Source organism: Ochlerotatus camptorhynchus, unplaced genomic scaffold (assembly GCF_037179485.1).
Source record: "Ochlerotatus camptorhynchus isolate MF236.1 unplaced genomic scaffold, CSIRO-AGI_Acam_v1.1 ptg000494l, whole genome shotgun sequence".
Lineage (NCBI taxonomy): Eukaryota > Metazoa > Arthropoda > Insecta > Diptera > Culicidae > Ochlerotatus > Ochlerotatus camptorhynchus.
In genome coordinates this window covers 322617-610974 of record NW_027040979.1, presented here as the reverse complement: position 1 = coordinate 610974, position 288358 = coordinate 322617, and the positions used below count along the sequence as shown (strand labels likewise).

Genomic DNA, 288358 nt, shown 5'->3' with positions numbered 1-288358 from the left:
TTCATCTGAATTTCACATAGCATTTATAAGATCACGATAATTTTATATGATTTTTCATATGAATTTCATCGGCCTCATAATATTCATGTGATTTTGTGGTGAGCAAAATATGTAAAAAAGAAGGGACTTCGGAAATTAATCTAAATGCAAATTAAGAGATACCAGACATGTTTTGCATTGCACTGCCCTCTATGAACAGTTAATGGAAAACATATTATGCGTAGCTTCCGATAGATGTCACCACCAGTCTTGTAAGCGGTCACGGTAGTCGACACATTTTCTGTGATAATTGACTGCCTTTGCCTCCGACACTTGCAAAACAAGCTATCATAGTAAAGTACCAAACTAAAATGTCATATGAAAGGCCGTCACTGTGCTTGGGCTTGTGTGCTTGTGTGTATTCTGAAAATAGCAAGCAATGATGTCCTAGTAATAATATTTCTGATCAGAAATGGTTTGATTTACACCAAATTGAGGAATTACAACGAAATCACACATGTCAGCTATCACACATGGTAGCTATTTTGATAATTTTCTTTTAGTTCGAATGTTATTCTACCGCTCGTGTTGTGTGAGAGAGACGACGGTAGAGCATGAGTGTTCGAATACAAACAGACTGTCGCGCACGACAACGAAGCGAGTGTAGTAAAAAACGTCAACTGTTTCAACCCCTGGTCACCACAAACAATATCAGTGACATCTGATGGAAATCGATGCATGAATGAATGAATGAATTAATCATTTTGTCAAGCTTCTGCATTCATGTTCCATCAGATGTCACTGCTATTGTTTGCAGTGACATCTATTGTAACGCATGCCCGCTACCTGTGAGATTTTTTACCACTGAATACGCTTCCTGTCTTGATAACGAGTGGCTTAAGCGCCACCTCCGAAGAGGACCACTCGTCTAGGTTTAGTTTGCCCGGTAAGAAACCCAACCTCAGGGTGGGTTTATGTATAAAAGAGACCGAAATTTAGGTTAGGGCAATCCAGTAGACTGAAATCCCATGAGGGATTGAGATCCTCACAGATAGAGGCCGCGTCAAACGGTCTTAAGCGAAAGTTGGTGCTTACCGTCGTTCTACCGAAACACAACAACCCCACTCACATTTATCATCACTGGAGGAACTTCCCTTTCAAATTTCCTCTACCGATCCTGACCCGTGAGTGCGGTGACTGTATTCCCAGGCAGTCCAACCTGGAGTAAATTCAGCTACAAAATAAAAATTACAACAAAAAACGCAAAAATAGAACGACGGCAAATGTGAACAATCTAGACAACCAAAATTTACATTACGGGGAAAGTTTTAATTTCACGGAACAACATTTATTTCAGTGCCAAATAACGGAAATCATTCTCTAATTTATTAGTGTTTCTAACCTAGGTTTAAACACAGTACTTGTTCCTTTCCCTAATTGTGTGTGCGGTTGCCTAAACTAGTTCTAGCGATTGCTAGCATATCCTGGCCTTGTCTTCGAGCTCATGTGTTTGTGTGTGAGGAGATTTGCATGCGTTTGTTTACTCACGGTATCATCGATGTCGTCGCTCCTTTACCTGCGTTGGCAAAATAGCATCCCTTTGTCGAAGTGAGGTCGGCAAAGAAGCACCCTATTCAGCATTGGTGGTGTTGCGCATTGCACCCCGGACTGGTGTGGTGCAGAAATTCCCAATAGATCTTCGAGTTGGTACTGAAGTAGCGCCGATTGCCGGTGGCGCAAATATCGACGAGGGGTTCGTTGTCGATGAATACAGCACGTGGTTTCACGTGGTAGATATTGGCAGATTTGGCCAACGCTCTGTCGGAGAACAGGGTTACGGTGTCTCCCTTCCGGATTCTTCCCCAAACCGGGAACCTTGACACTGAAGCGTGGGGTCTAGAGAGTGCAATCAAATCTCATGGGTGCGGTGTGCCGAGCAAAGCCATGTATGTGGTGCAAACTTTAACACAAAACCGATCCTGCACAAAAAGCCGTCGAACGGCTGTTCGACACATTACAATAAATATCCACCTTACCTTTCTACACACTTTGCACACACAAAAAGTTGACCGCACGTAACTTATGACCTATCGTTTGTACTCTACAGGCTAACGGAAAGGAACGAGAACTGTAACATTAAATTCAGTCTTTTAGACGGCTTACTACACACACCACGAAAAACACACCGCGACACTAAGTACACTTAAGTACTAATTACTCGCACTCCCGCCTCTTGCACGGTTCAAGTCAAAGTGAACGAGTAGAAGTTCCAGATATCCTCAGATAGGCGTGATTTTAACGGTCATCGTGGCCGGAAGTACGTCAAATTACCGAAGTAATTCAACGACCTTTCAAACGACAATTTTCATCATCTTTCTCTCAAGAACATTCAATGCTACATCTCTTTCCTTGTCATGCAATTTCAGCATACTATCTTGCTTCAATCTATTTTCGGTTATTCTTTTATAAGAGAGAACGGTTCGGATTCGAACCTCGGACTTTAAGGACAGATAGCGCATTCGGGTCACATGAAATGAATTAGCTGAACGTATTGGGAACTCATTGATATTTGTATGACAAGTGTAGTGCTACATGAGTGGACATTTCTTGGCGGGGAACAAATATATGAATTTAATTGTAAAATCGCAACTTCGTGCAATTTGATTAAATAAGTAAATTGTATAAATATGAATTCTGTACAAATAAATAACCAACTAAATAAATGGAAAGCGTACTTGTTACACTATCGGAAACTACACACAATCTGTTTTCCTATAATTTTTAACAGAGCACACTGCAGTGCAAAACATGTCTGGTACCTCTAAATTTGCGTTTAAATTATTATTCGATGTCCCTCTTTTTTACACATGCTGCACACAAAATAGCTAACCCCTCACAGAATTTCCCGCCGATTTTTATGAATGGGGCGGAGCATAAAGTATCTTTTGCGCAGCATATGTAAAAAAGAAGGGACTTTAAATGTTAAAGTAAATGCATATATAGAGGTACCAAACATGTTTTGTGGGGGAGAGGTAGCTCATCGATTCTTCCGGTTCGCCTCCTAGCATCGTGCTACAAGGTACCAGGCGATAACCAGGGTAGTTGATCGATAGCTCGATGACGTCATTTCGTTAACGTCTGCAATAGGAAATTCTCATAGCAGGCGTTGACGATGGGACGTTGTCGAGTTGTTGAATAGCAACTATCGTGGTAACTCACCGATTACCTGTCGATCTGCCAAATTTGGAAAGACGTCTGCATTGAATTGTCTCATATAATAATATTCCGCCCACTATATCACAAGAAATTGCGAGTAGCTGAGTGGAATGGAGATAAGTTAAGCATTGGGTACAGGACCAAGTCTCCCCTGGGTGGTGCCAAAAGATGAGCGCAATAGAATCATTAAGTTGCCATAAGGCACGGAATGAGACTATTGCACGGCTGGGTAGTCAAAGTCTTCCATTCGTTAGTCATTTCAGGTGGATTAGAACAGGTTTAGGTGGGCGTTGGCCAGATTTGGATTTTTCAGATGTAATCCTGGATAGGACCCTGTCATTGAACGTCGCGTGAAAGTGGAACTTAATGAAGGCCTAAGTACTTTTTCGTAGTTTTTAGTTTTCGGATTTGAAAGATCGTCGGTTACAGTGGCCTGCTTACTGAGCAGAAAAACGCGGTCCCAGGTCCTTACATATCAAAGAGATTTATGGTAAAATCACTTGTGTATCGTGTATTTTGCGAAACTCGTTGTTGTCGTTGGTTCCGGGTTTGAATGGATACACAAATTTGAGCAACGGTATTATGTGATATGAGGGGCTCGGTGGCCTTAGAGCAACCGTTTTTGTTTACTGAGCAGAACATCATGAGTCTAATCTCAGGCCCATCCACATTCAAGATTCGTCAATCGTTTTATTTGTTAATATGACTACATGATAATAACAGCAACTCGGTGATTAAAAAGGTGCTCGTCTGCCTAGTGGCAAACGTTTTTGCTTCCTGAGCAGAAGACCGTGGGTTTAGTACCAAGCTCCTTCGCGTTATATGATCGTTAGGACATCAATTCAGCTTATCGTTTACCAAAACGAACCCTGCTGCAAACCCAACCCTCTTATCCAACATCACAGTGATTCCTCGTGGAAGTGCAGAGGTGTTCTCGGCTTCCATCAAAGCGAGTGTCATGTCAACACAATCCTTCCCATTCCTTTCTTGACCTGTGTTCGGGCGCGACCGGCGCTGGTATTGCCTAATTTAAGATCACCAGTTTTTACACATTGAGGATGATTGCTAGTCCCAAGCATCGTCTATTGGTTCTCTGTGTAATTACAGCTGGTCTGGCAGTAACAGAGTAGCAACCGTGGGCGGTCAATCAAGCTCAAGCAAGCTCAAGCTATAGAGGTACCAAACAAGTTTTGTAGTGACAAGTATCTATTTGGTAATCTGTGAAAGGGAAATCACAAATCGAGTGTCATTAACATACATGGCATGTTGAGAGATTGATGTCGTGAGAGTAAATTATCTCTCTCAAATTAGATTTTTTTGGCATTCTGGGGACTGGTAGTAAAGCAGGTAAACCTGTATGGGGGAAAATAATTTTCATTTAATTGTAGCTTGTTTAACAATAATTTCCGGGAAAAAAAACTGAACGACTAAGAGTGTGACTATTTTTTTAGGTTGTCGTTCACTGTTTTTGACCTGAAGGTGCACCGAAAGCGAAATATTCCCACTTCTTTCAAATTCTACATGGGGATTTTTATCACCTCCTACCAGTGGAACAGCGCTATCTCTGTGGAAAATGGCCGGACGATATGATTATTTTTTTTGCGTTCTGAAGAAGAATTGCTGTGGAAACCTTATTTCTGATCAATCTATTACCACATACTACTGCTAAGAGCACAAATATCAGCTCTTACTAAACTTATAACAATGAAACTGGAACTTCACGTTTGCTGTAGTGCAGTACTCAAGGAGTTCCAATTTCATGAGTGATGTCACAACAGCGTATATGATTTGTGCTCTAGAAATCTTGAAGTGATAGGGAGTATCAGCCATTGTTGGACGCTTCATGGAATCACCAGAAGAAAGCCCTACCTTCGTATCTGATTGTAATTCATGAGGTCCTGAATTTAACCAAGTTTTACTAAGTAGGAAATCCAAAATATCTAAATACAACCGAAATCATAGGTTACTTCTACTGTATTTAAAATCAATATCTAGAAAAATGCACGAGAATTTCACTAAACAGCTTAACGTAGTCTACGTCAACCATGCGGTCGTGTCTTGTACACAACCCCACCAATTTTTTTTTTATTTAAAATTTTGTTTAGAACTTTTTTTTAACACAAAGCTTAGTATTTAATTGGGTCAATGAATTTCATGATTTTAGCACATAACATGAAGATTTAAAGTAGCTCAATTTGCAATCTGATTTAATATTTTTATCTAGGAGTCGGCATAATTTCACCGACTCCGACTCCTCAGTCCGTGAAATTCCCTTCGACACCGAATCCACAGCCCTTTTATTTTTATTTTATTTTATTATGTTCTCGTTTGGTATCGACAATAACAATGAAACAAATCATTCCAACTAGCGTTGTGTGACTAAAAAAATTTACTAATTCGATTCATATATATTGAATCTAATCTTAAAATGTGATCTTCGAACGGATTATTTTTCACCCAATTGATTCGCATTAGACCAGCGAACCAGAAAAGACAAACTGTCGCCAACAACAGAGAGAGAGAGAGAGAAGTTCAGGGACAAGTTCAACCATAAAGGCCATCAGGATAGTTTGCCACCGAAAGATATATTGTCAATCAACACCACCCGGCGTGGATCGACCGGTTGAAACTTGAACCCTTGAAACTTGTTGCTTGAGCACCCAGCGATGATGATGATGACGACGACGACAAGAGAACATCAAAGATTACGTGCATGAAGGCAAAGAACTCCTGCCCCTCTTGTGTATGCCTCCAGGGTACACCACATTCATTCATGCTGTCTACCACCGGCATCAGCATCAGGAAAAGACCTTCCTATTAAGCGAAGTTGCTGTCCAAAAAAAAAAAGTATCCGATTTCAAACACCACTTGATAGAACAAGCACAGGAGCCTTGACAGAACCATGTTATTGGCTAATAAAGTCATCCAGGTAGAAAACGGTGCATCGATTGATCAGATTAGATGCACATTTTGGGCTTACAATGTTGCAGTATTGTGTTCGAAACACTTCTCAGAAATCGATGTTTGCCAAACTGTGGTCAAAATTCTTCCTTCGCTTGACCCCTCACCCCATCAAGCTTTTCCGACGAACGACGACAAATTTAACTGCATCTCGACATTCCAGCCATTTGATCCCAGGAGAGCGCTCCGTTTCCTGCCATATAATGAAGGCTGTGGTTGGCGGTGGAGAAATGGAATGGAATAAACGGCATTAAAACGAGTTTGTTTTCTAAATTTCCCAGTAATTAACAGCTATTCCCCGCATCTATAAAATCTATAAAAATAATCATAAAACAACAAAAACAGGTGTCCTATACACATATTTAATCATCTCGATGATCATCATCATTGCCGTCGATCCTATCGGCGATGATCAACGTTTTTCATTTGCCTGTTTACGCTTGGCCGTTTCACAACATCGCGGTTGACAGTGGTCTCAAATGCTGAAAAAGTGACCACAATCATCCCTTACAAAATGGAGATATCAGACGTAACATTTGATAACGGCACAAAAGCATTTATAAACAAACTTTCTAAGGCCCTTTACACGCGAACCAAAGTACGCCCACGCAAACCAATATTACTTTCAGAAAGGTTATAGTTGCCCCTATTTGATGATGTTGTGGGTTTGCGTGAGTTTTATTCGGTTCACGTTTAAAGGGCCTTAAAAAGTTTGTTTACAAAAGCTTTTGTGCCGTTATCAAATGTTATGCCTGATATTTTCAAATTATTTGTTTTTTATTGCATTTTAACTTTTCACTTTTGGTTTCAATCACATTTCACGACCTTTGGAGCCAGTGTGCGGTATTGCAAGGGATCTCCAAGATTCATCCAAAGACCGGCTCTTCTTGACGCGATCAAATCATTGGAATCTCGCGCATTTGGTTGCCCAGCATACCGCAGAGAGCAAGAGGCAAGAACGAGCAAGAGAGACAAGAAGACGCTGTTCCCGTTTTCATTCCCAGCCAGCTAGGCTATGAATTCCAACAGTTCGGAGCTTTGGTGGTCTGCGCTGGGGCAGTTGTCAAGATCTGCTGCAGGTGGACAAGACAGCGGAGGTGCACGGCGCCGGCGGGTAAAGATGGGAATGATTCGCGTTATCGCTCGTTGGCCATCGCACGTTTGATGATTTTTATCGATGATCATATCTTCATTGGAGGACGACCAACGATCGGGCAGGAAAGCGGAGCAGGAGGAGAAGTAGTACTGCGGCATCCCAGATCCCGTGGTGAACGCATCCATCGGGAAGATAAAACATTTTACGACCCGAGGCACATTAGGAGGCAATCGAGAGACAAAGAAGTTCAATGAGTTTGTTCTCGATCACCCCCGGAGGGTGATCAGAAAACAATCGGGTGAGGCACGGTCGTTAAATTAGCGATGACTAATGTTGGAAAATTTGATTATCGACTATACAGGAAATATATTCATCGGGTGAGTGAAATGGTCGGCTTGGAATAGAGTCACATTTTTGTTGGGAGTTCCTACTGGATGAGTAAGACGGGGATATTTATGTGAACGATAAGTTGAATACATTTATACAGCCTCATTCTGAGACTAGTTGCATGACAATATAAGCAACCCTTTCAAAATCATATCTGGCTAATTAAGTGAACTACAAGGACTGATCTCGTTTGTGGCACTTCCATACAGCTCTGCTGTTGTTTAGACTTTAGATTAATACAAAACAGAAAGCCGCATGTTTCACTTTTTATCGACTGAACTTATATGTAGGTATGTCTTTCTACAAAGGACAATGAAGGAAGTGGAGTAAAAACTGACCCAAACAAAAGATTTCATGTGTGAGTAAGTGATGAACATTGTTATGTGCAATTCACTTTAAAAGGTACGTTTCACATTTTCTTCACAGGTAGGGTTAACTACCTCATTTCCGGCCTATTAAGCACAACCCGCACTTAGTCTTTCTTAATCAAGCGTAGTTTAGCACCAAACGGGATGTTATTATTACTGATGGCTTCCAAATGTATTTACCTTTCCGTATGTACCGTAATATTCGATGAAGAGAAACCAATCGTTGAGATATTGTCAAAAATCTTACACTGCTTCTTGACGCCAAACTCGGCCTATAGATTCTAAGCTCGGCCTAACGCATTTAAACGCCAATGAATTCACTTCGGTCTATCGGATGAAGATACAAATTGATTCGGTCGGAACGCTTCTTTTGTTTTTGGAAATAATGGGTGCAAACCTTCATATCACGCGTTCTCATTGACTTCGTTCCGTAGCTTATTAACTAAAGTATCGTACCAAAAGGGGAATTGACTTGTTAACTCTGAAATCATGGATTTATTTGAAGTTTTTTGCTCGATAGGCCCAAAATGGGCGATTAGACCGAAGAAGTTCTCTACCCTAGTTCCAAAGAGCCTGGACAAAATATGGCGCTTGCGAAGATTACTTGAAGATACGATATGATGGAACATTGATACTAATTGTATAAAACACAAGTAAATTCTTCCAGATATTAGTTAGGATAACATATTGAACAATGTTTTAATTGTTAGTGAACAAATGTAATGTTGCATTAAAATACTTTAAATCGTGTTAAATTTAAATGTTCCCTCATTTCACATCCATTGAACCATTCTGAACGGCCATCCCGTTGTGGTTATATCACATCATTGCTAATAATGAATACATCTATATCTTTTCCCGTACCATGGAGTCAACCGGGAGAAACTAACGATTTTGAATTGGCTCATTACTTGACTAGGCTATTGGTCTCAAGTACATCTATAAGCGTACGGCAAACATACTTTTGAACATAAAAACCAATAAATGATCCATAAAATATTGGAAAACGTTCCATAAAAAACATCCAAATGTTCCATAAAACTTCGGAGAAAATCCTTAAAAAAGTGTGAATGATCCATAAAAAATATCAATATGATCCATAATTAATGTAAAATTTAGCAACACAATTGTAAAAATGTACCGCTAAATTTCTAAGGAATGAGCATTGAAATTGTACGAATTACCCATAAATATATTGCAATTGATCCATAATACATTCAGCAGTTTACCTTAAACTAAAGAAAGTGATCCATAGAAAATCATGTTTGCGCACTTAAAAGTATAGCCATGTTCGTATTAATGAAAGCAACTTCCTCAGAGCAGTCTCGTTTTGGACAGTTTGAAGCTGAAATAGGTTTTATTAAACTAATATAAAATCAAAACCAATCTTAATGCTTATAAGGTGGCAAAAGGAACCAAGAAGTCTGTCTCAAATAAACCACCTAGCAGAAATAATAGAGTGAGGAGTGATGCCGCAACCGAATCTGGAAAAGAAGTACTGGAAGAATCCCTAGACCAGTTGTGGTCAGCCTGGAAGAATCCCTAGACCAGTTGCTGCAGGAGAAAAGCGCAAATAAGAAAGCGCTGGAGGAAGAGAAATTCCTCCATGAAAAGCGATAGAAGGATGAGCGGGAGATTTTCAAACCGAGAGTTATCTTCCGTCACTCTTTCAACAAAGATTTGGCTAGATTTAGCATTTAGGGATTCAATTATTATTTTAGTTAAGCACGCAAACGATGTAGAATGAGCTACTTACTAGTTACTTAGGGTAAATCATGTATATAGCGTTTAGGAACAAATTGTAGGTTACCAGATTTTAGGATCAAACTGTAGTCTCTAGATTAAGCAAATATAGGGTTATTAAATTCAATATTTGCACGCATTCTACCTCCAACTAACCTACTTCAGTAGCTACATACAGGTAAATTTAAGACCAGAAGGTCCCGAAGAAATGTGCTCAACTTTTTGGCTAAGGTCTGGTACTATCTTCGGCCCCAAGCTTATCGATGCACCCCTATAAAACACGAGAAAATCCACGAACCCCTCATTTTACCTGTCAAACTTTCATAGCGAATCAAAACAAACATTGTGTAGTACTATAATTTTGACAATAATGAGGTACGTTAATCGATTTGCTTGGGACCAATAGGCAAGTCAAGTAGTGAGCCAATTTAAAATCGTTAGTTTCGTATTGATTGTTGGTAGTTAGTTCACTGCAAATAACTACAATTTAATTAAACGATAGGTACCGACCTATACTCCGACCTATCTAAGGTTTGGTTCAACGGAACTGTGAGTTCACAGTTCCGTTGAACCAAACCTTACGTCTGTCATTTCTGACAGCAACCGTTACCGTAGCTCTCTGAATCCCCCACATGGTTGTCACTGGACTTGGCGGTACAGGGTTATCCCGATATTCCGAACAGCCATGATCCATAAATTAGACGTATATTATTCACGTTTTGGACACTGTATTATTAATTTTGATCCATAAACCATGAAAAATTGCTCCATTACTGCTTAACTACTTAGATTTACTCTCCTGCCGTGTTTTTAGGTAGATGTGCGGAGCGATGGTCAAGCGTCTAGAATTAGCTTCCAAAAGAAGCTTCTATAATAATCTTCTTAAGAAAAAATGAAAAAAAAAATGTTAATTTTATGGATCATACCTAGGGTAGGTGTTCCAGTTGTTGGTAGACGTGCTTATTTTGGTGTGTTCCAATTATCGTCTATATCTCGGTCTATTTACATATGTTTTTTTAATTTGATCAATAAACCTTGGAAAATTGCTACATTACTGCGAAGCTACTCAGATTTACTGTTCTGCCCGTGTTTTTTTTTTTTTTTTGTCAGAAGAGCAGTCTAGAATAAGCTTCTTAAAAAGTTTCTAAATGAAGCTTCCATAGGAAGCTTCTTAAGAATATTATTATAGAATTTTCTTTTGGAAACTAATTCTAGACGCTTACCCGTCGCTTCGCACATCTACCTTAAATACACGGGCAGGACAGTAAATCTAAGTAGATAAGCAGTGGAGCAATTTTTCAAGGTTTATGGATCAAAATTTACAAAAATAGTGTCCTAAACATGAATAATATACGTCTAATTTATGGATCATGCCTATATTTTTAAGTGTGTAAGCTTGATTTATTATGGATCACTTTCTTTAGTTTAAGGTTCATTGCTGAATGTTTTATGGATCAATTGCAATATGTTTATGGGTAATTCGTACAATTCCAATGCTCATTATTTAGAAATTTAGCGGTACATTTTTACAATTGTGTTGCTAAATTTCACATAAAATATTGATAATATTGATATTTTTTATGGATCATCCACACTTTTTTAGGGATTTTCTCCGATGTTTTATGGATCATTTAGATGTTTTTAATGGAACGTTTTTCAATATTTTATGGATCGTTTTATCAATTCTAAAGGTGCAAACTTAGGGCTGCCTAAGCGTACCTCATTATAGCCGAAATTCTAGTACTCCACTATGTTTGTTTCGATTCGCTATGAAAATTTGACAGATAAATTGAGGAGTGCGAGGATTTTCCTATGTTTCGAGGGGTGCATCAATTAGCTTGGGATCGAAGAGAGTACCAGAGCTGAGCCAAGAAGCTGAGCACGCTTCTTCGGGACCTTCTGGTCTTATAGTTACCTCTATGATGGAGTCAACAAAGCAAAAGTGAAAGAAGAGCTGTAAAATAGAGCACATGCGATACGACAATAGAGTGATGCTCGTTAAGAAAATACCCGGAGACAGTGTCCATTTTCCGCATTGGTGTTACGCTTTTATAAGACGCAACTAGGAACTCAAGATCATCATACAAAGATAATGGACGTCGAAGTATCGTAGAACACAGAAATAACATGGTAGACTTTCGGGAGATGTGTGATGCCGAGAAAGATCACGAGTTTACAAATAAGCACGAAAATTGGACAGAAGGGTGAAGAAACAGCGAAAGTTGGTTAGATCGTTTTAAATTTTGACGTAGGCCTACGTCTTTAATTTCTATACTGGGGGTCACAATAAAAAAAAATCAAAATTCAGACATGTAACGAAAATCCGAAACACGGACGCAGCGATGAAGCGCAAATCGAACAAACGACACATTGCGCACAAGAGCGAACCCAATGCTCGGTTGACCGCTCACCATTTCACCAATGAAGGAAGGGAGGAGAAAAGCAGCGATAATAAAAACGCTTGCCAAATGGTTTTCTTCGTCATTGTCATTGATTCGCACACCCAACTCTTGTTCGTAGACGCCAGTTCCAAAGAACCGGAGATCTAGCGAGGAAACGTGAAATGGCCGATCTGAGCAAGGAGATTGCTTCCATAGTGGTCTCACTCCGGAACGAATTTCGGGCGTCTCGTCCAGAATCTGGACGACCCCTCCAGACCATTCTGGAAAGTTGCCAAGCTCCTAGAGACGCACCCCAAACCCATTCCACCACTCAAAGATGAATATGATGACGATCGGCTCATAATCACCCCTCAGGAGAAAACAAATGCGATTGGTGAACTTATTGCCAAATCGCACTTGCTTGGCATTAACATCCAAAGTCCGCTCGAAGTTCAGGTTTTGCAATACGTACTCTACCTTCATTCCTCCCCTTGTGCTATCCTTCCGGAGGATAGAATCACAGTGGAATACATTTGCTCAGCGCTGGAATGCACCAACAACATGAAGACCCCCGCGTGTGAGGGAATATTCAACCTAGTGCTGAAAAATCTCAGCATGAAGGTTCACTCTCTGCTGGCTGCTGTCTTCAACAGATGCTTGGAACTACACTACGTTCCAAGTACACTGAAACCTCCGTTTACGAAGTCTTTTTTTACGCAGTATTCAATTTACGTCCCTCTTTTTACGAAGTAAATCCCAAATAACGAGGTTTCATTTTACGAAGTAAATCCCAAATAACGAGGTTTTTTTACGAAGTAAATCTCAAATAACGAGTTTTCTTTTTACGAAGTAAATCCCAAATAACGAGTTTTCTTTTCACGAAGTAAATCCCAAATAACGAGGTTTTTTTACGCACTAATTCGATTTACGAACCCCCGTTTTGGTTCGTAAATGGAGGTTCCAGTGTATGTGGAAGACAGCGAAAATCATACCTATCCGCAAACCCGGGAAGGACCCAACGATACACGCAAACCAAAAATCTATTACAATGAATGTTAGTTCCGTTTCCTATCATCCTCTGTTCATGAACATCGCAACAAATGTTAGAAATTGACCTTGCAGGCGATGTAATGGTTTTTTGTCTTTTTTATTTCGTGTTCTATCTACGCTTTCGACTATACCAGTAAGCTTGTAGAACGACGCACATTGTAGAACATTGTAGAACGACACACACACTTGCCTCCAATCTCTCCAGCAGAAAAAGCATACGAAGTCGAGTATGCGAGAAAATGAGCGCTTCATGTTTGCTTTTAGGCTGTCCATATTCAGAAGCATGGAGAGAGCAGTGGAGAAAGCACAGGTCTGATAATCGCAACGTTCTTGGTTCAAGTCAAGTCCAGTCGGCAATTTGATTCCTATTTTTTTTCGACATAACTAATTTACCTCACTAATACACTCTACATTTTTCGGTCTCCAATTTTCTTGCATTGGTCCGCAGTTAGGTATATCGCATCCAAATTGTTCGAGAAACTTATTCTCAATCGAGGAACACAACATTCTCCTACCGAAACAGTTCTGGTTCAGGAAGGGGTGCTTCACAAATCATCAGCTAGTACGGGTGATGAACAACATTCGAAGTTACAAGGCTGTATCCAAGTCCAGAGCCATGGCATTGTTAGTCGTTGAGAAAGCGTTTGACAATGTCTGACACAATGGGCTTGTATATAAACTTTGTAACCAGTTGGTTACAATCCGTGGATTTTCTTCTGTATGAGTTATTGTTGGTTGAGAAAATTCACGTTTTGTTAAACCTAAAACAGTAGACACACACAAGAGCGAAAGGGTTTGTGCCGCTGCAAAGAACAAGAACGTTTCTGAAGGGAAAAAACTATTATACAACATCTTGCACAAAAATGGTTGTGCGAAAAGAGGGAGAATGATAATTATTGGATATATTGGAGAGGCCATCTTTCAGTGGAAGACTGACGACAAACAAACAGGCGTCCGTTTGCAAAAGAGCGGTATTTTTAAGTGCACTGCCATTTAGTGTACCTCCCCCCCCCCCCCCTTGTGGGGTTTCTGGAATCTTGAACTGCCTCCGTTCAGGTAAATAGGCTTAAATTATTGTTATCAGCCAACCTAACGGAAATATTACTATACAATAGGACCTCGTACCGTAAATAAAACGGTCTTACACGGTTCGGCTCGGAAGTCAAGATGGCTTCCGAGCCTAACAGTAAATGATCCTCGATCGTCCGTCAAGGACGATTCCCTCAGACCGGTGGCCTTAATTGCCAAGGAGGGTCCCGTATCGGCTCGACCAAGGTGGCCATGTCACGGTCAGCCGATGCCGTCAACGACGGAAGACGCCTGCCAGCCAAACGAGCCAGCAACGCCTGCTGAGCCGTATGTGGCTGATGAACGCCACCAGATCCGCCATTCTCCCAAAGCTGCAACACTGTCTGCAGCCCGCGCCGCAAGTTTCCGGCCACACGTTAGTGCAAGAGCAGCCGTGTGGGCCAACGCCAGCGTTGCGACGCCGTAGGAGATCCCGCTGCAGCAGTCAGTACAGTGCAAATTTTAAACCCTAGCATACACGCCACTTATATGTGAAAACCCACACCCACACGCCACAGAATAGGGAAATAAATGTTAGAAAATGTGAATATTCCTGTGTGTTTCATACTTTATCCGCGTAGCCCATCCGAATACCACAGTATTGCCGGCCCTGCGACACAGTTCAGGGGTCTCATGCTACTGAGTTAGTTACCCGGGAGTGTCTGGTCATCCCATAGTCACAACTTTCTAACTTCAACTTCCTTTTAATCTTGTTAAAATCACCCGTAACTACCTTCAGCAAAGGTCATTTAAGGTATCGTTGAATGGCTGCCTTTCAAACACGTTCTTCATCCCAGCAGCTATTCCGCAAGGAAGTCTGTTGAGCCCTTTGCTTTACAGCATCTACACTTCAGACATTCCTCTCCTCGGAGACGGTTGCGTGTTCTTCCTGTTCGGAGATGATACCGGAATAACCATCAAGGGTAAAATGCCTCGCAAAATAACAAACAAGCTCCAACGATGCCTTGACGCCTTTGCTGATTATGCCACCACGTGGAAAATCAAAATCAATGCCTCCAAAACACAAACAATCATGTTCGTCCATCGACAATCACCAAACTAAAACCGGCTCCCTCTTGTAATGTAATCATGGATGGCACAAGGGTTCAGTGTTCCGCCGAAGTAACCTATCTCGGGATGTTGTTTGACGAAAAGCTCCTATTTCGCTCGCATGTGGAGAAAACCGTAGTCAAGTGTTCCGCCTTGGTTAGGTATCTGTATCCCCTGATTTGCCGCATATCCCGCCTCTCAAGGATGAACAAACTGGCTGTCTACGAACAAATTATAGCACCTGCGATCCTATACGCAGAGTGCTTAGGATGATCCTTGATCGTCCCTTTGACACAAGAATTTCAGACCAAGAGGCGAACGTTCCAAGATTAGATTTCAAAATTGATGACATTAAAACTAGGTTTGTGCAGAAATGCAATACATCATAACATGCTTTGATAAGCAATTTGTATATAGTAGGTTGTATATAGTAGTTATAGATTAGTTATAGTTGTGAACAGGGATGGAAAATCATTTACATTAATTTACATTCATTTGCTTCTAACTTTTTTCATAAACAGAATTCCGTAAAATTGAAACACTATTTGCAGGCTTTTGTAGGCTTTTGTAGGCTTTCGTAAGCTTTTGTAGGCTTTGATATAAGCTACATCTTTTGTAAACAACTCAAATCAGTATCTCTTATGCATGATGAATCAGAGCGATAAGAACCCACCATTGTTTTTCAGTGAATGTAAATTGCATTCACTGAAAAACAATAAGATGTTCTTCCAGCTCTAGTTCGTCATGCACCATTTTACGGTATTCTGTTGATGAAAAAAGTTAGAGGCAAATGAATGTAAATGAATGCACGAAACGAATGTAAATGATTTTCCATCCCTGGTTGTGAATAGTACTTATAAGTAGTCTCCTTTTTCGAATTCAAAACAAACCAATCCCACCAAGCTGGTCATACTCTAAAACAGGCCTGATAGGACTATGAACTATAAATAATTATTAAAATTTCAAATGCACTAAAGTTGAAAAGACGCATCTGTGTCACTTGATAATTCATACATGTAATCAAAACATATACAAGAAATAATAGCAGATAAGCGTTGGACACGACGTATGAGTGGAACACGCACCAATACGAAGACGATGCAGTGTTGACACATTATTTCCATATTCAATCTGTATATTCACCGTAAAAAATCTTTTTAATCTGTTTCTGGCTGACAAAAAACTGTAAAATAATCTTAATAAATTCTATAGTATGATCTTATTGCGGATCGTCGTAAATATACTTTGAGTAGTTTATAATCTAGAAGAATGACGTAAGTTTGCTTTCTTAAGAATTAATCTATTTAAAAGACCTCGAATTCCTAAATCTTGATTTTTTTTTTGAGTGATTTGTATCTTTTTGAAAAGTTTAAAAATAAAAAAAAAATCAAGTCCCAGTAATGGAGACAAACCTAAAAAAATATTGAAGGAACAATCACATTTTCTTTTTGATTTTATTTTTACTCAACAATTTTAGAAAATGAAAAATAAGCACTTTAATTCTATGAAGTATTAGTTGTAAAATGTTTTGCTCGATACCTCATTTTCTCAAATTCTTCCAATCAAACCAAATTTCAACTTATCTAATCATTTGGCAGATTAAAAGGATATTGAATTCGCTAGCTGTTGCTCGAACCTATATAACTAAGTGTACTCAGTATTTTTTGTGATAAACTTTGGGATGGTTTCATCTGTATTACTCTATTTGCAATCGTGTCACAAACTGTAATCAATCAGCTTGTGGGTTGTTGAAACGACTTGTTTACCGATTCTACAAATAAAAAATTAAAATCGTAGTACCTGTCACCATGTTATATTGTCAATTAAACAATAAGAATGAAAAACTAACATCCCTTCTAATGCGCAATCACACACTTAGAAATAACTACTTTAACACGAGACGTAATCCATACTGGACGTAAATCATAGAACGAAAACAAACATTTCATGTAAAATTAAGTGTTCTCAAACCGAAACATCAGCTATTCGACGAAGAGAACGTTTGATTGAATTGACTTTCACGTTTCTTTCAACTTATTCTGATGTCAAAAGGCCCGCTTACATGTGTCGGTCTCAGGGAACCGTAATTTATATGAATTTTTAATAGTGTGCAGAAATCAGAACATCTAAGCATCAGAAGTCCGTTCAAAATTAACGATGATAATAAAATAAAAAGTTAAAAATTGGTATTTGATTAGGCTAGGCTGCAGAAGTGAACCGCAACTAATGTCCGATCGTTGGAGAGCAGCGATGAAGGTAGCCTTAGAGACGCCTCGGCGAACACTAAGTAATTGTAGGGACATCAAATTACACCGACTTTCATAACTAGGGAGATTGAAAGGATCACTCCAGCCAACGAAGGGCAAAACGTACAAATGTCCTCTGAATGGACGCTGAATAGCCTCAATACGATTCACCCCGTTGCTGGCTGTAAAAAGGAGCCCATACTACGGAACAGTACTCTAATGTGGAATGGACTAGTGAACAATAGAGTGTTTTTAGACAGAAAATGTCCCTAAAGTCTTTGGCGAAACGAAAAATGAAACCAAGTTGAGAAGACGCCTTAGCGGAAACATAAGCCACATGGTCCTTGAAGGTGAGTTGTGAATCAAGTAGGACGCCTAAGTCTTTAATGGTAGATTCACGGCTAAATATTTGCTCCTGCAGGCTGTAAGCATAACAGATACGTTATTTTTTTCTGGAAAACGTGATAATGGCAAATTTAGAAGCATTTAATATCATCCTGTTCTTGTTACACCAAACATTAAAAACGTCCAGCTGCTGCTGAAGAAACAATGCATCACTTCGATCTTTGATGACAAAGTATAGTTTGAAATCGTCAGCATAAGACAGCTTCAGGCAACGGATCGAAAAGTGAACGTCATTCAGATACAATAAAAATATGAACGGTCCCAGATGACTGTCTTGAGGTACACCAGAAGAAACAGCGAACGGTTGAGAAAAATGATCTCCAGTCTTCACTGACATATGTTGACCGGTGAGGTATGAGCGAAGCCAATCAAGAAGGGAACCGTGAAAACCAAGTCACTCTAGTTTGGCCACTGCAATATCGTGATTGATTTTATCAAAAGCAGCAGAAAGATCGGTCTAGATAGCATCCACTTGATGACCTCTTTCCCTCTCGCGTATGATTGATGATGTGTATTGAACTAGATTTTTAGCGGTCGACCTCTTCGGTATAAATCCGTGTTGTTCAGTCACGATGTAACTAGAGCATGTGTGCTTTAAATAATCTAGCACCAATAGATCAAAAAGTTTTGAGACTGCACATAAAGCAGCGATACCACGGTAGTTGGACACCGATTGCTTAATGCCTTTTTTAAAGACAGGGAAAACAAAAGAATCCTTCCAGCAGTCGGAAAAGATCCCAGAATCCAAAGAGAGGTTGAAGATGGATGCTAAAGATGCGGCCAGCACTCCAAATACAATTCTTAATAACCGCGTAAGGGATTCCGTCAGGGCCAGTGCTGAAAGAATTTTTCAAACGAAGGCTTGCTCTACGAACATCATTAGGCGGATGCAGCCCAACAGCAGAAAGTACGGGAACATCACTCACGGCGGCTACGATGTGCTCGTTAGGTAAATTTTCTTTGACGAAGACACTGCTGAATTGTGACATGAACAGGACAGCGATTCCCGTATCCGTATCTGATTCTTCTTGATCCTTATTGTACATAGTAGAAGGTAAGCCCGATTCCTTCCGTTGATCGTTCACATGATTCCAGAAGCTCTTGGAATTTGCTTTGAGTTAAGTTTGTAGATGGCGCTGATGGGCTTGATAAAGCTGTTTGTTGAGCCTATTACACTGTTTGTTAACGTAGTTGTACTTCCTCTTCGATGCATCCGTTAAAATTTCTTCAGGGCAGCTCGTCTGGATGACTTCAGTCGCTTGAGTCGGTGGTTGGTCGAAGGAGGGTTACTAGATATGGGTGGAGTTGTCATGGGTACAAACTGGTCGATCCCATATGCGACAATATTCGAGAAAATAGAAGAGGCAGCATTCACGTCACGATCTCGGAGTTCATCGTCTCAGCTGATGTTTTCGAAAAAGGTTGCCATTCCCTCGAAGTCAATCCTACGGAAGTCATACGATACGCTGTCCACGGTAACCCGAAAAGTGCAAGCCTGATATAAGTGTAATGATAACTGCAGAGGTGAGTGGCATAGAGGTAACTCTAAGACTAGAAGGTCCCTAAAAAACGTGGCTCAGCTCTGGTACTCTCTTCGGTCCCAAGTATATCGATTCACCCCTCGAAACATAGGAAAATCCACTAACTCCTCCTTTTATCTGTCAAACTTTCACAGCGAATCAAAACAAACATAGTGTAGTACTAGAATTTCGACTAGAATGGGGTACGTTAATCGTTTGCTTGGGACCAATAGGCTAGTCAAGTAGTGAGCCAATTTAAAATCGTTAGTTTCGTATTGATTGTTGTGAGTGGTGTCTACAACGTTTAACTAGTGGTTCGGGTGCCTCTTGAACCGAGCAATTAGTGGCGAGTTCACGGCTAAGGAAACATAGATCAGGCAGTCTATGATTTTAATTGGAGATCCCGTTCCGTTGCAGAAGATCAGCAGTATTGTAGCAATCTAGGAGAGATGCTACTAGAGGTGTAATCTATGAGCCATTAGAGCGAGGATGAAAGAACCCTGTTTCATTCGATGACCAGTTGACTGAAGCAAGATTGAAATCACCAACAACAAGGATTTCGTCAGTCGCATTCATCTAGGATACAACCCAAAAAAGTGAATCAATGTGTTGATCGATCAACTCAGAATCGCCAAAGCGATCCGGGGGTAAATACAACACGCAAATGAAGACCACTTTCAACGGTAGGGTAACAGCCACCCACACCTGTTCGACACCTGAGCTATTAGGTGGATGAAGTAACCGAGAGTTAAAAGTAGAACGAGCTACTAGCTGCCGGAAGCTTTGGGGCTAGTAGCTCGAGAACGATCAGTGCGATAGACCGTAAAATCCGAACTAAATATTTGCTTAGAAAGTGTGTTCCTGTTCAACCAAGTTTCGGTGAAGGCGTACATATCGTAACAAGCATCCGAGCAGGCCAGCTACAGTTGTATTCATGCCTCCAACGTTTTGGAAATACAGCAATATTTCAGCTCCCTGAATCCTGGATGCGTTACGGTTGTCATTAGAGTCATCATGGTGGGGATTACTGAAATTTTCGAGGGACTATGTACGGATGTGTAGTGATCATTTCCCGCTATATATATAAACATTATCTGTATATACATAATATCTGTATATGTGGCATCACTAAGACGACGACGAAAGCACCCACATCGACCGGAATAAAGACTTCCCGCAATAGGTAGCATGATCAAGCCGCCGTCATAATTAAGGGTACTATCGGGTCTGATTAACTACCTCTTACTATTACTAAAATCTACATTTTGGATTTCAATATACAAATAAACCGAGAAGTTAACTGCTCATTCCTAGTTGAACACTCAGTCGGTTAACAACGTCCCGGTCTCAGTCGCGCGGCATCTAGTTTTTTTTCGGTGTTTTTTCCGCCCGAGCGGTTTTTTCACCCCTCCATTCGGTGCCCAAAGTGACCAGTGTGCAACAGAGGAAGTGGAATTCCATGGGCCGAGCCCCTTGGAGTTGCCATCCAACTTTAATTCACCCCGGTAATCCATCCGGTCGTCAAGTCATTTTTTCATCATCGTGCCGACCCACCAACACCAACCATCACCACCAGCAGCAGCAAACGGACCATCTAGCTGCACCGGCTGATAGGTTGTTTACAACCGGCATAAGTATTAGACAATACATTTTGCAAGTCCATTGCCTCCCTATTGTAGTTTAATTTTGCCTCGTGGCGCGTGACTCTGTCTCTCACCCCTGGTAGGGGAGTATGGGACATAGTGAGACAACTTTTTGAAAGTAGATATAAGTTTCTTTTTTTTTTTTTATCGATTTTTTTCTTCTTTTTGATTTGTTCGTACGTCGGGCAAAAAAATTAATTACTAGTAATTAAAATTAATTAATTAGTGAAGGTTTTAATTTTTTTTCCTTCTTCAGTGGTTGCGCACCGCTTTTGCGCAACACTTATGGCATATCGATGCCTACGTTACGCGAACCAGATACTATGAACCGTCTTCGAAAGGACCATGGGTTGTCTTTTTTCGGCCCAAAAATAAACCTTTGAAAACTCTCGACATAACGAGAGATTTGCTGCGTAAGTATCCGGGAATCTTGGTACACAAAGAAAGATTCAACAAACTGCGTGTAGAAGCACCGACTTATGATGTGGCAAATAAAATTGCTGACCACGAGCTTTTTAGTGTTGAGTATAACATCTACATCCCTTCTCGAGATGTGGAGATAGAAGGCGTGGTCTCCGACGCGAGTCTGACTGTCGAGGACTTGAAACATGCCTCGGGAACTTTTAAAAACTCGACATTCGCTACCGCGCTAGTGAAGATACTGGATGTAAGGCAACTGCATTCAGCATCTTTGCTAGACGGTAAAAAAGTTTATAAACATTCAGACTCGTTCCGGGTGACTTTCGCAGGTTCAGTTCTCCCAAACTTTGTTAAAATTGATGGTGCTTTTTTTCCGGTGCGACTGTTTGTACAGAGGGTATATAATTGTACCAACTTCAAAAGGCTGGGACACTCGGCCAGCCATTGCGGCAACAAAACTCGTTGTGGCAAATGTGGTGAAAACCACAAAGAGGATTCTTGCCACAAAGAATCAGTAAAATGCGCTTACTGTGGCGAGAATCCTCATCCCTTGCAGGAGTGCCCGATGTACAAACAGCACTCCGATAAAGTGCAGCGTTCAATCTCTGGACGCTCCAAGCAGACATATGCTCAAATTTTGAAGGCTGCATCAGCCGTCCAAGATGCAAACCAATTTTCGGTTTTGTCAGTTGAAGAATCGGACTCTGACTCATCCGATGAAGGTGATTCTACGGTGGTACACGCACCTTCAAAAATAGACGGTTCCTCAAAAAGAAAATGCCCCTCCCCGAAAGTGCGCCGTAAGAAAACTAAAGTCACCTCCAGACGATTGCCAAATTCCCAGGGTAATGGGGATGAAAAAACAAAACCGAAGGCTCCTGTTGATCCAATCCCTGGATGCAGCAAGAATTTTCCGCCATTGCCCAACAAAGATAAAAAAAATAAAAAAGCTGCTCCTCAAACTTCTCAAAAGAAATCCAAGTCCGAACGAGGTTTGCTAGCTTTTTCGGACATTGTGGAATTCATATTAAACATGTTCAACATACAAGACCCTCTAAGAAGCTTAGTTTCTGCCTTGCTTCCAACGTTAGAATCATATCTTAAGCAATTGACTGTTTCATGGCCCCTCCTTGCATCAATCATATCTTTCGATGGATAATTCGTCGAACGAGGTTGAAGATATGATCACGGTGCTACAGTGGAACTGCCGTAGTCTAGTGCCTAAACTAGACTCGTTCAAATTTTTACTTCACAATTCTGATTGTGATATATTTGCTCTCTGTGAAACATGGCTTTCTTCCGATAAAGAACTCAACTTCCACGATTTTAACATTATACGCCTGGATAGAGACGATTCTTATGGAGGAGTACTTTTAGGGATCAAAAAGTGCTACCCTTTCTACAAAATTTCCCTTCCTGCTCTATCCGGCGTCGAAATCGTTGCTTGCCAAATAAATGTGAAGAACAAAGATCTTTGCATAGCTTCAGTATACGTTCCACCAAGAACCTCCATTAGCCGTAGTCAACTCTGGAATCTAGTTTCGATTCTTCCATCCCCAGTATTAATTCTGGGTGATATGAACTCCCATGGTACTGGGTGGGGCGATCTATATGACGACAATAGAGCGGCTATTTTTTACGATTTATGTGACGATTTCAATTTGACTATTTTGAACACTGGTGAAGCGACACGTATAGCAAAACCTCCGACTCGAGAAAGACGACTCGACATATCTTTGTGTTCAAGATCGCTATCATTGGATTGTCAGTGGAAGGTTATCAATGATCCCCATGGTAGCGATCATTTGCCAATCATCATTTCAATAAAGTGTGGCCCTCACTCTGCAGAACCATCTCGGGTTCCATTTGATCTTACAAGGAACATCGACTGGCAGAAATATGCAACGGCGGTGACAATCGGTGTCGAATCAATAGATGCGCTTCCACCATTGGAAGAATATCGATTCCTAGCCGATTTGATACACAAAAGCTCACTGGAAGCACAAAAAAGAAAAGTTCCAAGTGCACCCTTTAAAAGGAGACCAGCCACACCTGGTTGGGACGAAGAATGCACAAAATTGTATGTAGAAAAATCTGATGCTTTCAAAGCTTTTCGTAGACACAAAACCTCCACATACTTCGAGGAATATTCAAAGCTTGAGACAAAGCTGAAACAATTAATCAAAGCAAAAAAACGCGGTTATTGGCGCAATTTCGTCGAGGGACTCTCACGAGAAACCTCAATGAACACCTTGTGGAGGGTGGCTCGCAACATGCGTAACCGATCTTCTTTCAATGAGAGTGAAGAATACTCCAACCGATGGATATTCGATTTCGCTAAAAAGGTCTGTCCGGACTCAGTTCCAGCACAAAATATTCTTCGAGAAGCGTCTCCTAGCGGCGGCTCTCTGGATAGACCATTCTCAATGCTGGATTTCTCTTTGGCTCTTCTTTCATCGAACAACTCCTCACCGGGAAGCGATATGATTAAATTCAATCTTCTGAAAAATCTCCCAGATATCGCTAAAGGACGCTTGCTAGATTTATTCAATTCCTTGCTAGAAAACAACATTGTACCGCCTGAATGGAGACAGGTCAAAGTAATTGCCAGGTTTTTTGGCAAATCAGCGTCTGACCATAATTCATACCGTCCGATTGCGATGCTTTCGTGCATTAGGAAATTGTTGGAGAAAATGATCCTTCGGAGACTCGATCACTGGGTCGAATCAAATAACTTGCTATCAAATACACCGTTTGGGTTCCGCAAGAGCAAAGGAACAAACGATTGTCTAGCGCTGCTTTCCACAGATATTCAACTGGCCTTTGCGCACAAGGAGCAATTGGCTTCAGTATTCTTGGACATTAAGGGGGCTTTTGATTCAGTTTCCATTGAAATTCTGTCAGACAATCTGCACAGATGTGGACTTTCTGGAATTTTAAATAATTTCTTGTACAATTTGTTGTCAGAAAAGCAAATGAACTTTTCTCTTGGAAAAGTGACAACTTCCAGAATTAGTTACATGGGTCTGCCCCAAGGCTCATGTCTCAGCCCTCTTCTTTATAACTTTTATGTCAAAGATATCGACAACTGTTTGGCAGAACAATGCACGCTTAGACAACTTGCAGATGACGGTGTGGTTTCCGTAAGAGGTTCACATGCCGTGGACTTGCAAGGACCATTGCAAAGTTCCTTAGATAACTTGTCTTCTTGGGCTAGGAATCTAGGGATCGAATTCTCGCCGTAGAAAACTGAACTGGTAGTGTTTACTCGAAAGCGGTACCCAGCCCAAATGCAACTTAATCTTTTGGGCAGAAACATTACTCAATCATTGTCATTCAAGTACCTTGGGGTCTGGTTTGATTCAAAGTGCACTTGGAATGCCCATATTACGTATTTGAAGCAAAAATGTCAGCAGAGGATCAACTTTCTCCGTTCAATTTGCGGCACATGGTGGGGTGCTCATCCGGGAGACCTCATAACGCTTCATAAAACAACTATTCTCTCTGTTCTAGAGTACGGCTCTTTCTGCTTTCTCTCGGCAAGAAAAAGTCACCTAATAAAATTGGAACGAATTCAATATCGTTGTCTGCGTATTGCTCTAGGCTGTATGCACTCAACGCATAACATGAGTCTCGAGGTTCTGGCAGGAGTAACACCCCTCCAGAACCGTTTCTGGGAGCTCTCTCTCAGAATACTAATCAAATGCGGAGTGACGAACACACTTATAATTGCTAATTTTGAAGAAATTCTTGGGCTGAACACACAATCTCGATTTATGAGAATCTACCACCACTACATATCATCAGATATGTGTCTTCCTTGTTATACTCCAGACCGTGTTCACTTCACCAATCGCAGTTCCTCAATTGAATATGATCTGACCATGAAACAAGCAACTCATGGGATTCCCGATCAACTTCGACCTATTATTATTCCGCGTATTTTTACTGAAAAGTACCAACAAGTCAATTGCATGAAAAGATATTTTACAGACGGGTCCCGTCTCAATGGATCCACTGGCTTCGGTGTCTTCAATGAAAACTCTAGCGCCTTCCGCAAACTTCAGGAACCTTGTTCCGTTTTTGTTGCTGAGCTGGCAGTAATAAACTTCGCATTGGGGATGATTTCCAACATGCCCGCAGACCATTACTTCATCTTCTCGGATAGTCTCAGTTCGATTGAGGCTATTCGGTCGATGAAACAAGGTAGGCACTCATCTTATTTCCTTTCAAAGGTAAGGGAGCAGATGTGTGTGCTGATCGAAAGATCATATATGATTACCTTTGTATGGGTCCCCTCACATTGCTCAATCCCAGGCAATGAGAAGGCGAACTCTCTCGCAAAGGTGGGCGCGCAGGAAGGCGAATTGTATGACAGGCAAATTTCACACGATGAATTTTACCATTTAGTGCGTCAGAGTACCCTTTCGAGTTGGCAAACCGATTGGGACACTGGAAATCTTGGACGGTGGTTACATTCAATTATTCCTAATGTTTCTTCGAAAGCGTGGTTCAAAGGCTTGGGCTTAAGTCGTGACTTCATTCGCGTGATGAGTAGACTTATGTCCAACCACTACTCGCTAGATGCTCATCTCAATAGAATAAACCTCGTGGACAGCAACATCTGTCGGTGTGGAAACGGTTACGATGACATCGAACACGCAGTTTGGCAATGTACGGATAATGACGCCGCCAGAGAGCGACTTTTGAATACCCTCGAGGCCCAAGGAAGACAACCCTATGTTCCTATCAGAGACGTGTTGGCAACCCGTGATCTCTGCTATATGCAGTCCGTTTATGTTTTTTTTCAAATGTCTAGTAAAAGAATTTAATTCTTTTTGTCTTTTGTCTCTCTTTATTAGTTTTTGTTTGTCTTGTCCCCCCGTCTCGATGAGTCTCATCGTCGCCCACTGGTCACCCACCATAGCCGGTCGAACTCCGGACGAATCTAGAACAGCACTACCGTTCATACTGGCGACAACGCTCTGATGAGACAACGTTACCCTACCCCCAAGCTCCTCCCCTGATCCTATCCTTCGAAAATGTACCCTTCTAACCTCGAGTAAGCCGCGAGTAATCGGCCCAACTCCTACTAGACATAGAATTAAGTGAATTTTGTTACACACAGTGAACAATGAATTATCGGCTCCGTAAAGCTAACGCGATTGAGCCTTCCAAATAAACGAACTAGATAAAAAAAAAGTTAACTGCTGGTCTGTGTTCCTATGGTATATCCAATTAGAAGATGTTTCTGAAATATATACCTAGTTAAACAGTACGTAATGTTGGAAACAACTTCAATAACAGTTGTCCACCAGTACTCCCATTTAATTTAATTTACAATCCAATGCCTACGAGATTGTGCCAAAGGTGTACCAATGTGGATGTGCCCAAGCTTACCCCTAGACTGATTCTAATCTTTCTTCGTGCGTGAGACCATACAATACTACAATATTCCAGAATTGACCTTTGTAACGCCATTAGATTTTCTTCGTCCTAAGAAAAAGTGGATTCGCTAGGAGCACTTCTTTTGTTTTGAGAACAAGAATAGAAAGAATATTTACATCATACAATGCGCAGTAAAAGGCTTTATGTTGGGGCTTATGAGCTAACGGATTGGAACAAACGTATTATTGATTTGTGCACGGTGAAATCATTGATATTATTGATGATAGAACGGAAATGGACGAAGTAGCGCTCTTCCCTATTAACATCAAATTTCGTTTTGTTTCGTATCGGACTGAACAAATCTTATATCGCATACCCTTAGCATACAGAAAGATTGTACATGCCACACAATAATACTAATGCAAAAATGGTACTGGCTTAGAAAGCTTTCAATTAACAATTGCGGAAGTATTCAGAGAACACTAATAGCGAATTCGTTTATTATTCAGTTCCAACCTGGATCGGGTATCAAGATTGGGTCTGCTTGTTTTCTGACAAACGTCAGTTTGCTCGTTTGTTTTTAAAACCTAGCTCAGGTTGAGGTTCACACTGACAAAAAGTTCGGTTTCGCACTGGGTTGGAACTGGTGTTAACCCCGGTAATAAACGAATTCGCTATAAGAGAGAGGGCTGGCGTAAAGTTCCAATAGGGACGTAAAAAAAACAAATAAGAAGAAGAATGTTATTGAATGGCGGATAATTTTTCCTAATTAGTCAAGCACACCAATGCCGTTCTGCAAAAGAAACTCCAGGTGAAAGTAAATATTAATATGACCATAAATTAGACGAAACTACGCGCAAATTCCGATGATTTTGTTTTATTAATTTCAAAGCACAAATCATCGCCCAGAATTTCGAAACCACGCCAATGACAGCGGGGACGGTCTTCCTCCTTTCCATGCCACAATTTCCATAAACATGAACGACATCACCCAATTAGCCTTTTGACTGTCATCATTTTGCAACGACCGCGTCGTGTGGTGTTTTCGCTTAACCCGTTCCATCGGTCCTGCCGCAGATGACCCACGAGTAGGTATAGAAACGCGACAACACGAGGTAGAATCCATATAGACAGGTTGACTCTTTTAGTCATTAATTTCGCGTAGCAAGAAGAACCGTCACGCTAAGAGGTACAGGTAGGTTGGTTTGCAGCATCCGTTGGATCGGGGAAAGAGGAAAAATAAGAAGCTAAACCTGCCCGGGCGAAAAGCAACTGCGCGCAAACTGAAACTGCAGACTGGTGGTGGTTCGATCCGTTCGGAGGATTTGTCCTCCTTCGCTCCGTTCGCAGAGTCGGGGAGTGTAGGCATCTTGGCCGGTCGATCCCTCGGCGATGATATTTGAGCAATTTACATATATTTTATTGCTTTGATCGTTAAATTATGCAAAAATATATTAATTTTCAGATTCCCATAAATGTTGTACATCTGTTGAAGAGGTTTGACCAGTTTTCCAACTTTGTGCTTATGGAAACGTTGGAATGATTCGACGCGATGGGATGGAATGACGGGTGGGCAGGCTGGGGTAGGCCTGCGGTCGCCGGTTTCCCAGTCTAGCTAGACTCTCTGACGAAGATTTTTCGAAGGCTTCGCGACGATTGCGATCGATCGAATCGAGACGACGACAGTGGTGATGGTTCATTATTATGGATTCCATTCCGATGGCATAGTGTGTTAATATTTTTTGCCAGAGTCATCTTCCATAGAGGACTGCTGCCTGCTCACGGAATGGGCAATTGTGTGCATTCTGCCTCTTTCTCGTTTCAGGTATGTCAACGATATTCGACGAGATATTCAAATTTAACAAAATAAGGACTGAGGGGTAAATTTAAGTATTTAGTGAATCCATCGACATCGAGCAAACTTTCGCAGCTGGATGCATACCAAAGAGATTTTGTAGTTTGGAGAAATCGCAGATTTGGTGACTTTACATTATAATTAATGTTAATGATAATTTTTGGGTGAACATACAATTATGCGATTCCTAGTTTAAATGAAGAACCATTATTCTGTCCAGATCAGCAGCCTCGACATCGATTGCAACTGATCGACCGACGGATGGACCGTTCCGTAAAACGTGCGTTTAGCTCTTTTTTTCCTTTCTTCTCTCAAAACATAAACCCACGCTCGAGATTATTCAATTTATTATTTTGATGTGTTTGCCTCAATTAACGAAATGATACGAGCAATTATACGATTTACTTTCCGAGGAATTCCAACTCAGAGAGATAAATCTCGCTGCAGCAGGCCACTTTCTAAAGAGATTACTTCTCTACGGCGCGGTGGTCAGTCACTACACTGAGTGCCTGCTACTAGGCTCTAGTCACCGCCAGCGGCAGAAGCAAGTGTGACTCGTGTGCGTGATCACAGTTCGAGGGTAACCAGTTTACCGTCCACGGAATATTCTTAAAGACAACGTGCCTGTTGGCAACCCTGCGTCAAAGTTTAGCGCGAAAGGCCAACTCATAACGGGGCATTCTTCCCACATTTTGAGCCGCGCAGTTAGCTTGCTCTCGGATCACACTTGCGCCAATTAAGCGCGACCGGAAATGAGTCTGTTCTGCCAGTGCGGAGTAAGGAGTGTCGGGGGCTGCAAAAATGCTGCCATCTGGTCTGACGCGGTCCGTTTGAATTGGCTCCACCGAGTCTCGGTGCGCTTCCTCTGTTCTGTTTGCCCAGGTTCCGGGACGGAGCGGAGATGCTCGGGAAGGTTGACTGTTTTTTGCCGAGAGGTTTTTATAGTCTCCGGTGAGGGTCTTAATTTCATTAGCAGTAATTTGATACTTTTTTTTCGGGATGGGTAGTTTGATTTGACTTGGGATGAGAGCGTTTTTGAACGAAGCATGCTGCTGATCACTCGACAGCTACTACTCGTTGTTATGACATTTTTTTTTTAAATACAGGTTTGCCTCGATATAACGTAACTGCCACTTTTTACTCACATCGCCGATTTCTAGCAACCGACCATCCATTAAATCACTCAAAGTAACAACACCATTGGACATATTAGACGTTCCCTTATCTATTGGTAAAGTTGGTTTGTGCAATTGATGTGTTATTTGGGAGAGATCGACGACGGAAGTCAAAAAAGATAGTTACGTCATTCGAGGTATAACTGTAATCTTAAGATCGTTTGTTTTCTTAAACTCTTTATTTTATCAAATTCAAATTTACATAATACAGCAAAAAAGGTTATTTTCCATTTAATTCCACTCCACATTCCACAATACGTATCCGTGACAGATACGTATTTCGACTACAATGTGCAGCCTTCATCAGTGCCATTCCCACTAAAGAACTTATCAAAATCTAACCCCCTTAAGTACTCATCCCATAGGTATAAAAGTCATGATTGTCATGGATACCAAAATTTATTAAGTGGAATTTAATGGAAGATAACCTTTTTTGCTGTTTTATTTAGCATTCCGCTAACAACCCAATTTCATTACTTCATTATGATGGCTACCAAGCCTTTGGGGATTTTCCTTATTAGAGAGTTGAATAGATTTGTCTCCTTTAGTTTACTTAAATCTTTGGTTTTTATAAGTTAGATAGGTTTCGATTCAACACAGAAACAGCTACAGATTCAACACCTACAGAAATAACTTCCTAGCCCTAATTTACTCCTCTCATTTTGTACTCTCTGTACTTTAAGTCTATACTCTATTCACTCTGTATTATTTAAAGGTTCGGACGATTTCGAAGATGTCGCTCAGCAGGAGAATGCAACGATGAGGGTTTCTCAGTTTATGAAAGTGAAACAGAATAAATGTAACCCACCGATAAGACTACAAACATAATTTATTTCCCTAACAAATTATTTGATTTTTGTATCATTTTGGGTTACTCTACTTTCTGAAATGAACTTGGTGGCCCTGAAAAGGGCCGTTTTGTTACGTTGGTGATAATTTTTAACCCCCGAAACCGTAATACGTAGAACCTTTAATACGTAGAACCTTCCGATGACGCTTGGTGCCTTCTTTTCCAAGAGCTTTGTCTCCCTTGCCAATACCAGTCATTGTTGCTTGATGTTTGTCATTGACCGGGTGAATCGAAACTAAGCCAAAAGCGTAGTTAGCAACCTGTTATATAGACAACCAGCTCTGCCGGTACCATATTTTCTCGCTCCCCATTGGCTACATACAGTCATGATGATGCAGCTTTGTCGATATTGGGAAATTCTGCGTAATAACATCCAGGGCCTGCCATCCGTCGTATGGCTCGACGTGGTGGTGTCAAGCGTATCTCCGGTCTGATCTACGTGGAAACCCGAGGTGTGCTGAAGGTGTTCCTAGAAATTATGATCCGTGATGCCGTCACCTGTACTGAACACGCCAAGCGCAAGACCGTCACGGCCATGAATGTCGTCTACGCTCTGAAGCGACAGGGACGCACTCTGTATGGTTTTGGAGGTTAAAACTTATCATCAACGTAACATTGGTGGCCCTGAAAAGTTAGAAGTCATGTCAGAAAAGAGTTAGAATATAATTTATATAGAGTATCCCCTGCTTCCAAGTTTGGTTACAGGATAACAACTATGGAGAGCAGCGGTACCGGTGGTTTAGTGGTAAGCGTAATTACCTCTCACTCAGGTAAGCGTAATTACCTGGGTTCAATCCCAGTGGGCGCCACTGGGATGTTCTGAGGCATAACATCTCTGATCACGCCTTCCTTCGGAAGGGAAGTAAAGCCATTGGTCCCCGATTCATGAGTTGATGGGTCGATAGGTAGGGTCCAGGTGTGGGTAGCATTGGTGCTCAGCACGGAAAACAAATCCAAGGAAAAAAACGGAGAGCATTTTGTGTGGTCGTTGGGGGCGTGTGGTTCTGAATTGGCAGCAATATGTTCCGCAATTGCATCCTCCCTATTCGTACACGCCCGAAGATCGGAGGCGAATGTCACTTCGACTTGTTTCATCTAGGAACCATTTTCTGATGACTGTGTTGGGGAATCAGCATATGCATGTACGTAATTGGTGGATTTGTTAGTTATTTTGAAGCTTTTGGACAATGCTTGAAATTTACCACTTTTTGAATAGTTACACTTTGAAAATCAACCGTCAAAAGCATTGTTATCGATGCGTGGAAATGTTTCTGATCGATTGGTGATAAAATTTTTGAAATTGGTCCAGGGGCAGCTAAGTTATTAACGTTCAAAATCTTTCATAATTTCATCTGTCGGTTTTCATAAAGTGTACTCCCATCTTCCCGAAAGACGTAGTCCTACGTCAAAATCAGTCAAAATCACTTGCACCCCTGCTTCCAAGTTTGGGTACAAGATTACAACTCTGGAGAGCATTTTGTGTGGTCGTTGGGGGCTTGTGGTTTTTTGTTGGTCAATTGTTGCTTGTTAGGTGTGAATGAATGGACTAGTCACTTCCTACTGCTGCTATTTCTGTTCACCACGCCGTCCGAACTGAAAATGAGCTAATGCCATACAGCAGCGCTCTTTTATATCTTTTCAGGTTAAAGCAGAATGATGTGCAACCAAGTGGTATAAAAGCTACAAAGACTCCTTCCATTATAAGTAGTTTGCTATCAACACAGCTAAAAAAAAGTAGTGTAAATTTCCGTTACTATGATGCACATAAATGGAGCGTCATAAATCATACAAATTTACATTATAAATCGTGTAAATTTATGAGATATGTCATGCAATATTCCATATATTGTATGCAACTTTCCACCTTTGTTTGCAACATTTCTTGCAAGCTGCTAGTTTACGTGAAAAGGAAGTTTACATGGATGAATGTTTGCATGCATGGATGTTTACATCACCAGTAAAATTCAGATTTTTTTAGTGTGAAGTAGCGACACTGGCTCTTTTCCTTTTGCGTACACGGCGAATGAGAACGACCCAAATTTGAGATTAGTTCACTCATAATCGTCAAAAGTGCAGGAACTCAGCGATGAGTAAATTTGTCTCATGGTTTCCTGTGGAAAACCTAAAAAATCTGCCAGAAAATGAGGAAATTGACGAAAATTTTATTCAGTCTCGGAGTAGTACCAATAGGCAGTGAATCCCATCTTTACTTTTCTCAAATTCGGGAATTTTTCCCTGGAAAAATTCTGGAAAAACCTGGGAAAACATGAGGCAAATTTACTCATCGCTGAGTTCCTGCACTTTATTACTTATTTTTGAGATAACTAAACTCAATTTTGGGTCGTTCTCATTCGCCGTGATATCACCTTGAAAGATATCGGCACCGGTGGTTAGCGTGATTACCCCAGCAGGCCTGGGTCCAATCTCAGTCGGCACCACCGGCATGTTCTAAGACATAACATCTCTGACCACGCCTTCCTTCGGGAGGTAAAGCCGTTGGTCTCCGGTTGAGTTGATGGGTCGATTGGTAGGGTCCAGGTGTGGGAGCTGCCTCCCTGGTGTCGGTAGCATTGGAGCTCAGTACGGAAAACAAATCTCGCGTCACTTTTCAATAGGTCCTATCTACATTGATCGATTCTCTTCATCGACACTCTCCTTGGTAAACAACTTGGCTTCACAAATGTTTCCTGCCGTCTTCGTCGAATTAGATGCTAGATTGTTGCTTCTTCCATCGAAAATATCCGGCCGTGGCGATTCAAAGTTGATCAAGGTTGATCAAAATAATGTGTACCCCTGCTTCCAGTTTGATTACATGAGCATTTTGTGTAATAAGCTTTACTATTTACTGTAATAAGCTTGGTGGCCCTGAAAAGAGCCGTTTTGTTGCCAAAATTGGTGATGATTTAACCTCCGCAACCAAACAGAGTGCGTCTCTGTCACTTCAAAACGTAGATGACATCCATGGCCGCTTGGCGTGTTTAGTGTAGGTGACAGCATCAAGGATCTCATTTTTCAGGAACACCTTCAGCACACCTCGTAAATCAGACTGGAGATACGTCAGGCACCGCCACGGCGAGCCAGACGACGGATAGTAGTTATCTCGAAGAATTTGCGTTTGGTTCTGAATATGGTGATGAGTGTGCAAAATATTACGCAATTCCATCATCCCTATTCGCACGTGCTCGAGGATCGGAGGCGAATGCCACTTCCACTTGTTTCGTCTACTTACAACTCTCTGTCGACTGTGCTGGGGAAGCAGCATATGCATGTAGGTAATTGGTGGATTTGTTAGTTGTTTCGACGCTTTTGGACAATGCTGGACATTTACCAGTTTTTCAATAGTTTCTTGTTAAAAAATCAACATTCGAAAGTATTGTTTTCGATGCGTAGCCATATTTCTGATCGATTGGTGATAAAATGATTGAAATTGGACCAGGGGCAGCTGAGTTATTAACGTTCAAAATCTTTCACGCTGCTCCCAACTTAGTGTTCTAGATGCACTTCCACAGTTATTAATTATTAAACAGAAAAATTCCTAGACCGAACCGGGAATCGAACACAGCCACCTCCAGCATGCTCTTTCTTTGTAGTTGCACCGAGTGAACTATGGGTGGCCCCATTCGTCAATGGGGCCACCCATAGCTCAGTTGCCGTAAAAAAAAACTTTCTGTTTATTTGCCCCAACCAGAGATATTAATATTTGAAAAGGACATACTTTTACTGTGGGAAAAAAATTTGCACCATCTAAAGATCTAAAAGTTATTTTAAGACACATCTCCTGAGAAATTTGAAATAAAAAAACTAGAGCAAAACAACTGCTTTCTTAGAGACACCTTAAGTCAATTTAAGAAAATAGCTCTAAATCGGTCAAGGAGGTAAAAAAAAAGTTTTTCTCACAAAGTTGCTTGGAATTAGCTCAGCTATAACTTTGCCGAAACATGTAAACCCTAATTTCTTCAAACAAAACAAGTTACATTTTTGATTTTAATGATAATAAGAGCAACCCTAAAATTCATTGTGAGGAGCAAACTATAAGAAACAACTTTGTAGAAGATACTTTCAGTCTAAAAATTCAATTTCAGACTCAAAACATATCCTTCCACCAAAATGTCCATTCTGGACCACTGTGCAGTGTTAGTGTTTAGCGCCAATTCATCGTACTTGGCTTCGTTGTACAGTACTATCAATTTCTCAATGATCTTTATTTCGATATTCCTTTTTTCACACTACATGGCATATAAGATCGACTCAAATTTAAGTTTAAATCACTCAAACTCTAGAAAACGTAGTTTACTTGTAGACTGAGTAAAAATTTCCGAGTCTCATCAATCTTTTCGAATATGACAAAAATCGACGAAAAATTTACTCATTCAAGAAATATACACTCAAAGAATAAATCACATATCCAATGGAAAATTTGTATTAGAATTTCACATAACTTTCATGCAATATCAACATTGAGTCGACCTCATTTGTCGTGCAACCGTAAGTGGATGCATTCCCAACTCAAATTTTTTTGCTCGAACATGACTTTTACTGACATTTCAAATTTTGTCAAATATTGCACTTAAAACTGTGACACTCAAACTTCATTAATTTCTTTCCTCTCTGGCGCTCGATCAGGACATAAGCAAAAATGGATAGGCAACCCATTCCATCAAATTCAGTCACGGGAAGGCGACAAAATTCCGCATCGACGGCAACCAAACTTCACGCTCGGCCCTTCATAACCCTTGGCGGACCAAGAATATTCGAAGGAAGCACAATTTCAGCATCAGGTATCAGGGGGCATTTCAGGTCGACGGTCAATAGGGACCAATTAAGACAGGAAACAGGATGTCTATGTTGTGTGTGCAACAATTTACAACAAACAGAAATGTCGATAAAGGTTTCCTAATGCAGCATCATCATCGACTGAAATCACGAGAAGAAACAGGGCGAACAAGGTTTCACTTCGAGTTATTTCATTCGGCGCAACACCCTTCGGTTAAGCCGCAACGCCTTCAAGATCAAGTCACCGAATTCTATTTTTATCACCTTGCGCTAAGAAAAATACTTGTAACTGTTGTGTTAAAGAAGAATAAATGACCGTAAACATTGTTTTTGACAGGCAAATTTGCTCGAATTTGCAAATCTACGAAATGTTTTCGTTCTCCGATTTTTTTTTCGAATATAACACGAAAGACGGTTTTATGTTTCAACAAAATGTTCGTACAATGTATGTATGATGTTTTATTGGTATGCGAATATTTCGTGCTATTTGTAATGCTTGTTCTTCTTGTCACGAATAATTCCTATTTATTTTATGACACATTCGTAAAATACAAGAATGTTACGAAGAAAATGATTGTAGATATTTAAACGAAACTAGATTCATATATAGTACGAATCTATTTCGTTGCAGATAACAACGCATAGATTAGTGGAATAAACGAGCGCTTTTGTTATATTTACTAAATTATATTTTCAGTCTAGTCTCAAGGTCGGCTGGAGTGCTTTACTTGGCTATTCAGATAAAGTGCAGTAAAAAGAAACTGGTGAAATACAATTTTACCATTTATTTCCCTACTTTGTAGTAACCAAACGCTCCCAAACAAATCGCACATTTTCTAAAAATGTACAGCTGTTACTGGTGACAACGGTGTTAGTGGTGGTGGTGGTGGAGAACTCGATGACGGTGGCTAGCTTGGAGGCGGGAAACGGGAGGTTGATGGAGACTCGGTGGAAGCGTCTGGCGATGCCGGTCGGTATGGTAATACACGATGGCGGACTCTGGCAAACAGATGCTGGCTGCGCTATTAGGTTATGGTTCCGGGTCGAGAGATGGCGGCCTTCGTGGATTTTACGACTATGTGGAGACATGCTTGGTACGATTAGGGTCCCCTTGGTCAGTGAAACTACGACCGGTATAGCGCTACCACGCAGGATAATGGGACAATCGCTGCAAAGCGAGTCCAATCTCGGTACCGTAGAGAGACCAGTTCTACACCAAAACGCTCAACGGAGGGATCTCCTCGATCACCAACTCAATTTAGAGTTGTAGTGCCTACTCAATTTTGAGTTGTTGTCATTAACTCTCATGTATACATGCATGTATGTTTATAAACAGGATTACTTACACACTTAGTTTATATCTACCGAGCTCGGCTGTGCAAATCTCGGCAAAAATAAGATTCACTGAGATCTCAGCAAAAGTGATATTTGATTGCTGAGTCTCGGATAATGCCTAGCTGAATCTCAGCAAACAAATGAAATGTGTGCTGAGATCTCAGTAAAACTTTTTTTGCCGAGATTCGCACAGCCGAGCTCGGTAGAAAAAACCGAAGTGTGTATTTTTAAGTTATTTTCACTCAACGTCAAGTTCAAACTACTCAAATTGAATTTTACACATCTTACTCAATTTTAACGTGGTGCACGGAACTGTCGAGTTGGGTGAATAGAACTTAATTTTTGGTTGTTTTTCTCTTTTCGTTTTTGACAACAACAAGAAAGCAAGTAAGAGGCATCAACTCAAAAGTAAGTTCAAAGAACTCAATCGTTGGGTAGTTTTGGTTCTCCGTGTAGGGCTTTTGACACTTTTAGTACGCCTCTAGGTTAGAAAGCGTCTGAATAAACAGATTCCTTTGGTTTTGTTACATTAACGAGGTTCAACTATAGTTTGTTCTGCTCTGCACCAAGCGAGCATAAAAGCCTTGTTCTATCCTTTTAGTGCTGTATCAAAATAAAATACATTTACTATGCAACTAACCCATTCCCCAAAGCTCGACCAGCTCAGATTGGGATTAATTTAAAATTCATAAACTGCGCTACAAGTTCCTCCCTGTTGTTCACAAAGCTCTTCACAGTGACTTTGAGGAAAACTATTTAATTCGATTGAATGCGCGTCTGAAACAACACCGCGCCATCGACGGCGACGACGACGATTCTGCGCCAACCACGAGGCAACAAAACTCGAATTGAAATTGAAATAAAGCGATAAACCTGTTTCGCCGCTTTTGATACGCAAACGAGTAACGCTCGTCTCGAAAGCCAACCCCGCCTGTGGACAGCTGCGCATTGCATTCAAATCTTGCAATTCTTCTGGACTGAATTCCCCGGGGTTGAAAGCCTTCAACACAAAGATGCACACGTCGTCACAGCCAGATATCTACAACGCATTTTGTGCCACCCCGGCATCGTCGTCGCCGTTGTTGTTATCATGCCGGATGAAAATCAGCAATCCACGTTCTGGACCATAACTTGTGCCAAGATGGCATCGTCATAACGTTATGGAAGAAACTTGATATGTTTGTTTAACCAACGATCGATCGTAGTTGTAGGTAGATATCTAAATCAACTGTTCGAGTGCTGCGCAATTTGATTGAACGTTTTCTAAGACACAAACAGAAGTCCTATGCATGTAGGGAACGATTGCCACCTGGAAATGCCACCACCTTGGAGATGCAAATTATAAAATTAAACGTCATGTAACCTAAGTCAACCTGGCGTACGGCACTTTCACGAGCACTGCTGGGGGAGCCTGAACGAAGACTTGAACGCGCTAACAAGGAATTTGGAGTTGATACTAGCCTTAACCGCATTGAACCAGATATGTAAAGCAGATCAGACAAATGCGGGCATGATTTGAAATTGGAACAAGTTTGATTCTTTCTTCTTTCTAGGTTATTATGGTTCTACTGTTTTATCTTTAATGGGCGGCCCCAGCGTAGTGGTTTGCATCCATAACCGGCACGCCAAAGTTGCGAGTTCAAATCTCATCCCCGAAGAATTGACGAATGACGTCCAACGCGCACCCCTAGCAGGACATTTGTAGCAAAACAGTTGAGCCAACTTATTTGTGACTTATTTCAGTCACAATCAAGTTGCTGCAACTTTTTATCACTCTTTGTGCTGCTTGGGAAGAGTGTTATAGTGACTATAATAAGAAAGAAAAACAAAAAAATATTGTGACTGCGAATTTTTAAATTTTCTCGACTAACCTGAGTATCTTATGATATTATTGAGCTTATCAATCATAAACTTAAACATGCATGTTGTAGGCTAAAAAAAGCTAGGACTGCTCAAAGAATACTATATTGAGAATAAACACCATTGGCGTAGCTAATGAGGGTGCTTACGGGGCCAAGCCCCTCCAGAATGATCTATGCTCCCGCCAAAACGTTTTTCAAGATAAGGCTAGACCACAAACGAAGTGACAGACGACTAACTGACGAAGAAATCAATTAAAATATAATTCGCTGTAATAGAATTTTCTTAGAAGCTTGTGCCATAAGTTACCAGATGGGCCAGAATTTTTATTTTTATTTGAACAAAGTTGATTTTGAGTGCAATGTGTGACAGTGTGCAAATAGTGTATGATTTTGTATTTTTTATGCATTCCAGCTTTGAGTGGAATGAAAGAGATAGAACCAAAACATTTGGTGAAAATTCTTACAATCTAGTAGTAGTGTTGTCATGTGGTACTCTGAAAAATTGCAACCACAGGTTCGTCACCAAAGTTTTCGAGCCGCTCCGTCTGTCACTGTTTGTGGCTAGACACTATAGGCACCTCCATTAGCTACACCAATGGTAGAAGCTTCAAAGTTGGGACATAATATTAATAAAGAAGTCGGTCCCCGTGAAGCGAACCGTCTACAATTGGGACTTCTACTCCAACACATCAAGGCAGCTTGTTAGGTCGATTGGCCAGATTTGGTGAGATTGTTCCATTTCATCCGTTTTAATCTTTTCATGCCTAATATTCGACTACTACTGATATCGACGGTGCAACGGGACTTGTTCGCGATCTCGATCAGAATCCGAAATCATAGTTGAAGATGCTAATTTCAAATAACAGACTGTAGTGGTAATTTTTATACGATAGATGGAGTAGATGAAAGCATAGAGTTGATAGTTCCGTTAGAGTACGGCAGTGTGAAGATTGTATATAGATATTAGACAAGCGAGCTAGGACAGCTTTTAAGGAAGGTACAAATCGGTTTTTTTCCATCTCTCTTTACCAAACTCCCCCTTTGGAGAGGGATGGTGAGGGGTGTCCCCCCTGTTATTTGAAATTAGCATCTTCAACTATGTAAATCGTTGACTTCACGTAGAAGTAATACTAAAAACATATAGTCAAAGTATCCGAAATCATGTTGATTTTTTTCAAGGAGGTCATTCCATGTGAATGTCTTCTGTAATACTGTTTTTACCCTTCTTACAAAGAAGGGTATAGATATCACTTGAAAAACCGACTATCGATCCGAGGCCCGGAGGGCCAAGTGTCATATACCATTCGACTCAGCTCGACGAGATCGGAACATGTCTGTGTGTGTGTGTGTGTGTATGTGTGTATGTGTGTGTGTATGTAACGAAATGAATGCGCTCACGTTTCTCAGCAACCGCTCAACAGATTTGGACAAACTCAGCGCCAAATGATAGGTCTTGGGGTCCCATTGAACGTTATTGAACGGTTTTGGAATCGGTGAACCGGTTCCGGAGATATGGCCGGAATAAGATCCGGTGAATATGGGCCTTCACGCTGGATTTAACGGAAAACGTATCAAAACCATCATATACCATTCGACTCAGCTCGACGAGATCGAAACATGTCTGTGTGTTTTTTTTTTTTTTTTTTTTTTTTTTTTTTTTTTTTTTTATAGTAAGGTTTAGGAAAGCTTCAAGAAGCCTGGCCTGTAGTGAAGGTGGCACGGAGTGGTATCCACTAGTTGCCTAGTGCAGCTCCACTAAAACCCATTCCTTACTCTCTCCTCTGCCTGGATCCCCCCGGGACCACTGTGAAGCGACTACTTCGGGGGGTGGCTGTGCTCATGCACTTGTCGTACTCTCAGCGCTAGCTGGCGTTGCTAGATCGCTGCTCTTCTCTCCATTTACGCTGCAGCTCTGACATAATCTGTGTGACTGCCCTGCTGACGGCATTCCAAGAGTCCTCCTCTCGACACATTTCATCAACGACATTCTCCACGTTAAGGACGGGCATCTCCGTTCGCACTGCCTCGAACCTTGGACAGTCAAAGACCACATGCTCCGGCGTTTCATCGACGTTGCCACACTCCGGACAGAGGGGTGACGCTGCGTGTCCGAACCGATGCAGGTATTTCCTGAAGCAGCCGTGGCCAGACAGGAACTGCGTTAGGTGGAAATTGACTTCTCCGTGTTTTCTGTTCACCCAGGTCGAAAGAATCGGTATTAGTCTATGTGTCCATCTACCGTTCTCCGTCGTGTTCCACTCCTGTTGCCACTTAGCCAATGACTCCACTCTCACAACTTTCCGTACTCTTCCGGCTTCTCTCTGCCTGTAGCACTCACTGTCCTCCGCCAGGGTGATGCCGATAGGGATCATACCGGCGATAACGCATACTGCTTCCGACGAGATGGTTCTGTACGCACTCACGACTCGCATGGCCATGAGCCGGAACGTACTGCTCAGTTTCCTTTGGTTCTGCTTCGTTTCCAGCGCTGGAACCCAGGCTGGACCTCCATATCTCAGTATCGATGATGACACGCTGGCCAGAAGACGCCTCTTGCTACTGCTGGGACCAGCGTTGTTCGGCATGATTCTAGCTATCGCGTTGATGGCCTTCGAAGCCTTCTCACAGGCATATTCGACGTGGCTGTTGAAGTTTAGCCGGTCATCGATCATCACTCCCAGGTATTTTAACACACGCTTCGAGGCTATGGTGTGCTCCCCGACGGTGATTTCCGCCCGCTGTACCGCTTTACAGTTACTGACCAATAACACTTCCGTTTTGTGGTGGGCTATTTGCAGCTTCGCTCCTTTCATCCAGTTACCAATCATGTCGATTGCCTCGGTTGACAACACTTCCACCTCTTCCAGCGTCTCGCCTGTTACCGTCAAGACGACGTCGTCCGCAAAGCCAACGATCTCAACTCCTTTGGGCAGTTTCAGCGTTAGCACGCCGTTGTACATCCCGTTCCAGAGCGTTGGACCAAGGATGGAGCCTTGTGGAACTCCCGCTGTGATCCTAATCGATCTCTGTCCCATGTCTGTCTCGTAGACCAGAACCCGGTTCTGGAAATAACTCCTCAGGATCCTGCACAGGTAGTCAGGGACCCTCATTCTATGCAGTGCTTCGGCGATGGCCTCCCAGCTGGCGCTGTTGAACGCATTCTTGACGTCGATCGTTATGACGGCGCAATATCGATCTCCTCTCCGCTTCTGTTTGGACGCCTTTTCAGCTCTCTCGACCACTGTCCGAATTGCATCCACCGTCGATCTCCCTTTCCGGAATCCGAACTGCCTCTCCGACAATCCGTGCTCACTCTCCGTGTATTTCGTCAGCCTGTTTAGGATGATCCTCTCCAAGAGTTTTCCGAGTGTATCCAGCAGGCATATAGGCCTGTATGATGCTGGATCCCCCGGCGGTTTTCCTGGTTTCGGCAGCAACACTAGCTTCTGTATCTTCCACCTGTCAGGGAAGTGACCCTCGTTCAGGCATTTCTGCAGCACCATCCTGAACATGTCCGGGGATGACATGTCTGTGTGTGTGTGTGTACGTGTGTATGTGTCTATGTGTGTATGTGTGTGTGTATGTAACGAAATGAATGCGCTCACGTTTCTCAGCAACCGCTCAACCGATTTGGACAAACTCGGCGTTAAATGATAGGTCTTGGGGTCCCATTGAACGTTATTGAACGGTTTTGGAATCGGTAAACCGATTCCGGAGATATGGCCGGAATAAGATCCGGTGAATATGGGCCTTCACGCTGGATTTAACGGAAAACGTATTAAAACCATCATGCGACACATCAAATTACTACAGAATTCAAAAATAAGATCAATGCAAGTCGTGTTAAGTGTTCCAGACCACATTGGACACACTTGGACATGTTCCGGGTACCCCGGGGAAGTTGCTTGAATATGAATTGAATTAAAACCCATTAAATCACATTAAAATACGATGATAAGGTGAATCAAGGTCACCAAATAGACTACACCCGGATATATTCCGGGTACCCCCAGGCAGTGGCGTAGCGTCACTGGATGACACGGGGGTGGGGGGCTTGGTCAGTGATAATGACAATAAAATAAATAAACTTGAATAAGTAAGAAGGGTCTGATCACACCATAGGTGGATAAATTCGGGTTTTTTATTATTGATCCTTCGTATTGCTCGACCCTCCCTTTGGCTAGTTGTTGCACCTTACTGCTGATGGGTGGGCTTAATTTCATGCTTTATAGTGGAGTGTTGGAGACGGTAGGCCTGATGAACCACTGCATGAGAAAACCAAAGATCTAGTCCAGTAGTGATAGTATCACACTTGTTACTCCTTTGTTTGAGATCACTGACGTTGGGTGCAATACTGGCGGGTTTTGCCGCAAATCACTCTTATTTTATTTATTTTTACGCAGATAGATTTATTTGGGTTTGAAAGGAAATTATACTATTGAAATATTTCAGAAAGTTCTTCTACTTGCGTGACAAGCTTTCATTGTTGTTTTCATTGAAGTATTACTCAGGAAACCATGTTTTGTACATGTTATTGTAACTAATCTTACACAGTTCGTTAAAGTAGTGTAAATTTCTGTTCAATATGATGCACATATATGGAGCGTCACATATCATATACGTTTACATTATATATCATGTAATGCTCTGACACATTTCATGCAATGTAGCAAATATTGTATACAAAAGCCCATCTTTGTAAAAAACATTGTTTGCAAGTTGCTCGGTTGCGTGAAATGAAATACAAGTCTACGTGAATGAATGTTTACATCACAATTAAAATTCAGAATTTTTATCTGTACAGTCACATAGTCCCTATGAACGGAGTTCCAATTTCCTGGTCAAATCAAGTGAAATATCTTAAGTAGTTCAGCTTTGAACCTGTTCGGATACGGTTGTGTATAAGTTTATTTCTGTTTTGTGCGTGCGTTCGCTGATTTTGCCAGATTAGCGCTGGCACTCTGCCTCCCGGACGGTTATACGTGTGTGATTGGTGGTTTTCTCGCTTTCCGAGAAGTTTTGGAATCGAAAAAGAAAACGTGATGCATCATGTTTGCAGGCATCAGAAGAGATGTCGCTATCTACGTTGTTTGTTTTTTCTTCGTTTGTGCTCCCGGTACAGAAATTTTTGGCGTCGCGAGTCATAGTTTTTGATTTCAGTTTGTTTACGCGTTGTATGATTTTGTGAGCGGTCGCTTCGTGTTCGCGTCATGGAGCAATCGACTACATTCGACCAGAGGATTGATCCCCGTAGGGCGGGTCTATGATCGGAGCTACTACACCAAGCGTGACATAGCTGCTTGCAAGGGATTCTGCTGGACTGATTTGGTGAGATTGTTCCATTTTTCTACTTTTGTCTATTTAAACTTTATTTCTATGAATGCGTATCGTTTGGAATCATTTGATTCGGATGAGACTCTTAACTTTCATTTGTTTACATTGTGTTTCAATTGGTATTCTTAAGAACTTCACAAAATAAGGTTTCAATATTTAAATTGAGCAGCTCGACTAGCCTGGTGGCTGCCGCTTTTGCTTACTGAGTAGAAGACCGTCGGGGATCCACATTGTAAAGATTCCCTATTTTCAGCTTTTTTACACGCTGGAGTTGTTGTTTGAACCATTTAGTTTATCAATTTAATTTATCTGTATAACAATTATTCGCAAGCATTCTTCCAGGTCAATTCAAGAATAGTTTTAGATGATAAATCTTCATAATATTCACATTACAGTTATGACCCGATCCTGTCAATCTCTCCGCGCATCAGACTGTTATTTTTTAATAATTCCACATAATTGTAATTTCATACCTTCCTCCTTCAAGATGAATGTTTAAGATACACATACTTTGCTGGCTGACAAAATGGGGTCATTGCTGTATAATTATTCTCTTTTTGCAGCCTTCATTCAGACTGGATCTATTGATTTAAATTATTTGAGTTTTCTTCCAGCTCTTTGATGACGGAACATCACTAGATTTATACTGTAATGATTCACTCTTACAGCTTTCACCCTGGTTTTGTCTGTTGATTTGATTTCTTTGAATTGGTTTTCAGCTCTTTGGTGTTGGCAGTCGCGGGCGATCAATTTTCCTCATGCTCATGCTCTAAGTTCATTTTCAGCATTTCGATGATGGAACGTCTTCAGATTTATATTATAATGGGGCTTATTACGGATGTCACATCACGGTGAAAAGTTGTCACTTGTCGTCATGGTGAAGTGATTCCCATTTGATTTGTACGGTAATCACGGCTCTTATTCTGAGTATCACTTTCTTATCACCGTGTAGTGACACCCGTAATAAGGCCCAATGATACACCATTTGGTTTTGGCTTCGGGCAAATCCAAGTATAATGCATGATAACACTGATTCATTTAAAACCATGGTCGCATCACTTATCAAGGTGAATCCTGATCCAACGAACCCAACTTACTAACAAAATCTCCTTTTCTGTGTCTTTTGTTGGGGTGCAGAGGTAAACACGGCCCACAAACAACAAAGGTCACTCTAATATTCCTTCCCTACTCCCACCTGATTGCAAGGACGTGGCCGGCGCCGTTATTGATCTACAACATATAGAGTCACTGAAACTTGTACAATGAGAATGGACGGTCACTCCCAGCCCCATTCAGTTGATTCATTGTACAATTTCACTGATTCTGATCAATCACGGAGTGCAGTCAATCTAAGCTAAGCTAGCTATTGGTTATCCTAATTGTATAGTGTTTATAGTACTACATATCTTTCAGTATTGACTTTACATCATTTAATATTATTGTAAATTACATTTTATTATACTTAATTCTTAATGTTAGCTATTACGAGCGGCTCCAGGGAAGCATAGTGTCAGCTTGAAAAGAAATCTGAATCGTTCATTATCTGTTTTGTAAAAATCCTGTGTTTATTGTATCTTGTTACATGTCATTATAACGCATTTTCAATATTACATTACATTTAAATAAGTATTAACCCGGTTACACACATTTCAGGTCATCCAGGTCTTAAATAAGATGGGATCCGTTCCTTTTATCAACAGTTGTGATATTGCATCATATGCTGAAAATACATGCATTATCGCGTATTTCTGTTGTTCATTACATACCAGGTGAGGGCTTAATCATGTTTTGCCATCTAGTGTTTTGGTTTTGAGATGCTCGATAACCTTAGAGGGATCGGTTTTGCTTAATGAGCAGAACATCATGGGTTTAATCCCAAGCTCTCCCACAACATAACACAACACAAACATATCAAGTATCATTGTAGCTAAAAATATTTATTTGCATAATATAACCTGGAAATTTCAGGGTTACATCTTCCTTATTGTGAGCTGAGGAGACATAGAGCTGCATCATATTGTATGTAAAATAATTATTATTTTCATTGCGGAATACCAGTTTTTTTTTATCCATATAAATGTATTTTCATTATTACGTATTTTAATGTTCTGATATATTTCATTTCTCCATTACATATGTTTACTATATATATAAATAAATACTGGGTTGGGAGGGAGCATCAGGGTATCATTTGACCTGGAACTGGACGATTGGAGTGGTATGACAACCGGAGTCTAGGAGGGAATAAACACTATCATTTTCTTTATCCTACCGATTCGATTGTGATGGTGTGAATTCTACTCCAACAGTTTCATGGAGATTGACGCGCCCTTCTTAACAAACCATCCTGTAGGAAGCTTAATAAGTATTGCGAATTGCGTTATTCGATTTGTTGGATCGTATCGTTGGAAGGAGATTCTCAAATTCCCGTGGATTTCGCGTAAGTGCCTCTGCTTACGGGTCCACCCCACTGATTTTTGGCCCTTCATACAGCGATATTGTGAATTCAGATCGGTAGCTCAAATTGATCTTGCTATTAAGTGGAGCTGCATACAAGACAAGATCTTCGAAGGGATGGTGGCTACCTTACATACAAATCAAGTGAAATATCTTAAGTAAGTACTTGACCAAAAATTAACTTTTAAAGATCACATTGAGGGCATTCAAGCCAAATGTAACAAATATATAAAATGTTTGTATCCTCTTATAAACAGGAAATCCAAACTTCGCCTGACGAATAAACTTCTAATATTTAAACAAGTTTTTAGACCGGCCATGCTTTACGCTGTGCCAATATCGTCTAGTTGTTGCACTACCAGAAAAAAAGCACTTCAACAAAGTTCTGAAGATGATTTTGAAGGAACCTTCCTGGTACAGTACTACCGAGGTACATGGAATTTCGAATATTGAGACTTTAGAACAAATGTCCAACCAAATAATTAATAATTTCAGGCAAAAATCATTGCAATCCTCCATTGCAACGATTAATTCCCTTTATACTTAGATAAGATTTAGTTTTAGTTTTTAGTTTTAAGATTTCAATTGTTATACTGACATTCAGGTTCCAAAAACCTGTTTAAAATACTAAATTGCCAAGGCAGGAACAATGTAAAAACAGTTAGATATATATCATAACAATTAAGGCTGGTAAGTAACTTACAGTAACTTGAGCACCTAGGTTAAAATGGAATGTAATTTATTTTGAATTTGAAACAAATAAAGAGTTTAAAAAAACTCGATCCTCGTAGAAGATATGGTAATGATCCATACACCATTACTTTCTCCTTGATTTTACCTTCCATATGCCAGCAATTGACGGTTTGCTTAAACGGTGTGTTTTGCACCATTCTACCGTACACTAAAAGTCGTAAGCACTGTATGTCTTGCTCGGCATCTTACCGAGAACTCAATAGCTACGATGAATAACTGAACTGTATTTATGTATAGGGCATGTCTTTGAGGTTTCAATTCCAAGATAACAGAAGCGACATTTTTTGAAGAACGTGAGAATTTGGCCTTTCAGTAATGGTTTTAAAGAATTTTTTTTTGTATTAGAGTCACTTTAACACTCTTGGGTCATTCGTGACTTGTCCGGGTGTGAGATTTGAACTCGTGACTTTGGCGTGTGAGGTATGGAAGTTAACCACTACGCTGGGGTCACCCCCAGGTTTTAAAGTAGATATTTCACGAATAAAAGGCTTATCCACGTAAATCACCAGCACCATTTAGATTCAAAGAGGAAATCTAGAGAATCTGAAACATGAACCTCAAGTAAGATTCTGTATAAAATCAAATAAAATTTTAGAGTTTTCCAAGTGGTATTCAAATTGAGGCAGAAACTCCAAATAACTCCAAGAAGATTCAGAAGAATCCCAATCAAAATTCTATACCATCTAAACAGGATAAAATGAAGAACATAACAATGAGCTCTACAGAATTCCACGAGGAAAGAGATAAATATAATTTAAATTCTTAGATAATCCATAGAGAAGTTTTTAAAAATGTCAACATTTGAACTTCCGCAGTACCTTAAGAAGCTTTTCTTTTTCAACTTCTTTATTTTAGTTAATTTTAGCCATTGGATAGTTCTTCACTTTGGATGAAAAATATCAGAGGTATAAATACACAGTTTACAGAAAACCAAACTAGACCATTGATATCGAGTTAGCTTATTGACTAATCCGAACAAGGCAAAACTCCACCGTGGGAGGCACTGCCCCGTCCGGTAGAGATGCCCCGCCGGCGGAAAGGAATGAATCAAACGTTGAAAAATAATCCTGCGTCCTTCAGGAAGGAGATCAGGTGGGGGGAAGTTTCATCGCCCAGTATGGCGCCGATATTCCCGGAAAGGCCGTAGTGTTGCCGCACGAGCTCGTATTTTGGGCACACGCAGAGGATGTACTCCGGGTGTGACCTGTGCGAAGCCTGGAGGTGACTTGTTGCTCCTTCAGGTACCAATCGCCTTAAGAAGCAAATGCCCAGATATTTATGGAGTATCAATTAGAACATCTAGAAAATAACAAAAAACCGGTGTAAAATTCAATATAATCCTATCAGAAATTTTAGAGGATCACAATAGATATACAAATCAATTCCAAGTGGGATTTTGAAGGGCCAAAATAGTTATGTTGTAGAATACTAATCTAAGAGTGATTCAGGGAAATTTCAAGAGTGGAATCAGTGTATCTCCAAGTGAATTTCTAAATACTGTCTCGGCAGGTCTTCGCAGGTGAGTGTGAATATTGTCGGCAGTCTCTTTTTCTTCGACAACCTTTCCATTTGAAATGCGTGTTAACCAGCTGTTCTATTATCGGCAACTTGAAATCAGCCGCATGTTGTAGGGCATATATTTCGTTTAAAGAAAAATCTGGCACAACAGGATTACTCAATCAAAAAAATGTATTCAGATTAAAGCTGAAAGACTGAGAAATCGTGTGAATACATCCAGCGAAGTTTTTGTTGGGTAAATATAGTGAAATAAACGTTTAAATTTTGGATGCCGAAAACAATCAATGGGTGCTTAAGCCGACATTTACCCTAATGATTATCAAGTGCAAAATTGTGAATCGATTTAATTTTTCAATGATTGAAATATTTGTGAACTCTTCTCATTATAGCAACATAAATTTGGACAGTAGTGTAAGTTTCATCCAGATATAATCCAAGTCACTGAACTGTTGCAAAAATGTTAAATAGTACGTTACAGTAATGAATGGTAGTGTGTTACAATAATGGGGCCTCATAGCCTACTTTAACTATTTGCCAGTCATAGCCTAGTTTATTTATTTATTCGTCAATAAAAAAGTATACAACATAATAACATTATAACTTATGATCTATGATTTCGCAGTGCTTGGAAATATTTTTTCAGTTTTAGGAACGGCATATTCAGGTCTATCATTTCACAGTGTAGATTATAAACAGACATCATCCCATTTATCGATCCATATTTCACGTAGTTAGTGCGGTCACGATCTACCGCAAACAAATGCCGATTACGCAATTGACGAGAAGGTACATACAAATTAAGTCTTGATAATAAATAAACTGAGTCAATGCGTTGCGAAGCAATATTGTTCACTGAAGAGACCATAGCATAATCCCGACGCTCTTTCAATGACTGAATGTTGATTAACAAGCAACGAGCTAGATAAGATGGGAGAGGAAATTCTGTCCATCCCAATTTACGTAGTGCATATAATAAAAATTGCCTTTGGATTGACTGTATTCGTTCTTCATGCCTTTTCATATAAGGTGACCAAACAACACTGCAATATTCTAATATTGTCTAAGGATCTTTAAAGTGTAAACTAAAACGCTTTATAAAATTAAACATATTGCCTGCTCTTTGAATTTTTGTGTTATAATGATACACAAATGTTAATTTAGAATCAAGAATAACTCCTAAATCTCTTATTTTATCACAACTTTGAACAATTTGATTACCTTATGTAATACAAGTATCTGGTTTTATAAGTTTTCTACTGCAAGTTATAAGATTACATTTTTTTTTAATTTAGTTCCAGAAATCTTTTACAACATGAACTTCATTCTGAAACGTATTCATATCATCATTATTTCTTATCTCTAAAAATAGTTTCATGTAATCAGCATAAATAAGCACTCTGAGATTTTTCAAAATAAGAGAGATATCGTTAACGTACAAAATGAAAAGAAGAGGTCCCATGTGCGAGCCCTGTGGAACTCCTGACGTGACTTGAATTGGGTTAGATTTTTTCTCGCTGAATCTTACAATTTGCTGACGGTCCGTTAAATATGACTTAATCCAGGTGAGGAGTTTCATCTCAGTTCCCATTTTTTCTAGTTTAAAAATCAACATTGGAATGTCAAGTCTATCGAACGCTTTACTGAAGTCGGTGTAAAGAGCTTCGTTTTGGTTTCCTTTGTCCATTGCAGTTAATGAGTAATCAACAAATTCCATGCCATGTTGTGAATTTGTTATTCTATTTTTGTTTATGATTGATTCGAATAGTTTAGAAATGCACGAGATGTTGGCAATTCGACGATAATTTTGGATATCAGATTTTTTACCAGATTTATAAATGGGTATTAAAAACGATTTTTTTCATTCCTGCGGGAATATACCAGAGTCAAGTGACATATTAAACAGCCAGTATAAAGGGGTTGTGAGCTCAATTTCTAAATTTTTCATAAAGGCTGGTGGAATTTCATCTGGTCCTGAGCCTTTAGTGGCATCCACATCTTTTAGACCTGTCAAAATATCTTGAACATAAATATTTCTAACACCAACATTACTCGAAAAGTCAGAAAAGCACTACTGAGCATCTTGTTGCTGCCTACGATGAACTGTTTTGAATGGGAAGGTAAAAAGAAATGCTGTTTAGATCAAGCAAATGCTGAGAAAATCAAAATGTCCAGATTGAAAATTCACATTGCAAAAATAGCAAGCAAACTCTGAGCAATAACCGCAGTCTAGTTGAAACACAAGCTAGTATCCTTGTTAGATTCTGCATCACGGTATGAATGCCACGTTCTCAAAATCAATGCTCAGTATGAACTCAACGAGGAACATTGTAATAAAAAAGGCCGCAATCCAGATAAAATAAAATAATAACTAAATAATAACCATCTGCACTATTCCTTACAAAGACCGATAGTACTCGTCTTTTAAGGATCTAAAGACTATCGTTTAATACGTCAAAGCAACATAATTGACGAATCTTTTCATTTTATTTAATACTACACGAAAACAAATCCGATTCCATTTTCATGAATAAAATATCATGAAATGAAAAAACTTGCCATCTCATGAAATCATAACAATGATTTCGTCATGTAAATTCATGATTTCATAATGTAGTGGAATCAAGACCGCTACAAGCGTTACACGTACTTGGCAAACCGTGTTCATAAACCGCACTACATAAGTATCTATTATACGCCTTTTGCCTTCCATTTCTTACAAGTGCTTATAGTCTAATGGTCAAAGTATGGGTTTGATGATCTCAAGGTTCTTGGTTCGAATCCAGTCTGTGGCTTCATATTATTCTTTTTACATTTTTTGGTTAAAAGTAAACCCATGAATTGAGCTCATGATTTCAACTCGGATGAACCATGATTTTGGGAATGTTTGTTGCGTTACGCAAAAGTTGCTCATGATATCATGAGTATTATTCATGGTGTATTTTCATAACATGAAAATACGCTGTGTTCATGAAATCATGAGTCATTTTTCTCATTTCAGAGATCGGATTTTTTTTTCCGTGTATGGACTTTGTTCAAGAGTTCCCAAAATATTATTAGCATTATTATCCTTATGCCGCCGATACACTTGCATGACAATCTATAAACATGAACATTAATTGTATAGTAATTATGAGCACTAAACAACAAATATACAAAAACTATACAAGTGTGACCATGGATTCAAATAATGCTCATGCTCATAGCTTGTCATTCAACTGTGTCTGCGGCATTAGTGACATGATATTTCTTGTCTTGACGATCATAGTGAGATGACTAGCAACATGCTTTGATCGTCAATACAAAATGATATTCTGTTTATCAGCAGTGATTGAAACACTTGTGATACAGTTCGACAGTGAGCATTCATAAGGGCGTATACGCGATGATCGATTCTCTTCATCGATTTTCTCTTTTGTTAATAACTCGCTAGATTTAACGTTTGTCGGTGCGTTTGCTGTTGCTTTTGATAGCCAATGCAACCTGTTACAACTCTACATTGAATAAATTCTACAAAATTGTTGCGCTTAACTGTAGCAATGCAAAGAGAAAATCGATGAAGAGAATCGATCATCGCGTATAGGCCCTTATGCATGCTCACTGTCGAGTTTTTGTTTTGTCGCACATCGTTTGAGGACGATGATGCAATGGTCGTCATAGTAGCCAAAATGTATGCAGTGACGGTGACAATTTTCAGCACTGCTCTCACCGCAGCATCTGATCTCTTGCAATGAGTGTCCGTTCCATTTGATCAATATATTACGCACTTATCCAGTCAGTAATTTTTAGCGAGTTTTTAATTGCGAAACTGTTCGGTAAAATAAAAAAAAAATTGGGAAAAATTCAAAGTTGAGAAAATGTGTTACGAAAATTTACAGACTTACTTCTGTTAACTTCTGATTCTGTTAACTGATGAATAATAACGTTTGTCAAATTTATCGAATCTTCACGAATAACAGTCATTTGAATTTTAACCGAGTTTTTTAGTAATTCAAAAACCCAGTAAAAAAATACTGACTCCTGTAAAAAAAAATCCAAGTGTCTACGGGTAAGCTAAGATTACAGTTAAATAAATTCGGATTAGATTTAGTTTTCACTAGTAGACACAACCAGTTAAAATCATTGATTGGATCCACTGAAGACCCAGTTGATGTTCCAGGTAAAGCAGGTATATAAAATTAAGCTGAGGTATATAAAATTAAGCTGTAATCATTGTAACAAAGTACAAACCAAAAGAACTTTAGCAACTACATTTAAAGAACATATAGCGGAGGTAAATAAGGCCAATAAGTCAGAGGAAAAAGGCCTAACATATAATTTCAAATCAAAGGTTGCAGAAGACATCTTCACCGAGGATCACCAACTATCGACGAAGGACATCAAGATTTTACTAACCGTATCTATACATGCAAATTGGATGTTGTAGAAAGCCTCGAGATCAAGAAACAACGGGATTCACCTTTAATAAAAAGCTTTTCAAGTTACTACCTAGGAAACATCAACGAGTAAGCAGTGGTGTACCTTTTTCTACAGAAGATTAGATTTAAGTTTTTCTAGCTTTTAAGTGAAAATGAAGCTAGGTTAACATATATTCGGTAAGTTGCGATGGTTTCTTCAGTCGAGTATTAGTACAAGACATTGAAGAAGTCTGCACATTGTAGACGAAATACACGTATCTGTCGAGGATAAGCAAATAAATTAGTGGAATTAAATGGAAATTAGTAACCCTTCCCTCTTTCTTTACACAGGTGTTCCACTAATACGCGCCAAGTGACCAAATTATTAATTTCAATACTTGACAGAAGACAGTACGCGTATAATGCAACAACAGGAAGTATATAGCTTTAGCTACGATTTTTTTTTTCTTTGACAGCTGTTTCTGCGGAAATTTATATGTACAATACTTAACATTAAAATAAATTCAATGTAGAAAAAAAAAGTTTCATTAAAAATAATCAAATTACAACATTTTATATGTTACGCTTTTCAACATTTACACCATTGGCTACACTTCAGATGTATGGGGCTGTCAATATGTTAGGGGCTGGCTTTCAAGGACGGCACCGGTGATATAGTGGTAAGCGTGTCTCGGTTCAATCCCAGCCGAGGTCGATGGGATTTTTTCTTAGGTGATTCAATCTTCGGCCACGTCTTCCTTCGGAAAAGAAGAAAAGTCATTGGTCCCGGCTCAAGTGCTGATGGGTGAGATGGATAATGTGGTAGCCGCCTCCCTGGTGGTCATTCGATTGCCGTCGGTGATTGGCAGTAGATTGCGGAACAGAGACCGACGTTAAATAAACTTTCGATGAGAAAATCTCACCGCTGATTATTGCGTGGATAAATTTTGCAAGGCAAAATCGTAAGCTAATAATCTCAAGCATTAAATTTTAGTATTTGATTTTTTTGCAACACTGGACCTGGTCTACCACGAAGTAGGAACTACTTATCTTAAGGTCAAAAATACTGAGCTCTGAGTCATGGATAAATAATAAGACCTCTCAGTTCAAGGTTCTACAAAAGGTAAATAATTTTTCTACTTCTTCTTTTTGAAATATTCTTCGATCATCATTTTCTAAATGTATTGGTAAGATTCATAGGAAGTCCATGTCAACGCGCCAAAACTGTCCATGTTTCATAAATATCAACTGGTATGGTGAGGAAAGTTTGACCATCTCTTTTCTTCCTTCATTTCACTACAACAGCAAATGTGCCTTCACACCTAGACAAAAAAAAATCATATTGGCGTGGACGGCACCGCCGAAAAATCGTCTCTTCTAGCAAAGGTTGACAGTTTGTTATGGGAATTTTCAGTGGAGTGAAAGTATAGTACGAAGTCCGCCATGTTTCACGCACAGTCTGACGTTTGCTTATCGATTTTACCATTGGAGTAAAGAGCTACAGAGTCGCCGTCAACACCAATTGCCAGACCTCGGTGTATGAAATTGTGTTTACACCCCTGATGGTGGTGAGTTCCAACCGGTATTATCCTCGGATTAAATCCTGATCACGAAGGTCAAGCTGCTATGGTGTCGATGTTGATGTTAATCAATACGATCCTCAACAAACATTTGGCACATCCTGCAATCATGACCGGTATGAAATGTTGATCCGAGTTGGAGCTTTCCGCCATGAGAAGGAAAGCGAATTACAGGTTTCGAGCACTGCTGCCATCTTTCATGTTAGTGTTTAATTCAATCTTCTGTGACTTTTTTAATTGGACCGGTAATATGTCTAAAATGGTCATTTTTGTTTTATTTTTTTCAGTTTTTGACATTTACATCCACTCATCTATGTTAATGAGTCAAACTTCGCAATAACTTGTTTTAATAATCGTAAATCCATTGCTAGAGGCAATATATCTGGCACCGCTGATTAAATGATACTTTCACGATTGCTAGCAAAGCAATAAAATAGAAATGGTTTTCTTTGTGATAAATTTTGTTCACCAAGAGTTTTGTGAAGCAGTCGTTTTGAGTTTCGTGTATTCGATTGCGTTTAATTGTGCTATGCTTCGAAGAACACAAGTAAGTAAATACAGTGAATGTATTTTATCCAGGAAATTTTCGATCTAATATCATGAAATACATGTTTTAAATTTTCATATTCATAATGTATGAATGTATGTGTACACTAATGATGATGATTAAGTGATATTTAAAAAAGAAGAAGAACACAAAACTACTACCCTTTGTAGAACCTTAAACATATTTCAGAATTCTGGAATTATAATCTATAAATGATTTGAATTCACATGCGAATTTGATTTAGAACCAGTAGGATAAGTGTGCCAGTTTTTGGCCCTAGCAGTCCTATAATTTTTTATATCCTCAATTTCCATTTCATTCATTATGTAACCAATTTATTTCGATGCAATGCTAAGGGTGTCCCACATCAAATTGCATCACGGAAAAAACGCTGTAGGAAATTACCAATTGGATATTTTCTCTTGAAAGTTTGGGTAGAAATAGTTTAGAGTGTGTTGTTTACACTGTATTTTTATCGCTGTCAGTTTTTCGAAAGTTGGGAAAAATGGCGTCACCCGAAAAGCAACACCGCGAATTGATTTTGCGCAAGCGCCTGGAAAATCATCAACCTCTCATCGGGATATCGGAAAACAACTCGGAATCATGCAGTCAACGGTGAGTCGTCGGAAGGAGAAATGCGGTCAGAATGGATGTTCTATTAGTGATCAGGATCACTAGCGTGTCATGAAAGCGTTTAAGCGGAATCCCAATGCTTCGGTCAGGGATGTGGCCAAAAAGTTGAATCTGTCCAAATCTTTCGTTCAGAGAGCCAAGGACCGGAAGGGACTGCATACGTACAAAGAGCAAAAGGCTCCAAATAGTGACAAACGGCAAAATACGGTGGGAAAGTCACGGGCCCGGAAACTGTACACCCAGATGCTGACGAAGCTTAATTGTCTCATCATGGATGATGAGATTAACGTCAAGGCGGACTTCTGGCAGCTTCCGGGGCTACAATTCTTCAGCGCCCAGCACAAGTTTGATGTTTCGGAGGAAGTAAGAAAGCAGAAATTTGCCAAGAAATACATGATTTGGCAAGCGAACTGCTCATGTGGCAAACGGAGTGCACCGGTCGTGACTACCGGGATTGTAAATGGGGAGATCTACCTCAAAGAATGTCTACAGAAGCGTCGGCTTACTCTGTTGAAGCAACAAGAGGGCCCTACGATCTTCTGGCCGGATCTAGCTTCGTGCCACTATTCAAATGTTGTCCTTGAGTGGTACGAAGCCAACGGGGTCACTACCCATGTAACAATTTGGGTTCTATGAAGGTTCTGAAGACCATTATTTAGACTTGAAGAATGCTATAAAACCACGATAAAACTTGCAATGCTACTTGGGTATTGTACCCAAGGACATGAACCCCCCAACGACCGGAACTAAGGCCCATCGAAAAATACTGGGTTATTATGAAGCAGGCACTACGGAAGCATTCCAAGGAGGTCAAATCTGAGGAAGACATGAAGAAAAAGTGGGTTTCCGTACAGAAGAAGCTGCATCCAGATGTTGTACAGAACCTATTCAGTGGAGTTAAGCGTAAGGTGCGAGCGTACGGTTATGGTATTGAAGTTGAATAAAATAAATATGCCAAAAGCTTACTAATGGGTTATATTTTATTGTCTGAAAATTTGAAAAGAATCGGCTAACTAGGTAATTTTCTACAGCGTTTTTTCCGTGATACAATTTGATGTGGGACACCCTTTAGTACATACATTTTGCCATGTATCTACGTAAATACAACCATAAGAAATTAATTAAAATTTGAGTTAGACCCTTGGGCCAGATAGTGGAGCACTAGTGCCATAACTGGCCCACTTACCTTATATCACCGTGAACTTTAACTTTATTGATGCAAAACAAATATATAGGAAACAAACCATATAGCATGAGATATTCTGCCTAACGTATTTATGCGTAACTACTCGGACAACTCCTACCAAACGAAACAAAAGCCATATCTTAGAAAGTCAACCCCGAAAGGGTTAATTCAATCTGGTAGCACAAACTCCACCAAGAGTCCCAGTCGTGGAAAGTCACATGCAAATTGCGCAAAGCAGCAGGTTAGTTCTGCAGGGGCATCAAAGGTAACCATCCTGTAGCTAGGGTTGGTGCGGTGTGTTGCTGGCTGACGTGTGTTTGCGTAGTAGCTCCAACTAGTTGAGCGCCCAAAGATGACGATGATGCTGGAAGGGGGAGAATTTTTAAATAATCAGAGATAGATTTAACCAGTAGAGAGTCGAACGTAGACATAACAGCATCTTAACAACAGGTCCAGCAGCAGCAACATCATCATCGTCATCGTCATCGTCATCATCAGCAGCACCAACAGCCGCAACCGCAAAAGTTTGAAACGAGAGCCTTCTACAGCGCGAGGCCATCAGTAGTTGTCACAGCAGTAGTAGTAGTAGTAGTAGTAGTAGTAGTAGGTATTTAGTCGTCGAGCAGCTTTAAGTTTTACCAACGAGTGGCTTCAGTGACTTGTTGCGACTCCTTTATTCCTCATGTGTGTTTTCGAATCTGCATGTGGAGCTGAAGAGAACTCTTGCTAATTAGACTGGATTTTTTTGGGCAAACTTGCTAGTGGGTTTGCATTTTTAACATGTGCGTGAAGAATAACTGTTCAGGGCGAGGAATTGGATGATCAGCCTGTTGAAACTAGGCTATTAGATCTGCGTTCAAGCTGTGCAAGTGATTTTTTTTTTCTGTTCCAACCGTTTCAACCTGAAGATCGTGTTCCAAAGCGTCAATCGAAGAAACAAAACTCCGGAAACGGTACAAGTTTTTTTTTGTTCGCATTTCTTTTCCAACAACCGTGTGCCTGTCCAACGACAACGACGTCTTTTGCGAAACGAGATCCAAAGGAAACGGTCGCGCGCGCTCGTGGTACAAAAAGGAGATATGTTATCATCAAAAGTCGAATTGAAATCGCGATAACAACGTTTAAGAAAAGAGTGACAGATAATCAATAAAGTAAGTGAGAGCAAAAAAAAAAGAAACGAAGGGAAAGGAAAATTGTTACAAATTCAGAGTGTGTCTGATGTCTTTAGAGAAAGAGCCAAGTGTGTGAGTGTTGTGCAGTGTTTCCTCTCCTGCTAGAGGTCTCTGGAGGAAAAAGCGTACGCGAAGGCTTTGCCAGAGAAGAAGAAGAAGACGGGTAATAATAATAAGAAGAAGAAAAGTGATTGGCGCAGTGCGTTTCATGTATGTGATCAAGATCCTCAACATACTTTGCGACAACGGAGGAATGCTTGATAAAATAAAAGTATAAGCAGCAAAGATAAATGCCACAGTGAAGAAGAACAACGCATAAGATGAGCAAGAAGCTTGAATGAAAACAAGAAAGGAGAGTATAAAATATTTATATAAAAATTAAGCAGAAGAAGCGAAGAGATAATCAAAACGCGACAACCAGTTGGGGGAAAACCTATAGAAGAAGGCGAAGAAGTAGAAAAAGTTATCAGCGAGCGATCGAGCGAACATAGTTGGCAAAAGATAAAACAAACCAACTCCGTTTCCGATCTTAACGGTAGGATCTTGGGGAGGGTGCATTCCTGCCCTCCCGGTCGGTGGACAAGGGGTGGAGAAATTCGGATCCCAGCTCCAGCAGTTTGTCCTCCGGTTGCAGCAGAGAGATTATAAATATTTTCCTTACGCTTAGCGCTTCGTGGTAATGACAACTTGTAAGCGTTTTCGTATCTTGACCAGTGTCACCTTAATCGCACTGATTATCATCTCGCGAAGGCAGTGCCGTTGTGGTAGTGTATCCGAAGGTAGCGATACTCACTGTTGTAGTGTTAGTGGATGTCGGTTGTGTATTGGCGAGTGTGAAAATACGCAGTTTTCTGTGTGTTTTCGGTGATCAGTTTTGTGTTGTGTAACGTGATTTAAACGAAACGTAGGCGTTTCGGAAGGTTCAGTTCTGATCGTAATACAAGTTACGGAGTTTGAAGGTCACAAGTTTAGGTGATCAGTGATCCAAAGTCGAGAAGTTTTATTTTTAATTGAAGAAAAAAAAAAATTTATTGCTAGAACACGATCGTCCTTGAAAGTAAGCTACAGATTGAACCGTACCATTTTACCAGAGTTTCATCGTAGTACGAAATTGTAAGTATTTATATAAATCTAATCATACACTGCGCCAGGGACATTTAAGACACCCAGGTGATATTCAATTGAAATTCAATATAAATCATTAAAATTCATCAAAAGAAAACGAAACCTGATGATTAATATCAAATGCAACTGTGTTTCAAGCTGTCAATAAGTTTTAAGACAGGGTCATAAATTTCCCTCAAAACCGTAAAGTAAAGTGGGGCAAAATTTTGAGTGGGATAAAAGTTCGTGATCCGTTGTGTTTGACCGGTTGATTTCACAGAAAATAATGGGCAACGACATATGGATGAAACTAATACCACTGGTATCACATTCTTCCGTCATTCTATTACCTCTGAAAGGCGTGCTTAATACTTAAAACTTATAACAAATTTGTCCTTAAATAACATAACAAACAAACAAAAACAGTACTGTAAATAAATTGCAGCTTTTCAACATATAATCAAAATATATAAACAACAACATCAGTAGACGAATACAATGAACAGTTAACGATTTGCTAACAACATGCTTGTATTTGTTTTTGATTGTTACTAAAGAGCGAAGGATATCTTCTTATCGCCGCAGTTAGAATTCAAATCGGGTAGGGCCCGACGCCAGTGACGAGATCAAACATCCCGGCCCTAAAACTAATGTTTTTTTAAGTTGAAGCTCGTGTCCAATTATGGTGTTGTGACTCTTCGGGATGATATTTCGTTTAGTCCGACAGTCCGACAGGGGTTCTGGGGTCTAGCAGAAATGCTGATTAAACCGACGGGAACACAAATGATTCAGTTGAGCACGAACCAATCCGAATCAGAATATTGAAAAATCCGACTAGGTAATTGCTATCCGCTGGAAATGCTTGGATCCGACTGGGACTTTGGGCACCCAACAGAGACACTTGACATCAAACGTAAAAGATGAGGTCCGACTGGGACGCCGGGCATCCAACGGAGACACGTCAAAGCCATTTGACAGATACGCTGAAGTCCGACAGGGATACTAGACATCCGACGGGCATTCTGGTTATACAATGAAGACACTCTGGGGTCTGAAGAGGATATTAAGTTTGACGAGAATGCTGGGCAATTCAGCGGGAATCTACACGGCCGGTTGCAGGACGCTGCAGTCCATAACTGATCCAGTGATACATTTTATCGTTATGATCAATTGCTAACGATAAAATGTATCACTGGATGCAAAGAATGGCGTCTGCTGATTAAATAACGATGGCGGTGTGCAGTCCAATTTTGTTCCGATGATCCGGAACCGAAGAGCAATGGACGAAAAACGTGCTCCTTTGGCGAACTTCTTGGTGATATTAACATGTCCAATGGCATTTTCCTGGTCGTGAAATCTTCTCCGTGACCTAATCACGGGACCATATGATCGGTCCTGGGTGTGACCAGGCCCTACGTTGTGTTTGACCGACTGATTTCGCAGAAAATAGTGGTCAACGACGTATGGATGAAACTAATAGCAATGGAATCAAGTTCTTCCTTTCTTCCATGGGGATTAATTAAACTTTACTTTGCACACACAAGTCGATTTTATTGCCTCCGAAAGGCTGCCTGCTCGGAGATATTTCAAATTTGTCCTTAAATAGCACAACAAACAATAAAACAACAGCACAGAAAATAACTTACAGCTTTTCAACAAAAAAAAATAAAATTCAAAACAAAATATATAAAACACAACATCAGCATACGAATAAAATGAACAGTGAACGATTTGCTACCAACATTATTGTAGTTGTTCTCGTTTGGTACTAAAGAGCGAGGGATAAATTGGATCACGGAAAAAACGCTGTAGAAAACTACTCATTGGGTCCTGATGAATGTGGGCGTCTTAGTGGAATACCTGTATAAAGAGAGAGAGAAGGAATAGTATTTTCCATTTAATCTCGCTACTTTATTTGCTTATCCTTGACAGATACGCGTATTTCGTCTACAATGTGCAGAATTCTTCAGTGTCTTGTACTAATACTCGACTCGTCTCGTACTCGTACTACTCGAGTATTAGTACAAGACACTTAAGAAGTCTGCACATTGTAGACGAAATACGCGTATCTGTCAAGGATAAGCAAAAATAGTGGAATTAAATGGAAAATACTAAGCCTTCTCTCTCTCTCATTATACTCATTGGGTATTTTCTCTTGAACATTTGAGTAGAAGTAGTTTAGAGTGTATTGTTTACACTGTATTCGCTGTCAGATTTTCGAAAGTTGGAAAAAAATGGCATCACCCGAAAAGCAACGTCACGCATTGATTTTGCGCAAGCACCTTGAAAATCCTCAACTCTCTCATCGGGACATCGGAAAACAGCTCGGATTCGTGCAGTCAACGGTGAGTCGTGTGATTAAACGTTACTACGAAACTCTGAGCATCGAACGGAAAGAGAAATGCGGTCAAAATGGATGTTCTATTAGTGATCAGGATCACAAGCGTGTCGTGAAAGCGTTTAAGCGGAATCCCAATGCTTCGGTCAGGGATGTGGTCAAAAAGTTGAATCGGTCCAAGTCTTTCGTTCAGAGAGCCAAGGACCGGGAGGGACTGCATACGTACAAAGTGCAGAAGGCTCCAAATAGTGACGAACGGCAAAATACGGTAGGAAAGTTACGGGTCCGAAAACTTTACACCCAGATGCTGACAAAGCCTCATGGATGATATTTACATCAAGGTGGACTTCTGGCAGCTTCCGGGGCTACTGTTCTTCACCACCCAGCAAAAATTTGATGTTCCGGAGGAAGTAAAGAAGCAGAAACTTCCAAAGTGTACCAAGAAATGCATGATGATAGTAGAATATCTTCAACAAATGTTTGGAGCTTGGCTACTTCCCTGCATGCTGTAAGTTACTAAAAGTGATTCCAATACACGAGCCTGGCAAAGATCCTTCCAGTCTCAAAAGCTATCGCCCCATCAGCCTCTTGTCCTCCATCTCGAAGCTATTTGAAAAGGTGATACTCAGCTGGTTGCTGGAGTTCTCCAACGAAAATAACATCTTACTCAAGGAGCAATTTGGGTTTAGGAAAGGCCATTCAATGATCCACCAACTAAGTAGAGTTATTAACATCATCCTGCGGAACAAGTCCGTTTCGAAAATATCTGCTATGGCATTGTTAGACGCTGAGCAGGCGTTTGACAATGTCTGGCATGATGACCTAGTGTACAAGCTGCACCGATTCAACTTTCCAATCTACCTCGTAAAGATCATCAAAAACTACATGTCAGGCAGATCATTCCAGGTCTACTTGAACAATGTCCCCTTTGATGCATTCAACGTTGATGCAGGGGTCCCTCAGGTTAGCCTGCTTAGGCCTATCTTATTCAACATTTTCACGTCAGACGTTCCATCCCGGCCGGGTAGTGGTATGCTGTTAATGTTCGCAGATGACGCCTCTATCATCTATAAGGGTCGAGTGATCCGTGATCTGGCAAGTAAACTACAATCAGGCCTGGATGTTCTGTCCGACTATTTCAAGATCTGGAAGACTTGTACCAATGCAGCTTAAACACAAGCCATTCTGTTTCCACACTCGAATTCACCTCGGCTGTTCAAGATCCATCTTGATAGCACTCCCATTGAATGATCGAGTGAAGTAGTCTACCTTGGTCTCGCCCTCGATAGCAAATTGCTGTTCCGATCCCATGTGGACAAGACATCCACCAAGTGTGACATCTTCATCAGATCGCTCTACCCTCTGATAAACAGAAAGTCCATCCTGTCCCTCAAAAAGAAGCTTGCTGTCCACAAGCAGATCATTCTGCCGGATAATTAGTATGGTATACCAATCTGGGAGAGTTGTGCTAAGTGCCACCACCTAAAGCTTCAGAGAATCCAAAACAAGATCCTCAGAATGATCCTTAACAGACCACCGTAAACTCGTAATTCTGAGATTCACCACCTGCCCGGTCTTCAAACACTCGAGGAGCGAATGACGTCCACGCTGGAAAAGTTCAGAGTCGCCTGTCTGTGATCAAACCACCAGATCATTCATGATTCGGAAACCTAGTTTAAGTAGTTATGTAGGTTATCATTTTTTTTTTCTAATAAAACACACCTCACACACACGGGTCTGTACTAGGAATTTTTCAGGTTGAAAAATCTGTCGATTTACCTGGGCATAGAGTCTGATTATACTTGCCACACGATTATACTAATGCAGCAATTCCATAGAGAAAAGTTATAATAGATCTTAGGATTTCGAAACAATTAGTAATATTGTTCCTCATCGAAAAAAATAATAGCAATTTTTTTTAAGTGCCGTTAGAGTGGTTAATCAAATGAAAAAAAATATTAAGTCTAGTTTTTGGTAAAAATATTAATGTGGACTATAAGGATTAACAACGAAAAACATTGTTTTTAATCGATTTCCATGATTTTAATCTATTCTGCCGTCTTTTCGCTATCCACTCACACATTCATCACGAAACGGTTGCTTTCCAAAGTAGACGACGCATCGACCGAAAGAACTGCTGATGAAGAACAGAGAGGAGGACCACACAATGGTTGCTGCCGAGTAAACAGACGATCGCGTGACACACACCGAGAGTGGCCTGCTTCTATCGATAGCCTGAGCCACTGAGCTGAAAATGTTGTTATTTACGATTGATTCGAAAAGTTTTCGGATGCAAGAAATAATAAAAAATTCACGATAATTTCAAATGCCGGATTTCGCCCCTGATTTGAAAATAGGTACCAAATAAGATGATATAAAACCTTCCTTTGATATTATTCAGGTACCAACATATATTGTAAAATGCGAAATATGAATACTTAATTCTGACCTGGTGTTGATCAGCATAACATTAGACAGCAAAAAAGGTTATCTTCCATTTAATTCCACTTAATTAATTTTGGTATCCATGACAGATGCGTATTTCGACTAAAATGTGCAGTCATCTAACCCCCTTAAGTACTCATCCCCTAGGTAAAAAAGTCAAGATCATAGGTATAAAAATGAAACTACAATGTGTTGAATCGGAACCTACCTAACTAATAAAAACCAAATATTTAAGTAAGCTAAAGGAGAAAAATCTATACAACTCTCTAATAAGGAAAATCCCCAAAGGCTTGGTAGGGGATGAGTACTTAAGGGGGCTGCACATTGTAGTCGAAGTACGCATCTGTTATGGATACCAAAATTAAGTCCATTCGTCCTTTTGTCCATTCGACTTTTTGTCCATTCCTCGTCTTGTGCCTCTAAGTTCAATTTTGTATTTCGTAATAGATTCGTCCTGGGTACTAAATATGTCCACCAGTTATCATGTTTACAAAGCTACTTTGATTTCAGCATAAAAATCACAGAATTCAGAAGCTCATAATGAGTTATAGCATCAAAGTGACACTACACAGAACATCGACCAAAAGAAGCATCGACTTGTGGAAATATCGACTTATGGAAAGTACGATGGATGGAAATTTTAAGGAACCGCCATCGAGTTATTGAAAATATCGAGTTATAGTCTAACCACCTAGTTCACTGCGTTATTCTGCGTCTTGTACCGGCTGTTTTCGAGGCAAGTCCGGCATTCTTACCACGTGTCCCACCCATCGCAGATTGTGGCTTAAAAGTTCATTTTCACGCTCTTTAATTAATAGCACCTGGAATAGTGTCTTTCGAGTGATAACGCCTTCAGCAGAATAGAAGGCCAAGACTTGCATATTTTTTTGAAGATTTGTGATCAAGCACCCTTAGTGACATGCAAAATATATGTGTTCACATATAGAGAGTTGATGTCTTCTGCAAAGTTGTAGCAAAAATTATTTTAATCAATTGTGTGCACTGTTGGAGAGCATTTTTTAATACTGGAAAGTGCTATACATTTTTTAAAAGTAACATTTGCAAATTAACCCCAATTTTATTCATTCTTTTCTTTCAAAGGACCATTTCCGATCATTCAGATACAGATAGAGTACATCAGAGTTATATTATATTATACTGGAATCAGCACATATAGCATTCCAGGAGCTACTTGATTCATCGACGAGTAATTCAGGAACATTTATCCTACCATTCATCAATGGGTTGAAAATCTTTTGTCTCCGAGCGACATCCCACGTCAGTTATCAATTACAGCCGGTTATAAAATTGTGTTGTAAAAAATTCCCCACATTAAAACCCCAACAACACGCATCAACCGAGAGACAATAATGACAATTGAATACCCATAAAGTGACAAGACCAGTTCCGTCAACATCTTTCGAACGCACTGAGGCACTCTTTGCGGCAGCATTCGCACTTTGTCCGTCCGTGCCCGAGTTCGCCAGGGAGAGCATCTGGTGCGCGCGATCGCTAATTGTAATTCAGCGCTCGATCGAATCCCGTCGCACAGTTCAGTGATGAGTCTGAAGAGGATACCGAGCATACATTATATGGGATGCTGCTGCCCTCTGCCCAGATGCCCCTTTGAGGCCCCTCCGCCTCCCCTGCCCAGGGTGGGTGCGTTTGTGTGCGCGTGCGCATCATCCCAACGCGCTTCGAACAACGGGCCGTTCGAACCGAAAGCGATTCGTGGCGTGTGCAATCCACTTTTAATGACCGGTTTTTATGTTTTATTTATTCGAAACTTACAAACATTCCTCTTAATTGGAATGGAGTGTATCTCCTTTTATAGGAAAATTTGTTTTTAATTGATATTTTTTAATTCTTGTATGCTGGACGGTTGATCGCTGTGACGTGCGTTGACTCGGTTATGATCCCCAGGAAAGTTTTTGAGGACAATATTTTAAACGTTGGATATTGGCAGTGAATTAAAATAGAGGAAAATGCGTTTTGGTTTTAAATTGAGCTACATGGTATCAACTTATCCGTTTCGTTTATCACGCGACGGATATTTCAGGTCTTTGATTGCTCTTTTCTTTTAAACAGTGAACATCAAAATGTGCTATACACAGTTTCGTAAGCGGTCACGTTAGTCGACACATTTTCTGTGATAATCGGCTGCCTTTGCCCCCGACACTTGCAAAACAAGCTATCATAGTACAGTACCATTTAAAAATGTCATACGACACTGTCACCGAACAGCAACTGTCAGTAGACTGTGGACTACACGAGCAGGAACGAATATCTCGATAACTTAAGTTGGTATGGATGAGCCTGACATAAAAAATAAAATTCCAAAAAAATAATAACGGAAAAATGTTCACACAATACCATTAAAATACCAAATTATGATAATGCAATACCAAAACAACACCACACAGGTATTCTTTTAGTATCCAAATTTAATTGTTAGCTATTTATACAGTATTTTGCATGTATTTTTTGATTTTATTCTTTAGTATTTTACCTCTTTTATCATGCTGGTCAATTCCAAATTTTGGTATCAGGTCTGAATTAGGTATTCGTTAGGTATTCTCCTGCTCGGGTATACTCGCTGTTCAACTTTATCAAGTTTAATACCTCTAATTGTCCTCAATTTGTCATTGTATGAAGGACCAAAAAAGGTTTGGATTAATCCGTGAGCAACAGCGCACACGTGCATCGACGGGATGAATGAGAATCTCCTTCCAACAACAGGATCATCAAACCGGTCCAAAAACATGCCATCCAAAAGAAGAATACCTCAATGAGTGGGGAGAAGAACACGCTCTCTATTCACGAAATGTTAAAGACATGAAGTGGGCATTTCCACCCTCCCAAACCATTTCGCTTCAATCGGGTAATGGAATGAAAGTTGAGAGAAACATAAAGGCAAGATCTCATCCGATATGAATCCATACGAATCCATGATAGCATGATGATTTCGTAGAGCTCCCATAGATATGCTGCCGCTACTTCTTCAACCGGTGTTAAAAACAGCACTATCACCTTTCCTTCCTCACACAGCAGCGTAAACCCCCATTAACCACGAAAAACACTCTAGCTGCTCCAACTAGAGGGATCGCAGCAGAGAAAAAAGGACTGCGTCCACTTTCAATCACTCGCGACACAACGGGTTCAGTTCACCAGTACACAGTCTGGTAGACGCACCGCCAGCTCCTCAATGGCCGAATTAACTCCCGACCAACGACTAATTATTCAAGCGTAACTATTCAAATCGACCTATCTGATTTTGTAGACAATCACTTCAATCGACGATTTGTGGCAACTGCTCGTTCACTCACGGATACTAATAACACAATTTTTTTTTTTTTTTTTTTTGTTTAGGAGATTTTCAGCCGTAGGCTGGTTCATCTCCGAAATAACACAAAATGTGTTGGTAGGGGATGATGGTGTTTGTTTGTGTGGGTGAGTTAGCAGTTTTGACAAATCGTCGATTGAAGTGATTGTTTACAAAAGCAGATACGTCGATTTGAATAGTTACGCTTGTTATAACCTACATCTCCAGTGACGGAAAACAAACGCGTCTAATAGCGGCCACAAGCGGTGCCGGTGGTGTACTGGTAAGCGTGATTACCTCTCACCCCAGCAGGCCTGGGAGCAATCCCAGTCGGCGCCGCCGGAATGTTCTGAGGCATAACATCTCTGATCATGCTTTCCTTCGGAAGGGAAGTAAAGCAGTTCGTCCCCGGATCATGGGTCGATAGGTAGGGTCACCCACACAGTGTGGGAGCTGCCTCCTTGGCGTCGGTAGCATTGCAAGCTGAACATTGCATTAGGTCCTAAGTAACATTGACAGATTCTCTTCGTCGATTTTCTCTTTACATCCCCACAACCATGTAAAGAAATTCCTAGGTATTTTCAGCACACAGATCGATAAAAGAAGCTTTTATCTAGCATCTAATACGACGAACACATCAAGAAACGGTTCTGTGGTCAAGTTATTAACGAAAGAGAAAATCGACGAAGAGAATCGAACAATGTTACTTAGCACCTAATGCAGTGCTCAGCTTGATTGGTGCTCAGCACGGAAAACAAAATCGACGGAAAACAAACTAAGGAAAAAATAGCGGTCCCGGCACATTTCGATTGCATTTTTGAAACACATCCTCAACGTACAAACACAGCAAGGGTCTTTCGTACATGAGGAGAAAGCCAGCACGCAGCAAGCAAAGGTATTCTTACTCTCTGAAAATCCATTTTTCTTTGTTCAGCATCGACGATAATAGCAATAGTGTTGATAACACTGAAAGTATCCTCGCTCAATTCTCATTTTTTTCGATCAATGCGATGACAATAACATATTTTCGTTTTACAAACAACATGTTTAAGCATTTGGTTCTGTACTGCTCAAAAACATACGAGGCTACACAAAAAAAGTTTCATAAACGATTATGAATTATGATTATGTGCATATGACTGAAAATCAAAACGACATTCGCCCTATTCAAATAACACTTCTGAAATTCGTGAGTTTGACAGAACCACCAGCACCAAATTTTCGGGGTACACAGGAAATATACTGGAGTTGTCTAGTTGCCCCCGCGTTGGTTTCAACCCTGATAGATGGACCTTTCAGTGTTCATACTGTCTTTGATATTTCTTCTTTACACGGAACCGAAAAATTTCACTCATCTCCCATGTTCCGTTCAATAAGCTAATTTTCAGTAAACCGCTTATAGTAGTTTACATTTGACTACGGCAAAAAAAATTACTTACTCGTGAGTATTTTCTACCCAAAATTAAGTTCACATGACTCAAATTTGAGAATATCTCATATACTCACTAGTAGCTTATTGAACGATGTTATGAGAAAGTCGAATCTCTCGTTCCGTTTTTGACAACAATAAAAAGTGAGAGTGGGATGCAAGACTCAAATTACCCAAAATTAAATAAAAAGAACTTAAATTTAGGGTAATATGTTTTCTGTGTGTGTGCTGAAAGGTTCAGTGTCAGATAGAGAAAACATAATAACGGCCTTGTGAGCAGTGATGCAAAATATCATGACACTCACGTGACACTCGTCTTCGCACCAACCGACTATCGCTGACAGATCGTTTTGTCACGTAGTGAGAGTTAGAGCCATGGCAAACAACAATCACCAGTAATGGTCGCTGCTCACAACAAAACGCTACACTCGCTGCTGATGATGAAAAGCACAACGAAAACAGTGAAGACTTCTGCAGTACGATCATGAGAAAAAGCGAAACGTCAAAAGAAAATGAAAACAATGCCTTCGCATTCCAAGTTCGTCTCGACACGCGCGACTGTGTGAGTTACAAACAAAGCAGGCAACATGAAACGGAAGCTGTTGGGTTCACTCACCAACACACTCAAATAAGCAAGTAAAGCAGCAACTGCTTCAAAACGAGCACAGATGAGTGTCGTGATTGTCGGGAATGACCAGATCGGTGACGGATCACAACAGAAGACGACATTCACCAGTTGCTTTTTACTTCTTTCGTCAACTTGATTGATGGTCATGGAGAGAGCATCAACGAGCACATTGATAGGAATGTACAAAGCGTTACTACCATCAGCTGTTTGGCGATCGTGATTGTGATAGGTCGCAACTCTGCTTGTGAGCTTTCATTCATTTGAATCAAGCAAGGTTTAGAAGGGTTTCAAACATTCCATAAATTTGCATTTTTATAACCTTTTTTTTTTTGCAAAAATCGGACAATCTCGAGATATTTAGGCTTTTAATTTTATTTTAGAATTTTTACTAAACATTTCTTCAAAAATACTACTTTTCTCCACAACTTTGTCTCAGACGTCATTTTGAACAGAAATACCGATTCCTTGCTAAATTTTTTTTAATAAGCAGGGATACCATTTTGAAAATATTACGCGATCCATAATGGCTTAATTTTAGAAAAAAAAATTAATCATTACCCGTAACATAAAATTTATCATGCTACCATGATTCGGCGTTAATTTTCCTTTAGATGTCACTGCTGTTCTTAATGGTGACATCTATCAGAAATTATACATACACTTACAGGATTTCCCACCGTTTTTATGAATAGGGTGGGCAGAAAGTATCTTTTGCACAGATTATAAAAAAGGAGGGACTTCAGATGTTGATCTAAAAGCATATATAGAGGTACTAGACATGTTTTGCCGTGTCTGTGTAGTCTGTTAGAGGAAAATGTTGAGAGATTGAGCTCTTGAGATTGAATTTTCTCTCTGAAATTTGAACTTTTTGGCTCTCTGAGGTCTGATAGTTAAGCGGGTAATACTGTATGGGAAAAAATCATTTTTATTGCAATAATATCCGAGAAATAAGTGAACTACAAAGTCCATGAATGATTTTTTTAAGCTGTCGTTCACTTTGTTTATCTAAATATGCATAAAAAGCGAGTATTCCCACTTCTTTCAATTTCTATATGAAGATTGTTATTACTTCCTGCCAGTGAAACATCGCCAAATCAATAGTTGAGGGATTTTTTTACTGAAGAAAAGCATGTTGGGCTGTTTGGATATTGAACAGTGTAATAACCTGCAGAACAATCATCAAACAGAATATTACCATTGGAATTGCTTTGAGCATTATTCCATGAGCGGTGTTTTGCATTGAATTCACCAATAATAAGTAACGGGTAAGTTTCTGTAGGTCACCCTTGAGAAAATTCTTTTGCTGGCCTACGCATTGGAATGGCAAATTGGCAGTTATAAACGTAAGTTGTCCAAATTTTGTTTCAACAGAAACTCACAAAGTTTTAAAAACTTTGGTTTCAAATAAAGAAAGAATTTTATGTTTGATTCGTCTATAAACAATGATGGCCACAGGCTCCACCAAGACGATTATTTCGATAAATTAAAAAGATTGCGTCTCTTTTAACCTTATGGTCAGGTAAAAGAAACGTATCAGTTCTCACGGCCATATACACGTTATGAACTCTCAAAAAATTAAATAGCTCGTCTTCATTATCTTTAAGAGATCAAGAATTCCAATTTTAAATATTTAATGATTTAAAATACATTACTGAATTTCAAAGTCATGACGATAGAGATCGCAAATTTAACTCCAGTTTGAATAGCATGAAACATAGATTTAGTTTTTAGCATATCAGTAATCATCTCGATTAATGGCTTCTGTAAAAAATCCATTTTTGGAGCAGTAATGCTACCTAAGTAAAAATCAAAAAAATCTCGTTAGAATTATGATGGCTAGAATATTGATTTCAATTTCTAACAGCTGGAATTGCTATTGCTTAAGTAGCTCCATTTACTTTCTTAACATTGTTAGCAGCAGGATAGTTGAAGAATTTTAAGCAGGGGTGATATTTGTACCTACGGGTACGAATGTAAAATTTGTGCTCGCTGACCGTTGTTACCAGCAGAGAAATTTGTACCTGGTGGGAACGTCGAGCGTTTCCTACCTGTTGCTTACAAGGAGATTGTAGGATCGCTTTGTGATTCTTACATTCCCAAAAAATGGATTTGTGTTTTTCACCACAATTTGAACATTTCAATTTCTTAGGATCTTCCTTCACAGGACAGTCGTCCTTTGCGTGCGAAGAATCTTCACAATTCATGGATTTAGCTGGAATGAATTTTTGGTTCCGTTACCCCATCCCTGGCACTGGGTGAGGTTTTGAAAATTTCCTCCAGTCTTCCTGAAGTTTTCCCACTTCACTCGGACATGGAACATATGGCTAGCTTTTTCTAAGGCCTTAAGGTTGTTTAGTTCACAACACTTGAAGTGAACTAAATAAAAATCATTGGAAATCCCGTTGCGCAAATCGCTAGCACGGGATTCTATTTTCATTTTGTAAGTAAGTAAGTAATTTAGTCAATTCATCTTTGATCTGATCCAGGGATTCACCACTGGGCAGACCTTTCAAGACAACCTTAAACAGACGGTCAGTGTTGGTGTCGTAAGTGAAAAATGTGTGTTGCTTCTTAGTAAAATACTGGAGAAGACGTTTGAATCCATCCAAGGTTTCAACCAATAGACGGCATTTACCCTGACGGCCAATTTGAAGGGAAAAAATTAATGTAACGAAGTTTAAAAGCTCCGTGCGAAGAGCATGAAAATCAAAATTGTTTATCACAATAGGAGGACTTTCCCTTCATGGCATTAAGCTGGGAATGATCGTCTTCATCCGTGAGAATATCAAATAATTGCTCAATTGTATTTCATCAGAAGGGTTTTCTTTTGCGTTTCGGCGCAAGAAAAAGTTTCTCCAAATCGACTTTCAAGCAGAGTACTATAAGAATCCAAAGGATCGAATTGGAATTTTTCAAGTCGATGTCCAAGCAGAATTACCTTGAGTAGGGTCCAAACAAAGATCGAAGAGGAGTCAAACAATGAACAATATTTGCAGGTAATATTTAGCACTGAGAAGTGATGTTTAAATTTGTTGTAGCTTTAAGTAGCAGTAACACTTCCTTCAGCGAAAAGCAAATAGATCCGCACGGCAAGAGAGCTGCTACTTGGTTCATTGATGAGATCTTTTGTTCTTTTGATACTTTCATGGTCAATAGTCTAAATCAAGATATTAAAATATCAAATAATACGTTGATGTGCCGATGAGTCTCGTCTCCTGGAATTAACTGATATTCTAAAACTGACCTTTTTAGATTTGGAATTACAGATAAATAAATATGCTTCTGCAAAGATTTTAGGTTCATCTTTGTGAAGGAAACATTTTTCCTATCTCTTGACGTTCTCATTTTAGAGTAATTTTATAGAATTCAGTGTCTCGAAAAAATATAGTTTGTCAACTCTCATTCTTTCAAAGCTACAGCAAATGAGCCTGGAAAAATAAACGAATTATAAAAAAAAAAAAAAAAACTCTCATTCTTTTGTTTAAGTTTCTTGTGGAAATCATCTTCAAGACGATAGCGGGGTCTGATTGATGATGCCCAGACAACCAGAAGTCGTACACCAGGGAAAAAGAATTGTAAATTGCTTTTGATAAAGTCAACATCGCATACAAGTATCGTACCGTTTCACAAATAAACTCGCATGAAATCATATGGTTTTTAAAACTGAAATTGTTATTACAGAGTAGATCGTAAATTATGCCTTATTAAACAGATGAAAATTAAGAGGCAAATAACTTGTGTATCGCTTCTCCAGATAACTACAGATAGCTTTAAAATGTGCACACTAGATAAATCGCATTTGGGTTTGCCTCAAATCAACATTCCTCAAGCCTATAAGAGCATTCCATCTTGTTGCAATTAAAGTTGGAATTAATGCAAAACTGCGATCCAAATGCGATTTTCCTAACTTCTCTTTGAAAGATTGTAAATGGCTACACCTCTCTATTGCGTGCAATCAAACTAGGCGACTATTTGTATATTAACAGTCATGATTGTCATAGGATGTGTGTGGAGGTTAGGTTAGGTTACTTTATTAAAGAGACTTTCAGCCATTGGCTGGATTGTTTCTGGGACCCCCATGTGTGGTGACGCAGTGAAATCTAAACCGACTCAAGATCCAATCGTTCGCATAACCTGATGCTTTTCATGAACATCAAAATCTTTCCAAGTCCAAGTAGGCTTTTACTACTTGTAAGTGTTTATATGGTGGCTCCGTACTTGTAAGTGTTTATATGGTGTAGTGGGTGCAGTACTGGATTCTGGATATGACCAAATTTATATGTTACTAGCTGAGTGTGCCTGGCCTTGCTCGGAATTCAATATTAGCTGGAGTTTATGCGCCGATTAAAAATAAAGCATGCTATAATTTTCTGTTTCGTTTATATGGGAGCCATCATAAGAAGCTTTCCCAGCCCCAAAAACCCCTGCATACAAATGTCCACGCCGATCGGTTCAGTAGTTTCCGAGTCTATAAGGGTCAGACGGACAGACAGAAATTCATTTTTACATAGGGGAAATAGCTCTAATGTTGGCCTATGGATCTAAGATTGTGCCCATTGCTAAAAATCGGCTATTTATCAATTTTATCTAGATGAACGCGTCATTGGGACGGTACTAATAGATATCTATTGAAAATTTAGTCAATTGCTGAATTTATGCATGGGTCCAAGTTAGGGGCATTTAGGCCGACATTACATACAGTTCTATGTTGACAGGGTGCAATATGCACCACAACAGTACACAAAACGCACCACCACATTGGTGTAAAATTGACCGCTTGATAGAGGCAATCCATAACCTGCAACTAGAAAATACAAAGTTGTAATGAATTTCAAATGATTATTTCTTTATTTTACATCAGAAGAAAGGTATCAAAAGTGTGTTTAACTATTATTCATAAACTAAAACACCTTAAAAATAAATGAAAAAGGAAATCGTTTAATTCTTGTCGATTTACAGTTTATCTCAAAATTGATCATACAGCTGAACTAAAAATTTTGAAAAATTGCTCTAAAAGCACAAATCTAGAAGATATGTCTCTGAATTTTTGGCAGCTGACTCAGCATACATTTATCAATTATTGGCTCAGTATTGGGCATATTTGGTTGAGTTTACGAAAAGTTAGAGCAAAGTAAGAAAAACGGCTTTTCTTGCAAAACTTTATTTTCTTGAAATAAAATTTTGCTCATTTTTAGTCGTAATAAAAATCATTCTTGCCACTAATTTAACTAAAATTGTTCTACTAGGTAAAACGTATAAAATCGAGCGTTTTACTAAAACAAATCTAACTTCATACAGACTCTTCCGAAAAAGACCAAAACTTTAGCAAACCAACTCAATAAACATCTGTTCAACCACCAGCCACGATTTAAAAAAAATATATCTATTCACCATGTTTCAAAAAATTGTCCTCTAGGGTGTACGATCAATTTTGAGATACACTGTAGGCTGTTGAAAGCTTAATTTGATGATTTTAAATTTGATTGACAAAATTTTACCAGATCACAGATCGGAAATCTTTTCCATAAAAAGTGGATCCTTCTTACACATTTTCTAAAAACTACTTCAGGTGAAACCCTTAAAATGGAAAGCTTGTCCATCAAACCATTGATGCTTGGTGGAAAAATAAAATCTTTCATTCTAACATATTTTAAAACATGATCACCTCGATCTGAATATACACCTGTCTATTGTCCACCACTCGCTGGGCAAACATATTTGTGGATTTTCATCCCGGCACAGTTTGCATTGCAAACGACACACAGTATGTGTACCATTGGCACCACCGATGGGGCAAGTTTTTCATGTTGAAATGCTTTCACGAAATCAGCACATGCTTACTTTTTGCCACATCCTGTTTGAGTTGAAGGCATGCGCGCGTGACGCGTGTACAAAAGCCTTTCCAAACGGTGATGGACGAATGTGACACCCTGCAGAAAACCTGAATTAATCCACCTATGGCGAGATCTGACCCTTCATACTAATAGAAATAAAAAAGTTCTCTTGTGATGTGAGGTGATAGATGAGTTATCGTGTGAACCCAGAATAGGTCCGGATATAGCTTGTAGGGTCCTAGGTTCATAGTACCGAACCCATAAAAAACACATACACACAGACATTTTTTTTGGTCTCGGTGAGCTGAGTAGAATTGTATATGACACTTGGCCCTCCGGGCCTCGTAGCGAACGTCGGTTTTCCAAGCGATTCTCTGCAAGAAGAGTAAAAACGGTAAAGATGAGCAACAGCAGCAGCATAAATGAAGACAAACAGCATCCGATCCATCACATCAGTAAACATAACATTCGCGTTCATTGATAAATTTCTATGCCGGTTGCTGCTTGCGGAGAAGACGGTGCGAAGGGAGACGCTCTTTGGAAAAAAAGCAAACAGGTTGACAGACACTTGATGAGCGCGTCTTCAAACGATGTCAACCAACCTTTTAGCAATTCATGTCAGGACTGATGAGAACAAGTACCGTGGAAAGTTTGGTAGCATCCTTTACACCGATATCCGTCGCATGATGACTTGCGTTCCACAACTCTCAGATATGACCATCGCAACGAGAAGCTTTTGTTGAAATTATTACTGAATTCACGAAAACGACAAATTTGCACGGCTAAAAAATGAGATCATGGATCTGTGGATTACACTTGATCAACTATTCCATCGAATATTTACTCAACACACACTCAGTATTTTGCCAGAATGAACACAAAAATAAAAGAGTTTGAAAATCAATCTATCGATGAATCGATCACATTTATTTTTTCGTTCGAATTTCGATCCAAATTAAGCATGTGCATGAGCATGAGATCACCTGTATTTACACAGAGAACCAACAGTTGATGCTTGTGACTTGGTAAACGCTCCTATAGTTGCGGTACGTTAGAAGCGTTTTTGAGACTCTGTAAGCAACTATAAGAACCTAATGCTTCTAACGGACCGCAATTGCAGTTATTGGAGCGTTTACCCTAGATATCCTCAATGTATACAAACTGGTGATCTCAAACGTAAAACTTTATGATAGACAATATCAGCGATGGTAACGTCCGAATGCTGGTCAAGAAGGGGAATGGGTAGGAATGTGTTGATGTGATACTCGCTTTGCTGGAAGCCGAGAAATCCTCTGCACTTCCACGAGAAATCACTGGGATGTTGTATAAAAGGGTTGGGTTTACAGCACGGTTCATTTTCGTACCTAAATTTATCAACGGGCATACCTTTAACTTTATAACTTATCATTAAGCCTTAACTGTTGGTAGCGCTTGCAAATATGAAGGGATTTAAAATACTATGATTTAGCAATTTAGATTTCAATGAAAAACGAACCCAGAGTTGCTCGACAGCGGAATTACCTGGAGGAAAGACTTGACGCGAATTGATGATAGAACGGATGGCTAACAAAACGCCACCATCAGAGCGCTTGTCACTGTTGTTCGGGGAACGATCCTGTCTATATACAACATAATTATCGTCAAACAAATGATTAGACAACGTATTTTCATTCAACCAAGTCTCCGTGAAGGCGTAGATGTCATAGCACGCATCGGAGCATGCGAGCTTGTAGCAGATAGAGAGCTATTGATCCCTCCGACGTTCTAATAATACATCAGCAAGTCTGAAGGAGCAGGTATAGTTTTAATACGTCCTAGAGTCTGATCAACTTGCGAAGGATGCCTTGATGGTGCAGGCAAATATTGGCTGGAAAAAATGGATGGATCAGGAGTCGTTGAATCGACAACAGAAGTTGACTTGCCTATGCTGTCGAGTTGGAAGACCCCTGTACTACTCCCACACGTAGGGCCGGGACGACTGCTGAATGCTGGCTGGAATGGCTCAACTGCATGACATGAGGCCAACTTCGGTGAGTTTTTATACGAATATAGTGCTGTACCTAGAACGTGTTGTGTTGGTTTTTACACACAGATTGATGGAAAATTATTGCCTAATGTTGAATTGTTTTAAGCTCTGAGGTCAACAATATTCAATATTGCCCAAAATGAATTTGATGATTTTGCTTTTGAGGATCGCTTTGATTTTGAAAATTTTCTATTAGATAATCAAACACTGGTGAATATCAACAAACGTGTGTTCATTCCTTTAATTTTGTCGAACCTCTTAACGGAATCCCTTTATGAAGAGCTTTGAGTGGGTTGGTTTATTTCCTTTAAATTCCGTTATAATTGCTTATCTTATGTTCATTGATGTATAATGAACTCATTTGTTCATTTCGCTCGTACGTGGCAGCGTAGATTTTTAAAACAAACATTATTCATCTACACTGGATTTAAGTGCTATTCCTTGCGTGTTATTGTAAATGATAAAAACAGACACTGATAATCACCAAAAATCATTTTTTTTTTCCTTGATTTGTTTTCCATCGATCTTGTTTTCCGTGCTGAGCACCAATGCTACCGACGCCAGGGAGGCATCTCTCACACCTGGACCCTACCTATCGACCTATCAACTCAACTCATGAACCGGGGACCAACGGTTTTACTTCCCTTCCGAAGGAATTGATTGATTGATTGATTTATCTTCATTAGGGAGGCTTTCAGTCTGAGGCTGGTTCGCCTCCACTCTTCCAAGGCGTGATCAGAGATGTTATGCCTGAGAACATCCCAACGACGCCAACTGGGATTGAACCCAGGCCTGCTTGGGTGAGAGGTAATTACGCTTACCATTACACCACCGGCGCCGCTCACCACAAATTAAATGCTGTCTTCTTATTGCTTATGATGTTTCTGATCATATACTCGTTCAAATTTTCATATTTCTTGTTTGAGATTCAGGCATATTTTTCTACTTTCATCGAGTATTATCAAAGTAACCCCACAACAACAAAACTGATGTTTGGTCATAAAACAAAAATAAACAATGAAAATGCAATAATTTCCTTTAAACGTATTACTAACAAATTTACTCTAGGATCCTCAGTACTTGTTTAAAACAAATAATATTTGAAAAAAAAAACTAATTGCTGTGAAAAATATTAAGAATAGAAGGCCGGAATAAATTTCAAGTTTTTATTTTGTCCCCTACATCCCCTCCCCCCCCCACAAAAAAATAATGAATATCATAAAGGGGGGAATTAAAAAAAAAACTTTCAGTGAATATTTGTTTTTCATGCATTGGGTGTTGCACCGCTCGAGCGCGCCTCTCTCTGGTTCATTTATTGCCATAATTTAGGCACTGGATTGAAGTGTAGATTCAATAGTTATTAATTATTGTTACGTTGTTGTTTACCTTACCTTACCAATCAGGCTAATAAAGAGAGATACAGATAAAGATAAATCAGGCTAAGGCCTTGTTGTCCTCTGCTGTCCGAAGAAGTCGTCTCCACTTTACTCAATCTATGGCCACACTTCGCCAGCCCCGTAGTCTGCGAAGGGTCCTCAGGTCGCTTTCTACTTGGTCGATCAACCTTCCCCGCTGCGCACATCTTCTTCTTGTTCCTGTTGGGTCGCTTTCTAGAACCATTTTCACTGGGTCGTCGTGTGGCCCAGCCCACAATAGTCGCCCAATTTTTTGCAATGTGGACGATGGATGGTTCTCCCAGCAGCTGGTGCAATTCGTGGTTCATTCGCCTCCTCCACGTTCCTTCATCCATCTGCACTCCATCGTAGATGGTACGCAACACCTTCCGTTCGAAAACACCAAGGACGCGTTGGTCATCCACGAGCATAGTCCAGATCTCGTGGTCTTAGAGGACCACTGGTCTAATCAGCGTCTTGTAGACAGTCAACTTCGTGCGGCGGCAAATTTTATTCGACCGGAGCGTCCTCCGGAGTCCAAAGTAGGCACGATTCCCTGCCATAATGCGTCTTTGAATTTCTCTGCTGCTCATTTTTGGCGGTCATAAGTGAGCCCAAATACACGAACTCATCGACAACCTCGATTTTGTCACCGTCAATCTGAACTCGGGGTGGGAGGCTAACGTTGTCTTCCCTAGAACCTCTTCCTTTCATGTATTTTGTCTTTGATGCGTTGATGGCTAGGCCAATCCGTCTAGCTTCAGCCTTCAGTCTGATGTACGTTTCCACCATCGTCTCAAAGTTCCGTGCCATGATGTCGATGTCATCGGCAAAGCCAAGAAGCTGGATTGACCTCCTGAAGATCGTGCCACTCGTGTCTATCCCTGCTCTTCTGATCACACCTTCTAACGCGCTGTTGAATAGCAGACACGAAATTCCATCACCTTGTCGTAACATCCTTCGAGATTCAAAAGGACTCGAGAGTGTCCCCGATACTCGAACAACGCACATCACTAGATCCATCGTCGGCTTGACCAATAGCGTCAGTTTATCCGGAAATCCATACTCGTGTATAATCTGCCATAGCTGTCGTATGTGGATTTGAAATCGATGAACAAATGATGTGTGGGCACGTTGTATTCGCGGCATTTCTGCAGAACCTGCTGAATCGTGGTAGCGCGGGCACCCATGAATCCCGCCTGGTGTTGTCCCACGAACTCTCTTGCAAATTGTGACAGGCGGTGGCATAGAATTCGGGAGAGTACCTTGTAGGCGGCGCTCAGCAGTGTGATCACGCGGTAGTTGCAGCAATCCAACTTGTCGCCCTTTTTGTAGATTGGGCATACGACACCTTCCATCCACTCCTCCGGTAATATCTCCTCCTCCCAAATCTTGGCAATTACCCAGTGCAGCGCTCTAGCCAGTGCTTCACCACCGTATTTTAATACTTTACTTGGTAGCTGATTTGTTTTTCTTCAGCCGACCTATCTCCTCCTCAACTTCTTTAAGATCAGTTGCCGGTAGTTTGTCGTCTTCTGCGCGTGCTCCAAGGTCTGTTGCCGTGCCACCTTCGTTTTCTGCTGCATCACCGTAAGGTGCTCGTCTGCTTCCACCTCTCAATCACATCACACGGTCAGTGAGAAGGTTAGCGTCCAAGTCCTTGCACATATCGGCTTGCGGTGTAGCCTTTGCACGAACTATTTAGCTTCTCGTAGAACTTCCGTATGTCGTTTACACAGTTCAGATTTTCCAACGCTTCGCGATTTCGGTCTTCCTGCCGACGCTTCTTCCTTGTAGTTTATAAACTTTTATTTGTAGTCAAGTCGGCTAGAACAATATTCTTGTTCGGAAAGCGTCGTCTGAAAATATCACGGAACATCACGGACTCCTGGAGCTGCTCCGATTTTGCTTCCCATCGACATACTCGTCTAGGAAACGAATCAGACAATAAAAAGAACAGGATCGTTCCTGTATTATCGAGTATCGCTAATTCATTCGAGTATGGATACTCGCTTTGCTAGATTTTATTATGTTGCAGAATATCACCTTGTTCTTTTACATTATTTTTACATAAATTGGTACTAGACCGCTACGAAATCGAATCAGCCGGTTTCAGTTGTTGAAAACGGATTTCATCGAACATCATTCCTAATCTTGTTTGGCAACTCACTAGGCAAGCCACCTTCAATCTGATCGATCCCCCTTGTTCGCTGCGCACATCTTCGTCTTGTTCCAGTCGGGTCGCTACCAAGAACCATTTTCAGTGGGTCGTTATCCGACATTGTTACGATGTGCCCTGCCCATCGTAGTCGTGCAATTTATGCATTCGATCTAAATTTCTTAACTTACAAGCCTGCTGCAATGCTACTTAATGATTCAATTCTTTTCTACAGTGATTCAACAATTTCGGAGCTAAATCCAAACTTTTAAAATTGGTTTAAAAATTTTAGAAGAAAGACCAAATCAGAACTGATTCGGGAAATTCATAATTGAAGTGACACTTTTCAAAGCAGATTCAAAACTGAGTCTGAACTTTTTAGAAGTGAGTTCAAACTTTCGAATAAGCTATCAACATTTTTCTAACTGAGTCGAAACTTTTCTTTTACGTTATTCAATCCTTTTTAAAGTTGTCAAAGCCTTCAAAACCTTCCATAGGGAGTCCAATTTTTTGAATTATATATAATGTTAGTCTGAGCTTTCCTGAAGTTATTTAACTAGCTTTAAACGTTGATTCCACTCCCCTAGACCCCTTCCTTGTTCTTGTGCGATTCACATCCTTTGAAAATTAGGCTGAGATTTTAAAGAATGGACCTTCGTGTGTTCATGCCTGATGGAAGATTTTTTAAGCAATTACAATTGTTGAGAAACTGTGTTAACATCCACAAAAGTACGTATTTTTATAGAAATTTGGGTTTCTTAATTAGGCAAGTTGGATTTTTCTCCGTCGTTTGAAAAACAGTGTGAGCTCATACGTGATGGTAAATTTTTTGAAGCCAGGTTGGATTTCGGTTGTATCGCTTGAAATTTGTGCTTGGATTTTATATGCTGAATGCATACATGAAGGACGAACCTAGTTAACATTAATATAAGTAAGTATTTTCATAGAAATTTTATTTTTCTGTTTAACTGATCTGAATTTTGGCTCCTATTTTTGAAAAATATGTTTGTATTATATAGAATAGAACTTGCTGAATCCATACGTTATGAATTTCTAATTTTTTTTAGAAAACCGAGTTTTAATTCACAAAAGTACATATTTTCAAAGAAATTTTGATTTTCTGTTCTGCCAAGTGGAATGTCGACTCCGATCTTTGAAAAATAGACTTGGATTTTATAGAATGGACCTTGCTGAATACATACGTTATGGTTCATTTGCTAAAACATGCACCTTTTTTTAGAAAACTAGGTATACATTCTGAAAAGAACGTATTTTCATTGAAATTTGGGTTTCCTGTTCAGCCAAGTTGAATTTCAGCTCTTATCTTTGAAAAATAAGCGTGAATTTTATAGAATCGCTGAATCCAAACGTATTTTCAAAGAACTTTGGTTCTTCGGTTCTACCAAAATGCATTTCGGCTCACAGCTTTGAAAAATAAGCTTGTATTTTATTGAATGGACATTGCTAGATCCATATGTGAAGGTTTTTTTTTTCCTCTGTTCGGGACATAAAACCACTGCGACCAGTAATTTGATCTATTGTAGTATATCCCGTGTCCTTAGTTTAGTGCATGTCGTATTACTCCATCACTATTGAGAAATGATGAAGTATTCGGTTTTGATACAGTTGTCATTCTTGCCTTTATCGCAAGGAATCGATTCTAATTGAAAGGTCCCGCTATTTATACCCTTCGGAGTGTTGAAACACCCTCCAAAGGCGCGCCCCTTTGTCAGTCAAAATTGGCTTCCTTAGCAAAAAAACAAGACATGACACCGATAATGACCATGCATCAGAACCCTAGTCTTAACCACTTCAAACTAGGAAACAACGAATAGAAGATTAGGAATCACATAGGTGAAGACTAACTAACTCATTTTTCCTTGTTTCAAGATCATCCTCGGTCCACGCAACCCGAGGACTTATCACTATCAACAAGGCATAAAAAGTAACAAGGACTAAGATGTGTTCCTTTGATTACTGTAAAATCCTGTTCCCCTAGTTTGAAGAAGTTAGGACTAGGAATCGGTGGTAGATCTTACATCCCGTAACGTACCACGAAAAGGTGATCTACCCAGGTTACGGGGCATATGTGAAGGTTAAACCGAGTTTGTAATTCCAAAAGTATTTTTTTTTATAAATTTGGGCTTCCTGCAAAGTTGGATTTTGATATCGTCCTTTGAAAGTAATACTTAGATTTAAAAAAATTGACCTTGTTGAATTCATATGTGATGATTATTTTGTTAACCACACAGCCAGGTTTAAATTGACAAAACTACGTATTTTTGTTAAAATTTGTTTATGTTCAGCCAAGATGGATTTTGGCTCCTTCCTTTGAATATTTAGCTTGGATTTTGTTGAATAGACCTTCTTGAATCCATACCTCCAGTAAGATTTTTTGAAGCACGCGCAGTTGTTGAGAAAACAGGTTTTAAATTCACAAAGTACACTGAGACAAATAAATTTAAGAATTTCATAAGGCTCGACTTAGGAACTACACATACACGGAAGCAAATCCAATCTCCGAAGTGAGAAAAATTACTCATGATTTCATGAACATAGCGTATTTTCATGTTATGAAATTACAAAATCATGAATCATCCGAGTTAAAATCATGAACTAAATTCATGATGTCTGGAGACGAACCAGCCCAGGGCTGAAAGTCTCCTTAATAAAGACATAAAAAAAAATTCATGAATTTAACTTTTAGCTTTTAAAACAAAATATGTACAAAATAATAATTTAAAGCATCAGACTGTTTTCGAACCAAGAACACGGTTTACCAGGTAACGCTAGTAGAGGTCATGATTCCGCTGCATTATGATGTCATGAGTTTTCATCACGAAATCATGAATTATTGTTATGATTTCATGGTTTGGCAATTTTTTCATTTCATGATTTTTCCCGTTTATGAATTTCATAAGCGTGACTTACGAATGATTTTCGTCTAACATGAGGTAGCTCTTATACGCCTATAACACACAGGACTCGTTATCTCAACGTCCATGGTCCGGTTCTAGTCAGCTGCGTTTTATTATTTTTTTGTCAGCAAAATTCATACTGATTTCTTGTGGCTAAAATTCTTAAATGGATCTTATGGAATTCTTACGTCCATTTTCCTCAGTGTAGGTATCATATCAATTTGGGTTTCCTGTTCTGCCATCGAAAGCAGAACGTTTTCCTTTAATAAGAATTATTACGTTTGTGGTATTCCGCTTGAAATTGGAATTCATCAAATCACAAATATCAGTTGCCTTGATCCTATTCTTCTAAATTATTACCAAAGTTCTTCCTTCAAAGGATACAAAAACTTATGCGTGAAATGTCTTATTGATAACCCGAGTGTTACACATAATAAAGTCAACATTTGTGGCTCCAGTTATGCATTAGTGTCAAAAATCACGGCTTCAAAGAAGTATAAGCGAAGGCTTAGAAGTAATGTACATGTTTGAAATATACGGTTTAGATGTGATGTAAAACAAGTTTTGAATGTTTTATTTTTAATTTCCCTCCCTCTTGACTGGTGGGAGCATCGAGTGACAAAAGAAAAACTTGTGATTTGATCCGGACTAATTAAAAAAAAAATCAAAGCTTCCCCGATTTAAGATACGATAAAATTGAAAATAACGAATGCATGGGAAATTGCAATAAACGCTTGGTTCCATTTAACCCCGCATGATTTGTAACAACATATAGCATTTCCTGAAGTTCAGAATGCCTTTCGTATCTATCTTTCACTTGGGCTGTAGGAATTACCACGTTGCATAATTGCGATTAACTCCAACGGAACGGAAGGTTGAATAAGTAGCCCTTTCGTATCATTTCCCCCATCAGGCATGTGACAGACAGTCTGTCGCGCTACCGACTACATGTGCCCTCCTTTGGATCAATTCTCTAGCTGCTGGGCTACAAAGAAAGGGACTTAAGAAAGTAGGTTAGCAATCTTAATGGCCAATCTGTGACTGCTACTGCTGCTGCCCAACAGAGTGTCACACAGAATCCATGACAACTAGGTACATTCAACAGCGTGCAATTGCAGTGGCACAGACAAACAGACAGACAGACAGATGGATGGATGGACAGACGAACGGACTCGTTTAGATTAACACTTGCGGTTAACCCTTAGGTATGTACGAGCGAGAGCAGCAGCCATCCAACGCCAGCAGCAGTCATTCACTCATGTCTTTTTCACTTCCGAATTATTTATTACACCCGGCGCTAATGGAAAACATACTTCCCAGCCGTGCCGCGTTGCGTAGAGAGGTACATATTTCTCTTCATTTTCCTTCTTGGGGCAATGAAGCCTTTGACTGACTACTGCTGCCGTAGACATCAGCGGCTCAAAACTACATATCTTAGACTCTCTGCTCTGCATACTTGCTCTGGCTCGATTCCGAAAGGGAAAGTTGTTAAGTGAAATTTATCTGTAATCAAGGGAAATTTATTGGTTATTTAGCCTGACTGAAATGTATTTGATCAAACAATTAATAAATTATCATGTCACTTGAACGAGGGCATGTGGTAATTGCGCATCCAATAGGAGTTTCGGATTCGACTACTTTTCGAAATGGAATCGGCATCCCAAATGATCGCACCTATTTTGAATTTCAACCATACCAAGTTGGATGCTACCGAGCTCACTCGAAAGCGTCAGACCTGTGCACAAATTCCTGGAATTCCACAACTCTCGAGCCAATAATTTCTCATCAAAATGTCTTCCTCATCGAGTTCGCCGGCAGTCAGTCTATCAATCACCGCTGGAGGCAATGTGCGAAGCCTGCGCAATGTTTTCTTCAAATATTTGTTTTTCCTATCAAAAGCCACTTCACGCCCCTCATAGGAAGGCTGAAGAAGGATCTTCTGCCGTGTTCCGAAGGCACAAGTGATCACAAAAGAGCAATCAACAGCAACGGCGGAGATCATCGTTGTTGTCGTACATATGGCAGCCGACAGTCAGCTTCATTGTGTTCCTAGGAAATGCTCTTTTCTTCTAAACAACTCGCACACATAATTCCCGGGAAGACAAAGAGGAGAGCTCGTATCGAACACGGACCGACGGCCTAAGCAAGAATGCCTATCTTGATGGATCTCAAATTACCGACCGACACTTGGAAGAATCTGTTCGGCAAAATCTGCCAGATTTTAGGCAATTGAACTAGGTTCGAACGTCGTTTAAAAGAAGTAGACAACAATGGAGGGCATGGGCAACGTGTCCGAATGTCTGGAAACCGACGTGGAGTCAAGCTGTCTGGCAAAATTTTGACCCTTGACTTTGGTTGGCTTTGTGCGGTACGGGTTTCCCTCTATTAGGCCATTTATTGTTGCCGTTTAGCATCTTTTCTTTGAGGGAACTTTTCATATGAGGCTTCGAACGTTGATTTATCGGAAAACTAACCTGACTCGAGAAATTGATCGAACAGCTGTCCTTAAATTTTGATAAATAAAGGCAACTGTACAATAAAATGGCTCATTTTGTAAAGAAGATTTAGATTTCTTATAGGTCATCCTCCAATTTGATTCATATCCCCATAATATGAGTATGTGCAAATAATGGTGAAGATTGATAAAGATTAGATGTCACGCAATTTGAATTTTGTTTGAGAATTACCATGGAAGCATTTTAAATTTCACTTATATCCCTCTAACTCAGGGCCTAGCAGTTAAAATGCTGAAAAAAATGTGGTTGCTAGCCCAGTAACAATTCAGCAACCATTTGACTTTGATTTATGATGGTTTTATAACGGAAATGAACAATCCATTTAGTTTAAATACAGCATTTTAAAGTGTAAAATATTCCTGCTTAGTAATTGGACTTTTGTTCTCTTTTAAAACCCTTTTATAGTTTGGCGAGAAGGTCAGAAATTGTATTATTTCAAAAATAATTTTAAGGTAGCTCTCAATCCCTCCATAAAACTGTTCAGTAATTCAATAATAAACTTCATCAGTAATTGTTTATTGCTTCTTTTTCTTTTTTTAACGTTGGTCTAAACGGCGCCGGTGGTGTACTGGTAAGCGTGATTACCTCTCACCCCAGCAGGCCTGGGTTCAATACCAGTCGGCGCCGCCGGGATGTTCTGAGGCATAACATCTCTGATCACGCCTTCCTTCGCCTGGGAAATAAAGCCGTTGGTCCCCGGTTCATGAGTTGATGGGTCGATAGGTAGGGTCGAGGTGTAGGAGCTGCCTTCCTGGCACATCGGTAGCATTGATGCTCAGCACGGAAAAAACATCAACGGAAAAAACAAACCAAAGAACAAAAAAAAAAAAAAGATTAACGTCGGTCTCTGTTCCGTAGTCTAGTGCCAATCACCGACGGACATCGATTGCCATCCATTGACGGCAATCGAATATGCAGGAAGGCAGCTTTCACACCTGCGTAGGATATCGCACCCATTCAACACACATGGGCCGGAACCAACGGTTTTACTTCCCTTCCGAAAGAAGACGTGACCAGATATTTTTATGCCTCAGAAAAATCCCACCGACCTCGGCTGGGATTGAACCCAGACTCATTGGGGTGAGAAAGTAGTCACGCTTACCACTACACCACCGGCGCCGGCCAATTGTTTATTGATGTCTTGATAAAATACTCCATAAACGTGTTCTGTCATTATGAAAGCAACAATAAAACCATTCAATTTTAAATGAGAGTAACATGCATCTAAGTCAAATAAACGAAGTAGGATGGAAAATTCATGCGATTCTAACGACCAAAAGGAAGACGATAACAGCCAAAATAAGAACCAGCACGTCTGGCTGAATAGGTACTAACAACGACTGAACATCTACAGGAGAAAAGTAAAGTGAGCGTGGCCCTCGAATTCATAAAACATTTCGAAACAGTCTAAAAACAGACCAACCTTCGTCAAATCTTGCGAATAGATGACGATCGGAATAACTTGCATCAGTACCGATAGAAAATCACTGAAACTGTAAATTGGCGGAGATTAGCTGGTTTCCGATCAATAACAGTGATTTTATTCGGTAAAAGGGCCAACTCTTTGAAAAATTTCATCCAATCCTGCATCACTGGATGGTGCACTTTGGGAACCATCCGGAAGAAGGGATTCTTTTTCGGGAATGATTTGGAAGCTTAATACTGTTCGAAATGCGAAATGTTGTAAACCAGTATCGCACACTTTTTGAGTAACTGGAATCGGGAGAAAATCGCTGGATTGCATAGTGCAACTATCGAAACATAAACAAACTTTGTCGTTTATCTTTTTACAAGCAATGTTGCCTACATAAATGCTGCCATAAATCTGAACGGGTTAGGATCAAGCAAAATGGCTTTATACAATTCAGTCTGATAGTTGAAATCAACTTGTTTGCAAATAATCCACAATTATTTTGTTTGTTTTTTTCACAATCTTCGATTTTCAATCTATTTTTCCTAGGTTATTATTTTATTAAGCAAATATTTAAAATGCGGTAATCATAAACAAAATCACGGCTAAGCTTATTGATCGACCTGAAGAAAAATTTTATTTTCTCAATGTAAAATAATTAGTAAAATCGACGTTTTCCAAGAGCGCACTAATTTTTTTCGATGTTTTCATGTTAATTTCACTTATGATTTAGTATGGCACATAAAACTAGGCCACTCTGTGAGAACTATTTAAATTTTTTTGAAAATCAACAGTATTTTTATACGATCAGTTTCTACTTTAAATATTTTGATAAGATCGAATGGTATTTATGAATCCTTTTCAATCTTGATTGATGCTTTTCTAGTAGATTTAGGATGCGGCGAGGGAAAATGGCTCGCAAAAGGTTATTATTGTTGCCGAATAGATTTAATTGTAGCTTAAATACGGGTTTCAAATGGTTCTCAGTGCGTTCGTCATACAACCTTTTTGCAATAAATCAATATTGAAGAAATTCGAGAATACACGATTCAGAATCTTCTCCATTTTCTCAATTTCATAAAATGCGTTTATTTTTCCAGGTCCATTTGCCATAGCTTTGCGGAGCCGATAGTCATTGTTTGGATTACAAAATTATTTAAAGCTAACGTTAGTAAAGCGGAGACCGATCACTCGCCGCTATCTCGAGGTTAGGGGTAACAAATTCTAACAAATGGATGGCAGGGTAGGGATTGATAACACAAGGTTTGGAGAGCAATGTGCTATTGATCTCGAACTAAGTGACATACTCATGAAAAAAGACGAACATGGGGTTACACCGATGGGCAGCTAACAACTTGGGAGAACAAACGATGACACTAACTACTAAATCCTCAGATTTATCCGTTTTAAAAACCCATAAATTACCGCATAGGTTGTTTTCCTAGGGCCCTGAGGGATGCGGATAACTCGGATCTAGCAACACAATGGAGGGTGCATAACCAAAGCACGTGGTCGATCTCGTGATAATCACTGCCACAAGCGCACAAATTGCTGCCTGCGAGCCTGATTCGAAAGAAATGCGAGTCTAATTAGCAGTGATTGGACATCCCTAATAAAAACAATACCATACATGAATGATAACCCAAATGATTGAACTATTCCACAAATGGTTCGGATGATACCCGGAACACGTCGTTAAGCAAAATAACCATAACAATGTTAATAGGGATGAGCCTCGACATGACGTGTATAAAGTCACGGCTCATGTCCAACCTTTTGAACCACGGAATGTTCGACATCTGTGGGAGAATAGAATGTAACCATCATCCCAGATCACTCTCATTCCATTTTTGTTGCCAGTTGGTGAAGACTTGCTGACGGGTAATTGAGAAAAATTCCGCAAAGGCGATTTGTCGATCAAAAATATCGCCTTCCATAGCGCCCACTGTAGCCTGAATATTGAATACATCACCCAGCACCTATTTGAAATTGAACCTTCCCTGCTGCTGCGCTGCACATACAAAATCTCCCAGAGATAACACACAGATTTGCCTACTGTGGAAAACTCTTCAAAAAAGGTAAATTGCTACGTAACATTTCATGTGAGTATTACTGTTTAGCCTACAAGCCTCCACAGTCAGTGGTCGGTTTGTGGTAGTTCTGTACCTGTAGCCTCAATACATAACCGAACCAGGCGTGAAGCGTGCTGAGGTACGATAAAAGCTTCAAACTCAAGGAAAACCAGAAATAAATCAGCCAACTCAAATGAAACACAAAAACAACAACAACAACACCAACAGCAGCTGATGCAGCAAACGAACGACACACATCTACGCGGCTCTGACACCTGACCGCCGGCCACCGAAGACCGAAGGTGGTGGTTGCGATGGGGTGAAGGTGGTGAAGTAGTACGGCGGGATTACAAGAGCCCGGGGAACGCAAAACGATGGCTATCTCAAGAGGCCTATTCCGCGCTCCGTCCGTCGATCGCAGCCTGGCTGTCAGAGGTCTCTCGGTCTCTCTAGAGAGGAACGACACAACAACCTGTTTTTCGTTCAGCAAATGTCGTGTATGTTGTTTTTTTTTTGTTTTGTCGTCGTCGTCGCCGGTGTCGCTCAGCTTAGTCGAACTGTTCAAAACAGGTTCACACAAATATACCGCAGGCGCAAAACAAGTGGATCAGCAGCCGACAGATCTTGCGAGATCTATCTAGTAGTAAACAGAGTTCAGCAACGAAACCATCCGCACAGGTGATGACAACTCCAATTGATTGGTGCTCCAACCTGCGACATGGAATCCTTAGTGGAAATGTTTCCAAGCCTTACAATATCTACCTGCTGCTGCATTTCAAAGCCCCAAGGCTTACGTAAGCCAACCTCATCGCGATTCGTTATCTCATTTTAATACTAAAAGGTAAACACTTTCTATGACAGTCCTTCTCTGCGGCGCAATGACATTCGAATCGGCCTAATGAGCCGTAGACTGAAAGTCTGCTTCGTTCGGCCGTGCCAGACCAGCTGGAATCGAATAATACCGTCCAATTGTCTGGGAGTCTAAAAATAACCCGCGCTCCTCGTGCAGCACCGAATGAGACAGCTAGATTCGTCCGTCCACTCGAAAGTGTGTGGCATAAAATCCACGCGAATACACTTCAACCTGTCCGTCCGTCTGTCCGTGTTTTTTTTTTTTTGTTGGCCCATTGAGTGACCGCGGCGGCCGGAGGGGTGAATCGCGCCGGTTGAACCCTGGCCCAAGCATTCGTTGTCGTCCACTTCAGCCTCGAGCAAAACACTTCGCACCAGCGAGCGAACCGCTGCACGATGATAATGGACGACAGATCATGGCGAAGGGAAAGCGAAAAAATAATTATTGATTCTTTCGTGCTCATAAAAGCCTATGCCCCATGTGAAGGAATGTGTGTGGTTGGTTATTGTACTTGCAGATTTATACTGGTTTGGGAGAGGTGGTACAGGCCCCGGTGGACAGTTTATGGCCACCTGTGAGGGATGCATTGGGTGATTGTGCTGTTGGGTTGCGCCGGGTTAGGTCGAGTTGAATAGGTTTCTTAGAAATGGAAAATATGTTAATTACTAGTTTCAAGCGTGAATATCGTTGTTGTTTACGGCGACCAACATGGGTTATCGGGTGTCGATCAAACTTTTTCCCGCTAGGGGAAAACGGGTTGACCGATAGCGGCTTTGTAGGTGGAGATATTGTAACTAACTTGCAATAGAATTCATATGCATTAGCATAATTATCGCCTTGTTTACTGTATAAGGATGACATTGTCCTGTAAATGTAAACAAATTCAAGCGGTGCAGGTGGAGTAGTGGTAAGCGTGATTGCCGCTCACCCCAAAAGGCCTGGGTTCAATCCCAGTCGGTGACGCAGGTATTTTCTGAGCATGAGCATGAGCATGATTGACCGCCCACGGTTGCTACTCTGCTATTGCCAGACCAGCTGTAATGACACAGAGAACCAATAGACGATGCTTGGGACTAGCAATCATCCTCAATGTGTAAAAACTGGTGATCTCAAACTAGGCAATACCAGCGCCGGCCGCGCCCGAACACAGGTCAAGAAAGGAAGGGGTAGGAATGTGTTGACGTGACACTCGCTTTGATGGAAGCCGGGAACACCTCTGCACTTCCACGAGGAATCACTGGGATGTTGGGTAAAAGGGTTGGTTTGGGGTTTTTGCAGCAGGGTTCGTTTTGGTAAACGATAAGCTGAATTGATGTCCTAACAATCATATAACGCAAAGGAGCTTGGGATTGAACCCACAGTCTTCTGCTCAGTAAGCAAAAACGTTTGCCACTAGGCAGACGAGCTCCTTTTTAATCATCGAGTTGCTGTTATTACCATGTAGTCATGTTAACAAATAAAAAGATTGACGTATCTTGAATGTGCATGGGCTTGAGATTAGACTCATGATGTTCTGCTCAGTAAGCAAAACCGGTTGTGCTAAGGCCAACGAGTCCCTCATATCGCATTATAGCGTTACTCAAGTTTTTATGACTATTCAGACCCGGCACCGACGACAACGAAAAGTTTTACAAAATACACGATAAACAAGCGATCTAACCATACATTTTTAATATGAAAGGATCTGGGACCGCGTTTTTCTGCTCAGTAAGCAAGCCACTGCAACCAACGATCTTTGAAATCCTTAAACTAAAAGCTACGAAAGAGGCCTTTATTAAGATCCATTTTCACGCGACGTTAAATGTTTCGAATTTCTCTTTACGCATGGTTCAGGTAATCATAACAAGCTATGACCGACATGACGATTGTTTAAGACCTAGTTGAACAAGCTATTCAAATGAAATTACGCTCTCGAATTTAACTTGGCATGTAATGAACAACAGAAATACGCGAAAATTCATATTTTCAGCGGTTGGTGGTTAATTTTAAATATACTTACGGTACTGCCTACGACAACGACAGCAGCGAATTTGTAACTTACTATTTGTCTAGGATAAACACCTTTGCCCGGCACCTCCACTGGTTCTTCATGTCCGCTATCTGTCACTGTTTGCAAAATATCTAATAACAATTACCTTCCAATACCAATACTTCCTGTATTGCCATGGTCATCTGGGAGGAGGGTCGCATCTAGTGCTTTCCCCAGGAACCGTTCACGGCCACCAGCTACCGTCCAGTCTTGGGTGGATCCAGCGAGGCATCGGCAAATCGCAGGCACACTTACGCTAGTTACAAAAAAACACACCCGTGCAAAGAAACGGATCAAATAAACGTTACTCTCGCGAAAGCACACCCGTCGTCGTCGAGCAGCAAAAAAAAGGAATCGGTGGGCAATTTTGTGATACGGATTTCCAAAATCAACCGGGAATGCACGAATTTCTCCACATCAAACTACAAAAGACGTTCAGAAGCACTTTTGGTACACTGTCGTTCGAAAACACTTAATTTTTTTCAAAATAGTTGCGAGTGAACCAACATCATCACCGCGTAAATCGGCGACGCAGGTATTTTCTGAGGCACAAAATGTCTGATCACGTCTTCCTTCCGAAAGGAAGTAAAGCCGTTGGTCCCGGTCTATGAGTTGATGGGTCGATAGGTAGGGTCCAGGTGTTGTGGGAGCTGCCTCTCTGGCGTCGGTAGCATTGCAACTCAGTGCGGAAACAAATCAAAGAAAAAAAAAATAAACAAATTAATCCTGTTGTATTGTTATTTCTTGAGTGGTCTAGTATTCTATGATTTTGTATGCATTAAAGATTGCGAAATAATCAGCCATCCATCTCAGCCCTGTCACAGCTCCAATAAACAATAATAATAACAATATTATTATTAATATTAAATATTTTCCGCCCATCCGGTACAAACCGTATGATTATTTTTGACGTAGGATTACGTCTGTGATTTCTATATGGGGGTACACTTTGTAAAAACCGAAAATGGAGCATGTAACATAATTATGAAAGAATTTGAATGTTTTTAACTCAGCTGCCCCTGGACCTATTTCAATAATTTTATCACCAATCGATCAGAAATATTTAAAAAGAGAAATTTAAGACTTTATCATTTTCAAAATGTCACTATTGAAAATTGCACGAATTTGCAACTGTTGCTATGGTAATTAAAATTATCAACGATTGCATGCGAAAAGAGATTTCTTTAACACAGATTTCAAAGTTGAATTCCATCCGGTCTCACCAAACGGTTTATTTAATCACCGCGTGGTGAGTGGTGGTGTTCTCCATTACACAACGAAAGGCTGCCTGCAAGCAGCGAGTTGCAGCCCACATGATCATCCATAGAAGGAGGAAGAAGCCACACCGCTATTGATCGGAATCAGTAGCTCTTCGTTAGTCGCTGTGTGGCATCTATGTCAAGCGCGTCATACTAAAGAGTATAAACAGAGGGAACCCCGCTCAAATTCCTATTCCTACTCAAAACACAAGCTCTTGCTGCAGTTAACAAATAAGATTTATTATATAAGACCACGTAGTTCTACGTCACCATTGCGTACAACCCCATAGGGCTGTCCCTTGTAGTTTTTTTTTTTTTTTTGCAAAATCACCTATCGATATCAAACTGGTATGGTACTGAATATATTTCTAATGGACTTTAACTACCAAATAACGACTGTAGGTAATGGGCTTAAAAAGTTGCGTAAGTACTTCCAGCTGTAATCAATGGAATTTTAATTATAATTAATTATTGAGGCGCTTATCTGCGTTGGAATTAAAGGTTATTGCGTGCCCCTGTGATATTTCAAAGTAGTATATTCTATTATACCCCGATTATCGACTCATGTTTTTAAGATTTTGATTGTCTTATTTCATATTATAGTGTAACATATTTTATAGAAGTACATTATACATTACATTATTACATTACATAATTGACCTATTATTTCATTGGAACATTTCGGAATCTTTGATCATGAATTTGATCTTAAAAACTTTGACCTAACCGCCCTAGATCACATACTTACAGCAGTTAATTGGTCTCTGGTTTTGAACGGTGATTCAGTTGACGTCATTACAAACCACTTCTACGAGAAACTGCACGCAATTTTTCACGAGTGTGTTCCTCTTCCTAGACCTTTCTCCGGCTACTCTGCGTGGAAACCCTGGTGGAATACAGAGCTGTGTAACCTCCGCGCAACAAACTCCGCAAGGCCGGCAAACGGTTTTTCATCTCTAAATGTCCACTTATCTCATCATACAAGCAGCTGTTTGCCGATGACTTGAAAATCTGCAGAATCATCGTTTCCATCCTCGACTGTATTGTACTTCAGCTTGATATTGACACTTTGTTGCTATGGTGCAGTAAAAATTGAATGAAAGTCAATATAAAAAATGCAACATAATTTCATTTTCCCGTCATCAATCCCTTCATCAATTCTTGATCTAGGGGAAAGTTCAAACTTTAGGTTAAATGTTATGTGCAGTCAACTTATTGTATGTGCAAAGTTCTTAGACAGGTAAGGTGAATAATGGTGAATTAACTTCTCATAATTCCATGAAACTTCGCATAATTGTTCGGTAATGGAAATAAAATAAGTTTGTGCTGAAATTCGACCAATTATGACCCGCACCAGTTTTTTTTTTTTCAAAATGACGTAATCTATATTTTTCAATAAATCCAAGCACAAAAACGGCTCAAATGTGTTGTCTTGCCGCTAGCAAACAATTAGACAAAGTTTCCTGGAATTCGGAGAAAGTAACGTTTGGTTGATTCGGCAGAAGGCGTGCTCTATAAAAAAATATTCAAAAAGGACATTTTCTATTCCACAGTAAACCACGAATAACTAAATAACGGATTAAAATAGAGCTATGTTGTCTGCGGCAAAGATTTTCTCCATAGTATTTCCCATCGTTCGTTGGATTAAATTGACAATAGCATTATGGTTTATACCCATTGAAATGCCATAATGTACCTAAAAAATCGTCGTCTTGAAGAATTTAAAAAATCATGCAATAAAATTTTGCGCGAAGTACGCAGTGACATTTTTTCTCTTATAGCTGTCTGGAATCTGTAAAAAAAAGGTTAGGTTTCACCAAATATGTTTTCAATATTTGCTAAGAAAAATATATATATTTTTTTTAAATTTCATCGGGGCTACCTCTAAACAATATTTCCCAGAGTTACCGTCATATAAAAGTTTGTTTGAAAATATTGAATCAAGCTAAAAAAGTATCAAATCACAGTAGGCATTGGTTGTCAGGATAAGTTCATTTGTTTACATCATGGCTACGGAGCAAGCACGTCGCGAATGGATCCTGCACGCTCGAAACAAATTCTTCGATGCTGTCGGTGTAAATATTTACTTTATTTGACAAAGCTCATGTAATCATGACAGCAGTTGACCTCTTTTCTTCATTCATATTTTTTTTTTCAATAATCAAACGTCATGATTACCTGGATTCACCTGTTTGCACCAAAGAATATCCCGATCCAGCCGCTCCTGGCAGTTTTCGATCAAATTCCTGGGCAGGAACTTTAAAATCAAAAAGAAGTAAAAAAATGCTTGTTCGGGTAAGCAATCTGCAGTTGTGGGCTGAAAAGCGAAGCTTTCGTTACTTTTGGAACCATGAATCAGCAAATTTACGAAGAGGAGTGCCCACGGAAGAGACTACTGTCTTTTCTGGAGCACCATGAGGTGGAATGCCTATTCTGGCCAGACTTGTCAAGCTGCCACTACTCAAATTCCACCCAACAGTGGTACAGCAAAATGGCGTCACAGTGGTTCCCAAGGAGATGAATCCTGCCAGTACTCCGGAACTAAGGTAAATTGAGGAATACTGGTCAATTGTGAATAGGGTTACCATATGGTATCCTAAAGGAGGACATATCCTCCTTTTTCAACAATTTTTCTACATCCTCCTTTTACCCGAAAATGTCCTCCTTTTTAATAACTGCATTTTTCCGGTAACATATTTTTAAAATTGTTTTCAAATAGCGTTTATTGCAGAGCATATTTGTTTAATTAAATCGCATCCTAATCATTTATAGCAAATGCCATTCGATAGTGGGATCAGCAATATACTACAGTTGTGAACCCCCCTACATTTAGGATGTGGTTCATTTGGTGAATTTCCACTTAAAAGTGACAGATGGAAAATTTTAAAATAAATCTGCTATTCTACCAGACTTATGTCTGACCGACCAAGGATCAATTTTGACAAACGATTCCTCGAAATTCGGATGATCAACAACATAGAGATTTTCTATCTATATAATTTATTTTCGAAGTGTCAAGTTTAAGTGAAAATTCACCAAATCTCGATTACGTTTTCGAAGGGACGTATCAGCTTTTGAAAACAATGCATTTGATCGTCGATTTGGCGTAACTGGTAGCTTGCCCACGAATACTAACACTACCATCAAATAGGGGGAAATTTCATCTACCTGATACTGGTGTTAGAGCCTTAGACTGTGTTCCAATGTTATAATGTTCGAAAACCCCTCTCTTGTTGGTTGACCGATTGTCGAGAAGGTGTTTGTCAAAATGGATTGTTTTTCTGTCTGGATTGTCTTATGAAATACCAGGGTTATTTGATAATTTCCCATCTTTAAAATGTAAGTGAAAATTTACCAAATGGAACACAGCAATCCAACGTGTGTTCGATTTTGACGCTCTGGTTCTATGGGATGTTAGGTATTGGTTTAGAGTCCTATGCTGAATCAATGGTAAAATTAACAGATTGCTTAGATTTTCCTTTTCATGTTGGTTTCAATCAGCGGTGGCATGTATCCTGATTTTTGTACATGATAAAAGAAGGGATGGTTTTTAGGCTGTAAAGCTGTAGTTTTCATGCAAAACCGCTAGACTAGATCATTTTCTATAGTCTTAAAAGTATATTATTAAGATTGATGCATTTTTCAGAAGAATAACTAGAAGATGAATTGAATTGATAACGACTACAATTAATGAACAATCTTAATTGATAAAACTCATTGTCCTCCTTTGTACTGTACTGTTAAGACAAGGAAACATTGTCCTCCTTTATCTCCAAACCTAAAAAGAAATGTCCTCCTTTTCAAGTTTTTGATATGGTAACCCTAATTGTGAAGCACATAGTGAAGAAAAACGGTGGAACTGCAATTGACCTGAAGAATTACAAGCGGGAACAGGGCTCGTGCCCTGCCAAGCAAGTGGGAACAGGGCTCGTGCAAAATATGATGGGCCGTGTACTAAAAAAAAAGTTCGAGCAATGGCGTATGGTAAGAAGAAAGACTGAACAATGTTCTAATAAGAAACATAATACTTACTTATGTAAAGCTGTTACATTGAACTATGAAACATTAAACGCATTTTTCAAAAAATACTTTCGTGTCCGGATGTTTTTGTGTTCAACCTTTAACATCCTTAGCTATCATTTGGAGGGTGAGCTCCCAAGTTTCCTGACAAAGTACAATTTTTGGGCCAACCTAGTGTCCATTGTGTCCAATATTAGAAAAAAATCACATTTGTTTTTTGGAAATGCTTTCAAATACGTAAGTTTAGTTTCAACCTGTTTTTGTAATTTTTTGGCAAAAATTTGGGGTTTTTTTATTCAGTGTGTATTTTTGTCTGACATTCATTCCAGTTTCCAACATCTCTTTCTCATACTTCATAATGATTATTTGAGTCCATTTCGTGTTATAATTTATCAAAAAAACCGAACACCCCATTTTGAAAAATTAGGCGAGAGTCAAAATGATCAAATGTTTCACTAGTGTCAATAAACTAAATGTGTGCTGGAAAATAAAAGAAATAAAAATAATGTGACTGCATATACGGGTGTCCCAAAATTGCACTTTGTCTGGAAATCTGGGGTTTCAACCTCCAAATGATAGCTAAGGGTGTTACAAACAAACTTTTGAACGGCGGCAACTCTGGGAAATGTTGTTTAGAGGTCGCCCCGACGAGATTTTTGAAAAAAGTATATTTTTCATAGTTATTATCCAATAAATATTTTTAGTTCTTTAAATTTTTCTGTGAAATCTCACGTTTTTATATTTTTCGCAGATTCTCAAGGGTCAAAACTATAAGGGAAAAAATTGCTACGGCATATTCTGTGTCCAATTTGTTAGTTACAATTTTTCAAATTCTCTAAAATGATGTTTTTTGTTGTACATCACTGCATTCAAACATCAAAAGTGGGTATCAAACAAAGCGCTATTATCAATCAAATGCAGCAGAAATATGGGAAAGTTAAAAAGAAATGTTTTGAAAAAATGATTCTTAGGATTTTCTTTAGACTTTTTCTTATTCTCATTCACATATACATGATTTACATAGGGGAAATGGCTCTACATAATGTTAGCCTATGGATTTAAGATTGGGCCCATTGCTAAAAACTGCTATTAGAGGTACTAATGGATATTTTTGGTCGCTATTGAAAATTCAATTGATTGCTGAATTTATATATTGGCCCAAATTAGGGGCATTTAGGCCGCCATTGCACCCATTTCCCCTACATAAAGAAACCCAATTTCCAGGATTCGATTTTTTTTTTTCAAGAGAAATTTCGAAACATTTCAAAACTAGTTTTTCTCAATTTAAAAATCTTTCTTCGCTATTGTAATCAGCTTGTATTTGTTGTAATTATTTTTTAAGTTTGTCTTCAAATAGTTTCCTGTTGTTAAATGAAGTGTTTCATAATACCGTAATCCGGGGAAAATTGATGGATTATTAACGAAAACATAGAAACTAATTTTTACATTAAACGAAATTAACAAACTACTGATATTGAAATAAGTAGTATAAGTTAAGTTCGATAAGTAATGATTTATCAAATTGAATGTTTTGTTTATTTTTAGGACATTTTTGAAATCTCAAATTTGAAAATATCGATTTGGGATGAAACTGATCAAACGACCTCCGAGTAAATTTCTAGTAACTGTAATTATTAAATTGGGGTTCCCTGAATCCGAATCAGATGCTAAAATCCTTCTGCAAAGTTTATTTTTTACAGCAAAAATTTCTTAAAATAAAATGCGCCCGAATTTAGACAATTACTTTAAAAATGGCTCTAAATTTCAAAGAAAACCTGCCGCTGCAATGGAAAAAATTTTACCGTATTTTTAAAATAATTCAGATTCATTGACACTTAGTTTAATGAAAAATACCATTTCCAAGCTAATGAAAACAATCTTTGAATCCCCCCAAGCAACACACATGTTCTATAGCAGTTTACATAACCTTTGTATCAAGCTTGCAAATGCTCATTACAGCTAAAATGCTATTTTTCGGATTTATGAAGCTATGAGATATTTTAATGATAATTCTTATTTACAAGATGTAATAAAAGAAGGTAAAGTGTGTGTATAATACAGTAAACCTGTCAATTTAGCTTTCAGAGGGTCACAATAGCGATTAGCTGTAACGATCATAAAATCGTTAGTCGTGCCTTCTGAAAGCAAAATTGACAAATTTTATGTGTCATACACAAACTTTACCAACTCTTCTCGCTTCTAACAAATAAAATTATCATTATAGTATCCCATAGTTTCATAATAACGAAAACTAGCATTTTAGCTGTAATGAGCAATTGTAAGCCTGCTTTGTATGACTGGTTTTGGTTGTATAGCAGTTTTCTCAACAAAATTATATGAATGCGTGTTACCTTGAATTCCAATATTGAATGCTATAGAACGTTACTTTAAATTTAATGTTTTCCAATAAAATCTATTTTTTTTTGTTATAAGAAACTCGTCAAAGCAATCATTGAAGTCTAAATGTCAATTTCATCACAGTGATTAATTTGCCCTCGGATTACGGTACTGTTTTTTCCATTATATGAATGTGTGTTACCTTGAATTCCGATATTGAATGCTATAGAACGTTACTTTAAATTTAATGTTTTCCAATAAACTCTATTTTTTTTTTTTTTTGTTATAAGAAACTCGTCAAAGCAATCATTGAAGTCTAAATGTCAATTTCACCCCAGTGATTAATTTGCCCTCGGATTACGGTACTGTTTTTCCCATTATATCTGAAATAAAAGGCCTAAATATCATGTTAGCAATTATAAACGCGATTTTTACCTTCTCTTGATTGAGAACAAAAACACCTGTCACTTTTTTAATTTTAAATACCACTAGGCATTGTCCTTAACTACAATTTCTTCGTAAGGATTTTTAAAATGTATTTTGAATTTAAAACAAGCCAATTTAGATTTTTTCAGTGACTCGAACGCTGCTCATTTTTTCATCGGTTGAAAGCATTTAATAATAGATTAATTTCCATTTAATGTGGCATTCCTGTGTGTTTTTACGCCGAAGTCAAAAGTATTGAAATTGATTCAATTTTCAACGAACAACGATATAGGTTTACATTAAAGTGTAAATTTCAGCATTAATTAATTGAATTTCAGATTGTTTAACGTGCATTAATATATTTAAAAGCCTGCTCCAGAATGAAGTTAAAAATTGCAACATATTTTTATCTGTGTAGTAACTAGTATGTTTGTTATCAAATCTCAGATTGAAAAGCTGTTAAAGATACAATCAAATATTTCGATAATAAATCGAATCTGTTCGAATCTAAAAATAAAATCTACAATTTTTAAACTTGATAATTGACAGTCCATAGTCAAATATTTAGCATAAGATCGCATTCCTCTGTGTGAAATGTTTTGCCATTTCAATGTGATAATGCATCCAGACGGCGAGACGCATTTTTCGCGAGGCGATCCAATGAAATGTGTGGTCGAACAAAAAGAACGCCAATTAGTACCAAATGGTCAAAGTTTGCCACTAACCTTGGCTGGAGATTAGCACCTTTGTCGGATGCTATGAAACATACATACAGACAAAACACACCAGCCGTGTTGATTGAATAAATAATCGGCAATCGACAAATACTAACGGAACGCTGCTGTTTAGAAAATGAAAACACTTCCTCCGAGTCAACAAAGAGATCGGGGAAGTATATAATACCAAAAGCTGTTTCGAATAACAGAATTTCTAATGGGTTTCCCCAAATCTTACCCAGATTTGCCTAAATAGGAGCGGAAGCACGGTTTAGGATTGAAATTTATGGTTGTTATTTTAGGCACAATGCTGCTAATTGTTGCCACGTAACAAAAGGGTTGTGTAATTTTAGCAGGCCAAAACTTCTACCTAAACAAAAACACGATCGGCAGTGAACACTCATTCAGGTTGTGATGGCAAACTGTTAAAACCGAGTTGTGCTAAGCTTAAAACAAAATCAGGTGAATGAATTGCCATTTGCTGTAAATTTGGAAATATCTCAAAATGCTGTTCAGAAAATCATTAATAAATATCCATCACTCTATCGAGAGCACTCGTTCCAAGTAGCTTTCCACGAGCAGTCGGTCCAAAGTGAACGGCTCTTGAGTTGCAAAACTTGACAGACTTTAAGCTCTATAGGAAGATGACTATGTTCAAACAACGGGAGCACTAGAATGTTGTGCGCAGAGCTCTAAAGACCGTTGCTTCTTGTGTATGCCGTTGCTGTGGCTGGTTGCTGCTTTTCCATGTGGCCAACTCCGTCTCGTCATCATCGCGGTGATCGCGGTGAGAGCCTAAATACAAACTTGCCAACATGTTGACCGAGTGGATTATGTGATGGGTGAGTGAGCGAGTAAATGAACGAAGGAACGATCGACCACGACGACTACGTCGAAGACGACGGCTGAGCAAGTGGTGGTAGGCAGGCATGTGAATGGCATCAACCCGGGGCAGCAGCGTTGAGGCTCATAACCTTCTGAAATATTATGACGGACTCGAAGGTCGCTAAGTACGGCTCTAGACATACCGACTCCAATCTGTTTTTGCTCCCCGGCATGGCATGGAGAGAACTACGTGCGCGAAGTTGGAATCTACATACATACGTATATGTGTGCGCCGCTGGATGCTGGCTGCTCCTGGCTGTGGAGGGTGCTTGACAGAGTGAAGTAGCATACACATATGGGATGATATGTATATGAGGTAAGCGATTTCAAAATTGAAGTTTGTTTATGATTGTTTATGAATGAGAGCAGTTAGTGAGAAAATCGTTCAAGTTTGGTAGTGGAGTGACTGCTGCTGCTTCAACAATCACTGGGAATTTCTTAGAATGATGAAATAGGTAAATTTATGGAACACAAATTTACAACATTGAGGGAAAATTTACTGTGGTGCGTTTTCTGAAAATTTCAAATTACTTTTTTCTGTCGCATCAGTTCCAAACACAGGCAAAATTTTTGTAAATTTACATTTGCTTCATTGATGTAATTTCTAGCCTTTGTTGAAACATACAGCAATAAAACATAAATTTTACATGAAAGTATTTGATAATTACAATCATTTGCATTGAATTTAACATGCTTGTGTGTTTAACATGGAATTCAAAAATTCAATTGAAATTGATCAAATTCTCAACGAACAAAGATATAAAATTACGTAAAGTTCAGCTACATACAGTACATACGCAGTCATGTTCATTAAACCTACATTCATCATTTACGATAAGTTTCATTGACCATACAAATTATAGTTTCTATAAATCGTTCATGATTTAAGATTATATAAACAACAAGATCAAACAAGGCTTTCCCGATGTCCTCAGCAGCAATACGCACGTATAAAATGATATTTATTCTCTAAAAAGTCCTGGAGAACTGGTGGTCTATCGGCGCCGCCGGTGGTGTATTGGTGAGCGTGGCTTCAATCCCAGTCAGCGCCACCGGGATGTTCTGTGGCATAAGTAAAGCCGTTTGGTCCCCGGTCCATGAGTTTGATGGGTCGATAGGTAGGGTCCAGGTGTGGGAGCTGCCTCCCTGACGTCGGTAGCATTGGTGCTCAGCACGGAAAATAAGATCGACGGAAAACAAATCAAGGGGGAAAATGGTCAACCACGTCTTAGAAAATGTCTTTGAACCACGTCAGCAGTTCCACGCCAAATGACGAATCGGAAAAACTCGAACTTCTCTTATTTGCATGACACTTAGCATAATGTTTGGTTTTGGATATTGTAATATTTTCAAAATGGCGTCTTTGAAATTTTTCAATACCCAAATACCTCAAAATGTTCTTGCTCGATTTTTTAAATTTTATGTACAGTTCCAAAAGAACCGAGTTTTAGCAAAAATGTGAATCATTGCTCATAACAAACAATTAGGCAAAGTTTCATAGAAACCAGAGAAGGTTGATTCAAAATACATTATTTTTTTCACAATTTAGCATGGAACTGCTTCCGTAAAAAAAGGACATAGGGACTATGCGAATCGTTTACGTTTAATTTACATCTATATAAGTGTTCTTAGTTCTCCAAATCATCCTGAATGCTAGATCGTTCGATATACTGCTACTAAGACCATGTCCAAGAAGGTTCATGGAATAAATGCGCATCATTTAAGATCCATTAGCATGTATAATGATGTTTTAGGATCTGAAATTTGACCTGGAGCTCAAACCAAATGATCTACTAGATCTAACATGATTAGAATAGTATAGGGCCATTAAGCCGAATGGGTCATTAGACCGAGAGCCATCACATATCAAGCATATGTCATATTTAACTAAGAATCTTTTTTTTTTGCCTTTTTTTCCGAGTTTTATCTTATTAACATTTGTTAAAGTACCGGCGACGACGGTCACAAAATGAATGACATTAATAAAACCACAATAACGTGGTATACACAAATGATGATCCCCTCGGATGACTCAACCATGATTATCTTTTGCAATTTAAATCGTTTTTCTCCTTTAAATTTCGCCGAACCACCGATAGGACCTTACTAAGGCTCTTAAAAAACTACAAGGAACAGCCTTATAAGGTTTTACGCAATGGTGACGTATTTAGGACTACGTGGTCTTATATAATAAATATAATTTGTTAACTGCAGCAGGAGCTTGTGTTTTGTGTAGGAATAGGCATTTGAGTGGGGTTTTCTCTGTTTATACACTTTAGTATGACTATGATTGCTCTGAAAAGAACCATTTGATATGAATTTTAGTTGAGACATGATCAGAAATTTAACACTTTTAGAAAATCTTGGTGGCCCTGAACAGGGTCGATGGTAGCCTTTGGAAGATGATGATGACGATAGCCAGCTGGATCCGCAAATCGGACCGGACAATCCCATATTCTTCGGTTCAATGAATGGGCACTCGCAAGAGTCTCGGCCCGTCTGCTGCAGGACAGGATTGAACTTGTGTCTGCGACAGGTTGGAAGGCCGCAGAATATCCCAGCTAAAGCTCCTCCCCTTTTTAGTTTTTCTCATTAAACTCTTTCTCTCAACAAGTTGGTAAATTTTAGCCTTTAGCAGTAAGACGCTTAACACTTTTTTCGGCGAATTTATGACCCTATTTCACGTCATGGTTCTTTTCTATGCCTGTTCAGATAAATTAGTACTTTTATTTATTTTCTCTACTGCGCTAAATCGGATACGCACTCGAATAATTGAAAAACCGATAAATATTTATATATTATTTTTATATTAGCTGGAAAAATCATTACGATTAATCGTTAATCGAATAATTGGGCTTTTAGGCATCCCTAGAAAATAATGTAATTTCATTTTCTTTTTATATGATCTTTCAAAAATTTCGAACTGCAGAATTGCAACCAGCTAGTGTAACCCAAGAACCAAAAACGATGCAGAGGGATGAAAGTCAATTTTCTTCATCGATTTCCTCTTTTGATGACCATGGCTTCACTTACCTATTTCTCACTATTTCTGCTATGCTCTTCTATCATCCAGAACAACAAAAGTATCAATGAATCTGTTTGCGTCGAGTTATCAACGAAACAGAAAGTCGATGAAGAGAATCGATCAAAATCACTTGGTTACAAGATTACACCTCTGAAGAGCATTTTGTGTGGTCGTTGGGGACTTGTAGTTCTGAATATGGCGATGAGTGAGAGGCGAATGCCACTTCCACTTGTTTCGTTTACTAACGACTCTCTGATTGGTGGATTTGTTAGTTATTTTGACGTTTTTTTTTTTTTACATTTACCACTTTCCAATAGTTTTTGTTGTCAGTCGGAATCATTGTAGAAATATTTCTGATCGATTGGTGATAAAATTATTAAAATTGGTCCAGGGGCAGCTGAGTTATTGACGTTCAAAATATTTCATAATTTCGTTACATGTTCTATTTTCGGTTTTCTCAAAGTGTACCCCTATATAAGTATCATAGATGTAGTCCTACGTTAAAACCCAAGCAACAATTTTTGTTTTATTTAAGTTTTATAGCAGTTGATATAACCAAATTATAAAACCTTCACTGACGACCACATTGCTTTAACAATCTCCTGAGAACCGCAATACAGCCATGTCATGGCCAATTGGCCCAGTTTTAATGCAGTCATTAAAACTTGATATGCGAACTACTTTAGGAGCATAGGATTTATGTCAGTTTTATCACACTCTAGACGTGATTGTTAAAAATGAAAACATAAAACCTCCTCCAGGTCAGAAAGTTTTAACAGCCTTCTAATGACTACCATAAAACTATATTACAACCGCATAAATCGCTCCTGAAGAAGTTGATAAAACATGATACGCAAAACATTTTGACAACTTTGAAGGTTTTAAGTTGGGGTTTTTGGATCATAGTTAATATTGAGAAATATTTTATTGTGGTTTTATTCTTTCGATGTTTGATGTGAAATCATGATCCTTGTCAGTTGGTAATAATGGCTGATATTATTGTGCATTGAAAATAAGACGACTTTATTATAATTTTAAACCAATCTGTATATGCTTCACAGCATGCCGTGCAATATTTATGGTGATTATTATACCAAATAGGAGCATACATTTAGTGCGCCATATGAATACTAAAATATAGGGATATTTTTAATTTGTCTGCATTAGGACCATGCATTAAAGAGTCATTCAAAGATTATCTATTTAGTACAAAACTGTTACTACTGTTGAGCAATAACCAGTCACATATTATTTAATTATACACACAGGCGTGCGCAGCCCTCTTCATTTGGGGGGGCCCGCCTACCAAATGGGGCGCTTCATAGCTTTGAGGGCGCCAATAATTTAGAAGAGTTAATGTTTACTTATAGTTATTTCTATGGATTCCCAGTGGAGTTATTCTCCTTTTAAGGGATCCTTAAAAACACCAAGTTAAATAAACTAATTTACTACTACTACTGTTTATAATGGTTCATACAGTTTACATAAGAAATTCATTGATTTTTCCTTTCGAGGTAGTGTTTAACTTTGAGTTTAAATTGATTTCGATTTACGATTTGTTTTAGTTCACTAGGTAAAGCATTATATTTAAATGGACCTATATAAGATATTCGTTTTTGACCTTGACTTGTGGAAGCTCTAATGACTGTTAAGTTTCCGGCTTGCCTGGTACTGTGAGAACGGTTGCCAATATTGATTACAAGATTAGAATGTGTTCTATCATTATGAATAATATCGTGTACCAATAAGAGTGTCTGTAGTTCACATAAACCTAAAATTGGAAGGACATTATGATTTCTGCTTGCATAGAGTTCAAAAGTTGAATATAACGGAGGTAGGTTGAAAATTATTTTTAAGCACCTATTTTGCAAAACTTGTAGTTTAACTAATTTTGATTTACATGCAAGGCCCCAAGCTATGATAATATATTGTAATTGAGAATGTATGTGAGCATAGTAAAACTTAAGTAAGACATGTTGCTGAACAAAGCTAGAAACCTTTCTCAAAACGCCACATAAAGCCGCTACTTTTTTCTCTATTTGTTTTACATGTATTTCCCATGAAAACGTAGAATCCAGGTAAACACCCAGATGTGTAATGGGCAAGTGAGCTCGCGCACTAGGAGGGCGGTTGCATTGATTGCAAAATATTACTAAAATTTTGGATGCATAATAAATACACTGATTTTTTAAAATTGCCCTATTTTAAAATTACAATTATATTTCAGACTTGCAAACGCCTTCTAAACAAGTAAGCAAACGCACAAGAAGGGCGGTTGCATTCCTCGCAAAATAATTACTAAAATTTTGGATGCATAATAAATCAGCTGAATTGTTAAAGTTGCCTTATTTTAAAATTAAAATTATATTTCAGACTAACAACCCAAGCAACACGGCTTGTCATAAAGAAGTCGAAAATACTTTGTAATGACTAACGCAAAGAATCACTAATACTTTAATATACATCATTTAATATATTTATACAACCTAAAAAACGCAAGACGCGGAGCTTATACAACTAAATACTGGTCTTATAACATGTTTTGGAAACATCATTAAAACCAGCGACAAAAAAAAAACAATAAAAAATCTTGAGCATGGGGGATTCGATCACTGATCCTTGGCGTGGTAGACTTGTTACTTCCAAACTAGATCAACACCGCTTGATGAAGTGCATCCGCTTGGATGTAATATTAAAATTTATTTTTTGCTGTGTAGAAATTATCGGTACTCACTTGAAATTTTCCTCAGAATCCCTTTGGAATTTCACTCATAATTTACTTTTCTTGGTATTCCATTCGGAGTTGTCTTGGAACTATCTGCAGGATTCACTAGAAATTATTCGCAGAATTTTCTTGGAATACTTCCTAGAAATCCTTCAGAACTGTCATCAGAATTCAAGAGCTCTTTTGAAATGTTTCTTAGAAGTCAACTGGAATTATTAAACCCTTCGTGATTTTTCTCAAAACACCGTGGAACTGAAATTCCCTTAGAGTTTCAGAAATTTTTTTCCGGAATGAGCTAGAAATCATCATCATGGATTTTCACTCCAAATTTGATTTTCTCGGTATTCTTTTCGAAATTATCTTGCAATTAACTAGTTAAAAAATAATAATCTTGGAATTAACTGCAGGATTCACTAGAAGTTATCCACAGAATTTTGTTTGAATTCTCCCAAGAAATCTTTTGGAAATGTCCTCAGAATTCAATATCCTTGAGGTTCTTCTCTGAATTTTTTAGAACTTTTTTTTCTCAGAACACCTTGGAGCTGAAATTCCCCTAGAGTTTTAGAAGAATTTTTTCTGTATTCTCTAGAATTCTTCCCAGAATGAGCGTGAAATTATCCTCGAAATTCCCTTGAAATTTTCCTCAACATCCCTTTGCAGTTTCAATCAGATTCAGTTTTTGCAGGATTCACTAGAAATTATTCTTAGAATTTTCATGGAATTCTCGCAAGAAATCTTTTGGAACTGTCCTCAGAATTCACTTTCTTGAGGTTCTTCTTGGAATTTTTTAGAACTCTCCTAAGAGCTCTATTAAAATTCTTCTCAGAACTCATTTTGAATTATTTTTAGAACTTTTCATAATTTTTCCTCAGAAAATCTTGGCACTGAAATTCCCTTAGAGATTCAGCAAAATTTCCGCAGTATTCTCCTGAAATCCTTCCTGGAATAAGTTAGAAATTAGCCTTGGAATTCTCTTGACACTTTTCTCAAAATCCCTTTTCTTGGAATCATTTTCAGAAATCTTTTTGACCTGTCTTCACAATTAAATACCCTTGAGATTCTTCTTCGATTTCTTAGAATTCTCCTAAGAGTTCTTTAAAATTCTTCTCAAAACTCCTTTGGAATTATTTTTAGAACTCTTCACGATTTTTTCTCAGACCACCTTGGAACTGAAATTTCCTTAGAGTTTCAGAAGAATTTCCTCAGTATTCTCTAGAAATTTTTCCCGAACTGAGCTTGAAATTTTCTTTGGAATTCCCTTGATTTTTTATTTAAAATCTAGCTATCTGCAAAAATCACCAGAAATTATCCTCAGAATTTTCATGAAATTCTCCCCAGAAATCTTTTGGAACTGTCCTCAGAATACACTATCCCTGAGGTTATTCTCGGAAATGTTTAGAACTCTCCTAAGAGCTCTTTTGAAATTATTCTCAGAACTCCTTTGGAATTATTTTTAAAATTATTCGCGATTTCACAGTTCCTGATGAATTTCCTCAATTTTCTCCAGAATTTTTTCCCGGAATGAGCTAGACATTATACTCGGAATCACCTTAAAATTTTCCTCAATTTTGGAATTTCACCCAAAATTTTATTTTTTCGGTACTCTTTTTGAAATTAAATTCTGTTCCATTTAGAATTTGGCCGTACAAAATAGGTTATTTCTCCAAGGAGAAATAAAGTACAAAAAGGCTTATTTGTTTATTTGTTCTTCGTCGTCGACAGTGTCGTCCAGACTAGTTTAACTTATGCTATGTTTTTAATCCTATTTTTAAAACAATTTTTGGACACATTAAAATCAAACAAATCACTAACATTGTTGAAAGCTCTGAGGCAAGAACTGAGCGGGTTGTTATGACCATAACATGTTCTATGTGCGGGAACTGCGATAAGTGCTGAGTACCGCAGCTGACGCTGTGGAACGTTCAGTGATACTTGCAGGAGAAGATCCGAACAGTCGACGTTATTCTGGACGATATCGAATATAACCAGCCGCTGCAATTTCAGCCGTCTTGCCGATAGCAGTTCCAGATCAATTAGTTGACATCGTTCTGGATATGCAGGTAGATGGACAGGATCATTCCACGGTAGGTGCCGAAGAGCAAAGCGAATGAATGATTTCTGCACACGTTCGGTGCGGATCACCTGAGATGTATGGTACGGTGCCCAAATGGGAGCAGCATATTCCAGGATACTTCGCACTAAAGCACAGAACAAGGCTTTTAATGTGTGCACGTCGGTGAATTGAGATGCATTGCGGCGAATGAACCCAAGAACGGAGAAGGCTTTGGCAGTAACGGTGGATATATGTTCGTTGAATCGAAGCTTACAATCCATGATAACTCCTAAATCACGGATAGACTGCACACGTTCCAGCGGACCAGTGTCGATATTGTAAAGATGATTGATGGGAATCCAACAACGGCTAAAAGTGATCACCTTGCACTTATTGATGTTCACGCACATTCCATTTTCCTTGCACCATCGTGAAAGGGCATCGATGTCAATCTGCAGAGCAACACAGTCCAAAACAGACTTGATGACTCTGAAGATTTTGAGGTCGTCGGCAAAAAACAACTTTCCAGAAGATATTTGCAGGCACAAGTCATTGATGAAGAGCACAAAGATCAATGGACCTAACACACTCCCTTGTGGAACTCCAGATGGAATGTAGAAGGTCCTGGATCGTGCTGAGTTCACCTGGACGAATGCTTTCCTACCAGTCAGGTAAGACATTAGCCAGTCGGCTATCCAATCGGGAAAACCCATATGTCTCAGCTTTTCCACGGCATAGCTATGCGGAACAGTATCAAATGCTTTCGAAAAATCAATGTATACAGAGTCCACTTGATTCCGGCTTTCAATCTCACGAAACAAAACGTTGGTGTAGCATAATAAGTTGGTTGTTGCAGAGCGATGGGGAACGAATCCATGCTGGTATTCCGAAATTATCGGTTTTGCTGCAGACAGTAAGACCTCGTGGACCAAGGATTCAAAGAGCTTTCCCAGGCAACAGAGAATCGAGATCCCGCGGTAATTTTCAGCGTGCCGCACGCTACCCGATTTGTGGATGGGAATCATTTTGGCATAAACCTGGGAATGTTTTTTCATTTAACGATCGATTGAACAGTATCGTCAAAGGTTTAACTATAGACTCGGCGCAATTCTTCAGCAGTGTTGGAGTTAAACCGTCGACTCCGGCTCCTTTCGACGCATCTAGTTTGGCTAACGCTCTCAACACTTCCTCACGAGAAAAATTGAAAAAAGGAAGGTGGATATCATGGGATGGCACATTTTGAAAACAACCCGGGTGAGGTTGGGACGACTCCGCATTAAACACACTTTGAAAGAAGGTCGAAAAAAGATTAGCTGCCTCTTCAGAAGAGCAGGCCAAAGCGTCACCATACTTGACATTGTCCGGAACACGATTGCTTGCCCTTTGTTGCTTCACGAACCTCCAGAACATTGATGGGTTTTGTTTCAAATTCGATTGCAGCCTCTGCATGTATTCATGGTAGCTTGATGCTACGAGCTCTTTGTAGGACAGTTCCACAAGGTGAAGCGATTCTCGGTTTTCAATGGTTTTGTTAGCGAAGAATCGTTTACGTGCTTTACGCAGTCTGTTGCGCAGGTTTCTTAACTCAATGGACCACCAGGGCTTCCTGTTGGCTCCACTAATAGCAGGGCGGCGTCGAGAGACCTTCAAGTGGAGAATTTCGTAAAGCTTGTCGTAAAACAGAAGAACATTTTGTTGGATTTTTATTTAACTTTAAGGGAAAAATACAACAAAAATTATTCATCGGTAAGTAAGCTAAAGGAGAAAAATCTATACAAATCTCTAATAAGGAAAATCCCCAAAGGCTTGGTAGCCATCATAATGAAGTAATGAAATTGGGTTGTTAGCGGAATGCTAAATAAAACAGCAAAAGGGTTTATCTTCCATTTAATTCCACTTAATTAATTTTTGTATCCATGACAGATACGTATTTCGACTACGGGATTTTCCTTATTAGAGATTTGTATAGATTTTTCTCCTTTAGCTTACTTAAATCTTTGGTTTTTATTAGTTAGGTAGGTTCCGATTCAACACATTGTAGTTTCATTTTTATACCTATGATCTTGACTTTTTTACCTAGGGGATGAGTACTTAAGGGGGTTAGATTTTGATAAGTTCTTTAGTGGGAATGACACTGATGAAGACTGCACATTGTAGTCGAAATACGTATCTGTCATGGATACAAAAATTAATTAAGTGGAATTAAATGGAAGATAAACCCTTTTGCTGTTTTATTTAGCATTCCGCTAACAACCCAATTTCATTACTTCACTTTGTTTTCTTTCCGCAATTGCAGATGCCTTGCCAAATCATCAACTTGCGAGCGAATTTATCTGCAAAGACAAATTTGAATTTATCCGTTATCCCCCTTACGTTTTGAAAAGTAAAAATTTTAGCCCGGGATTTATCCAAAGTCCATTTTTACGTAAGTTTCATCGTCCATCAAAATACATCCGTTATACTTGGTAAGAACTTGCTCGTATAGCTTCCTTGCAGGGTTTTTTGCAACCAGGTTTTGCTTCCGCGTCCTTTTGGGATGTTTGCTGGCATGGTACGACCGGAAACCTTCTCGAATACAGATTCGCCGAACTGCCGCACTGAACCTTTTCGCCAAATCACGGCCGGAGATCCCAGGATTCTTTTGGAGTGCTCTTATAACCTTTGATCGTAGTTTTCGGTCGTATGTTCCACTTCAACGTTTGTTTTGTTTTGTACGATCCAACTTTAGTGTTTCCCGGTAACGTTAGCACGGTATTTACAGTCGATTTTGGAAATTTGAGAGCCTTTGCAATCATTCCTCCAGGTGGAGGTTTTTATTCACCAGCGCTCGATTATCAAACCCAAAATTGTCAAAATCAGAAGTGATCCTCAAAAGCAAAATAATCAACGAAATTTTGGGCAAAATGATTATTTTGAATATTGTCGACCACACTGCCTTAATCATCGATATTATCATCAGTTCAGCTTGAGGCAATAATTTGCCGTCGACTTATGTCTAAAAACCACGTTCTTCAGCGCTATATTTGTTTAAAATGAAAATAATCATTATGCATTTGATCCTCAATATCATCTCGACCAAGATGAAGACGAATATCAATATCTACAATAACAGAGGCGATAATGAGAATCCAGCCACGAATGAAGAAAAACAAATGTTATTTTTGATACTCAGAGGTTGCCTAGATCAACGGAATTTGTTTATATCAAAATTCAAATTCATGCAGGTAGTTGGTCTATCTGTTAAGGTTTTCTTCATATTCAGCTAAATTGAGTGTAGAAGAAAGGATTTTTATCAGCACTGGTTACACGTACTTGGAAAACCGTGTTCATAAACCGAACTACATAGGCATCTCTTATTCGCCTTTTGCCTACCGTCTTATACAAGTACTGATAGTCTTGTGGTTAAAGTGTGGGTTTAGTGATCTCAAGGTTCTTGGTTCGAATCCAGTTTTTTGTTGCATTATTTTATTCTTTTTACATTTTTTTTGGTTAAAAGTTAAACCCATGAATTTATTTAGCTCATGATTTCAACTCGGATGATTCATGATTTTGGGAATGTTTGCTGCGTTACGCAAAAGTTGCTCATGATATCATGAATATTATTCATGGTGTATTTTCATAACATGAAAATACGCTGTGTTCATGAAATCATGAGTCATTTATCTCATTTCGGACATGCTATTTTTTCCCGTGTTAATTTTCTTTAGCGGCGCCGGTGGTGTGTAGTGGTAGCTGAATACCTCTCACCCCAGCAGGCTCGGGTTCAATCCCAGTCGGCGCTGCAGGGTGAGTCCTTTTTTTACTGGTTGTTGAATTGAGATTCGATCCGAAACTTGTGAGAAAATGCAGGCTAACTCCCCTGCACTCGATCTTCCTCGTTGATAAGTTAATACATTCGACTGGAGAGAATCGCCCATGAAATATGCTTCAACCTGAGAATTCCTTCCTGACATCTTCAAGTGGTGGATTTCTTTTTATTATTATTATGATTATTGACTGCACGGGAAAGGTCTGCATTAAGCGGGATTTAGATGAGGCAGGTGAGTTGAATTCAACTCAAACCGATCTGGTCGTCGGCGTTCATTTGACTTGGCAACGAATAGAGCAAGTCCGATATCGGTCAGATTTTTGGACGTTCATTTCGCAGTTCAAGTTAGTTGAACGCTGAATTGAACCATCTTAACCCAGCTTAAAGCTGGGTTTAGATAGGGAAAGTCAATTGATCAAGTCAGTTGAATTCAACTGAGTTGAACGCGAATTGAACGTGTAAACCATGCCATTCAACTGACTTGATCAACTCACTTGAATTGAAAAAAGTTGGACCAGGCTCAACTTTTCAAGCCAATTAAATTCAACTGAGTTGTTCAAATGACTTGCCTAGTCTAAACCCAGCTTTAGAGAGGGTCTAGGATAAGAGATGAGCGGACGTGGACTGGCTGGTTTTGAGTCAAACGAACTGTCAAAGCCAGAGCCATACGAGCAGCGCCTATCTTGATTACATTGGCAATGTTGCTGACCCTGTCATAGTCTGCATGCTTCAATTAGATTTATTTTTATTGTTCGTGACGTAACCCACAATGAAAACACATCAATATTTAATGTAACAACAATTTTTATTGTAATAGAGTTGTTCATTATTGTTCATGATCGAATCATGTTAACAGTACAATAAATGAAAAATACGATAATCATTGTAACAACATTTTATTATGTACATTCATTGTACATCTAGGTAGCAGTTTTGCCGTTTTCGGAAGGGTACAACATTATAACAATCATTTTTATTGTCGACAATAAATAGGTATTAATGTTAGAACATTGTTTCCACTGAAAATTTCACTGTAATTTTTTTTCGGGACGAGCTCTTTCAGAAGATGATATATTTTGGCAAAATTAAAGAACCCAACCTACACTCAAAAAATTCCACACGTTCGATCGAAGTGTTTAAACACTTGATTTTTTAAATGCACAATCACATTTACTTTAAGTGTATTTCACCTTGGTTCAATGTGTTATACACGTTAATTTCTAATGTTTCAAATTTTGAAATGTTGAAAATCTTTCACTATCTATTCAAGTGTATTGCACATTGAATCACACTACTGTTCAAAACAGATGGATTTAATGTGTTTTGCATTTCAATGCGATGTGAATTGCTTGCTCAGAAAGGTAAACATCGAAAACAAGAGTTGTGACTTTATCCTATCAACCCGTCTCATATATGAGAACAACCGTGGCACAATGAGATCGAACGAAGACTCCAGCAGCAGCACGTCCCAACAGTCCATGATCAAATCCCAAATCAGACCCATTAAGAAGTTATGTGAAAGCTCTGGCCTCTGGCAGTTTTGTTTATATATTTGTCGATTCATTTTTAGAGTCGGTAAAGTAGAATTCGATAAAGTAGAATATTGTAGAATATTGAACTATGGTGTGCAAAGCTATTGATATCACCATATGAGGCACATAGAATCCAAGTGTGTCACAATTCAAATCCATAGTGTTCAGGCATGATTCATAGCATAAGATTCACACATGAAATGGATGTGTTTCACAATAAGCGCAAAATTAAGTGTGAGACACATGATGATGACGTGTGGAATTTTTTGAAAAAGAGCACACATAGTGAAACAAAAAGTTGGTTTTCCATAGATAAATACCGTTGCGGTGATGAAGGACAATCCCTTTGTTTACATCGTGTGGCGACATCTACTATTTGCAAGTGGGTACGTGAAACTAAGGTTATCTGTCACCTTGCCGGGGACTTGATTAAGCACAACCCGCACTTAGTCTTTGTTAATCTAGCGCAGTTTAGCACCAAACGGAATGTTATTATTACTGATGGCTTTCAAATTTATTTACCTTTCCGCACGTACCGCAAGATTTGAAAAAGAGAAACCAATGTTGAGATGTTGTCAAAAGTCTAACACTGCTTCTTGACACCAAACTCGGCCTACGGATTCTAAACTCGGCCTAACGCATTGAAACGCCATCGAAACGCCAATGAATTCACATCGGCCTATCGGAGCAAGATGAAAATTGATTCGGTCGGAGCGTTTCTTTTGTTTTGGAAATAATGGGTGCAAACCTTCATACCACGCGTTCTCATTGACTTCGTTCGGTAGCTTATTTACTCAAGTATCGTAACGAACGCATATTTGACTTGTTAACTCTGAAATCATGGATTTATTTGAAGTATTCTGCTCGATAGGCCCAAAATGGGCGATTAGGCCGAAGTAGTTCTCTACCCTACTATCTTCATCGCACTCCAAGCAGCGCACGACAAATTCCGTATGAAGACAGTCCATTTTTATTTACGTCGTGAAAAAACTAGCTCAGTACGTTCTCTCTCTTAAATCTGTCGGTTACTCGGAGAGGATTAAAAACTGCACGTTTTAGTCAGCCGTTCCGTTTGTTTGACAAAAAATTATGATCGTTGGAAGCAACACAAAAAACTTAAAATAAGTATAAATAACGGAACCGAACCACCTACTTTGAGATTCAAAGACATGTGAGTTTACCACTAGTCTTTCAACGCTTTGGAGAATATATTGGCTAAAGGAAAACAAGAAGCGCTCATAGTGTGGTTGCTAGTCTGCTAACATGCACGTTCGACGGTATTTGCTTTTTTTTTGTCCATGCATAATACAAAAAAGAGAAGTGAAGGTAAAAGATGAGATAGGATTTGTTCAAAGGGATTACTGTCGGCTTCTCTTCGTCAATGACAAAGGATGTATGGAAATGATGGTTTTTGTACCACGACAATTTAGTTTTGGTTTTCGTCTTGTTACATTGTTTTTAAATGTATTTTTGTTGTTATTTTTTTTTCGGGGTGCTCTGAGCACAATGATATTTTTTTCGATCCCAAAGATTTTCATCTCAATGTTTAAATCGGAATTGAAAACAAAATTATAATTTCGTTGTTTAACATTTAATTAACAAATTGACAGCTCGCTCCCATACAAACACCCACTGAGGGGCGGTAAGATGATGATTTGGACCGGATGGAGTGATCACTAGGTAAATCATCGTTTAACCGAAACTGAATTTTCTGTCAAACTTATTAGTCATATGACACCGGTGTTTTTAAATTTTTCAATCAAAAACAAGTTTCTATGTATTTCCATGTTCATTTTCACAAGCTTCGATTGCTATTTTTTTTTTAAATAATGCTGCATTTGATGAAATTATACGCTAGAGGTAGTTGTAAATGATTGCGTCATGTAAGAACAAGTTTAAATCGATGTTGCCAAAATTATATTCGATTTTGACAACATAAAACTTTGAATTTTCTTTAAATATTCTTAAATAGCATTTCTTCATAGTTTTTGAACAGTTATTCCAGTTTTCAACTGTTTTTTTTTAACTTTGCTAGAATTTTATCCATTTAGTCAGCTTTCAAATGTTCCCGGTACAAATAAATATAAATTAGTGATAAATTCATGGTGCCAAAATTTATTTACATAATCTCCCTAAAATGAAGAGTTTTCTAACTAATGCAAATTATTGCTAAAGAAATACTAACGATGTTGGGAATATAAAGATCTATATAATAGAAATGAATATTGTAAAGTCTTTGTACTCATGTTTTTCGTATGAAATCGAAAATTTCAACAATAAGTCAATTCAGGCTGCGATGGATGGTTTAAAAAATACTTTTGGCAAAATGGCGGCCTTTCAATTCCCTATGTTTTTTCTTCTGTCTGTTTCATTTCATCTTAGCTTTCTTCTTTGGTTATATTACACATTCTACCGGCTTGTATTCACCAGTTTTTTTTACCAGGTTTGGTATTGTTACTGTAAAGTCCATTAAGTCACCCTTAAATATACTCTTAATATTTGACTAGTGCTATAAATTTTCAATAAAAATTGGTCATAAGTTTATGATTTGAGTAGTTCTAATCGATTTGATGAGCGGTTATATAACGTCACGTACAACGTATTGTAGTGCAAAACTTGATAAATCAATCTGCAATAATATATGGAGGTTACTTTAATTTTCATTAAGTTACCGTAAAAAAACTTATTCAAAGATAGTTCAAAACCGTTGAAATGTCACTAAGAATGAGTCATTTAACCCTTTCAAGGGTAAAAAACGATATTATTTTTTTGCACATTCCTAACGAAATTTCCAGGGGTTGTTATTTATTGTAAGTATATAAACAGTGTGACACAGATGTATTCGAACACATAAAAATTATGTACTTCTTTAAGAAAGCACATTACTTCGGATTGAATATCCGGAAGTTATTCATTGAAAATTTATAGTGGAAAAATTGCACCATTCTGCATGAAGAGACAAAGTCTGAAAATTGCACCACAAAAGGTGCATTGTGAAACAAACTTCACTGACAATTTTTGGTGCATCGTTCTGGTGAATAGAGGAGCAAGCTTTATAGAAAATCTCTGGTGCAAAATTTGCATCGCATTGATAAATGAAATGAACAGAAAGTTTCTGGTGGAAATCTTGCACTGGTCTGGTAAATGGAGACATAAGCTTATTAAAAATTAAGCTACATTTAAAATTTCTGGTGGAAAATCTGCATTCTTCTGTTGTATAGCGAAACAAACTGTAATAATAATTTCTGGTGTAAAATTTGCACCGTTTTGATGATTGGAAGGAAGAACTTAAAATTTATGGTGAAAACCTGAAAAAAGGGGCAAGCTTTAATGCAAATATTTGGTGGAAAACCTGAAACATTTTGATAATAGGAGAAGCTAGCTAAATTGAAAATGTCTGGTGGTAAATGGAAAATGGAACCTTCAATGAAAATTAGTGGTGGAAAATTTACACCCTTCTGGTGACGGAGGGGCAAGCTTAATTGCAGAAAATTGGTGAAAAATAACTAAGTGTTGGTGGAAGGGCAAGCTGTATTGAAAATATTGGAGGAAAATTTGAACCGTTTTTGTAAATGGAGAATTGTGCAAACTTTATTGAAAATTTGTAGTACAAATTTAGCTCCTAGCTGGTGTATAGGAGGAGGGGAACCTTCAATGAAGATTAGTGGTGGAAAATTTACACCCTTCTGGTGATGGAGGGACAAGTTTTTCTGAAAATTTATGGTGGAAAATTAACAGCGTTCTGGTCAATGGAGGGGCAAGCGTTTTGTTTTGGAAAATTGTGGTTTGAAATTTGCACCGTTAAAGTGAATAGACGGGGTTTAACTGAAAATTCCTGATGTAAAATTTGATAGTACTGTTGAATAGAACTGCAAGGTGTATTGAAAATTTATACACAGTACAAAAAAATATTATAATATCAGCCTGCGGTTGAAAGTCTCTTAAATAAACAAAATAAATCAATCAATCACTTCAGTATCACATCAAAGTGGATGCACTTCAATCTGTCGATAATATCGAGGGGAGCGACACATCTAAATCTCAATCATAGATGCTCGAAAAATCTCACGCCAGCGAATAAATCTACGAAAAATCTTCTTGACATTTTAAGCATCTAAATCCATCTACTCGCATCGACTTCCATCTTTTTGCAGGAAATCTTCAAAATCTTCATCAATCTTCTTAAAATCTACTCATCGTACGTGCAGCTAAGCACAGCAAAACAAAATCGTTGCATCGAAGATAGAGTCGCCCCCCTCGGATAATATGGTGTTAAATTACTTGCCAAAAAGGACAAAATTATCATTAATACAGTGCATGAACTGACATTACGCTGCTTTTACTGCAATTGTTTATTTTTGTGACCATACAAATTTCATGGGGTTTTTGACATGATTGAAGTGCATCCTCTTGGATGTTATATTAAAATTTATTTTTTGCTGTGTAGTGTTAAATTTGCAACGTTCTGATTAATGGAGGGGCAATATTAACATTTATGGCATTATTAACATATTAACAAATGGCCTATTAAGACAAGCTTTATCGAAGATTTCTGACTGGAAATTTGCCTCATGCTGATGAACGGCGAGAAATAAAAATATGATAAATAAATATTTCTCGTGGAACAATCGCACTGAAATGGTCCATGGATGTCTAGTTTTCAGAAAATTTCTGCTGTGAAAATAGCACCGCATCGGAGCATTTTGGGAGGAGGTTAGTTTCATAGCAAATAACGGGTGCAAAAATTGGTATGAAAAAGACAAATACTCAAACTGACTCTCTCATACCATCGCAAATTCTGCACAGTGTATATACACACTATAGTAAAATGAAGCAATCGTTCTGCCCTTTTTCGGTTGCTGCGCTGTATGGAAGCAGGTTTATTTTTAGCATTTCTGTTGCCCTCCCGTTCTGAATGAAACCTTCTGCGTGTAGATTGTATCGTACCTCTCGTCACTCATTTTCCATGGGCCCAAATAGACAACTAGTGAAGACAAAAAATTTAGGATTGAGATTGAGATGTACGCTGTTTGTATCCGATGTTAGAGAACTTGCATTTCCCTTAATTATTTCGATGCCACCTTTCATCTAAGGAAACAATGAATGTTGATGTAACGAAACTGTTTTTCAGGATGAATGAAAAAAAAAATAAAATCTTTTCCCTAACCCGAAACAAGAATCGAACTCGAAACTTCATGATTAGTGACTCCGCACTTTTGTGCTGTGCCATACTCAACAATTGAATTATGGGTATCCAGTAATCAATTTATATCAATATCGAATATATTCATTGCGATGGAATTGAACACGTTCAGCCCAGAAACAGACGCCACTATTTTAGCGCGAATGTGCTCTTCCAAGCGTTAGAAAATAGGATTGTGATTCGAGTTTTGGGGGCATCTGTTTTGTAAACAAACATTTAAATCACCGATTTCTCGCGGATTAAAGCTCAATCTTGCAATCCAACTTAACTAAAAGGATAGAGGAATGATTCCTCTATCATCTGGTTGAGTCGAATTGCAAGATTGTACTTTAATGCGCGAGTAATCGGACGGTTTAATTTTTTGTTTCACCAAATAGATACGCTCAAAACTCAAATCACTCCGGAGTTTCGGAGGAAATGTCCCCCTACTTTAATTTTCATTAAGTTACCGTACAAAAACTTATACAAAGATAGATCACAACCGTTGAAACGTCACTTAGAATGTGTCATTTACTCTTTCCAGTTAAATATCGATATTATTTTTTTTGCACATTCTTAACGAAATTTTCAGGGGTTGTTATTTATTGTAAGCATATATACAGTGTGACACAGATGTATTCGAACAAATAAAAAATTATGTACTTCCTTAAGAAAGCACATTACTTCGGATTGAATATCCGGAAGTTATTTGTCCTTGTAAATAGAACATATATCGAAAATAAATATTAGTTATTTCTTTTAAACCCGTTTCGTATAACTGAATATCGTATATAAAACACATCTTTCACAAATGGTACGAAACATTCGTTTGTCCTGCCAACTAAAAACCGGTATTATTGTAATACATTTTTTATGTTTAACTTGGATTATCTTCAGAATGTTTAGTAAAAAGAAAGTCTACAATTAAAAAAAAAATTAGTGGAATCCTGTTCACTTTTCAGAAGGTATCAATGGCCGTATAATAAGAATTTTGCATTTAAAATAAATGGAAAGAAATCGTTTTTCTTTTAAAAGACACCTCCTGATCCCGGAATTATTTAGCTCTAATCCCATATGCAACGTAGAGTTAATCAGAGCGGTTACACAAGTGAGGTATCAATTAATCGCGCTAACAGGAAGAATGACTTCATGAGCAACAATTTACATTTTTTTTATAAATGTTGCCCAGTATCGGTTTTACCGGTATTACATTTCTGAGTACAGAAAAACCGGTTTTGGGAAAACAAGCCCGGTATTACTAACCCTATTCATGAGGTGTTTCTGATTATAGCTGATTTTTCAACTCAAACATTTTCAAGTCAACTTAAGTGCTTTTGTAAACAAAGAATTCAGAAGTTAATTGCCCTCGCAAACTAACATTACTAACAGTTAGAAAGAACTTTACGCTATCTGACGGTTTTGTTAGTTTTCGTGATCGAATTATCCATTTTGACAAATTAATGCTTTAAGCCATTTTGTTACAAAAATTCTTACGGCGGTTAAAAACATTTCCTTCGAAACTCCGGAGTGATTTGAGTTTTGAGCGTATCTATTTGGTGAACAAAAAATTAAACCGTCGATTACTCGCGCATTAAAGTACAATCTTGCAATTCGACTCAACCAGATGATAGAGGAATCATTCCTCTATCCTTTTAGTTAAGTTGGATTGCAAGATTGAGCTTTAATCCGCGAGAAATCGGTGATTTAAATGTTTGTTTACAAAACAGATGCCCCCAAAACTCGAATCACAATCCTATTTTCTAACGCTTGGAAGAGAACATTCGCGCTAAAATAGTGGCGTCTGTTTCTGGGCTGAACATGTTCAATTCCATCGCAATGAATATATTTGATATTGATATAAATTGATTACTGGATACCCCTAATTTAATTGTTGAGTATGGCACAGCACAAAAGTGCGGAGTCACTAATCATGAAGTTTCGAGTTCGATTCTTGTTTCGGGTTAGTGAAAAGATTTTATTTTTTTTCATTCATCCTGAAAAACAGTTTCGTTACATCAACATTCATTGTTTCCTTAGATGAAAGGTGGCATCGAAATAATTAAGGGAAATGCAAGTTCTCTAACATCGGATACGAACAGCGTACATCTCAACCTCAATCCTAAATTTTTTGTCTTCACTAGTTGTCTATTTGGGCCCATGGAAAATGAGTGACGAGAGGTACGATACAATCTACACGCAGAAGGTTTCATTCAGAACGGGAGGGCAACAGAAATGCTAAAAATAAACCTGCTTCCATACAGCGCAGCAACCGAAAAAGGGCAGAACGATTGCTTCATTTTACTATAGTGTGTATATACACTGTGCAGAATTTGCGATGGTATGAGAGAGTCAGTTTGAGTATTTGTCTTTTTCATACCAATTTTTGCACCCGTTATTTGCTATGAAACTAACCTCCTCCCAAAATGCTTCGATGCGGTGCTATTTTCACAGCAGAAATTTTCTGAAAACTAGACATCCATGGACCATTTCAGTGCGATTGTTCCACGAGAAATATTTATTTATAATATTTTTATTCCTCGCCGTTCATCAGCATGAGGCAAATTTCCAGTCAGAAATCTTCGATAAAGCTTGTCTTAATAGGCCATTTGCTAATATGTTAATAATGCCATAAATGTTAATATTGCCCCTCCATTCATCAGAACGTCGCAAATTTAACACTACACAGCAAAAAATAAAATTTTAATATAACATCCAAGAGGATGCACTTCTATCATGTCAAAAACCCCATGAAATTTGTATGGTCACAAAAATAAACAATTGCAGTAAAAGCAGCGTAATGTCAGTTCATGCACTGTATTAATGATAATTTTGTCCTTTTTGGCAAGTAATTTAACACCATATTATCCGAGGGGGGCGACTCTATCTTCGATGCAACGATTTTGTTTTGCTGTGCTTAGCTGCACGTACGATGAGTAGATTTTAAGAAGATTGATGAAGATTTTGAAGATTTCCTGCAAAAAGATGGAAGTCGATGCGAGTAGATGGATTTAGATGCTTAAAATGTCAAGAAGATTTTTCGTAGATTTATTCGCTGGCGTGAGATTTTTCGAGCATCTATGATTGAGATTTAGATGTGTCGCCCCCCTCGATATTATCGACAGATTGAAGTGCATCCACTTTGATGTGATACTGAAGTGATTGATTGATTTATTTTGTTTATTTAAGAGACTTTCAACCGCAGGCTGATATTATAATATTTTTTTTTTGCTGTGTATAAATTTTCAATACACCTTGCAGTTCTATTCAGCAGTACTATTAAATTTAACATCAGGAATTTTCAGTTAAACCCCGTCCATTCACTATAACGGTGCAAATTTCACACCACAATTTTCCAAAACAAAAAGCTTGCCCCTCCATTGACCAGAACGCTGTAAATTTTCTACCATAAATTTTCAGAAAAACTTGTCCCTCCATCACCAGAAGGGTGTAAATTTTCCACCACTAATTTTCATTGAAGGCTTCCCTCCTACTATACACCAGCTCGGAGCTAAATTTGTACTACAAATTTTAAATAAAGCTTGCACAATTCTCCATTTACAAAAACGGTGCAAATTTTCCTCCAATATTTCCAATACTTGCCCTTCGATTCACCAGCACTTAGTAATTTACACCAATTTTCTGCAATTAAACTTGCCCCTCCATCACCAGAAGGGTGTAAATTTTCCACCACTAATTTTCATTGAAGGTTTCCCTCCTCCTATACACCAGGTCGGAGCTAAATTTGTACTATAAATTTTCAATAATTTTATTTAAAATCAAATTCAATTAAAGACCCCTAGCGCCCTCTGTAACAGCAGAGATAGTTGAAATCACACATCCAATTTCCCCATTTTTCAAACGCCCTCCACGAGCATGCTCATCATCAAAATAAACACAAAAAATTAAATTCAATTAAAGACCCCTACCGCCCCCTGATACAAACAAACAATTCCAATTTCAGGAAACAAAAATTAAAAAATAAAATCAAACTCAACTAAAGACCCCTAGCGCCCCTTTTGTTTCAAGGAAATTAAAAGCAAAAATTCAAATTTTCTCAAACATCACAAACGTCTTCAATTTGCATTAGTATCATTAAAAATAAATAAAAATAAATACTCTTAGCGTCCCATAATGCAAACCATTTATATTTAATGAAAAAATCAAAACGCCTTCCAGAAAAAAAATATAGAAGAAAAAAAATATTTAAAATCAAATTCAATTAAAGACCCCTAGCGCCCTCTGTTACAGCAGAGATAGTTGAAATCACACATCCAATTTCCCCATTTTTCAAACGCCCTCCACGAGCATGCTCATCATCAAAATAAACACAAAAAATTAAATTCAATTAAAGACCCCTACCGCCCCTGATACAAACCAACAATTCCAATTTCAGGAAACAAAAATTAAAAATAAAATCAAACTCAACTAAAGACCCCTAGCGCCCCTTTTGCTTCAAGGAAATTAAAAGCAAAAATTCAAATTTTCTCAAACATCACAAACGTCTTCAATTTGCATTAGTATCATTAAAAAGAAATAAAAATAAATACTCTTAGCGTCCCATAATGCAAACCATTTATATTTAATGAAAAAATCAAAACGCCTTCCAGAAAAAAAATATAGAAGAAAAAAAATATTTAAAATCAAATTCAATTAAAGACCCCTAGCGCCCTCTGTTACAGCAGAGATAGTTGAAATCACACATCCAATTTCCCCATTTTTCAAACGCCCTCCACGAGCATGCTCATCATCAAAATAAACACAAAAAATTAAATTCAATTAAAGACCCCTACCGCCCCTGATACAAACCAACAATTCCAATTTCAGGAAACAAAAATTAAAAAATAAAATCAAACTCATTAAAGACCCCTAGCGCAAACAAACTTTTCTAATTTTATTAAACATTCTAACAGCATCCAGAAGCATGAATGTCATCAAAGTAAAAAAATATATTTCACCAAAAATATATAAAATTTAATCAAATACCCCTGGTGCCCTCCTGTTGAATCACACTTTCAAATTCCTTATTTTCCAAACGCCTTGCTGTTTTATGACATGAGTATCATCGAAGTAAAAACAAATGAAATTTAAATTAGATACTCCTAGAGGGGGCGCTAGGCTGCTTGTTGTAATTTAAAAATAAAATCATCTTTTTTAATTCCTCCGTCGAATTTGCTTTTGCTTAACAATTAGAAAATAAATCAAGTTTTTAAAGATCGTTTTGTGTGGAGGCATTTAAACTAATCATACAATTTTGTTAAACACTTCATGATTGCGGCTGTCTCAGAGTACTTAGATTTTTTTTGTTCACCTTGCTGATACATCACAAGAAAGGTGTGTGTTATGTTTATGGACTTTTGGTTTTTTTTATAATGTGTATGAAAACAATAAGAGGGCGTTAACAGTAAAGGTCTAGCATGAGGAGCATCAGGAGGGCGCATAAGGTATGAAACACAAATCATTTGGGGGGGCCATGGCCCCCCCTGGCCCCCCCTTCCGCACGCCTGTGTTTATAACATCTTGATTACAAGAGAAAATAGGAGGATCGCTTGGAATGTTGACTTTTTGACAGGTTACCATGGTTTTAATGTTTGTTGCTGTACCTAATAAAACCAGCAAGGTAGTTATAGAGCTGAAATATAACTTAACGCTCTCAATTTGGACTACGAAATGCTAATATACAACCATTAGGTTTATGTTATGCTATATAATTTCAATTATATTGAGGTATTTTTAAGGAGAAGCACAACTTATAACGAAAAAAAGGTGGAAGTATGAAAAAATTTCACACAGTATGAATAATTACGCTTTAATTAATATGCGATAAATCACTTTCATACATCTATGTATAATCAAATAATATTACACTGGTTATTGCTCAACAGTAGTAACAGTTTTGTTCTAAATAGATAATCTTTTAATGACTGTTTAATGCATGAAGCTAATGCAGACAAATTAAAAATATCCATTTATTTTAGTATTCATATGGCGCACTGAATTTATGCTCCTATTTGGTAAAATAATCACCATAAATATTGCACGGCATGCTTTGAAGCATATACATATTGGATAACAATTGTAATAAGTCATCTTTATTTTCAATATACAATAATATCAGCTATTCTTATCAACTGACAAGGATCATGATTTCACATCAAACATGGAAAGAATAAAACCGCAATAAAATATTTCTCAATGTTAACTATCATCCAAAAACCCAAATTAAAACCTTCAAGGTTGTCAAAATGTTTTGCGTATCATGTTTTATCAACTTAATAAAACTGACATAAAACCTATGCTACTAAGGTAGTTCGCGTATCAAGTTTTAATGATTGCATTACAACTGGGCCAATTGGCTGTGACATGGCTTTATATCGGTTGTCAGGAGGTTGTTAAAGCAATGTGGTCGTCAGTGAAGGTTTTATAATTTGGTTATATCAACTGCTATAAAACTTCAATAAAACAAAAATGGTTGCTTGAGAGTGTCAATACAAAATAATCCAATAGAAATAACTTCGTCAGGATACATTATTTAACAACTAATAAAAACATAACTGCTTAATAAATAGCTTCCACATGTGAAATGCACGTCTCTTCAATTCTGTAAGTGAAAAAGCGATGAATTACTATAGTAACTATAATTCAACAATTAATCATTGTAGCCAGTTCGGACGATCCGAGTTAAAACGCGTGGCTTCAGCACCACTCCCCAAGGGAGACCACACGCCCAATGTAAATTTGCCCGGTTGAGACTCTCGTAAGGGCGAGTCCATTAAATTTCCTAGAAAGGATTTACGGATCACGCAAGCCAGCTTTCAACTAACCGTCCAAATATGAAAACCCTATTATCTCCGTAAAATCACAAACACAATAATCACTCAGAGAGTCGGTGAGAGCTCACCCATACCAAAAAGACCTCTACGAAAGAGAATCTATCCTTATCGGCAGTCTCGTCACTTGCCACTAGACGTCGCCCCGATCTGGAAGTGGACTACTCTCCCCAACATTCAAACTCTCAGCAAGTGTGTGCGATTTCTCTCTCCCTAACTAAAGTGCTCATATGCTCCTATCTGTTCATTTGGCAATTCAGCCAGCGTTGCCAGATTGTTTTAAAGCTTATCGGTATCAAAGGTATTACAATTTTTTAACGATGGTGATGACTGGGATTTGAGGGGAATTGTTTTGTTTGACGGCTTTCTCAGTATTAAAACAATCTTTAATTTTTTTTATTTAATTTTTAAACTTATCGTTGTCCTCAAGTGGTGATCGAAATTGTGACCAAGTCGTGTTTTTTTTCAATTAAATATCATTAAATGAAACCAAAATATGAAAAATCAGCCACTACAACGAATAAACTATTGGTAATAACGACAATCAATATTTTCCCTTCAAAAAAGCCACAACCCATGACCGAAATGTCGGGCAGATTACATCGTAGTCGTTGCAGTGTTTTAAGACTGAGAAATCCATCAATCAAAGCAAAATTTTAGCTTTTGAACTATGATCGAAAAATTCCGGAAGAAAACTCAGGGGAACGTTTGAAATAGCTTCTGAATGGAGCTGAACAATTATCCAGAGAAAGACGAAAGAAGCTCTCCTGGATGAAGTTCGAGAAAAGCAGGAATAGCATTCGGGAAACTTCCAAGACACGAATTAAGAAACTTGTGGCGAAAATTTAAATAAACTATCGGTAAAAAATCGGAAGGAAGCCAGAAAAGTTTCGGAAGCCGGAAGTAAATTTTCAGAAGTTGCCATTTCCAGGGAAGCCAGAAGAAAGCTCGGAAAAACCTTCCAATAGAAGTCGCTCAAAAAAAAAAAAGAAACCTTTGGCTTATGGTCAAACTTCCAGAAGAAGACGAAATACATTTCTAAGAGAATGAATTGAACTTCCTTCCTGGAGAAGATGAAATAAACTTCCTGGAGACTCTGGCAGAAACTTCCTCAGGGAGGCGAACCAGCCCAAGGCTGAAAGCCTCCTTAATAAGGTAAAATAATAATAATAACTTCCTCAGGTAGATTAGAAGAAACATCTGAAGAAAATCGGAAGCCAGAGCGCTTACGGAAAGTTGAAAGAAACAAGGACAAAATTCCGGAAGAAAGATATTCCTGGGGGATGTTCTAATGATCTATAAAATTTTCCTGATATTCATAAAACATCCCTGAAGACTCCGCAATTTCCCTAAGTTTTCGGAACATTCCTGGAATGCACTTAGGAATATTTCATAATTTCTCGAAATTTCTTAAAAGTTCTTGTAATTTTCCTGAAATCCGGTGCTGTTTTGGAGTTCTCTGGTCATCCTCAAAGCGCTCGGAACTTCCCTGATTATAATAGGACTGCCGAAATATCTCTAATCAGCTTTGAACGTCTCTGGACATTCTTGAAGATTACGAAATCTCTTAAGTGCTCTCTCAATTTTCTTGAATTTATTTAAACATCAGCATTGAAGTTCTTTGATCTTCCCGATTTTTTTTAATTTAAAAAAGTTATCGACACCACCACATCGAGACCATTAAAAAACATAGAACTAAGCATAAAATTATCTCACAATGTTCTAATGTTCATGTAACTTCCCTTAAGTTTCCTAAATTTGCATGAGCTCCTCAGATCATTGCTGAAGTTTTCGGAAATTGTCTGAGTTTCTCAGAACTCCTTTATAATTTCAGCAATTTCATTGGAATTAATTGATGTTCTCTGAGCTTCTTTGAAGTTCTTTGGACTTGTGAAGTTTCCAAAATATTGATGATGTTTCCTTAAGTTCATTGGAGTTCGCTGGACTTTTCTTAAATTTCCGGGTTTTCGAATATTAACAGAAGTTAATGAAACTGTCGTTAATTTATCGAAACTTACACAAAAGTCTGGACTTTTCTGAAGTTTCAGAACTCCTTAAATGTTCCTGTAGCTCGTGTGGATCCGCAATAAAAATCTGATAGCATCCTTGAAGTTCCGAGAAAGTTTAAAACACTGGCGGGAGAAGATGAAAGAATCATTCGAGCGAAGGCTGAAGAAGCTTCCAAGGTAAGGTGGAAGAAAATTCCAGGGAAAATTGAATGAAACTTCAGGAAATTTAAAAATGAATAAAAACTTCCGGAAGTTTAATAATGTTCAAAAAATATTCCTCGATTCCCTAGGAATTACCGGAAAGAACCATCGACTATTTCTCGATTGATGGGTGGCCAAAAACGGTGAGGAAATGCAAACATTAGTCTAAAGAGTATCAAGCAAAAGGCATCTTTAGAGATGATTGTTTAGAATTTTGAAGGCTAAAAAAATATGAGGTATTCAAAAAGATACAAGTCTCTCACAAAATTTTCACCAAAATTCGAGCGGGGGCAGGCAATAATAATTGTAATCATTTAAATAAAATCGCAAAAATCGGTATTCTGAGGAACCTTATCTGTATATCGGTATCTAGTTCGGAAATCGGTATAAATACCGATAAATCGGTATATCTGGCAACGCTGAACTCAGCTCTAAACGAGTCTGCGCTCCTGGTGACAATGGAGTGGCGTCGGAAATCTTACGCGCGCATATTTTACAGGCGAGAATCACGAGGTCTGGAAAATCTTAGACTGGCAAAACATCACTACGTAGCGCCCTCGCTGGACGCCACACTCCAAAGTAAAAAAAAAGGGTTTGACTCACCTGATGATCGTTGGCTTAAGTGATGGTCACAGTCGATGACCTATCCACGGGTTCAACGCACTCGTTAGCGATCGTCGATGATGATCCGATGAATGGAGCTCGAGCAATGGCGTTTCACACGCCGGTGCGATGGCGGTTCCTCTGCCGTGCCGGCAGGTTGACGAACCGACGGGTGGACCGTGTCCACGTGGAGATCCCCTGAGTCTCGATTACCGGGGAAATTAAATGGACCCCTCTTGGGAAAGATTTCAGCAAAAATGCTTGTGTCTTCCTACTGCCTACACAAAGGAATATAATTCAAACAATTAAAACCTATTAAGTTATAAACAAATTTATACAAAATTCCTGATCGTTACATCATCAACAAGGATTTAAATTTTATTTACTTTATTATGGAGATTTTTAGCCAGCTGGCTAAGGCGTCAGGTGCCACGTGTGTCCATCCCGGCACCGTGTCAGCGGGCCACCTATTAAAGTTCAAAGCCAGCCAATACCACTGAAGAAGACGGTCCGTATTCTGGGGGTACTTGTTGACCGGTCCCTCAACTTCGAGCAGCACTTTAAGGCGATCAAGAACAACTGCCGCAGTAGGATCAACTTGATCCGCACTATCTCTCGCCCCCACCGGTCTAACAATCGTGACACTCGTTTCCGGGTTGCAAGAGCCGTCATCGATAGTCGCCTACTGTACGGTCTTGAGATGACGTGCATCGCCACCGAAAAGCTCGTGCAGATACTAGCACCAACTTTTAACACCTACGTTCGGATTGTCTCCGGTTTTCTTCCGTCAACGCCCGCCGATGCCGCATACATCGAAGCGGGTATTCTGCCCTTCCGCCATCGTATAACCGCAGCAATTGCAACGAAAGCCGCTGCCTTTACCGCAATGACCTCCGGAAATGACAGGATCTTTCTCCTCGATGAGGGGAACAGACTCCTCCGCATGACTGCCAATTCGGAGCTCCCCCCAGTGGCCAAGGTCCACTGGTACGGAGACAAAAGTTGGCGCATACCTCCACCAAAAATCGATAGTCGGATAAAGAGCAGGTTCAAGGCTGGAGATAACTCTGCAGCGCTGAAGAGAACAATAGCCGAACTGCTAGGCTCGGACTATCCAACCCATGCCCATATATACACAGACGGATCGCTTTCCCGAGCTGGGGTCGGAATTGGAGTAGCCGGAATTTCAGCACCGATGAGTAGCAGCCTACCACCACAATGCTCGGTTTTCTCCGCTGAAGCTGCGGCCATCTTTGTTGCCGTTACAACACCCTCGGACCGGCCCATACTGGTGCTATCCGATTCGTACCCTACCTAACTACATAACTGGTACATCAAACCAGATTGTTTTTTTTTTTCTTCTCGTTGCCTGTATTGTTAGTCTTTTTACTGGAATCTGTTTTAATGGCTTCTATTTGAGTATATGTGAATTGTAAGCCAACTCCGTAACAAAATTTGCTGGCGGAACCCCCCTCTGGGGCCTCCCATTTTATAGAGATGAACTAGCCAACGGCTAAAAATCTCTCTAATAAAGTTTAAAAAAAAACCAACTGGCTTTTTCATCTCAAGGAATGAATAACAAAAGCATTCCTACGAATGTTTGAACATTCGAACATCTATGATTCACCAATAATTGAGTGTTGAGAAATGGAAGTGGAAATAATTTTTTTTTTTTTTTTCCTTTGGTTTGTTTTCCGTCGATCTTGTTTTCCGTGCTGAGCACCAATGCTACCGACGCCAGGGAGGCAGCTCCCACACCTGGACCCTACCTATCGACCCATCAACTCATGAACCGGGGACCAACGGCTTTACTTCCCTTCCGAAGGAAGGCGTGATCAGAGATGTTATGCCTCAGAACATCCCGGCGGCGCCGACTGGGATTGAACCCAGGCCTGCTGGGGTGAGAGATAATCACGCTTACCTCTACACCACCGGCGCCGCTGGAAATAAATTAGTCTTCTGACATATCGCAGCAAGAAAATAAGCTTTCTGATTTTCTCCGAAAGGGAGAAATCCCGCATCCGAAGTCTTGTCCAATGCCAATGTTTTTGAGAGTGCTGGATCGTGGCTGAGTTACGACAGTTAAATTTAGTTAAATTTTCGCACAAAGTTTGTTTCCCTCTATGCGTTGGTTCTAGAAAATCATCTGGTGAAGGTTTGATACGAAACTATTTGTTCTGGAAAAAATCCATTAAAACAGCTGCCATTACACTTTTCGCAAGAATTATATACAGGGGAGTTAAGAAACCCACATTTACATTTACATACTATCTAATTTGCGTAGACAAGCGTTAATTTTCACATTCAATTAAATATGGTCGGGTTACATTTACCATCCTTTATGTTACGGGTGAACTCGGTTACGTGTAAAATTTTTTATTTCTTGCTGTGTAGTTAAAACATTGATAAAAGGATTTCACCTAAATCGTCCCTTTCCGAAACAGTGTACCAGTATGCACCGGCCTGAAATTCCAATATAATGTATACATTCATTAGCCAGCAGAACCCACAAGCTGCTATCCGTGCTCCGTCGGAAGCAAGTGTGACCACTGGTCAGTTTAATCTAGATAAAGCGCGAGTCTATAGCGAGTCCGAAGTGCACCGAAAGCCACGTAAATCCCTTTTCGCTTGCCTTTATTCATGTACTACTCTGCTATTATGTGTTTGTAGCAGTATAGAACTACCGAAAACCACAAGGCGCCCTCCTCAAATTAAACCTTGAACGATTCGCAACAAGGTTCCCAACGGCAGCAACGAAAACACCACGTGCACCGGTCATCATTGAATAGGAATTTAGTCCACGCGACGACCAGACCAACAACGGCAAGCCCAATCTCCGTCGCAGTCGTATCTACCAAATTTAATCATCGGATCGTTTTCATTTCCCTGCGCTCTCGGACGTGGCAAGGTATGTATCAGGTACTGAGTCGCCGATATGGTGAGGGTGGAGGCGTCGGCGGCGATCTTTCTCATCTTCTTCGCTCGAACGAACGGTTGCGCGTGGAATCGAATCTCACCTTTATCTAGTTTTGGTGGGATCGATTAAAGATGCCAAAAAATTTCCCCACTCACCGAGCGAGCGGGGGAGGGAAAAAAAAATGTTATTATTGAATTGATTACTTTTCGTCATTCCAATCGCAAGCCATGCACTAGAGCTGACGGGATCTCGACATTTGGATACTAGGAGTGCGTCTTTTCGACACTCCCAGACCCAAAGCTGAAGAGGAAATCTTCGCGCCGAACAAAAGGGAGCACGAAGCGAAGCTATGCTGCCGGGGAAAAGTGAAAGAACCAAGTGTGATAGATCCAAGATACTGATCTATTTTTAAATTACAGTTTTTTTTACAATGGAAGATTATCGATCGGATGGGTGGTCAGGAGGGAGCTGTGGCAGGAACAATGCCAGTTTGTCACTGATCAAAACAAAACCGAATTGATCAATCTTCCTTTCGCGGGGTTTTCGGATCTTTTCGCTTAACGGCGCGAGAGAGGATGAAATCGATATCCACCACCCTGGATTTGTTTGGCTGAGCTAACTAGTAGAGGTTGATTGAGCTGCTAATTCTTTTGACCCTAGCTTCAAGACGGAGGAGATGAAGAAGAATCCGCCGACACGGCCGCCGCACGCGGTCACGCGGTCGGCTGGGCTAAAAGATCGTGAAATGATGCCGTGCGGGAGATTAGTGTCGCTTAATCCAATTTATTATGTTCATAAAATGTTGAATCTTTGTAAATATTGGTCCCCGTGGCGGATTCCATCTGGCTCATCCATCTCCTCTGCTGCGTGGTGGTGAGGGAATTTGACTCTAAAAGACTCGGGTCGGACATAGAAGGCGAAATAGCTTCGATGCGAATAGTGGACCTGCGGGGCAAAGTGACTTAGATATTTTGGTTATTGGAATTCGCTGAAAATGGAATGGGAACTGGGGAGATGCATTTGGTAAGCAATTTGAATAATTTGAATTGGGATGACATCAAGCAAAAATATGGTACTAAAATAATGTGTTGCAATCTTGGTGTAGAAATAGTTTGGCTTCCTCTTACCCGCATGATCAGTACCGCTGAAAAGGAGTTTCATGCTAGGTACAAATGATATATGTAGCACTGCAGTGGAAGTGAACGACTCTGCAGACGGTATTTTATAAAATTAATTATTCTCTCGAATGTTTTGACTTTCAAAGTAACACGTACATAGAGTTACTAAAAATCTCTATAAAAAGAAACCTAATAATTGGAAGGCATATTTGAAATTGTGTTGATTTTTTTTCATGATTGCCCATAGCAAACAGTTATGCAAAGTTTCATGCAAATCGGAGAAGGTCGAGTCCTATCGATTAAAATTTTGGCATGGTACTGCTCTTTTGATAAATTTGAATGATGATTATTTTAATAAGACGCGTCAATAAGAGCGATATTTCACCCAATGCATTTCTATCCTGTTTCTATTGCAAAATAGAACTTATCCAATATCGTGGACAAGAATGACAAAACAAGCCGCAAAGTGATTGGCTCTGATTTAAATGGTTTATCAAAATAAATCGGAAGCACCAATTAATTACCGTTTCCTTTTTCAATCATCTCATTTCAGAGTACGACGAAGAAGACGAGGAAGAAGCAGAAGACCGACAACGACCAACTGAACCAGAAGATGGCGATAAACTGCATGAGTTATCGAAGCATACCTCTTCAACTACAACAACACCAGCGACGGTACTACCGGATATACCAATAGATGAAAATATCCACGTGGAATCGACTTCTCATTCCACTGCCGTGCATGGGCATCACCATAGTGAGGAGATTGAAGCCAGGGTGGAACAGATACATCCTCCCGAATTGCATCCTAAGACTGAAGATGAACTTACCAATAACGAAGAAGATGGTGAGGATGAAAGTGAACCAGAGGTGACCACTGATGAAGTACCAAGCTGTAGTGATAATCAAGGTGGTTGTGACCATGAATGCCATGTGGTCCATGATGAACGCGAATCTCGCTCGAAGGCCCAGTGCTCTTGCTATCATGGATTTGTGCTCGATGAGCACGATGGTCGGACGTGTCACGGTGAGTATCGTACCCTGAATGCGGAATTGAAAATTTGGAACTCACTCCAGAATAGTGCATTCAATATTTATAATCATAATCTATTCACATCCCGCTTTTGCCCATGACAGGTGGCAGTCAAGAATCTGTCAAGTCACTGCGTCTGACTGGGCGTGGAGGGGTCTGCTTAAACTGTGGGTGACAGTCAATCACAGACCGACAGTGGTGGCAATGCTCTGTTTGTTTTATTTGTCAAATTGTCTATCGTCGAACCATACATTTGTTTCATTTTCCTCGCTCAACCATTGAAGCTGTTCCAAATCGATCATCATTCCAGATGTCATCTCGGATTTTGATTCTGGATTCAAATTTTTCTGGTTGGTTGGGAGCGGTGTGGGAATGGTTGGCGAGGTGAGAATCGTTTAAAGCTACAATTTATTTTTTCCTTCTCCGACAAAGTGACAAATAGCTTGGGAAGTGATGTTTTTCGTTAGCTACTTCCTCTTTACTCAGTTAGTTCGGCACCGGTGGGACGAGATACATGTTGAGATGCTTGTCGGTGGTGACGAGGAATTTGAAGCGTTTGATTAATTGTTAGCACGCGTCTCGGATTTTCCCTTCTATCTGCGAGAGGAATTTCCGTCCCAGATAAAGACAGACGTGAGCGAGCAGCTGTAGTGTGGTTTTTAGAACGCCACTTTGCCACTAGAGTAGGTACTAGAGCACAGTCAAATCTTCTCCGTCCGTGTTTAACACTTCATTTATCTCTTCGTCCTACAGTCGTTTGAATTCTGAGGGCAATCACGTCCGAACAAATGGAAAATTTGCTCTTCTTATGACGGCTTGAACGATGTCTGACTCGAAAGATTAGAGCAGCTAACGAGCTGTTGATTGGCTTACTTAACGGAGGATTACATGATACATTTTGGTAGGATTTAATTTTGTACGCAGCTGGAAGATTGTTCTATCAGTTTATCGGTAAAATGCACCAAATCGAATCCGGGTAGCGGGTGGTACTGAATAGCAGTTCATCAGACCAATTCAAATATTCATCACCTCGCAAAGGGTGACGGAGGAACATTCATTTGACATGGGCTTATCCTCCATCCCATGCTCTTGATAGCCATTGTGGCACATCTGTCTCAACCAACACCATCTGGCATCATCGTGCCATCCGGGTGTGCATGCCGGTGAAACAAACCCACGCGAACCGACCAACCGACCGACTGACGAGGAACAATTAGGAATGCAGTCAGCGACCGGTCGATGCGGGTGGATGCCGGAATGGTGTGGCATCCCCGTTGAGTGTCATGTTCATCTTTGTCATCATCATCAGCTCCAGCTGGAAGAACGATCCGAGAGTCTTTCCCGAAAGGCGCCGGCCGCTCTCGCCTGTCATTCAAGTGCCAACGCCAGACGCCCGGCTCTGCTAAGGTTCGCTTCCTCATACTATTTTTGGGATCTTGGCCAAGAAGCGCTGTTTCCTTGTCGCATCGTCGTTCCAGGATCCGGGAACAAAACTAGTACCGAATGAGGAGAATGGTGTAAATTGTAAATAGCTGTTAATTAATTGGATTCATTTACTTTTCTGCTTTCCGCCCCGTAGTTGTCTGGAGATGTGAGGCCTGTCTCGGCTCACAATGAAACTTCGGGATGGATTGCGCCGTTTTGCTGGCAGTCTCGTTGCGCTCGTTAAGGCATCTCTAGGAAGTAGCTAGAGCAAGGGATCGCGTTTCAAAAATGTTTTTTTTTGTATCCTTGGAGGGAAAAATTTCTACTGCACATGAAGCATTGAATTCCGTTTTGATTTTCACACAGTAAGTTCCAATAGACTGGATGGCGATGACAATTTAATAAACAGTTCGAAGTCAAACCATTTGGACGAATGTTAGAGGGATCTTTAATCTTTGTGCGGTGGATTAGTCAATATTGTATGTCATGTGATGTATTTAGTAAACTCTCGCGTATCATTTGAAAAGGGCCTATCCTCGTTGATCGATTCTCTTCATCGACTTTCACGGCAACATAAACGAATTTCTCACTAAGCTCGTAGGACAGTTCGACAGAAGATGATGTTAGCTTGTGCCTAAAACAACACACTGAATGGGAAATTCATTTGCAGTCGGGTTATTCACGAAAGAGAAAATATATGAAGAGAATCGATCAACAATGATAGGCCCTTTTCTCGTGTTGCGTTTAACACCCTTATAGCTCAGCATTGCTCAACCATCACGACAAAACTGTCCTTTTCAGGACCACCATAAGTTTGTAAAAGAGTATTTTTTGAACATTTGTCAAGGTCATCAATCGGATGTCAGTTTCCATATCAAGATAGAGCTGGAATTAGGGCATAACAGCTCTTGTAAACATTAACTTTTTTCGATGATGTCTTGAAAGTCAAGGCTCGCCCATGCAAATTAACATCACCAGACTTCCCTTACCCGATTGTAATCTTGGTTTGCGTGGGCGTGCCTTGAATTCCTAAAAAATCATCGAGAGAAGTCTGTTTAAAAAACTACAAGGGACAGCCCTATGGGGTTGTACGCAATGGTGACGTAGGACTACGTGGTCTTATACAATAAATCTTATGTGTTAACTGCAGCAGGAGCTTGTGTTTTGTGTAGGAATAGGAATTTGAGCGGGGCTCTCTCTGTTTATACTCTTTAGTATGACGCGCTTGACATAGATGGCTCACAGCGACTCACGAAGAGCTACTGATTCCAATCAATAGCTGTGCTTCTTCCTCCTTCTATGGATGGTCATGTGGGCTGCAGCTCGCTGCTTGCAGGTAGCCTGCAGGTAGCGTTGTGTACTGGAGAGCATACCACTCACCACGTGATGATTGAATAAACAACTTTTGGTGGGACCGGATGGAATTCAACTTTGAAATCTGTGTTAGGGAAATTTCTTTTCGCAGGCAATCAGTGATAATTTTAATTATTAAAGCAACAGTTGCACATTCGTGCAATTTCCAATAGTTACATTTTGAAAACTGATAAAGTCTTAAATTTGACAGATGTGTAGAAATATATCTGATCGTTTGGTGATAAAATTAATGGAATTGGTCCAGCAAGAACTGAGTTATTAACGTTCAAATCTTTCATAATTTTGTTACATGTTCCATTTTTGATTTTCACAAAGTGTACCTCCATATAGAAATCACAGACGTAGTCCTACGTCAAAAGCTGTTACGCCTGATTCCAGCTCTATCTAGACATGTTTAAATCTAACATACCATGTTCTTGAAGGCAACATTGGGGGTGCAATTTCAAAAACCAAAGTCGGTCGCGGCATGAAAGTGGTCTGATTTTGATCCATATATGATGGATTTTGATTCTTAATACACCAATCGATAGGAATTTTTAAATAAGACTTTATGATTTTTCAAAATGTCACTATTTTAAATTGCACGAATGTTCAACTGTTGCTATGATAATTAAAATTATCATCGATTGCCTGCGAAAAGCGATTTCCCTAACATAGATTTCAAAGTGGAATTCCATCCGGTCTCACTAAACGGTGTTTATTCAATCACCGCGTGGTACACAACGAAAGGCTGTCTGCAAGCAGTGAGCTGCAGCCCACATGAGCATTCATAGAAGGAGGAAGAAGCCGCACAGCTATTGATCGGAATCAGTAGCTCTTCGTGAGTCGCCGTGGGCAATCTATGTCAAACGCTTCATACTGAAGAGTATAAACAGAGAGAACCCCGCTCAAATTCCTATTCCTACACGAAACAAAAGCTCCTGCAGCAGTTAACAAATAAGATTTAATATATAAGTAGTCAAACGTCACCATTGCGTACAACCCCATAAGGATGTCCCTTGTAGTTTTTTCGTATCACTTGCTATGATAATTTATGACAAAATTATGTAAAAATTGTGAATTTATGAAGCTATTTCACTAGCATAGAGATTTCTTTTTAGATTGCGTATAGTGAAATGCAGAACCTCGGGATCAGAACCACCGGAAGATCTACAATATTTAAGTTCAAGTTGTCTATTAATCTAATTCTAAAGCTCAGTGACTATATTTTAAACCAGGACAGGAATATGGATCATCACTACAAATCACAGAGCTCCTAGGATCAGTTTCATGCATTGACGAATTTCACCGAAGTTCTGGATCTTTCCGAGAGCTATTCTGTACCTCTCCGAGAGTTCACATTTTGATCACAGGAATTATTTTATGTAGGATCAGCACAATTGATTTAAAAATATCACGGAGCACTTGGATCAGTTTAATTAAAATACCATGATGTCGGATGTTCCGGAAGGCCACCCATGGCCTCCAGTGCACGCTGGGTCAGGAATGCAATCAAGCAGAGCAAAATTAATAACTACTAACCGATCCATTTCCGCGACTTGGTGTCTTTGGCAAAGTTTCTCATCATAATAAGGACCATCTGGCTCAATCATCATAATAAGGACACTGAACAGTGCCCACACTCCAACCTCAGATTCCAATTCGTTCATGTAGCGTACGTACATATGATTTAAAAGAAATCACGGACCCCTAGAATCAGTTTCATTCATTGAGCACTGTAGTAGATAGAGTTAGTGTTGAATAAATAATGAGTAGAATCAAGTGAGCGTGAAGCGTGATAGTTCGTATTTAAACAAAATCTCATTGGTTAGAGAATTTTGATAGGTTAGCAGGTATAAATATGAAGTACCTAAGCTCGTTGAAGTCATTCTTGTAACGAATTTTGGAGGTGACGGACCACCAGCAGCAGCAGCAATAGAAGCAGCCGCACCCGTGGGAGCTGCATCGCTAATTTGTGTTGCCGTGGCCGAGGCTGGAAACCTCGGTCCGGTCAAGACAGGGTCATATCACAGACAAACAGACGTAACTGTTCATTGTGTATCTTCGTTTACGCGTTTAACGGTTGATTTGAATATTATCAGTTCCGCGAACTACTCGCCGCAGCGCTGGTATCGGATCACTTTAACTTTTCTATACATTCTATAGAACTTTTATACAATATTGTTTGCGAGTTATCGAGCAAGCTTGTTTTCCGCGAGAATCCCGAGAGATGTCGTTACTGAGGTCCTATGTTTTGAGATATATGTTATGATTCTTGTAACGAATTTTGGAGCTGACGGACCACCACCAGCAGCAGAAACAGCAGCAGCAGCAGCAATAGAAGCAGCCGCACCCGTGGGAGCTGCATCGCTAATTTGTGTTGCCGTGGCCGAGGCTGGAAACCTCGGTCCGGTCACGACAATGGCGCAGTTGGTACGATAGTGTAAGTATAGTGGAATGACTAAATAACTGAAGAATTATTTTGAAAAAAATTGCCATGACCTGATGGATGGTAGATAGAATGACCATGACATGATGCATGGTAGATAGAATGACCATGACCTGATGGATGGTAGATAGAATAACCATGACCTGATGGATGGTTGATAGAATGACCATGACCTGATGGATGGTAGATAGAATTACCATGACCTGATGGATGGTAGAAAGAATTACCATGACCTTATGGATGGTAGATAGAACGACCATGACCTGATGGATCGTAGAAAGAATTACCATGACCTGATGGATGGTAGATAGAATTACCATGACCTAATGGATGGTAGATAGAATTACCATGACCTGATGGATGGTAAATAGAATTACCAAGCCTGATGGATGGTAGATAGAATTAACATGACCTGATGGATGGTAGATAGAATTACCATGTCCTGACGGATGGTAGATAGAATTACCATGACCTGATGGATGGTAGAAAGAATTACCATGACCTTATGGATGGTAGATAGAATTACCATGACCTGATGGATGGTAGATAGAATTACCATGACCTGATGGATGGTAGAAAGAATTACCATGACCTTATGGATGGTAGATAGAACGACCATGACCTGATGGATCGTAGAAAGAATTACCATGACCTGATGGATGGTAGATAGAATTACCATGACCTAATGGATGGTAGATAGAATTACCATGACCTGATGGATGGTAAATAGAATTACCAAGCCTGATGGATGGTAGATAGAATTAACATGACCTGATGGATGGTAGATAGAATTACCATGTCCTGACGGATGGTAGATAGAATTACCATGACCTGACGGATGGTAGATAGAATTACCATGACCTGTCGAATTGTAGATAGGATGACCATGACCTGATGGATGGTAGATAGAATTACCATGACCTGATGGATGGTAGATAGAATTACCAAGCCTGATGGATGGTAGATAGAATTACCATGACCTGATGGATGGTAGAAAGAATTACCATGACCTTATGGATGGTAGATAGAACGACCATGACCTGATGGATCGTAGAAAGAATTACCATGACCTGATGGATGGTAGATAGAATTACCATGACCTAATGGATGGTAGATAGAATTACCATGACCTGATGGATGGTAAATAGAATTACCAAGCCTGATGGATGGTAGATAGAATTAACATGACCTGATGGATGGTAGATAGAATTACCATGTCCTGACGGATGGTAGATAGAATTACCATGACCTGACGGATGGTAGATAGAATTACCATGACCTGTCGAATTGTAGATAGGATGACCATGACCTGATGGATGGTAGATAGAATTACCATGACCTGATGGATGGTAGATAGAATTACCAAGCCTGATGGATGGTAGATAGAATTACCATGACCTGATGGATGGTAGATAGAATTACCATGACCTGACGGATGGTAGATAGAATTACCATGACCTGATGGATGGTAGATAGAATGAACATGACCTGATGGATGGTAGATAGAATGACCATGACCTGATGCATGGTAGATAGAATTACCATGACCTGATGGATGGTAGATAGAATGACCATGACCTGATGGATGGTAGATAGAATTACCATGACCTGATGGATGGTAGATAGAATTAACATGACCTGATGGATGGTAGATAGAATTACCATGACCTGACGGATGGTAGATAGAATTACCATGACCTGTCGGATGGTAGATAGGATGACCATGACCTGATGGATGGTAGATAGAATTACCATGACCTGATGGATGGTATAAAGAATTACCATGACCTGATGGATGGTAGATAGAATTACCATGCCTGATGGATGGTAGAAAGAATTACCATGAACTGATGGATGGTAGATAGAATTACCATGACCTGATGGATGGTAGATAGAATTACTATGACCTGGTAATTCTGGAACGGATGGTAGATAATAATTTCCATTACCTGATGGATGGACTGAAGAAATTTAGAAATAGTTAGAATTGCCATGACTTGATGGATGGACTGAGGAAATTTTTAAATAGTTGGAATTGCCATGACCTGATGGATGAAATATCTCTGAGATGGTAGATGAAAGTCCCCCGAGAGGGTAGATAAAATTCGCCCAAATGGGTGGATATAATGCCCCCCTTCCTCAATTAAGGAGAGTAGAAGAGGGGAAGAATGTAGTAGATAGAGTTAGTGTTGAATAAATAATGAGTAGAATCAAGTGAGCGTGAAGCGTGATAGTTCGTATTTAAACAAAATCTCATTGGTTAGAGAATTTTGATAGGTTAGCAGGTATAAATATGAAGTACCTAAGCTCGATGAAGTCATTCTTGTAACGAATTTTGGAGCTGACGGACCACCACCAGCAGCAGAAACAGCAGCAGCAGCAGCAATAGAAGCAGCCGCACCCGTGGGAGCTGCATCGCTAATTTGTGTTGCCGTGGCCGAGGCTGGAAACCTCGGTCCGGTCACGACAACCACTTTCGCGGATGTTCCGGTTCATCCGGGAAACCTTCCTCTGACCCTAAGTGGATAATTCAGTTCTAAATCAAAATTCATTCAAATATCATCATATCAATAAAATCTAGAACAAGTTTTATGAAAATTCTACTTCCACTCGGATGTCGCGGATCTTCCGCAGGGCTGACCTGTGACAACCAGAGTTCACATTCCGGACTCGGATCCAAATTCATTCTCATGTCATCACTACAAATAATTTCAAAAGAAATTATGAAGTTTCAAGAATTGGCCACTTTTACGGATGTTCCGGATCATCCGGAGGACCACCCATGGCCTCAAAGTCCACATTCCGAACCTAGATTATAATTTATTCATTACTAGCTGAGTGTGCCCGGCAGACAGACAGACAGACAGACAGACAGAACAGACAGAACAGACAGAACAGACAGAACAGACAGAACAGACAGAACAGACAGAACAGACAGAACAGACAGAACAGACAGAACAGACAGAACAGACAGAACAGACAGAACAGACAGAACAGACAGAACAGACAGAACAGACAGAACAGACAGAACAGACAGAACAGACAGAACAGACAGAACAGACAGAACAGACAGAACAGACAGAACAGACAGAACAGACAGAACAGACAGAACAGACAGAACAGACAGAACAGACAGAACAGACAGAACAGACAGAACAGACAGAACAGACAGAACAGACAGAACAGACAGAACAGACAGAACAGACAGAACAGACAGAACAGACAGAACAGACAGAACAGACAGAACAGACAGAACAGACAGAACAGACAGAACAGACAGAACAGACAGAACAGACAGAACAGACAGAACAGACAGAACAGACAGAACAGACAGAACAGACAGAACAGACAGAACAGACAGAACAGACAGAACAGACAGAACAGACAGACGGGGCTCTAGAATCAGTTAAATTAATTGACCACTTCCACTTCCAGAAGACCATCATGTAGTCCAGGAGTCCACAATCCAGTGAAAGCACAAAATTAATTCATGGTGATCTTGCCCCTTCCTACTCTAAATGTTATTTTAAATAAAGTCACGGAATTTTTGAATGGATGCTCCGGATCATCCGTTGGATCATTTTGTGACCACCAGAGTGCACATTACGGTCCCATTTCCAAATTAATTGATTTCTCATCACTACAAGTGATTTCGTAAAAAAAAATCACATCAAACACAATATGACAAATGACACTTTACAAATAGCAGTGCTTGGGTTGGTTGCTACCACTACCGGTCAGTTGGTGACTCGCTGCTTATCCAGAGGCTGATTGCTATTTTACTCATCCATATAGCAACCGCCGTCGGTACGGTAGCTACGGCGTGTGGTCCCATGGAAAATGATTTCTCGACCAACAATACAAAAGGGCGAATCAGCTTTTGCAATAAAAACTTGTAATGACATCATTTTGCAAACCGATGCTCATTAACTGAGGATAGGCAATTTGATAGATGAAAATATGCATTCGATGTTTATTTTAATTAACATGAGTTATTGGTTGTGTAAAAGCTATGATATGAGTTATGAACTCTCTGCAGCTCTGAAGTAGATGTAAGTTGGGTAATATGTGTTTGAAAGTGGTGTATGATGAAATTTACATTACACTATATGAAACACAATACCTCTATGTAGATTTTTGATGCCTGGAAATGATCGAATGGGGAAATTGAAACCGAATAACATTGGCTAAACTTTCTACGCGCCATTCATTTCACTGTCAATCTGATTCTGGTATTTCAATTGTTCATAGTCGCACGTCTTCTTATAGGGATGACGGTTCACCGATGGAAAATGATTAGCTCACTGACGGCTCTAATTAGTTCAGGTTTTACCAGAATTTGACCCTAAAAAACGCTGTTCTCCACACAGGAAAATGCCATCAAGATGGATAAGATCAAACTTCATTTAAACTTGAAAAATTGCCATCCTTCAGCGGGTTGGTAGCATGCTCCTATACCATGACCTTAATAATTGAAAATTAAGTGAGTCAACTACCATTCCTGCCCTTTTTTGCTTCTCATCACAGCTCGTTAGGTTTCATTATATCGTTTCGCCTGATTTTTTTTTTCGTGTTTCTCCAACTGGTAGCAATCACACTCTCTATCAAAATGTAGCGTGATACAGTTCTTCATTTCACCCACATTTCAATCGCTCGATAGAACGTCAAATGGGTAGGAAAATTAGCTTTTCCTGTCGAACACTTTGACCGCAATATATTCACACACTTGTAGTTGTTGTGGTCACCGAACTGAGAAGGTTGGATATTTTCCTCTATCAAACGCAAGAAAGAGCCACACATGGGCTATCACTATATGGACATATGGACTATCACTATATTTCCAGAGTGTCGCTTGCGGTACGATCCAACAAAAGCAAAACAAACAAAAAATACGAGAAACATATAACAAATTCCAAGAAGATATCAATCCCTCGGGGCGAAAGAGAAGCGGAAAATATATTTACTGGGGTCCTGTTTTGGTCGGGCTCTCTGTTTCAAAAGCATCCACAGGCTGCCAGGGAGCAGAAAGAGAGATAGTTTGTCGTTTCGTTGGTTGAGGATTTTCCCCATCGGTATCGACCAATTTAATAACCATGGTCAATTTGAGCCTGATTGTGATAAGGATACAACTAGTAGGTAGTACACAGGAAACAGCATCTGACTTGTGTTGACGGAATTTTTATTAGATACCAAGAAGAAACTCGTGAGCTACATTTTAATAAATGGAATTTTATCTCTGCCTAGCCGTTGTTGGACAAGATGTTTGCTTTTAATCAGAATAAATCGATCAGTTTTTTTTTACTCTGAAACTTATTTGAAGAGGATTTCCTTTCTATTTCAGACGTCAACGAATGTTCGCAAAACAACGGTGGCTGCGAGCAGACCTGCACCAACAAACCTGGTTCCTTCGTGTGCAGCTGTCAGCCTGGACTTCAGATTGACATCCTCGACGGTCGAAGCTGTATCGGTAAGTAATTCCCTCATTTTATCTAGCAATCTCAAAACTTGCTTGGAATGTTTTCAGCATGTTGATTAGAGTTTGTACGGTGAAGGTTAGCATCATCACTTTTTCAGATCTTACCATCATCGTCTTGAACCGTTCATCAATAGTTTTCAGTGATACATTGCCTTAAGCAATCAAGCAGAACAGTCTCATTAGCACACGTAAATTGCATCTAACATTCTGTAGCTCAGAAGTGATTGATTTAGCTTGATTAGATGAAAATTTAGCTTCACTCATCAAGATCAACATTCGCTTTCATCTATAGTCAGCAGAAACCTATGCTTGAAGTTCATGAATCTGAAGTTTCTGAAGCATCGTTAGAGAGGAAGAAGTTTTAGAAAATGAATGCACACCATTTTGCACACACATCACCGTGCCTAGTCAGGTGCATATAATTTAAATTATTTAACCGTCTTTCTCCGGTGGGCTCCTTAGCATCCTTGCGACGCAAAGGGTGGGGGCAGGGAGGGAGAATTATATCTCAAGTTTCTCTTCTCAAGTTGAGGGCATCCTCATGGCGAAGACGCTTCCTGCAGACGAGAAACGTCTTTAATTTAATGATACGTGAGCTGGGAGTTTTGTTCATTTGTGGCGCTTAGACTCACCCGGGAGCCTTTAATGAATGTGCTCACATTTCTTGGCTTCATTCTAAGGAGAGATGCATGCAGAGGAGTCTAGCGAAAGACTTTTGTGAAGTGTGCTAGGCCAAGCAGTCGACGGGGTTCGTTTGGCATAGGAGTAGTTAATGGCATCACGTTAAGCGAAATGTAATTGTAGATGATCCCGTAATGAAGGTGTGCGCAACAATGAAAGTTCAAGGGAAAGTTTATTCCGTGCTGTGAGATGGTCTTTGACTATCGGTTCCTGCCTTGCGCCTTTGTCGGAGTGCAGTGGAAGAATTCCATGGCCAACCGGACAATGATTTTTCGTTAAGATAGGAAACTTGTGCCAGTTTATGTTCCACGAAAAACTATATTGATATTAAATTACGTGGAAGCAATATTTCAACCCGAAGTTTGTTCAAGATGGGAAAATTTGTATGCGAACGGACTGAAAATAAAATTGACAGTCAGTTGACTGGTTGCTATGGTAGCTTGCCTGGATCCATAAGTTCTTGGTAGGAATGGAGCAACGATAAAAGAAAAGACTTTTGTTCAAAAACTCATGGCTTGCTTAGATCTAAATTTCATTGCAGGCTGCAGTTGTTCCCCTTACTAAACGTATCGTTTCAATAATCAATACTTACTCAAGTAAGTATCCCAAGCACGTGAGTGTCACTTGTTTTTTTTTTATAAATTTATTAAAATGATTTTTAGTCTGAGGCTAGTTCATTCATGTGCCTAGTTGCGACCATATGGTAAGTATTGTTTGATAGCGAAAGGTTTGTGCTACTGTGTCAACATTTGCTATTTCCATGTAGATTGATTTTTTCGGTAAAATTTAAGAGCCACCCTATTAGAGGTGTGCGCCGATTCAAAAATGGTCGGCGGCGGCGGCGTCATCGGCGTCACACTAATAGCACTTTTAGGCGGTGGTGGCGTGAATTGGTGTGGCATTTTTGAGCCCATTAGTATTTTTTGTTTACAAATTGAACAATGCATATGCACGGTCAGTATAAAGATAACATCGTAAAGTTTACATTACTTAAATTATATAACGTCCCAAGTAACCGTAGGCACGTTATTACATACGTCTGTCTGTATGTTCAGGAACATTTTCTAATTGAATATACCAGAGGAACTCAGACCAGCAGTTCACTTATAGATCTAAATACGAAATGTAGGTTCCACAGGACTTTTATTACCCTATGGATCACAAAACACCGAAATTTTGCACACTCGCCACTTCCCACGTCATCCTCAATCCGATTTATTCTTGCGATTTCGAACCAAAACATTCAAGGTGTCAGAAATACCGGGTTGCCGGGATGGACGTTTTACAAACAATCGCAGCTTGCTCTATGACCGGCACAATCGACATACTTGCGGCACACTGACAAAAAAGATGACCCAATATTAGTGTGCGGAGTGACCTATACCAGTGTTTGTAATTTCTGATGAGGCCCGAATATAGCCATAATTATACTATGGTCACTTGGGGTATCTATGAGGATCCGCTGACATCGATAACCATGAACACATGCATCAACCGTGACGTCTCATCATCATATTTTTTAAGTTTAAATTTGTGAGATCTCATGTTCTAGAGCAAATTGAAATAAGTCGAATTCGATTAAAATCACAACATTTTAACATCATTGCAATTTGAAACATTTGTTTACTTCCAAAATGCACAGATAGCTCATTTGGTTAAAAATGGCTAAAGTGTCATTTTCCCGAGGATTCGACAATTTGAAATAAAAAAGAGGGTACTTTCTTGAACTAATTGGAAACATTCGTTATGTCTGTCATCTGGTGCAATCAGACCCCCTTCACAGATAACAGCGCCAAACGGTTTGTGACGAGACAACGTTGAACTGCAGCGTTGGAAGAAAACACTCACACCAACATCTAAACATGTACAAACCCACACAACTGAGCGGACAGTACAGCGCAAATCAAAACACGAAGCGGTGTCATCACTCATCGTCATCATTCAGCTTCGGCTACTTCCGTTTGCGTTTGCTTTCACCGGCGTTGACAAATACTTATTACGTTATAAAATAGGAAAGTAATGATTATTCCAACGTAATTTTCTGAATAGAATGCGTGCTGCATTGGCTAAAGAAGACGGCACATTTTATTGCGTTTAGCAATGATTTCGTTGCACTATTCTTTAGAGAGAGTGAATGTTTTTCCCATGTTTATTAAGATTATTTTTAGCACCAGCTCCGCAAATCATCAATTACTATTAGAGATTTGCATCTTACTGATACCGGTGGTATATTGGAAACTCTTTCGCTCGAAAGCAAAAAATATTACAAGCATGATGCGCGCTTGGATGTGCGATTTTTTTCTTTCTCATGTGTTTCTGTTGCGTATAAAGTGGTAATGATTGACAATCGGAGCAATCACAAACAAGTAAGAATCTTGCTATCGCAATGTAATGATGATGACTTCGAGGATGATATCGTCTTCTTTCCTCGACCGCGTTGACATCTGTCATGCTGACACCTGTCAGTTATTGAGCCCTGGTGGTGAAGTTGGCAGGGAACTCCCAACAGTTTCAATCTGCACTCAACAGATGGCACTGTGATCACATAAGGGTAGTCATTATATGCCTTGTATGAAGAATTGATTAGTGGGATATCTTGTTAATTAGATATCTTTGGTGCAATGCTAACTTGCTCCTGCTTGCTGCTGGACCCAGTGCCACGCCGTCCGAAGCAGTAATGAGCAGAGGCAGTAGGTAAATTTACGTTTATGTTTCAACATTTGGTTTAAATATTTCAATTGGTAAGCCTTTGGCTCTTCATCTTTGTTCTACTTAATTGGTTATTCTAATGTGATGATTTCGTTTAGCGCTAATTTACAGGATACGCTTTTATGGGATTGTTTTCGTTTAAATTATTTTTTTTTATAACTTGCCTACTTGAGCACAGGAACCTACCTAAGTACATAAACTAGGTTGCCAAATCACGAATGATATGGTGGTTTTTTTTTCGCAGACAGGCGACTCTGAACCTTTCAAGCGTGCAAGTCTTTTGCGGCTAGGTGGTGAATCTCAGAATTACGAGTTCGCGGTGGACTGTTAAGGATTATTCTGAGGTTCTTGTTTTGGATCCTCTGAAGCTTTAGGTGGTGGCACTTAGCACAACTCTCCCAGATTGGCATACCATACTCAATAGCCGGCAGAATGATCTGCTTGTGGACAGTAAGCTTGTTTTTGAGGGACAGGGTGGACTTCCTGTTTATCAGAGGGTAGAGCGACCTGATCAAGATGTTACACTTGGTGGATGTCTTGTCCACATGGGATCGGAATAGCAATTGGCTATCGAGGGTGAGACCAAGGTAACCTACTTCACTCGATCATTCAATTGGAGTGCTATCAAGATGGGTCTTGACGTTAGCTGGTGGAACAAGCCGAGGTGAGTTCGAGTGTGGAAACAGAATGGTTTGTGTTTTAGCTGCATTGATACAAATCTTCCAGCTCTTGAAATAGTCGGACAAAACATCCAGACCTGATTGTAGATTACTCGCCAGAGCACGGATCACTCGACCCTTATGGTGTCATCTGCGAACATTGACAGGATACCACCACCCGGCAGGGGAGGAACGTCTGACGTGAAAATGTTGAATAGGATAGGCCCAAGCAGGGACCCCTGCATCAACCTTGAACGTATCAGAGGGGACATTGTTCAAGTAGACCTGGAATGATCTGCCCGACAAGTAGTTTTTGATGATCTTCACGAGGTAGCTCTGAAAGTTGTATCGATGCAGCTTGTACACTAGACCATCATGCCAGACATTGTCGAAAGCCTTCTCGACGTCCAACAATGCCATGGCAGATGTATTGGAAACGGACTTGTTCCGCTTGATGATGTTAGTAACCCGTGCGAGTTGGTGGATGGTAGAGTGGCCTTTCCTAAACCCAAATTGCGTTTTGAGAAGGATGTTATTATCATTTGAAAACACCAGCAGACGGCTGATTATAAACTTTTCGAATAGCTTCGAGCTGGAGGACAAGAGGCTGATGGGGCGATAGCTTTTGACACTGGTAGGATCTTTGCCAGTTATCTGTTGATGATAACGGAAAGATGGTTGAAGAAGTTAATACTCAAATTTTTCAACTCGAGGTTGACTACACCATCTATACCCGCGGCTTTCAAGTTTTTTGTGCTTCTAATAGCTGCTATCACCTCATCAGCACTACTACGGGGGTGTCAGCGACTCTAGACATAGCCTCCAGTACGGCAGGCTTTTGGGGGCTCACCATGGTTTGGCCAAGATTATGTGACATCACAAAATTTTGGTCATCTTCCAAAATGGTTTTGCACAATCTGGGAGAGAGCGAATCTTGATGGCAAAATCGTTATTTCTGAGTTCCACCATCCTGGCCTGGATAATTTTGGTTAGCCTATTGATATTGGTCTTCAAGTGGGGCAGCCCAGAACGTTGGAACTGCCTACGAATAGTGTTACGGAGCCTGATAAGATCTCTGGTTTGACTTTTAAGGTTTAGAGTATGACTCACCTGTCTGGAGCTGGTACGTGTTGCTCCCCGGCACGGGACATCGCCTCTTCGATGGTTTGCCGACACTGATCGACTTCTTCGAACGACTCTGGTAGGACGTCGCTGCCAGTTGACACGATGGTAATTTCGCCGGAAATCTTGAAACCAATTGGTCGAGGAATGAGCAGATGTACGACAGCAACGCTGTTTTATATCTCTTCAGGTTCAAGCAGAACGATGTGCTACCAAGTGGTACTCGATTATGATAACTGGCTTTGGGAAAACGTTCATTTCATGAAAACAGTGATAAAGTTATCATTTGAACATTTTTCGAAAGTTTTTTATGGGATATTGGAAAAGTATTTCAGCAGATGCGTTAAGTAATATCCTATCGATTGGCGTATTTGGATTTTCATTTCATCTGATGATAAAATTACAACCTAAAACTTTTTCACGATACATATTTTTTGATTTGCACCCCAGTATAGTCGACAAATACGTAGTTCTACGTCAAAAGAATACGCCATCCTAAGAGCCGTATGTACTGTAAAAATTGACCTTCGGCGTGGGAAATCGTAGACCGGCGGCGTGAGGATTTCTGATCAATCGGCGCGCCGATAAAATTGTGTCGGAGGTGGCGTGGGACAAAAAGTGCCAGCGGCGTCGGCGTGGCGCGGCGGCGCACACCTCTGCACCCTATGATATTCACATTTTCTTGAACTACAGCACTAAATATCTTTCAATGATTTGAAATCTAGCCTAGCCAGCAATCTTGGAATAGATTTAATCATTGTTTAAAAATTTAGACAGTTAGACAAAATTCTTAATATAATCTTTGAAACATCCCTTAAATTTAAATACAATTCACAGTGGGTCAGGAATGTAATCTAGCAAAAAAAAAAAAACGCTCTGAGATTGCATCCAATTGAGTTCAATTGAGAGACGTTTTCAAAGATAGTTTCGTACGATAGAGGATAGCCGAGAAATAGCCGTGGGTGGACGACACCACCCACCGCACTATTCGGGGATTCATGTATAATTTTAATCATAATAATAGAAAGGTCTCACCATATTTATCCTATGACCTATAAACCTATCCTGTCGATTGCAACGTACTGAAAATGAAGCTCCTCAAAACAGGTAACAGAACCGCTCCTACTCCACAACATACATAGAACAGCCTCTGAAACACCATCATAAACAAGGTGACAGACTCCACTGCTCCCACAGGAGAAAACACCAAACTCGTGATGGAGCCTAAAGCAGCAAAAATCCGAGACACAGCTCCAACCAACGGAATTACATTGAACAACAAACATTTCTCATTCAGCAAAAAAGATTTACTGATTTTACTGTCTATTATACTACCATTATAGTAATGCTATCGACTTGTGGACTGTTTTGTAATCACTGTTAATCACAGATCACCTGACAAAAAACGTTATTTTCTGTAAGTCTACAAACTTGTAAATTTTGAAACATCTTAAGCTATGTAACAATTCTTTTTAGATCCCTTGAAAAAGATGGAATATACCATTGAAACGTTGGGAGTAGAGGAAAAGCATCGTTTTACTCGCTAAAAGACTGAAAGCCGATAAAATTTATTTATTATAGTATCTCAACAGTAAAACGTGCGATTTAAACGTTGAAGTATTGTATTTGCACCAAAGTAGACTCCTGAGCTGATAATAATTCTACTGTACCCAAGCGGTAGGTCACTCCGCACACCAATCTTGGGTCAACATTTTTCTCAGTGTGCCACAAGTGTACCGCTGGGGTGCCAGCAGTGCCGGGCATAGAGCAAGCTGTGTTTTGTTTTAAAAAATACGAATAGTATGGTATATTTGGCAACCCGATATTTCTGACACCTTGAATGTTTAGGTTTGCAATCGCAACGGCCCCGAAAATGTCGAATATCGTGCTCGATAAGGATTCCTTCTACCGACGAGTAAAACGCTTCTACGCCTACTGGAAGGAACCAGAAGGTGGATTGCATTCTGACGGCGGTCGGCATAGACGAGGAAACCATCTACAGCAAATCAACCTCGCTGCAGACCTGGCTGCTGGGATACGAGCTGATCGGTACGATTACGGTGCTGTGCGAAAAGTCAATCTTTTTCCTGACCAGCAAGAAGAAGGTCGATTTCCTAAAGCAGATCGATAAGGACGGCGAGGAGGGCATTCCGTCGGTGAAGCTCTTGGTTCGGGATAAGAACGACAATGACAAGGCCAATTTTGAAAAGCTGCTGGAGGCGATCAAGGGATCCAAGGATGGCAAAACGTTGAGCATCTTCGCCAAGGAAAACTTCCCGGGTGAATTCTGTGAATCGTGACGAGCTTTCATCAAGGACAACCCAACAAACAATTTTAGCTGTCGATTAGCTTATACAACCAAAAATTAGCTTACACAGCTAATTTTTTGCCTTTATAAGCTAGTCTGTAGCTAAAATTGTATGTTGGGAAGGGCTTCGACACGGTGGACACCAGCGTCCCAATCGTGTACATCATGTGCTCCAAGGTGGACTCTGAGGTAATCACCATCAGACGGTAGACGTATTCAACAAGTACCTCAAGGATCACTATAAAGCTTATAAGAAATTAAAACATGCCAAACTGTCGGAGGGTGTCGAGCAGGCTCTGACGGACAAAAGGTACGTCTCCGGTGTGGATACCGACTAGTTGGACATGTGCTACCCGTCGATTAACCAGTCGGGTGGCAATTACAGACAGAAGTTCAGTGCATTCAGCGACAAGAACTATCTGCACTTTGGATCGATCATCTGTGCTCTGGGTGCGCGTTATAAGTCCCACTACTCCAATGTCGTCCGAACGTTGCTGATCAATCCGACGGAAACGATTCACCTACACCTTACTGCTCAATCTGGAAGAGGAACTGCTGAAGGTGATGATCCCGGTCAAGAAGCTCTCGGAGGTTTTTGACGTCGGAATGGTTTAAAAATTGTAAGTTAATTAGGTTGAGTTGAAGTAATGAAAATTCCGTGTAGTTGTGCCGTGAAAATGGGTTCGGTTTTGTTCACATGAGTTTGGTTTGGTAGACGACCAATTGACCGACTACTTATCAAGGCACAATCACAAGGAATTTTTATTGCTTCCAATCAAACATAATCAACTTTTATTTTTGTTACAAAAATCAAAAACCATTTATTTCATCTCGTATAAGATGACACATATTCGAAAATAAAGCTACTCTTTTACTTAATTCAAATTTAAACCAAAATCTCACTTCAGAGATACATACGTCGCATCGGTGGTAAGGCCACAGTTTTTTTTTTTTGTTTATTAATTTATTTGATAAGGCTCAACCGAATTAACTTTACAGAGCCGAGGATTCTTGGTCACTATACAATACATCTTAAAAATATAGTCAAGAGGTACAACACAATAAACACTTTATCTTTCGCTATCCAAAAAGCCTCCTCCATCAGAACTGGAGCCGCTACCAGTAGTTTCATTGTATGGCGAATTGTTGTACGCCAACGAGAGTCAGAGCGTCAGCAATGGACGCAAAACGTGGTCAGCACTCACACACTCATCACGAAACGGTTGCTTTCCAAAGTCGACGACGCAACGACCGAAAGAACTGCTGATGAAGAACAATGAGGAGGACCACACAATGGTTGCTGCCGAGAAAACAGACGATCGCGTAGCACACATCGAGAGTGGTCTGCTTTTGTCGACAGCCGAGTGAACACTGAAGGCCACAGTTGTTACCCTTCACCGTCATCAGCATTCCATCGTGGCCCCAGTAGTTGGACCAGGAGTTCATGATTAGCCAGTAATCTTTTCCTTTGAGTTTTCCGAATTAAAACCGCCACCACTGCATGATCCAATCCATCCAAATTGTTCTTGTATTCCGATTCGTAGTACACACCATTCGCGTAGTAGCTAAAAGACTTGTGACCGGCATCGATAGCAATCGACAGCCCTCGGAAGCCTACATTTCGAATTTAACTGTGAACCGAGAAGTGAATTGCTGGTCTGAGCTCCTCTAGTATATTCAATTAGAGTATGTTTCTGAAATACACGGTAATGACAGCTGTCCAGCAGTGCTCCCATTTTATTTAATGAACAATCCAATGCCTACGAGAAGGTGTGCCGATGGATGTGCTCAAGCTGTGCTGAATCTACTTTCGGCACACTGTGCTGAGTGACTTTACCCCTTGACTGTACCAGTCATTACGTTTAAAAAATTACAATCTAAGTGCAATTAGTAAAAATCAAACCGGCGTATGACATCGTTTCGTAACAACTGTCAAACTGTGGCTCCACTTTCGCTTGCATTACATTTGGACCCAGTCTTTGTTTTGACAAATTGTATCGAAGCCACGATTATTCCACAAATTTTTGCTTACTTTGGCATGGAATTTCATAGTTGTATAGGTAGTATTCCACCGCTAGCGTCCTCAAGGTGTAGTGTTGCTTTTTGGATGCTGCACGGAGGACTCCGCCTCGAAATCTCAATAGTGGGGGTGGCTACGTTGGGTAAAACACTAGTCAAAAAGCAAGGCTTTTCCCACCGGACAACCCTACCTGTCATTGCTGCTGACCTTCAAGAAAGGATCCGACTCTACTTTGCATTCCTTCCGCTATCCATAGGCGGAAGTTTTTCGGATGTATAGGGTTAACAGGCTGGCCATCAGCAACTATCCAGTCGGAACTATTTAGTTACACCACTCGGCTGTACCGGAAAAGCGAGCAAAAGCAAAGAGTAGTTTCCCAAAGTTGCTGTCTGCTGAGCTTGTATTATGATAATGATGAAAAGTGACTTTTAGCGGAAAACACAAAAACGAACTGCACTCTCTGCGAAAGGTCGAGATTTTCCTTTTTGTTGCTCTTGGTTTGTTTTTTGGGTTCGGTCTATGTCGCTGATGCTACCACCGGGGTTTACGGAATTACGGAGATAAAATGAAACTTTAGCGGTGCTAATAGTGCTGAAATTGCTTGGGCTAGAAAACAAGAGCTTCTGCGGGAGGAAAAGTTATTTATAACATTCGTACTGACTGCCACTGGCGGGTAGCTATTGCTTGCAATCCTGCCGACCGAGAGGGCATTCAGATGTTGGCGTGCTACAATGTGCTTCTTTGAGTTCCTTTCCAGTAGCGGCAGTCAGTAGGATGCTGAGACCTTTGTCTAGGAAACAAGAGCTCGGCTGGTGCGATGATGATGAGATGCTCGCTGAGGAGAAGATAAATTCTATTCATTGTCGTAATTAAACTTGTTTGTTCTCATTAGAGCGTGCTCATCCTTGGCCTTTCTACTTTTCAAGCAGGATTTTTTTCTCCAGTTTTCTCCTCCAATGGCAACTGGCTTTTGGTGTGACCTTTCATCCGTTCAGCCGCCCGTGGCTTGTATTCATTTCGCGGGTTTTGAAAAATGGCAGAGGTCGACTCATTTATTCGTTTTTTGTTTTTCGGAATGAGGGTTCTATTGGAACAATGTTACACGGGATAAATTAGTGATATTTGCTATCTGGAGCGGAAACATTAAACAATTCATAATTCAGTTTACTAACTAAATCTCACTTGATTGTACTTGTTATTTAAAAAAATTAAGCTATAAGTTCATTGGCAACAGCTAACATTTGGGATTATTTTTCAAGGCAACAGTTATTTTTTCTAGAGCGCTCTATTTTCCCATGAAATCCTTAAAAGTATTTTGCAACATTTGCTAACACGTTCATCCATTCAAGTAATAGCACGTTGATATTATATCCTGAAAGCTGTTGCCCTTCGTCATGAAGCAACGTCAACCATCACACAATTCACACCCGAGCAAGTAGAACGATATACTTTGTACAAACATTTTTAATTGCGGAAATTTACGCTTGGGAGTTCTGAAGAAATGGTCCTGGGTTTCATCAAGGCGCAAAGGATTTCTTCCTTTTAACGAGAGAAAAAATGAGTTGTGGCAAACCAGGCTAAGTACTTTTCCATGCCGGACCCGCCATTTGCTTGAAGTGCGGTGCGAGATATGATGCGGTATCATCCCTCTCTCTCTGATCTTAAGAGCGTTGATGCAATTTTCCCACAGTTTTACGATTGCTGTTGAGCGTGAAATTAAAAGCTGCTGCTACTTGAAGGATGCCACTGACGAATCTAGGGCACTACACTTCTGTTGCCGTTTCTGTGTTTCTGCTGGGTGATGAAAAGAGGCTCCCTCCACCTTCATTCACTACCTACTTACCGAGAGTGTGCTTTTGGTGCTTGTTCGCTGTCAACCAGCATCCCCAACAGGACCTTGATACTCTGGATGGCAATGGTATATTTGCTGTCCTTGTGCTTTTTCTGTTTTGCATTTCTTTCGTACGTAAATTTCATCCCAGTCATTAGCAAATTAACATCCCTAATGAATGATGTTTTCGAGTTATCGTTTTTTTTTCTCGGCACTGGTCTACTGACGAAGGAGTATGAATCTTGTTGGATGTTAGATAATGTTGGAAATTGAGGTAACTTATATGATTTGGCTTTTAGTCACAGATTGTTTGTTATGCAAGTTAACTTGATCGTTTGTCAGGCAAATATGAAGCTATGTGTATTCCGTAGCAGCGTGAAGCTGGAATCTGAAACAAAGCCTATCAGATTTGGATTAAAACTTAACTTAAGGCCTGTATTCGAAAAAAAAGGCACAAGACAAAAGTGTTCGCCAAAAATTTATTTTAAGTCAAATTTTCTTGAAACTTTTAGGGAATGAACTAATGCATATGGATTATGTTTCGGCATAATTACTTTATTCAATTTCCTTTCCATCGCTGAGAGCCTTTCCGTTAAGAGCTCTCATTACATTTTGTGCAATGGTGGAGCCGACCGTTTTGGTCACTTTCATCCACTATTTCTTCAACTCCAGCTCGTTCTTAAACACCTTGGACGATTTTCGAACTTTGGCCTTCATTATGACCCAAAATCTTTCCACCGGACGAATCTCTGAATTTGGGGGGTTGGCAGTTTTTGGTACAAAAACAACGTTATAGTCTATGTACCAATCCAACGTCGATCGCGCGTAATGGAATGATGCCAGGTCCGGCCAGAATAATGTCTCGCCTCCGTGGGACCACAGGAAGGGCAACAGACGCTTCTGGAGGCACTCGGTGCGGTAAATTTCGCTGTTGATGGTGCTCATTGTGATGTACGGTTTACTCAATATACCGCATTGGCATATGGCCTGCCAGAGCATGTATTTTTTGGCGAATTTGTTCACATTCTTCTTCCTTATGTCTTCCGGAACATCAAACCGTGATTTGGCAACGTAGAACTCTAGCCCCGGTATCTGCTTTGCGTCTGCCTTGATGTAGGTTTCGTCATCCATAACCACACACATCGGTTTCGTTAACCACTGTCGGTACAGCTTCCTTGCGCGGGATTTGGCCGCCGTGTTTTGTTAATCACGCCGGTCGGTGCCTTCCGGACCTTGAATACACGAAGCCCAGCTTTTCCTTGATTTGTTTTCCGTCGATCTTGTTTTCCATGCTGAGCACCAATGCTACCGACGCCAGGGAGGCAGCTCACACACCTGGACGGCCCTACCTATCGACCCATCAACTAATGAACCGGGGACCAGCGGCTTTACTTTCCTGATCAGAGATGTCATTCCCCAGAACATCCCGGCAGACTGAGATTAAACCCAGGCCTGCTGGCCTGCTTACCACTACACCACCGGAGCTGCTATCTTTACAGCAATACTTGATGTACTTCAAAGTTGATACATTTATAGAGGGCTATATTGATATCTTATCAAAAATCAGGGAATATTTACGTAATTCTCTACAATTGATCGAAGTTTCCTAAAATTTAAAGAAGGTTCTTTTACTTCCAGAATGTTTCTTGAACTTATTTTCAGTTCCATGAACTCAAACGATGCTCCCTGAACTTCTTTCCAAACTATTTAGCTTATCCGAAGAAATAGCTTCTATAAAGTTCCCTGATATTGTGGATAGTCCTGCGAGTTTATGGGACATTCCGTCAACTTCTACGATTTTCCCATGTAAAATTTCTTGAACTTTAGGAAGTTCACTGAGTTTCTACCATGTTTGCTATACTTGAACAAATTTCTTATAATTTAAATGATGTTCCCGGAACATCTACAAAGTTCCAGTAACCTCTTAAAAATATCCAAAACTTCTACGTAGCTCCTTGATCATATTCCAAGTTCCATAGTTTTTATTTTTCTAGAATTGTATCATGATTTAAGCAAATCTATGAATTTCCAGGATGATCCTCTATCTTTTCTACGCATATTCCTAAATATTTGGAAAGTTCCCTGAAATCGAACGACGTTCTTAAAACATCCAGGAAGTGCATTGAGCTTTGTTGAAGAAAGATCTATCAGTAACTGTTGTGGAGTTCCGAAGATCCTTGAAATTTTAAGAATTTGAATGATTTTTTTTTTCGATTTTGTTATAGCTTCTACCAAATTCCCTGAACTTTTACCGGAGTTTGTGAACATTCTGAAAAAATTTCCGAACTTCTACTAGAGTCGCTGAACTTTTACAAAAATTCCTGCACTTGTATGTAGTTTTACGAAGGTTCTCGAACGGCTTTGTAATTTGCTACAAATTTCGCTCTCAACGTTTGTTGATTTTCTGTGAAGGTTCACAAAGTTTCCCGAGCTTTTTTTTGTAATTCGAAGTGCCTCAAAATTAAAAGATGGTCCTCCAACTTTTATGAGGTTCTCTCTAATTAAACAATGAGCAGTTGACGGACCGATCAGACTCAACCTTTTCCGATTTGTTTGAAACTATGCATTTTTTTTTATGGGAAATCAATCACGTGTGTTAAAATTTGGCCTTGCATTATTTTTTTCAAAATGACGTTTTTGACATTTTTGATAAATCGTAGTATGAAAATGTCGCTTGTAATCGAAATGACTCCTGAGTTGAAAAGAATAGGATAAATAGGGAAATTTACGTATTCTCGGCAACCTAAGCAGCGACCTTCTTTCTATAGCCTTTTTTTCTAAGGAACCCACACATATGCAGTATTGGTTTGTTTACAATCTTTTGCTGCCAGCTGCTCTAACAATTCCAGTCTAAAAAATTGTCAAAAACTGTTTTGAAACGCTTTTACAAAGCTCCAATCTTCTCTAGTGAGAGCGAGTATTGTCGGCAACCAGTTTTTCTTCGGTAACCGTTCCATTTGAACTGCATGTAAATCTGCTGTTCTATTATCGGCAACTCGAAATCAGCTACAATTTGTAGTGCGTGTGTTTCATTTCAAGAAAACTTTGCTAGATTGCTTTTTCTCAGTGGTAAAAATATAGTCAAATTGAAGCTGAAAGCATAAAGAATCGTTTGCATGCATCCAGCGAAGTGTTTTCGTAAGAAAATCCAGTGAAAATAGTGTTTCAATTTGGGTTGCCGAAAATAGTCTGGCATGCCGAAGCCGTCATTTCCCCTATATGCAGTTATTAATTTCAAGCGACAATTAAAACAAAAGTGTTTTTAACTGAAATAACTCAAAATGTGCTTGTTGGATATTTGAATATTAAAAAAATCTTATTAGTTATGAACAGCTTTTTTGTAAGAAAAATATAAATATTGAACGAGGACATTTTGAGTTATTTAAGTTTTAACACTTTTTTTGAATTTTTTCTCAAAATATTAATCAAAATTAAGTATGTATTTTCCAAGAAATACTTTATATATCTCAACTACTTTGTGGCAGACGTCATTTCAATTGCAAGTTGAAAAATGTCAAATGCACCATTTTGAAAAAAAAAATTTAAGATTCAAGATCTGGAGGCAAGACAGCTGTACTCAGAGTAAATATATTTGCGGCGAGTAAATTTGAGCTAGCCGGCGCCGGTGGTGTAGTGGTAAGCGTGACTGCTTTCTAACACCCCAATGGGTCTGGGTTCACCATCATGGGCGAGGAAGATGAGCAACGAGCGTTGGTAAATTGAGGTGAGAAGTCTTCCGCTGTTCTCCACTGCTACATCTGAAGCGTACGGGTACCTCGGCTGTCTCGTAATGCTTCGATCGCTCAGCAGTATCGGGATTTCATGGCTGAGTATGCGCAACTTGGCTACATGGCACCACTCAGTGACTTCGGAGAAGAGGTCCATCCGAAGTACTATTTACCACATCATCCAGTGATTAAAGAGAGCAGCACGACCACGAAGCTACGCGTCGTTTTCGATGCGTCTAGCAAGACGAGCTCGGGAATTTCACTCAACGACGCTCTTCTTGTCGGTCCGGTCGTACAGGACGATTTGCGATCGATTGTCATGCGTTTTCGAACCCACGAAGTCATCCTAATTGCAGACGCCGAAAAAATGTATCGCCAAGTATTACACTTCATCGACGACTATGCATACCTTTGCATCTTCTGGCGATCATCTCCGGACCAACCACTACAAACTTTCGTTCTCAAGACCGTCACGTATGGGACTGTATCGGCTCCTTATTTGGCGACACGTGTCCTAAAGCAGCTAGCTAGTGACGAGGCCGATAATTTCCCAATAGCAGCAAAGGTCGTCGAGAAGGATTTTTATGTCGATGACTTATTTTCTGGAGCAGCAACCGTAGCAGAGGCAATCAAGCTTCGGGAGCAACTCGACGTCATGCTTTCCCGGGGAGGCTTCCAGCTAAGAAAATGGGCATCAAACTGTGAGACCGTTCTAGAGGGTATCGATATTGCTATTGTTATCGCATCATCAGAGATTGCTGCACGCTGCTCCTCAGCTGATGGTCAACACGATTCGAATCCGTTACTGGATCTTGGGCGGAAGAAGTGTGGCTCGACAGATCGTACACAAATGCGTCACCTGTGTGCGTGCTCGACCTAAGCTCATCGAACAGTTCATGTCTGAGCTCCCGGCTGCTCGTGTGACTGCATCACGACCCTTCTCTAGAGTTGGAATAGATTTCTGGGGACCAATCTACCTTCAACCACGGCACAGGCGCGATGCACCAATCAAATCATACATTGCCGTGTTCGTATGTTTCGCGACGGAGGCGGTTCACCATGAACTCGTCGCAAATTTGACCACTGCAAAGTTTCTGCAAGCTTTTCGGCGATTTGTGGCGCGCCGTGGGCTGTGCTCTGACGTCTACACGGATAATGGAAAGAATTTTGTGGGCGCAGCAAACGAATTGAAGCGACTTTTGGGAAGTAGAGAGCACAAAGACCAGGTAGCTCGAGAGTGCACAGAGAACGGCATTCGTTGGCACTTTAATCCTCCCAAAGGGTCTCATTTCGGCGGGCTCTGGGAGGCGGCAATTAAATCGGCTCAAAAGCATTTCACTCGGGTACTTGGACCTCGAGTACTGGCGTACGACGACATGGAGACACTTTTAGCGCAGATAGAATGCTGTCTGAACTCTCGTCCACTCACTCCATTAAGCGACGACCCTTCCGATCTTGATCCACTTACTCCGGGCAATTTTCTTGTGGGCTCAGCACTGAAAGCTGTCCCAGACGTCAACCTCGATTCGGTTCCATACAATCGGTTGACACAATGGCAGCAGATTCAGAAAATATTTCAGGAAATTTGGAATCGATGGCACCTGGAATACTTGGCAACGTTACAGCCTAGAGCCAAGTGGTGCAACCCACCGGTACAAATAGAAAAAAATCCATCCGGTTCGAAGGACCAGATGTAGCAGTGGAGAACAGCGGAAGACTTCTCACCTCAATTTACCAACGCTCGTTGCTCATCTTCCTCGCCCACGATGGCGTTCTAGTAGTGCATGCAGGGACTAATTGTTTGGAACCGTAATAGATTTTGGTTTCTTCTCACAATCACTTAGTTTATTTTAAAACAGTTGCACCGAACATTTATTCACACGACATTAACATTAAAAGTAACTTTTTATTCTTAAAACACTACATTGAACTTAATAAACTAGTTACAAAACAAGCAATGTATGTACCGGGTTAGTGACCGGTCTCGACGAGATGGTGAAGCAACACTGGTCGGTCAATCTCCCTCGTTGTAGATCGTCGCCTCATCTAGTAGGTAGCCATCGATCGGTGCTCATATCTCCCGCTCTCATGCAAATGCCCCTAGGAATGAGTTTCTCGAGAGTATCCCCACGCGAATGTATTGCGATCAACGGCTAAGCTGTGGTTGATTCTCCCACTCGGTAGTAGGAATGTGTGTAGTCGGTACAATCAAACTGATAACGAACTGAACCAAGTGTTGCGTCGATCATGCAGTGGTATTCTGAAGCAATTTGCATCTCGCATGCAAACACCCCGTTCACATTACAGCGTATATCACGTGATATACGGTGTCTTGCAATGAGCACTCATACATCTAGTTTTCACTGGAAATCCTATGTATGAGTGCTCATTGCAAGACAGCCTATATAACGTGATATAGACTGTAATGTGAACGGTGTATAAATCCGGGAGTTAGAAGGTGTCAGCTCTATCACAACTCCAAATGCTCATTCAAGAACGCAAGCATTCCGAAGCTATTTTCACCCCGCTCCAATACATTTCAATGTGAGAATCATTAATCAAGCTGTATTGCTTGATTGACCCGTATTTAATGAGTTGGACATTTTTGTAGTATCACTAGTACTAGTAAATTAAGAATTAAAATATTATAAAGGACAAAATGGAACGAACTCACCAAATCTGGACAAGTAAACCCCCAACAAGTTGGCCATTTTTTTTTTCCTTTGGTTTGTTTTTTCCGTCGATCTTGTTTTCCGTGCTGAGCACCAATGCTACCGACGTGCCACGAAGGCAGCTCCCACACCCGGACCCTACCTATCGACCCATCAACGCATGAACCGGGGACCAACGGCTTTACTTCCCTTCCGAAGGAAGGCGTGATCAGAGATGTTATGCCTCAGAACATCCCGGCGGCGCCGACTGGGATTGAACCCAGGCCTGCTGGGGTGAGAGGTACCACGCTTACCACTACACTACCGGCGCCGTTAACAAGTTGGCCTGATGTGTTAGAGATGGAAGCCGCAATTGTAGACGGTTCGCTTCACGGGGTAATCCGGTTTGTGGTAGAGCTTGCACGGAATGTCCCGAATGTAGTCTTGAAACACTTCTTGGCCGTCCGACACAATCCGCACACTGTAGAACTCGATTCAGGAAATTCAAGTATCCGTTCGTCACCAATATCACTTTACTGTTGAAAAAACAAAAATCCGGTACAACGCAAAATCAAAACATTTGACGGTAGGAATTTTTTTCGCTTCCATCTACAAGCACAGCACTCTTCGATCTTTCCACTCGTGAGAGGATCATGGTGTCGGAAATAACAAAAGTCGACAGGAATCTGACCTGGGCCCAGATTAATACCCCGTTCACATTACAGCCTATATCACGTAATATAGCTTGCCTTGAGCACTCATGCATAGGATTTCCAGTGACAACTAGATGTATGAGTGCTCATTGCAAGACAGCGTATATCACGTGATATAAGCCATAGTCTGTACGGGGTATAACGCTCTACGGAGTTCCTAGAATTTCTACGAAATTTCCTAAATTTTTTCGATGATTCCTGAACTTTTCTGAAGTTTTCTGAATTTTTTTGACGTGCACTGAAACTCTATGACTTTCTTGAAGTTTTACAAAGTTCCCTGATGGTAGAGAAACACCCCTGTACTTCAAAAAAATGCCCCATTTTTTTTAAAAAATCGTAAAATTTCTCTAAAATTTTCTATATTTTCACAAAGATTGTTGAAGTCCTGCAATATTAATTGAAAATAATTCTAAATTCGCTTAACTTTTGCGAAGTCCACTCAATGAAGTTCGCTTAGCTTTTGTAAAGTTAGCTGAACTCAATCAAAGTTTGCTTAAAATTCATCAAAGTGTGCTGAACTTCTTAAACATTTGCAGAACTGTTTCAAAGTTTGCTGAACTTTTTCAGAATTTGCTGCACTTCTAGAATGTGTCCTGAACTTCAACGTAGTTACCTGAACTTCTGTGGAGCTCTCTTTCGCAGAAGAAGAGATGAACTAGCCTCAGGCTAAAAATCTCTAAAATAAAGACAAAAAAAAAAAAAAAAAAAAAAATCTTTCGCAGAAGTTTTACGTAGTTTTCTGAAGATTTACGAGGTTCCTTGAAGATTATCAACGTTCCCTAGTCTTTAAGGATTTTCCCTGAATTCAAAAGATTCTGTTTTGCCTCTCAGTTCTATTAATCAGCAATATTGATCACAGACGCAACCATCTGTGGGTCACCGTCGAGGCTTGTTTTCATATCCGTACACTTGGGAAAGGCAGCCGATCGTCGAGAAAATAATCGATTTGAAGTACATTAGCATTAACGTGAGCAAAATCTGTTCCAGATGTTTGTAAAGATCTTTTTTTAACGGGAAGCTGCTTACCGGAAAAAAAAAATGCTGATATGTTTTGATTTTTCTAAAATTATTGGGAAAATATACTTATGAGTAAAAACATTTTTTCTCTCAAAATCACAAAGTCAAAGGTAGTATTAACAGAACCTAATGGTCGAGTTTTGTGGCTATTTAAGTCCGAATTTTTACCTTGATGTCATAGAAAAAATGGTTCTGCCAGTGAATGTTCTTTAGAATCAGATAACTTTTTTTTTTAATTTTTTTAGGGTCATCCACAAATTATGTATGGATTTTTTTTTGTGATTATTAAACCTTCCATCCTCACTTTGTAAGACACTGTAAAATTACCAATTACCTCCCCTCCTCCATGTTATCGAAACTTTCAAAAATCCTTAAAAAATTGAGTTAGGAACGTATAAATCAATAAGATTATCATGTGCTCATTTTATGTATCAAGCAGGGCTGGTAAATGTCATTTTCAATGAAAGATCTCACGCGATATTTACAGAGAAACTTCTGTCACCATCATCGAATGAGAAAACGATGATAGAGATTTTCTTCAAAATATCATCGAATATTTTGTCATGACAGAACGTGACAGTGTTGTGATAATTGTAATTACGAGCTCATTTATTGCTATTAAAGTTACTTTTACCGAGGAAATATTAAGAATATATTCACTCTACCGATTACATATGGTTGCTTGCTTAAATTCATCTATAGCAGTTAAAAATGTTGATGTCAAAACTGCACATAAATTATTCTCATGAGTGTTTGATCTTTGATCATTGGAAAATGACAAGAAAGCAAATGATAGGTAGTTTCGTCTCGCGATAGTGTCACATGACGGCCGTGATATTTACTAGCTCTGATCAAGAGCAAATTTTCATTATGTCGAAAGTAACATTCGCACCGATCCGGGAAAAATAAAGATTTGTTTTGATTACCGAAAAGTTATTCCTATTTCCAATCAAACTCATAGTGATAGCAATGTTTAGCATATTAAGCAGCGTTTTAATCATACAAAGCAGATCGCTAGCTTTCATGCTAAAAAATACTAGTTTTTGGGTGAAAAGTTATTTTACGTCGTTTGGTGGCCCCTAGTGTTATTTAAGTCAAAGTTTATTTACCAGGATATTCGTGAGAATTATCAATTACGTATCCTTATGTGCAGCCCATTGATCATTTTAGGACCACCAAAATCACTTTAGCAACAAACAGTTTAATTTATTCACTTTAATAATGAGAAATCGACACGAGGAACGTACACTTTTCACAGTTTTCTCTGGGTAAAAAGGTAAATGAATCATTAAACAATGACGATGTTCCTTAATAACTAAAAAAATCTCCTTAAAATAGATCGGGTTGCTCCTTAAATGATTGATCAAAATACGTTAAAAATCTTAAAATGCTCAGTAAATAATTAAAGTACGCTCCCTAAAATAGAGAAAACTGTACATTAAGCATTTGAAAATGCTCCTTAGCATGCATCGCTTTGCACCATTTTGAAGTGTAATTGTACCATATATCATCGGAACAGATGCTGTAGAAAGGTTAATAAGTACCATGAAATCAGCTGAAATGTTCAGTAAATCATTGTGTGCATTTGTGCATTTTTACTGAACATTTCAGCTGATTTCATTTCACGTTTCTCCCGAATTCCTTGAAAATAGTATTTTTTTTTTTTTTATTATAGTCACTTTAACACTCTTGGGTCATTCGTGACTTGTCCGGGGGTGAGATTTGAACTCGTGACTTTGGCGTGAGAGGTATGGATGTTAACCACTACGCCGGGGTCACCCCCCTTGAAAATAGTATTTTTGGTTTCGCATAAAAATGTATTTTTTTTCTGGAAGCCCCCAAAAATTTCTTGTGGCTTCTCTTAGAAAATTCTTCTGACGTCACCTAGAGCATTCTTCCGATTTTCTTTGAGACGTTTCTGCAAACTTCCTCCTCATCTTGGAAACAAGAGTTATCTATCTTCGGGGAAAGTCCTTATATTTTTCACCCAAAAATAATTCTAAAATTATTTGCCAAGAATGTCGCATTTAGCATATCATCGTTTTGCAACGTTACATTGTATTCGTTTGAGCAATCTGAGCACGGATATGACTGATAAATCTTTAATATAAATCATGTGTGTGCTAATATCCACAACGAATCTCATGAGAACTACACATTTAAGAACCTTATACGATTAATGAATTAATTATGAGCAGAATTAATGGGGCGACTACACATTTCCAATTTATTAGCCAACACAAGAAATTCATTCGTTACGAATCCTTTTCTCAAATATTCAGACATCAACGAGTGCCTGCTGCGGAATGGTCACGGCCCCTGTCAGGACACGTGCATCAATCAGTGGGCCACTTACAATTGCAGTTGTGATGGACTTCCCGGGACTCGTCTATCGGCAGATGGCCACGGCTGTGAAGATGCCGGTGAGTGTCCCAAAGCCGGCTGCTCCCATCAGTGCCTCAGTACTATGGGCCGAACGTATTGCCTGTGTCCAAAGGGATTTGCCCTCGGAGACGATTGGAAAACGTGTCAAGGTATGATGGGGATTTCGGTGCATCTGACACTGGAAAGAACTAGGTATTTTCATGCCACTTCTGCCATTCTGCTGCTTGCTGCCGCGCTACTCAAAACTAATTCTCCATTCCATGATGAATATTCACCAGTTTTACAAGTTTCACTTAAGCATCGAACGAATGAGCGCTTGTTGACTTGCTCACCGGAACATCGACACCGATTGTGCGACGAGCTCCGGCGGAAAATCTGCATCGAAACTACATTTCAAAGTCATAAATTATTCATCCTCAAACATTCTTCCGTTCGTGCTTTTGTTATGCAAACACCACGCGGCTCCTCTTCTAGTCATAAATATAGCTTACGCTGCTCCTAAAACTGACTGCATTTCGCCCGACTGTGGCTGGTACTGTATACACAATTTCATGCGCTGAAAAGTCCATCAAACAAATGGCAATAGAAAAAAAAAATAGTTTCCGCCATTCATCGCTAAACGCCGAAGAGAGCTTTCCGGGTTAGAAAAAAATGCTAGGTACCTTTCATCAAATCATCACGGTGAGCCAGAGGCTTGGAGCGGGTTTGAAAATTAAAAACAGACGACCGACCGAGACTGCAGCCGGCCAGGCACCACCGATCAGGCTTTTCTGTGATGCGCGTGTTAAATACGGATCATCCTTGATGCAGTTTATCTTCTATGCTGTCGGTTATCTATCTAGCTGGATGTGGTGCGTGGTGCAGTGGGTTTGCTCTCCGCGGTCTGTTGTGCATTCATAGTGAGATATTTGCTGCTGCTATTAGTTTGAAAATATTTTTTACTATTCTATTCGCTGTTCAATTGGCTTTACGAGATAGACAGATAGAATGATATGGGATTTTGAAGAGCCAGTTTTGGCTCGGTATCACTAAAAGCTCAATGACGTATTTTTATTGCTATGCAAAGGCTGGTAGATTGAGCTGTTCAATTTGCGTGGATTCACTCACCATTCACTACAAGTGGTAGTATTGTTTTCTACATTTACTTGTTATAACTGATATCTGGATTGAGGGCTTTAGTCAGAATGCCAGAATGCCACTAAGTCGAAAGATATTAGACAGAGTTTTGAAACTTTGAGGAACACAATCGCAATGATTTTTGTCGGTGTAAAAATATGTAAGACAGAGCACCCGAGAATTTACCTATGCCTGCTATCATGTATCTCGAGACTTAAAGCTTGAAAACTGCTGTTACAATTTGCATACTATCATGTTATCTACCAACTCTGTAAAAAGAATGGGTCCATTTAAAATGATTTTATTGCATTTTGAGCTAGTTTCATGTTTAGAGATATCCCAATGAGTAATTTATTTTACAGTATTTGTCCTACGATGTGTTTGCCCTTGTAATATAATAATATACACGTTGCGCCATATTGTTCCTAGCACTATTCTCGACATTTCTTTCAAACACATTTTGATGTGTGTTTCACAGATTAATTGATAAAAATCTAAAAGGAGGTTGTAATCCGCTACATAATTCAGTCAGGAAGAGTGGCAATCAGATTAACAAAGCAAAGTAGCATGGCTCTCCACTGAAGACAGATGATGTAATTATTTGACTGATAGATAAAAATAGCTCATTGCACCTTAGTCTGGAATAAGATGGTGGTTGTTAGATAACATATTTAGCTTTAGTATGCAAGTTGTTACAGCAATTTTTTTGCTTTCAGAGATACAAATATTATAAGACAGCAATTACCCGAAAATTACAAAAATGACTTGAAGCACCTCTAAGTAATCACTGATTTTGAGGAAAACTTAACATGAGGAACAATAATTTCGTTTGACCGGTTGGACCGCGGTTATTTTTCATGGTGAGATAAAAAACATAATTGTGCATGTAATTTTTTTTAGTTAATATGGAAAAACCTGATTTTCTAGGATTTTGATGTTTTTTTTCCCAATATTTAAACATCATTGTGATGGTGATGACGGTTTCAAATAATTCCAACACTAGAATCAATGTGAATAACACTTAAATTATGTTTTCACTTATTCAAAAACGATTGATGCGACTGCAGAAATGTTGATATTTACGCTTTTATGACTTTGCATTTTGGGTGGTGCATAAAATCAATTTTGCTCCACCCTGCTCAATCTATTCTAAATCAGGTCCTGCACGCAAACCAAAAATCTGTTACAATGAATGTTAGTTCCATTTCCTATCATCCTCTGTTCATGAACATCGCAGCGAATGTAAGAAGTTGACCTGGCGATGTAATGGTTTTTTGCCTTTTTATTTCGTGTTCTGTCTGTGCTTTCACCTACACAAGCAAGCATTTGCCTTGATTTTTATGTATAACATGGTAGAACGACGCACACTCTTGCCTCGAATCTCTCCAGCAGAAAAAGCATACGAAGCCGAGTGTGAGAGGAAATGAGCGATTCTTGTTTGCTTTTAGGCTATCCTTATTCAGAAGCATGGAGAGAGTAGTGGAGAAAGCACAGGTCTGATAATCGCAACGTTCGTTGTTCGAGTCCAGTCCGCAACATTTTTCCTATTTTTTTTCGACATTATTAATTTACCTCACTAATACACCCTACATTTTTCGGTCTCCAATTTTCTTGCATTGGACCGCAGCTAGGTATATCGCATCCTCGGTTCATGCGGTCTCTACTTACATCCTCTGATGATGAATCCCACATAATTGTAAGCGAATCTTGTTGTCAAAATCGGACGCCCAATGTAAGCTTATGCTTATTATCAGTCAAAAACTATTATTTGATTTATTAAAAATAGATCCATTGGTTAACTGTTCCCTTATAAAGCTTCATACATATATCTGCATAATAACCAGCATTCCAAAGTTAATGAACTCGGGTGGAAAACTTTCTCGCCAAGCTCCGTAGGACTTCTTTTGTACCCGAAAACTTTTGCGTTTCCACAGCAGCAACGAATCTTTTCATCCTCCGCTGCTCTTTTGACCATATTTCTAAAAAGACCACAAACACTCCTATGCTTATATATGCTGCCATTCACTGCAGGCACCGAACTCACCACCAACAGCCGGGACTCAACAGTGAACGGTTGGAGGATGATCCCATCCTACTACTCAGGAATGGAAAAAGTTTTTCATCTGCTCGATAGCTTTCCCTCTCTGGCATAAACATGTGCTCCTTTCAATAAATATCAACTTTGGCGAATATTTCATACGTAAAATTATAAATACAATCATTGTGTGGCGCCCCCTGCTTGCGTTTATTATGCTTCATCTTATGTTTTTTATTCGGGAGGAAAAGCCGCGCATTCCGGCAGTTCATGGTTGCGTTGTGGTGGTGGTAAGATGCTATATAGAGAGCTAGTATACTAACCAGAAGTTGAGCATATTTTCATGCTCGACTTAACGTCGAAGGCAAAGTCGAAGTTTTACCACAAAACTGCATCAAACTACGGCAGTGCTTTGTGGATGAAGTGGAACAACTCGTTTCAAAAGAATACTTTCCCCGAAGGGCATTAAAAATGCATGCAAGATTGAGGATTATGTTTTGGTGAGAAGAGGTGGGGGATGTGGTAAGGGTGTACATTTTTGTATGCATTAATCCAGTTTTGCTATTAGGGAAGTTTTCAATATTTGAAAACTATTCCCTCATGAGAGAGGAATCATCCGGTGGTTCTGAATATTCATATCATCCATTGCTTTGCACTTTTCCTGCTTGAAACTATGATAGCTTCCTTCTTTCCATCAATAATACAGTTCTTTCTTATATTACCAACAAAGAGAAACTCCTATCGCTTCGTAACATTGTGATGAGCATTTGGAATTCGAGCTGTTCTGTGTTAATCTCCTATTCATGAAACAATCCGGCTCATTCGAACAGATATCAACAAGTGCGAAGACCCTGCTATCGCCGAGAACTGCCCTGATGGATGCGAAAATCTACACGGTTCGTATCGATGCCATCATCTGGAACCCAGTTCCACTGAGGCAACCCACACTCCAGATGAAAATGAAGAAGATGAAGACCAAGAGGAGCATGAGGAAGACCAAGTTGGTAGACCTACCTCGACATCCACAACTACAACGGAAATCCCTGAAATAAAGAACGGTGATTTCCTCCCCTCAGGCGAAGATAACGATGATGACGATGGCGATGATGACCAATTGGAAAACGAGCTAGACTCTCATTCACCACAAATACCGGAAATCGATCGATCAAAGATTGATGAATACGACGACGCCGACGCCGATGTCGATGGTGATGATGACGAAGAGCAGCCGGACAGTAATAGGCGACAAAATGAAGTGGAAATTCATCATCCCCATCGGCACCATCACGGGGAGGAAACACTGCCGGAGGAAAGTGAAACCGAACAGCCAGAAGTGGAAGAGCCCCTTATGACTCAAGTTTCCACATCGACGACGACGACCACGGAATCCTCCTCACCAAGTGGTGGAGAGGATGAAGACAACGGCGACGACGATGACGACGCTGACGACGATGCTGATGACTATCTAGAACCAAATACAGCGACACCTGTCATACCGACGACGACTAGCACTGCTCCGAGCACGACGACAACGGTTCCTCGCCATTGCAGGGAAGGACTCAGATTAAGTTCTCTGGGGGAATGCGAAGGTCAGTATGAGCTTTAATGGTATCTTATTGTTTGTTGTTTCTATATCATCAACCACGTGCAACTTGCTGCTGCATGGTAGTCTTTCTAATTTGGTTTCAAACAGGCATCGTTTCTACCAATTGATGGTAGCTAAGAACATCAATTATTATATGCAAAAATTTGAGATTGCAAAAATGCATTGTCTTGTAGATCCTACTATGCAGACAAAACTGTAGATGGTAAATTACAAATCAAATCGCAAAAACCTACCTTTGTTCAGTTGGAGAGCAAAGTATCACTGAATGAATCGTTTCTTCATTCAAGACACTTCACATTTTTGCGAGAAAAAAAAATCAACTGTAACTAGCCGAAGGTGTCAGAAAGCCATTGAATGTTCGCGTTTTGGCTAATTGAATTTTGCACAACAATACAAACTCGCACATTGTCCTCGACACTTCGCTTGCTGCCCCAAAACAAATGGAAGCAGACTGAACAACCTGAGTTCGCGGCAGCTTTCATTCTAACAGTGTTGGCTTTCATCCCGGATTGAATTTCGAATTCCTGCTCCCGGTCGTTCTCTTTGGAGAAATGCTGCCATAGGCACATGCATAGGCGTAGCCAGATGAGGGCAGGAGGGGGCGACTACCCTTAGGGACTCAGCAACACAAAGGCTTTCGGGGAAATGGCGTTCGGTGAAATGGCATTCGGCCAAATTTTCCATAGTAAATTTTTTTCGCCCCTCCCTAGCTCGAAACCTGGCTACGTCCTTGGGGCACATGGCACAGCATCTAAACTGATACAGCGAGTCTTCTTCTGGTGATGGTGCTTTGGTTCGCACATATTCACGGTGACATTTATCAGACTGGAAACATGCATTCAGGAAACCGACTACACTGTAGGAACGGTTTAAGTAACGTTGTTGCGATACGGGAAGCTGCAAACATACCAGCTACTACGACCGACGCCAACCGCCAAGCATGTTAATTGTTGTTGTAATTTGTAACTTTCGTTGCGATTGCAGGTTCGATGGTGGGATTTTATGAATGCGTGTGAGAGTGTGAACGTGGGCTTGTAGAAGATACAAGGGTTGTTTCTGCTGTTTCCAGTCAGACGTTTTCGGTTATATCGTTATTTGCTGGTGGCAAAGTGTGTGGGAAGCCTGCTCTAGTGGAAAGCGGAAGTGTTTTGTGCAATGTTGAACAGATCTGCATTCTGAAAATTAATGCCGGCATGGTATCTCATGGGGCCTCAGGTAGTCGGTAATGGCACGGTATTACTAAACCGGAGGTGGCGGGTTCGATTCTCGGTCCTGTCGAGGAAATTCTTCGGGTTGGAAATTGTCTCGACTTCAGAGAACATTGTGATTAACAAGCTCTCAATTGATAATATAGTGCATCTAGAATAATAAGTTTAGAGCCGGCATAACGCTCGCTACAGAAGCATAAAAAGCCTAGAAAAAGAAGATGGTATCTCTGGTGAAGAGGATTATCACACTTATGATTCTGGTTTGGAAAATTGGCATTCGTGTCGGGTTGTTTTGCTACGGCTTTAGTTAGGTTCGCTACACATAATAGTAAGTAATGATTTATGATTTCATATTTTATGAATATCATTGGACTGATGTACATTGTAGAATACGATTTTCCACCTTAGTTTGTTGTTCATTGAAAAATCTTTAACTGGATTTTCAGTTGACTGGATTTTCAGTTAATTCAAAAACATTGAAAATGTGGTAAATGTGTGTTGATCTTTATGAGTCTTAAGCCTTCAACTTATTTATAATCGATTGTAGCCAGTTTCATTGATATGTGTAGTCAGTCTTGGCAATTCAGATTAAGGCCAATGCATAGCTGTCCAGAATGATAATTTAGCAGGTAAAATGCATTTAGAGCCTGGAATTGATACTTTAGAAAAAAAAAAGTTTCTTGTACTTAGTTATTCATTACAGTTAAGCCCTCATTTTAATGTCAATTAAAGATAACTTTTAAAACTTATAAAGACGTAATGCACTTAAAAGACTTGTAGATATCTTTTGCGATCAAGAGTTATTGACGTTTGTCTTATGACAATACGACCATTTCAAATATTCATATCTCTAGTTGGGCCAAACACTTGAAATGTCTTTAGACGACACTTGAACAGGCATATCAGCCATTCCATAGCAAAACGATATAGTGGTTCTCATAATTTCGTTAAAACTGGTAGTTTTGTTCCTTATAGCAAAATCTTAGGACCGTGTTTTTTTTTTAATTTTATAATTAATTTGACCATTTCCATGTTTTAGCAATAAGAGATAAAAATATATATTTGCTTAATATAATCGATACCCATTGCCGGCCCGTTTTCACCATAATGGAGAGTGCGACACCAACTGATGAGATAATCGTTCTGGGTGACTTCAATCTACCCGGTGTTTCCTGGAAACCATCTTACAGCGGCTTTCTCTACCCAGACCCTGTACACTCTGTATTTCATACAGGATCAGTTAGCCTTCTCGACTGCTATAGTACAGCAACACTATCTCAAATAAACCACGTAGTCAACGAAAACAACCTCTGCTTCGTTAGCGTTCAGGACACCGCTCCTTTCATCTCCACGGCACCTTCTCCACTAGTAAAGCAAGTACATCATCACCCTCCCTTGTTTGTCACTGTTGCTGACAATCACGATCGGGTCTTTGACGACATTTCCACGACCGTGTCATACGATTTCCGGAAAGCCGATCACCGTAGTATCGTCAACGTGCTATCTAGTATAGATTGGGAGAGCATCCTCGATCCTGATAATGTTGAAACCGCTGCGCACAAAAAGGGCAGCAAACGGGATGTGGACAATTATCGTGGAATTACGTCGTTGAGTGCAGTTTCGAAGTTATTCGAGTTAGTCATCATGGAGCCTCTACTCTCTCATTGTAAGCAGTATCTAAGTGGTGATCAACACGGCTTCACTTCCGGTCGTTCTACTTCCACAAATCTGCTGTGTTTGACATCGTATCTTACGGAAAGCATGGCAGAGAGGACTCAAACAGACGTCATATACACCGACTTGTCAGCTGCTTTCGATAAGCTAAACCATGCCATCGCGATTGCCAAGTTGCATAGACTTGGGGTCAGCGGCAACCTCTTGCGAGACACCTCTAGGGCCCTGTTCGTTGCGGACACTTTACAAGGTAGAATTGATTGCAGTGCAATCGTGGGGCAAGTCAACATTAACGTCCAACCCCGTGCGCTACGTAACAACGTTATGCTGAGATTGCCACTTCAGCGCACAAACTATGGCATGAACGGTGCAATAGGTGGGCTGCAACGAGTGTTCAATCGAGTCTCGGGCATCTTCGATTTCCATATGCCTCGACAACTGCTACAAAGATACTTCTCATCGTTCTTTTCTGGCACAGTTAACCGTGAATGATTGTGTGTTTTATTTATGTATTTTATTCTTAGTTTTTATTTTTTGATTTACCTATTATATAAGTTACTTAAATCATCATTGGGGCTATACACAGCCTGTTATGTTATGTAAAATAATTATTATTTTCATTGCAAAATATCAACTTTTTTATCTATATAAATTTATATTCATTATTTCATATGTTTTGATATATTTAATTTTTTATTTTCATGTTAATGTTTTGATATATTTCATTTCTCCATTACATATATTTTCAATATATAAATAAATACTGGGTTGGGCGGGAGCATCAGGGTATCATTTGACCTGGGACTGGACGATGGAGTGGTATGACAACCGGAGTCTAGGAGGGAATAAACACTATAATTTTCTTTACCCTACCGATTCGATTGTGGTGGTGTTAATTCTACTTCAACAGTTTCAGTGAGATTGACGCGCCCTTCTTTACAAACCATCCTGTAGGAAGCTTAATAAGTATTGCGAATTGTGTTATTCGATTTGTTGGATCGTATCGTTGGAAGGAGATTCTTAAATTCCCGTGGATTTCGTGTAAGTGTCTTTGCTTACGGGTCCGCACCTCCGTTTTTGGCCCTTCATACAGCGATATTGTGAATTCAGATCGGTAGCTCAAATTGATCTTGCTATTAAGTGGAACTGCATACAAGACAAGATCTTTGAAGGAATGGTGGCTACCTTACATACATACATACATACATACAATTTGACCATTTCCATGTTATTTTGGTCCAAAACTTCATAACTTTAAAACCACTGAGCCGATTTCAAAGATCAAAATATTTAATTAATTAATTTATTTATTTATTTAATAAGTCATCTGACAAAGTTGTCTTAATGAATAAACTATTAGTCTTAAATAAGGTTCAGTCTTCTGACTCTCTCTTACAAATTGAGGACTCGACGGATACAAACATACGAACCATTGCACAAATAGGCAGGTTGTAGCCATAGAGAGTACGATGAAAGCATGGTTGCATCAGGGATTGCTGACGTAACATCCTACCTGAAGCTCGGAAATCAAGCAGTGACAGAAGATGAGAGCAATCGACGTCACCGTTGAGTAATTTAGGTACAAACGTAGCCTATTGCAGCTTTCGTCTTCGATCAATCATTTCAAGGTTAAGCAGACGGCATCTATCGGGATATGCTGAAAGGTTCAAAGGATCACGCCACGGTAGGTTTCTGAGCGCAAGTCGTATGAATCTTTTTTGCACACGCTCGATTCGCACGTTTGCCGTCCCCGCCCAGCCTAATGGGCGAATTGAACAACAAAAACAACCGAAATAACAATGATGCCGCCGACTCCGGTTGGAGGGTTTTGGGCGACAGGAAGGTGTGGAAAGCTGATTGGACGGAGTACGATGCTCGAAAATCGCGACATCTGAGCCAGCAAAAATTGGCTGCAAAGGCTAGTAAGCGGAGGAAGCAGAAAAGGGCCTACCAAAAAATGTTCAACAAAAACAACAACTCACACAATCGTAGCAGAAACAACAACAGCAACAACAAAATCAACCACAACAACTACAACAGAAACAACGACGACTACAACTGCAACACCAATCACACCAACTACAATAGAGACATCTCCAATAACTATAACAACTACAACAATAACTGCAACAATAACAACATCAGCGCTCAGGGTAATCACATAGTAAGCAGACAAAATGGCAACCACTTGCTTCCGCCTGACAGAGTACTTCTTGCGGCAGCGAAAGATCAGTTTTCGCGACCGCCGGTTAACTATCGGCCTACAATTCAATTTCGAAGGGGAGAGATATTGAACCCGTACCCGACGAGTGCTGAATTTCCACCTTCTATAACAGCACATCCAACCAACCGGTAAACTTCAGCTTCATCGTATGAGGCGTGCTCATGCAGGCACTCGTGTTTTCAACACAATTGAAGCACCCTTTGGAGGAAGAAAATGTGTTTCTGCTTAATCTGATGCTCTCTTCAGAAGTAGTCTGTGACGTACCGGATGCGGCTGAGAATGAAATTGACGAGGATCACGACGTTTCGCAGGAGATGAACCTGACGCACTTTTCTGAGGCAGACTGTGACGAACCGGATGTGACTGGTAATGAATCCGATATTTTTAATAATATTCTAAGCTCTGACGAACAAACAAAAATTTCATCTGAAACACATTCTACGGAAATTGTGGTATATTGTCAGAATTTTAATCGTATGAAAAGCGCAACAAAAATGAATGAAATTTATAAAAATATACTGAGCTCCTCTTTTTCAGTTATTTTGGGCACTGAAACTAGTTGGAACGAGAACATTAAAAGTGAGGAAACTTTTGGGATTGATTATAATGTTTTCAGAGATGATCGTGACTTACTCGAAACCCAAAGAATGTCAGGTGGTGGAGTTCTTATTGCTATTTCTTCAAAATTTATTTCAGAACTTATTGTTTCATCGAAAGTAAAAGAATTTGAGCATGTGTGGGTAAAGACAAATATAGCTGGTGAAACTCATATTTTTGCCACAGTCTATTTTCCCCCAGACTACGCTTGTAAGTCCTCGTATGAAAACTTTTTCCAAATAGCTGAAGAAATCGTATTTCAATTTCCCCCTGAATTCAAAATTCATATTTATGGAGATTTCAATCAACGCAATGCTGATTTTATTCCTGATTCAGATAATGAGAGTTTTCTTCTCCCAGTCATTGGGGAAAACGAAACATTACAATTTATTTTTGAAAAAATGGCGTCTTTAGGATTAAACCAAATAAACCATGTAAGAAATCAACAGAATTGTTTCCTAGATTTCTTGTTAACGAATATACATGAAGATTTCTGTGTAAGTAAATCTATTTCTCCTTTATGGAAGAATGAAGCATTTCACACAGCAATCGAGTATTCCATATTTGTTCATGAGAGTCAACACCCCAACGACAGTGAGTATGAAAATGTGTTCGACTACAAAAATGCTAATTATGATAATATTAAAACTAAATTCAATGGACTAAATTGGAAAACCATTTTGAAGGATCAGGTAAATGTTGAATGTGCCGTGGAGGTTTTTTATAAAATTCTGTTTGACGTAATTCACGAGGAAATTCCATTAAAAAGGAGACGACGCAATTATTCCTCCAAATATCCGGTTTGGTTCACTAATCATATCATTAACTTGAAAAATCGTAAACAAAAAGCTCACAAATTATACAGAAAACATAAAAATCGTGATAATCTCGAAAAGTATTAAAGGATTTGTGATCAACTCAATGATGCAATTTCTTTGGCACTTTCTGAGTATAACATAAAAACTGAGAATGAAATTAAATCATTTCCATCAAAAATGGCATTGGATGAAAAGGAAGGTGATATATGTAATCTTTTCGCCACTTTTTTTCAAGAAACATACACGAAATTTTCAGATAATGATAGTGATTAGGAATATTTTTCTTATTTTCCTGACTTTTCAACTACTGTTGGCGTTAATAACATTTCGCTTCATGATATTTGGAATGGCTTACGAGATTTGGACGCCACTAAAGGTTCAGGACCAGATGGAATCCCACCTATTTTTATGAAAAACTTAGCAACTGAACTCACAACCCTTTTATTCTGGCTGTTTAATATGTCGCTTGAATCCGGTATATTCCCGAAGGTATGGAAAAAATCTTACTTAATACCCATATATAAATCAGGTAGAAAATCCGATATTCGAAATTATCATGGGATTGCTATCATCTCGTGCATTCCAAAACTCTTCGAATCAATTATAAATAAAAACATTTTTGGCCAAATAAAACAAAGAATAACGGATTTTTTAAAGGCCGTTCAACCACCACAAACCTTTTGGAATTTGTGGACTTTGTATTAAATGCAATGGACAGAGGTAACCAAGTAGAAGCTCTATATACAGACTTCAGCAAAGCGTTTAACAGAATTGATATCCCAATGCTGATTTTTAAATTAGAAAAAATGGGAATTGAGATGGAGCTCATCACCTGGATTAGATCGTATTTAGTTGATCGCCAGCAAATTGTAAGATTCAACGAGAAAACATCTAAGCCAATTCATGTCACGTCAGGGGTTCCCCAGGGATTGCACCTAGGTCCCCTTCTTTTTATTTTGTACATTAATGACGTCTCTCTTATTTTAAAAAATATCAAGGTACTTATATACGCTGATGACATGAAGCTATTTTTAGAAATAGGAAGCGATAACGATATGAATGTGTTTCAGAATGAAATACATGTTTTTTACAGATGGTGTAGTAAAAGTTTATTGAAACTTAATATAAAAAAAATGTAATCTTATAACGTACAGTAGAAAACTAAACAAACAAAATCTTTGTATTACATTAGGTAAAGTAAATGTTCAAAAATGTGAAAATGTAAGAGATTTAGGTGTTATTCTAGATTCTAAATTGACATTTGTGGACCATTATAACACAATAATACATAGAGCAGGCAATATGCTTAATTTTATAAAACGTTTCGGTCTCCACTTTAAAGATCCTTATACAATTAAATCACTTTACGTTGCTTATGTGAGGTCAATTTTAGAATATTGTAGCTTTGTTTGGTCACCCTATATGAAAAAGCATGAAGAACGAATAGAGTCAATCCAAAAGCAATTTTTATTATATGCATTACGTAAGTTAGGTTGGACGGCTTTTCCTCTCCCGTCATATGAAGCACGTTGCTTGCTGATCAGCATTCAAACATTGAAAGAACGTCGGGGTTACGCAAAGATTTCTTTATTAAACAATATCATTTCGCAACGCATTGACTCAGCTGATCTATTGTCAAGGTTAAATTTGTATGCACCTTCCCGACAATTACGCAATCGACAGTTGTTCGCAGTAGATCGCCATCGGACGAATTACGCTAAATTTGGACCGGTAAATCAGATGATGACTGTTTATAATCATCATTGTGAAATGATTGACCTAAATATGCCCTCAACAGAATTAAAAATATATTTCAGAACCCTGCGAAGTCATAGAACATAAGTCTTAATGTTAATATGTAGTCTACGATTTGATTGATTGACGAATAAATAAATAAAAAAAAAGATTCTTAGGTTCCATGATACGTCGTTTGGAGAGTAGAATTTTCTAGCATCGGCCTTACGAGTGAACAAAGCATTGTATTAGACAGTGTCGATCCATGAAATCCTTGGCAATTGACGATTAGCCTTGGAAATAATCGATGCAATGAAAGGAAAGCTTCGAGTCCAATACGGCACCAAGATCCGTCACTTGATCCACTCTGCTAAGAACAGTATCATCCATGTGGTATTCATAAATTAACGGGTCTTTGGACCGATAGAAGGTCATCACATGACATTTCGTGACGCTAATAACAAGCTTGTTCGAGCGGCACCACTGAACGAACATGTTGAGCAACATTTGCAAGTGAAAACAGTCCTCGATGCAGCATACCACCACATAGGTTTTCAGATCATCAACATATACGAGTTTGCACTTGTGGCCAAGGGTAGATGCAGCGTCATTGAAGAATAACACAAACAATAACGGTCCCAATATCGGACACCGGACGTGCTAGCAAATGGCGATGAAACATAAGATCCGTGTTTAACGTACAGCGTTCTGCCAGTCAAGTACGATGACAACCACGACACCAATCGATTTGATGCTCCCAATCACGATAGCTTGCAGAGCAACACTTTATGATCAATTTTATCAAAAGCCGCCTTTAGGTCCGTATAGATTACGTCAACCTGCGCTTTATCTTCCATAGCCGAAAAACAGGTAATAGTTAGATCCAGCAAGCTAGTAGCAACAGACCTACCGGGAATAAATCCATGTTGATCCGACGAAATGTGTTTTTTTTTGTAGCGCGTAGAATTTGATCACTGACGATAATCTCGAGAAGCTTCAATGCGGCAGAAAGGCTGGTTATCTCACGGTAGTTTTTAACATATCGTCGGTCACCACTTTTGTGGGGTGCCTGGTGTGCTCTCGCTCCCTTTGTTGACAGTGTGACTCGACCGCGCTGATCTATTATTAGGTTTTTGCGGTGTGCATTGCTTTTGTGCACAGAGTGACATGAAGAAGAAAAGTGATATTTAGTTATTGTGTGTTTGGATTCGCTGGAGGAGGAATTGTTTAAAAATGACTAGAGAAAATTAAGCATCGAGAATGCGCTCCCGGATGTATTGATTTGGTGAGTACGTTCCAGTTGAAGATTGTTCTCTCTAAATATCCCTTTTTTGAATACGTTTCATCAATCAAACATTATTATATGTTGGGTTTGGGGGGGGGGGGGGGGGGCAGCCTAAGGGTTTCAATGGATTTGTAGACTGGACAAGTGTTCGTGGATTTGCCAGTCCCTTGTCACGTGTTGATAGACGTACATCTTGTCGTTTGTCTTCCAAAGGTCTTCAATGAAGTTGATTCACCCAGCTGCAACAAACCATCAGGCAGAACTTTACAACCAGTGAAGTATCTGCAGTCATATGTAATCCTTGCACTGATGGTGGGTTCTATTCACATCACATGTTCCCCTATAAAAAAGTGAATTTGTGTCGCATATATTATAATCTCATCTGATTCTGGATTTTACAGTCAGCTTCACAGGTGTCAACCTCCTGCTCAGGAATAAGGAAAACTTCGTTAAAGTCTCTTATTGTGTTTCCCTTCCGACTGGGGGACTTGTAGACTTCGGGGCAAACTTTCTTTGACGGTGGTGGATTATTCCCTTCGTTCGCCTCCGTATCCGAAACTGGCTACATCTGTTCCAATTCTGCTTCAGCCTCCAAGCGAGTCTTGAACTCTCTTTTTTTCACTCAATTGATACGTTCCCACATTGGGTTTGGCATGGAGAACTCGTCTTGAGAAAGTTTCGCTACCGCGTTTTTTTTCCGGCCAGTGTAGGATTCCAGCTTCTTTCCAACCAGAAAGAATTACGGTTAGGCATGTTTCGCATCTTTCAATTGTTTGTACCACTTTAAATGGCATTTTTTCCGCACTTGAACTTGGACGACACTAGCTGACTCCCTTCCGAAACATTTTGAACTGTCACTTTTCTCCAGGCAACTTTGTCATCATAAAACTGAACGGTACCAAGTCAAGTCAAAATGGATAATAAATAAACAATAAGGTATTCAAATTTACTTTATAAATGCTATAATAAACCATTGTGCAGCGATGATCGAGACGTTTCCGTCGGATAAGATTATTTTGCGGCCGAGTGTCTAGGAAGCTATGGAAACCGAAATGGCTCTTGATTTTGTTTTATGCCCTTATAGTATAAACCACCATCGCACTTTGTGAGTTGCCCCAATAGAACCCTTGCTTTTGGTTTGAATCAGTACAAATTCGTTCTATTATATAAAAAAAAAAGAAGTATACATATTCATTTTCTTCCGAACTAAATAAACCACCATCACACTTTGTGAGTGGCCCCAACAGTATCCTTGCCGTTGGTCTAAATCGGGTCAAATCGGTTCTAATAATTATTTTATATTCAATCAAGTAAACCACCATCACACTTTGTGAGTGGCCCCAACAGCATCCTTGCTGTTGGTTTAAATCGGTTCAAACCGCTTATAATTAATTATTTTGGTCATTGATAAAATAAAATAAACCATCATCACACTTTGTGAGGGGCCCCAACAGTATCCTTATTGTTGGTTTAAATCGGTATACACACATCTAATAATGATCTACATCTCTAGACAGCCGGCTGTTTAGAGCATAAATCGAAAACACTTATAAATAACTACACAAAACAAAAGATCGCATCACTTATCAAGGTGAATCCTGATCCAACGAACCTAACCCACTAACAAAACCTCCTTCCTGTGACTTTTGTGGGATGCAGAGGTAAACACGGTCCCAAAACAACAAAAGTCACACACTAACATTCCTTCCCTCTCCCACCTGATTGCAAGGACGTGGCCGGTGACGTTATTGATCTTTAAAGGTAGGAGTCACTGGAACATGTACACTGAGAATGGCAGGTTACTACCAAGCCCCATTCAGTTGATTCTTTGTACAATTTCACTGGTTCAGATCAATCACGGAGTGCAACTATCGATACGTGCAGTCAGACTAAGCTAAGCTAAGCTAAGCTATCGTCGGTCACCACTTTTGTGCACAGTACCACTTTTGTGCACCATGTACGATAGTTTCCATCTCATGGGAAATTCACCTATCTCAAACGAACGGTTGAAAATGAAGGCTAGCGGCGCAGCTACTGCGCATGCGCAGCGACGGAAAACAGTAGGAGGGATACCATCCAAGCCAGGAGCAAATGAATTCTCAAACTTTTTTGAAGCACCAATGATCATTGGAGATGACATTTCGAACGTGTCTAAATCAACTGCATCCAGCGCGACATTGGACGCAGCCAGTTCGGCCTCGACGTCGGACGATGACACTGGTTCGAAGATGGATGTGAAATGCATCGCGAAGAAATTGCATGCTTCTTTTTCAGTATTGGACTCTTTGCCATCATAGATCACATTAGGCGGAACTGATGAGCTTTTCCAAAACGATTTCGGATCCCGGCGTACTGAACTGCACCCTCAAAACGTGTGATTTGTAGAGTGAAGCATTCAATTTTCTGTAGACGTCGCTCGCTCGTTTGAAGTTAGCTTTTGCAAATACGGATTTATGCGCCCGGAAATAACGTTGCCACCGATTGCGTTCTTTCTTAGATTTCCGAAGAAGGGGCGTACAACAAGGAGGAGAGACAGGTTTTCTCTTCGTAGCAACGTTTAAGTTCAACCATTGGCGGATGATGGCACAAAAATTTGAGGCCATGTCATGGACATTCACACTTTCGTAGACACAATTCCAGTCGAGGCCTGACAGGTAAGCGAAAAGCACATCAAAGTCGATTTTGCGGTAATTGAGTGCTCTTTCGAATTCATTTGCACCGGAAGTAGCCTAAGACATTCAGCTGCAACATTAACGCGAATATTAAGTTGGGGGGGGGGGGGGGGGGGTTTGCAGATGTACAGGCCGCAATGGATCATCAGCGGAATACAAACGGTCGCGAAAACCAAATCGAGAGTGCGACCTAAATTATTCAACTGCACGTTAAATTGATTCAGGTTCAAGAAGTCCATACCGTCGAATAACGCTGTACTCGCCGGAGTCAAAAGCGTCGAAGATGCAAGACGAATGCCATTTTCATCCTCAGACCAGGCAGTAATCGCCGCAAACGAGTACAATGTCATCCAAAGAAGCGTTGTCGCAGAGTTCACGAACGGTGGCGATGTGTTCTTCAATCAGATTGACATTACGGCTTTTGTCTGGTGGAATGTAGATACTGCACATCAGAAATCGACGACCATGAATATTAGCAGAAACACACACTTGCTCCAGTCTCTTGCTATTGTTCGTATCAATGCGCGAGCTGCAGTAATTAAAAATTATATGTAGAAAAAAATATTACAATACAAGAAAATTGGGATTTTGCATTGAAAATCATTGACTGATCTGCAAAAAAAGCTTAAATTTTCAGGGAAAAATATAAAAAAATATTGCCCCCTCTGTCTGCAAACCATGAATACCATATAAAAAAAAAACAAATACAATAAAATTAAATTTTTTAATATCATTATATTTTTTCAAAAATTATTTTTAATTACCTCTCATTTGTTAGTTTGATCTTTGAAATCCAGCCAGTGCACACTGGGGACAAAATCGAAACAATAACTTCGGTGCTCGCTGGAACAAGAGACTAAAACATAGTCTTTCTTATAGAAAAAAGTCTCAGAAATCGATTGGAGTAGGTTTCATCTTGGGCACGATAGGGTAAGTTGGGGTTTTTCACAGTTTTGCCCTAAAATCTCCAATTTTGCATGATTTGAATGCTGTATCTCAAGATACCGATGATATAGAAGGACGATTTCTTGGGCAAAGTTGATCAGGAGGTCAAAGACTGTTGGATGATGGACAGAAAAATTCGAAATTATTCCGCTAGGCGGTGCTAGTGAGCATTCGAAGTGTATATGTTTGTGCTGCTGTATCTCAAGATCCTAACTATTTAGACGGATGATTTCTTCGGCAAAATTGATCAAGGGGTTAAGGATTGTTGGATGATGGACAGAACAATTTGGAATTCCTCCACTAGGTGGCGCTAGTGATTATTGAAAGTGAATATATTTGTGCTGCTGTATCTCGAGATCCTGACTATTTAGACGGATGATTTCTTCGGCAAAGTTGATCAGGGGGTCAAGGACTGTTGGATGATGGACAGAAGAATTCGAAATTCCTCCGCTAGTTATCTATGCTATCTATGATCTTCTCTGGCTATTACGTCTCAACTGTAACTTAACGCCTGCTCTCAACTTAGTGCTCTAGATGCACTTCCACAGTTGTTAATTGAAAGCTTTCCAAACCTGTTCGATTTTTACATGTGTATATTGTGTGCCAAGTACAATAATATACTATGCCCAGGGAAGTCGAGAAATTTTCCAATCTGAAATCCTAGACCAACCGGGATTTGAACCCAGCCACCTCCAGCATGGTTTGCTTTATAGTCGCAGGCTCTACCGACCGAGCTTATGGAGGCCCCATGTTCTATGAATGTAATCAAACTAAAATGCGAGATGGTAGCCTAATTAATAAATTTTGAGGACAGTTTGGTGAACCTAGAACGTCTTAAACATATCGAATTCAAACGTAAATAATGTGCATGATATTTTTAACCCTGTTTGGAGATGTTTTAATACAAAGGGCTTTGAATCAGTGAACCTGGATGAGAATTTGATCTGAACTCAAGGACTATTTAGAGAACCGTGAGTATCTTATACACCTCAAAATCAACTATAAACGAACAGCAGAAACTGTATAAACGTGTTTCGGAATGTTATGTCGGTGAGATCCCCGTGCAGATTTTAGTTGATCCAGTAGATCAAATAATCTGACCTCTAGAACAATTTGAAGAACCTAGAACTAGTATTAAACACCTTAAATTGATGTTGTTTGGAGATGTTTAGTTGCTAAGGACCTTGTATCAGTTATGGTTGATCAGGTAAATCATTTGATCTGAGCTCAAGACAATTTGGAGAACCTTGATTATAAATCAAAATAAATCAAAAACGATCCGCAGAAGCTTTATGAACATGTCTTTGTAGGTTTTGTCGCTGAGGACATCGTGCAGTTTATGGTTGAGCCAGTAGATCAAATAATCTGAACTTCAAAGCAACTTGGAGAACTTAGAACATCTCATACACCATCAATTACAACGAAAATGATGTGCATTATAGTCATGGACCTGGGTGCATAATTATAAAAATTTACCAAAAAATTTTTCATTCTGTTAAAAAATGTCAAAATTAAGCGGAAAATATGAACATCACTGTTTAAAACTTCTTTTGAACATTCAACATTCTTAAACGGTGGACGTCACTTATCCGTAGAAACAGTGAAAACATATTACTCTTTCTCCGAAAATGTATGGTAACGTCACTTTGTCTCCAAGCTTCCAAAACACATTTTTATCACTAAGAGAGTGTTTTCTGGTGTATCTTAGGGTATAGATTATGAATATAAAGAAAAGTGAAAATTGACCATGGTGGCGTTTACGTCACTTTGTCATCTCACGGCAGTAAGGGCCTTGTACCGGTTATGACTGACCTGGTACATTATTTGATCTGAGATCAAGGACAATTTATTCATATATATAGAGATGAACTAGCCTAAGGCTAAAAATCTCTTAAATAAAGAATTAAAAAAAAAAATTCATATATACATCAAACTGAACATGAGCGATGTACAGAACCTCTTTGAACATGTTTGAGCAAGTTTCGACGCTGAGGACATTGTGCAGGCCTTGGTTGTCAAATGTTCTCAACTACAGAATGCTTTGGATGACCTAGAACGTCACTTGAGCTTCTTATATACATCCAAATAGATCAAGAACGATGCGCAGTAACTCCTTGAACATGTTTGGGCAGGTTTCGCCGCTGAGGTATTTGCAGGACATTATCAAAAAGTGATGACCGGGTCATAGAACTTGTTATCAATTTGATGTTCTACTAAAAACCGTTTACTTGACTTTGTGTCTAGGGCACTGCGAAAGCACCTGCGGCTGTTGCGCAAGGTGTTAAAAACTGGATTGGTCAATTTAATCGGCGATGGTCAAAAACCCACAGTAAGGACCGGTTCTTTAAGAAGAATGCAGAGTGACTTGAAAACATATTCGAGGTAAGAATAATGGGCGTGCTTAATTTTAGAAAGCAGCATAAATTAACGAAGAAACGTTTTTAATACGATACCGTCGAACATTAAAAAAATTAACAGTTCGGAAAAATTGTACCTGTTGAGCGAAGTGCTAAATTTTCAAAAAACAACGGATTCCAAACCAATTTAAATTGAACTTGAACGAAAATTAGTAAAAGCGTGGAAATGCGTTAATATAAAGCAAAAATATCATTTGGTTGTTGATTTTTCGAAAACTTGTTCCAATTATGACCTGTGGGAAAAAATATTTGCTTGCATTTTTGATATATTTTTCCAATATGTTAGAAAAATTAAACAACGCCGAAAAACAAATCGGGCGGTACAATTCCCTTTAAATACCAGATTGGTTTTTATGCGTGTGCGTGTGTGTATGTGTGTATTCAATCTAACCCCCACTGGCCGGTAGTGGTATTATGGAAAAAAATTGCTTACAACAATCCTTGATGTAATAATTTAAAGCAAGTTTAGTCCGGGCGTTAGAAAGCGATAGTTCTACTGCAGATTCAGCAACCCATTTCAGAATTCCTGGTAATTCACGCTCATTCCGAGGTTACTTTCACATACAATAAGCCCCACACTACCGTTATCATATGAATAATGGTACAGCAAACACACTTCCAGATTTTGAAATGTGATGTTTCGAAATCTGGCGCGTATTTAGTAATATATGGAAATATGTATTTATGATTGATTTATAATCAGATGGATTTCACCAAATTCTTCCTCCGAAAAAGCACCGGTTTGTTCACTCGTGGTAATCGAAAAAATCTTCCGCGTTGTTTTTACAACCGAAGACGACATTTTGAATCACATGCGAAGTTTTTCATTTGCACCGAATTTTTGCCTGACTCCTCATTCGCGTGCATCCAGCAGAAGGCAGAACGCCAACACCTAGAAAAGAAAACCGGTAAATCTCTTCTTGGGAGGGAGGCAAAGGATCAAAAACAAGCGAAAAGAAAAACCGACACCACAGCAACACAGTTTCTCGAAACAAATTATTGTCCCAGTATTTACGTTAATTACAAATTCACTAAAAGCTGATTAAAGCGTGATAGATTTTAATTTACGCATATCCACTCGCGAAAACTAATATTTTTTGACTTGGTACAATTCAAAAATATGCGGGAAACAGAGGAAATCAGCGCCAGTGAAAACAAAACCAACCGTTCGCGGGCAGAGCCTACTGCTTTCTTCATACCTTAGTTTTAGTTAGCGGGAGCTAAATTCTGTATAAATTCTCAAATTACAATTATAGTCGTCCCATAAAGGTGGCTCATGAATTTGAGGTAGCCGGGCGCACATTTGAAACCTCAGTTAGTAACTAGCTCTTAATTTACCATAACAGCACTTGTTAAAAGTAATAGTAATTCTTACATCCAACTTCAGCACCAACACTCCGATGGAAACAATCAAATACCAGATTGGCTTTTGTAACCTTAAAAATAGACGTGCTTGGACATGCCAAGTGAAGTGCTTTAAAAATGGCTTCAAAATTTAGAAAATGACATAGCAACCCCAAAAATAGCTTTCAAGTTATATTGACATGTTAAAATAAATCTATAAACGTCAAAATAGCTCAAAAAGCTCCTAAATATTCCAAAATGTGGATATGTCTTTTAAAGTGTCAGAACGACCTAAACGTCAAAACATCCTTAGAAAAGGGAAAAAGAAAAATTGACGAGTCATCTTTCTCAAGACATTTGCAAACTGTTTCGATGCCGTTCTGACAGATTTACGGTAGAATGATATACCTATAGTGGTGATGTGGATTGTATTTCTGATCCTCTAGGCACTTTTATTGATCTAACGGTTCCAAGTAAAATATATACACAGAATCATCATTGAATAAAACACGCTATCGATATGTTCATCACTGGCACAACTTCCCGGTACATACTTTCTCTTAAGGGATGAGCTCAGCAATGACATGAAGCACATTTTGTACCATTGGTGCAACTCTATTTGCACCAGCAATTAGTTCGAAACTCACTGACCATAAGTAAATTGCTCTGGGGGCCAGCTCTCAAACCATAACACACTTCCATCCATACCATTCGCAATCCGCGCCACCATGAATTATTATTCCCATAAACCGGCGCCAGAGGTGTGCTGAACCAAATTCCGTTTGAAAATCCATCGATAGGTAGCGGTGACGAGTACAGGCTGTATGAATAATACCCGATGGGTACCCAAAGTTTTTGGCATTCCAAAATCCTGTTCGTCAAATTAGTCCCATTCGCGAATGAATGATTGAACCCTGTGGCGAGTTGTCCACGGCAGCAACTTTTTCCCACATAGCAGTAGCGGTAGCAACAGTGGCAGCAGCAGTTCCGTGTCGTTGGAACTTTTTTGTTTTATTCAAATTTACATACGACTCATTTGGAGCTGGGAAAAAGTGCCTAATCTAAATTGGAAATATGAACGCGTCGGCATGTGATAGAAATCTAGCTATACACACTGATTGATCTTCTCTCTTTCTCGATGAAACAGATATTGACGAGTGCGTAGAGCTGGAGCACGGTTGCGACCACTGTCGGAATGCCTACGGTGGGTACGAGTGCACCTGTCCGGCAGGTTACGAGCTGGCTGACGATGACAGGACCTGTCAAGATATAAACGAGTGCGAGGCCTACAGCCACGCAGAAGATGACTACGACGATGAGGAACAGGAAGATGGGCGCCGCAACTCGCTGGATATTTGTTCACACGAATGTGTTAACACAGTCGGATCGTTTGAGTGTAGATGCCCGGATAACTTTCATCTGAATCATGACCGAAGGACGTGCGTGAGAGATTTCTGTGCAGACTTGTACGAGAATCCAAACAAGACCCGGTGCTCTCATGAGTGTAAAGATGGAACGGAAGGTTTTGTGTGCAGCTGTCCGGAGTTCTACATTTTGGATGAGTACGATCGGAAGGCTTGCAAGAATGTATACAGCTGTGGTGAGGAACACAAGAAGCGCTGCAATCCAGGGGTGTGTAGAATGATTGAGGGTGGTGACTACAGATGTGAATGCCCTTCGGGGTATCAACAGCATGATCATAGTTGTCATGATACCGATGAGTGTGAACAGGGTAGACATCTTTGCTCCCACAACTGCCATAATATAGCGGGAGGGTACGAGTGTAGTTGTCCAAAGGGGCTACAGTTATCCACGGACAGCAAAACCTGCGATGACATTGATGAATGCGAAGAACAAGATGATGAAGACCTTTGTGGTGATCTTAATTGCTTGAATACGTACGGAAGTTACAGATGTGTATGTCCGGAGGGAAAAGAGCTGGATGAATACGGCATCTGTAGACAGATGGACTTGTGTACCACGGATAATGGAGGTTGCTCGCATATCTGTACATTTTTCAATAGAGAAACGTTCTGCGACTGTCCAGACAATATGGAGCTCGCAGAAGATGGGAAGACTTGCGAGGCGATCAACGACTGCAACCTTAACAATGGAGGCTGTTCGCACATCTGTGATCCTAGTGCAGAATCCCTCTGTGGATGTCTGCAAGGATATGCACTAGGTCATGATGGTCGTACATGTCAAGATATCAATGAATGTCGTGAAAACAACGGAGGCTGCCACCAGAATTGTGTGAACTTTGAAGGTGGATACAAGTGCAGCTGCTTTGAAGGGTTTGAACCTACGTTGGATGATGATAGCTTATGCCAGGACATCGATGAATGCTTTACGAACCAAGATGGTTGTGATCACTCTTGTCACAATACGGAAGGCTCCTACCGTTGTTCCTGTCACAATGGGTATCGCTTGGCCGATAACGGCCACTCATGTCACGATATTAACGAGTGCGAAGAACATAACGGAAAATGTTCGCACATCTGTATTAACCTACTGGGAGGTCATCAATGCTCGTGTCCTAAAGGACTTTACCTCATGGAAGACGAACACACGTGTGACTTTGTGGATGAGTGCGAGTTGAACAATGGTGGATGCTCTCACGGTTGTCACTACGAGCATGGTGTCGTTAGCTGTACGTGTCCGAAAGGGTTCGAATTGGAGCGTAGTAGCTTTAAGACTTGCGTCGACGTTAATGAGTGCGATCATAGGAATGGTGGATGCTCGGACACCTGTACTAATCTGCCGGGAAGCTACTACTGTTCGTGTCCGGAAGGATTGGAGCTGGGTCGCAATCGCCACACATGCGAGGACATAGACGAATGCATCGAAAACAACGGAAACTGTACGAACATTTGTATCAACCTACTTGGAGACTATCGATGTGCATGCGAAGCAGGGTTCGAACTGGAAGAGGATGAGCAGACTTGCCGTGATGTGGACGAGTGCGCAACGAAGATCCATGACTGTTCGCACTTTTGCGTGAACGTTCCGGGGACGTTCGAATGTGAATGTCCCTCTGGTTTCATTCTGGGACGGGACAAGTTTACCTGCGAGGACATCAACGAATGCGAGACTTTTTCGAATAAGGGAGGTTGCGAACATCACTGCATAAACATACCGGGGTCGTACCGATGCGGCTGTGAAGATGGCCATCGTTTGGAGTTGGACAACCGGACATGTTCGGATATTGACGAATGCTCGGATGAGTTTAGAAAGTGTTCCCATGATTGCGTCAATACCAAGGGTGGTTTTGAATGCTCTTGTCCGTCGGGGTTGAGGTTGCACGTTGATAAGGCAACTTGTCTGGATATCGACGAGTGTAAGATAAACAACTTCAACGGAGGATGCTCGCACATATGTGAAAACCAACATGGAAGCTTCACGTGCAGATGCCCAGATGGGATGATCTTGGGAGACGATCTGGCAACTTGCGAAGATGTTGACGAGTGTTCAACCTTGAATGGAGGCTGCAGTCAGCGATGCGTCAATCAACGTGGAGGTTTCAGATGTGAGTGTGAATCAGGATTTGCGTTGATGAGTGACAACAAGACCTGTGAAGTCAGTAATCCATGTGCTCTACGGAACGGAGGTTGTCTACACTTTTGTAATTTACGGGAAGGACTTCCCGTGTGCTCCTGTCGGGAAGGGTTTGTTCTGAACAAAACGAACAAGGTAAGCTGCATGGATTTCGACGAATGCCGATCGCCAGCCGATAACAATTGTCAGCAAAAATGCGTCAATATGGAGGGTTCGTATGCTTGTGATTGTTATGCCGGGTACGAGAAGAATGCTCTGGGACAATGCATAGATATCAACGAATGTCTCGAGGAGAATGGAGGCTGTGGAGGCAAGGCAAAGTGTATTAACCTAGCTGGCAGTTTTCGTTGCGTGTGTCCTCCGGGTTCCAAAATGGGTAAGGACCGTAGGACATGCTTCGAAATCAAGGATCGTTGTAAGCCCCTGACAGCTCCAAAGAATGGTGAAGTACGGTGTTCTAGGTCTCGGCATAAGACACAGCTATTCTACCGAACAAAGTGTTCGATTTCGTGCAACAAAGGATACAAATTGCTGGGACCGGGTACGAAGCACTGCAACGGGACGGGACAGTGGGACGAAGGTGAATCGCTGTGTGTTCGTAAGTACTCAGGTTTTGTAAGTGCTTGTCGTTTATTTGAATCAATCTCAATTGTACTTCCCAGCTCAATCCTGTCCACGGCTTCAGCGTCCAGAGCATGGAACTATCCTACCGGTAGCATGCATGACAGGTAAGACCTTTGCCGGTGAACGTTGCGTGCTGCACTGCAAGTCCGGTTTCAAACCGGTCGGTAAACGAACGGCAGTTTGTGATACTGAACAGAAGTGGAGTCCCACTCCGAATCTACGTTGTGCTCCTATGGCAACGGCAGCCCCAGCCCCAATCAAACCGCAGATTCAGTGTCCTCCTGACGTTCATGAGGTTCTCCCCGTTGGACATTATACCATGAAGATTCAATTGGAACAGCCGAAAACTAACGTAGAGTGGTACCAGTTTGTGGATGCTCATCCGGCTTGGGGTAAGCAGCTGGAGGCAGAGCTTCCAGCAGGGGAGACTTCGATGACGTTCCGTGCGAGGAGTCCAAACTCACCGATGAGTGATGTCTGTCAGGTTTTAATTAAGATACGAGGTACGTCGTAGCTGTTAAAATTTAATAGATTCTAGTACATAACGAGATACGTTTTCAGAACGGAGACCACCGCAGGTCGTTAACTGTCCAGACTCCTTCAACGTTCAACTGGAGAATCACGAGACATCCCGGTCCGTGTACTGGGTGGAGCCCAACTTTGACACTGAATCCGAAATCAAACAGCTGTATAAATCCCACTCTCCAGGTCAGATGTTGATAGCTGGCGTACACTACGTCAATTACGTTGCGACGGATGCTGATGGACTGAGTGCGAAGTGCAGCTTTGGAATTACCGTTAAAGGTAGGGTTTTTTTTTTGCGTTATTCAAATTGATCTTCGTTGACTAATTATTCTCGTCTCTAGCTCCACCTGAACCATACGAGCCACGACGACCTGTCCATCATCGACCGCTGGAGACGAACCGCCTCGAGAACCACGAATCGTACCTGATCTGTCCGGGCAAGTCCCCCATTCTGGTAGACTTGAACAGCCCCGTAAGTAGACTGCACATAATTTTACACACCATTTGGCATCCCCATCACTACCACCACCACCGCTGGCCTGTGCACGATCATAACCAAAGCCGAAAAACTACCAGCCAAAGTCACGTACCATTGCATAGATCTAATAATGTACCTAGTACTGTTCCAACGAGTGCAGCAACTACCACCACCTCCGCAAAACCATCGAAAAGCTCAAACAACAGCTTAAACTCATCGTCCGAGGCGAACAAACTACCCGTCCGTCACTATCAGCCATCAGCAGGCTATAATGATCATCGCAATAATCATAATCATAATAATCACCGAAAACAAATCGTCCCAATGCGACCTCCTGTCCCGCGCTATCCACACGGGTCTAGTCGTAGTCGTCATTCCACCACTTCAACTATGGTCCATATTTGGGACTGTTCCGAAGAAGCGGAGGATGAATATGATGGCGAGAATGGCGACGATGATAGGATGAATGAAGTGGATGGCAAAGGAGATGAGGAAGGGCAGGAGAAGTACGACGACAACGACGACGACGACGACGACGAAGAGAGTAATCATATCGCAAATCAATCTAACCATATAGAGTACTTTATCGACATCGTCCATTGGCTTGTGCATCGTCGGCGCTATCATCGGCCACGGTCGAATCATTGATCCATGAGGCTTTGCATTTAGCATCAGTTAGTATAGTAGATAATTGTTACATTTTCGAGATGCAGATTGTTGGACTGTAAATTTTATGTGAATTTTACTATGTGGGAAATCGTCGAGGCTCTCATATAGGCAGGGAACCACGATCCACCAGTGCCCACCAAGAAAAACATAAGTTTAATCGGTAGACCGATAAGCAGTATTAAAAGTTATGTAAAATGTATTTATGCACGACCGACAGACACCTATTGGCATCCGCTCGCCAGTATGAATAGCTACACTATGGACTAGGCAAAATACAGTTTGTAGAGTCGTCGAGAGAGTGAAGGGGTTGACTTTTTGATCTGATCGATGGTGGTGCCACACCTCCACGACGGATCGGATGATTGGGTGTTGTTTACTTTCCCCTATTTTTGGGCAGTCTGGTTTAAATTAGTTTAAGGAAGCGTGGGAACCAATTTCTCGTCAGTAAGCACTTTCACGGGTATAACGGAAATAGGACCGACAATTGATTTTACATGCCCTGTACTCACAGAGCAGATTGTTTACATTTCTTTTTTAAATTCGGAACATGGCTTGTTGATGGTCGGGTTTGACATTGTGGTTGAATTGCACTGAATACAATTTGATGTGTATGATTAAAACATTTGTAGCAGTATTTGATTCTAAGGCTCACTAGGTATGTATGTTGAGGCATTTTGAACTTTGAATAGCATTAGGATGGTTGACTTTTAAAGAGTTTTACATCATCTGTATATGTATCCAACAAGAAAAATATGTATTAATATTTTCGTACAAAACTCTCACCAAATTATTTCCCTGGTATGTATTGGTGGAAAAGAAATTGATTCGCAATACATACTAACAAACTTTTTTTTTCGAATAATTTAAAAAATCTTCCCACGACTGCATTACAAAATATTACAGATTCAGTATTTAGCAGCAGCTAGTAGAGAAAGTTTACTCCATGAGACGCCGTTGCCAGTTTGTGTATTAATGTACATTAATAATATTTAAATTCTTCTTCTTCTTCTTCTTCTTCTTCTTCTTCTTCTTCTTCTTCGCATATCAAGTTTAATGCTTATCGCATTTTAGCTTATTGCGTGCTCTCAACTTATGCACTTCCACAGTTATTAATTGAGAGCTTTCGATGCCTGTAACATTTTTGCATTTTTGCAAAGGTCGAAAGGGACAAAAGGTCGAAAAGAAAAAAGAGAGTCAAAAGTCCAAAACCTAATGAACCAGAAGAGATATGATTTTATGTTATTTTCCCTTATAAAAGCACTGCTCGTTTTAGTTTGGTTGGTTTTAGTTAAAAAAAATGTTTAATGATTTGAAACATTTGTTCTTTTGACCTTTTGCCCTTAAAAAAAAAATTCTTTCGAACTTTTGTCGTAGATTCTATGGATTTTCTAAATTTTGTTTCACTCCCTGCTCATCACTTGCAGAAGTCTTAACTTTTTCAATGACGATTAAAAAAAATGGCTATAAGATTTAGCACACATTAAGGTAGTAGAAACACATTTGCCTTTCTATGAATCATACTTCATGGAAAGTTAACAATACTGCCAACAATACCAACAATACAAGCTAGAAAAATTGTTTAAAAAAAAAATGCTTTAAATATTTTTTCTTTAACTTTGCTGAAAAATGAAATCAGCTATAACTTCAAACACCAACAGCTTCTGATTTAAGAAAAATGAGGATCACCTTAACCTTAAGGTTCATTTAAATATAAACAACTTCTCGGAAGACAGTATCCCTCCAAAATGAATAGCAACATAGTAAATAGAAATGTCTGCTATATTGGCGTTTTGGTATACAATGCAGTTTTTATAATCAAAATTCTGAAACTATATTTGGACTGTTTCATTATAGTCACCTTGATAGTTTTCAGTTAACTCTAAAAGAAGTCAGATGAAAAATTGAGTGAGCAAAAAAGCTTTAGTTAATTATTTTTCCTGTTCAGTAAAATGGATTAAAATAACCCAAAATCGGAATCTCAAGCCCTAAAAATTGCACCGAATGAACAAGAAAACAAATTTTGTTTCATCCCTCCACTATATCAGTCGTTGAAGATTTATTGGCTATAAAATATGTGCCACACTTATAGCGCGTGACAAGAGACGCAAGACAAAGTGATGAAAGTATAAACATCGAACAAAAATCGATCTTAGCTCACATTTTTTCATCATACGCATGATATCCTTATCAGAATCGCTATCCAGCATCGTACCAACATCATCTATCGCTTTTCGCCTTCAGCCTTCGAGACAGAGAGGAAGATCCAGCCTACAAACGTATCAATCCGCAGTAGGTTCGATGCGTCTCATTAATGGGATGCTACACATAATTTATGCCTCAATTTGATTGTGTTTGCTACACACATCACACGCTCACTCAATCACACATTCGCTTTTCCTTCATCACTGTACTTGCTTCTTCCTTTTTAGTCTAGCTCTGGTATCATCATCTCATCATGACACAGCCAGACTAACATATTTCTTATTTATTCTGCTTTTATATTCGCCTCTTCGAATCGATCGTTCGAAGGGAAATCAATACGGACGACTCAATTCCCATCTCCGTTGTTCCATTGGCTGTTGTTGTTAAATTTGTTATTTGTTACGCATAGAAGATGTTTTCGCTTCGTCTCACAGTGGAACTTATCTCGTGAAAGGTGGTAAAATGCACTTGGAGAAATTTGTAGATGGGTCAAAAGTACTTAGAATCTTAGCATTAACAGTAGTATGTGAGTTTGATTGTTTTTGTTCTTCTCTCTCACTGTATAAGTACTCAACAGTTATTAATTAAGGGTTAGTCGAGACATTTTCCAGTTAAAAAAAAATCCTCAACGCGGACGGGAAATTGACCACACCATCAAGTATTACGATTGGTCACTTAAGGTTTGCTCAACGTGAATCGGGTAGCACCAGTTTCGTGGTCATTAATGTCATTAATTCATTCATTTTCATCAACCTAATGATTCATACACTCATGCAACGGTTTGGATTGAAAAAGCACTCACTTCAACTGCAAAATATAAAAAAAAAACAACAACAAAATCCCTCTGTGCGTCACTGTGTATGGATTTTAGGGTAGTTCAAAAAATAAATTTCGCTCCACCCCACTCAATCGATTCTAAATCAGGTCCAGATCATTACTTGTTCAATCAAAAATGTACTTCAGCAAAGTTGTCGCAGGGAAAATTTTATTTACGAACAGATATCAAACTATTCTGTATTGAACGATGAGTTTAAAAAGTTAGCTTTTCGCATAATAATTCCCATATAAACTTAAAAGGCCAGTATGATCACAACCAAATGAGCTCAAATTATGGGAGGATATTTAGGACCTGTTTGGGAATCGATTGATCACCCAGGAGGAAATCGAAATTTTGTATCACCCTAATGGATATATGTTCGATTGTATAGAAAAAAAAGAATAGACCTCATCAGCAGACACCAACATGCGAAAAGGCCCTTATCAATTCGGATATAGAATGCCTGTAGACCTGGTATTACTTTTAGAGTGTTGAAATTGCTTCCACGGTGGCGGATGGATGATAAAAGTGGATTGTCACATGTGACATGGATGATGATGACACATGGATTGTCACTGAATTGGGTTCCCAAATAAATGCGCTTGTTATAGTCAGTAGTTAGGTAGGGTTAAGATCAAATTTCTATCGAACTAACATCAACCCGAACTTTACCTGTACGTATCTATCAAACGTGACTTCTAAATTTATGTATCGTTAGATTTGATGAAAAGTCACAAATTGTTGAGATATTGTTAAAAATCTACAACTGCTTACTGATTCCAATTCCGTCACACAAGTTTCAATTCCATCCAAACACATTTAAGCGTAATTGAATTCACTTCGGCATGAAGGCAGACACAATGGATTTGCTAGGAGCACTTCTTTTGTTTTTGAGAAGAATCGATGCAAATATTCATATTTATGTGGTATAACAGACTTTGATTTGTGGCAAACTATCGTACCAAACCTATGATTGATTCGTTCACGTCAACATTATTGATACATTTGATGTTTATGCTCGATACGACGGAAATTAGACAAGTCAGTCAATCACACCCATTAGGATCCGAATATTCTGTATTATTTGGAGTATTCACAGCAAAAAAATAATTTTGATATCACATCAAAGTGGATGCACTACAATCATGTCGAAAATTTTATGTAATTTTTATGACCACATAAATAAACAAATGCAGTAAAAGCAGCGTAATGTCAGTTCATGCATTGTATTAATGATAATTTTGTCCTTTTTAGCCAGTAATATTACACCATATTTTCGACATGATTGTAGTGCATCCACTTTGACGTGATATCAAAATTATTTTTTTGCTGTGTTGAAAAGGTTACGCTATTGCAGTATCTTTGCAAACATCAGATCAATACCCTCGCTCGTTGTGACATGAAATGAACTGAATCGAGCGATAGCGTTAGCGTTGTTATGATATACTTCGTAGATTGGATACTAGCGACACTCACGTCTCTTCTAAAATTCTCAGTTGGACTACTTTCAGGAATAATGCTGAGGAGTAAACATTGGTTCCAATCTAAACAAGAGTAACAGAAGTATGACTGTCGCTATTCCCGGCCACGCCCATCTTTACCATAACTAGGGATTGGGAAGGAAATGTTGATGTAGTACTTACTTAACGAGAGGCAACCGACTTACCAACACCCTCATAAGTGCTCTGTTAGGATTCACCTCGAGTTGGCGATGCAACCAAAAGTATGTACCGTAAAACGGGGTAACATTGATAGTTTTTTAAAGTATATTTATTCTAAATAATTTATACAGCAATGAATGTTTTTCAAATTTTATATTTTTAAAACAAGTACTGAGGATCCAACAGTCAATTCGTTAGTAACAAAACATTAAAGCCTTTGCACTATTTTTTTTAGTTTTGTGACCGAACTTCAGTTTTTTGATTTAGAGTTACTTTGATAATGCTCGATGAATGTGAAAAAAAATGTGTGAAACTAAATCAATTTAGTTCTTTAAATATGAAACTTTGAATGAGTATATAATCAGAAAACATCACAAGCAATAAGAAAACAACATTGAATTTGTGATGGCTATATCAAAGATACATTTCATAAGTGATGGTTTGAGTGCTTTTTCAAACAGGCGAAAAACATGAAAATTGTGTTTTAATATGTTTGTAAAATATGTAACACATACTATATGAAAACTATATACGATATCAGCGGAAATACCCTAAGCTACAATATGGAACCAATGTTTCTAATTTGGAAAAAGGGCAGCGAGTAAATTTAATCTTTACATTATACTATCAAAGTTACCCGCATTATCAAAGATACCCCGTTTTACGGTATTGTTTATTTGTTGTTCATTTAATCTCTCGATAGCCGACTATCGAAAGAACATATTCATTTTGTTTAGTGATCATGAATTTTAAGAGTCATGACGGAGAGCTTGGGATTAAGCCCATGATTTTCCGCTCAGTAAGCAGAAACGATCCCTCCATGGTCATCGAGCATCTCAGAACCATAACGCTTCGCGACAATACAGGAATACGTTTTCGCTTGTTATGCAAATAGTTTCCGAGGTTAATGTTCAATATCAAATATACAAATGATGGTGGCGATTTATTGTGCTGTGGAAGAGCTTGGGGTTAAATCCAGTAAGCAAAATCGATCCCTCCAGGGTCATCCAGCATCTCATAATCCACAGCGCTTCGCGTCAAAGTACGATTAAGTTCTCTTTAGGTATGTAGTGAACGATTAAGATATGCAGAATTCATATGCCTTTTTCGACCGGTAATCAATTTAAAATATACAAATAGTACTGCCAACGACGACGATGATTATAGCGCATTAAAGAGATGTTCTCGAAGAAGAATTTCCAGTTAATGTGCCGTCGGATCGGCGAGTTTGAAGTCTGGTTACAACGCATCCCAGGTGATGGAAATTGTCTATTTGGTAGCCTCGTTCACCAAATACCTGGGGGTTCATCCTGCCGATTCGGTTTTCCCAAATAAGGTGTCGCAGATGCGAGCATCAATCGTTGAACATCTTCAGCGAAATTTTGCCAGATACTGGGTCTATCTAGTCCCGTTTGCCGAAGATGTAATAAAACACGGATTCATTGACCGTGTTTGGAAATATTTAGAGTTGCTTTTTCACGACGGCACTTGGGGGGGGGGGGGGGGGTGAGGAATGTTTATCCATTGCGTGTGAACTCTACAACGTCAGTATCACCATCTGGGAAGAACGCACCGGTTGGCTTAGAGAGTACTCCGTAGGGACCGCTACCTCTCATTTATTATACTGGCTCTCACTACGACAGCGTTGTGTTTTGTGCTCATATTGACATCCAAGATTCTACCGGGTCAGTTGATATTCCAACAGCTTGTGCTTAATGTCCTGCCTGTTTTGTGGTCACCTGGTCGTTTGTGATGGATTCATAAGTTGGCAATAACCCCGGGTGAAAAAGAAGTGTCTGCGCTAAACTCGATGATCCTTAAATACGCCCACTTTAAATCAAATTCAGATTCAGGTAATCATATCATCTGTAGATTTTGCAACATTGCTAATAACTTCTGCCTTATTTATTCTAGGCCAAAGTGTAATTAATCGATCCAATTTTGAAGACACGGTGCACAAGATTCTGTCTGCTCTCTCTGAATTATTTGACACTAATATAACTGTTTATAGCGAAGATACAGATGAGCGGCACCTATTTACCGTCAACTCAGACACTTTATCACGTGTAAGGATTTATCTGGGAACAAGAGACTGCATTTGCATCAGCGGCAGCGTACTGCAAATCACTGACTTGTCACCTCCAGCAAAGAAGATTAGAACTGGATCAACGAAGGATGGTAGTCTGACGAAACTGCTTCTGTCAACACCAGCTACTGACCTCCCTCTCATTCCTACTCATGGCGTCAATGCATCTGATAATTCCTTATTTATTCAGCCTACATTACCTACTATTGTTTCGGTAACCCAACCTTTGCCCGTTCAATCATCGTCTGCTAATGAAGTCGTAGCCTGTTCTTCTGTGGTGCAATCAGGCTCAGACAATACTGACGATTGCCTTCCAAAAATGGTCTCCTGGAATGTGTCGGGCTGTCAAACACGCGAGAAGCGGAATGGAATTGATTATTGTCTTCATCATGACGGGGTTGGAATTGCTTTCCTTCAGGAGGCTAATATTGACGCATCAAAATCCGATACTAAGAATTATATTTGGTTAACTGGGAGCACTCGTAAAAACAAAAAACGCAATTTGGCTATTCTGGTTTCAAAGTGGCACAATGTTAATGTAAACGATATTAATTGCATTGGAATCGTTCAGACAGCATTTATTCCTAGCACAATGTAATTTTGATCCAGTAAGTATCAATTTTATACTATCCATAACTTTGTCTATTGACATCAGTGGAAGCGTCGGACAGTTACTACAACTTGTCGGTAATGAACAAGAACCCGATTGTGTGAGCCCGGTGCACATCAGACTTTTATCTTCCAATAATTTCACAATACCGTTATTCCAAATCTTTCTCATTCATCTTCAAGAAGAATGTTTAAGGTAAATATTTGGTGCGATATAACCACTGATAAAGCGCATGGGTTTCGTAGAATAGTAGAAAATATTTTCAAAAAGGGGGCTGACAAATTTGGTACATTACATTTCAAAAACAGTACAGAGAACACAGTATAGTATTGTAATAATTTCGGAAAATTGGTTCACTGAACTATGGTAATGTGAATAGGAATCGATGAATATGCTTGGATGTGCATTAGACTGATACAAAATTTGAAATTTTCGCTCCACGGTGCTCAAGCGTTTCCAAATTGGGTACTGTTTAGCCTCCCAAAATGTGAATTAGTTTATTAAGAAACTGACTTGGCACAAACCTTACGAAGTTTATATGGAAATTACTATGGGAAAACCAAATGTTTTTGTGGAGCGAAAATTTCAAATTTTGCATTAGTCTAATGTGCATTTCAAGGCGAACCAGCCAATGGCTGAAAGCCTTGTAAATAAAGGAAAAAAATCAACTATTGGTATTCGTAGAACCATCCCTTACAATCATATAATTCTATGAATGAACCTGTACACCGTTATGATTCCGTTGAACTGTGTTTGTGGTACCGTAAAAATGGGTAACATTGATAGTTTTTTTTTAAATTTATTCCAAATATTTTTTTATAGCAATTAATGTTTTTAATTTTTTTTAAACAAGTACTGAGGATCACTATCTGGAAAGATACGATTGTTGCTGTTTTTTTGATCTTAAACGCGCTTTTGAAACAATTTCTAGGCCCTTATTGTTAAGATCAATCAAGCGCTTTGGAATTACGAGTACTGCATATAAATGGTTTGAAAGCCATTGTCTGACAGAACTCAACGGACTGTTTTGAATGATTCTGTTTCCAGTCCCGTGGGAAATAATTTTGGGGTGCCCAGGGGATTGTATTAGGGCCCTTGCTATTTATTGTGTATATTAATGATTTGCGACGTGTTTTACGATTTTGCGATATTAATCTTTTTGCAAATGGTACTGTGTTATTCATTGCAGCTAAGGATTTAGATGATGCGGTTTTACACTTGAATGAAGATTTCGAAGCGTTCTCTAAGTAGATGGTTGAAGTATAAGCAGTTAAAATTGAATACAAGTAAAACTAAATTTATGGTAATTTCGCGGAATCGAGTAAATGAGAACGTCTCTGTTGTAATTGATGATGAGACTATTGATCGCGTTAGGGACATTAAATATCTTGGCGTGATTATTGATGACAACCTTAAGTGCAACTCTCACATTGACAATGTCATCAAGAAAATTGCCAAGAAGTATGGAATTCTATGTGTGTGTGTGTGTGTGTGTGTGTGTGTGTGTGTGTGTGTGTGTGTGTGTGTGTGTGTGTGTGTGTGTGTGTGTGTGTGTGTGTGTGTGTGTGTGTGTGTGTGTGTGTGTGTGTGTGTGTGTGTGTGTGTGTGTGTGTGTGTGTGTGTGTGTGTGTGTGTGTGTGTTTGTGTGTGTGTGTGTGTGTGTGTGTGTGTGTGTGTGTGTGTGTGTGTGTGTGTGTGTGTGTGTGTGTGTGTGTGTGTGTGTGTGTGTGTGTGTGTGAGTGTGTGTGTGTGTGTGTGTGTGTGTGTGTGTGTGTTTGTGTCTGTGTGTGTGTGTGTGTGTGTGTGTGTGTGTGTGTGTGTGTGTGTCTCTGTGTGTGTGTGTGTGTGTGTGTGTGTGAGTACAATCCAACGCCCTCTGTACCGGCAGAGTTTTCATGGAAGAAACTTATCTGCATTTTCTGTATGTCGAATGTGCAAATATTTTTAGCCCTGGAGATGGAAGGTGACAGCTCTATCGTACATCATACGACCCATTTCAAGAATGCCTGTTTCTGCACGTACATTCTGAGGTCATTTTCTGATACAATAAGCCCCGCAAAAATACACAACTGTATTCTCACTTCCAGAATAAAAAAAACTTTTTATTCTGGCACGTATTTAGTTATAAAATGATTGGGATATATGTGTAGAATAAAATAAAAAGCAAGTGTACTTATCTGGTTGTTCCAATGTGATGAGTGAGTCTCCCTGGGGCAGGTTCAGTACCTTGATATTGAAATTGAAAACGACGACAGCGACGGAGCCGACACGCAGACGGATTCCGTCGTACAGCAGGGAGTTAGTTTGCCTTTTTGTCCACCAATTTGCTTGACTGCTGGATACAACTTTTCCGTCAGCTTCACGAGGAATTCAAACCGCGATAAATCGTTGATCAACTGAAAACTTTTCTCAAACCAATCCATTTCCGGTACCGCCATCGAACGGTTGGAACTTGAAAAAGACTTGCTAGTTGTTCGGTTTTCTGCCACTCTCCAGATGGCATCCATGTTTCCGTTGGACGGCTGCTTCCCGGTGTGAGAGGGTTCTTATTGCAAATTGTCCACAATGTATTATTTTCCACAGCTCAGATTGTCGGGATGGAAGAGGTCTCGTAAAAGTCCCGGCTTTATGCGGAATGTACCGTCCACTAGTAGAACGTTCCACAGAAACTAACATTTCAGGTTAAAATCGTCTTCTAGAAAACTAAACTGGAGATTGTTCTTCATTAAAAGCACTTCAAAACGGGGAAGCACGAGAAAAAATCTTAACAACTAAAATAAACACGACCGTACGCCGGCACAACCTACTTTTTTTTGACTCCTTGAGCCTTTTATTTAGCCTTATATTCTTGAAAATGTCCATCAAAATAATTTTCTGTAATCACAAAATCTTCAAAGTTTAAGTTGATGATGTGAGACCGCGGAATTTATTCACTAAGCAGATCTCAAGTTTTTCATTCCAAATTTATAAAATTTTTGAGATCAACATCTCACTTTTCAAAATTGGGCGTTATGACCGACAGAATAAAAAGTATGGAATTCTATGTCGACTGAAAAACGATTTAACTATTCCCAGTAAAATACAGCTATACAAATCAACCATCTCTCCTCATCTAGACTTTTGCCCTTCCATTTTATTTTTGGCCAATGCAACACAAATTTCGAGATTACAGCGCTTGCAGAATAAAATAATGCGTTTGGTTTTGAGATGTAATAGATTCACTTCCTCAACTTTGATGCTAGACGCCTTACAATGGTTGTCGGTGAAGCAACGAATTGTATATTTGACCATGGTGTTCATTTTTAAAGTAGTTAATGGTTTGCTACCTCGATATTTGTGTGTGTTGAATTGAAAGAGGAAGTGACTTTAGTTGATATAATACTAGAATTAATTTTTTTAATTTAATACTAGAATATTTAATAGAAATTTAAACCTTTTTTTAATTTAGTCTTGTGACCGAACATCAGTATTTTGATTTAAGTTTACGGTCGATGAATGTAGAAGAAAATGCTTAAAAGTCAAATAATTTAGTTCTTGAAATATGAAACTTTGTATAATCAGAAAACATCATAAGCAATAAGAATACAACATTGAATTTGTGATTGTTATATCAGAAATACATTTCATAAGTGATGGTTTGAGTGTTTTTTCAAACAGGCGAAAAACAATAAAATTGTTTTTTAATATTTTTGTGAAAAATGTAACACATAGGGGAATTTACGTATTCTCGTCAATCTAAGCAGCGTCCGAACTTCTATTAGCGATTTCTCAGCGTCACACACATACATGACAGGTTTGTTTGTTGACATTTATCTGCTGCTTGCTGTTCTACCAATTCCAATCGACAGAATTGATCAAAACGGGTTGAACATGTTTTTACAACGCTCCAAACTTCTCAGGTGAGTGTGACTATTGTCGGCAGTCTTAACTTTCTTCGGCACCCTTTCCATTTGAACTGTGTGTTAACCAGCTGTTCTATTATCGGCAACTCGAAATCAGCCGTATTTTGTAGGGTGTATATTTAATTTAAAGAAAAATATGGCATAACAGGATTGCACAGTCGTAAAAATGTAATCAGATTGAAGTTGAAAAGGTAAGGAATCGGCTTAATACATTCAGCGAAGAGTTTTGATGGGAAAATACAGTGAAATTAACGTTTCAATTTCGGTTGCCGAAAACAGTCAATGGGTGCCGAAGCCATAATTTACCCTACTATAAAGAACTATTTACCATATCAACGAAAATACCCTAAGCTTCAATATGGAACCAATGTTTTCAAGTCGGAAAAAGCGCAGAGAGTATGTTAAATCATATTCTACTACCAAAGGCACCATGTTTTACGGTAATTGTATTTATTTTCGCTTTTAACCTTCTTTCATTCAATATATACCAACTGAAAAAGCATGAAAAACCATTTCTATAGCATTTCACCGGAAAATGTTATCCCCCCACCCAGGCATGGAAAATCATTTGCATTCATTTCGTGCATTCATTTACATTCATTTGCCCCTAACTTTTTTAATCAACATAATTCCGCAAAATAATGTATACAGCTTTTGCAGGTTTTATTTTTTTATTAGCTACCACTTTTGTTAACAACTCAAATCCGTATCTCTTATGCATGACGAACCAGAGCGAACAGAATCTAGTACTGTTTTTCAGTGAATGTATTTTACATTCACTGAAAAACAGTAACAAGTTCTGCCAGCACTAATGCGTGATGCATAAGAGATACAGATTTGAGCTACGGGAAAAAGTTGCAGCTAATAACAAAACCTACTAAAGCTCTATACATCATTTTGCGGAATGCTGTTGATGACAAAAGTTAGAAACAAATGAATGTAAATGAATGCATAAAATGAATGTACATGATTTTCCATGCCTGCCCCCACCCCACCCTATTCTCAAGTGTGGTCTAGCTGGTTTTTATACATACCTTCCCTAATTTGGCTTCTCTGATCCACGGAGGTATCCACGTATCCAACCAGGCATTCCATAGAATTTTCAGCTGCACAATATGGGGGGAAATATTTTCAGTGAAACATTGAGAGCCACACAGCCCATGCTGAGAAGGACTTTTGCTTCAGTTGGTAGTGAAAATGGGGTTTGTTCGTTTTCATTTCATAAGGTTTACAAGAGGGGAATATTTCAGATGGTTCACCATTAAGATGGTTCGCAAAATATCAATTTTGCTCCACCAAGCTCAATCTATTTCAAATCAGGTCCAGGTACTTCTCCAAAAAATTAAGGTCATTTGGAGGCCCTTTGAAGTTTACATGGAAGTTACAATGGGAAAAGTAAACTTTTTGTTCTCATCGTTCTAGCCGTTTACAGCGAAGGGCTAGAACAATGAGAACAAAAAGATTGCTTTGTTCATAGTAATTCTCATATAAAATTCAAAGGGCCAGTGCAGTAGGAGCTCGCATCCAAATGAGCTCAAATTGTTGGCTTGAAATCGATTGAGGTTGGCGGTGTAAAATCGATATTTTGAACTACCCTACTCACCGTATTTATCGAAATATGGGCTCACACTGATAATGTTAAACTTATAATCTATTCTGAAGATTCTTTCGTAAAAACAAACGAATGAATTCCTTACGACTCGGCATTTACGTTGTATTCATTTACTTTTATTACCCACCCCCTTCTACCATCATGTGGATCAGTGCTCGAAATTGGCCATATGTGGTTTACCGATTTCTCAGCCACCCCCAATAAAAAAACCCAGCAATCAGAGAAAATCCCTCGAATTCTGACAACTGCCCAGCCATTTTCGGTCGAACCAATTAAATCTTATATTGACCGGGTCATTTTGATCGCCTCTCGTGTCTGCCACCACCCGGCCACCGAATCATAGCGCCAATAAATGTCGATTACCTACTACTGGAGGTCGACATATTTTTTTTTGCTCCACCTTCCACCCACGACTCACGTAGGTTCACTTTTGTTATTTTTTTTTATCATACTGCGAGCCTTTAACACCAATTCTGTGCTGATTATTATGATTACGATTATTGCCTGCTCATCCGAATGATATAATTGTTATTGCGATAGTTTACTGCGACATCAATAAGAAACGGAAACATGGAATCGTAGGGAATGGAAGGAAAATAAAATCAGATCATCGAACAATGTGTAACTTTTGTTTTAGCATCAGTATTTTTTGGGCTGCCTTTGAATCAAAAATGTAGTAGAGGGATGGTTGTGACTTGTTCAAACGTGGGCACGGAATGTTGATGTAATTTATGGGTTTGGTCGGCCGAAAAGGTAGATGCATCTTTTATCCGGAAATCGCTGTGTTAATTTTTTTTAGAAGCCCAATTTAGAATCTTCGCAAGGACCGAGAAGCGAGTATTGTTTTTTACAATTACCCCTCGTTCTTCAATCTAAAATAGCACGGGAAATAAACCTGAGTAGTAACGCCCCTAGATACAGGTTCAGATAATTTAATGTATATTTAAGACTGCCATTTTGGTTAAAAATTATTCGAATCGACGGTTGGTCAAACGATTTGATTTGAGTACCATAGTACTTAAAGTACTTTTAGTATTCGTTTGAACAATATTGCTATATGATCAGAGCTATTATGTTAAATACAACTATGGGTCACTAAGTAAAATGAAATTTGCAATTTCCTGGTTTTACTGAAATTTTTAAAATTTTACAGGTTCTGCTATACACATTTAAAACATTTAAATTAAGCTTGAAACCAAGTGCAATTGAGCCGAAAGGTACACACTAATCGAGTCAGTACGGTTTTACTGAGTTTTTGAATTGCGGAGCTGTTCGGTAAAAGTTTAAAAATCTATGGAAAATTTATTAATGAGAAAATTTATTCTGAACTTGTACATACTCAGTTCTGTTAACCCCATTTAATGATAGAAAATATAATTGGTCGATTTCATTGATTCCTTGCGGATAACGGTCATTTGAATTTTTACCGACTTTTTCAGCAATTCAAAAACCCAGTAAAAATACTGACTCCTGTAAAAAAATCTTAGTGTGTACACTTATAAAAATAAGCCATTACAAATACAGTAAACTTTGTCTATGTTTTAACTATCTTGAAAATTTGCATAGATCTCTTTCGAGGATTGTTATGAAATGTTCTCTCGAATTTTTTACATCATTTTCGTGCATATAGTTATATTCAGAATACCTTTAAAAAAAAGTGTAAATCTCTTTGGGATTCCTTTCATTTTTTCTTGATAATAGCTCAGATATTCTCTACAGATCATTCCTTACAAAAACCATGGAATTCATAATAAAATTTTAAACGAATTTATTAAAAATTCACTTGATTTATCCATAGAATTGTCTCGCAATTCAGAAAAGTCTTAAAAGTCTACTCTGAATTATTTATATCCTTAGTGAAATGCACCTGGAATTATAATTGGAAATTCCTTTGAAAATCGTCTCAGAATTCGCTTAACATTTTTTTAATCGCCTTGGAATTTGTCCTTGAATTATTTTGGGAATATAAAAATATTCTTGGAATTACCATCAGAACTTTTAAAATATTCCTATTAGAACTTGGAATATTCATTTGAAATGAGCCAGGAATTCATTTCATAATCTTCATGAAATTTTCCTCAGAACAACAAAGGAATTCTGTTTTGAATACTCCTTAATCCGCTCTTCTAACTACTACCATGGAACTCTTCTTACATTCTACTTGGAGATCTAGTCAAAACTCTCGTGGAACTTTTCTCTGAAATACTTTGGTGTTATTATTTCTTTAAATTGAAAAATATTGTCCTGTATAAGTGGGTGATCGCGCACGGGCGAGATCCCTACGTTGTGATTGTGATCGTTGTGATAGGTACGGAGATGGAAATAAATAAAACACACAGTTTGTTTGACCGTCCTACCATGGCGGAGGTATTCGAGATACTATATTGTTTTCTATATTTCTTTGTATAGTAGCTATAGCGGGTAGGATAGCTGTACATGTAGATGACGTTGCACAAACAGAGGGTCTTGATGTTTTTTCAAAGTCCAAAGTGTTCTTTTTTTTCGGGAAAGAGGAGGAAGATTATTTTTCTCGTATTGTCATCGAAATTCTGCTCAGATTATCCCAGTCATCACCCGATTCCTGACTTTATCCCGGGCTTCCAGATTTCCCAATTTTCCGATTTTCCTGTTCACTGGTCAGTTCGAGCATGTACATAAATACAGGTATTTTACCCACGTCGTCAATTTATTTCAAAACTTCGGGACATGTCTTCATGTTTTAAGTTTGTTCAGAACTCTGAGTCTTTTGACGCAGACTACGTCTTACGGGAAGGTACTGGGAGTAAATCGAAAATATAAAATTGCAACCGTCACGAAAAGGTGTAAGGTGTTATAATTTTATCATTTATAGATGAAATTTAAATCCAAATACACCAATCGATAGGAAATAACTCTCACAATCTGCTACAATAAATGCTTTTTCAATTTAAAAAAAAAATCATTGAATAATGCCCAAATAAAGTGATAATTTTACCATTGTTTCAATAAAATAAACGTTCTCCCTAAACCAAGTCGTCATAATCGAGTACCACTCATAAAAGCTTCGGACGGCGTGGCAAGCAGAAGCAGGAGCAAATTAGGAAAAGGTGCAATTTTTCCCTCTGCCTCTGCTGAACATTGCCGCAGTCAGGCTAGAGCACTGCTGTTGTGAATCCGCTCATTTTCGCATCGGATGGACGGTGACCACATTGATGACAACCAACGATGCGGTGGAGAGGATGTGGAATTTGTGGAGATCGAACAATTGGTACTTTTTAGGACCACACATATTTCACAGAAATAGTTATTGAGACTGTTTTCGGTCCCGTTCAAATAACGACAACCTAAACATAATGGACGTTAATTTTTTTACCCGCCAAAAGAGCCAGAAATGCAAGTTGAGATAAAATTTGCATGTCATGTATGCTGTACCTCTCACACCTACAAAATAGTGTCTGTTACCTTTTCATATGCAGTTAGATTAACATCTGAAGCCCATTCTTTTTACATATTCTGCCCAAAATATACTTTCTGTCACACCCCATTCATAAAAAAAACGGCGGGAAATCCTGTCAGGGGTGGAGCTTAGAAAGTAGATTTTGTGCAAAATATGTAAAAAAGGAGAAACTTCGCATGTAGTATACAAATTACAGATGCATTACTGTAAGAACTGTCAAAATCCTATGAATTTACACGCTAGTGGTCGTGAGATTCTGCTTGGCGAACTGAATTTTGATGATTTTGGGCTGTAACCGTTTGGTCACAAGTTCATAGGTTTTTGTCATTTATATTATATATTCAGAACCTTCACGTTTCTTGTGCAAGAACAGCAGTTTACAACAGAAGTGATAGGGTTCTGTACCGCTGTGAAAATGTTGTGCCGTTACGTTATGTCCACCATAGAGCTACAAACAACTATAAAAAACAAGTATGACGGGTGAAGGAAAATTGTGAAAAAAGAACGGCCATTACCCAAAATCGGCCTCTTTCAATATCAGACGTCCGTGTGCTAAGACGCATTTAACTAGTTAAGTGCAGTGGTTGGTGTTTTTGAACGTGAACCAGGACCCCCCCTAGCAGCAGCTAGTGTGTGCTAGGGAAATTCAACGTTCAGGACCTCTTTTTATGTTGGACCTTAAAAAGGTCATCCGTCAGCACACGGCCGACTCGAGAAATTGGAAACAGTTTCCGAGCCCAATTGTTAAGGACCGAAACAATATTATTTGGCCAAACGTAGGCCATAATCGCAAAGGAGTTTTCCCTTCTCGGCTTGACCAAGGTGGCCTTGCCACGGTCGGCCGATCGTGCCAACGAAGGACGACGCTTGCCATCCCACCGTCCAGCAACGCCCGCTGGCCTCATCCACTCACATCGCCAATCTGGCGAGAGTTCCGATCGCACAGTAGGACAGGAGTCACTGTGTCGGCCATCCCGATTCACCATCAACGGCAGCAGCGGTATGTACCGGTACAGTTAACACCGCGATTAGGCTACACGACACATATTACACGAAATTATGAACACAGAACAACACGCACATAGGGGAAATGACGGCTTCGGCATGACAGACTATTTTCGGCAACCCAAATTGCAACACTATTTTTACTGGATTTTCTTACGAAAACACTTCGCTGAATGCATGCAAACGATGCTTTATGCTTTCAGCTTCAATTTGACTATATTTTTACCACTGAGAAAAAGCAATCCAGCAGGGTTTTCTTGAAATGAAACACACGCACTACAAATTGTAGCTGATTTCGAGTTGCCGATAATAGAACAGCAGATTTACATGCTGTTCAAATGGAACGGTTGCCGAAGAAAAACTGGTTGCCGACAATACTCGCTCTCACTAGAGAAGATTGGAGCTTTGTAAAAGCGTTTCAAAACAGTTTTTGACAATTCTTTCGACTGAAATTGTTAGAGCAGCTGGCAGCAAAAGATTGTAAACAAACCAATACTGCATATGTGTGCGTTCCATAGAGAAAAAGGCTATAGAAAGAAGGTCGCTGCTTAGGTTGCCGAGAATACGTAAATTCCCCTAATACAGAAAGTGGCGAATAAATGCAGTTAAAGAAAAGTGAAAGTTCTTCGTTTTTGTATCGCGAAACCCTCTGATTACCCGGTAGCTAGCCGACCCTGGGTGTTCCCGAGCTTGCTCTTGTTGCCTGAGTCGACCGGGTGCTGTATGTTTGATCTCCGAGTAGGTAGCTGGTGAGTGCTGAGTTCTTACATCAGTTATAGAGCCGTCCCTGTGTTGAAGTGGGATCCAGGGGGACGGTAAAAATTAATTTACGTCTTTAAGTAGAGCTTTACATTGTTGTTTGTTACAGAATTCATACAGCAAGTAGATTAGCGAGTTTCTGGGTGGTGATGTGTTTAGTTTGGTCCAACAAAAGTTAAACCTCTGAAAATGGGTTGAAGCGTCTTTGTTTAAATGCAAGAATGACAAAAAGTGTGGGGCGACCCCGGCGTAGTGGTTAACATCCATACCTCTCACGCCAAAGTCACGAGTTCAAATATCACCCCCGGACAAGTCACGAATGACCCAAGAGTGTTAAAGTGACTATTAAACAAAAAAAAGATAAGAGATATATGTCTGAATACTTGTAGTTCTAGTTCCTCATTATGTGCTTAAGAGACGGATATATTCCCTCGTTAAGCTATCCAATGAACATTTAGAATTATGATCCTGCTTGGATGGACGGATTTTTGATTGCTTGAAGTAGCAAATTATGATTAAATATTTAACATGGACCAAACTTTCTAATTTTGTGAAAGAACAACTCTGAACATAAAATTTTCGATTATGCTGATGGAAAGAAAGTGAGGGGGCAATCCTAAGTCAAGAGCCACATGTGAAAAGGGCATACAAGCTTTTTGTAAACAAACCTTAGTAGGCCCTCTTCTTGCCAACCGAGGGTCGCCCACGCAAACTAATAACATCATCGGGAAGGGAAAAGCTTACCCTATCCGGTGATGTTGATGGTTTGCGTTGGTGTCATATGGGTGGCGAGAAAAGGGCATAAGAAGGTTTGCTTATAAAAAGCTTGTATGCCCTTTTCACATGTTGTTCTTGAAGTAACCAACAAGTCACAAGCCTACTTAGTAATAATCCGACTAATAATTCCCCAAAGTATTAGTCGTATGTTAGCTTTATATAACGAAATCAATAACACATTAGCGGGCTTATTGGTTACCTCCCAAGTAACAATTTGGGTTTTATGAGGGTACTGTAGACCAGGGCGTCACAATATCAGCTTCAATCGACCAAATCGATGCGACGAAGAGACTGTTGGCTTTCTTTTTCTGTTAAAGTCGAACAGCTTCGCAGCATTCTAGAACCTCAGTCGTGCACAAACAAATGTTCAATCGCTTGTCTCTCTTTCTCCGGTCGCTCCATTGGTCTTCCTTTCAAGCTTCGGTGAAACGGATGAGCGAAAGAGCTCTCGATTTTGATAGTTTTCTATTTCATGAAACACATCAACAGAGGTTTCATGACGTATATGACGGAAAATGAAATAACGCATTTAAAGCATTTCTCACCTGAAAACACTTGAAGATTACACGTAATATGTTTAATTTATCTTCCATCCACATATTTATCTAAAAAATTTAACGAAAACGGGACATAACGCATTTTAAACAGATTGAAAAAGGGGTGATAGAGTGTTCGTGAAAGGGGATTGAAAGCCATAATGAGGTTTCGTTTAACTATAACATCGACATTACTTACATTGAAAGCGATGAGCAAAGCAACGACGAGAAGATTCACGGCCAGCGTTTCCTTCTAAGCGTGCTTCTTTTTCATTATCATTTCTTGCTGATAGTCTAGCTAGGCATTATAGAAATGAAGCGTTGAACACGTTTGTATGAGAGAAACAAAAGTGAGCCCTGCTGTAGACCATGATTTAGAATTGTAGGGTGCTTTAAAACCTCAATAAAACTTACAATGTTAGTTGGGCTGGGATGTGCAATACATGCTTGTGAACGATTTCCCACCGGAGGTAACCCACTGCGATCAAGCGATTGGTTAAACGTGTTATCCATAACAAATATCCAACGGAGATGGGATGGGCATTGAAGTGTGCACCGGGAAAATATTTTATAACGGAGCATTAAAGACAAGTGTTTCAACTGCGGAAATATCCCTAACGGAAAGTCCAGAAACAGTCAGAAAAATAACTAATAAGGGTGAGGAAATTGACATGTCAAGGAGAGGAAATGGAGTAAATTAAGGATTGATTGATTTATCTTTATTAGGGAGGCTTTCAGCCTGGAGCTGGTTCGCCCCCAATGAGTAAATTAAGGAAATAGGTAAGTTAATTCTACAGTCTTTTAAATCAATATCAAGAAAAAATCACGAGAAGTTCACTAAACATCTCAACGTAGTCTACGTCAACCATGCGATCGTGTCTTGTACACAACCCCATCATTTGTTTCCTGGATGTTGAATCATGATTTTTTAACTCTGTTTTGAAACAAGTTCAAGAAACTTTATTCAGATAAGTTTAGTAGCCTCAAATCTTGAAGTATTCTCTGTGCCTGTTTTTCCAATTAATTTCCCGAGGAATTCTTCAAAAGAATTTCTTTTGAATTTTTTCGAGACCATCCATTTCCACAGAGTTGTTTTTCGTTTAATAGTTTTGTTATTCAGTGAGCACTTACTAATTAACAAATTATTGGTGAACTTATTAAAATGATCAGAAGTCAGTAATATTTGATTTTTTTTTTTTATTGTGGCAAGAAAGTATTGCCAAATGCATATAACCTAGACAAATGTTCATAATTTAGGAACTGTGATGAATTAGAAATATCACAGAGTTAGAAAATAATGATAAGATTCTGACAGAACATGTTTAAGACCCACACGTGATAAATTTTCTACATGTTCTGGCATTTTGACAATTTTTAAAGTTTCATTGTTTAGAATATTTTATTGACTAAGATTTGAAAGGGTTTGAATTCCGGATATATTTTTTTGCAATATTCCGGACTTCAAATATTTTTTAAGATTCTAGGGCGTTTATAATTGGCATAGTTTCATAGTTGTGAAACTGTTAATGATTTTGGACCTAAGTTGTTTTATGTTCTCAAAATTTAAAAATCATGACCAAGGAAACTTCTAAATTGCCTGGATTTCAATTTTTTGGATACTTTAACCTATAAAAAAAAATCAATATTTTGGTACATCAATTTAAAAGTCAAGGATATATTGAAGATTCCAAGAAAACTATATTATTAACGTCATACATAACAAAAATATCTATATTGTGCAATTCTTCGGGTACCACGAATGAGGAATTACAGTGTTGAGATAATAATAGGGCATATATTCTTAGCAACTGACTCTTTGAGCAGTCCAGCTCCCATCAAATAAGAAGAACAAGAAGAAGAATAAGAGGAAGATGAATTAAAAGAAAAAGAAGAAGAAAAGAGATAAAAATAAAAATAAAATATTAGGCTTTTTTAGATTATTGTGAGACTTAAATTATATACATTTAAGATACCGCACTTAAAAAAAACATAGATTAAGATTATAATAGGAGTAAAGTTCAAAATCTCAGAAAATTAACTATATTCAAGTTTTTGAGAAACCGGAATTAACGATCTCGGCCTTGAAAAAATATTTTTTGCACGTAGAAATATTTGCAGTAGGACTGAATATTATGTTCGAGATATAGTAATTTAGTAATTATTTTGAGATCACAGGCAATGAAAAGCTTCCTAGATCAATGACTAAGATGACTAAGAGACTAAGAATTTCAACAATTAACATGACATCAACATCAACATGAAGCTTTAGTGCAATAATTGATTAGCTTTATAATATTCTGAAGATTATGGATTGATAGTTCCGTTAGTGTGAAAATTGAACAGAAGTTGAAATTGAGCGAAAGACCATTATAGCGGGAACACTAATCAAATACGCACTCCTAATCCAAATGCACAGAGAAGCAAAACAATAGTTGGTTAAAGAAGAGTTGCATTGTTGCATGGAAATACTTTTGGCAACGTAGGGCTTCACTTAGTGATAAACGTCGCACTCTGCCTGTGGATTTGAGGACATACCTCAAATCCCCTCATCCATCAAAGTATGACTTAGGTAAAAGAGTACGCATTTGATTTTTTTAAATTCTGTTCGGGACCTAACACCACTTCAACCAGTAATTTGATCTATTGTTGTATACTCCGTGTCCTTAGTTTAGTACATGTCGTATTACTCCACTATTGAGAAATGATGAAGTATTCGATTTTTTACAGTTGTTATTCTTGCATTTATCGCAAGGATCCGACTCTAATTGGAAGATCCCGCTATTTATACCCTTCGGAGTGTTGACACACCCTCCAAAGGTGCGCCTCTTTGTCAGTCAAAATTGGATTCCTAAGCAACAAAATTAGGGAATGACACCGAAAATGACCATGCATCAGAACCCTAGTCTTAACCACTTCAAACTAGAGAACAACGAATAGATGATTAGGAATCACAAGGACAAAGCCGAGTCTTGTCACTATCAACAAGGCGTAAAAAGTAACAAGTACTAAGATGTGTTCCTTCGATTACTGGAAAATCCTGTTCCCCTAGTTTGAAGTAGTCAGGACTAGAAATCGGTGGTAGATCTTACATCCCGTAACGTACCACGAAAAGGCGATCTACCCACGTTACGGGGAGCGCATTTGATTAGTATTGTCGTATTATTGACCCTTCGCTCAATTTCATCTTCTGTTAAATTATTTCACATTACCGTACTGTAGTGGAACTTTCAATCAATCCTCTTCAGAAATTTCTCTAGCTTATAAATAACCGCACTAATTCTTCATGTTGGTAGTGTAGCATTTCCTCCCAAATCTAAAAATTGTAAACTTCACATAGGGTAAATGTCGGCTTCGGCACCCATTGACTGTTTTCGGCAACCAAAATTTAAACGTTAATTTCACTATGTTTTACCATCAACACACTTCCCTGAATATATCCAAACGATTCTTTAGTCTTTCAGCTTCAATCTGATTATATTTGTAGGACCGAGCAATCTTGTTATGCCAGATTTTTCTTCAAATGAAGCATACGTACTACAAAATGGGGCTGATTTCGAGTTGCCGATAATAGAACAGCTGGTTAACACGCAGTTCTAATGGGAAGGTTGCCGAAGAAAAAGAGGCTGACGACAATAGTCACACTCACCTGAGATGTTTAGAGCGTTGTAAAAACGCTTTCAATCAGTTTTGAAGAATTCTGTCGATTGGAATGGATAGAGAAGCAAGCAGCAGATGAATTGAAACAAACAGACACGTCAAATATGTGCGTGACGCTGTGAAAATGCTATTAGAAGTGCGGACGCTGCTTAGATTGACGAGAATACGTAAATTCCCCTATGAAGTAAAAAATACTTTCCCGAGTAGCACACTTTCATCACAACAAGTTACAGCAACTTGTTTATGACTGAAATAAGTCGTATATAAGTTTCTACAATTGATTTGTGACAAACGTGCTACTAGGGTTGATTGAACATAAATTTAGCGTAGGGTTTTTACACAGCAAGGCATTTGGGAAAACATATAAAAAAATCAATGAAAAGCACATTCAGGAATATTGGAGAAAAACTAGCCTAGGGGCTAAAAATCTCCTAAAAAAAGTTTCAGAAATTAAATAATGTTCACGATTCAATGGCTAAGAATTAAATTTCAATTTTATGACAATGAAAAATTGAAACTGCTATCGGTTGCAATTTAATTCCACTTTACCATATATCAAGTTTAAGACATAAAATAATAATAGAGGCTTATTGGAGCACTAAGATTATCATCATTGCTAGTACGATTTTCCAGGATTTCTTTACCAGCAATGCTGCAAGATAAATCCGTAAAAATGTGTTGAAAATGTGCATTTTACCCCTTGTACATATATTAAACTGATCGTTCTGTTTTGAGCAGACACTCGAAAGTGGCCGATTTTGCCTATTTCTACCAAATTGTGGGTGACGATCTACAGCTATAAAATGCAATGAATCCCATGAAAATATTTGGATTTTATAAGGGTTCTGCACCATGATTTTAACTTGTAGCATTCTTTAAACCTGGATTGCAATATTATTAGGGAATTCTATGGTTAAAACCCAAGTAAATCAACTTAAACTAAAAGCACGCTGTGCCTATCAAGCTCATTTGACCCAATTTTTCCAAAAATTGCTTTTTTCAACGTAATTGATACAAGCTTTGATTTCAGACTATAAACATAGCTTTTCTTATATAAAAAGATTCAAAGAATCGATTGGAGCATGAATAAGATTGTGAATGTCATAAGAAATAGCCCATTTTGCCACCTACACCTTGTAACGAGCATGAATGTCTTTCATTGTAATTTTTATATTTCTTGCAAAATAATTAATTAGTGTCAAATAAACTGTTATAGACCAGCCTAATAATGAAAACACGTAATAAGAATTCACTCTGTTCAATCGGTTCATGAGTACCACGTACATCTAGAATGTATAAATGAGTTCCCTACCTAAAGTCTATAGCGCAAATGTAATTCGCCGCCTAAAGAGAACAGCTATAACAGATTTGCAAAAATTGCGCGCGTACTTCTGACCGTTGACCCAAGAAAAAACGTATTCACGTTTTCTTGACCCAGCCGAACATTTGTTTCACTTCGGATATGGGAGGGAAATGAGAATAGGCTATCGCAAAGTTGTTCGGTAAATGAAACCCCACTTCCCCTTATCCTGGCACGTTTCGTGAAAATAAAAACGAACTTAGAAACTTCGTCATTTCTCTCGGGAAATGACTTAAATCTGGAAGTGAAGATTATTTGAATCTCCCGCCTTATCTGAGGATATTGGGACTTGGTTCGAGCACATTTTTCTGGCTTGTGGAAGAGGCAGGAGTGATCCGGTAGTTAGTCTCGCGCAGTGATGTGATTTTGGAGTTGAGTGTTAGCGTTAGATAGCAGAGTGCTAAATAGTGCGTGGCGAGGAAGAGTGAGCGAGAGTGTACCTTGATTAGAAGGTTTGTGGCAATTTTGCAGAACCCGACACATCACACCAACCAGCAGTGATGGAAAAGTCCTGAAAATTCACTATTTATGACTCGCGAACTTTTCCCTTGGTGAACTTCGTGAAATATCGCGATCATTTCCAACACTGCCAACCAGTTAGTGATCGCTTCTGACCCCACTTGTCAGCTACGGAGTTTCCCCGGCAGTGCGGAAACCGGGAGAGGGCTTGCGCACGTCAAGTTCGCGCCCTGGCAGGGTTTGCAGAACGCGCTTCAACATCGTTGGCGCCAAAACCACACCAGTCATCGCTGTTCATCGACGAACACGTTTTCAGCAGCGTCGCACCCATCGCAAAGTCCACAAACAAGCGTAAGAGGCGTCGTCACCAGTAGCATCAGCGTCATCAACATCTATCGACGCGAGTTCGACCAACGCGTTGCAACGGTGCACTCACTGACGAATGAGTGACCGTTGCAATTCCGGCTAGATTCCCGCCAAGCCTCAGCGTATGTAAACCGTGAGTAAAACATGCATGTAAATAAAGTAAATTGGCATGGCATATTCTGGTCGCTACTGAATGCTACAAAGTAGGTAGCGTGCCCATCGCCAAGAAACTTGCTATCTTTGATAAATCGCTTGTGCCGATAGCCCATCAATGAGCACACACACCCAATAGGATACCGCCGTAAGCACTCAGAGAATATATAGAAGCATGGTAGGAAAGTAGGATGAACGGGAAAGCAAACAGTAGGCCTAGATAGTAGAACGAAGAGAGAAAATGTACCAATAAATGAGTTACTCGAGCTACAATGGATGAATCATTAAACTATTGAAACCGTACAAATGTTGTTGTCGCTAGAAGATATGTGGGAGAAGCTAAAACATTACCTATAGATCTGCCTTCATGATTTTGTATCGTTAAAGAAAGTTACTGAAAGGTTTGCGTGTTATTCGTGTCGTAATTTCCATTTTGTTTATTTTACTGGGTCAACCGGCCCCGATTTCAACCAAGATCGCTCCCGAGTTTTGAACGGTCGGACGTTTGGTCGACCAGGTCTGCCTGTGATGAGAGATCGGTGAGTTTAGTTTCCGCTCTCAGCTAAGCTCGTCTATTTTCACGTGAACGTGGTCCTTTCCGCGGTTCTTAGGCCGTATCCGCAATCAGGCCTTTGCCGAGACTTCGCGGTAGTCAACTTGTTTCCCTTCCCGCTTTCGAAAGTAATTAGACCCATCCCTGAGGGTCTCAACGGCCGGGCAAACCGTCAACAGGTAGGTGGTCTCCGAAAGGAGTGGCGCATAAGCCACCTTACTTAATCCCCGGGAAACTCGTTAGGCTGGCCGGTTACAACCTTGTGTAGTGGAATGGATAATAACTTTAAATACTGTCACCAGCTATCGGACGAAATGCACAGCTTTCCCTTACAGAAGAGTTTTTGGAGTGGGTTGAGTAATTTCATTTTAATTCCGTTAGTTCTTATGCCTATGCTATTTAGTAAAACGAAATTAAAAGGAAATTACTCAACCCTCTCTACATCGGGGATTCCGGTTAGAGATTCGACATAACAGAAGGAATTCTTTAATATATTCTAAAGTTAATTTTGCACTCAAATATACTATAAATTGCCTACAATGACATATTTTAAATATAATTCGAAATTTCTCTTCACAAGGGACCACATGATTTAAAGACTTTTTCAAAGAGACGTGGAGATCGAAGTGTGCCTTGCTTTTGAACGGACGTGAACATTTTCCGGTTGTCAAATTGTTCGTCTTTGTTTTTTCGTCACATTATTTTCGATTTTTTGGCCGAAGATAACAATTTTCTAGAGAAGTTTGCGAGTGCAGGATTTTATAGCCAAATTAAGGGTAGTTCCAGCTGCATTTTCAACGGAATTTCGGTCGTTGGTTCGGGTTTCTGATGTTTTCGGTTCCATCAGTAGTGTAGTATTTTCTCCTATGTGAGCGGAACAGTTTATCACCATGCTTATGATGATGCATTAGATGGTCAGACGATGTTCTGTGAACCTCTGGATTAGGAGCGGAACAGCGATCGTTCTGTTACCCGTGTTGTGGAGTTTCAATGCCAGCTTGCAATCGACAGGATGTGATTATGGGTATCATAGGAGACATATGGTTAGACGATTTTATTATTGATATGTTTAACATGATATATATACCAATTACATGACATATTACTATAATCTCATTCATATAACTCGAATCGTTTGGTACGGTATGTCCATGCATCCATCCACCCTTGTAGATTCGCGAAATACATCGTTGTTTGAATATTTTTATTTGAACTCGAATCATTTCACAGAATCATCTTTGCGGCAAATGCAACGCAGTAGGCCTCGGCGTTTTAATGTTTGTGGCATATTTCAGATATTCTGCAAACATCAAAATTGATAAAGCTTAGTCTAACCTTATCATTTTCCAGGATATTTTCTCGTACTGGCACCACATGATACAAATTTCTTTCACTTTTTCCAACCAAATGTTTGAACTTAAAAATTCACTTAGCCTCAAAATACTTCAACACGTACATAAACACGAGATCATGCTTCACAAGCAATTTTTGTTCAAAGGCACCAGTGCAAAAAAAGATCAACGATGTCACATAAACGTTTTCACAACCATACAAAAAAGGGAAAACTTTCCATTCATTCACGCTCTGAGCTATTTTTTGTTGCCTCCGACAGCGAGTGTGAATGCATCAATAAACATAAATGGATGGCGACACCGTTGGTCATACGAATAGGGGGAACATTATAGACTGTACGAATTTCGTTCCAAAACGCAATCACTTCGATGAAAAAATAACCCTTTCAAGGTGACAAAAAGCGATTCAATGTGAGGATCAATTTATAATATATTAATTTATTTATGTTTGATTTGTCAGAGCGAGCGATGCTTTTTTTTTCACAAGTACTTGTCAAATAATGTGAGTTCAATTCTGATTTATGCTACATTTTCACGAGTGATGTGACCGACAGTGAATTGCTAATTGTACATAAATTGCATTATAGTATGTAATGATTTAACCTGTTTAATTGAATATAAGTTCACCTCCTAGTGTACGCTTTCAAGCGAGTGTTTTATTAATTCAAAATATAACTAATATCACAATGAACTGACGTTAACATTTAATTAAACTGTGCTAGCTACCTGCTAGATTGATTCAAATTTGCCAGATTGAATTGTATCGCATCATAACCACTTACAAAACCACTAAATTAACGTTTGATCCTATTTGGTTGTTTTGCGGTACGCCAATGATGATGGCACGACAAAGTAAATAATTAGTATCGTGAGATTTAAAAAGTGGGGAACATTACTGGAATGATTTCCCATAATAGAACGGACGGTGGTGGTGAAATATTGTGTATTCGGATGCCCCTGAATCATTTTCCAGGTCATTTAATCAATATGCTCTATTTAATTCTACGCTGCGGTGTGAATGTGTTTGGTTTCAGAATCGGTATCAGCGGCGCTATTATTGGCTTCAGAGTATTCGTCGGAATCAAATTCAAACACGCTCGGTAATAATTAGCTGGATAATAGCTTTAATCACGTTTTTTCAATATAATCCCTTGTTTTGTTTCATGAGTGTTTTTCTCCTAACAAATATTTCGTTTTTTTTTTGTTTCATAAATTGTATTTCAAATTTATTCAAATCTACTTTCCCAGCAACACGATAATCTATCAAATATTTTACCGGTTTTATCGTTAAATCTTCCGATAAAGTTCATCCCAGAATGGAAAAATAATGCTGTATCTCAATATCAATTTAATAGCTCAGCAAATTGAACAGCAATAACGATGATTTTATCGACTGTTTCACCGGTGCAAAAGCATCAAATAAATGCTATCAAAAAGCTTCACCCCCACCACCAAGCACCACCCTTCCAGCAGGCAGCGCAAATCCACAAAACATTGAATTGTGCTGCGAGATAAAGAAAATTTCTCCGAAACGGTAACGAATAGCGAAACTGCCATTACAACTTTTCCTGTAGCTAAAATGTCCCGAACACAAACGGAGGAAAAAGTCGCGAAAAAACTTTCGCTCCGATTCCCGTTTTTATTTCAACCCTGCAAAGCTGCAAAGTCCTTACTGTGTCGTGTATATAGGCGAAGATCGGGTTTCCCGCTTTTCCCCGTCCTATACTTTTGCACTTTGGCAACAAGAAAACAGCACGATTCGCCCACAAACAACAATACTTCCCTGCCGCAGACGAATCCCTGAGCATCTCGTCCCAGTCGTAGGATGCCACGCTGTTGCTAAAACGACAGTTTTCACCAATTTTCCAATGCCGCCGCTTTCCACTATTCGGTAATGAGCTGCTGCCCGAAAGCGACAACGACGAAGCAGGCGGTGCAAAACTTTTTCGCACATCTTTCAATCCTTTGCTGATGCGCGCCAGTCACCTACAAAAAAAAAAGCAGTGGGAAAAGGTAGCGCCGTCGATTGTGGGTGGGATTATCGGGAAGTGCAGCGTGGAATGTTTTTATTTTGACAATTTCGAGATCGCTTACCCTAAAATACGAATTGGGTAACAGCGGACTGTTGCTCGCTGTTTTCGTTTCTGTTGTGTTGTTGCTAGCTTTTGCTTTTTAGTCGACATTTTCTTTCTGTTTATTTTTCAGTTCGGTGTGATAAAAAATAAAGTTTACTACAGCTGCAAAAAAGAAAGAAAAAAAAGTTGGATTCGGTTCCAGCACGTTAGTTGCATGCTTCATTTCGAGGGCGGGAGAAAGCTAAGCGAAACAACGCAAACTAAAAGCGGCACATTCGGTGCAGAAGGAGAATTAAAAATGTTTGTGTCAAACAGTTCAAGCTAAATCCTGATTGGAATTATTAAATTGGCTCAAAATATAAAACAGACATAATGTAAGGGAACGCCTGTTGCAACAACTCCTGGATGTTGGGGTCGTGTAGAATTTTCCCATATATTGGCTGTATGAAATCTCAGGTAATTGATAGCTATTTATGCACTTTCTTGAACTAAATTTGCACTTCTGGATTCTACAAGAATAATTTTGTTCTTACACGAATATGCACGTCGTGCAAACTGAAAATTGTTCAAACGTCACTCACTACGTGCAATGAAGTTGTAAAGTGAAATAGATCGCTGAGTTCAAGCAAAAAATCAAATACAATTTATGGTCACAGGGTTACAATACGTTCAAATTTAAAATGGAACATATCATTGGATTCGGATTTTCACTGTTTTTAAAGCTTTAAGACTTCTTAATTTTAATTTAAAAATTTTACCGAACTATCTTACCCAACTACTCATTAATTAATTCAATTTGGTAATAGCTTCGGATAGTGAAAGTTCTAGTTCTTAGCCAGATTGATGGCCTAGATGTCCAAATCGTAATGAAAATTTTGGGTCCGTGAATCTTCGAATTAATTGTAAATTTTCAATCATTTTCTATCAAGATTTAGCTGATAGGATGATTCAAATCGATGTTGCTTCAGCCAGTTCAATTGATTCAAAATTAGGTCCAAACCATTCTTTTAAAATTTGAGCTCATTTACTTGCGCACTGATCCATTGAAGTTAATGTGGGAATTTCTGTGGGCAAACTGATATGCCAATCGTCATCAAAATTTACGTAAGCTTCCTAGCAGTTTTATGTGTAATTTTTTCAGCTTTCTACAACTTGGACCACTTTTTAACTGATCGATAACTAATAACTAATAACTTTATGATACAATCATTTGGATGATTTCAGGGCAACACTGAATCTTGCATCACGATAGTAAAATGATTTACAAAGTGAGCAGTTCCAGGCAGAATAGCGAGAAAAAAAATGAACTTTTGAATCAACCGTTGCCTTTGGAAATAAGAAGAAAAAATTCATGTTTGCTCAAATTCGGCCATTTTGAATCAAGTTAAATTTTCAAAATGGCGTCTTTGAAAATAATCAAAAAATGTAGCACGGAAATGGTATTTCTGATCAAAATTCCGTCTGAGACAAAGATGTAGAGGGAAATTATGTATTTCTGGGCAAAATATGGAGAAATTAAAAAAAAAGCGCTATAAACCCCAAAATCTCCAAATGCCCTTGCCAGATTATTGCAATTTTTCTTAAATTACGTTTTAAACGAGCCCATGCGGAGGATGTGTTACATCTTATGCATTAGATGCTGCAATGTATTTGACGTCAATGTCTCCCGTTTTCGAAATAAGTGTAATTTTGGGAGAATTTTATGATTATTTGTCAAACAAGTTTACTGTCATTGGGATGAATATTTAACCCGTTGACCAGAACCTTAAAAAACAAATAAATATATAGAAAATACGGCGTTTTCGAAACTGAAGCATAACTTAATGAAATTAGGACCCTTTTATCCCACCTAAATACGGTTTCTGGACCACTGTGCAGTGATAGGGTAAAGTCGGTAAATATGGACATCAGTGCTGATAAAATTAATATCTTACATATCATCTGACATGTAAATCAACGGTTCACATGTATTGTGCCTTTTTCAAAGAATCTGTGTAAATATGTTTTGTATATATGATCATTTGAAAGATATTGAATGGAACTTTCCTCGTAGGCAAATTGTTTAATTTAATTTCCAAATTAAGTGTGCTAAAAGTTCACCCAAAGTTACAATATTTTTCAAAATTTACTCTGAAGAATCGTGACTGATTTTCTCAGAATTGGGTTGGCCAAATTTTAAAATAAAAGTAGTAGTAGAATACTTAGGGATCGTCCATTAATTATGTCACACTTTTAGGGGGGAGGGGGTTTTTGGAAACTGTGACGAGCTTTACAAAAACAATTAAGGTCCATATAAAAAATGTAATAAAGGGGGTAGGGGGGGTTGAAAATGGGCCAAATTTGCGTGACATAATTAAAGGACCTTCCCTTATGCTATATCATTCATACCATTCAAATAACCTTTGGAGATCGAAAATTGAACAAAACATATTTGCATGGTTTTTTTGGGGTGTCCTTAAACATATCATCGGTAGTGTACAATGTTGGAATTACGTTTTCGATTTTACTTACTAACTAAATTCCGTTTTAGTGTTAAGAGCCCACAGCATAGGCACAATTATCACGATGTTCGGTATCGTATGCTACAAAACAAGAGTTCCTTCTCAGGTCCGAATGAGAGTGTTTCCAACGTCCTTACCTCAACGAGCTGAATCGCCACGTCGCGTCGCGCGATTCAAGAAGGCGATATTGAACGTGGAAATCAAGCACACATTCCACAAACTGAAACAACAACCCTTTCCAACCTCAAACTTCGAACATGTCAGAGCATCGCAGAAAGCGAAAGCAAGCGCTTCTTCGATAGCCAGGATTCGGTCTTCGACAGACACGTCCGGAGCACCTCAATCAGGACCGATAGGAAGTACCAAACAATCATCGACAGGTCGCTGGAAGCTACAACAAGCAGGACCCCAAGCCACAACACAAAATCGCTTCTCAACAGCACTGACGTCACAACCCCGAGGGAGGTTGAACTACTGTTAAGCTTGGGATCGAAATTTGCATTGTCATACACAGATATAAATGAGCTTCCTATCTACCATCTGATCGCCGATGTGGAGAATGTGTGTGCACGAAACGGAAGAGGTTCAATAACGCAATAGATGCGCCGTTGCGAATCAAATCCAGAATTTTCTCCATGCGGATAGGGGAAAGGGAAGGCACGACCCCGTGACAAATTTCTACTGTTCCACCACCAAGTCAACGAAAGAGTTTCTGAAGCAACCTCCCGAGAAAGTAGTCTTCGAGGCGGACAAAGGGAGCAGATCCGTGGTGATGAGACGTGAGAAGTATGAGGCGAAACTGCAACGGATGATAGACGATGACGACATCTAGCAGAAGCTGAATCTGGATCCAACATCAGGATATCAAACAAAAAACAACACTTCGCGAAGCGACTAGCAGATCTGAAACTCATCGATCGGGCCAACGAAATGAAGTTGCAGACGTACAAGGCTACGTCCCCTCGAATCTATGGTGCCCCAAGGCACACAAAGAGAGTTTGCCGTTGAGACCAGTAGTACCATGCATGACGTCACCATCGTACACACTCTCGCAGTTCGTTGGTAACATCATACAGAAGTCCATCGCTGGTAGATACAACGTCCCAAATTCATTCATCTTCTGTGAGTACATCAATAACGTGCAGTCTCCGCCCGGCTACGTCCTGATTACCGTGGATGTAGTGTCACTTTTCACGTGCATCCCTAAGAACTTGGTACTACACGACGTCATCAACAACTGAGACAACATCAAGCAACACACAAACATCAACCTGGACCTGTTTCTGGAGATAACGAAGTTCTGCATTGACTTCAGCTACTACCGGTTCAAAGGACAACACTATCGCCAGGTATTTGGAACAGCGATGGGTAATCCGCTTTCACCCACCATTGTGGACCTAGTGATAGAAACGTTGCTGGACACTACAGTGGTAAGGCTCGATTTCCAGCCCCCGGTGTTAAAAAAGTACGTCGATGACCTGATATTGGCCTTGCCGGAGGAGAAAATCGAACAGGAGAGGGAAACATTTAACCTATATCACCCAACAATCCAGTTCACAGTGGAGGTGGAGAAACAAGGACGAATTCCGTTCTTAGACCTGCTTCTGGTACGACGGGATCTCGGCGCCTAATACATAGGTGCCACAGTCGGAAGAAGTGTTAGTTTGTTTACTAAAATGAACAATGCCCATTTTGTTATGGCATGTTTGCTATAAGAAATGCGCCTCGTGTTTATTAGCGAATTTCACATCAAAGATTGATTAATTGAGTAGGAAATCAGTTTGGCACGGCATTTGTGACCAGCATACACCTTCCGGTAGTATGAAACAGGTCAAAAACTGTTCAAATCCGCAGATAAAAATTTTTGTTTTGAATTTCTGTATAGCAAAATAGTGAACTTTTCGTGAACATTAACGGCAAAGAACTCACCAACACTGGGAGACCGTGAGTTCCTGCCCACCTGTCATAAAACCGCCTTGCGACGGGATGATCAGACAGTAAAAACCGAATGGTACTCATGCAACTCAAAGTGAGTGTGCACGAAATTTCATTCACCGAGAAAAAAGTTTCTCCACCAACGTCGACTCAAAAACGGCCACAAACACGATTTTCTCCCAACTAAAGCTGAACGACTACTCGGTGAAACTAATAAATCGATCGAGAGAACGGTGCATCGAAACACAAACCGATGACGTCACGAGCGACGACAACACGCAGTATCGATCGATGATACAAGTCGGACAGCTGACCTGCCAAATACGGAAAAGCTTGAAAAAAGACTACCCCAATATCATCATCATCAGTGTTCACTCGGCTGTCGACAAAAGCAGGCCACTCTTGATGTGTGCTACGCGATCGTCTGTTTTCTCGGCAGCAACCATTGTGTGGTCCTCCTCATTGTTCTTCATCAGCAGTTCTTTCGGTCGATGCGTCGTCGACTTTGGAAAGCAACCGTTTCGTGATGAGTGTGTGAGTGCTGACCACGTTTTGCGTCCACTGCTGCAATGGACGCGTACAACAATTTGCCATACAATGAACCTACTGGAAGCGGCTCCTGTTCTGATGGAGGAGGCTTTTTGGATAGCGGAAGATAAAGTGTTTATTGTGTTGTACCTTTTGACTATAGTTTTAAGATGTATTGTATAGTGACCAAGAATCCTCGGCTCTGTAAAGTTAATTCGGTTGAGCCTTATCAAATAAATTAACAAACAATATCATCATCAGTGCAAAGAATAAGAAGACGGTCGGCAGCCTACTGCAGACGGTGAAGGACAAGTTGGACCAAAACAACAGATCGAACGTCATATACAGGATCCCATGCGCGGGATGCACATCGTGCTACGTAGGAATGACGTCAAACACACTGATCGCCGGCCATCGCTCCTGTTACAACAGACTACAAACCATGTGGGAACAAGGGAAGACAGCTGAAGATTACGAGATAGCAACACTACGAGAACGAACAGCATTATTGGATCCAGCGTTGCCAGATATACCGATTTATCGGTATTTATACCGATTTTCAAACTTGATACCGGTATACATATAAGGTTTCTCAGAATACCGATTTTTTAGTTTTAATACCGATTTATACCAATTTCTCATTAATAATGAGAGGAAACTATTGTAAGACTCTTTAACCTTTTTGAAAATAAAAAAATTTGAGCCTGCTCTAAAAAATGTCATTCTCAAAAATGTCTTATGCTTGATACTCTTTCGACTAATGCTTCTATTTTCTCGCCGTTTTTGGTTACCAAGGAGTCGAGAAACAGCTGATGGCTTATCCCGGTAATTTATGGAAGTCGGAAAATACTTTTATTCAGTGGAAAAATAGGTCCATAAAAACGTAAATTTTTGATTTTCCTGAAATTTCTTTAATTTTCCCTTTGAAGCTTCTTCCAACTTTCACTAGAAATTTCGTTCCACTTTACCCTGTAAGTTATTTTCCGATTCATTCGCTCGAAAGGTTCTTGCGTCTTCTTCCGTCAGTGTTTTCAACTTCCCCAGAACTTCAGGAATGCTTTCAGAGTTTTAATGCGATTCTATTAGCTTCAGGAAAACTTCAGGAACTTTTCAGAACTTCTGAAATTTCAGGATTGGAATTTAGGGTAGGTTCCGATAAACCAAAGACATGTTCACTAACTTCTGTTCAAATTCGAGAACCCGGGAATCTCAGGAAAACCTCAGAGAACTCCAATGAACTTAAGGAAACTGAAATATTTTGGAATCTTCACAAGTCCAAAGAAGTTCAAAGAAATTTAATGGTTTTCAGGATAGTTCCATTTGTTTCAAGAGAATTAAGATAACTTTAGGAAAGCTCTGAGAACATCAGGACATATAAAGTCAATTCTGAACCTTTAAATGAGTTCCAAGAAACTCAGGGAATTTACGTAAACTTCAGCAAACTTCCGAGCGGTCCATGAAAATTTTGGAAACGTAAGGGAAGTTACATAAACATTAGAAAATAGTGAGAAAATTTTAAGGTAGGTTCTGTGTTTTTATTGGCAGTTTTGAGAACTGTATTTTTTTTAATCGAGAAGGTCAGAGAACTTTAATGCTGCTGTTCATTTATTTAAAAAAAAATGAACGCGAAGAAGATCCAGGGGCTTTTAAACAAGATAAGAGATTTTCCGGTGATTTCATAATAATCATGGATGTTTCGAATACTTCGAGGATGATCAGACAACTTCAAAACAGCCCAATAACTTTAGGAAAATTGCAAGAACTTTCAAGGAGTTCCGAGAAATTATGGAATATTCCGAAGTCCAATTCAGGAACGTTCCGAGAAATTTTAGGGTATTGTGTGGTTTTCAGGGATGTTTTATGAATATGAAAATTGCTGAATCAGTAGAGCATGTGAGGAACTTCAGGGAATATTGTGCTAACATCCCCCAGAAATATATTTCTTCCAGATATTTTCCATCTTCTCCTTGAAGTATCTTTCGACTGTTCCGTAAGCCTTCTGGTATTCGACTTTTTCCAGAAGTTTCTTCCAATCTATCTTAGGAAGTTTCTCCCAGTGTACCTTGGAATTTTCATCCGTCTGCTCCAGGAAGTTCAATTAAAGCTGTACCGGATGTATCTATCCAGTTCTCCCAGAAGTTTCTATCGTCTTACTCTGGAAGTTTCTCATAAGTCAGTCTCCGTGGGTTTTTTTCCGACTTATTGGAAGGTTTTTCCGAGCTTCTCCTGGTTTCCGATTTCCAAACTTTTCTGGTTACTGGTTTTTTCGAAAATTTCTAAAAAAAATTCTAAAAGTTTCTCAATATTTGTATTGGAAGATCCCCGTTCGATGTTTTTCAGACATTTCTTAGAACTTCCTTCAAACTACCTCCACAAGATCTTCTTTGTTCTTCGGTACTATTAAGAGACAAATTCACATATTTACAGAAATTTTGTACATGGGAAGTACATCATTTGATTTTAGTCCAAAAGTTTGAAAAAATATAAAATTAGTTAGGGACTGTTCATTAACTACGTAGACAGTTTTTTTGGGATTCTTGACACCCTGCCATCCCCCTGCATAGACAATTTTCCATACAAACAATTTTAAATTTGTATGGGCCGTGGATGATTGCCAACCCCCCCCCCTTAAGCTGTCTACGTTGTTTATGAACAGCCCTGAAAATAGTGAATACTGATAAATACCGATTCTTTAATCATTTGATACCGATAAGCATGAAAACATTCTGGCAACGCTGATTGGATCACTCCGTCACCAACCAACACGTCTTCACATTCGATCGCACACAGATACTGGATTCTAGTCTTAAAAAACAAAATCTACCAATACTCGAAACATGTCAGAATATAAACACACCGCCATATTAAAAGTGGCGCCAAAACGAGAAACAGTACCCAAGTCCTGCAAACCGCACGCTATTTCTCAAGGCACTTTTTTTTGCAACATTCATGTACCTCAGATTTTTCTTCGCATGATGTTAGTGTTGATCATAACAATTAAATCTGTGATGGTTTTAAAATATTTCATCTTGGGTTTTTTGTGAAAACGTGTTTTGAAGTTTACAGAGCCGTTTATAAAGGCGTATATGTACTATGAAGCCGGCGCCGGTGGTGTAGTGGTAGGCGTGACTGCTTTCCAACACCCCAATGGGTCTGGGTTCAATCCCAGCCGAGGTCGCTGGGATTTTTCTGAGGCATAACAATCTCTGGTTACGTCTTCCTTCGGAAGGGAAGTAAAGCCGTTGGTCCCGGCCCATGTGTGTTGAATAATGGGTGCGATATCCTACGCAGGTGTGGAAGCTGCCTTCCTGCACATTCGATTGCCATCAATGGATGGCAATCGATGTCCGTCGGTAATTGGCACTAGATTGCGGAATAGAGACCGACGTTAAATAAAGGAAAGAAGATGGACTATGAATAAAAAAAATGCAGTTAAATAAGGTTCAAAAGTTGATTGAATTAATCCAAATGACATTAAATAAGTTCTCTTTGTAACTAAGATCCATATTGATTATGACGACTTTGCGCAAAATCATTTTATATTTGTTGGTAGCACAACATGTTATTTAATGTCTTTTCCCTAATAAGAGTAAACGAGAAAGAAACGGGCAGGACAGTCTGTGACATCCACGTAATCATAGTAGGCATTGATTTTCGTCCTGTTTCGAGTGTTTTTTTTTATAGATGTGTAGAAAATTTGGAAGAATTAAAAAACCTCATGAAGAAAATAGATAGTTCGCTTGATGAAAAAGCGACTCAGTAAAAAATATATCATGGCACTTTAGTAACGACGATCGTTGAAAGGTTTTTATAAGAGTTCAATAAAGGATATGGCAGGTATGCGAAAGTTTTGTGTCCCGTCCTCAGTATGTGGCGAAGGTGGCATTTGTCACCAAAACCTCCTGAGGGGTGGAGAATTCGCTTTGATTTTTAAAAATAAATAGAGATATTTGACTAAACGGCGTGATCGAAAATAAATTCTGTCAACCATAAATTTGTTTGAAAATCGTTTATCCGATGATGTCGATAATACAGGAATGAAAAGCACATGAGATGAGCTACTCTTGCCCAGTGAGTAAAGGTAGCCCTCACCTTGAATTACTACAGTATTGCTAGAGCTTCATTATAGTTCCCATATTTGTTCTAAGGAAACTTTCAGGAAGGTTCAGTGACTTTCTAGTAAATTCTGCGAACTATAAGGAACTGTAATGAATTTTAAGAAAGTTCTGCAAACTTAAAATAAGTTTCTTCAAAGAAGCAGAGAAATTCAAGAACTTTCAGAGAAGTTCATTGAATTCAGGGAAGCTCTACAAACTTCAGGAAAATACTTCAAACTTGAAAGATGTGCTTCGATCTTCAGGAAAATTCTGCGAACTTCAGGGACGTTTTGTGAGCTTCAGGGGAGTTCAATGTCCTCCTGGTAGGTTCAAAGAATTTCAAGAGAGTTCTGTGAACTATAGCAACATTTTATGAATTTCAATGATGCTCTGCAAAAAGTTCTTTAAACGTGAGGAAAGTTTTGCAAAAATCAGGAAAAAATGCCAAACTCAGAGACGTTTCAAGAACATCAGGAACGTTTGAAGAACTTCATGGAAGTTCGACGAAATCAAGGAAAAACTTATGAACAGGTATTTGAATTTGAATGTCGGATCATTGGTGGAACAACTCCCACTCCATGTCTTAGAAAACACGTATAATAGTGAAAATTTACGCTTCCTTTGTGAAATGTAAAACTAGTTTACAAAACAACATAAAAAGTGTGAACTTTAGTGGTTGACCAACGTTTCTTATGCAAAATCCTACGCTGAATTCAATGCCGTGGTCAGAAAAAATTAAAGTAGAGCCATTTTTGAGATATTCAAAAATTTTGATTTTTTTAATTTTGGACAAAAGTACGATTACTAAAATATCAATATCTTTGGAACTAGTGCACCAATTTTAAATCTTTTTTTTTATGAAAGTGAAGCTAAATAAATTTGCTATCGTTCACTAGAATATTATGTCTTAATTAAAAATTTAATTTTGAAGTAATTTAAAAATTTACAGCATTTTTTTTTTATTTTTCCTGCGAATTTTCCATAAAAAATTTGTTTTAATCAACATTTTTAATGGGATAAAAAGATTAAAAAATCATAACATAATTTATTCTTAAAGTCCATTAAAAACTGGAGAAAATGAGCCTTTAATGGATGAAATCGGTTCGAAATTGTCGAAGTTATGAAATTTTTTGTAAAATCATGGAAATTGAATGTTCCAAGATTGGCCGTTATCCCGCTCCTAGGTTCATGCACCACTTCCAGTAAGCCTTTCTGCGGACGTGTACGCATACGGTGCATTTCACTTACACTACCAGCTGTCACGCAAAATTAAATGGGATATTTTCAACAATATAATTTACGCTAGTGTTTGTGAGACCGCTCGGCGAGAACCTAACGCAACCAACTCAATTTGACAGCTTTCTTTCTTTAACATTGCTTAACGATGTAAACGACAAAACGTGAATTCAAGTGTAAAAATGATCCTCAAAAGTTTTGTTACGCGTGTGGCAACTATATATTTACAAAAACGGTCAATTTCACTGCTTCATTGCAAACTGCATACAGGCTTTATTTTAAAATTGATCCTGGAGACTTTGACGAACCGTGGATTCCAAAAGTATTATGTACTTCGTGCAAAACGTGCTTTGCTAGGTGGATGTCAGGCGCAAGGTAAATTGATTTTTTGAATAACTTTCATATAAACAATTTATGTACAGCATGGTAGTGCTTCTATTTATCTATTTTTGATAAGTGTTAATGTCTTACTTACTAACTCACTTATTTGTTATCTGTCAGTCGCTATTTGTCCTTTGACATGCCCACCATATGGCGTCGACCGTTTTGTCATGCAACGGATTGTTATTTCTGCTTGACAAAAGTTAAGCAACAAGGACGTCACAAAACAGTTGAGTATCCACAAGTGGCTTCTATGACAAAACCTGTTCCACATTCAAGTTCGGTCCCGTATCCTGTTTATCCAAAGCGGAAACGAGCGCCCTCTGTTGAATCGACCGTTACAAAAAGTGAGGAGGAATTCAAGGAGGAATGCGAGGAAGACTTCGAGGTGGAATTGGAAAGAAACCCAAAACTGTTTACACAATCCGAATTTAATGATTTGGTGCGAGATCTCGACTTATCGAAGGAGAAATCCGAATTGCTGGCATCACGCTTGAAAGAACACAACATGCTGAGCAAAGAGGTCAAAATTTCTTGTCACAGGAATCGTCACAAGAAATTTGACAAATATTATTCTACAAAGGACAAGGCATGTTTTTGCCATGACGTAAACGGCTTGTTTGAAGAGTTTGGTGAGCCATATGATCCAGCTGAATGGCGTTTATTCATCGATAGCAGCAAGTTGAGCTTGAAAGCCGTTTTACTGCATCAAGGGAATGAGAAACCTTCTATTCCATTAGCTCATGCCGTTAATATGAAGGAAACGTATGAATCAATGGCTCTATTGCTCAATTTGATAAATTACAATCAACACAATTGGAAAATTTGTTCCGATCTTAAAGTGGTTGCCATGTTGACTGGATTGCAACAGGGATACACAAAATATATGTGTTTTTTGTGTAAATAGCTCGTAAGGAACACTACGTCCGAAAAGATTGGCCAAAACGGGATAATTTCACAATTGGTAAAGACAACGTTAAAAATTATCCTCTTGTGGTAAAAGAACGCATAATACTTCCACCACTACATATAAAACTTGGGCTATTCAAAAATTTCGTCAAAGCGTTGCAAAAAGAAGGGCCGGCATTCCAGTACTTGAAATCAGTATTTCCAAATTTGTCTGACGCAAAGATAAAGGAAGGTGTATTTGTTGGCCCACAGATCAAAAAACTGCTCAATGATTCCGCATTCAATACAATTTTGACACCAGATGAGGAAGAAGCGTGGAAATCGTTCCAGCGTGTTGTCACAACCTTTTTAGGAAATTTCAGAAGCCCAGATTATGAGGAAGCCGTCGATGAATTGCTCAAAAATTATGAGAAAATAGGTATAAATCAAAAATATTGTGTTTGTTACATATAATTAATTTCAAATCCTTTTATTTCACTGAACACAGGTGTGAATATGTCTTTGAAGATACATTTCCTACATTCTCACATGGATTTTTTCCCGGAAAATCTTGGTGACGAGAGTGATGAGCACGGCGAACGTTTTCACCAACAAATGAAGATGATGGAACGTCGTTACCAAGGGTTTTGGGATGAAGCAATGATGGGTGACTATTGTTGGTTTCTGATTCGAGAAACAAGTTCAAAACATCGAAGACAAAGTCATTCGATTCTCAATCATTTTTAATAAAACCTAAATAAATTTCTTTTGTATCAACTCGGTTTTAAATCCTGATATCCCTTAATCAAATTGATATGTAGAGAAAAGAATCTCCCATGAAAACTTTACATGCGATTTGGATGCTTACAACGACACCTAGAAAAGGAACTCTAAAGCTGTTGTATTTCAGCAACATTTTTAAGTGTTTTACAAAAATGCTCATAACTTCGACAATTTCCAACCGATTTCATCCATTAAAGGCTAATTTTCTCCGGTTTTTAATGGACTTTAAGAATAAATTATGGAATGATTTTTTGAATCTTTTTATCCCATTAAAAATGTTGATTAAAACAAGATTTTTATGGAAAATTCGCAGGAAAAATAAAAAAAAATGCTGTAAATTTTTAAATGACTTCAAAATTAAATTTTTAATTAAGACATAATATTCTAGTGACCGATAGCAAATTTATATAGCTTCATTTTCATAAAAAAAAATTAAAATTGGTGCACTATTTCCAAAGATATTGACATTTTAGTAATCGTACTTTTGTCCAAAATTCAAAAAATCAAAATTTTTGAATATCTCAAAAATGGCTCTACTTTAATTTTTTCTGACCATGGCATTGAATTCAGCGTAGGATTTTGCATTGGAAATGATCATCACCTTACCGAGTTCAAAAATGCTGTAAACTAGTGTAATCGAGGGCATGAGCAATACAATCAATGTTTTCAATACAACTTTTGACTACTTTAATTCCCTTTTGAATCATGTTCAGCTGAATTTGTTTCGATCCGTAACAGTTTTGTATCGTCAATAGTCCATATACGCCTTCATAAACGGCTAAGTATACTTCAAAATACTTTTTTCAAAAACCCAAGATCAACTATTATAAAACCTTTACAGATTTGATTTTTAGGACTAATACTAACTTCCTGTGAAGAAAATATTGAGGTACATGAAAGTTGCAAAAAAGTGCCTTCAGACATAGCGTGATCCGGTTCATTTTGAATTTCCCGCCACTACCGCAAAACTGGAGTGGTCAAGAGAGTAGAAGTGTCCTCGAATATACTCCTCGAGAGTATAACGACCGGCTAACATGAGATCTTGTTTTGTAGCATACGATACCAAACATCGTGTCAATTGTGCCTATGCTGTGGGCTGTTAACACTAAAACGGAATTTAGTTAGTAAGTAAAATCGAAAATAAAATTCCAACATTGTAGGTATATAAAAAACATATTTACACAGATTCTTTGAAAAAGGCACAATACATGTGACCAAAACGTCAGATCAAAACTTAAAACCCCGTTTTTGAGCATCAAAAGACTGAAAGCCACATAACCTCCAACAGCATTTTCTTGATCAAAGCAAGCTCTGAGTATCGAAGCCAACATGTGTTTTTCTTCATTCGTGGTTGGATGTTCATTATCGCCTCTGTTGTTGTCAATATTATAGCGAATTCGTTTATTATTCAGTTCTAACCTGGATCGGGTATCAATATTGGGTCTGCTTGCTCGTTTGTTTTTAAAACCTAGCTCAGGTTGAGGTACGCACTGACAAAAAGTTCGGTTTCGCACCCGATAATAAACGAATTCACTATTAATATTCGTCTTCATCTTGCTGGGGATGATTTTGAGGATCAAATGCAAAATTATTATTTTCATTTTACACAAATATTGCGCTGAAGAACCTGTCTTGTTGGTTTTTACACACAGATCAATGACAAATTATTGCCTCACGCTGAATTGATGATAATAGCTAGGTTTTAAGCTCTGGAGTTGACAATATTTAAAATAATCATTTTCCTAGAAGTGAATTTGATTATTTTGCTTTTGAAGATCGCTTCTGATTTAAACAATTTTGGGTTGGATAAACAAGCACTGGTCAAAATCAACAAACGCGTATTCGTTGATGTATAATGAACACATTTGTTCATTTCGCTCGTACGTAACAGCGAGGATTTTCCAAACAAACGCAATTCATCTACACTGAGTTGAAGCGCTACTCCTTGCTTTTGATGGTAAATGATAAAAACAGACACGAATGGACACAGTAGAAAGGTTGGATAAAAAGATCAGCAAAGTTTAAAGAACCTTAGGAAATATTTAAGATCATCAGCAATACACAGAAATCTTCGGAAAATGGCGAACAAGTTCAAAGATGTTCATACAAGTTCTGAGAGTATCAAATACATTCCGGAAAACTGCAGTGGGTATAACAAACGAAGTGCGGTAACTATAATCATGAATAAACAATTTAAAATTTCTTCTGGTTACTTAAAAGACATTTGATAAATTTAATAAAAAATAGAAATTACTTTGATTTTCTGAACATTGTGGTTGCTAGTGGATTGTTCCGATAGATTATCATACGTCAAAGCACTAGGACATGAAAAGTCCTAGAAAATTGTTTTTTTTTTAATCTATGGCGGCACTGATGTGTGATAAGCTGGACTCCTTTCTCACCCGAGTGGGTCGGGGTCCCTGTGGAAGGGAAGGTGTATGTAAATTTGTTCCCGCTAGGATCAATAATTGGTCCTAGCATAGAGTCGCTTCTCTGATGTCGGTGATTGCCGACCAGAGACCGACGGAAAATAAACAAGAATACACAATATCTCTATTCGTTGTTGAGAAATCATAGATGCTGCGAGGAACTGAAATGGACTTTTGTTATTCCTAACGATCATACCGTTTGCCGTTAACATCGCAATCAAGTTTAATCAGCAATGTTGTAAGATCTAAAAGCTATCCAAATAAATGCAGTACAGTACATCATAAATCATAAAAGTAAAAATTTAGAATGTGCGCACACAACCAAAAAATCAATGCACAACCTAATCCGCAAACCCATGGCATCAGTGCAACCATTCCATAACGCTCGTTAACCTCCTAATTGCCAATGTTCTCCAAGCTTGGCAAAAAATCTACCTAATTTGTTCCAGGCAATTGAAAATTACTTCCCCACCACCACGCACCACTCTCACGTCACACTAATCGATCATTTACAGCTCATTTTCCGAGCTCACTTCCTGCCATAATCACCATCCTCCTCCACCCCATCATCACCAGCTAAATCTGGTATGATTTCTTGAATTTTAATTAACTGCCAGAGGCTTACCGAAAAGCACCGAAGGAACACCAAATTCTGGCCCTGGTTCAAAGTGTCACATTGTAACCGAGAGGGTGGCTTGTGGCAAGGGACCGGGTGTGGTGATTATCGGTGTAGAGGTCGGAACTCCAACCTGGGCAGCGGGAGGTGATACGAACCACGTTATGATAAATTAACTTTTAACAGAGTTCAGTTCGTTTTTTGCCCTCTGGTCTGTCCTTTCACACCGACTGTTGGATCGTAATTAACACTGAGAGAAAAAATTCCCCCATTATTGGTACACTCTGAAACCAACGTTGACTGGTTTGGAAAGCTGTGGAACAGGACCTACCGCGCAGGAGTAAAAAAAAAATAATCGTAAAAGAGGGCACGTTGTAATGAATCCGTCATGGACATAAAACTCTCCAACCTGGGGTTGAGGTGGATGGTTCAATTGCCTTCCCCTGGGTGGAGGTAACCACTATTGCGGAACACTGGTTTTATTGGTTTGGGACGACGTTTTTCACTTGATTCCATTTCCTTCCGGAGCGAAGACTGGCCGGTGGGGATTTTTGCCGAAAGTTTATGACGAAGGGTCCATTGAACCATTAAATACAGCGTAGCACACCTGGTGGAGGAAATTGGGCTCCCAAAAATAACTGACCAGTTACCAACCAGACCGTCTATGAGCAAAACAAAATAAATAAACTGCTGAAGTTGGCACAATTTGCGGTCTAATAAATCATAATAACAAAGCCAGTGACCGAAAGGATACTGAGACGTGGGACGTATTCGCATGTCCTGCATTAGGTAACAAACAGCTAAACACACTTTATACTGTCCGTCCAGGTCCAGACAGGTGGTTCGCCTCCCCATGCACGTTTGTTTGCAATTCAGCCAGCCAGCGAACGGTGTTGGAGTGGTGAAGTGCTGTGTGGTCAAGTGGCAATTATAATGGGGCGATGGGAGATTTGGCATAATGGACGATTGGCATAATGTGTGATTACTACCCAACTAACATTGGAATTAGAATAAGAGCTTATTCAGTCAAAAATATGCTTCTTCGGCTTAAAATGGCTTATTCAGTCTTTAATCAGCACGCATTGTTTGATGGGAAGGACAATCTTCTCTGAAAATGTAATGTTATTTGACGTCATGGTGAAAAAATTACATCTTTTGATTTGTCTGAATTTTTTTCGGGAAGAATCCTTTAAAAAAATATAATTTTTTTCATAAATATACTGTCTTGAAGTGGGAGTTGTAATTGGAATCGGAATCTGAATTGGAATATTTTTTACCGACTCCGCAGCCCTGCTTAAAACCAAGAGTAAACACCTTTGAGAAATAAACAATCCTACTGAATAGCATTCAAAGAATCTTGTTATTTAAAAAAAGTAATGATTCTTTTTTTTTAAATAACAAGATTCTTTTAATGCTATTCAGCTATTCGGCCATAACCTCGGGTTAGTCGGGGTAATGTCATAGAGCCTACCAGTGTTCGTAAAATATAAATAAAACAAATCTCATTAAAGGCCAAGATCACGGTTGATTTTCGTCGACAAAAATCAACAACCATTCCACTGATACTGTAAGCTGCAAATCTCACCAAACTGTGGTGAGATTGAGTTTCATGATTTTTGCTTTACACCGAACCGCAACGTAACTTAAACTTCCATAACGGCTGGCAATAGTAACTTTGTGTCTGCCATCAGTAAAAGAAAAAAAAAAGATTGCATTACTATACCATCTCTTTCTAAGAAAACGAGGTGCAACAGAATCATTTTTGCGTCGATTTAACTTTCAGCTTCAACTTTACACGTTGTGGAGCTTGAGATATTTTGCACCAATATCACGCGTGATATTGAGAACGTATGAGAGTGGACAAATATCAATTTGCTAATGATTATGCCCATCACTGGAGTTTATCTCACTCATATAATGATTAAATATAGTTTATGTGATACAGAGATTCTTACCTTATTGATCACATGAGCGGTTTCTGGAGAAGGTCATGCAATTGCTCATTAGAAGATCGAAGTGTGCTCTGCTTCTGTAATGACGTGAAAAATGTCCGAGTGTCAAATTTTAGGCTTCATTTTTCTGTGATTGTTATTTTTTCATCGCGTTTTAGCCCGAAACAATGTGCCACTCGATAAAATAGTTCTAGAAGAGAACTTTAGTGCAAAGATAGTACAAGTGATCGGGTGAAATGCAATTCAAGGTTTTTTTTTATCAGCTTCCTTTTCGTCAGAGCTGTTATTAGGCAAGCTGATTGGAGGCGGATTGTGCAAGAGTTTCTTTGAAGATCCGATGGAATGGTTTGATTTGTTGAGCTAGAATTAGGAGATGCAACAGTCTTCCAAGTTTTTGCTTCACGGACAAACCATCGTTAATTTGGTGAGTTCGTTCCTGTTTATATGTTCACCTGTTTCGGTTTCTTCAACTTTGTCTTAGACATAATTTCGAAGAGCCGCTTTTGGGCTGTATTTTGATGAGAAATCAAATGTCAGGCTTGCTATTGTCAAAGGCTGGGAACGAGTGGCTATGGCCAAGTGTCAGCATAGATTTTAGCCCTTTTTTCTGGTTTTAGAAGTTTGATGTTTTGTTCTTGAAAGTTCATGTGCTCATGATTTGCCTGAAAAGTTTTTGAACTAGTTTGGAAATAACCCGGAAAAGTCTCGGAAGTGCCTTTGGTTCAACAGTAGTGCAGCAGAACAGTAAGAGTGCACAATTATGAAACTGGCTGAGATCTTCCCTTTATTTTCATTTATATGTTCTTATATTTTTAAATATATTTTCTTTCTACTACTCTCTCTGAAATCTAGTTCTCACACGGCGAATGACAACGACTCAAATTTGAGTTTAGTTCACTCATAATCGCCAAAAGTGCAGGAACTCAGCGATGAGTTAATTTGCCTCATGTTTTCCCAGGCTTTTCCAGGGAAAAATTCCCGAATTTGAGAAAAGTAAAGATTGGATTCACTCAGTCTATTGGTACTACTCCGAGACTGAATAAAATTTTCGTCAATTTCCTCATTTTCCGGCAGATTTTTTAGGTTTTCCACAGGAAACAATGGGACAAATTTTACTCATCGCTGAGTTCCTGCACTTTTGGCGATTATGAGTGAACTAAACTCAAATTTGGGTTGTTCTCATTCGCCGTGCACCTGTTCTCGTTCAGTGTGGGAAAATTTTGCGAGGTTTTATGAAGCACACAAAAGAAAAAGTTCGCGAGTCATTGGCCCTTATTACCGATGTCACTTCACGGTGAAGTGACAACTTGTCACTCACAGTGAAGTGATTCTCATTTGATTTACATGGCAATCACTTCACCGTGAGTGATAAATGGTCACATCCCTTCGTTTTCACCGTGAAGTGACACCCGCAATATGGGCCATTGTGAGTTTTAGCGAACTTTTCCTGTAGATTGATTAGAGACACGCTTTTTCTCCAGGGAAGATAGAACTAGGGTTCCTTCCTCCATTTCCTTTCTCCTACGGCCTTCTATTCAATTTTTTTACTTCAGAAAGTGAGTAATGGCACTATAACCATAAGCCATATGGGCTAGGACAAGAGATAGTGCTCATGTCCCAACCACTCGAGGAAAATTGAGCATCCCTTTTTTTTTTAGATAGATGCTCCCAACGACCAATCATTTATAAATAACAATACAACGGAACGTACGGTACGAGATGTCCACGTTTCATCCATATATTGGATTCTGAAGCATCGTGTTTTAATCTTTGATTTTAACATGCCTGTTGTTTCTGAATCATCTTGCCCCTTAAGGGCAAAGGAAGCGGGGCGCCCGGGAGAACTGTTTTACTAATTTCTAGAAATTGAGCAAGTTTTCTTGAGATTTTCTTCCACTTGTCTGTCCGGAACTGATTAGAGATCATTTTTTGGGAACAAACTATACTGATAAATCTATTTGTTTTTACAGGAATGTGTTTTTACTGAAAAAAATGGTCAAAAGTACTCGACATTACTTTGGTTTTCTAGTTTCAACACCGGGCCAGGGCAATTTTTTGGATATTTATGTCAATCCATCGATAGCCAACTCCCAAAAGAACAATTTAGTAATATAATATTGCCCAATTACTTTCACTGGGATTAGTGAATGTACTTTTAATTCAATACAAAAAATCCCAGATTTATCATAAAATTAGCCATCACTATACTACCATCTTTACGAGGCGACTCATGAACCTATCGAGATTGACCAAAATGATCAAAATGAATCATCGGAGCAATCCACTGTGCGGCATTTCATAAAATTAGACCTGCCTTCTGGTGACGATTTTATTTTATCGAATGCTCAGAATTTGTTCGCATTTTCCTGAAATTCCTCAATTTTTAAGAATTGTTTAAAAGTTATTAGTTTACATGTTCCTGACAACAAGAGCTCCATATGGCATACCGCGTCAAATAGAGCTGCACTGATGTTACTACATCAAAGAGAGCTGCACGGTGTTATAATAGTGCTATGATAAAACGGGGTAGAACATGGATAATTGCTAAACATTGGAACCCTACCATAACTTCTTATTACCTCAATTTCTAACAATGCCTACTATTCAGTTTGATTTGTCTTTGAAACGATAGTTTCAACCAACATAATTGCACAGACCCACCCTAATCATTGTAAAAATGAACTGCTTCTTGGTGCACGCATTTATCCCGTGCGGTGAATATGCTTGTATAGGTGCGCTAAATGGACATGATCATATTACGCCCACGATTGCTTGAAATTTGTATATGGAACTATGTATATTTTTTTATATCAAATAATTACTAAGAGTAAAAGCAATCCAATGATGCCAATTATAGAACACAAATAATAAGTTCATAGCATACTTTTTGGATTTCCAAATCATGCGCAAACATTCCCCGCTATAGCAGCAGCACGCAGTGTGAAGTGGAAAGCCGAGAAATAAAAACAACCCACAGCGTATGTTCATCTACTTTGCATTCATTTTCGTTATGGGTAGCGATAGACACAATAAGCAGCTACGAAATTTCCGGAGCATCCGTAAAAGTGATCAATTTATGAAATTGATTCTAGAACTCTGTGTTTTTTTCAAAACCACTCATAGACGTCTTTTCAGAATTATTTTGGAGATGTGACTGGAATATGGACCCTGGGTATCACAGAATGGACCTCTGGATGATCTGGAACAGTGTGGTCAATTCAAGAAACTGATTCTAGAATTAGATTTTTTTGAAACTATGTATGGAAGTCTTATCAATATGAATTTGGAGATGTGAGCAGAACATTGTCCCTGGGATCCAGGGGACAGTACTCCGGAAGATCTGGAACATCCATCGCGATGTATGTTAATTAATATAGAGGCGAAGAGAGCTTGCAATGATAGCTTTTGATAAACGATGTTATTGTGCAAAGGGTGAACACCACAGAGATTTATGCTCCTACTCGTCCTCTAAGAAGCATACATTTCTTTCATGTCAACAATCAAAGAAGGAACTTTGCTAGAAATGGGACGTTCAATAAAATGATGTTTTGTTATAACGATTATTGCGAAACAATTGACGTGACAATGAACAAAAGTATGCTAAAAATGTTCGAGTTGAGCCAGATAAGTTGGTATAAAAAAACAGACGTTATAAACTTATTATAACTGAAATAGTCGACGTTTGATTGGTGAAGAATTAGTAAATAAATAAAAATCATCGCCCCGAAGTGATTTTTCTCGGTAACATCTGAAATTATCTGCAAAATGTATTGGTTGACCATAATATAGCTACCCCATGATTTGTACGATCGCATTAGCTAAATGGATATTATGTTGTATAAAAATAAGGTGCAAAATTGAGCACTTCGTTTCTCGATCCTCAGTACTTGTTAAAAAAAAAAATGTTTTGCAAACATTAGTTGTGGTAAAAAATATTTATAATATTCTTTAAAAATTACCAAAGTTACCCCGTTTTACGGTACCCAACAATTCTGCTTGTTCTATGGGAAACTACCCATTCCTTCCTACTTTAAAATCTTTAAAATAAATTATATGTATGACAAAACTCACGATGAACATTATAATACTCTTAAAATACATTTGACTAAAAAGTATGCATAGCAGTGTAAATTCTCTCCATGATGAACTAGTTTTTGGCTAAAAATCATGTTCATAAAGTATTTAAATAAAAACCAAAGAATTTACTTATTTATACAAGCCATTACTATTCCACTTTTATGCATCGAATGAATGAAAACGGCGAGGCTAGATTTAGTATGGAAAGAAGTCTACATTTCCTTTTTTTTTCTTTCTGAATGTTCAATAGATGGGTAATGGATTTTAACGCACAAATGACCAACTGTTACCCAAAAACGCAATAAGTTACTCGAAGGAACGCTGATGAATGTGGGTAACAATTATTAATTTTTAGCTAAAAAATAACCTATTCATTTATTTTTGGAGTGGCATCGGCATGAGAGTTTGTCCCCAATTAGCTCTAATCCCATATGCTACGTCACAGGCGTGCGCAGCCCTCTTCATTTGGGGGGGGGGGGGCCCGCCTACCAAATGGGGCGCTTCATAGCTTTGAGGGCGCCAATAATTTAGAAGAGTTAATGTTTACTTACTTACATTTTCCTTGAGCTTTCCAGATTTTCACGATTTTCTTTGAAAAATTTCGAGGTTTAACGAAAACTTTTAAAAACTGTTGTTTGTTAGACATATATCTTATTAAAAATTTAGTTTATAAAGTAAATAATTTAACACTGAGACGAAGATATCTGCAAAATAATTCATCCACTGAATTATGTTTTGAACTTCACGTCCAAGTACAAGAGATATTAGATGCAGCTTTGAAACTTCCAATGCAACAAAAATTAAAAAAAATTGACGCATCAGATAGCTGATTTATTTTAAGCTAAGCTTTTAAGCTTATTTTAAGAATTTCATAAATAATCCTAAAAATATTACATATTTCAGAAATTTTAAAATGTCTCTATGTACGGAGAATTTTTTTTTCCTTGGATTTTTTTTACGTCGATCTAGTTTTCCGTGCTGAGCACCAATGCTACCGACGCCGTCAGGGAGGCAGGTCCCACACCTGGGCCCTTTCCTTATCGACCCATCAACTCATGAACCGGGGACCAACGGCTTTACTTCCCTTCCGAAGGAAGGCGTGATCAGAGATGTTATGCCTCAGAACATCCCGACGGTGCCGACTGGGATTGAACCCAGGCCTGCTGGGGTGAGAGGTAATCACGCTTACCACTACACCACCGGCGCCGCTGTACGGAGATATTAAAACATAATACATCTTTCTACACCTAAGCTCGCAAGGAATGTGTAATGGGCAAGTGAGCTCGCGCACTAGGAGGGCGGTTGCATTGATTGCAAAATATTACTAAAATTTTGGATGCATAATAAATCCACCGATTTTTTAAAATTGCCCTATTTTAAAATTAGAATTAAATTTTAGACTTGCAAACGCCTTCTAAACAAGCAAGCAAACGCACAAGAAGGGCGGTTGCATTCCTCGCAAAATAATTACTAAAATTTTGGATGCATAATAATCCAGCTGAATTGTTAAAGTTGCCTTATTTTAAAATTACAATTATATTTCAGACTAACAAACGTCTTCTAAACAAGAAGGGCGGTTGCATTGCTTGCAAAATAATTACTAAAATTTTGGATGCATAATAAATCAGCTGAATTGTTAAAGTTACCTTATTTTAAAATAACAATTATATTTCAGACTAACACACATCTTCTAGACAAGCGAGCTCACGCACAAGAAGGGCGGTTGCATTCCTCGCAAAATAATTACTAAAATTTTGGATGCATAATAATCCAGCTGAATTGTTAAAGTTGCCTTATTTTAAAATTACAATTATATTTCAGACTAACAAACGTCTTCTAAACAAGAAGGGCGGTTGCATTGCTTGCAAAATAATTACTAAAATTTTGGATGCATAATAAATCAGCTGAATTGTTAAAGTTACCTTATTTTAAAATAACAATTATATTTCAGACTAACACACGTCTTCTAGACAAGCGAGCTCACGCACAAGAAGGGTTGTTGCATTCCTCGCAAAATAATTACTAAAATTTTGGATGCATAATAAATCAACCGAATTTTTAAAGTTGCCTTATTTTAAAATTACAATTATATTTCAGACTAACAAACGTTTTTTTTTTTTCTTTGGATTTGTTTTACGTCGATCTTGTTTTCCGTGCTGAGCACCAATGCTACCGACGCCGCCAGGGAGGCAGCTCCCACACCTGGGCCTTTTCCTTATCGACCCATCAACTCATGAACCGGGGACCAACGGCTGTACTTCCCTTCCGAAGGAAGGCGTGATCAGAGATGTTATGCTTAAGAACATCCCGGCGGCGCCGACTGGTGGAGGCATGGTGGACTCTAGTTCGGTTCTGGACAATTCCCCAAGGGCACTTGGAACATGCCTGAAGGGTCCGAAGCGACCATTTAGCAAGAAACAAATCTCGACACATTTTTTTCTTCATTTTTGGTAATAAGTGTCCTTCTAGAAGTTGTTTGGAATAAATGTGTCCTTATTTTGATGCAATATTTAGCTGATTAGGGTGACTTTCATTTAAGTATGAATGCATAACCTAACTTTTTTATATACATATGCAGTGTTCAGCAAAGTTGAACAGAATGTAATTTAAAGCAATTTTGTTCAAGGCACCATATTTCCCACTTTTATTCGACCATATTTGAGAAAATTTTCAGCCTTTAATATTTTTTTTTGCGCTAACGTTTTTGTCTCAATTTTTTAAATACTGCCTAGGCAACCGTCAATTATCGACCCCAAAATGATGTGTTTAGAACAATATTGCAACAAAACTAAACCAGATAGAAAGTTGGTGTCAAAGAGAGAGTTGTAGAACGCTGTACAGGCATCTTTTGGTTAGACAAAACAATACACTTTATTACGTAGCATTTGAAATAATAAGGTATAATAATAATAATTTACGGAATCATGATCAGTGTACATCTGAGATCATGAATTATCATTTGTGTTACACATCATGATCATACGATAATCCACTGATAATCCGATAATCCACGATAATCCACTGAAATGATAACAATCACTGTGTAATGTATCTCGAAATCTAGGAATTTGCTGTTTTCGGCAAAGTTGTTTTGGATGTCAAGTACTCAACAATATGGACCGGGAAGACATGTAGATGTAGAAAATCGATGATCACTGCCATTTTGAAATCCAATATGGCAGCCGTTGGTTTCAGAAAAACTTTCAAATACCCTACAATATGGGCATTTTGGAACTGAGATAAAGTGTATAGGCCGAAAATCAATGTCCACTGACATTTTGAAATCCAAGATGACGACTGTTGGTTTTAGATAAAACTGTAAAATAAATTGATCAAAATGGCGGCGGACATTGATTTTCGACATACATATCATTCTGATTTAAAAAATACCCACATTGTAGGTTATTTGACAGTTTTTCATAAATCAATCGCTGATTTCAAAATGGCAGCGGACTTCAACTTCTGGCATCTACGTGTCATCCCGGTTTCAAAATTATCCATATTGTAAGGTACTGCTTTTGCTTTATCTAGGATTCCAAAATGGCAGCAAATTTTCTACATTTGTATGTCATCCCTGATCTATAAATACCCATATTGCAGGGTGTTTGACAGTTTTTTGACAGCCACCATCTTGGATTTCCAAATGATGGCGGTCTTCGGTTTTCGATCTATATACGTCATCTCGTTTCGAAATTACCCGTTTTATAGAGTATTTGGTTTTTCTTGTGTTACGTGGGGAATTTTCAGTTCCAGTTGATAATGATGAACGGAGGTTATTGCTATTTCATATGATCATAACCTGTAACACAAATGATAATCGCATTATATCTCCAGAACTGTCCGTTGTGAATTTTGGGTTTGTAATGATCATGAGTGTAACCAAAATGAGAATGACATTATCTTTATCTGAAACGGTGGATTTGATTCCCTGGTCGCAAGGAGTATTCAATACTCCAAAAGCCAAAACTGGATAACTTCATAAAATATAACTCAAAAACGAAATAAAACACATCGTTTATTTTTTTTATATGTTATGTAAAAAAGCCTAACTTTTCAAGGAAGAATATAAAAACATATTACTCCCTCTGTCTACAAACCCTGATAACCATAAAAAAAAACAAGTATAATCAATGTTTACAGTACAAAATCCGATTTTTTTTTTAATATTATTGTACGTTTTCTTAAAATAACTTTTAATTACCTTTCATTTAATATTTTGATCTGAACATATGGAAATGGCGATTTAGAAAAATATCGAAAAAAAAAACGATTTTTTGGACCACCCTAACAATAAATGGTCACCCTAATGACAAAACAAAAAAACAGTAGTCTAATATTTTGCAATAAGGAACAAAACTAAAAAAATTATCGAAATTCTGAAAACCACTATATCGTTTTGCTTTGGAATGACTGTATATATATATATATAAAAGCCTCTCATACACAGTTTCAGTGAGATAACCATATTTTTTGCTCTAACTCTTTTGTTTAAATTTTCTCACTAAAACTGTGTATGAAAGAATTGTAGATATAGTGAAAACCTACATTTTGTATGTTGTTTCGACTTGATTCTCATGAGATATAATTCAATTTTAGATTTTTAGAAAAAAAAAAATCTTCCAATTTCATCCTCAAATGTTGCATAATATGTGGCCTTTCAGATTCCACATCAAGAAAAATAATATCTCTCTGCTCCTAATCAACTAATAAAATTTTACGCCGAAATATTCCAACAATTTATTTTACCATAAATTTTATATTTTTATAAGAGCATATATTTGTCCATAGCGTTTTTTTACAGGTCTATCGGAAGATGGGACAACTGTCATAATTGTTAAGAGAAAAGAGCTGCAACACATGAAGAAGAAGTTTCTTCATATAAGAGAAGCAGCAAACAATACAGCAGGATTTGGATTCAAGACTAAAAATGATAAAATTTGCGTAGACAGCAAGCATGTTTTGGAAGCTCAAGCCACGATGACTGTGACAAAGGCAACAATGTGCTACATAGCCTTCGTGAATGGTGGAAATCCTAGTGATATAGAGGTTGCTAGAATTCCGAAGGATAATTCTTTTTTTGCGGATAAAATCGAAGTCAGTATTACGGATTTTATTAACAAATATTTTATTGAACAGCTTGTATTAAAAAATATTTCTGTCAAATCTAGTAAAGTATATTGAATTCTTTCAGATCAAGTATCTTCTGACTTTTTTTTTCTTTATCATCGTTTCCAAATCCAAATCCAAATTGTATTTAAATTTTTTGAATCTCGATGCTATTAGCAAATATTCAATTAAATCGAAATAAACTTATAGCAGGCGCTATTATTCTTCCATCGATAATTTTGCCAACTTCTCCTGCATAATTAAAAAAAACTGATTTCATCCTCTTAACACATACAGTCAAGATTCCCAAAGCGCGGATTCGTTAATGCTGGATTCCTATAGCGCGGATACAATAAGATTCCTATAGTGCGGTATAACCACGCTATGGGAATACAGGTCCATATGAAATTTGACCTAATTGGGGCCGAACTCTGATTTTGAAGCAATTTGGAAATATAATGTCCTGGAGTATTGGGGAAACTTATTGAGCAAATAGATGGTGAAATTTATCTGCCACTAGGGTCCTCTGGGAGAGCTGGAAGATCCGGAACAAACGTAAAAGTGGTCAATTCATGAAATGTGTCCAACAGATTCCCGTTTTTCGAAAGTACTTACAGAAGCCTCATTAGACCGAACTCTAACTTGAGACCGGAAAATGGGCGCTGGAGGCCACTGGGTGACCTTCCGGAAGTTTCGGAACAACCGTAAAAGTGGTCATTTAATAAAATTGGTCCTAAAGCTCCGTGGTTTCTAACCTACAGTGTGGGTATTTCCGGAACTGTATATCATGTGATTTTGAAATCCAAGATGGCGACTTCCGGGTTGTTAAAAAGTGTCAAATACCCCACATTATGGATATTTCTGGAACGGGGACGACGTTTAGAGGCCGAAAATCGATGATTGATGCCATTTAGGAATCCACGATGGCAAATTACGGTTTGAGAAGAAATGTCGAAAAACCACAATATACACTGAGCCAAAGAAAGTAAGAATTCCAGTAGAACCACTTATGAATTTTAACCACAAGAAATCGGTATGAATTTAACTGATATGCCTTATGAAAAATAATAAACAGACTGGAACCGAACCATGGACGTTGAGATTACAGGGCCTGTATCATGACTACTCATCTGTCAACGCTAAGAAGAATGGAACGGCTAAAGGCGAATAAGAGCTACCTCATGTTAGACGAAAACCTTGCATAAGTCATGTTGTTTTATGTTTTATTGGAAAGTGAGATACTGAAAAGCAAATTACATTGCCAGAAACACACGTATGGGAGAAAATTTTGTGAAAAACCCGGCTACCGGAAACCGGTGGGACTTGAACCCACAACTGCCACCTCGGTACGCGGGTACATTCCCAATTATACTGTGACATGTTTATGAAATTCATATGGGTCGTTCATAAGTGGAACTTGATGGAATTCTTATGTTCACTTGCCTTAGTGTAGATATTTTTTGAAACGGGACAACGTGTAGAGGACGAAAAAGAATGTCCTACGTCATCGGTGTTAGGAAAAGTGTCAAGTACCCTCACAATATGGGTATTTGCGGTACAAGGACAACGTGGAAGGAAGGAAATCAATGATTGGCGCTATTTTGGAACCCAAGATCCTGTTTATTTCTATCCACTTTACATATGTATCAAAATAATTATAATGTTTGTCGATGATTTGAAGTGCTTTCGGGTAGTTTCATCGTTAGTTGATTTCTGTGCCATACAAGCTGACATCGACGCGTTACTACACTGGTGCAGGCTAAACGAAATGGATGTAAACACACCCCTCACCATCCCTCTCCAAAGGGGGAGTTTGGTAAAGAGAGATGAAAAAACCGATTTGTACCTTCCTTAAATGTTTTCCTAGCTCGCTTGTCTAATATCTATATACAATCTTCACACTGCCGTACTCTAACGGAACTATCAACTCTATGCTTTCATCTACTCCATCTATCGTATAAAAATTACCACTACAGTCTGTTATTTGAAATTAGCATCTTCAACTACATTTTTTCTGTTGTTCGTGATCTTCTGGAAGGTCACCCTGCAGCCCCAGGGTCCATTTTTCGGTCACAAGTCTGAATTGATTCCAATGAGTCTTCCATAAGTGATTTCGAGATAACCACAGAGCTCAAGGACCAATTTTATGATCATCCGGAAGGTCATCCAGTGGTCGCCAGTATCCATTTCTCGCTCACAAGTCCAAATCCATTCTAATGAGTCTTCTACAAGTGCTTTAAAAAAACGAGTTCTAGGGCAAGTTTCATGAATTGACCACTTTTACGGTTGTTCCAAATCTTCCGGAATGACACCCAGTGGCCTCCAGTGTCAATTTTAGGGTCACCTGTCTAAATTCATTCTTATGAGCATTCTAGAAGTGCTTTCGAAAATAGCGCAGAGCTCTAGGACCAATTTCACGAATCGACCACTTTAACGGTTGTTCCGGATCCTCCGAAATGTCCCTTCATGGCCACCACGGTCTATTTTCTGGTCACAAGTCCATGTTCTATCTGATGAGTATAGTAGAAGTGCTTTCGAAAAATTCGTAGCTCTAGGACCAATTTCATGAATTCACCAATTTACGGTAGTTCCGGATCTCCCGGCTTTGCCAGAGGACCAGCTGGTGCCCTAGTGGAAGCTAGATTTTAATTTAATAGATTCTGCAAATATGAAGCTGCCCTAGATATATACAGTTGTATTCAGCGCATGTCGATTTTCATACAAAATGGCCAACTTTGAAATGCTGTAACTTTGTTCTCTTTTGATCAATCGAGTTCAATCTTTCACGGCAGAACTACAGTTCAATTTGGTAGAAACGAATTATAAAAAAAAAATATACATCTGTCGGAAAGTGAGATACTAGTTAAATTGTTCGAAATAACAGCATTTCCAATGTTTTGTATTTCTGTTAAGATTTGAATTTATAATTTGTTGCAGTACTCATGATTAAACAATTGTCACCCAATCAACAAATACACAGCATAGTTGTAAAATTATAAAATTTTCGCAGAGCAAATATTTGCAAACCAAAAGCTGCTATTATTTAAAAAAATTGCTTTGACCCCAACTTTCCGGCAAAGGCCACGAAAAATTTTATGTTTCATATATACAAAGTTGAGCATATTTTTTGTTCTGGCGTGAAAAGAGGACAAAGTTACAGCATGTCAAAGTTGGCCGTTTTGTAAGAAAATCAGCATGCTGTTATTCTAAACACAACTGTATAAATAATATTGAAACAAACCATTGCCAAACATGTTTTTTTAATCGTTAGGAGTGGAATTTGCTAAAATGTATAATTATTTACCAACCATTATCACAAGCCTTCCAGAGCTCGCTACTCTAAAAGACGCCTGTTGATATAAATGAAAATGCACATGTTAAATAAAATGTGTGCTTTAAAATATAACTGAAATTTTAAGCAACATTGGAAAAATAACTTTTTTATATTGATTTAGCATATAAGCTAAAATTCATTAATTATTTAGCAATCAGTATCACCAGCCTTCCAGGGCGGAAGCTTGCCATTCTAAAACATGCCTGTATATCTAAAAGAAAATGGCAATGCTCTTGAAAAAATAAAAATTTATACTTTAACATAAGACTAAAGTTTTCAACAAAATTGGTAAAACAATTTTGTATTCAGAATGTATCGGCTCGCACACCTGGACCCACCATCGACCCACAACGCATCCAGGTACCAACGGTTTTATTTCCCAAGGAAGGCGTGATCAGAGATTTTAGGCCTCAGAATATCCCAGCGGCGCCGACGGGGATTGAACCCAGGTCCTTTGGGATGAGAGGCAATCACGCTTACCACTTCACCACCGGTGCTGCTAAGTTGTTAGTAAAAAGTTGTTAGCATTCTGAAATTAAGAATTTATCGGCTTTCCAGCCGCAAACTTGCTGACATCATACACGCCTCAGGACTAAGCGGATCGTAACTATGACATTGCTTATTGAAACTTGAAATAATTTTATATTTATTTTGAATATGTTTTGAAACGTTTGTAAATTGTCTAGAATAAACTAGTTGAGTACTGAATATTGATTTCAGTTGTTAGAAAAGAGTTATTAACAATTTGGAATTCAGAATTTACCAACTCCCAAGCCGCAAGATCGCTGGCCTCATACACGCTCGCAGCCACAACCAAGATTAGTGCCCACAAATTCAGGATAGTTATTTTTTAAACTATTTCTGAACATATATAAGTATTGTTGATCGCTCACCCCAAAAGGGCCTAGGTTCAATCCGGGATTTTCTAAGGCATACAATCTACGATCACACCTTCCTTCGAAAGGAAAGCAAAGCCGATCCATGAGTTGATGGGTCGATTGGTACGATCCAGATGTGGGAAGTGCCTCCCTGGCGTCGGTACCATTGATACTTAGTACGGAAAAAAAATCAAAGAAAGAAAAAGTATTGTTGTATAAGTTATGAAATAATTATTTATGATTATATTGAGCAATTAACTTGTTTATAAAAATTCTCAATTATATCTTTAGCTGTGTGTAGAATCAATATTTCAGAAAGGTATTCATATCAAATAACTATTCCATAAAAAAATGTAAATTAAATGACACAGATGATTTCTTTTGGGGTTTGTATAAAATGTTTACTGAACGACTACATGAACTTTTTTTTTCGGTTTATTTGGAAATAATTTCAACTTGTTGCAATGGCCCTCTGTAGCGTATACTCGCTGTTCACAGAGCAGACTAGGTACATTTACAATGCCTAGCTCATTGGTTGAAACAGTGGAAACAATTTCTAAATAAGAACGAGCATGTAGCATACATTGTAAAATGATTCCCTCTGACGCAATCCGAATCTATTCAAAATGGAAATGTGTGCATAGCTGGATGAACACGCGCTGCAGCAGCTGTTTTTTTTTTTCGTTTCTTGGTTTCCACATCACGATGGTCTATAGCGAGAATCGTTTTCATTTGATTTGAAAACTCAAAAAGTATGCTACAAACTTTCTACTTGTGGGCTATTATTGGTACCATTAGATTCCTTATGATTCGAAGAACGTTTTGGTATAAAAATAATTACATACTTCTATATGAAAAAACCAACTAATCATAGGTGCTAGATCATCACTTCTATCATGCTTACCCATACACACATGCGCGCGGCGTAGGATAAATGTGTACAGCAAATAACAAGTAGGAGTTCATTTCATTTTATGATTAGGGTGGGTCTTGACAGTGGCACCGTTTGAACCTTTCGCTTCTAAGAACTTAGAAAACTGATAAAATTTGAAAAGCAACGCAATTTGAAAAGAAGATCGATGATGGTTATAACGACAGCCCAGGACCACATTGGCGACACCTGGACATCTTCCGAGTGTCCCTGCGTAAGTTACCAGTGTCTAACGTTCATCAAAACCCATTATGCGGTACCTCTCATCGAATCATAATTCAAAAGCATCTTTCTTTTTTTTAAGAATGCGAAATTGTGCGATGATCAAAATTTAAATAAGATGAGGGAACTTCTTTTACTCAGTTGGTAGATGCGCGACCCGATTCTGTTTTTGCACGAGGATACGTACCGTGCAAAAGTGTTGCATAGAGAAATCGTGCAAAAAAAGTTGATCTAGAGAAACCGGGAAAACTGGAAAAAAACCACGAAAAATAATATGGGTATTTCCGGAACCAGTGCGATATGTAAAAGCCGAAATGCATGTTTGGCGTCATGTTGTTATCTAAGTGGTGACTTCCGGTTTGCTGGAAAACTTCGAAAAATCGTCAAATACCATACAAAATGGATATTTCCGGAACTGGTGTGACATACGGAAGCCGGACATGCATGTTTGGCGCCATTTTGAAATCCAATATGGCAACTTCCGGTTTGCTGGAAAATTGTTAAATTCGTCAAATATCATACAATATGGGTATATCCGGAACTGGTGTGACACGTAGCACCCAAAAATACATGTTTAGCGTCATTTTGAAATCCAAGGTGGAGCCTTCCGGTTTGTTGAGAAACTGCTAAAACTAGTAAAATATCATATACAGGTATACCTCAATATAACGTAACTATTACTTTTTACTTCAATCGTCGATATCTCACAAATAACAATTCAATCATACAAATCAACATTACCAATAGATGGGTAATTGTCTCATATATCCGATGGTGTTGTTAATTTGCTTGATTGAATGATCGTTTGCCAAAAATTTACGATCGAAGTCAAAGTTACAGTTACGTTATATCGAGGTATACCTGTAATATGGGTATTTCCAGAACCGGTGTGATATGTATAACCGGTTGACATGTAGAACCAGGATGATATGTAGAAGCCAGACCCGGAAGTTTTGGATTTCAAAATGGTGCCAAACATGCATTTCCAGCTTCTACATGTTATACCGTTCCGGAAACTCCCATATTGGATGGTATTTGAAGAGTTTTCGAAGTTTTACACGAAACCAGAAGTCACCATCTTGGATTTCAATATGGGGCCAAACATGCATTTCCGGCTTCTATATGTCACACTGGTTTCAGAAATACCCAAATTGTATGGTATTTGCAGGCATCAAAATTATCCCTATCCATTATCCATTATCCAATCTATCATTGGATATTATCCCTATCCCTATCCGGATAATTTTAAAACGGATAATAGTCAAGTTAAAATTATCCGGATAGAAAAGTTTTAAAATTATCTGGAGGAAGGAAAAAGTGGATAGGGATAATATCCATTATTTTTTCCTCCGGATAGTATCCGGAGTACTCCGAACAGTTTATGTTTAGAATAGGGATGTTTGATATGAAATATGTTCTCATCAATATGGGTATTTTTGGAATCGGAAAGATGGAAAATGATATCCAAAATGGCGGCTTCCGGTTTCATAGAAATTGGAAAATTCTGTCAAATACCGATCAATATGGGTATTTTTGGAATCGGGGTGATGTCCAGAGGCCAGAAATTGATATCCGACGCCATTTTGAAATTCAAAATGGTGGCCTCCGGTTTTTTTTTAAAAGTGGGATATACTTGCAAATACCCATCAATATGGGTATTTTTGGAATCAAGGTGATGTCCAGAGGCCAAAAATTGATATCCGACGCCATTTTGAAATCCAAAATGGCAGCTTCCGATTTCATAAAAAGTTGGAAATACTGACAAATCCCATCAATATGGGTATTTTTGAAATCGGGGTGATGTCCAGAGGCCGAAAATTGATATCCGACACCATTTTTAAATAAAAAATGGCGGCTTCCGGTTTCATGAAAAGTGGATAATACTGTCAAATACTCATCTATATGGGTATTTTTGAAATCGGGGTTATGTCCAGAGGCCCAAAATTGATATCCGACGCCATTTTGAAATCCAAAATGACTGCTTCCGGTTTTATATAAAATTGAAAATACTGTCAATACCCATCAATATGGACATTTTAGGAATCTGGGTGATGTCCAAAGGCCGGAAAATGATATCCTATGCCGTTTTGGAATTCAAGATGATGGCCATTGGGTTTAAAATAAGTGGCCAATTCCCTTAAATATTGGTTATTTCGGAACGAGGATGACGTATAGCTGCCGAAAACTGATGTCTCATGTCATTTAGGAATCCAATATGGTGACTATATCGTATAATATTTAACATATTTTATAAAAAAGGTGGCCACCATATTATATTTCAAAATGGCGTTGGAAATCAATTTTAGGTCTTCATGCGTTACCCGATTGCCACTAAAACCCATATTTTGAGGTATTTCACTGGTTTTTAAAACCAATGGCAACCATCTTGGATTCCAGTTAGGTGTCGGACATCGATTTTCAGCCTCAACACGTCGTCTTCTATCCGAAAGTAGCCATATTGTAGGGTATTTGAAACTCTGTTTGAAACTAATGGCTTTCTTGGATTTCAAAATGGTGACGGACATTGATTTTCGGCATCTACATGTCGTCCCCGTTCCAAAAATACTCATATTGCAGGGTATTTGCCACTTTTTCTGAACCCGATGGTTTCCACGTTGGATTCCAAAATGGTGTAGGACATCGATTTTCGGCTTTTACCGGCCGTCCCCGTTCTGAAAGTAGCCATATTGTAGAGTATTTGACACTTATTCTGAACCCATTGGCCACCGTATTGGATTCCAAAATGGCGTCGAACATTAATTTTCGGCACTTACACTTTTTCTTAATCCGAGTGCCGCCATGTTGGATTTCAAAATGGCATCGGGTATCGATCTTCGGCATCTACACGTCATCCCCGTTCTGAAAATACCCATATTATTGAGTATTGCAAACTTTCTGAACCCAATGGCCGGCATCATTGGATTCCAAAATGGCGACGGACATTAATTTTCGGCACTTACACGTCGTCCCCGTTCCGAAAATACCCATATTGTAAGGTATTTGCCACTTTTTCTTTGGATTCTTGGATTCTAAGATAGTATCATACATCATCACAATGGTGTCAGATATCAATTTTCGGCCTCTGGACATCACCCCGACTCCTAAAATACCAATATTGATGGGTAGTTGACAGTATTTTCCATCTTCTATCAAACCGGAAGCAGCCATTTTGGATTTCAAAATGGCGTCAAATACCAATTTTTGGACTCTGGACATCACCCCAATCCCAAAAATACCCATATTGATGGGTATTTGACAGTATTTCCCACTTTCTATGAAACTGTAAGCCGCCATTTTGGATTTCAAAATGGCGTCGGATGTCATTTTCCGGCCTTTGGACATAATCCCGATTCTAAAAATACCCATTTTTAGGAGTTCATATTTGATATCAAACATCCCTATTCTAAACATAAACTGCTCGGAGTACTCCGGATACTATCCGGAGGGAAAAATAATGGATAATATCCAAGTTAAAATTATCCAGATAATTTTAACTTGGATATTATCCGGAGGGAAAGAAATGTGGATAGGGATAGACTCCGTTTATTTCTATCCACTGGATAGGTCTATCCGGATAATTATATTATCCAGGCCTATTTCTTTACGATTTTTTGCAGTTTTAAAGCAAACCGGAAGTTGCCATCTTGGATTTCAACATGGGGCGAAACATGCATTTCCGGCTTCTATATGTCATACCGTTCCGGAAACTTCCATATTGAATGGTATTTGACGAGTTTTCGCAGCTTTTCAGCAAACCGGAAGTCACCATATTGGAAGTAAAAATGACGCCAAACATGCATTTCCGGCTTCTAGATGTCATGCAGGTTCCGGAAATACCCATATCTTATTATACTTGGAGAAAAACCCTATAAAAAAGCTATAAAATTGTCTCGGTTGATAAGGCGCGAAAAAAAGACCAAACCACCCCTCGCCTCTAAATACTACGTAACTTTTGAATGACCCCTTACGAAAACAAGAATATGATGGAAAATAATTCTCTATTCTGCATAACTCGAGAACTAATCAAGCAAATGGAACCAAATTTGGCATGTGAAGGTATAAGGAGATGGTCATAGGGGGTAGCGCCTTAGATAAGAGGGGGGGGGGGCTACTTACAATAAAGCAACTCAATCTTATATGGAATTCCGAGCAAGGCCGGGCACACTCAGCTAGTTTCATATTTTATGGCATTTACAATGATATCTTATGATCAGGAAAGACAAGCTATTTTGAAATACATCAAATTCTAAGACTGCATCGGGAATCGAACCAACATGGTCTTGCTCTATTTCTGGAACTTATTACCGAATGAGATCAGTCCTTAGATAACAATACTTTTTCGGATAAGAACAGTCAAACGCTTGTGTTCATTCTGCTGTTTTGGATATGTGTATGTAATTGGTTCATTCTTGCGAACGGTTCATCCAAAAAATTCAAATCGGACGTTGTTATGCGGGTGGTCGACTTCCTTTGCCCTTAAATGCTGCACAGTAGGCCAGGCCATTTTGATATAGTTTGCGCATCTCTGATGTTCAAAATATACCAAACAGACAACAAAAAGGATGGAGGTATGTCTATCATTTTCCAAGATGCTTTCATGAACTGGCTGTGTTAGTGTTAGATTATATTAGATTAGAAGGTCATGCAATTGCTCATTACAGCTAAAATGTTATTATTATGAAACTATGAGATATTATAACGATATTTTTAATTTGTTAGATGTAGGACGAGAAGGTGAAGTTTATATATAGCACATAAAACATGTCAATTCCGCTTCTAGAGTGTCACAATTAGTGATTAGCTATAAAGATGAGCGCTCACTCATCGCGGTAGCTCATTACAGTTAAAACCGCTTATTGTGACCCTATGAAAGCAAAATTGACAGGTTTTATGTGTCATACACTGGGGGCAAGACAGCTGTACTCAGAGTAAATATATTTGCAGCGAGTAAATTTGAGTTACTCACATTTACTCAAAAATTAACAAAGTAGTCTCGATTTTCTAATCAAAGAAAATATCGTTTGACAGCATATTTGGTTTTCAACACAAGTTTAAAACGATAAACAGGAATGATATAATCGTTAGGTTTTGTTGTAGTGATCCACAAGATTCGATATTTTGCACAAATTAGACGCTGTTGATTGTGGTATATTATGTAGCTGCTCATTTCAGGCCAGATTAGGTCAGCTCTGGCCACCTTCGTGGAGTTTGTTAACATTAAAAATCATGCCATGACCAACAACTGAATACAGTGCCGTCATCATCTGTTTATTGCCTCAATTTTTCGCCCGTGTTTTATGTATATCCAGCGTCTAATCCCTAAAGAATGGTCGAGTAACATCATAAATCGAATAGAGCATTCTATGAATTTATAAATTGCATAATAGACAAAAATAATATTTTGCCAAAAAAGGAAGGCACTAGATTCTGATCTTTTTGAATAACATACAGGAATGTATTCTATTATATTTATGTATTTGTATAAATTACGTTATCACCGAGTTTCTGGATTTATAAAATAATATAAATGCGAACTACATTGCTCTAACGTTACACACAGAATGAGTTTATTGAATAATTTTAGCTTAATTCCAACCTATGGAACCGCACTATAAGTTCCTACACAGAAATTCCAATTGAAACACACTGCTGCTCTGCTGAGTCGTTCAGGTCCGAGGTCCACGATGGTGATTCTTCGTCGTTCTTGTTATATGCTGCGTCGTCAACTACGTGAATGTAGTTGCTACGTGCTATCGATGGTGGTGATCGTCGATGTTGAGCTTAAAATCCAATGCAGTTCCAATACTGTTAAATGTGAAAATGTTATACATATGAGAAGTAACTGAAATAATTGTATTGTATTTCTTTTTAAATATGTTAGTAAAAGAAACAACATAAGTATTGGTACCATGTTAAATATATTACTTAAATTCTCTTTGGACAAAACGTCGAGTGCTATCATTTGACAAACGATATTTGCTCGTTGTAAGCAACCATAAAAAGGTTGATTTCTTAACAACTTTTACTGTTCCAGTGCAGTCTCGAATTCGGAAACAGTATTTACCTCCAACTGAACTGCTCTTCAAATTTAGAGAGTCACTGCAATTAGGAATCAATTCTCCTGCATCATAAATTATGTTATTATAATCCTCATTATCTTCCGGATCATTCTGATCTTCTGTTTCACTTAAGAATGCATCTTCTATTTCATCAATATTAACCTCCCTATCCATGTTGTCACCTCCAGTTCCAAGTTCTTCATGATCTTCCATGTTAAAATCTTCAGCTTCCACATTTACGAATTCTATGTCTTCTGGTGCATTCATTTGGAAATTGATTGAATCAGTCATATTTATATCTCCATCATTGATTCCTATTTGTAACAAGGCGACACGAGCTGTTTTTTGAGCTTTTTCAATTGTTTGTATTATGCTCTCATCAGAAGGAAGAATGTGTGCCTCTCTTCGCTTATTTTGTAGTCGTTTCATGGATGGAAAATTTATGTATTCTTTACGAGTATGCATTATTCGCATTTTAGTGTGAATTCTCTTTAATTTCTCCGTCAGCTCTTTTGCAGTAAAGTTGATAACCGTTTGTTGAGTAGTACCCATTGACCGTAGCTGTCGAAATAATTTTTCGCACGGTTGGCTTGATAAATAAGATACAACAAATTGCTCAGGAGCATTACTGTTTCGACAATTTTGCATGAACATGATGAGGCTATGGGCGTTTAGTTCCAAACAATGATAGGCATTGGTTGACACACAAAGCTTGACATTATTGTAATGATCCTTCAACCAATTTCTCCAAGCACGTACAATAAAATTAGCTGTCCTGAAATACATAATAATTGTAACGAGTCAAAAATGTGTTGTAAAAAATCAGCGTCTATTCGAATACATACCACAAATCGTGTATTCGTTCTAGGGGAGAGATGTCATCTTCGACTAAAGATCTATACATAAGTCTCATCAAATCCAAAAACAATACTGTTCCAGTACTCTGCAGAATATTGGACTTCAGATTACTGATCGTTTTTGGGTTGATCCACTTCAATATTGGTCCAAACTTCATTTTATCTTTAATCTCTACATCTGATAAGCAAAGAAGATGATTATCTTTACTATGTTTTTGAACAAGTTCCTTCAGGTGCATTGTTGTGATGATATAATTTCCTAATGAAAAAAATGTTTTTAAACTTAAGATGTACCTTATAAAATTAAACGTTTTACCTATTTTGAGGTCATTCCTAACTAGTTTATTCCGGAACTTGTTAACTGTATGCACCATATCTTGGATGTTGACTGGCATTCCTTCTACCTAGTCAACCCGAAACCACCATCCCCAAGACGATGCTGTGGCTTCTTTATCTAATCCACACCGTAACTTCATAGCCTTTAACAAGCGAGGATCACCGTCAGATGCGTGTGCGACAACTTTAATGCCTTCTTGGCGTAGCAAATCTTCCGTGCGCTTCCATCTATTCAAAACATCATGGTATCCGAATTTATTATCTGAGCACGCGTGGTATAATACATACGGTGCTGCCTCGTTAACTAGCGGCAGTGCGAGCTGAATGTATGCGTAGTTTCCAAAAGCATAACTTTTTACATCCTCCATCATTTTTTGAGGTGTTGATGCTTTGAACAAGTGTTGCTTAGGCAACCCGTCCGAATCGAATGGTGCAACCAAGCCTCTAATTGAATCAGTCATATAATCATATTCCGTGGCTGCGGTTATTCTTGTAGCATCTTCACACAATGCCACTACCAAGGGATAATCGTTGTCTTCAAGATACTTTTTCAACCCAGCGATGTCTAAGCATCCCTCAAAAATATCAAGCGTGTATTTTCGAACATGCCGATGGATTGTTTTCTTTGACATTGTTGACATATTCATAGAAGTTTATTCGTAGTATGAATTACCAGCTGTGAGATATTCAAACGCCATAATGTCCTTTTCTATATCGGTATACCTTCTAGCATGTGGGTTTGATCCACTGATTCTATTATGCATAGAACTTATTGCCCGGAAAAGAACGGTATCGTTTGAGCTTTGATCAATGGAATTGTTGCTACAATGTTCACTTTCTAGAATAATAAACTTTGTTTATGCCTGTATGTGTTTAAATTTTATTGTTTTTAAACCATACCTATTTCGATGAATGATTAAACAATTCAATTTCTACCGGTGCAACGGTAGTTGTATCGATACTAACTGGCTCAATGGTAGTAGCTGAATCTACGGCTGTTGTTTTATTGCGGTACCTTTTGCTCAGATGAGCCGAATCGTCTCTTTGATTTCGCTTTCGGTTGGGTGTTATGTCAGCTATCCGGAAATGTGAATTAAAATGCCCCCAGGTCATACACAAACTTCACCTCCTCTACAAGCAACTTACAAATAAAAAATATAGTGATAATAGCTCATAGTTTCATTGTTTCGAAACGTAGCATTTTGGCTGTAATGTGCATTTGGAACACTGTTTATAAAGATCGTCATGTGAATCCTCCCATATCAATTTTTCGAGTAGAAATACTAAAACTTGGAGGTTTTCACTTTGAATAACGTAGACGTAACATTTGATCCACTTTGCATACTTTTATGTGATACGTTCATTATGCGAAATGTCCATTATGCCAAGTGTCCTGATATGAAATGTTCTTATGCACAACGTCTTTATGGGAAATGACCCATTCCGATCTGAGCCTCTGGTGGTGGTCAGCCAGTCAGCCATAGGGAGAAAACAATCAACGGTAGGCACAGTCAGTAGCCAGCGAGTGTCGTCGTGAAGAGGAAACACGTTTGCTGCCACGACATGACTGACTGGATGACACAACAGAGCCGTAGCAGAGTGTTGCAATAATGGATGCAAGCAGTTTGTGGTTCTACAGCATCTGGACGCATGGGTGGCATTGCATCTGTCTGCTCGCTGGGCGGCTGGGTTGACTTCGACGTTGACCACATTTAATATCAGACCGTCAATTGTGAACCAAGGGCTATAGCATGTACCGACATTATGGGTGGTATTCAATAAGCCTCAGGAAAAACAAAACTGATGATGAATTTAGTGTAGCAGTATTGGAAAAAAATGCTTTACTGAGTAACACCTAATCAGCGATCCATCTCACGCGAAATTGAGGTAAAACTATGCCCTCCCCTCCCATTCGTCTCATTTTTCCTCTACCTTATACGTGGCTTATCAAGTGTTTATTTAACCCTCCCCCTCCTTTCCCTTTAATGTATGGTTGACATGGAAGACAAGCACTATTAAACCCTGGGAAATACCAAGAAATTTGAAGCACCATTCATTCTCGTCGATAGCTGTCCGGCATTTCATCCAAACTTCTTCCATTCCACATTAATTGGAATTTATGTTTCAATCAATTCTCATTCAATCTCCGTTCAACCCTGTGCCGGATAGCTGTTTCACGCCAACATCGTTGACATCGTGTTCTGGGAAGGACCTACCTCTTTCCCAATTCTGTGGTCACTCACGAAATTTACCACCCCGTAGCAGGAGCAACAGAAGTAGCAGTGACTACGAGCTTTGGTGAAAGTTCATACATCAAACCATTCCACATTCCTCCCTTGAACCATAGGCGGAGCAAATTTACCACACTCTTGATTGGCATCCTTGTGTTCGTTATATCCTGGGCTCGGTGTATCCCTAACGTACCTATCGATTCGTTGGCACTTTGTGTGTGAAAATTACCGTAAATTAAAAAGGATGTCTTTCCGAGCGAGAGAGGAAATGGATCGGCTTTCAACCTGACAGGACGACCGACCGTTTCTGATGGTAAGTTCAATCGTTCTATCTGAACTTCAACAGGCTCAACTACATGGCTTCACAAAGGTAAGTGAAAATTAGAAACCACCAAGTCACGCTTTACTTACTCCTATGTAGACTTCAATCACGTTTGATTTTGCCTTTCATCATGCATGCTTTTGCTTTCCTGGCATCAGATCTGAAGTACGAGTGATTACCATGCTACATGGTTTGAGAGTGTTAGTTCATTAGACTCTACGCTGGAAAGGTTGTTTGTTAATTTTGAATTTCTTGTTTATTTTATTCGCTAGCTACACATTCCGCAAGGTTGCGTGGTGAAAAATATCCGAATCAAGCAGAAACTTGCTCGACTGCGTCACCAGCAGCAGGTTCTGCAGAGACACCTGCAGGAACTCGAGGAGGCCCCCAATCCGGATCCTTCGGCTATCGAGCAGCACCACAAGCGCTATAGTGAGTATTTTTGAATAAGTTGAACGTTTTTGATGACGGCACGAATCGAACGTGCATTTATTTTGCCATGCTACAGCTTGGTGACTTGGTGAAATGGGAGCGAAACATCGCTTGAACTGTTACTGCACTCATTGGCGGTACCTAATCAAATCGAGTGACCATTTCTTTCGCCAGTCCCAGAAGTGAAGTCACCACGCTTCGGGCATACCAAATTGGTAGGTTTTGAAAATAAATGCTCGTCGATTTGATGGTGTTTATCGTACGGGACCGGGAATATTTCGGAGCCCGTCTGTCTTATGCAGAATGTATTTGTAAACAAAGATGTACCGTTATGTTTACCCGGATTCCGTAGCCGTTATTATAACACCTGGTGTTTGGTCATAAAGATAACATTTGTTGTCAGTATCCTTACTACCAAAGATCTGGCAGCTACGAATAGGGAAAAAAGAATACTGGTTAAAACTGTACACGGATTTTGGGTTGTTTTCCATGAGTGGGAGTTTCGGTCCTGCACGATAGCCACCAGAATAGTGACTGGATAAATTAATGAGTTTAAGAGAAGGAAACACGCCTGTAATCCATGCCTGTTTGCCAGAGTTTATTGAAGTTTTGAACTGGTCAACTTTACACTTTGATAAAAAGACTGAAATCTATTTTCGTTCATTTTATTCTTTAATCACTGTCATCATCTTCCATCTTCAAAAGCATTTTAACATCGTGCTTTCGTTCTGTTTCCTTTCGATACCCTGAAATTATGGGATCCGAAGAAACTAGTAAGCCGTTAAATACATCTTCCCAATTTGCCACCCGGGAACATTTACGAGCATGATCCTTTCTCAATCGGCGTATCTCCTTATTCATGTGTTCCTGTGCTTCTTCAAACATTCGACCAATCGGATGCATAGCTTTATCGATGATTTAATGCCCATGTATCAGAACTTTATGCAGTGTTGTTGGCATTCGGTACCATCCATACAAAGACATATAGCTGTGCTGTTTCGTAGACAAAGCTTTCGAATTTATTCTTATCGATTTCTTCACAGGATGAGATGGCAATTAATACTGTTTGCCACCGTTTTATAAATTCTTTGTTGATACCTGTAATAGCTGCGGAAATATCAGCGCTCGCAAAAAACATTGCTGTTTCCACAACTCGCACGAGGTTTATCGACATGAAGGCCCAACTTTTGCTGAATGCGCAACTTTGTTGCTGTGAATTCAGCCTCATCCCCCGTTTTGCACCATTTCATGAAGTCGATCCTATATGCAATATGTCGCATGCATTCAAGTGTTCGGATCCAGCAATGAAGCGAACTTATACCATTCTGGAGCCGTTCTACTTGAATTTTTCTGGTCTTCATGTTATGAATGCCGTTAAATGCCGCCGAGGTTGCTCCGCAGAGGTAACATCTCTGTGCAGATGATGTGTTTGTAATTACGCTCACCACCTTCCCGTGCACCATAGTCATCGAAAGATAATACTTAATTTTCAGTTCAATCCCATCCAGTAAATATGTGAATTCCGATAAGCTGTTAATCTCGGTGGGCATTTTTTCATGTTCCTCTCGAGTCGTATTTGCAGTTTCCCTTTTGAACTGGAGAGAAACTGGCCTACAATAGCGGGTTGATGACGGTCTCGGGTTGTCCCATATTATAACATCCCCTGAAGCAAATCTTAGAGGTACAATGGATGTTAAAAATGCATGACTATCGAATGAATCAGAATTAGAGAATTTTTGTTTATATTCTGGAATTCCCTGGAACAAATGAATACAAAAAAGGGGGCAACTTCAATTCATAGTGTATGAGTTCACACTAGACTGATGCAAAATTTGAAATTTTTGCTCCACAGTGCTCAAATGGTTCCAAATTGGGCCCTGATTAGCCTCCCAAAATTTGAACTCATTTAGTTAAAAACTGACTTGGCACAAACCATTTGAAGTTTATATGGGAATTACTATGGAGAAACCATAATTTCGGTTCATATCTATCTCAATATTCACCAGTTCACTCTACTTTAAAAAATGACAGCTGAGCTTGTTGAAAATTTTCTCAGCTACATTTTTGTTCAAGACCACTTTTCGGTCATATGTAAGGAACAAAAATTATTAATGATTCAAGTCACTGATGTCTTATGATTATGCTCAATCAACTGTTCAGTAGGAAAAATGGTGTTTCTGGGGCGTTTAATAGAGCACACACATCATGGCTACTATTTCACACTGCAGAATTCAGTGTTGCCCACAATACAGTTGCTTAATCTTGCCATAAGATTATCAATCTCTTAAACAATTAACAACTATGTTTGGCTGAAAAATTATGTTCTGCAAAGTTGTAGCTAATAAAATTCCCATTTGAATAGTAAAAGAAATTGTTAACAGTACAATATGTAAAAAGGTTAGAAGGCAATGAACAAAAAGTTTTGTTTTCTAATATTAATTTCCATATAAACTTCAAATGGTTTGTGCTAAGTCAGTTTCTTATCAAATGAGTTTAAACTTTCGGAGGCTAATCAAGACCCGATTTGAAACCGTTTGAACACTGTGGAGCAAAAATTTCAAATTTTGCATCAGTCTAGTTCACACCATTAGTCATCGATTATGGATTGATGTTATGAGTTCGATCCAGTTAAAAAATATTCCCATACATTTTAATTGATTCCCGGCTCGATAACAACGATCGCGCGTAATCTATTGTTCGGTTAGTGTGGAAGGGTATTTATTTTATTTTTATTCATATTGACACATGATTTATTTAGAGGAAGAAAATAGATGCCGCTATCGCGAATTAGATTTGGTTTTGTTTATAAAAGTTGACTAATCCTGAGTGCTGTTTTGTACCTTCATGTCTCTTGTACCTTCATGTCTTTTGTACCTTCATGTGCTGTTTTGTACCTTCATGTCTCTGAGTGCTGTTTTGTACCTTCATGTCTCTGATTATCGGTCGCAGTGATTTATTGTCATGTCAGCTCGGTTGTCTAGTGCCAATTCTCAGATCGCATTACTGTCCAAACTTAGTTCAGATCTAATGTACTTTTTCAATCTAACCATAAATTCAAATAACATTTTTTTAAATTTTTGTCTATCAATCGGAAAAAATACCGGAACAAAACCAGAAATTTTGTTGCATCCTTGACACATATTGATAACCTATGTTAGTCCTAATTTATTTATAAAATTTATCCTGGTCTAGTATTTTAGATATTTTGTTCCATATTTAAAAATCTGGATGATTTCTAGAAGTGGCATAGTTTTGAAATGATTTAATCAAGATCTTTGAAACATGATCTTTAAAATTTATCCAAGTCTGATCTTTCACAAGCCAAATGGCAAAAAAACCGACTCGAGCTTCTCCGATTGGCATGAAATTTTGTTGTGCATCCCAAGTAACAGTTTAGCAGCCTTTTGGATTTTACACTGATTCATTGTTGTTTAATAATGGCAGTAAGTAATCTTTTTAGTTTAAATACAGCATTTAGAAGTGCAACGCGTTCTTGGTCAGTAGTTCAGCATTTTGCTGTTTTAAAAACCTTTTAAAGTCTGACGATAAAGTCAAAACGGGTCTTATTTAAAATAAAAATGAATTTAAAGCAGCACTTTATCCCTGTATAAAACTGTTAAGTTAGTCAATCTTAAACCTACTCGGTATTTTATTATTGATGCCACGACAAAATACTCCATAAAGGTATTTTATCACTATATAAGCAATTATAAAACCGTTCGGTTTCAAACGGGAACAAAAAGCATATATTGCTGCTTTACGGTGTCAATAAAGTGTATCACAAAACTCCCTAAGTTTACAAATTAAACTAAAAATATGGATCCACCTTGAGACAGAGAAAAAATAAATCGATTGGAGCTTTTAAACGAAGAATCACAAGAAAATGCCAAAAGATAGTCGAACAATAATACTAGCGATAGTAGAAGGTAGCGATGCTATCGACGGAAAGGAAAAGGACTCCAATTCCAGAACTTCCTGGAAGGCCCAGCAGCTCTGACTGAACCGGTCAACAATGACAGAGCAGCCGACTGAGAAGAGTGAGTGAATGCGGTTCACGAAGCACTGGAAGACGCTTAAAATTGATGGAAATACCCAAAACATTGTCAATGACGTTTGCGACACGATCTGAATAAACACAGACCAGAAATCGCGTTTCGATGATGATTCGAATAACATGCATCAGTGCCAAACTGGGACTGCGGAAAACTACCGACAGGAAACTTCAGAAGCTGTCAGTCAGCTGGAAACTGACTACCTACCGAACCATAAAAGGATCAACTGTTTCAAAAAATTCAAGCAAGCGCACATTTACTTACTCGGATCATCTGGGAGAAGGAAACCTTTTTGGGAACGATTGAGCTTCCACCTGTTCCAAGTTATGCAGATACACTTCCTGATTAGCTGCTTCCAATGGATGATAATCGCCCTTATCGAGGATTCTACGCAACTTGTTGATCCAACGCAGGAGTAGAAGCTCGGTGCAATGATTACGCAACAAAACTATCGAAATGTAAACAAAATTTGACGTTTAACTTTTTCCAGGCACCAATAATGTCGTCATAAAGGGCGAACACGAAATTATTGCGACACATTCAACAGGGCATAACTTTTTTACCATTGTGTAAAAATCAACCAAATTTTGCACACTTTCTCATTGATGTGTATTGTGTACATGCTGTCAAACTCGAAGTCGTGTTTTTCGATTCAACGAAAATGGATTTCCAAACACCTGGAATTTCCTGACCTGTCGCACCGGCAGTTGGGAAAAATGTTGAACATTCACCATTCAACCGTCTCCAGAGTGTTGAAGCGGTTCCAGGAGCGGTTGACGTTGGACCACGGCAAAGGAGCTGGAAGAAAACCGGGACCGGAGAACAAAAAGACGGAGGGAAAGGTGAAGCGGATGATTAAAGCAAATCCCAACGTCTCAAGCCGTGATTTGGCTAAAAAGATCGGCATGTCGCAGAGCTACGTCCAGAATGTAAAGAAGAGAGCTGGACTACATACATACAAGGTACAGAACTTCCCAAACCGCGATGAGCGGCAACAATCGACGGCTAAAACTCGGGCACGGAAGCTCTACGAGAAGATGCTGACAAAATATGGCTGCTGTGTGATGGACGACGAAACGTATATAAAAGACGATTTTAAGCAAATTCCGGGGTTGGAGTTTTTCACCGGCAAGAGCAAGTTCGATGTGGACGACAAATTTAAGAAGAAGAAAATGTCGAAGTTCGCCTCCAAATATCTCATTTGGCAGGCCATCTGCTCTTGCGGACTGAGGAGTGAGCCTTTCGTGACAAAGGGCACAGTGAATGGCGAGATCTACAAATCTGAGTGCCTCGAGAAGCGCCTTTTGCCGTTCTTGCAGCAGCACGACGAAGCTCCGCTATTTTGACCAGATTTGGCATCATGCCACTATTCTAAAAGTGTCCTGGAGTGGTATGAGGACAATTCTGTCCATTTTGTTCCAAAGGACATGAATCCGCCAAACTGTCCGGAGCTGCGCCCGGTGGAGCAGTACTGGGCAATAATGAAGCGGGAACTTCGGAAGAGCCAGAAGACAGTGAAAGACGAGAAGGACATGTTAAGAAAATGAAAAAAAAAACTGAGAAACTGGTACCGGATGACACTGTAAAGACTTTGATGGAGGGCATCAAGCGAAAATACGTTCAATTTTACACTCAAGGCTCCATCGATTAACTTTTCTTTTGATTTTTGAAGTAAATATATGTATAAAACTACCCTAAAATTTTGGTTTGATTCTAAACATTATAAGAAAATTGGCATGACATTTTCGTTGTCGCAATAATTTCGTGTTCGCCCTTTAAAACTAAACGGAATAGGATTAAGCAAAATGACCTCAGATAAATACAATTGAGTCTGCAAATTATCTTCATTAAAGCCAAATTAAAACGTTTTGTATTTGTTAGCGATTTCATGAAAACAAAATAACTTTTTCGCAATTGGCCTGTAGAAAATAAATTTTTATTCCACCGCCATATTGCTTTTACTACATTTGTTTTTCTACTTTCTTCATTTTTCAAGATTTTTTTTTCCATGAAAATAACTTTAATCTCATAAATTCATCACTGAGCAGTAATAGAGATTCCGAAAATTCGTTAAATTGAATTTCCGAAGGCGAACTTTTATTTTTCGAACCACATTTCACATTCGATCTAATCTGTCAACTTAAAATAGACCACATAATGAGAAATGCTTTGATAATTTTGGTAATTCTTTCACATTAGCTGAGGAAATAATAAATAAATTTGGCAAGATCTGATGATATTTATGTATTCATTTTTATCTTGACTGATGCTTTATTCTTACTGCAGTTAGCAAGCGTCAAAGGCAAATAGCACAAGTATTGATTTGCTTATCCTTGACAGATACGCGTATTTCGTCTACAATGTGCAGACTTCTTCAGTGTCTTGTACTAAATCGAAAATACTAACAAGTATTGATGCCAAATGACTTTTATTGAAGTTTTCATAAGGATTTCAGATGGGTTTCAATGCTTTCGTCGTATAACCTTTTTGCAGCAAATAAATCTTGAAGTGACTCGAAAATATGCTCTTCAAAACCTTCTTGGGGGTTGGCCAACTAGACAGATTCTAGTCTTAATGAGGTTTTGGCGGATGTAATAAAGGCAAAGCCGTCTTGACTAGGGTTTTATGAATGTTGTTTTATAGAAGCCTTGTAGTATTTCATAAAACGTAAAATGTTACTTGGGATATTTGTTTGTTATGGCCAATCATTCACATTTGAGCAACACTTTCTAAAAGTGTAGGTTATTCTTGCGCTGAGTGACCTACGATTTTAGAAATGTCTCCTTACGAATGAGTAAAAGTTACTCACTATTTGAGGTTGTTTCGTTTGCAGTGTGCAACCCATTATTAGCACTCGGCAGTCAAACGATGACTACAGTAAAATTTTCTCCGTTTCCTTTAAGCATTTAGATTAGCATTCTACGATCCAACTTTTTTTTGTATTTTACTGATGTATACCAGTAGACTGATGAATAGAGAAAAAAAACAAAGAAGAAAAAAAAATACTTAGTGGTACCGACTCGTCTCTTTGTTCTATCGATAATCAAAACGAGCGAGCATGGGATTGGATGATTACAACTAAAAAGTTTGATCAATTTTCATAAAATAACCATTGATAAACAACTAATCGTTTTTATACCAAACAAATGTTACATTAAATCTGAATAAAATGGTTTAATTGAAATTGAACTTCACTCATAAATGACTATGTTAGAAGCGTTCAAAACCTGACACTATTTTGTCACACATTTTTTTTTTTATTTGCACCCTAGTATAGTCTACAACGACGTAGTCCTACGTCAAAAGGCCAGTAAGTCGATTTCGCTTGCGCATGCAACGATAAGTGCGTGTTTTGGTGCTCATTTTAAAAAAAGTTAACAATTATGTCTTAATAGTCATAGGTTGAAAAACTGTTTATAAATTTAAAGAAGAATATGGAGTCAAATAAATATGCCCCGTATGTCAATTAGGAGCAATAGTGGATTTTTAACTCCATTTAAAAAAGGAATGTTACAATATTCAGAAATTTGTTTACACTAGCTTAAACATCGAAAATAAAACATGTGCAAGTTTTGCGCTCATTAAAAAAAATCAAAAGTTGCATAATTCGAGAATTTTTAGATCTTTCGTGAAATTTTGAGGTACACACTTAGAAAAATTCATGTAATTTAGGTGCTCTGAGACTGACATATACGAGCGTCTATTTTGACATAAAAATAAGTCATAATAGACGTGAAATTCAGCTCAATTAAACGTACTTTTCATCGAGTAACGAACTTTTAAGTCTCGGATTACTTAATTTTACATGACTTAGGTTATTTTACAAAATTAGGTATTTCTAGAAAAGACTCAATCCATAGGTACATACCATAGCATGCACCGAATGAAATTGTGCGATAATTATTCCTTTATCCAATTACCTAATTTAAAAAAAAAAATCATTTTGGGATTTCACCGACAGACAACTTTAGTCCTGTTTGTCCCTTTAATCCCCACTGTGTGAGGGGATGTCTTTACAAATTCTTGCTTTTTTCAAATTATATTAACATCAATTTGTAATACATTTGCAGATAACCTCCTCCGGTACTATTCCTCATGGGACAACGCAAACAGCCAACTACAGGAGCAGCATCACCAGGAAGAGAACTCGAACTATCACTCAGCACAAACGACGCCACATCCTCGAAGATGGATCAAGAAGCGTAGCAAGGACATCAATGACAAAGAAGATGCAGAGCTGCATGATGCAGATGCTGACAACCACTCCAGATAAAACTGCTGCCGCTGCTTGCACACTACAGTATAGTGGCAAACCTTGAACCTCTCGAACTTTCAATATCTCATCCGATATCTACCTCCAGCCAGCCGGCAGCCACATTTTTGCTGACTAACAACACGTGCGCTAGCATGCCGGATAGCGAGGAATGCAAGCGAATATGTATGTGCTTAAATACTTGACATTTTTCATAATACCTTCTTTTATAGTGCTTTTTTCCCTCGTAATCGAAACGAATCGGTGCTGTGCTTGGGAAGAGTGTGGAGGTGTAAAACCTTGAATCGAAGAAGCTTTGTTTAGGGATCAACGAGAAACTATCTCTCTCTCTCTCTTGACCAGCTCCTGTACTGGCACTGATAACGATAGATAGCAGGAGGAAGAGAAATAAAATATTCGAATAAAGGAGTCCGGGTTATAAATCAGAAAAAAAAGAACAGCAGTAAGCAGGAAAAAGATGAATACTGGAAGACGAGCAATAACAATAAAGAAAAACGAAGTCGAGAGGATCGCCTTCCCCATCGAGATGATAATGCTGATGAAGGGCTTTGCTTTGTGTGGCCCACCCATTTCACTCACCGTGTCGTATAATTTCACCTCCCATGCCGAAACTGAACTGACTATGACTTCTGGCAAAAAAAAAAAAGAAGCTCAACAAGAATCCGGAAGAGGGATAAGGGTTTAATAAATATCGGAATTGGAACGACAAAAAATTGAAGCTCTAGAATTTTTCAGCTCCACTGCTGCTTCAGAGAAGGGTGAGTGAGTGTCTTGCTTTTGGGGATGGTGGTCTGAGATGGGGTTTCCAGCTGGTTCCACTCTCGGGATGAAAAGAAAAAAAAAAAATGATCATATTATGACAGTAATGTCAATAATTTTTCTCTAATAGGATTATTTTGCATTTTTTCGCTGAAAAGTGGGAAGGGAAATTGGTTTCAATTAGGGTAAGAAAGTTTCTGGAAGGATGGTAATAAGGTTTTTATTTTCACTTTGTAAATGTTCTTGAGTGGAAAAGATGGCCACGAATCCAATTAAATGGATCAATTTTCTGTGTAGATGAATTGGATTGAATTAACTACTAATTATAGAATATTCATAGGCTATAATTAGAACATAACATTATTGCCTTACACCAAATATATTATATTAACAATATGATCCACTCTTTCGCTTAGCTGGCGAACCAAATTTTTAGTGATGAAAGCACCTCTGTGGCCAAAAAGGCTACCAATGTGTTTGTTTATCGTCACGAGGGGTAAACCAAATGAAAATTTGTTTAATATTTCAAATGAATGTATTTCAGTAAATTATTTTATTTGATGACAACAGTGACATGTCAGACAAATTTTAAAGTAATATACACAATGTAATTAATGAAAACAACGTGACTCTTACTTTTGTAATAAGTGCTATATTCACACCCCTCGATTGTAATTGAATAATTGTTGCTGACCTTTTTCAACGCTAGATGGTGCGTGAAGCAATATTTTGCGGGTCGCCATTGCAACATTTGGAAAAGGCATGAATGGATCATTTTGTTAATATGATATATTTGCTTACACCCTGGCACCCTACATATCTTTTTTATAGTATGAACACCCGCCCCGCACCGCTGATGTTAAAACTGGGTGGGGGTTCTAATGAATGTTTGAGAGGAAGGGCATTTTCTTCCGACCAAATTCAATATTATGCGCTTGGCTACCTAAGTTCAAATGAGTGCCTGTTCAACATATTGTATAAATAGTATTGTCAATGCCAGCCTTGAAATAACTCAAGTTTGAATGTTTTTCCCATGTCCTAGAATGTGGATACCTTTTTTTTAGGGTGAAATCTGTATCAATTCCCAATTTGTTTTGAGATTTAGAATTTTTCAGATTTGCAGAATCATTGCTACTTCACTGTCATTACTAATTCGGTTACTTAATATTAAGGATTCACCAATAGGACCTCAAACCATATGAACTTCACGTACTGCTAAAAAACATTTGAGTGACTCCAGTGGTAGACAATGAGCACACAAGAGCCATCTGAATGACAGTAGATGAAATATGCTTGTTTATTATGAACGGGAAATTTTTCCTGTGTTCAGGGACTACGCCACTTGCTGAGTACGGTGTTGGCAGGTAGCGGTTATAACGCTACCTGTCAACACCGTATTCAGGAAGTGGCGAAGGTGGCATTTGCCACCTATCAATTCAAGAATGGCGGAAAAATGCTCAAATGTTCATGGAACATCTACAAAGCTGCCTTATCTTTATTTTTCAAACATTTCTCAACTTCTACGAAGCTTCATTAGCTTCTTCCAAGTAATTTCAAACCAACCAAGATCTCACAACATTTATGACCTTCTTCAAATAAATATTTTTGAATTTTCCTAAAATTTGTGTGAAACAAAGCTCCGAAAACATCCAGTAAGTTTCCAAATCAAACCATGATGTTCTAAAAAACATGCTAAATTTTTACAGTACTCCGTGAGCTTCTGAAAAATTCCCTGAACTTCTGCGAAAATCATTTAGCTTCTACAATTCTGGCTAAACTTCTGCGAACTTCCTCGATCTTAAAATAGAACTCACCACTTCTATGAATTTTAATGGAGTTAATTGAATTGCTACATACTTCGCAAAGTTCTCAGATTTTGAATCATGATCGCTGCAGTTCTGCAAAGTTCCCTGAACTTTTTAGAATTTCGTTAATTTACTGCGACAGAGGTGCCGGTGGTTTAGTGGTAAGCGTGATTACCTCTCATCCCAGTAGGCCTGGGTTTAATCCCAGACGGCACCGCCGGGATGTTCTGAGGCATAACATCTCTGATCACGGGGGAAGTAAAGCCGTTGGTCCCCGGTCCACGAGTTCATGAGTCGATAGCTAGGGTCCAGGTGTGGGATCTGCCTCCCTGGCGTCAGTAGCATTGGTGCTCAGCACGGAAAACAAGATCGACGGAAAACAAAATCAAGGAAAAAAAAAAATACTACAAAAATTCCTGAATTGCTGCAGCATTTGCTGATCTATTTCAAGTCCATTAAACTTTTATGAAATTTCTTAAAATTAAATAAAGTTCCATTAACTCCATCAAATATTTCGAAACTTACATACAGATCCCAATTCTACAAAGTTTTCCTGAATTTTTACAAAGCTCCCTGAATTTTTCTGAAGCTCTACGCAGCTCCACGAAGCTCCCTGAATTAAAAGTTAATTTCTTATATTTCTACGACGTCCACTGAATATCTACAAAGTCCCTGAAATTTAAAAAAAAGTCTCTAATAAAGTTAAAGGAAACCCCTCCTTGCATCAATCATATCTTTCGATGGATAATTCGTCGAACGAGGTTGAAGATATGATCACGGTGCTACAGTGGAACTGCCGTAGTCTAGTGCCTAAACTAGACTCGTTCAAATTTTTACTTCACAATTCTGATTGTGATATATTTGCTCTCTGTGAAACATGGCTTTCTTCCGATAAAGAACTCAACTTCCACGATTTTAACATTATACGCCTGGATAGAGACGATTCTTATGGAGGAGTACTTTTAGGGATCAAAAAGTGCTACCCTTTCTACAAAATTTCCCTTCCTGCTCTATCAGGCATCGAAATCGTCGCTTGCCAAATAAATGTGAAGAACAAAGATCTTTGCATAGCTTCAGAATACGTTCCACCAAGAACCTTAGCCGTAGTCAACTCTGGAATCTAGTTTCGATTCTTCCATCCCCAGTATTAATTCTGGGTGATATGAACTCCCATGGTACTGGGTGGGGCGATCTATATGACGACAATAGAGCGGCTATTTTTTACGATTTATGTGACGATTTCAATTTGACTATTTTGAACACTGGTGAAGCGACACGTATAGCAAAACCTCCGGCTCGAGAAAGCCGACTCGACCTATCTTTGTGTTCAAGATCGCTATCATTGGATTGTCAGTGGAAGGTTATCAATGATCCCCATGGTAGCGATCATTTGCCAATCATCATTTCAATAAAGTGTTGCCCTCACTCTGCAGAACCATCTCGGGTTCCATTTGATCTTACAAGGAACATCGACTGGCAGAAATATGCAACGGCGGTGACAATCGGTGTCGAATCAATAGATGCGCTTCCACCATTGGAAGAATATCGATTCCTAGCCGATTTGATTTACAAAAGCTCACTGGAAGCACAAAAAAGAAAAGTTCCAAGTGCACCCTTTAAAAGGAGACCAGCCACACCTGGTTGGGACGAAGAATGAACAAAATTGTATGTAGAAAAATCTGATGCTTTCAAAGCTTTTCGTAGACACAAAACCTCCACTTACTTCGAGGAATATTCAAAGCTTGAGACAAAGCTGAAACAATTAATCAAAGCAAAAAAACGCGGTTATTGGCGCAATTTCGTCGAGGGACTCTCACGAGAAACCTCAATGAACACCTTGTGGAGGGTGGCTCGCAACATGCGTAACCGCTCATCTTCTAATGAGAGTGAAGAATACTCCAACCGATGGATATTCGATTTCGCTAAAAAGGTCTGTCCGGACTCAGTTCCAGCACAAAATATTCTTCGAGAAGCGTCTCCTAGCGGCGGCTCTCTGGATAGACCATTCTCAATGCTGGATTTCTCTATGGCTCTTCTTTCATCGAACAACTCCTCACCGGGAAGCGATATGATTAAATTCAATCTTCTGAAAAATCTCCCAGATATCGCTAAAAGACGCTTGCTAGATTTATTCAATTCCTTGCTAGAAAACAACATTGTACCGCCTGAATGGAGACAGGTCAAAGTAATAGCCATTAAAAAACCTGGCAAATCAGCGTCTGACCATAACTCATACCGTCCGATTGCTATGCTTTCGTGCATTAGGAAATTGTTGGAGAAAATGATCCTTCGGAGACTCGATCACTGGGTCGAATCAAATAACTTGCTATCAAATACACAGTTTGGGTTCCGCAAGAGCAAAGGAACAAACGATTGTCTAGCGCTGCTTTCCACAGATATTCAACTGGCCTTTGCGCACAAGGAGCAATTGGCTTCAGTATTCTTGGACATTAAGGGGGCTTTTGATTCAGTTTCCATTGAAATTCTGTCAGACAATCTGCACAGATGTGGACTTTCCGGAATTTTAAATAATTTCTTGTACAATTTGTTGACAGAAAAGCAAATGAACTTTTCCCTTGGACAACTGACAACTTCCAGAATTAGCTGCATGGGCCTGCCCCAAGGCTCATGTCTCAGCCCTCTTCTTTATAACTTTTATGTCAAAGATATCGACAACTGTTTGGCAGAACAATGCACGCTAAGACAACTTGCAGATGACGGTGTGGTTTCCGTAAGAGGTCCACATGCCGTGGACTTGCAAGGACCATTGCAAAATTCCTTAGATAACTTGTCTTCTTGGGCTATGAATCTAGGGATCGAATTCTCGCCGCAGAAAACTGAACTGGTAGTGTTTACTCGAAAGCGGTACCCAGCCCAAATGCAGCTTAATCTTTTGGGCAGAAACATTACCCAATCATTGTCTTTCAAGTACCTTGGGGTCTGGTTTGATTCAAAGTGCACTTGGAATGCCCATATTACGTATTTGAAGCAAAAAATGTCAGCAGAGGATCAACTTTCTCCGTTCAATTTGCGGCACATGGTGGGGTGCTCATCCGGGAGACCTCATAACGCTTTATAAAACAACTATTCTCTCTGTTCTAGAGTACGGCTCTTTCTGCTTTCTCTCGGCAAGAAAAAGTCACCTAATAAAATTGGAACGAATTCAATATCGTTGTCTGCGTATTGCTCTAGGCTGTATGCACTCAACGCATAACATGAGTCTCGAGGTTCTGGCAGGAGTAACACCCCTCCAGAACCGTTTCTGGGAGCTCTCTCTCAGAATACTAATCAAATGCGGAGTGACGAACACACTTATAATTGCTAATTTTGAAGAAATTCTTGGGCTGAACACACAATCTCGAGAATCTACCACCACTACATGAAAACTCTAGCGCCTTCCGCAAACTTCAGGAACCTTGTTCCGTTTTTGTTGCTGAGCTGGCAGCAATCAACTTCGCATTGGGGATGATTTCCAACATGCCCGCAGACCATTACTTCATCTTCGCGGATAGTCTCAGTTCGATTGAGGCTATTCGGTCGATGAAACCAAGTAGGCACTCATCTTATTTCCTTTCAAAGGTAAAGGAGCAGATGAGTGTGCTGGTCGAAAGATCATATATGATTACCTTTGTATGGGTCCCCTCACATTGCTCAATCCCAGGCAATGAGAAGGCGGACTCTCTCGCAAAGGTGGGCGCGCAGGAAGGCGAATTTTATGACAGGCAAATTTCACACGATGAATTTTACCATTTAGTGCGTCAGAATACCCTTTCGAGTTGGCAAACCGATTGGGACAATGTAAATCTTGAACGGTGGTTACATTCAATTATTCCTAATGTTTCTTAGAGAGCGTGGTTTAAAGGCTTGGGCTTAAGTCGTGACTTCATTCGCGTGATGAGTAGACTTATGTCCAACCACTACTCGCTAGATGCTCATCTCAATAGAATAAACCTCGTGGACAGCAACATCTGTCGGTGTGGAAACGGTTACGATGACATCGAACACGCAGTTTGGCAATGTACGGATAATGACGCCGCCAGAGAGCGACTTTTGAATACCCTCGAGGCCCAAGGAAGACAACCCTATGTTCCTATCAGAGACGTGTTGGCAACCCGTGATCTCTGCTATATGCAGTCCGTTTATGTTTTTCTTCAAATGTCTAGTATAAGAATTTAATTCCTTTTGTCTTTTGTCTCTCTTTATTAGTTTTTGTTTTTCTTGTCCCCCCGTCTCGATGAGTCTCATCGTCGCCCACTGGTCACCCACCATAGCCGGTCGAACTCCGGACGAAGCTAGAACAGCACTACCATTCATACTGGCGACAACGCTCTGATGAGACAACGAAACCCTACCCCAAGCTCCTCCCCTGATCCTATCCTTCGAAAATGTACCCTTCTAACCTCGAGTAAGCCGCGAGTAATCGGCCCAACTCCTACTAGACATAAAATTAAGTGAATTTTGTTACACAATGAATTATCGGCTCCGTAAAGCTAACGCGATTGAGCCTTCCAAATAAACGAACTGGATAAAAAAAAAATTTAAAGGAAAATCCCTGAACGAATATATCTTCAAAGGTTGCTAAATTTCTGTAAAGTTACCTAAGCTTCAACAATGTGTGATGAAGGTTTGCTAAGTTCTCCCGACCACATTTTATTTGACGAATGATGATGGTAAGTTCTTATTAAAATGTTCAATTATATGTGTGCCGTTCGTTCGTTTGACTGCTATTGTCTTCTCCTGCATTGTGTGTGATTTTTACTTTCCCTAACTTTATAACCGCGCTCATGCACTATTCTACTGCAATTATATCCTTTGTTTTTTACCTTGATTTTGTTTTCCATCGATTGAACTGAGCACCAATGCTACCGACGCCAGGGAGGCAGCTCAAACACCTGGGCCCTACCTATCGAACCATCAGCTCATGAACCGGGGACCACCGGCTTTACTTCCCTTCTGAAGGCGGGAACCCGTGATCAGAGATGTTATGCCTCAGAACATACCGGCGGCGGGATTGAACCCAGGCCTGCTGGGGTGAGAGGAGCAGCTCCCACACCTGAACCTGACCTATCGATCCATTAACTCATAGACCGGGGACCAAAGGCTTTAATTTCCATCCGCGTGAAAGGCGTGAGCAGAGATTGTGTGTCTCAGAAAATCTCGGCGGCGCTGACTGGGATTGAACTCAGGCCCTTTGGAGTGAGAGGAAATCACGCTTACCACTACACCGCTGGCGCCACTGAGCCAAGTAGTACACGGCGAATGAGAACGAATCAAATTTGAGTTAAGTTCACTCATAATCGCCAAAAGTGCAGGAACTCAGCGATGAGTAAAATTTGTCTCATGGTTTCCTGTGGAAAACCTAAAAAATCTGCCGGAAAATGAGGAAATTGACGAAAATTTTATTCAGTCTCGGAGTAGTTCCAATAGACTGAGTGAATCCAATCTTTACTTTTCTCAAATTCGGGAATTTTTCCCTGGAAAATCCTGGAAAAACCTGGGAAAACATGAGGCAAATTAACTCATCGCTGAGTTCCTGCACTTTTGGCGATTATGAGTGAACTAAACTCAAATTTGAGTCGTTCTCATTCGCCGTGTACATTTCATGTGAAACTGAAATGTAATAGTTGGTTGGAAAATGATTTTGAGCAGTCCATGCTGGTCGTTTCACATAATGGTGATACGACATACTGAATATTATTTGGTAATGGTCGCAGTGATAATTAGAAAGGTGTAACGAGTACCATATTTCTGAATTCAATTTTCATCAATATTTGTTAGGAACATGAATTTTAAATAAATCTCATAAATAATCACCGCAGTCCTTGAGTGAATTCTATTAGTAGGTAATGAATTCGAGAGTGAAGTAGATATCCACCACTTGGCATAATGAAATTGTAAATGAGTTATAGTTCAGTAGTGAGAGCCGGGGTGGTATTCATGTCCAATTGCTGCAAGCAGGCGGTAGGTTGCTCGATCGTCGTTTAACGCGTACGTACATCGACCCGGTACAGATCCTTTGATGATTTGTTAACCTTTCTCGAATTTCTCTCCTATCCCTGAACTTTGAGCCGAGCAGCGAATTGGATGATTGGAGTTGTTTGTTAGAGCAAGATGCCGATAGCGGGGGATGCAATTGATGAGAGCATGAGAACAATTTTCGTTGTATCACGAATATCTAACTTCGTTAGATTTACGTGATTTCCGGTGCCGAAGATTACGATAATGCGTTTAATCTGAGGATCCCCAAGAATCTATCGATCACTTTGGACTGATCAGTGGAAGAGGCAGGAGTGGTCCACCCGTAATCTCGCGCTGTGGTGTGTTTAGTAAGGTAGAAGTGACATGAGGTTCTTTCTAACTAGTGAAACTTAAGAATCCTTTCCCATTAGTTCTTTCGATAGGCATTATTCGTTCCGAGCAGTGTGTGAAGCGTGTGTAGTGATTTTGGAGGAAGAAGGTAAAACTGGTGACAATTTCTGGTTTGTGCGATAGAGGCTTAACACGTGCTTGTGCAACGGTTTCCTTTATACAGATTCGTGGCGAAGGTTGTGCACGCCTGACACACCACTCATTCAGCTAGTGACCATTTCTGGCCCCACCATCGGTTTCGAAGGTAACCCGGGGTACGCTGGAAGAGGGCCGCGACCGTTAGAAACGCGCCCTAGGCAGGGCGGAACGGCCACATTAGTAACAAAACCGCGATCATCTTTTTGGGGACGACCAAAGCGCGATCAGTGATCATACCGCGTCACACAAGCCACGTGTCGACGCTAAGTAGCATCGGGAGTTTCTAAACCGACCAACGCGTTCATCTGCAGCATTTTCCACCTGTATCCGTGAAGGAAAGACACCGGGTGATTCACCGCCAACCCCTCCGTTCATCCGCCGCATCACCGTCATCTGTATTGCAGCATAAATGGTCCATGCTCCAATGCAGCATTGTGAAATGTTTCGTCCATGCGCATGTTGACTTGAAACTTGAGAGCCCGCAACCGTAGCACTTTTCCGGTTACCTACTAATAGAATTCACTCAACGACTGCGGTGATTATTTATGAGATTTATTTTAAATTCATGTTCCTAACAAATATTGATGAAAATTGAATTCAGAAATATGGTACTCGTTACAAAGGGTCTAGTCCCTCTTGACTGATAATTATATCCATCATGGAATAACAAAAATTGTCTGAAAACAAGCGGTAACTGAGGGGTGTAAGCGGCTTCCCGTTGAACACCACAGACGATGGTAGGCCGGAATGTCTGTGCTGATCATTTACGTAATACTAGAAAGACTTCGGGTGCGGCTTGAATTTTCTTTGAACACCAACTAGCATCGTCGGCTTATTCGCTTGAACTCATGATTGAGCCTAATGTAATGGTGTTTCAGTGAAAGCGTACGAAACTTAATTTATTTCCTCGATGCGGAGCTCTCGGTCCCTTGGTGAACACATTCGCAGTTCGCTCGCTCACCAAGGAAGGTGAAACACTTTTCGGACAGCTTACTTTGCAATGTGCCTATCGATGATATATACCGTGCGGGACCGAAATCCGTACAGCACCGAAATCAGTACACCCTGTTGAATTTTTTTTATTTATATGCATCAAAGCAATGTAAATATTATACATGAATACATATTCATGTTCATTCATGCATTAGCTTGATGTTTACGTCAACAGTTAAGCAGTATGTCATGCAATTAAAATAAGAAAAATAAAAACCTTATCACGTGTCGGGCATTTCTATCAATCGGTTGCGTTCTTAACGATTTTCTAAGAAAATCTCTCGGATTTACTTCCAGTTGTTAAGCGTATTTAAGTGATTTTTGCAAGTAGTTTCCTGAAGGTCGATCGGAAAGGTAAGTGTTTATCGTTTTATATATCAATTCTAAGCAATGGATCATTCATATGGTATTTATTTATCAAAATTAGTACTGTACGGATTTCGATCCAAATATAACAGCTGATTCTAAATCCGTCTACTTGTGCGTTAACAATGACGATTCTACTTTATCCAATGCTTTTCAGCAGATCATACTACATACACGCCGGAGGATTTGGAGAAGACTGTGGCAATGATGCGTGCGGGGAAATCTTACCTAGAAGCATCCAGAGATTTTGCCGTTCCATTCACCACCATAAGAGATGCCGTATTGAATCGCTACTCTCTTATTTTATTCGTATTGTAAATGTTATATTATTAATATCTTTTAATGAAGAGCGTCACGAACCAGCCGAAAAGGAAAACAGCGCAGCTCCCCTACAGGATATCACTAACACGCATATACAAATTACAGAGAGCAGACAGAAATGGGCAAGAGAGCATTCCCAACAGTAGCCACCAGCGAGGAATGGCCGGAAATATAGGGTAGGATGGTGCAAAACGCACCGTTTAAGCAAAATCGTCAATGGCTGGCGAATGGAAGCTAAAATCAAGAAGAAAGTAATGGCGTTTGGTTCATTACCATGTTTTCTACAAAGATCGAGTGATTTAGAACTACAAAAGGATGATTTTCCATGACTTTCAAGGTATTTTCTAAATTGCTTCCAAAATGATAGCGGGGCAAAACGCCTGATTCATGATGCAATATGCACCACAACATTGGGACAAGACGCACGACAACAATGGCCAAAACGCACCACAACATTGGGGTAAAATGCACCCCATGGTAAACAAACCATAACCCCTGCAAGTAGATAATGCAAAGGGAAGCGGTATTTCAAATGATTATTTCTTTATGTTACATCAGAAATAAGGTCTCAAAATCTCAATAGAATGTTAAACTGTGATTCATCAAGTAAAATATCTAAAAAATATACGAAACGTAAATTTGTTATTTTTTTTTGTGATATGTGATGTTAAAAGCTTAATTTACAGTCGATGATTTTAACAACTGTGTCCTGTTCTGCACAAAATGTAATTTTTTTATGGAATCAGCAGGTCAGATTTTATGATCAAGAATTATTTGTGAAACCTCCAGTTGAAAAACAATCACAAACCGTTACCCGGAAAATGCATCTGAGGAAAAGTTATCGCTGTTTTTCTAAAAGTGGGCATTTTACCCCAGGGGTGCATTATGGGCTGTTCTCCCTTACATGAAAGTGAACGGGAGAAAATTGATAAAGAGAACGCAAAGAAACAAAGGATTGAGGAACGACAAAAGAAAAAGGTTGAGCAAGAGAGGAAGAGGAGGAAGAAGAGGAAGAAGAGGAAAGAAAGTTGGAAGCAAGAAAGCATTATAATTTGATGAGGCAATGGCGACAATGGAGAAGAAGCAGAAGAAAGCTGCGGAAAAGAAGCAATGAAAGATCTGCATTTTTATGATTATTACTCTCTTGACGTTTTAAATTAAATTAAGTTTTAGTCGTTAACTTACGTTTATTTTATTTTTCATGCACAAAACGAAAAACAGTTCATTGTCTTGTTTTGTTGGTTTCTAAGATGGTTGTAATTTTTTTCCACTTATCCGCCATTATAGGGCTACCATCTTAGGAACCGCTTATTCTATCGCTTGATGCCAGTGGGTTGGTGGAACTTTTCCATTATCGGTGTATTAAAGATGCTTCGGCAGTCTTCTCTTCAGTTTGCCATTTGTGATTCGACAACATTGTCCAAGCTACACCGCCCAGTTTAGTCCCGGTTAATAATGTTTTGTAGCGTTGAGCTGGAGTACACCCAAGTTCCAAAGTATGGCGCATCTTGCACGTTATCACATGTCAAATTTCAAAGACCTATATTTAACCCAAAGCACTGGTATAGAATAAAATTTGGAGAAAATTGAATCCATAAACATAATATTAGTTAGCACAAAAATCCAGTGCAGTCACCTTCTTAAATAAAAAGAAATCGGTTACCTTTCCTTTGAATCGACTGGAGCATCAATTAATCTAACGCTGATATTACTAGTTAAAAAAATAAAAGTAAAAAAATGAACTTGATCCTTTGACGAATAATTCTTATGTCAAATCGTGCGCTGAATCCAACAATATAAATAGCAATTATTTTAACGCTAAATTAGAGGTAAGAAATTTTTCGTTCGATCAATTGAACATCAATTGTTAGTGAGATTATCACGTATAAAATAATTAGTATTACTTCATTGCAGCCGGAGGTATTTGTGGTTTTAGTAAACACGTTTTTTTTTAAAGTGAGAATTTATTTTTTAGCTATATCTCAAAAAATATCCTATTGAGATTTTTTCGGACTACATTTTTGGATTCAGCGCACGATTTTACATGATTCATCATCAACACAGTAACGGCGCCGGTGGTGTAGTGGTAAGCGTGATTACCTCTCACCCCAGCAGGCCTGGGTTCAATCCCAGCCGGCGCCGCCGGGATGTTCTAAGGCATAACATCTCTGATCACGCCTTCCTTCGGATGGGAAGTAAAGCCGTTGGTCCCCGGTTCATGA

General features: G+C 39.1%; 1 protein-coding gene across 1 annotated transcript; it reads left to right on the top strand.

Moving 5' to 3' along the window:
• The first annotated feature begins 97894 nt into the window (after nt 1–97894).
• LOC135712600 (fibrillin-2-like) lies at nt 97895–275891 on the top strand. Its single transcript, XM_065235551.1, has 12 exons — nt 97895–97996; nt 110876–110939; nt 135019–135492; nt 146067–146192; nt 167923–168174; nt 172007–172765; nt 190848–193853; nt 193918–194382; nt 194441–194683; nt 194746–194876; nt 266901–267060; nt 275183–275891. The coding sequence occupies exons 1-12, from the start codon at nt 97895–97897 to the stop codon at nt 275383–275385; spliced, it is 5985 nt and encodes a 1994-aa protein (XP_065091623.1). The 3' UTR covers nt 275386–275891.
• Nucleotides 275892–288358: the final 12467 nt, after the last annotated feature.

Coding starts and splice junctions, on each gene's coding strand:
- LOC135712600 (XM_065235551.1), top strand. CDS start 97,895: ATGGTAACCCTAATTGTGAAGCACATAGTGAAGAAAAACGGTGGAACT. Junction 97,997..110,875: donor GCTCGTGCCCTGCCAAGCAA/GTGGGAACAGGG, acceptor GTGGAACTCCAG/ATGGAATGTAGAAGGTCCTG. Junction 194,684..194,745: donor CTTTGGAATTACCGTTAAAG/GTAGGGTTTTTT, acceptor TCTCGTCTCTAG/CTCCACCTGAACCATACGAG.